Here is a 288,358-nt window from a genome sequence, read left to right as displayed (position 1 = left end):
ACCAGCAGGGCATGTTGCCCAAGCTGATCAGCCTGAAGGCTGTCGTGCTTTCTGGACTTGAAATCCTTCCCAGAAGAGCATGTCCTGGGGAGGCACAAATCTGTGAGGAGCTTGGGTGGATATTTCTGCACCTCACACCTGGTGAACGTGGACCCTCTGCTACATCTGCAAGGTGCATTAGTGGAGATGAACAGTGCTGGCCTGGAGCACTCACAGTCCCTGCACACGAGTGGGTCACACGTGCAGAAGGGGATGGACATGAAGCATTTTTACCCCCAGTCAGTTATTTTTGCAATATACGACCCACTCATTGTCATTTGAGCTTGTAGCAGCTCTTAGGCAAGAATGTTCCTGAATTAAGCATGCAGTTTTGTGAGCTGAATTTACAATTTTATGTAAATTACATTTACATAATTAAGAGTCTCATTTTTAAATTAATTTGTATTTGTACCTGCATATGCAGAAACATGTGTGCTGTTGCACATGTACTTCTTCCTTTAATTATCTTTGTCTTGCCTATTTACATACTAATTTTTTCCAGCTGAGGCAATTATTTTTAGCCTCCTATTAAAACATTGAAATACTAGGTAGAGAGGCAGTGAGCTGAACATCCTTCAGTCTTTTTCAACATGAGAACAAGTCTGACAAAGCAGAAGGTCTAATCTCTCTTGAACTTAGAATGTGCAGAAGCTCAGGATAAGGCATGAATCTCCAGAAAACTATGCACCCATTCATTCATTGAAGGACCAGACCCAAAATAGATTTGAAGTCCTATTTGTACATACCATATATGAAAGCTTTGTTTGTACTTCCTTCCATTTTTAAACACAATTAAAAATAAAAGACACTCTTCAGAGAAATGCATACCAGTCTGCAAAACTCCCCTTTCCCAGGGCAGAAGCCAAGAAAGAGACAATGTTTCTTTTCCCCAAAATAGGTTCTGGTTGCACTAAACCAAATCCAGCAAGAGAAATAATTGTCTGTGGTCACAGACAGATCAGGACTCTCTTTTGGTAATTTGGCTCAAGATACAGGCAGACAAATTTACTAAATGGAATTTTAATGCACACATTTTAAAAGTAAAAGCTGTGCAAAGTACAGAGTTGAAAGTGGCACTAATTACACAGAATGAGTCAAAAAAACACATACACATACCATAAATGTATCTTGTGCAATCTATTTGTGGGAAGTTGCAACTTTGCACTCACTTGCAGATATTTCAAATGCTAAATTAACAACCATTAGCCCAAGAGGAAACCAACAGACTTTAAAGTTGGAACATAAAGCGATTAACAAATGACAATGGAAAAACAAACTGAGGTGTGGGGATACAGGTCATGTTTCTTGAAAGAGTACTCAAAGAGGATTCAGAGTTAGAAGTTAACTGCTGAAAGTAGAAGGAGAGTGTGAGAGGAACTTTTTTGGGGTAGTTTATGCTTAGCATAGAGACAAATATGGCTGTGGGCCTAACTTAATGGCTTGACAACCAAAGGAAAGGAATAATGTTCAACAATGAAGTCCCTCTTCTGTGTGAGAGAAGAAAAGCTGCTGACCAGCTGATAGCTGGAGTCATGCATTACAAGGAGCTAAATGTTCATAGCTTACAGATTCCTTCCCACAGGGAGCTGGGACATCCCCCACTCTCTCCATCTGTGCACTGTGGCAAGCATGAAAACAGTTCTCTGAAGCTCCTGCCACTATGCTGAGCCTTCTCAGACTCTTTCCGTCACCACTTGAAATAAGAGTATGCTTTTCCCTTGTTAAAGAAGATTAATCTGCCATGATGTCAGTGACTGAGTGGACTTCATGTATTTGGTCTCAGTCATGGTATTTTCACCCTAATTGGAGACAATGTTGCTGATTTAGACCATCTGCTGAAAGATGACATCCTTTTGAGGCACTCACAGACCATAAACAATAACCTCTCAGCATGTATAGAGATGTTTTACACTTCTATCCAGCTCTCTGCATACCAGTCTGTTCAGCTTCCCAGAGACTTCAAGCAGTGGACAATACTCCTGCTTCACACATGGCAAGATGAATCCCTGAAGAAGTCAAAGAACCTGAATTTGAGATCCCTCAGTAAACCTTTATCAGGATAGGGAAAAGAAACCAGGCACCTTACATGTGGTTCTGCACTTTATTCACCCGCTGGTGCTCTGACCTCACCGTGCTCCATGAACCTCGTCATAACTATGTGGGAAATGCAGCTGTTAGTTCAAACATTACCTGTTTGAACTAAAACCCCACCAGCAGATGGAAATACAGTAGGTTAATAGCTATTCCAAGAAGCAATCATTTAAGGTACCAAGAAATTGCTTCTGTTAACCTTTTCCCTTTGTGACATTTGACCAGTATATATGCAGGTTACAAAGGTCACCCATTATCACCGTTTTATGAGACTTGGATTGCCTCTGATCTTTCTTCACATTTTGCATTCAATAGCCTTTACCTGATCCAGAAAATGGTAATATTAACCAGCTACAATATGTTTTTTTCTTTATGACCCATGGTCCACGGTAATAGAGAAAGTATAATGTAGCTTGCTTTGCAGTTAGATACTTGTTCTTAGAGTCTTATACCAATTTTATGGCAAAATCTTCTTCCCCTACATTTTTGATCTGGCCTCAGTTTCATATGCATTTTTAGAGTTTGAAATTACATTACTAAATATATTTTGGATGTTCTTTATTTTTTTTCAGTTATTAATGTTTTGCTGATATAGTTTCACTGTCAAACTAACCGGACTGTTGTGCTCCTTGTGTTAGTACCCAGGCTTTTACAGCTTCTCCTTCATAAGATGCTTAGCATAGGTCTGTGTGCTATCTAATAGAGTTGTAAAATATTGGGGTATGTCTGGCTTATCAAGTCCTTTGGAGGTTCAGGCAATCAGCACTGCTAATGCCCCAGCCTGATCTGTATGCCTCCAAGGACAAGAGTAATTCCTGAAATAATTTTCCAATGTGATATAAGAAAGAACCCTTAGGGGAGAAAGTGTGTGTTTTGATCTAAATTCACATCATACAGGAAGTTTTACAGAGAAAAAAAAAAAGTGGTGATGATTTAATTATCCTCTTCAAAGTAAAAAGCATGTTATTAGCAAGAGGCTGTGACTCAGAGGTTTATACTTGGTTTAAGTTCTTATTAACGGTTTCGAAACAAGGGAGATTGATTGATTCTTGTTCACTCATTAAACTTGTTAATTTACTAAGATTCATTGCACTGGTGTTAATTTGAGAGTTGCAGGAAGTTGCAGAAATAAATTAAATATAGTGCAGACAATGTTGTTTTTGAAAGAATGATCAACTCTTCTTTGTAAGGCATCCTTTAAACCCCATTTTGGAGGCTTCTTTTCTGTTCTTTTAACATGCCTAACTAATGAAGGCGGACAGACATGGATACTCACCTCCTGACCCAAAGCATTTTGTAGAATTTGCTCCAGAAGCAGTTACTTCAAGAAATAACATTTTGACGTCTTGAAGTTTTAATGCTGTTATTTCTGCCATGGGAAAACAAGCACAAGACTTTGAATAATGAACTCTTCCAGCATTAACAGTGCCACCTGTGGATCTTGTGGGATTATCTTTCTCTGAGTTAGGCCATACCCAATACAATTTCTTTGTGGGATGTCTTATCAGCAATAAAAGATTTGAATACGGGGTCTGTCATGGAGGAAGATATTGAGCTCCTTCACTAGGCTAAAGCAAACTAAGGTGTGAACTAAAGGAGACGAAAATAAAAACATTCTTTCAGTTTCTACCCTAAATCAAAACCAAACAGAATCAGCAAGTGTGTATGGCAAAACACATCAGGTTAACCACCTCCCCACTGACAACTGCTTGTAATTTATTACAGCCTTGCTTTGCACTGTTTAGTACAAACTATCAGGATTTAAGCAACAGCCAGTGATTATGAATATCCCAGCTGAGATCTGTTTGCCAGAGAACAAGTGCTCAGTGCTTTAGATAAAAATGTAACACCTTTAAAATATCTCAGTCTGGTTACAAAACAGCAAATATCCCCCCTTCCCTACTAAGGTTTGTTTCAGGAAATATTGGCTGTGGTGTGACTGTTAAGATGCCCATGATGAAAAAAGTCTGTTCTCTGTTACACTCTGAATGGATTAGTATCTTGTGGGTTCAGGCAACACTTCTCCTTTGCAGTCCTTGATGCCGAAAGGTTAGGTAAGAGCGCAGGAGGTCAACTCTGTTTCTTTTTATGGAGGCAGAAAATGGCATAAAATGAAAATAATTTCCTGTGAAAGCTGAGGACATTCCTTCATTAGATTTGTTTCCTGTGCTAGGTCATATGGCTTTTTTCCTTTCTTTCTTTCTTTTTTTTTTTTTTTTTAACATGCATTTGCTGGTTTCCTGTGCCCCAAGGGCCTTAGTGATCTGCTTTTATGAGGCCAGGCCCACCAATGCTGTTTTGTACGGTAAAAATGAATGAACTAAGTGAATCAAAACCATCAGAGGCATGCTTGATAAGGAACAACAGGTGATATGTATTTGATAGAGGCTAAGTTACTTAGGCTATAAAAAACTGAGTTATTACAAACCCGCATTCTAAATAGCCACCTCACCTCAGTATCTCACAACTACAGGTGACACATCCTCTTCCAAACAGCACCAGCTGGACTTCAAACAGTCCTGGTTAGTCAATTCCCTCTTTTTACACTGTTGAACATAAAATGCCTAGCAATAATAAGATCCAGAGATCTTTTATATTTTTTTCACCCTCATAAAAGCTGCTGTTGCCTGGCAGGAAGGAACAGCTGGTCACCTCTTTCCCCGGCTCTGGTGGAATGCAGAGCGAAATGGAGTCCTTCGTTCCCACTGCCAACAGTCCTGAATCCCAGCAAACTGTCAGGAGAGTCCCAGAGGTTCACGCTAAACACAGCATGTGCTAGACCAGCACAAAGGAAGGGGATGAGGAAATATGACAGATCATGCTGACTGGCTGATTCCTCTGCAATATCACAGCTAAAGATCACTTTTTCCCTTTTTTTTTTTCTTTTTTTTTTTAAATTTTTGTGACTTTAAGAAAAAACACAGCAAAGACTAACAAGTAAAAATGTGTGAAAGGCCATTACCTCCAAGAGAAAAAATCTTGTGTTTATAATAAATGGTAAGTTCCTTACTTAATAACCCTCAGAAAGGCAAATTGAACATCAAGGTGTATTCAGAAAGGAATAGGGAGCAAACCATTCCTGCTGTAAAATACATGTGCACCTGAATTCTAGTGATGGGACTCAACTTAGGATGCTTTCCTTCTCTCTCCCCCCCCCACCTTCAGGAAGAATGTAGTAGAACTAGGAAGGTTTTTAAGGACAAGGGTAATCAGAGGTATGAAATATTTTCCATATGAGGAACAGATAAATAGACCGGGACTTTTCAGCCTGGAAAAAGAAGATGAGTGAAAGGAGATATGCAAAAGCATGAATGACATGGAGAAGGTGAATAAGAAATTATTGTTCACTGTCTCTTCCAGTGCAAGAACTACTACATCAACCAACCAGGCAGCAGGTACATGGACCAAAAGGTGATATTTCTTCAACCAGACATGAAGAACTCCTTGTCCTTTGAAGTTGTAGATGTTGGGAGTTTTCGTGGTTTCCAAAACTGATTGGAAAAAATAATGAGAAGAAAAAGGAACGGAGAAATTTTTATTAAACACAAAAGACATGACTATCCATCTCAGCCACAGAGCTGGTCTAACCTGATTCAGCTGTTCATGTGCTCTCATGCTGTGTTCTCAAAGTGGGGATTATGGGATTTCTTGTAGCTCACCTCTAAGTACAGACTATTTTGATTCTGACTGGTTTTTAAGCTCAAAAAACCTTTGCTCAGTTCAAGCAGGAATTTTGTCTGAATATGTGTTTATTAAAGACTGGAAAAGAAAAGACATCCTGGGGAATTCATGTGAAATGCTCTGTCAATGCAAGTGGCTGTAGATAATCTTGAAACCCTGAGCAATTACACCAAGAGTTTGTGTATAAGACTTCATTGATTTTAGTGCACGAATACATACAGATCTGCTTCCTAAGAATTTTAAATTGATTGTGCCAGGCAGATCATACAAAACCCAAGGACTTTGGGAAATGTTTGCCTTATTCATTTTTTTCTTGCTCAGTAGGCTAAAAATACACTGTCTGAAGTAGTGCCTCTGAGGCATTCCATTCCTTTTAACTTCAGACACCTTACCCACCATCTGAACTCTTGAACAAAAGCTGCTGTAGAGCTCAGATCATTATTTTGTATCCTCTTGTACATTAAGTTCACTTCTTACTCAAGGAATACAAGACCTGCAATTTTGTCACTATTTTTGTTTAGTAGCTCTTTTTCTTTCCTCTGAGTGTTTTAGTATTATATAGACAATATTTTACAGCAGGGCCTAATGAACTGTTTTCCTCTAATAATTTTGATGGAAGGCTGTAAGGACACAGAGTGGTCAGCAACAGAAGAGTCTGTATGTTGACTGTAGCTGACAAATACTAAGAATCCCCACAAGAAATTTTAATATGACATATTAGTTTGTTATCCAAGGAAGAGGCCTCAAAGAACAATGCATTTTGTTGCTAACAGATCACCTCTTATCCCTACCACTCCACTTCAAGTTATTTCCTCACAGTGGTCAGCTGTTTAGTTATTTTGACTGCAATTTGTAATATCTTAATTTTCTAGAATTTTTGTCCTGAAGGGAGGTGATGTTGAAATACAAATTGTATTACAAGCTGAACAGGGGACCACAAAAAACATTGAGTGTTAAAGCAAAGTGAAGATATATTAAACAACAACTCAGATATTGCTGTAATGATGTTAAACACTGTCTTAAAGAGAGAATTCAGAGTGGCCCAAAAGAAGTGAGTAAACTGAATATGATTAAAATTGCTGGATATTAATTAACAGCAAATTTATAACAAGAAAAGAATTATTTTGATGTGGAGCTAATATAAGGTATGATGCAGAAGATCAGTTGTTTAAATGGGTCTATTTATGTCTGAAAAGAATGGAATTCCAGTGGAAAGGGCAGCCAGGGAGATGATGGAGCTGGGCAGAGATATGAAACCAAGTACTTCATGGCACACTGCATTCAAGTAATGAAAGAAAACCTGTGAAAGACAGAGACACAAATCTCCATTTAGAGATTTAATCATAGGTGGAGAATAACTACCAGGACACAATAAAGACAAATATGGTGAAACAGGTATGATCCTTCCCAGTCCCAGCAGTGGACCTACAGGTGCCCTCTCAACTGGAATTTTCATTTAACCATAAACAACTTCAATGTGACCTATTCTACAGCTTTTTCCTAGAGAAAACATTAGGGTTTTGCTTCCAAAACATGGTGAATGAAATTTGTAGCTATATTATGTGTTATTGACAAAAGTAATCAACATCTCAAGCAATCTGCACTTCTCTAAAGATAGAATTTCGTGAATGCAACCACACACAGTTATCTGTGGATAATTTACATCATCAGGTAGTTCACCACAAAAATTTATTAAAGAAATAATAGTACTATGAGGTAGTACTAGCATATTTAAAATAATTGCTTGATGAATAAATAGTTCCATAATTTAACATAATTTTAGAAAATAACAGAGCAATCCAAAATTTTAACCCTACTTATCAAAATAGAGTCAATTGTCTTGCTTCAAAGCATATGCTGGATTTGGTCATTGAGAAGAGCACTGCCTTTGGCATCTGCATCATACTCACAGTTGGCATTTGGAGATAGAGAAAAGTTTCATCAGTTTAATTTCCTGAAGTGTTGGCATGATCTTTGATTTTGAATTCAGCCTGCAAGAATTCAAGGGAAGGTTTTTTGTTTTGTTTTGGAATTTTTGGGGGGTTTTTTGTTGTTGTTTCTTGGGGTTTTCTTTGTTTATTCTTTTTTTAATAGGCAGATATTTAATCTCTGACAACAAAAGTTTTCTGCAAATTCTCATAATTTTATGCTGCAACTTTTTTTTGTTGGTTCGTCTCATTTTTCATTAAAAATGATTGAAAGCTATAATTACTGGTTATGACATGGCTGTAGTAATTTTATCTGGCCTCTAGAATTAGCGAGTCTAATTCCAGTTCAGAGAGACTTTCTGTCATTTTTTCACCATTTCATTTTTTTGGGGCAACTGTGAAAAAATCCTTTTGGCAAAGTTTCAAGAGGCATCACGTCATGCTTTTGAAGAGTTTGGGTTTTTTTATTAGAACAACTTGAAACAAACAGCTTTCTGATGGATGGTAGTAGAATCATTCCCTTTGCATCTGCTTCATCAGCTGCTTTTTTACAGGGTTGTCAAACACAGGGGAATTCATCAATAAGGTACAAACCGCTTTCTGCAAGATCTGAGTTCATTGCTAGTTCAGTGATATATGAAGAAAAGCTCATCATTTTTCTAAGGAGATATCAAGCATCTCCTTGCCCGAGGTTTTACAGGTATTCTTGGATGACTTCAATTTCATCAGCATATGCACTAATTTGGGCCACCTTTAAAGCTGCTGATTTGTATTTTTTTAGGCACTCATCAGAACAGCTGCTGTTACAATTCAAGTATTGTTCAGCAGAATTGGAGTTACACACATCTTTATCTGAAAGGTGAAAGTGTCTCCAAAGTACTTTTTTGGCAGAAACATTTCCCTGGGATGTATGCAAAAGAGTTTTTTCTTTCTACTCTCTGCAGTGAGAATACTACTTGCCTATGTTAAATTCACATTTTTTTTATTGCAAGGCACAGGCTACTTGTGCCTTGAATTCAGCTGTAAAAATTTAGCTTGTTGTTTCTAATGTCACCAAACCATTGCATTCTGCTCTCAAAAATATGGATGCTATTCATTAACTTGTGCATCTCTCTAAAGTTGCCACTTTCCCTGGGTAAGATAATGTTGTGTAGTGTATTTCAGCAATAAGAGGCAGGAATACAGTGCAAGTGTGTAAATCCTTCCTGGGTAGCAGCCATGTCAGAGTCGTTCATTTTATCTTGGAGTTTCTGTGCTACTGGAAAAGAGAAAAATATAATGGTGGATCTCAGAGGTGGAGAAGAAAGTTACATGGAGTAAGAGGTGAGATGCAACTAATGGCTGTGCTTAGCCTCCTTTTGTTCTATCCTCCTGTTCCACAGAAACATTGTGACTGGCTTTGATTTTTATAATCCTTTTATTTTTATATTACATGTTGTAATCTTGAAAGTACGTTATGTGTGAAAGAGGTTCTCCCTTTGTTTGTTTTAGAAGCAATGCTGTTATCAATGCATTGCACTGTGAACCCTTGGTTTCTTCACTAGGAGAGACACTCTGCACTCACCTTCTTCATCAGTCAGTTCTTTGTAGGTCACCTTGTAAAAGGTTTCTGTGCTGCTATCATGCCCAGACAAGGTTTTCTTGCTGGCCTGGAGGTAGGTGGGCTTTCCTCAGCAGGTGGTTGATGTGGGGAATGCCACACGCTCACACATATCCTTGCACAAGGAATAGATTAAGCATGTCAAATCAATTATTCCTTACCTATTATTCCTCAACTCTTTGGTACTTCTCAAAAGGCTGAAGCATTCTAGAAGCCATGGTGGGATTTAGATTTCTCCTCTTAAGCAATTTGCCCACTTCTCATGTGAGGCCCAGAAGAAGAAGGAAACATTTTGTTGGAGGGTAAACAATAATTCCACTGTCTACAATAAATGACTCCAGTCAGCAGTGCCAAGGTTCATTCCTGATCCTGTAATGAGAAGTGCTCGAAACTCTGGCAATGGAAATTGCAAAATGTTATTTTTACCTCAGGCTTGTAAGGAAATGAGGCTTGTTTGATCATACTCTGTGTGCATGCATGTGTCTATCTATCCATCTGACCTTTCCTACTAATGTTTGAGGTCTTTGTCTAATTTTAAGAAAATCTGTTAGAAAGAGATAGAAAGAAGAGTTAGAAATCACAAGCAGTGTTAAGTACCAAAAACATCAAAGTAGTAAGTGATTCCATAAAAAAGGGATGTTTGGTGTCTCCATCAAGGGAAAGGCAAATATATTTTACAAGCTATCAGGAAGGATGTCAAAAGCCTATATTAGCTCTTTTCTACCTTCAATGACTGCTTTTAGTTCAGTTTTCTTTTCCCAGTTAACTTTTTCCCATAGTCTTTTCTTGTAACCATTACATGTAAGAGTGGTAGCTTGCTCCAGACGCTCAGCCAGGGCATCCCATGGGAAAACCAATCAGTCTGAGCAGCTCAGGACTACAGATCTTCAGTTTGTGGTAAAAGGGAAGTTCTGGCCTATGCTGCTCACAAGGCTGACAGCTCTTTCTTGATTCAGCATCCTAGTACCTTCTTGAAAAGGGTGAGCCTGGTAAATGCTAATGGAAAGACATGGCACAGTTGTCAAATGGAAATATTCAAATGTCAAAAGTTGGGCCATTAGAAAATATGAGATTTGTTTAAATATCTCAAGGATATGTTACATTTTGCCTTCTTGTGATTTGGCATAACACACTGAACATAAAATACACACCACGCAAACTTGATAACCAGAATATATCTATGTCTATGTCTATATCTATATCATCTATATTGATATCATATCATATCTATCTATCTATCTATCTATCTATCTATCTATCTATCTATCTATCTCTATATCATCTATCTATATCTAATCTATATCTATATCTACACAGGAATACCAGCTGAATGGTTAGGAAGGGGGGATTTTCCCTTTATCATTTTTGTTAAAGTTTCTGAAGTTTAATCTAATAACTCTGAAGTTTTCTGTTGTAGCAGTTTTACTCCAGAAAGTCTGGAAGGAAATCCATTGCTGGCATCAGAAGCCTTCCACTCCACTGAGTAGTTTGTTCCTTAAAACCATTTAGCTTACTTCTGATAACTGGTGAATCAGTGCTACATTGTTGTTGATATCAAGACCAAATAAACCACATTAACCTATTTGGATCCACTTAGAAGTATTACTGTTAAACAGAAACTAAATTAGCAAAACATCCTGAAATACAAATATGAACAAAAGTACCTTATTAACTAGAACAAAGTAAATCATTACAATACATTGATAAGAAAAGGTTAGGGTGCTAATTGTAAAAATACGGAATGGTTTGAAACAGTAATATTGGAACTGTTGTAAAAGGTCTGAAGTTAGAGCAGTTAAAAGACCACACTGCAGAGTAAACATCTACATTTAAAATGGGAAGTGTGGAGAAGAAAATAGTTGGAAAATTCACCTTTGAAAACTTTTTCTGTATATAATGAATGAATTATTTGGAAATCTTAACTGATTTTTATTGTATTTCTTTTTAAATCAATTAAAAAAACATACTTAAAAAGTAGATTTTCTTATTTTAAAAGAACAAATGAAAGGTCAGCCTGTGATAATATTTTCAGTTTATTGAAATAAAGGTTTTTCATTGACCTGAAGTGAACACAGGTTTTATTTTGCATGTTATTCCAATAAAGAATTTTGCAAGATTCTGTTTTGTTTCTATTTTCCCCTTGGTTGAAAAATCCATTTGCTGACCAGCTATACAAAATAGTCACGAAAGCAACATTTTTCTGTCAAGCAAATTCTTACCTGTATTTTGAGCTATGATGTACTAATCTTTGGTGTCTTATGGAGATGATGCATAAAATATTTACTATGCACTTAGTGTACATCATTTCTTTCAACTCAGAGTGAGTAGATTCCTCAGACTTTGCTTGCTTCAGTCTAGAACCCACTGTGGATTAGTGAGAAATTTGCAAAGTAGGAGTCAGCAGGTAATTAAGTTACTCTATTTAGTAGTAACCAAAGTAAAAGTGTGTCCTGTTCCAATTCAATCTGCTAGGAAGGCTGGACAAGTCCTTTTGTTAATGTCTGCACAGTCTCTGCCCCAAATCTGGAAAACAAAAATAATGCAAACTTGTTAGCAATGTCGTTTGAAATTGATGGATAAAAATGTTACCTAGGAGCTAGATAATAATAACTGTTTATCACTGACTTTATTTAGAAAATGTGGGAAATATACACAAGAATGCCTATGGTCAAAGCAGGATAGGGGTTGGGATTGGCGTGTAAGATTTGTACTTTTAATACCCTATTTTTCAGTTTCTCTCATTTTGAAAGAACACTTTATATCATATTTAAATGTTCTAGCATATATAAATGCTTTCCTAGATGATAAAAATAATTACTTTTTTTTCCCATCTGGTCTCATAGCCATCTTGTATGATCTTCAAATTAACATTGTCATTTCTTCCTGTCTTCATCTATGCCACGAGATTTAATAATGCTGAGTCCATCAAGAAAAACAATAATGCAATCTGGCACATCCATATTCTGTGGTGGTATGGAGGTTAACTCTGGCAAATTAATCTAAATGCCTCAGCATGGTGAACGTCAGGGGCCCATGGTTCAGCTGAGGGTGGGATCCATGTGCTGTGATAGGTGAAATGGAGGTGTACAAAGAAGAACAGAAGGAGTTGTGAGTGATCTTCTCATCCTTTCATGGACTTTCCCTCAGATAACACCACTGGTCAGGAGGCATTGACTTCACCAGGTATAACTGCCTTTCCTCCCTCTGTTGTTAATGGATCAAAGCACAGACTCTTCCAGAAGGTAATTTTTAGCTGATGATAGATTTAGGTGCCCTGAATTATTTCCCAGGGATGTTGTTCTATTTTTGCTGACCAGAGACAAAGTCAAAGAAGACTAGATGGAGGAATAAGACATCTCTGATGCCAAAATTCAGGAAAATAGCTTTCCCTCCCCCCTCCCCCCCCCATTTCTTTTCTCTATAAATCTCAGTTTATTCACAGTGCTGACACTATCCTTCCCATGCAACACCATCTAAGAATAGACTAAACTACTCCTATGGAAGATAACAGAAATTAGCAATTTTAGTATTCCCTGCATGAGCACTTACTGGGAATGGCCATGACAATGAATACCTAAAGCAATGTGACTTCTTTGCGAAGAAGCAACATGTATCTTCATTTGCACTGCAACCAGAATCTTTTAAAACATTTATAATTTTTTTTTATCATTATAAGCTGAAATGGTTGGTTCACCTAGTTGGTTTCCCATCTAGAGGACACATTATTTTGACAAAGCAAGTTTGAAAGGACTTGTGTTTGATTTCAGTTCAGATTCAACATTGTGGAAGGGTCCAAGAAAACCACATGGAATAGCTGGCACTCATCTTCGCTCAGCACTCTTGGAGTGTTACCCTTCTGAGGCATGATCAAATCATCCAGTAAAGGGAAACAGAAGACAGATGGCTTTTCTTTCCACCAAAATGAGGGATGGCTCCAAACGCTGGGAACATCTCATCAGTGACGCTTGCTCCAACCCCAGCCTGCAGCTTTGATATGAATATCTCAGCTATTCCTTCCTGCAGGGAGCAAGAGATAAAATTTGCAAGCTGGGAGAAGGGTGGTGTGTGGTCTGACCTTGAAAAAATAACTGAAAACAACTTTTCCTTTTGTTGCAATGAAGATACACTACAAGACAGGATGTGCCTGTATGCCTTGTACACATACCTTAAATCTCTTCCCCCTCCTATAGTTTTCCCAAACTGAGCATTGGCTTCAAGAATTATCTTCTCAGCTTTCCAGAATTTGCGGTGTGTTTCATGTTGTTTAAAAAACTAGGGCAAACCCAGGGAAATGACTTCAGCTGTGTGGTGAGAATTGCTAGCTGCTAACTGAACCACAGAGTACTGCTGGGAAACTTCATGCTTGCATCTGATAACTATTTTATGGGAATGTGTGCTGACCCACAGCTGTGGTTCTCCACAAAATACTGGGAGCATGAGTCCTCTTCTACCAAGCATACTTTAAGGTCTATTCTTAGCCTCCTTTTCTTTTCTTTTTTATTATTTTCTTTTTTTTTTCCTGCAGCAGACTCTTTCTTTTCTAAACACTAAGATTAAATGGAAGGAAAAAAAATTCTTGACAATGTTTCTTGTGTTAAATTGTGTCTTTAAATGGTTTGTAAATGGGGTAGCTCCATTAACCACAGGTCTGGTGTGAGTTGGTTAAGGACTGAACTAATTGTATTTATTGATTTATATTTCCACATCTCTAACTTCCAGAGAATGGATATTAATTTCTTTTATAGCATTTATCAACTCAGATTGTACAGGAATTTAAGGAAAGAAAAAGCTATCCTGCCTCTACTAGAAATATCTCAGTCATATTAGGACAGATGTTCCTCAGTTTTCCTTCTCTCCAGGACACAATTCTCTGATATATATATATATATATATATATATATATATGTGAAATAAAGAAAATTTATGGGTAGTTAATGGTAGAGACAGTAAGCAACTAAGCTGTGGTGAAGCTAAGATTTTATGCTTGACTTCTCTGGTGCAAAAAATATGTATTGAGTTTTCCTAATGCATTCTCCTGTGTGATTTTTGGAAAGATTTCAATATTCCAGCTGAAAATAATCTGATACATCAAAATAGTTGAGTCACAGGTTTTCTGAATCAGGCCTAAATGCATTAGTGTGTCAGGTGAGACCCTATAAAGCCCCATCAAGGTAAAGCTTCTGGGAGAAATCTTCTGCATGAACAGACTTTTCTGTCACTTATCAGGTATGAAAGACCAAAGCAAAATGCCATCTTTTGAACTTTTCTGCCATCCATTTCACAGAATGATGAGGGTCCCAAAAATCCTTTGAACATAGGTAATCTACCTGAGGATGGAGGCCTCTTGTTTCCTAGCTGTGAAAACAGTGTCTCTTGCTTTCAGATTAGTTTGGATGAGATTTACTGATTTACTCATGGACTATTCCTATGAACAAAGATAATCAGCATTAAAACCAGAGCAAACTGGGTGTACAAATGCGATCTCACCACACATGCAGCGTCCCATGCACAAGCACACACACACATTTATACAAGTTACTATATATAAATCTGGCAAAGTAAAACAATGGGCAGAAGAAGGTAATTAAATTCTACTTAAAGGATCTGTTCTTTCTTCCTCTTTTTATTGCCTCTAGCAGTTACTTGGCTGCCTTTATAAACAATTAATCTCAGGTCTGATAGCACTGAGCACAGCAAACTGGAGCAAAATATTCAACTAGAGTGAAGACAGCTATAAAGTTTCCTTCCTGAGCCCCCATCTGACCTAGGAAAGCTCCTGCCTGAAAATTCACTGAGGTCTTATCAGACATTTTCAGTCACCACCTCTAATGGAATTGGAAGCTGGTCTGCAATGTCCCTCCTTTTCTCTATTGCCCTATTTGTCACATCTTAAATACCTTGAGGGTATTGTCATGCATTATCTTAAACAAAGCTAGTATTGTGGAAATAGCTTGGGGATCAGTACTGGCAAGACACATGTGCTGCTTTCAAGGAATGTTGGCTTGGGAAAAAAAAGAAAGCCCCCAGTGTGTGTCAAGGCAATCTCCTGAGATACAGACCTTTCTTCCTTGTTTCACTCCTCTGGAAAGGTCCCACCAAGAGCCTCCCATGAGAAACTGAGGCACAGTGACTCAGCCAGAAACCAGCACTTCCTTCAGGAAACTGTTCTGTACTGGAAAAACAATTGCAATGAAGACTAAAGGTGTTCGTGTACCTGTTCCTGCAGTGGCAGGAATAGCCAAGAGAGGAAAAACCAATGTGCAACAGCGCAACTTTCATGCAAGCATTTTGGATTCTACAGGAATTGTGGGACCTGCTCTTCCCTCTGTGTGCTGGGCTAATGTCCACCCTGCTGACATGCAAGCGGGAGACCTGAGGAGCTCTGTCTGTCTGCCCCGTTTGCTGCCTGCCAACAGAGTCACTGCAGAGAGCTCGGGCTGCCTTACTGTGAGAATGGTGTAGATACAGCAGGGATCAGTCTGGGTCCAGCCTCCCTGCACAGCAGCAGTGGCAAAGGAAACTGCTTCCCATGGTTGCTCCCTCTAACTCCTCTCAGGGCACTTAAGGCAAGAAAAGTTTGCCTATTTGTCTGCTTTGGAGTCAGCAATTTCACTTGCATGACAGTCTAGTTCAGTGAACAAATGAAATGGTTTATTTATAAGCTTGCTTCTCACCAGGGAGCCAATTTATGCTTAAAATTAGCTAATTGTCCCTTTGATGGATTTCTACTTGAGTAAATAGAGGTCATTAAGTTTTTCTGTTAGGTTGCATTCAGAAAATAGCTATCTGACAAGAGGTTGACCTTACTGAGAAATCCCAGGTAAAGTCAACTCTTTGGAACTGCTATTTAGCTTTACACATTAGCAAAGTGCCCAGGGAGGATGACATTACTCTGACAGTCTCCTCATACCTCATGCCTTTTATGACTGGAGGTACAAGTTAGAATAGCTTGAGATACACTTATAAAAAAGTCACTTTTTGAAGTACAAAATGATTTTCATTTCCCTCCTTGGAAGCACTAGTACCCCATTAATGACTTATCTTATCAGACCTCCCAAAAGACCATTGACTTCTCTTGAGAAGAAGCAGAAGTGCTAATAAAACATTAGGCATTCTCCCAAAGTCAAGCAGTTGGCTCAATCTGTACTTTCCAAGCTCTGCCAAACCCATTAATACATCTCTTCTGTTTACTGAGATATAGTACACCTGCATTTCAAGCTCCAAACGTACAAGGAAACTTTTGAAATATATTTTATTTAAACCTAAGGTATCAGAATATTCTAGTCCATTGTTATCTATGATTTTACAGCACATTTTCAGCACTGGGGATGCACAATGCAAAGGAGCACTTACTGAGGTATAATTTAAAGAGAAATGCATCTTGTTGTAGGGAAGTGCTGTGGCAATGAGAATTTGGCCCAGCATTATTCTACATTTTTAGTAATGACACTGAAGAAGGAGCATACACCACATTTGTTAAATCAGAAGATACTACTAAATTAGGAGGTGCTGCAGGCTCTGGGGAGGATGGGAAAGTAACAGAGAAAGAACCAGAGTTGTCAGATATATGGGCTGGAAATACTTAGCTGAAATCCATCCTGGACACAAGGCAAGTTGAAAATTAAAGTAAAACACTTCAGCCTGTTTTAAGCAGAAGAAAAATGCTGAAGAGCTGGAGAATGAGAGAAGATGATAGTTGGTTAGATAAAAGTGTCTGAATCTGATAAGGATCAGTGAAATATGAAATCCCAGCACTGACAGTGGCTCTCTGTGACCATTGTCTTTTTGTCAGAGAACAAGAAAATCTTCTTACATGACACGGTGAAAACATCTCTGAGAGTGACCTTATGAAAAAATATAGTGGTCCATGTAGTCTAAAATCGTGTCTTCAAAAGGGACTAATCCTGCATAAATGAGGATAAGGTGTAAGGAATACTGGAGCAAAGAGTTGTTGAAGGGATGAAGAAGTGGTGAGCCCAGAAATGCAGAAAAAGTCTTATATAAACTCTTCCAGGTACTGGGAAGACCTCAGTTAGTCCCAGTGAGACTGCCAAGTGGGAATACTGCTGTAGGAGGATTTTTCCTGCTGGAACCAGGGTCAGTCTCTCAATCTGGCTCCATACTCAGGCACAGGGCCTTGAGCTCTACCACATCATAAATGACCTGCCCACAGGGAGAATTCCCTACCCAACTGCACTTGTTGGATGTTCCTCAGTGTCCTGAAGAATGATGGTTTACATCCATTTAAAAGTTCCTCAGGTAAAATATCAGTCACTTGGAAAGTATCAGTAAACTACTGAGTTCAGTGTAAACAGGATTTCTTCCAATGGATATATATAATATGGTAAAGTCTGTGAAGGAATTGAAATGTCTGCATAGCAGCTTGCTTACATTCTTTCTCTTATAAATCTGCTATCTCCCTCTTGCTACTCCTGTAACAACTTACCCTCCCCAAAGGTAATGTCTGAAAGATATCAGATATCCATGAAAAATTGCAAACTAATAATTCAGGAAACTGGCCATGGGAATCTTTCATAGATTCTCTGAATATTTTGAAATCTCGGTGCAAAAGCAGTTTTGTGGAGATTGAAACAAAGGCATAAGAAATTAACTTTTATTATTTGATCACTTTTGTTTTAAAATACACAAAGAGAATTGTCAAAGTTATTTTAAACAGAACAAAAACATTGAATGAACATTTCTGATTATTCTCTTCCATCCTTTAATTTAACTGCTACTGACAAATACAGTTGCCCAATGTACTTTTTGCTACACTGAGGAGAAAGGCACAGGGAGGTGCATTAGATGAACAATATTCTCTGAACACTTAGTTTTAGTATGCTGTGTTTCCCCCAAAAGCATAATTTTCTATGTTCTACCCCACAGCAGCTGAAAGGTAAAACAAAGCTCCAAAGAAGAGAGCAAGTTTCCTGTTAAACTTCATTGCTGCAGAAGGTTGTGTCATGAGAAGAGGACAGCAGTCCTGGGACAGCCTTCTGACACTGTCACCAGCACTGTCACTGACTGCAAAGCAGCTTTCTGTGCATTTTACAGCCACACTAAAGTCACATATCCTTTTTTTCCAAAAACTTTGACACACTAGGAATTTGTTAGGGTAATAAAGCTGTAAAACTCACCAGACTGACCCTTAAATAATCTACTGCTACATAGCTTTCTTCACAGTCTTGCTATCTCTGCCTTTGTGATACTACTGCATCATATGTATGGAAACTGCATGAAAATAAACACTGCTTATGAAGTGTGTCCTCTATAGAGATTTTATTCAGCACATTTAAGCAATAAATATTATTTGATTTCCATCAGACAATTTTCTTGTGGCAACATTCCAGCTGCTAAATTGGCCAATTGTGATTTCTTCCCTTACAGAAGGATGAACTAACTTCAAATCTATTGTGTGGAGCTTAGATAGAATGGTTCTGGTCACTTCTAGAACCAATGTAAAGTGAAAGACATCAGCTTAGTTTCATCTTATTTTGCTTTGATACTTAATATTATAACTTATTTTAAAATTGAGAAGGAATATTTATTTTTAAGCTTTCATTTAAATGCAGACAATTTTATTCAATACTATTATGTTGGAAATCAACAAATGCACAGAAAATGTTTCTTCATACCAAATTATTACAAAATTATTAACACAGGTCACTACCATAATGCAGTAGAGTAGATTTAGGAAGTATTTCTAGGATTTACCACTACTTATGACATTTAAAATTTTTGCTAAGTGATACATATAAACTAAAATATGTCTTGGTTTCCTCATTCATAAGACTCTGATAATTATAGTTTCTTTCCTTAAGCATGGGGGAGGAATTTACTTTTCTGTCTATTTTAATGTGCAGCAGGTTATTAATTATTTCTATGTACAGATTGAACTCTTGGACTCCTGTTTTCTGTCTGATTTTGTTAATGTAGAGTTAATATTTTTCTCTAACAATAACAGCACTCTGCAGAGAGTGGCATTGGGCTCCAATGTTTTCTGGTGAAGAGTTAGATCTTGATTAGCTGACTCTGAATGAGGGAAGGTGGACTCACAGCTTGCAAATCGTGGTGCTCTCTGGAGGAAGCCCAGATCCATGGACCTCAGAGTCCTTTGGATTGAGGCACTCCCAGTCTCACCTGTTGAAATTGCTGCACCTTTCCACTGAATATTCAAAACCTCACTGGATATTTCAAAACACATTCCCCCAGGGGTCTCTCCTCTGGACACCCTACCTTTTCTGAAACTTCTTCTTTGTCACCAGCTTTTCTGGGTGTTGAATGGATGAGCACATGCAGCTGCTGCAATTCTCTGGACTCCATCCCAAGGCAGAACAACCCTTATCTAATCCTTGAGACCCCTGGGGATACATCTCTTACAATACATTGAACAAATGGCTACTTTTAACTGTTATTATGGAAAATAACATTATACTCAGTGGTGGTTGAAACAGTTTTTACTCCAAGGGGTCAAATTATTGTTTTGGAAAATACTGTTGTTCCATTGATTTTTATCACTTTATGCTAATTTCCATCTTCTCAGGTTGATTGGCAGATTGAGGTTTTGTGGAAACAGCGAGAGGTGAAAAAAAACCAGCAGATAAACTGCCTAAAGAGAAACTGCAGATAAACTGCCTAAAAATGCTGGCAGGTAGAAAGCAATAAAAACCTATATACCTATGAAGTGGGAATGCTTGGTAGGTAAGAATAGTTTATTTTCCTAAATATTTTATTTTTCTTATGTCTTTATTTCTATAAACAAACAAACAAACAATAGCCCTCTGTGGTAATGAATCAGCAGCACAACAAAACATCAAGAAGGAATTAGATATTTCTAATTTTCTCCTTATGGGAGTGTAAGAGTCCAGCAGCTGCTACAACTGGCAGTAAAGTCACCATTTCAAAGAACTTATTGAGCAGTAACTGTTAAAAGATCCAGGTTGCCCCTAAATCACAGTTCTTCCCTTGGTTCCCACACTGTTGCAATGCCTTAAGCTATACACAGCTGCCACACATCTCCCCAGAGGTGGCTGCATTTCAGTGGCATGCAAAAGAACACCCAAATTACATCAACAGGCAGATTAATCCGCTCTCCAATCCTACATGACAAGCAATAAACAAATGCAAACTATCATTTTATTCAATAGGTGACAGAATTCCTTCTTGGACAATAGAAGCTAGTGTCCCAGCATATTGCTAGAAAATACTGAATAGTTAGAAATATTTGGCTACAAATATTTGGCCGCCTCTCCAGCCTCACTGCACTGTGTGTGGTCACTTAGAACTATTTTGATGCAGTCCTGCAAAATCATCATGGTAACTTTCTATACTAACTTCATTTTGATTTCCACAGAGGCAAATAGTCATGAGATGTAAAATGCAAGGCTGAATGAAGTTCAATCTCTTTGAAAATCCCTAAATATTAACTGTGAATGCAGGGCAAAATTCTAAGAGGCCTATTTGGACCGGAAAGAGTGTTAGTATATTAGAAAAATGATAAGGTTAAAGGTGCATAAGAAATAGCATGAAAAGTAAATTTTATGAACATCAGTGAAGGATTCTTCTGTTGTATATGTACATCCTCTAAAAACAAAAAAGTCAATAAGTAAAAATGAAGATTAATAAATATACAAAAAAGTGCCGATAGCTTATTTTGCTGTAATGACATTATTCTTGCATAATTATTTATCAAATCCCTTTTCTGTGCCTGGAAAAGCAAACAGTAAGCAGCACTTGACTTTCCAGCAGATACAATTTTCCCATGATAATTGACATGCAAGTGTTTGTGATAAATCAGAGACTCAATGACATAAGGGGAAGAGTTCCTAAAAGCAGAGGTAAGATGCCAAAGGCAACTGAAGAGAAAATGAAAACCTAGTTTTTGTAGATCTCACCAGAAATAAAAAGTACCCTTAAATATCTCCCTTAATACAAAGTGCCAGAGTACTTAACCAGTCCCATAACTGCTCTGAAAAGGAATAAGAACTTGTGTAAGATATTCCACAAAGCCCTAGACTGTCTTGAAAAATAATTTCACAGCAACCCTGGTATCATCCCTCCTGTTTTTCTATACAGATTTTATTAACTCCTTATTAGTTTACTAGAGCTCCAGTCTTCAGGGCAATTTTTCAAAAGGAGGTGATGTTTAACCTCACAATTTACTTCTTCCAGAAACCTAAAATTCCCTACATTAGCAACAAGTTCACTATAATTTGGAAAAGTCCCACTCCTCTAGTATCTCTTAAATCAAAGCAGAGATTCAAGCTCTAAACTACAGCTGCAAGCTCAGTTGGAGTGATTTATTTGAGCTGCTGCCATCAAGAACATATTCTTTTAGTAGCGCTGTGTGTTGAAATTGTTTATATAATCTCAGTTTGTCATTTTTAGAGGGGTTTTTTGCATCTGTGTGTTTGAAGTGAATATCTGGAAGGACCTGCCTCCTCTTGAACTGCACTTGGTTACTTGTGCTTTAATAAAGTCACTTTCCTTGCTCTGTTTTGACAATTTGGTAGCCACCAAACAGGAGAAGTTCAATGTTGATTGCACAGAGTCAAGGCCATGGACTCACCAATATGCTCTTTTTTCCCCCAGACTTTTTTCCTTTGTTTGCAACTTGGGATGAAGAAGGGTTTTCTCCAATGTTAATCTGAGTTGACAAGCTTCCTTCATATTTTATATGTGCCTGAAATTCATACAGGCACAAAGCAGCTGCTCTCTGCTTGCAGTGCCAGTGCACGAATGTCTTCCCCCACTCACTGACCATGGGTAACACAACTGTCCCTGGAAAATTCAGGAACAGCAGCAAAACCCCACAAGCCACACAAAAGCTTTCTTCAAGGCTGGACATGTAAGGAAAAGGTGCAGAGGGTTTTGTAGTGCTGGTCAGGGGAGACTGTGCAACTGTAATCTACCCTCTTTGGTCACACATTTGGTGGTCACATTTTATCCAGTGTTCATTCCAGACCAGGTTTCCAACCATGAGGAAGATGTGTTCATTTTTTCTTAGATGTCTGGGCTAAGTCCTAAATGTATCCTTAGAGGCTGTAACCAGGACTGGCTACTCTTATGAATATAATAAAAATGTTAATAAGGTTGGAATAATGAAGGGGAAAAATGAATCATAAGGAGAGTAATTGGTGAATTTGAAATGGTAGAAATATTATTAGCCAAAAAGGTTCAGTATTTTAAAACCAATGATTAATCACTTGCAAGGTCCTGGTTAACCCTGGCATTTAAGCAGAGTTTTATGTTGCCTGTGTCATCAGTAATTCAATATGCTCACAAAGACATTATACTTTTATGTTTTTTTCTGTATTTGACTGTCCCAGTCTGCTTCAACCACACACTGGAAAATGTACAAGAAGATGTGGTGTTGCACCATTATTTCTTATTCATATCACCAGGCCACATTAAGACAGCTCAAATCAATTCAAAATTCCAGATGTTGCAGTTTAAAAAAAATTTCAGGGAGAGCAGGTGAAAGGAGTAAAAGCATGTGCAAGACAAATATAGGAGAATTCTATTTGGAAAGTCTTAAATAAAAGTTTTTTAAGAGAAAAAGCATTAGAATTTGGATGGTTTGAAAATGTGTAGTTTTGAGCCGTTTCATTTCTTATTATTCATTTTTCATAATCCCTTCTCTGCCCAGGCCCATGGCTAGTGTAGACATTCCTACTGCATGTGCACACTTCCACAAATACACATGGAAATTTAAGTCTATAAGGAAAGAATATATTAGGAGCTTCTTCATTCATAACTGTCTTTGGGTGTCGGGTGTATGTCCTTTTGTGGTTGAATTTTGTGATCTGACACTCTTCAGATATATCTTCTGATATTTTTTACTGCCCTTTTGACAGCTCCAGCCTGCTGCTTACAAAAACCACACTTATTTAAATGATCTGAATCAGAATGAACCTGGGCAGCAAAACCTTTTTTAAACAGCTTCAGCTAGCTGAAGTCTTTTGCAGCTGATTTAAGTTAGGGGGCATTCAGAGGAGCAAATTGGCTGACAGACCTGCAAGGGCTCTGTAGTCTCCTGCAGCCCTGTCACCGAGCAGCAGGGAGCAGAAGGAAAGGTCTTCTGCCTGCCTGGAGTCTGGAGAGTGTCTGGGCAGCTCTCAGCCTAAGCCAAAACTTGACTGTTCTTAAGCCATCTTCACTAGCACCTTGTCAGTAAGCAGAGACCCTGAATCTGAACAAAAAAAAAAAAGAAAATTAGGTCAAAAAATCTTTTCCCATATCTAGCCCCCTTACAGCTCTCTGCACAGTCTAATCTATGTTTTCTGTCCTCAGATACTGCCAGACACACACATTTTCTCCTGGTTTTAACTTGCAGATTTCTCATCACACTCAGTTTCTCCAGAATGCTCCTCAGACATACAAATACTGAGTCCTTCAGGCAGCTCCCCATAGGTGAAAGCCATTGCTCTTGCAGGGGTGGGCAGCGAGGCAGGATCTGCACTCTCCCCTTCTCTTAGAAGAAGTATTGCTCATGTCTTGTTGTTCCATGCTGTGAGGGGAGGTGATTGACAGAGTCCATGGTCTGTCAAAAACTAAGACCAGGGACTGGCACAACCTCCCCAGAGGTGCTTGAAGGAAATTCTTCTTGTCTTGGGGATACATAAAGTGAGAAGCATCTTAAAATTTTAGGTTGTGCTGACTTGCATGCCTGTTGCTACAGTATTTTTTACTGCAGTTGCTGGGATTTATACAGAGATTGTTTTCATGTTGAAGTCTCTTCCCACTGCTACGGTGATGGTGAAGGTGTTGAGGCTGAGGAGATCTGCACACTCACCTGATGCCAGAGCAGAAGCAGTGCTCTATTCCACTGCAAGACAGTTATGGCCTGCTAGGAGTTTCCCAGGTGGCTCAGAGAAAAGCTTGGTGATTCTCTGAATGTCTCACTGGCAGGAGGGAAGTGATTTTTCCAGCTTCAGCACATGGTGAGCTTGTTGTGGCTGGGGTGAGGAGGTGGCTGGAGGTGAGCTGACAGGAAGGTGTGCAGCAGAGGGCAGCAGCTCACAAGGACACACACACACCTGCACCCACAGCTGCCACACCTAACACACACCCCAAGGACACTTCTTCCCATCAGACATGGACTGGTAAGTTTTGGATCTCTGCAGGTAAGTGAATCACATTCAGTCTGAATGTGTGAGCTCATAAAAATAAGTTCCTAATACTGGGCAGAGGATCAAGGCTGTTTACTGTGTTTTGCTTCTGTGATGTGACCTGCATCCACCGATGTGCTCTAGAGTTCTGTGCTTGCTTTAGGGCAATAAAGGATACACTTTTACAAAAGAAGCAGGGTATTTATTCTGGAGGTTCACATGCATGCCTTGATCAACTTTTAAACAACCAGCTCTAACAAGACCAAGAGATCAGAAAGAGTTTTGTAGACCAGAAAACTGATCATGATGCTGGACTCACTAGTCAGTTCATTTGTCTTCCTGTTTGGTGGATTTTCTCAGTCTGCCTTTCTGAGGCTACGCTAGTAATTATGTCAACACACTGCATTGTGGAGGGAGACATTACTTCAGGTGTGGGTCAGGTTCTCTTTGTACAGGAAATTATAAATACCATTTCTTTGTATGAAACACAGACAGAGGTGTAGGGGTAAAATTATGGGCCATTTCACCGGTTCTGAGGTTTTCAAAAAGTTTGTGGGAGCCTTCCTCCCAAGAGTGTTCTTCAAGTATGTTCTCCCATGTCAATAATATATTGACAGTATATTCTGTTATCATTGATGAGAATGATTCTGGTGTTTGAAATCTATCCAAGCAAAATGGTTCTGAGCCTAAGAATGTAAGTCAGGCTCAGATAACAAGTTTCTTCAAATTTGATGCTGGTTGCATTTTGTACTGTTTGATAATAGAGTTTGCAGCCAGCTGGAATCAAGTAATGCATATAATTTTTTCCTTAATCTGCAAATGATTTGGATCCAGTGTTTCAGCCTGTTTCTGCATGATTTAAAAAAAAATAGTGCATTTAGAATTGTTACAGTGCATTGTGGAACCCAAGAAAAATTCTTTTGCCCAAAGTGATGAAAGAAATCTCTGAATGGTTAAAGTAGAATAGTCTGCTCATAGAGAAATTATTTCTAAATATCTCGTGACTGATTTATATATTTCCTTCAAATTGTTCCAGCAGCAACATTACTATCCAGCTCCCTGTCTTATCCTTACTCATGTGGAATTACTACTCTCCATGTTACTTCTCAGAAGTAAGATTTTTCAGGATACTTGAATGGAACAAAATTAATTCATTTTTAAATTATGTAATTTTAAGAACTCATTACAAATACAGAGGAGCTAAAAAAAAACCCTTTAATTTCCATGGCACCAGAAACCTTTCAATATATCCTACATTGTTACAGGGAAAGGCTTTAAAATGCCAGTTAATAAGTCAAACAAAACAGAATAAAAAATAGAATTTTTTTTAGTATTATAAGACATAATTTAGTAACATAATCTCTTGATTTTAAATCTGTATCAGGATCCTTGATTAAAAACTGAGTGCTTATTTCTGCAGTGGAGCCATTCACAATTTAAGACTCAAGCAAGCAACAGCTACATAGGAAAGGAATGAGTTACTGCTGGCTCTGACTCAAATAATTTTCATGGACACCCAGGCAGGATTACAATAAATGGTGGTTTCAATGCAACCAGGAAGTGACAAGCAGCAACAAAAACTGAATCCAATTTTTCTGTGGGAATTTCCCACTGACTTCTCAGACACAATTCCATCAACTTTTGCACTACAAAATTCTGGCACTGCACTGATGGTGCGTTGAGATTCATTCCGGTTTACTCGACTCCTTCACCTCATTCCTCTGTGTGGGGAGACTTCTGTAGAATTCTAAATCATTTAAACAGTGTCAGATACATGCAAACCTGGCAGAGTGAGCAGTCCAAAAATGGACAAAGGATTTATCCATAACCTTCTGCTCTTTCTGGCTGTATCACTCACTTTCATCAAAACCTTTTCCCAGTGAGATTTCAAAACATCTTTTAGGAAAAGTTATCCTGCCACTCATGCACTTGTACTTTCTAAGGTTTGTCTACATCAATACTTTCTATTTTATAACTGTCACAAATTGCAAGAATTCATTCAGATCCCATTTACACTTTTTTTAGCACAATGATGATGCATCAATTGACCAGGGTACAATTGTTTACAGAACTTGGAGGGATCTCAATTGAACCTGGCATAATAGAGATCAGAGTTTAATCTGATACATAAGACCAGTTAGTTGAAATTTTCTTTTTTCAGAATAAAATTTTATCCTTTGGAGTGACTCACTACAATGAGTAAAATGTCTTTTTTTTTTCTTAGAGTAATAGAATGGTTTGTGTTGTGCAGGACCTAAATATCCTCTAGTACCACCTCTCCCGCCATGGGCAGGGACACCTTCCACTAGACCAGGTTGCTCAAAGCCTCATCCAACCCAGTCCTGAACAGCCCCAGAGATGGAGCACCCACAGCTTCTCTGGGCAAACTGTCCCATTGCTTCACCATACTCACAGGGAAGAATGTAATTTAAACTTAACTTCCTTTAGTTTAAAGCTCTTCTCCCTTGTCCGATGCCCCTTTTGAAAAATACCTCTCCTGCTTCCTTTAGGTGCTGGAAGAAAGAGTCCTAACTATTGTTTGAAAGGCGTTATTTATTTGACAAAACCAGTGGCCTAATTGCAAGTAAAGCATTTGATCCTTATAGCTCAGCCATCAAATCTCATCTTGATTGAAGTGGGCTCATGACTGTTGAACCGCAGGAATTTATACTGGGTTTATGATTTTATGCCCTTTGCACAGGACAGATGCCTCTTCCATCAAAATATTAAATCTGGTGCAGACAGAATAGTTTGAATAGCTCTGAACCAGCAGAATGAGTTTATAGCATATTTGAACTTTCCTAAATACCTGATGCATTTTTCACTTGGCAGTAGTGGAACCTGATTATCCCACAGATAGTCAAGAACGCAAATCTTTAACCAACAACAATCCTTCACACCTGCTTTGATTATCTTTTTGCCAACACTCACCCTCTGAGATACTTGGCAATTCAGAATTATTTTAAATAGCAGGAATCTTTTCAAATCACGATTTCATGGAATCATAACTGTCACTGCAGTAGCTCAGAGAACTATTGTGGACTCACTGACAGAAAACTGTATCTACTTCAAAGAACAGTCAATGTGGAAGACAATAGAAAAAAAGGGTAAGCTAAAAAGTGTTCAGTATTTTACTCAGAAAAGAAAGATATTTCCAATGTATTAGAGTGGTAGTAGAGTAAGATATAGATAGATAGATAGATAGATAGATAGATAGATAGATAGATAGATAGATAGATAGATAGATAGATAGATAGATAGATAGATAGATAGAACAATCCTCCTGGAAGTTCTTTCTAACCCTGAATCACCAAACAACTTCAAGGACAAGAAGTCCTTCAATTTAAGGACAAGAAGTCATGAAAATAGATAATTCAGACTCTCCTTCTTCACCAAAGTTCATAAAAATAAGTTAGCAATTATTCTCCAGAGTGAATTTCTTTGTTCTATTTTATGTTTTGTCTTCCTGTTTCCTTATTTATTTTAAAATTTTAATCTCAATCTAAATATTAATTAAAACAAAGAATATCCTTCACCTCTTCTATGTCCCATTGGGGAAGTGGATATTCTTGGATTCATGAGTGTCACTACTCTTCCCCTTCAGAAAAGTTGAACAGGTTGGCCTGGCCCATCACGTGAACAGCCCTTGTCCTGTCCCATCCTGCACTGTTCCATCCCAACTCATAAGCTGGGCCCAGGCACTGTCTGGCAGATTTTTGGTTGGCCCAGGCCAACACTTCCAGGAAAAGGGATCAGCTTCTCTGGTTTCCATGGGCATGATGGTGCCCTGGGCCAGTTTAATGCAGAAGCAGAAGATTTCCAACTCTCACGCTTCCCCAGAAATCTCCATTTTTTATTTACTGAGATCAGATTCTCATGCAAGTTAAAGGAGAGCCACAGCCAAGTATCTCAGAAAAGTTTATAACTCTCATAAAGACAATTAATAGCAGACATCTGAGTAAGAACAGACAGAGCATGGGATATAATACAAGCTAATAAAAAATACCCCATATATCACATGAAAACAAAGAGTGAATAAAGCCCCAGATCCTGCCCTGTGAAAAACATCTCATCAAGAGTAGAACAAAAGTATTGATGGCAAGAAAATGAGAAAAATAAGTAGCAAGTTAAGCCATAGCCCAAGGTTTTAATTTCATGCTTTGAAAGCCTCTTGCCTCTCCCTTTCCAATTGTTATTTCAGGTTCCAATATCCAATCATAAATTAACACTGCCCTTGTCACTCAATAGCTACTCTGGATGGATTAAATGTAGGGAGAAATGCCGATCCTTGGCAAAAGCTGAAGCTCAATTTAGAGTTCAACAACCAAAAAATATTGTGAATTAGGCTAATGAAGAAAATGCAGCTGAGAATGTCTGGATGATCACACAAAAACAATAAAAAATAAACAAACCAGGAGATCTTTCATAGGATGTGTGCAATTTTACCCATTATAAAACCACCAGAACTGTAGTTTCAAAACCAGAGTTCTGATCTGCTTTATTCACTCTCTTAACCATACCAGCCATGAACCATCACTTCCAAATGACATAAAAATACATTGCCTTGAGCAAGCAGGGAGTGGGGGCTCTGAATGAATGAAACCAGCCTACAAGCTGCATTTAACCTCCACCTTCTCCCATCCCTATTTCTGGCACCTGGTATTCTCCAGACACCATGCAGGATGCCATGACTGGAATGTTGTTCCTTCACTTCCATGAATTATGTGAAGCTTGTGGGCTCTTCCCACTGCCAAACCTGTCGTGAAAACAGTGAGGGCACAAGGAAGGGTATGAATCTGTGTTGGTTACCTTATAGAATGCAGAGAGTTCACATCTGTACTATTTGGATCATCTAGCCTGAGGAAAAATGTCTGTAGAGATGCAATTTTTACTTCCCTCCAGGATGCTGTTGCAGTCAGAATATTAGCAGTGTAGAAGAGTTTTGGATACGCTCCTCTCAGTGAAGAAATTACACACTCATACACTGCAAAGTTCAGAAACCAGTGAGAGGTGTGATTTTTCCAAGAAAATCATAAAATGTTAGCCTGAGGATCCAACCATGTCACCCTTTAAGCACACTCTTCATAATCTAGGAGCATTCACTTTTTGTTAAATGAAAGAACCTAAACCAGTCAGAAATGGCCTTGTGTCTTATGGTAAAACCCAATGTCAGTACAATGGGACCCTCTTTTTTTTTTTAATATATTTTTTAATTTGTTTGTTTGTTTTGTTTTTTTGCTGACTGAACTGTCCCATAACCAGCAGTGGAAAAGAGGTATTGAAACACAAAGAAATGACCTATTAATATTATACTGCAATAACTGGAGGCACACATCTCCAAATGATAAATCATTTGAAAATCCGGGATTCAGAGAACCTCAGCAGCTTGATAAATGTAAAGCCTGGTGTCAAATACAGCTAATATCCAAGAAGCATTAAAAAAATGTTTTAATTGTAGTTTTGACCAAAAATATCAGGAAAATCTGGAGAAAATCTAAAACATGGATCAAGAAAATAAATATTTTTTTAGTTGTTTTGAGATTTTTTTTCATCAGCTAAAATAATAACTACAATGACAGTCATCATGCTGTCAGTAAGGCTGCTACTGGGATAAATGAATCATTCCTTGTCTGTATTGCTTTGCTTCAGCACAGTAGGAGTATTTAATCTGCTTCCAGAATTATTTCAGACAGGGAACAATGATTACCCAAAAAAATGTTTGACTTGAAAGTAGAACCCAAAGCATTTAATGAAGATTTCCATGTTTTATCTGAAAAATAATCATGAGGCCAATCAGGCAGAGAGTGTTGGAGGTTCTTCAGTCTATGATACAGAGCTAAAAATACACAGATAGTTTCACTAAAATGTTATTATCACTTAAAGTTTTTCTTCTGCAAAGGTTTGACATACTCCAAACAGCTAGTTTTACACCGAGCCTGTGAACAGCTAATTATAAGATCAGTTTTACAGATGGGAAACAGATATCCACAGTCTAAGGGATCTGCCAGAAGTCACAGAATGCTTGACCCACATCCTCATGAAGCTGGTAGTAGTCTCCACATTCATTCTGTAGTCATGCTTAGCCCCATGGGGAGCTGTGAGTAGAGCTCAGTTAATTGCAGGCTCCTGTACGAGCGTGTAACTATTGCCATTACAGGAAACCCAGGTCATTTGTTACGCCACTGGAGCGTCCAACTGATCCTGTCATTAATCACTATGACATCACAGGACAGCTACCATATGGTGCAAAACAATCCCCTCCCTTGCTGCAGAAATTAGATATCTTTAAAGACAAAATCATCTTTATACCGATTGGAAAGTACATTAGATTTTGTTTCCTTTCAGAACTTTGTCTTAAAATGCTGGTTAAGACAAATTGTGAAGGAAAAGTAAGACCTTCAAACACTTTCTGCAACAGAAAAGAGGGTCAGCCAGTGCAACTCTTGCTATATGCAAGTCTAACCTATCCATAACCCTAACAATATCAATCTGATCATTAAAAATCCCTCCCTTCTAATGCACTGGCAAACTATTGGTCAGAAGCAATCATTCACACATTCTCACACACACTTAGCCATCTGAGGGTTCAAATCTTTCCTTCAGATGGAAAGGCTTGTGAAAAGTTCTCCAGTGGTGGCTACAATGATTCTGCAAGCATGGGCCTGTTGCAATGAACAAGATGATATTCCACCATATGTTACTTAGATAGAGTTTTACTCCCAATTCAAACCCATTAGTTACACAGTTTTAGTTTTAATGTTATATTTCATTTATCTTAATCAGTGGCCTGGATGATAGCACATTCTGGTTTCATTGCATTTCAAGCAGTAAAGAAATTAGCAGCTTTCAAGGCTTGACAAGTCTTCCCTCACTAAAATCTTTTCCCTTTACACAGGGAAAGTTGTGCCTAGTCTACATATTGCAATACCCTACCTTAGTGCTAAGTTTTTGCAGCAGAATCTGGGACAGCAAGTACCTTTGTATGGCATATTCAAAATATCCAACTTACTCAAGGAGGAGGTGCCGACGTCAGCCAGAGCAAAACATTAAGCATGCCCTGGTACTTTATAGACTTAGATTTATTAGAGAAGAGGTTAAACACCAGAGACTTGTTTCCATTTCTCAGTAGTCCCCATACCTTTTTTCTTCAACAGGTTGCTAATAACTCACCTACTTGCAGGCTTTAGGTATCCCTTCAAGTATTGCACTGTGTTGCAGTTTGGGATTTTGGCATCTATATTTTTCTGAATTCAGCCTTTAGTCTCCGTGTAAAGGAGTGAGAATGTGGCAATAGAGGGAAGCACACCTGTTGCCAGTGATCTCCATGCTCGTATAGGAATATCACCAATTTTCAGAAGCCAAGTAAGTGTGATAAACTTCCTTTGTATGCACACATTCTGGATGGATTCTGGCTTGGAAAGACTTGTAACTTAAACAGAAAATGGGAAAGGAAAGGGTTTAATCACTGTTTTTCTAATGGGAAACTGAGGCACAGAGAAATTAAATTCATATAAAACACCAGATCATTCAAACCAAGGAAGAAATTGGAACAAGACATGAATCAAGTATGTTAACCACAGGATTGTTCTTTTTTCCTCAATCTTTTGTGAAAAACTTAATTACTATAGAGGGTTCATTTCTTTCTTCTTCATCTTCCACAAGAGATTTGAAGCTGAAATGGAATTTCTAAAGTTCTATTTGATCAGACTCAATTTGGTATAATTATGAGCACAAATGTTTCAGTAATTTATTCTTATTTCTCCACCTCAATAAGCCAAATACAAAAAATTGTACAGTACTTCATTTTGAAAGAGAAAGCTTGGAGGAGAAATAATGCAAACCATGTGATGTCTCTTTGTTTACAATCTTGCTGAAAACACTGTTTCCCAAGAAAAGAGGGTCCCTCATGTGTAACCAAGTCCAGATTCTTATTTCATTTGGTTCAAATATATTGTTAACATCCTGCAGTATTTCATATACATTTTGCATACATACATATGGCTCCAAGTTAAAAAAAATTCTCCACATGTATGGCTGTAATTGCATTTGACTTAGAGTGAATATTCATTAATATCTCTCCTAAATCTCTATTGGCAGGAATGACACTCAGCTGAGTAATGGTAACCTGTTTTGATATTTCTTGTGGGCATGTGTCAGTATTTTAAGGTGATAAAAATGAAACCAAATATAAGTCAGACTAATAACTTTCAGGAGTACATGTTAAAGCAGATAAAATATCATGGGACTTTTCTGCACTTGTAGTTAGTTTAACAAACAGACAGGAGCTCCTGTTGCAGGGATGTGTTGCTGTCTCTTCTTCTACTTGAGAATCTCAAAAACCAGGTAACCTCTGCTGTCTTTCCTCTGATCCATAAAACAGATTTTAAAATTACATCTTATAGAAGTAATTATGATGTTGATTTAATATCTATGAAAATGTGTTATACAGAGGTGAACCTGTCAATTGGAGCAATGGTGCATATTCATGACTATTTACCTCCCTGGCACCTCTTTAGTGTGTCCACGGGGTAACAGGATATACCCAAAGGAAGCAGGAGAGGTGTTTCGCAGGGAGCAAATGTGTCCCCACAGAGCAGAATTGTGACCTGAAAAACTTTCTGACATGCACTTAGTCCTCAGGAAGCTGAAAGTTTTCAGAACATTTGTCAAAAACATGTTTTCACAGAATCACATATTGGGTCAGGCTGGAAGGGATCACAGCGGGTCCAGCTCAAGCAGGGTCATCCCATAGCACATGGTACAGATGTTTCTTGAATACCTCCAGTGAGGAGACTCCACACCCCCTCTGGGCAATCTGTGCCAGTGCTTGGTCACTGCACAGTAAAGAAGTTCTTCTTCATTTTCAGCTGGAACTTCCTGGGCATCAGTTTCTGCCCATTGCCTCTTGTCCTGTTGCTGGGCACCACTGAGCAGAGCCTGGTTTGTCCTCTGACACCTCCCTACAGACAGACAGACATTGATGAGGTTCCCTCTCAGTTTTCTCTTTCCAAGGCTGAACAGGCCCAGCTACTTCAGCCTTTCCTCGTAAGAGAGATTCTCCAGTCCCTTAACCATCTTTTTTCCTCCACTGGTCTCAGTCCAGGAGTGTCTGCCTTGTACTGAGGAGCCCAGAACTGCACACATCGCTCCAGGTGAGACCCTGCCAGGTCAGAGCAGAGGGGCAGGATCATCTCCCTCCCTCTGATGGCAATGTTCCTCCTAATGCACCCCGGCATACCACTGGCCTTCTGCTGGCTCTGAGAAGTGTTTTGTATGAGTATACTGAGGAAATCCATTTAATCTCTCATATCCAGTGAATTTTTATTTTAGTGTGGTAAGATAAAGATTTTCCAGCTGCCAGGAATTTTGGTCCAGGGATAGGTGACTGAAATGGTTTGGAGGAAGGGCAATCTTGTTGTTACGTATTTGTAATAAGTTTAAATGGTCTAAAGCACTCACAGTAAGATTGTTTCTCAAATTTAAAAGCACTTCCTTTCATTTTCATAGATAGGTAACTGTAGCTTACACAGCTGTAGAAACATTCATAGGTACATAAAGGTGTATAAATATAACAGCCATTAGATAAATTAAAAAACATAATTTTGATAAATCAAATATTAACTTGGGATCAAAAATATGATGTGCTTCATTCTGTCATTTACCTATCAGCATTTTTCTAAAATAACAGGCTCATGTCAGTCAGTTAGACTTACCAGAAACAGCAATTTTCTCGTGTTAATCAACTGTTTTTCTTTTCCTGCTTGAAAAGTGTGTAACCCAGGTAACTAATTGCTTGGATTTTTTGGTTTTTTGGTTTTTGTTTTTTTTTTTTTGTAAGCCTTCTACAGTACTCATAAGCTTTAGTTATTTCAGTAAGTAAAATTCTGTATTACTCCAGCTGAGATAACATTCTTTGAGTTCAGTGCTGATGTAACATCTGGATAATGAATTCATTCTACATTAATAGTAACTTGTTGTCTAGCTCTTCAGGTCCTAAGCATATTGGTTATGGAGAAGAAATTCTCACTACTTATGCATTTTTCAGATGATTCCATCTTAAAACAATCAATGACATCATCTTCCTCTCTTTCGGGCAATTAAATCTCCATATCCTCTGTAACTGATTAATTGAATAATCCAGAGATAGTATTAGAATACAGTGCTATGAACAGCATCATAGAAATGGCCAGGCTGGGTCAGAAGTCTTGCTGTCCTGTCTCTAATGGCAAACATCAGCAGGGCAGTAGAAGCAATATGAAAATGAACTTCTGGTGGAAAAGAAATTTGGCCTACAGATTGACCAGCAGTCATTCTTTAGACTGTTTGAACTCAGTTTTTTCCAGAAAGTGTATCAGATCCAAAACATATTTTATGGAAATACAGGGCTTCATGATAAATAGATGTATTTGTGTAAGAAGGGGAATAAAGGGCATTTTAGGAGTACTAATTGTAGTTAATTGCCTTGGAGTCAATTAACTTGAACATCAGAAAATCCTTCCCCAGTCCATATGCCACAAATCACTAAACAAGTTTTGATTTTCAGCAGTGATTACATTTCACTTGTGATGACCAGGACCTCTGGAAACCAGGCCAGCTTTTCCTGTCAAAGACAGATGACATCTATCTCAACCAAACATTTAATATATATTAAAGAATGCTTGCCAACATGTCTAAAAGTACAAACTAAGGAAGGTCTACATTTTACATGTAGGACGTTAGCACAAGTTGAGTAAATCTAGGTCTAGAACTGAGAGCCTGGAAAACCCAGTTTAGCTGATGAGTCTGACGTCTGAGAGCTGCTCCTGTTTCAGCTGTACATATTTACAGGGAGCTGATGTTCTGCAGCTGCATGTACCCAGCAGAATGCTGTTGTAGACAAAGATGAGTTTAAGCCAATTACTTTGTGGCCAGTCAAATGCCTTGATGGTAAGGCTACTTCCTATTTGGATTTCAGCTGTGCTTAAGTAGTAGGAAGTTACCTAGGCTGCTTCTGTGCACATGCTGACAACTAAATTAATGCAACTTAGGAAACAACGAGTTAAATTAATGCAGCTTTGTTAACAACTAAGAAACTGCCCAATTTCCTAAGATGTTGGATATATAAAGCTCAAGGGAACCTGGATGTCAACACAGGATATGGATAACACAAAGATTATTTACTGAGAACTTGTATTACATCTAATTTCTTAAAGGAAAAATAGAAATAGTGAGTCATTTGCAGAATTTTTTCAGATAAGCATGAAATGCATCCAACAAATAGTAGCATAGCCAGGTGCTACATCCTGTGTTATGTCCGTCCAGTCCACAGCCAGCTCCTTGTGGGTGGGGGAATGTGTCCAAAAACTCCATGTGAAAGGTTGGTGTGATATATAAAATCTTGAGATACACTATTTTCTTATTAAAAATAAGTTTGTGATGCAGAATGATTCACCTCTTAGGTGTATGGCCAGGTCAGTTCCACTAGTTCAGCACCATTCTCACAGCCAGCACCTGCCATGCTCATTTCCCTGTGATCGGAAATCCAAACATAGAAGTTGCTGTGGATTCAGTTTAAATAAAGCTTCTTTTTTTCTTTTTTGGTTTTTTTTAATATTGTTCTACAAGACTCCAAGGTATAAATTTGCATTTGGCTTCCAGAAATATCCTGCTTCTTAGAAAAGTGTATAAGCATGCTTAATCTATGAGGTCACTCTCCACAGCATTCCCTGGTTTTGTCTAATAACTGTCAGGAACAGCAGAGGGATTCCTGACAGGATTTCAGATATGTAAGAAAAAGTAAGGCTGGAAAAAGCTAGCTCTGCTGCATAAAAAACCACCTCTTTTCTTGCAGCTCTCCTATTTGAACTTTGTGAACCCCAGATAGCCCAGCTGATTCCTCCAAATGCCAAGTATAGTTGTCATTGTTCAAGTCTATTTCCAGAGAGCACCACACGGGGCATTAAAGCACAGAACACATATTTATCATGTTACACACTGTTGGATGAAAGCCCACATCTGTTCCTTGAGCTGACTAGACAAAAATGGGTCAGAGTGAAGGGAATAAAATCACTAATATAGATCTCACACATGTAAAACAAAAATCTAGAAAACTTCTGACCTTTAACTGGAGCATTTCTAGTTCCTCCTGCCTGTGCCTCCATGAGAACACAAGTGCTGAAGCAGCCCCACAGAATGCCGGCTGTTTCTAAGAACTGAGAAAGTTCTTCTCAGAAGAGAAGAAGGTTGATGCAATTTGGAGGCCGCAGATCAAAATACATTTTCAAGTAAAGTGTTTTGTAATCATCAGAGCTTCCTATGCTTAGCTCAAATTCTACTGCACACAGAGAAAACTGAGAGGATGAGCACTTCTCAGCCAGACCGTTTGCCTGGGAGAACACCTTTGTCTGCTGATGACAGCAGATGGGAGCTCTGGCAGGGATCCTCATCTCTTTTTCCTGACAATAGGAGGTTGTTAAGGCCTCATTTACATCCATTTCAAAATGCTTCAGCAAGGGAAAAATTAAGTATCATTTCCCACCTGCAGTGGGGGAAACCTAAGCATGTGAGCTGATGTGCTTTACATCGTCACAAAAGTCTAGCCTCAGATCTTCTGCTGCAAACCCATTTGCTTGCTCCAAAGGTGATACAGCTGCTTTTAGTCCGAACAGACTTTGTGCTCTCTTGTTCTCACAGAATACTTGGGAGAGGTTCTTCATAGAGGTTTTACTCTATTCTTGACTTGTGATCATTTTATGAACATCTCTGATTCTCTTTTTCTTTGCTTTTTAAGGCTATTGGAAAGATGATCAGTCTTCCTTGGTGCTGGCTACTACACAGGTGATTGTTTGAAATCAGGGCTGAATACTTGGATATATCACAAGTCAGGCTGCTGATAAACTTACCTGCATGTGTCCACAAGACCATTTGGGATCGTGTTTAATGAGTAAAATTGAAGACAATAGCAGAAAAAACCCAAAAATAACAGGTCAAGTAAATATTAAAACATAATTTTGATACCCAAAACACTGCTCTTTGCCTGAAAACAAAATTTTTTCTCCACAAAAGCACATCACTTAAAATTCACTTAAAATTTTAGTGAAAACATAATTTTAAAAGCAATAAAGGTGACTGGAAGCTGTAAAATAGTATTTTAAAATTAAAAGAAATAAAAAGAAGATACCACAATTTACACTTTCTGTTTGACAAAACCAGGTAAGATTCTTTAAAAATAAATTAACTGCTTCTTGGAATAATAGTTGCTTTTATGTTGAAAACACAGGGATTTAGAAGAAAGAGCAAAAATATCATCTTGAAAAGATTACAAGGTAAGCTCATAATTGAAAAACACAAAAGGAACAAGTCAGTGAAAAATCTATTCATGGTACTGTCACTGCACCCCTGTATAAGTTTTCAGTGTCTCAGTTTCCCCATGCACTGCTCACATTTTCCTCTGCTCTGCCATCATTCACTCACTTCACAGGACACTGAAAAACTCTTCTTTGTGAGTGAAGGTCAGAGGTCTGGTTATCCTGGGCATGTGCAATGAAAATGGATAGTGCTTCAATGCCAGATGGTCACAGAACAATGGTATTTTCCGGACAATTTACAAAGATGATCCTTAATATTTGGATTTTTCTAAGTAGCGAGGAGAAGTTACATTAGTTTTCTTGGCAGGAAAACCAAAGTAAACCTCCCCTAAAGGGTGTCCAAAATCCACCTTCTTTCTGTGGGAGATAGAAAATTAAGTATCACAGAGGACAGGACCTAAGAATTTTGTGCAAAATCTCACCTGGTGGTGAGAAACCTGTGGTGAACCATCCCTGAACTCAGGGGTTGCAAGTCCCTATCTTAGTTTGGACTCAGGGTTGTCAAGGCTCTCTGGATGTGGATGCCAAGATGGTAACCTCTAATTATGAGGTCCAGGCAGTTGCAGCTCACACATTCCTTTGGTTTAGGTTCATGAGAGACACCATGCACTCAGTCTTCCCTTCAGAGATGAACAAGAAAAAAGTGAGAAAAATGCCAACTTTTAAAACAATAATTATACATATGACATTAAGACTTGTTAAAATACAACAATGCTTCAAGTAATAATGTAGAATAATGCTTCAATAATGTAGAAATGAAAAGCACAGAGCGATCTGTGTGAACCATGGCATGGAAAAACAGTCACTATTCATTTCAATTAAAAAAAAAATAAAAATAGCTATAGTGGATTGATGATGTCTAGTTTTCCAAAGGTAACTCTGAGATCAGTCCACATTTTTCTGGATCTCTTTGTGCTAGGGACCACTCTTGTGTTAGGACTGAGGCTAGCCCGTGTCTGGAGCCAGAGCTGCCACAGCAGAGCCCAGGAAGCAGCAAAGTCTCTGGGTGAGCAGAGGGAGTGAGTATAGGCAGAGACAGCACGTCGTGAATCGCTTGCATTTGCATTCTGATGTGACAAAGGGGGATTACCCAGCTGAGTCTAAAAGCTGCTGATTTAGTAGAATAAGGAGACACCTTTGCTTGGGATTTTCTCTGCTCAGAGTAAACAGTTTTATGAAAGGGGCCCCAAAAGCCATTGAATGCAAGGGAAAGGACCCAGTTGATGTCATTGGTTGTGGATAAGAAGTAAAACCAAATTTGTGTAAAACTCACTCCTTCCAGGGCTGCATATCAGGGACCCTTACCAGAAAGCAAAAGGGAAAATACCTGTCACAGCCACAACACGGCTGACTAGAGATGGTGAGAAAATGAATCATCAGTATTATCTGTGCTATTGGTCTCTGGAAATTTTCAGCAAAAATGAAAATAATGAAAAAATAACTGCATAGAGAAATCCAGAGAAGAGCCAGTCACCTACACTCAGAAAGGGATGAGGTAGTGGCACAAGCATGCAATACAGTTTCAAAGACCATAAAATATACCAGTATTTTCTCAGGAGAGCTCATAATTTTAGCAAAGAAGTCAAAACAGAAGTGTTCTGACTGTGAGTGCCATTGTTTCTTGTAGATCCTGGAATACTTAATAAGTTAACTCTCTTGGTCAGTGGCCTGTGCTCTAATGAACCATGGTCTTTTTGTTAATAAGTGGGAAGGATGAAATGGAGATAGTCTTTGTGGTGAAGAATGCAAGTCATGGGACGCATAATATGTCTTAGAAGAATATATAAAAGAACAAAGAGGTGAAGAAATGTGTAGAATATTGGTCAGGAAACTCAAAATAATTGTTTCAATCACTTATCTGACTGAAATATTTTGGTGTCTGTGGTATCATTCTGTTTATAATTAAGGAAGTCCAGCACATCCAACAAAAATATACTGTGAGATGAAAAATCCTTTCTTGCTAAAAAAAAAAAAAAAAAAAAAGAAAATTCTTTATTGGAAAGTTTCAGTACTATTTTAGTCTGAGAAAGTCAAGATAGCCTACTGTTGATATACTTTTTTCTCTACATTTAGCAGGATAAGACCAGAACCCTTTTCCCCTCCAAATTAGGGCTTCCAGTTGCTATCTTTGTGCTTTAAGGTGGTGTAAGCTGCCAGCTGGATTTTGATGCTCTGTAATTTTTTCTCCAGTATAAACATGCAGCATGAAATGTTTCTTGTCTCAGATGAACATGGGGCAGTGATATACACTGATACCTATACCCATACAGTGATATCTATTCCTGAGAAGGGTAAGAAACCTGATAGCAGGGCTAGAGAAGGAGGGACCCTATCAGTGGCTTGGATCTAGTTATATGTGAGTATTTGAAATGAGATTAAAATCAGTGGACGGATAATATCTCTGTGTTTGTATCTTGCTGAAAAAGCAGCCTTTTCCTCTCCCTTTACGTCACTGGCAGTGTCACAACTGTGAGTGCAACCACATGAAGAGAATGCAGACTGCCACCTTTGATGGGCTGCACTCTGCTTCCCACGGCACCACGTAGGAAAGTACGTGGGATGATCGGCCCAGCCAGCAGGCACACAAGCAGCACTCTGTCCTGAAGTGTCACCTGTGCAGGGGACACTGGTACTGTGCTGCTTCTTTGTCATTGGCAGAGTCAGAGCCACGGTGAAAGGCCTGCATGGTCCCACGTTTCTCACGCATCCTAACGCGGTGTTTCCGAGGTGAGTGTGAAAGAGGGCTGGCATTAGTAACCCATCATCTCTGCTAGTGAACTAGCAGCAAAAATAATGAATAATCAGCAGAGATATAGTCAGCTTGTTTCCTTCAAGAAATGCAAAATTACCTTAAAGATAATTTAATGTTAGCATTTACAGGCTTTCATATATCCAGCTTGGAGGGATGTGGTTAGCGCACACTTTCAGTTAAGTCTCAGAATTGGTGATCTAAAGGAAGAGTGGTGTGGGACAGACACTACTGGGAATGGCTCTTCCAGAGTTCAGAGAAGTGCAGATGCTGAAGCAGTGACACACCAGCCACTCATTAAGTGCAGCAATTTACAGCATTGAGTTTCAGGTCAGACACGTGTGCTGGGAGCAGGGACACACAGCAGCTCATACCCATACACAGTATGGGCTCCAGTGGAAGCTGAACAGATTCTTACTTCAAAAAAGATTAGTAGCCTAGGTCCCTAACTAAATATTTCATTGGTAAGGAAATAAACCAAAAACCTCTGTGTACAGCCAGTCACAAATAACCAAAACTTCCTGTTAATCTTCTCATGGTCTTGTTGTAGTTATTTATCAGCTTCTTAGATCTCAGAATGAGCCAGACTGTGACGTTTATAGGAGTGATTACTTCAAATATGCTAATATAGCAGTAAGCATTGTGGGACTACAATTCTTAAGGTCTAAGCGCAATATAATTCTCAGTATAGGACATATGTACCCGTTGCAGCTTATTTCTTTGGGCTTAATAATGGTTAAATATTAAGGAACTTTCCAATTTAGACAGGACTGATCCCTCAAAATATCATGCTGATATTTTTCCTCTCTTTTAGTATCCTAGATCTGCTTTTAATTTTCATTCTTAGTCCACAAGAAATCATGGAAATGTTGTGAGGAAATTCAGATTCTCCAGGCATTTTTTCCAGACAGGTAAAGACATGCAGTAGACCTGCAATATTCAGTTCTATTGGGTTTTTTACCTATGGCTTCCACAAATCTTAAATTCAAATGAACTTTCAAGACACATCTAAATTGCTAGATGGTTATCTGACCTGTATCTAACCTCCCAACCTTTTGTGGCTGACACCATCACTTAATATCATCTGTGTATGTGCATGCACACCAGAGATAGATGCATACACTGCTAGGACATCGTTCACTTTTTTTTTTTTTTTTTTCCCTTTGAGCTCCATTTACTCTTCATAGAGAAGTTTATTCCTCTGCATCATCAGTTTCTGGGGCTGCCTGCCCTCCAAGGATGACAGGTTGAGTAGTATAATCTGCTTGGTTATATGCCAGGAAGAAAAAAAATCTAATTTTAGCAAACAAGTGTTGATACAAAAGGTCACCAAAGTCTGTCATCCCTTACGTGGGAATTGGGAACGAAGCATTTTAAAGTGGGGATGTTGCCAAGAACATGACTCTAATGGCTTTACATACTGCCAGTGACATGTGGGAGGGGTAAAGGCAAGTGGAGGGAATCCTTGAAGGACAGGGGGTATCTTGCCCTTTCTGATCTGGAGGAAAAGATAATACATGTATACAATATATAGTGATCTTTACAAGAGAGCTAATGAAAACAAAAGTAGAAGATGGGTTCCAGTGATCTGAAGGAACAAATACTGTTAGCCAAATGGTAATTAAAAAGTTTATTTCAAAAAAAACTCTTTTTTTTTTATTTCAAAGGTGAAATTTCTCATGAAGACATAGCTTTCTGAAAACATTCTCTATCCCTAAAGTTTTCTGCATTTTTTCATTTGTCCTATCCCCATTTGCCTGCATGGCTAGCAGTTAGAGAACTCATTAAATATCTACAGTGAGAACTGCTCTGTTTGTTTAAGATATCAGCTAAGGGGATGAGGAATGGAAGAACTGCAAATCCTGCAGCATGAAATCAATACCAAGCTTTTTCTTTTTTAAATGTTTCCTTAAAAATTAAAAAAAAAAAAAAAAGAAGAAAGAAAAACCCAACACATTGCTTTTTATAGCATTTTCCTTCTCAAATAGGGACTTCAATGAATTTGACCTCACCCACTCCCACTGGGAGGCAAACAAGACCAAGGTCAGTTACTATGTTCTTTCTTTCAATGGGAGATCACCCTGCTTGATCCTTAAGATTGTACCTACAGAGCTCAGCTATTCTGGCTAAGTCTACACCAGTAAATTAACTGTTACACCAGTACTGGTCTAACTAACAGTGTAAGTGCATAGACAGCCTCCTTCCTGTGCCCAGGAAGATTTTCTGGCACTGTTTCATTTATTGGTCATTTAAAAATATCCTGGGCCCTTCCTTGAATGAAAATACGTAGTCACTGCCCAGATCTCCAGACTCTCACAATCTGCAGTATGTACATCTGCTGATAACAGGTTTGGTTGCTTTTATTTACTTCTGGGGGACCTCTTAGAAAACCATGTGAGCCACCCCAGCCTGTAACCCTGCACTCAGTGTGCCCCAAATATTTTTTTCCCAAATTCCCAGAAAGATACAGTTGTTTTTGTTTTCATCCTCTGAACTGCTGAGGATTAAATATAGTTTGTGTACAGTCTATTCTGAGACTTAGACCATGGAAGAGTTAAGAAAAATGCTTTAAATTTTTCCAAAATTAGAGTGAGAAAATTCAAAGTAAGCAGCAATAAGAGAACAAGAAAGGAGAGGGGAAAACCCTAAACACACTTCTGATAAGAAATATCAGGTGAAATTTATGCTAAATGATAAACCTGACAGCAACCATGATCTATTGCCCTATGTCCACTGAAGTCAGAGATACCACTTGAGATTTTAATATTGGGCATAATTTTTTTCCTAATTCCTTTCCTTATCACAATCTTTAAATTGCTTGCAGGATTCTAGGAGAAGCCAGTACAAGCACTGTTTTAATAGAAATTTCTCTGGTGACTTCCCCTCTTCTCTCCTTTTGTGCACACGCACACATTTGCTATATATAAAACCGGCTTGGTTAAACTGATAGAGCCAAGGTCATAATTTCTCAGGGAAATGGCAGACTAATGGAAAAAAGGTTATAAATATAATAAAACATGAGTCCTGTGACATTTACCAAGGACAATAGTTTCATAATAAACTATCGGGCACTTTGAAGCCTTCAATTAGGCCCCCAAAAGACATCCTGAATCATCAGCAGGGAGGGGGGTGGGAGCAGGAGATGGAGAGGAAACCAAGAAAACTTTGAAACAGCCAGGGGAAAATGTGCCTCTGGTTTCCAAAGTGGCCTGAGCTACTAATGCTCTTTGACGAGTTGAAGGATTAGAAGTTCAAAAGGGCAGGTCACATCAGGGCACCAAGGTCATGCAGTGCTGTGACCTAGGAAATACTGACTGGTCAGAGAGTGAACCCTTCCACAGCATGTTACCAATTAGTGTTTAATGACCAAATGTGGAATGCATTAGCGCTTCTGAGAACTGAATATGTTTTCAAAGGGTCCAAGATGTTCTTTACAAACATTCCTGTGTGGTTTGATTCATACTGTGTTTGGGGAAATCTTCAAGCTTTGTCCAGACTACAAAGCAGATATGTTGCGAATTCCAGTGGATGTAAGAATGGAACAAACATGGTTTAAATTTCTAAAGAGACAAAAAAGTTTGAGCTCCAGGACCCAGGAAGGGCCTCTAGGAGTTAAAAAGGAGATTCTCCTGCCACTATTCAGTGACTAACATGCTTGGTACTTAATTCAAGACTATAGAGCATGCAGATTCAATGGAGCTCTCTCAGTTTATACCAGCTGACAATGTAGTCTGTGCTCTAAGACCTTGCTATTTTAGAGGTCTGATGTTGCAAACTTTTCCTACCATACACATTGTTTTTACACCACATCACAGTTGCAAATTGCACACATTAATAGATTTTAGGAAGCATACAGGGGAAGAAAGGAAGGTAAATTCACTAGAAACCAAAGCTCTGGCTGTACCTTCCTAAAGTCCAAAGAAAAGGGCAAAGAATTGGGCCAGAATCAGCATGCTTCACTGATCCTTAATCTTCCACTTCTCCCCCCATTCTAACCTGACCCTCAGTTGATCTTCTCCCTTCCTTTAATCCTTTTCAATTCCATACCTTTTACTACTCACAACATTTTTTTCCAGGCCTCTCTTTTTCAGCCTTCTGCCTAATTTTCAAATTTTTATCTTGCTTTTCTCTTCTATTCCTTCTATCTTCTGAGAAATCTTTGCTTCTACTTGCTTCCCAGATTAACACACATAAGACTGACTCACCTCCAGGTCATACATCAGGATAAATTTTGTACCCACTGCATTTTAAATGCATTTTTTCAACAGGCACTCTGTCTGAATGTCTATTTCCTGTGAGTCAGTCTACAGAGAGAGATCAGGAAGTCCAGTCTTAACTAGTGAAGGGCAAAAGGCAAAGGATAGGGCTTCTTGCTTCTTGGTTCATTCTGTTCCATTTCCTTTATGTCATCTGAAAGTTGTGTAAGGTATTTCCAAATATCTCTGTCTCCTAGAGGGTTGATTCTCTCAGTGTATATGCTACAGAAAATAAAGACAAGACTGCTTTCGTTGAGACATCCTCAAAAATCTTGGTAAGGGTCAGGATGGGGAACTGATGGACCCATTTTGGTACTGTATGGTAATGATGCTTGGCTGGACTGTCCTTGGAAAAGCCAGTTAATTTGGAACTGCCTCCAGGAGGTCCCAGGAACAAGAAGCAATAATCACCTAAAGTCATGATGGCATCTGTCTCTGGGTTCAGAAAAAACACTCAGAAGTGTTTCACATCTGTGGAAACAGACCAACAACCATGCTGTGCTTCTTCCTCCTCCACTCAAACACAAGGTACAACAGCTTAGTTTAAACCATGAATATGCATGAACTCCACTTGTCAGAAGAAATAGAGGGAAAAGTTTGAAAGATCAAAACTTGGTGAGAAGACGACGGCAGTCATAGAATCAGAATTTGATAATGATGTTACCGTAGAAGGTGTATGAAGGTACAGCTCTGTGTTTATGTATGAGAGCACAAACCATCCACACACTAGACTTTGCATCCCTAGTCTAAGCCTTTCTGCCACAGGGCTGTCACAGAATCCATACATTAATGAAATTTAAATAGTCCTTGTGTAGTGTTACAGAAAGCCCATTCCTACAGGGACCATAAGATTTTGTACATCTCTGTTAGGCTGCTTGAAAACAAAAAAAAAAAAAAAAAAAAATCATGGTTTGTTATAAAAGGAGACTTGGGTAACAAAACCCATCCTTTGGATTTATTTGAGATCTTAGCTGATAGAGCATAGTCAGACACAGAAATTGGGGATTTTTCTGACTGTAGAGGAAAAAAAAAAAAAATATTGGCTTTTAGACCTGTTTGTTTAACTATGTAATAGTTGTTAGCAGTTGAACAGGCACTAAAACAATTTGAAAGTTAGCCAACCTGAACAAAAATTACTTTTCTTCTGATTTTATCACTCTCTTTATAGATAAGCGTAAATCAGTTATAGCTTCTCCACTCACGTATAGATTCTTCCAACCACCATCCCTTTCCAACTGCTCACATATTCACAACTACATGGGTACTTCCTAGAAGCAGATCTGAGTCACAGGAAGATAGAGTTTTGCTACCATTTTGGATGAGCAGTTTAAAAAGCACACCTTTAAATACCTGCCTTTATTAATTTTTTGAAGGTTGAGTTCTGCTAAGACAATTGTTTGTAAATGAACAGAGAGTGGCAACCAGACCAAAAGCTTGGCCTGTAAGAATATTCTCTATTAATAGGTCTGATTTATTTCCTTTGTTAGAAAAAGGCATCCTGATAGCAGTGATATGAATTATTATGCTTTTATGTGATAGGAATAGCCAGCTCATAACATATCCAGTGCTTCTTGAGCCAGAAGGTAGGCCCAGCTAACTTTCAGAGATGAACATTACAGGCTGTTGAGGATATAAAATAGGCTTTAGAGTACAATACTGCCTATGGGTGAAAACATACTGTTCTTCCATTGCAATCTTCCACTCTCAGTCCCTGTTTCATTGGAAAGGGTGAAATGCCATGTCTGGCTCTTGAAAGATGGACCAAAACTCAGCCCCCCAGGATGTTGAAAAGTTGCTTTTCTGTACTATTTCCTAATGGCATTGGAATATTTCTAGTCTCCAGAGCACTGACACGTTGTTGGATACTCAAGCACACCTCCAGTCCAGACCACATATTCTAACACAGGATAATCTCTGTGCTCCTTCCAAAAGTTAAAGTGGCTGAGCCACACAGCACCTGTTCAGGGTGGACTCCTCACTTGGTTGGAGGCTGTGCATCAGAGCTACATTTCAGTGTGAGGGTAGAAGAGGGATCACTGACTCAGCTGACTCCACCATGTGCAGCTGACCCTTTCATTCAGGGGCTGCTCAAAGCAGCAGCTGGTGAGTGCCAGAGTGATGCTAATGGCTGTGCACTCAGGCAGCAGCTCCTAAGGAAATACACAAAATGTCTGCTCAGACTTTACTGCACTGTTCCCTGAGCTGCTGGAGATCACAGTTGGTGAGACACTGCTGTCAATTTTCACTGCTCATGGGGACTCACAAATAGAGTATCAGGCATTTCAAGCATCATAGGGTGGCACTGAAGGATCAAGAAAAAATTAGGGATAGCAGTAGCTTCAGATACAGTTTAATGGAGCACTGAGATGGGATGTTCAGGAATTACTGTTGAATTTAGGAAGCAGTGATTTCATTCCTTGTTACATCAAATTTTCTATGAGCCTCTGAGCAAACTTCATAAAATTGATCAAAGATAATGATCAGGGTAGATCTCAAGAGGCATCCTTACACAGCTTGGCTCTGACTGCTGTGAACTGCAAGCCACCTTGATGCAAGTCTTCTTGTTTATTAACAGGAATAAGGGATCCATTAGATCTTCCCCAAGACAATGCACATTTGGGGGCAACATGATTGGCAGTGAGAGACCTTAAAGGGAGGGCAAAAACAGTATGTTGATTTTAAATATTAACTCACATAGCAGGAAAGCAAAGTCTTCACAATTGCAGAAATGGTAGAATAGGCCAATATAACCATGTACTCTTACTTTCACCAAGCTGGGTCACAGGCTGAGCCCTCTCCAGTTCCCTGATTAATGCTGAGAAGTCTTGCAATGGATGGCAGTGTTACACCATTACAGTACCTGATGATTTCAAGACACTGAGTGGCAGTGGCTGCAAAGAGCTCTCCATCACCTACATGAGACTGTACTTGCAGACCATCACTTGATAAGAGAGGGCTTCTTTCTCCTTCAATCTGGTCCTCTCCAGCCTGTGGAAAATCTGCTCTTTCCACAGGAATAAAATGCTGATTATAAGGATTCTCTGATCTAGTAGAGAAAGATGTAACAAATTCACAGATGCAAATCAAAGACAGGACACTTAGAAAGGAAATAAAATGAATTAATAACCATCAGGCAATTATCCCAAGAGAAAAAATTCCTCATGTCTTGAAATCAAGAAAAGGGTCCCAGAAGGCTGTCCTTCTGTAGTGATTATCTGGGAAGTCCAAATGTGTAGCTTGTCATACTGTGTCTCTGTTAAGAGTAGTTCAGATTTTTCCTTTGGGAACGTCACCCTATGGAGGGAGTTCAGTCTTTTCCATTGAATGTGGAGGAAACCTACAGGGACTGTGCTACTAACTTAGACACAAGTCAGAACTGCATTTGGTTATTTTCCTGGATGAGTACTGCCACTTATGAATTGTTTTATAATTACAAGAATAAATGGATGGAAAATAAGAAGCTGTGACTGAAAGAAGTCTGGGTGCTCCAATAATTTTTTCAACTTTAAATCTTTTATAGTATTAACACAGCTCTATAGAGGTCAGGTTTTCCATACAGGAGGAATATGCAGGCAGCTGCCTCATCATTCCTCCTCTCTATTTTACTGATGTGACAGACAAACTCAGTAGTTGCTGTGACAGACACGTGGCTGTAGCTGCCTTTTCTTCATCTTTCTCCATTCAGATTAGGGCTGCTTCCAACCCTGACACTGCAAGTGTAAGTCCTAATGTGGCGATTGCAGGGGAAAGTTCATGTCAGCCCAGGCAGGCAGCCAAACACTGAGCTCATGTTAACACTTCCACCCGGGCATAAGAAGAGCTACACTACAAACACACAGATTGATATCAGCATTTGGTGGGAACTGGTCCAAGAGCTGGATGTGGATTTTGTGGTGAAAAAGGAAAAATAAGATATTAAGAAAAAAAAATTAAAAATTAAAAGAGAAGCGCATACGATCTTACATAATGTTCTGGCTCCAGGTTGCTAAACTGGAGAGGATTCAGAGAAGAACCACTGAAGTGATTTAAGAGATTATAAACATACTTTGCAGAAATACTCAGCAACTCAATTTGTTTTGCTTAATCCCAGAAAACTTTGAGGGATGACTTGATCACAGGCTGTTAATACCAGTTTAAGGAATGATCTTTAATAATTATGTCCTTTGTGCAGCACAAAAGGATTTAACAAGACCTGATGGCTGAAAACAAGGCCAAGAGCCCCACCCCACTCAAAAATCCCAAGTATTGTAAACAGATCCCATAACAACTAAATTGTAAAGCAAAGTTAGATTATTTTATTCTCCATAAAATATATGATAAAACACTATCTGTGTTGATATGACCTATGGGTTTCTCCACTCCCCTCAAAGTGCCCTAATTTGACTAACGATATTAATTTTGTCCAATATAGATATTTACATTGGAGACATCTAATCTAATGTAATTGTTTTGCTTCTATTTATATGGTCAGAAAAGAGAAGTAGGCACTTTCAAGTGTATCATTTGCCTTACATTCAAGCTAATTTTCAACTAACCTCAACAATAAACCACATGAGGTGAAGGCAAGTTTAGAGGGCTTAGGTAGAGGTGGAAGCATTTGAGACTCACATGTAGAGTTACAGAGACAGATGCTTTAACTCAGACAGGCATTAGCTCAGAGGAATTTTCAATATGTATTAGCAAGAAGAATCAACCAGCTAGAGTATTGCAAGATTAGATTTTCTTCACAGGCCAAGATACTGAAACCCTACAGATGTGTTCTGCAATTCTTTAGGGAATGATGAAGTGCAAGGAGAAGTAGAGAGATAGCATTTCTTAACCTTTTCCATGAGGGCCACCCTCACCTCACTTAGTCCTCCTGTGTAGCAGTGTGATTCTGACAGTACAGCCTTCTGGTTGAAAAAATCAGTGGCTGAAAAATATTTCTTTGAGGCCTTAACTGAGAAATTGACACTGCACTACCAGAAATATTTCAAGCAAACACTGAGAAGCACATTCTTCTCTGTTTATGTACAGTGTTATTAATGCATCTATATACTGTTATGAATGGTCAAAACAGACAACTAATGGGAGAGGATATATGCATTTATAGGCTCATAGATTACATCCATGCAGAATAGAGCTCACCATGTCTGTATCTCAATATTCTACCCAAGACTACACTGTTAGTTATGGCGTATGAACAGATTACTCAGGGTACCCAGAGTTTTGTTCAGCCTGATCTGGGAAACCTTTGAGGATCCAGAACATGAACACCTGTTGACTCTCGTGAGGTTCACGTGGTTCACTTCTTGAACTTGTCCTGGTGTTTATGGATGACATTCTACCCCTCAACTGCACCACTCAGCTTGGTGTCATCTGCAAATTTGCTGAGGGTGCACTTAGTCCCAGTGTCTGTGTCTTTGATGAAGATATTAAACAGTACTGGTCCTAAACAGACCCCTGAGGGACACCACTTGTTACTGATCCTCATCTGGCCATGGAGCTGTTGACTGCTTCCCTCATGGAACAGCTGGGGGGCTGTCCCAGGTCAGCTTCTTTTTGTTGCTCACTCAACACCAACTCTCCTGGAAGAGAGACTGGGTTAATAATATAGCATTCCCTTTCTCACACAACCTCACCAGAATTGTTTTTCTGGATAAAGCATTGTAATGGAGGCCTTCTATTATGGGTTCAAATCCTTTCTGGTGCTGACTGAGAAATTAAATTCAGGATTTACCAGAGGAGTTTGATACGTGCTGATGTCTGCCTACTCTCTATATTTGCTCCAACATAGCATTCAGATATCAGGATCACACATTTTTTGGGTTAGGACTGACTGATATCCTGCCATTTTGGGAAGAACTCACAGTGTGAAGACCTGTCCACTTCCCATTAAGCACAAGACTCTCTTGTCACCCAGCATTATCTGGCATTGCTATAAACTGCAAACATGATTTTTCCTGAAAAGGATTGTTCTGTTTTCCTTTTATCAGCTTGATGGGTTAGAAACTGGGATGATACAGCAAAATAACACCAGTCTTGCCAAACTCTCCTACCACAGTCTCTATGTCAAGTACTTTTCTAGATATATAGGAGACATCAGATCATGCAGCAGGTAAAGGGAGAGATTTTCAGATTCAAGTTGTCTGATTCAATATCCTGCCTTGCTTCCTCTACAGAAGCAAGGAAATACCATGCATTCCAGTTCATCATTGTTATTGTATAGAGAGATGTGATAGTGTGCTTCTGAAATGTCAAAAATCCCCACAGGGCAGGAGTTTTTTGGACACAGAATTCCTACCTACTGTGTGAAAAAAAGAAATAGGGAAAGAAGAATTAACACATTCTATCTCCACCTTTAAAGCTGTGTACTCAGAGCTTTCATACCAGTATGGGTAATGAACAAGAGGAGACAAACACCACCAGCTTAATTTATTTCTGTTGAAGAAGTTCAGAATCATTTAGGATCGGACAGGAGCCTTTAAGCTTTTCAAAGTACTCAAAAGATTTTAGTTGGCTGATCTATATTTTTTGAGTGTTCACTCTTCAGTATCTGAAGGAAGAGTTTATCTTTGGCTAACTCCCTTAAATACACATTATTTTATTTAAGTAAAAGAGAGAATGTATGGTAGAAGCCATCAGTACCTTCTTCCCTTTTTCTTGCTCCACCCACATGAAAGAATGAGGAAAATAAGAATGAATTACCCATTCAATTCTTGACCCCTAAGGAGACTGAGACTCCAAATGGACAGCTTTCTTCAGACATAAACCAGCAACAATAATATGATGTGATTACAGTAAATCACTTCCAAAAAGTCAAACACTGGCTCATAAGTGATCTTGGAATCACTTAATAGCTTTGGCAATTCTATTTTTTTTTTTCCCATTCAAGAGAAGGTGCTAGGCCTCAAAGACATTTACCTCTAGACCAGGCAAAAAATCTCAGCTATTTTGGCTGCTTGCCTAGTCAAAAGTGTGGCATAAGTTTGTTCCAAATACACATCACCTCCAGGCAGAAACCAAACATGGAGAATTGCCAGAAAGACTAAAGCATGGGGAAGTTATTAACATGTGAGAACAGGAAGTTATAAATGAAGGCTATATTGCAACCTTTATTTTGGAGGGTGTTACCAGGCTCCTCCCAGCCTGGTAAATATTTATGTAGCTATCTAGGAACCTGATCCTTCTTCCATAGGAATTGAGACAGTACTTACTACTGCTTTCACTGGTACAAGAGTCAGGTCATCAAGTATTTTAAATAAGCATTGCAGTTTTTTTCTTTCTCAAGTAAAATAATTTTGAAAAGTAAGTATAGATGAATTTACAGAGACTCTCTTTTTGAAATCCTTATGTCAAGAAACTGTGGTTTTCTAAGGAAAGTGAACTTCTTGTCATTTGGAAAGAGGTCTCAAAAAACACACATTAGAACCTGAAAGAACTGATGCTGAAAATTTTGGTTTTCTGCTTTACTTCCGTCCAATTCTGTCCCCACAACAAGGCTTGATGTGGGAAGATGTTTGATCCTACCTATCAATAGACACACAAACCCTCAAGAAGACATGTGACATAGCTTGAAATGCAATTCTCGAGTCAATGTATTTTAAAAATTAAAGGGGAAAAAAAAAAAAGGACAAATGGAGATAAAGTTCATTTCCCACTTAGGAAGATCTCATGTGGATCTGGCCAAGGGCATCCAGCCCAGATTCCAAGAAACTGCTGCAGTAAAACAGAATTACTTTTTAAAAAACATTTACTTGAAATACCAAACCTAAATGTTCTTAAGATGAAAGAGCCTCTTTAGTTAATTTTAGACAAGGCTGTCCTATTTTGGTTGTGGACTGGAAGCCGAGGATAGTAAAATGTTTACTCTGAGAACAGCAGTGCTGGGCATTGAGCCCAAACACAGCTATCTCCTCTAATTCTCTTACCAAATAAGATGTAGCTCCTTCTAGAAGTATTTACATCAGTCTGTACTACCACAGAATGACCACGCAGCTCATTATCAAACAGCAGATCAGGACAGTCTGCTGCACTTCTGTACACTGGAGTCTTGCCACGTTATTCAGCCACTGCCCAGGAAAGTCACTGCAGAGTGTACAGATGTGTAACCAAGAGAGCAAAAGGGGGTTGGCCCTGAGACCTGGGTGAGGCTTTTGGCTTTCAACATTGTGAAAGCAAAGGCAAAGGCACTAAACCTGATAAACTATGCTTGTGTCTCATGGGATGTATTAAATTAATAAGAGAGTGTGAATGTGTAGGAAATGAGTAAGAGAGAAAGTGGTCTGCTGTGGGAAAACGCGGGTGTCGTCCCTGGGCAGGTGAGGGTGGTCCAGCTCCCAGGAGAGAGGTCTCCTCAGTCTGCTCACAGTCGTGTCCCGATCCCGGCTAACTCAAACGAAATCCCAACCAGGCAGAAGGAGGGCTCCAAAGACACCGTCGAGGGTCCAAGAAGGTTTATTGAAGGAAAGGCAAGGGGTCGAAGGTGGGGTGGGCAGGAGAGGCGCAGAGAAACAACCAAGTTGGAAGGGCCACAGGCTGTGGAGGTCCTGAGCAGGGCGGGGACAGAGCTTTAAGGGGCTGGCAGGTAGGAGGGGTCTGGGTACAGCAGCCCAATGGGGTAAGGGGCTAGGGGAGGAGTAGAAGTGGGGTGACCGGGGAAGGACGAATGAGGAGAGGGGAGGGAGGCGGGGTTGGCGCGCAGGCCAATGGGGAAGAGGCAACAACAGAACTTTCTAGACCCAGGGGAGGGAACCCCGACTGACGGGCACCTACAGGGGAGTGCCTTCCCAGGGCATCTCCACCCCGCAGTCCCTGGCATCTCCTCCAACAGTCTGGCTCCACCAATTACACTCAGATGATAATGAAAAAAGATCAGTTTTGGAATTAATGAAAAATTCAGGGGTTCATATTGCAGACCAGGTACAAGTCTGTCAGAATGGGAAATGGATAAGAAATACAAGGGAGAAGACAATTCATTTTGCAGATTACCAAATTCTGACAATAAAAGGCCTTGGTTGGGTCTTTTAGCCTGTTTTCTTTCTATGAAGCATGTAAAATAATGCTTTCTCAAAAACCAGCTTGTTGTAATGACTCACTAGATGCTGCTTGTAAAAGACATTGATCATTAACAGCATGGTAAAATTATAAGACATATTGAAACATTGAGCTAGGGGCCTTGTATGGTGAAATGACTGCATCAGCAGACAAGGGAAAATCTGTTACTATCGTCTGCCTGGACTTCATTTAGGCCTTTGACACAGGCCTCTACTACAGTCCTGCCTCTCAGTCAGAGAGCTAAAGATCAGATGGATGAACAACTTCAGGGATAAGGAGATGGTTGGATGGTCATGCTAAAAGAGCTGGAGTTAAAGGCTCAATGTCCAAGTGGAGACCAGTAACAAGTGGTGTCCCCCAAGGGTCTGTACTGGAAAATATAGAATTTAATATCTCATTAACTATATAGATAATGAGATCAGGTGAACCCTTAGCAAGTTTGTGGATAACATGAAGATAAGTGGTGGATTTGATTAAGAGAAGGAATGCCTTCCAGAGGCACTTTGGGGGACTGGAGGAGTGGGACCATGTGAACCACAATGAAGTTCTCCAAGCCAAAATGCAAGGTCCTGCACCTTGATCAGGACAATCTCCAATATCAGTACAGACTGGGGAATGAGTGAGAACAACCCTGAGAAGACTTGGGAGTATTGGTGGATGTAGATGTGTGTGCTTGCCTTCCAGAAAACCAACTGTATCCAGGTCTGTATCTAAAGAAGTGTTCTCAACACTTCAAGGTCAAGAGAAGGTCAAGAGAGGTGGTTCTCCCCTTTTACTCTGCACTGGTGAGACCCCATCAGGATTAATGTGTCCAGTGCTGGGGTTCCCAGTACAAGAAAGACAAGAACATGCCAGGGCAGGCCTGGAAGAGGGTCATGGAAATCATCAGGAAGCTGGAACATCTCACCTATGAGGAAATGCTGAGAGAGTTGGGGTTTTTCAGCCTGCAGAGGAGAAGGCTCCAGGGGGGCCTCATTGCAGCCTTTCAGTACTTATGAGAAAGATGGAGAGAGCTGTTTTTAGTAGGACCTGTAGTGATAGGACAAGGGGCAATGGTTTAAATCTAAGAGGGTAGATTTAGATTGTATATAAAGAAGAAATTTTTTCAGTGGCAGTGGTGTAACACTGGCAAGTGTTGCCCAGAGAAGTTGTGGATGCCTGGCAGCATTCAAGGTTAGGTTGGATGTGCCTTTAAGCAATCTAATCTAATAAAGATGAACCTAACCAGGGCAGTGGAACTGGACATTTAAACTGTCTTTCAAGGTACCTTCTGACCCAAACTATTGTATGATTCTATGAATCTATGAAATATCTATGGTGGCTCCTTCACAATTAAACATCAAGAAGCAAATATTTCAAAAGAAGAAAGCAAATTCAAAATGCTGGTCATTGCATGGCAGTAGTCACACCATGTTAATTTTCAATAGCAACAGCTGGGAATGGGAGGGGGAAATGTTTGTTTTGATTTTTATTGGTTTTGTGTTTTTATTTCACCCAAGGGGTTTTTTTTGGAGGTGTTTTTTTTTTTTCTTTTCAAAACTTTTTTCTTAGTTGAGCCATTCCAAATGTAAAAATGAATAGTCAAAAAGGCAATAGAAAAAACTTAACAAAACAAACTAAAATGGTAAAGACAAAATTACAAAATGAAAATTTGTAATTTTGTTTCCAAATTGCCTGAAAAAAGACTCAACCAGAAGCACAAGTTTTCCATGTAAACACATCTGATTTTTCTTGATTTCCATTTTGTCTTGAAGCCCCACTTCAGTGTTAGGATAGACCTGGGACTTCTCTGTCCATTAAAAATGAAGAAAAAGTATTCAATTAAGGAAACAGCACCTGAGTCCGAAAGAGATCAATGGACTTTAATTGCCAATGCACTTTGTTGCCATTTTAAACTATATCTCTATGAAGCCCATCAGACAACTCTATGATCACTTATCAAAGTAAGCAAAGTTTTCTAGCAGCTGGAGATCAAAGAATAATGCGCCTTTAGTCCACAGACTGCATCAGTGCAGTTCTTCAAAGGCAGCTAAACTCCTCTGCCCATGACTGCAGAGCACTTTGAGATCCTTTGGGATTATAGATGCTGGGTTTCAAAGAACACCAAGATGTGTGAAAGTCACAATTACAGTACAGTGCTCTGTCATCTGGGAAGAGATTTTTAAATTAACTAGGGACAAATTCTTCATCATCTGTGTGAACTCACAGAAAAGCTTGTTTAGATAATTCCAGAAAAGGCCACTTGTGAGTCCTAAGGAAAAGAGCATCTGACCTTAGTGAGCATCTTAATGCATCTTAGTGGAAGAACTGTACTTAACCCTGCTTCCCTGATGCAGATCACAATATCAGGCACCCCTCTCTGCCCAACACAAAGATGTCTCTTCTTAGGGACTTACAATTGGTATAATAAGGGATAGGTTCTATTTTGAATGCTGGACAAATATTCTCTCCCCAGTACTGAAGCAAGACAGAGAGGTCAACTCCTAAGGCAACAAACATGTTTTCCTGTTCAGAGCTTTTGGAGTGGGGGAAAATACCATGAAGTTCCATCCTTGGGAGGGCAACAAAGCTCCTCTAGAAAAGGAAGTGAGAGGAGGCTTTAAACCGGACATCTCATAGAGATTTGACTAGATGAGCAGGTGAAAGATGAACATCACCTAACTACCTTTTGGAAACATCACACTCCAAAACAGAGTATATCCTCACTACAAGGATACAAAACCATTCAAGATAATGTCTTTTAACAAGATCAATTCTAAATGGCTTACTGTGGTTTCTACAATATTTCCCTTCCTCCTGTCCTGACTGAGACATTTCAGAAAATAGATAAGCAAACACAAACAATTAGGAAGTCTACCGATCCTGTACAGGTTTTTTTTTTTGCGTGTGTGTGTGTAACTAATTAGTTTTCCCAACATTTGAGAAAGAATTAAAATATCTTTACTTTGGTCAGCAGACGAGGCAAAAGAAGCTTGCTAGTGTTAGAGTGTATCTACAGTACAGCTTGCATTTCAGGAGAGGGTGACATTCCTCTGTTATCCTGACTTCCTGAGGCACCACAGACTGTGCTGAGTATGGAAGTCAGCAGGTACTCCACCAGTGGCAAGCCCTGTTCCTCTGGGCCTGCAGTCCATCCACTGAGTCACCACTTGCTTTCTGCAGACAGGTCCTGATACATTATGTCGAGTCATTTTAGATTAGGGTCTTGTCGTGATTCACTGAAGTATATTAGAAGGTTTTGTTCAAGAATACTTGGTGTTAGACTTCTCTTTTTTCCTACCTGGTTACCCATCAGGAGTTGGTGATGCCTTTAGACCCTTCCCTACACAGACATGGAGCCCTCAATTGGGGCAGTCCTTTCCAAACCGCACTTCCTTGCACATGCAACACATTAATAGGCTCTGTCCATGAAGATAACATGAAAATGGTGAGTCAAGTGTGATTGAATATGTGGAGTCTACAGACAGAAATCATTACAGTAAAAAAAAAAAAAAAAAAAAAAAGTAGAATTTCCTCTTTCATTTAGTTCTCAACAATTTTAGCCCATGAACAATTTCAGTCCCTAAACTATCACATCTCACAAAGTTCACAATTCCATTTTTCCCTTGACTCATGAAAACTTGTTTGCTGTTTGAGACACATTGCTCTAGTGTAGCCTGAGATCAGTTTGTCCTTCATACAGGATTCTTGCTGCTTCTTTAGAAACTCTGGTCGAAGACTGATGGCAGGGCATTTGAGTTTCATAAAAGTTGTGAAACAAAGAAACTGTTGTATCATCTCAACTCTCCATTTCCCCAGATGAAATCATGTATGAGTTAATCTGAAAAATATTCTTTCTCAGTGAGAAACTGGCTGTTCTCATCTCCAGCTGATCAGATTGTTGTTGAGAGTATGTGGGCCCTCATTGCTGTTTGAAATTTCTAGCTTTTCCCAGAGGAGACTTCCTGCACTGACAGGCAAATAAAAATTAATAAAAACAGGCACTTGCAAGAAGCACATTATTTCCTGCTACTGTGCTGAAACATAGATGTGCAGATATCCAAAAAGGGGAAAAATGTGTGGTAAAACTTCCAAAATTACCTTGCTTTTTTTTTTACTCCCTCCTGAATCATGTTTGTCAAGAATCCTAATCAATGTAGTACTGTAAATAAAAAATAGTCACAGAAAATAACCTGTCATCTTTTAATTAATAGCATTGGGAAGATAGATTCCTCATGTGCTTAAACATTTCTCTGAAAGGGGAGTATAAAACTCACTCAACTGGGGTGATAATGAGGAAAAATACTTCTGAGAGCCTTTAAAAAGTTGAACATCAAAGTCCTACTCTTAGTGTTTGATAATATGTGAACTGTGCTGCCATTGGAAATTTCTGCCTGTTCCCAGGGGAGGCTTAGTGTGCTGTGAATGAAGACCAGCAACCTTAAGGCCAGCTTCTGTGAAGTTAGTCCAGGATCTGTTTGATGCAAGGGCATGAAACAATCCTTCAGAGAAGGGGGCATGTTCAAGAGCTCCACAGCAACCTCTGTTAAAAACAGGCAACATCAGACCCACTGGTTTATTCATTCAGGGGTTATTCATAGCATTTATTCCATAACAGTTGATGATATTACATAACTCATCAAACCTGCAATACGTTGTAAGGGGTGGGGTTTTAGTACCTATTTTCTTGTCAGATAAGGTAATGATATGTGTAAAAGTAAAAGTGAACATTGCTGTTGTCTTCAACAAAATGAACTTTACGTACGTCAGCTTAAAATTTAAAAAATACTCAAATAAGTATTGAAGAATAGACTGGACACAGTTTTATTAGGTATATCTGAATGTTTGTTTTTACCACAAAGCACCCCAAAATATGCGTTTTTAAGTCACATCTTGTTTCACAAGTGACTTTTCACTAGTCAGGCTGGGTTACTTTGTGAAGAAAGCATTTCACTCCTCAATCTTAAATGCTTATCAGCATTGACAGTGTTCTCCTGTCCTCTGTCTCTTCCCGTGAGACCTCCAGAATTGCTTGACCACAGAAATATCTGCCTCAGGTTTCTCTCCCAGATGCCTTCTCTCTACACTGCTCTGAGTTGGATCACTCTGTACAGGAAACAGAATGGCTTTCATATTGATTTCCAAAATATGAGGCAGTAGAGAACAGTCATCCTTTCAGGTCTTTCTCATTCCTGGGGTCTCAGAGAAAGGTGAGGGATGATGTCACAGCTGGGGGTTTTCTCCACTCATCCCTTCCCCACTTTATCAGCTACCATCCAGGATTGTAGAATTTTCATAAGAAAGCCAAATTGGTCAAACACAATGACATTATATTCCAATTTAACTAATTTTAATTACACTTGTAAGAAGTTTTTTACTCCAGAAGCATAATATGGACTTCAGTTGTATAGTGATGGAAAACAATACAGAATAAATAGTTTTCCAGTAATACTTTTGCATGAGATTTGAGGGAGTTTACACAGATTTGGTTTTAAATGTGAATTTTTTATATTTTCAGCTTTCACCCCTTTGACATTAGATTAATCCTTTTGATTCTTGTGCCAAACACTGTGGTGTTGAGATCCATACCCAGATTTTAATTTTTTTTAAGTGTGTAATGTAAAGACATGTATGTTCACCCAGAAATGTTTGTCAGATTGGCTGGAGCTGCGACCCAGCTGGGAAACGTTAATGTTCACAAGGAATTTTGGCTTGTTTCCTCCCAGCTCATCCAATGCTTGTTGCACACATACTGACATCTCAGTATAAAATTCTGGACCCATAGTAATGAAAGTCCTCTTGGTAGTGGAAACCATTGTTTTATGAGATTCCTGTTCCAAACTTATTTTTCCTTTATATTTGTAAAAGCCTAGTTAGCATAGATAACTAGGGTCCATAGTTATAAAATACAGAGATTACACAGTTTTGCAGGATCGCCTGACTCTGAGTGCCCATCATTGCCTTGCCCAAGATCACAAAAATGATTCTTCAGCATAATAAAAACCAGTAGTATTATGTCCTGATTCATGGGTCTGAATCTCTAACACTTTCTCCCCAGTCAAAACTTAGCCATTTGTTAGAATTTAATTTAATAAATTACGGTTTTTTTAAAATATTAATGGCATGTAGTATGTATAGAGTTCATATGCATACAAATATCCATATGTATTTTATACATCAATAATATGTATATACATTACATATTTTATATATAGATATATTTCCACAAATATATATATATATCTATATTTATATGTACATGCCTACATAAATATATATATATATTCACATATTTTTGGAGTCACCAAGACAAAACTTGAAGGATCTATTAGGAAAACACTCTAGACTCTTAATCAACCCTGTCCCTAAAATGTTTTGTCAAAAATGGCTGTAGTTGTCACCTTGATAAAAATCAAAGTTATATAAAGAGAGAATAAATTTCCTATCAGCATCAGGCACTGAGTGACCCTACCTACCTAAGTTCTACTAAGCCAGTAGAAAATTTGACTAGCCACTTCTAGTGGACATGGACAGGAATGCTTGAACAGTAGTCAAAGAAGTGAAATAAGCACATTTTTACATTGCCACATGTAAGCCTTATTCTACAGAATTGTGTGAAAGAGCTCCTGGGTTTCGAAGATGCCAGTGGAAGATCTGCAAGAAACCATGAGTATAAGGGAATGGTATCAGAAGACAGAAAATTGGCACCAAATCAAGGATTTCCAGCAAAGAACTCCTTGGGTGTTTATTTCAAGATATTTGCATTTCTCAGAAAATTAATTTGTCAAAGGTGTAGACTACCACTTCACTTTATCTAAGAAATTAATTATGCAGCTAAATAATTTTTAGATAATGGAACTGATGTTATGACAATAAATACGTGCATGCATTGAGGTGTTCCCTCAGGTCAGCACTCCATCCAGCCTTTCCCAGTTCTCCATCCTTGGGAGCAGTGGAAACCAAAGACACTTTTTAAAAAGGGGGATAGGAAATAGAAGAAGAGATTTCAAAATTCACCTCTACAGTAGAGTCACAAGGAATCCCACTGAAATCAAGTTAGCAGATTCATAGTGAAGAAAGCAAAGAAAAAAAATTAGATTAAGATAAGAGGTGTGGGAAACAGTAGAAAGAAACTGAAGCACAATCTAAAGTCTAACACTAAAAAAATTAGTTCATAATATCAAAGTTTGACCTTGCTTTGACTCTGTTATGTACTAGGTCTGAACATCCTGGAATGAAAAATATAGAGGCTCCTTTTCTGAAGGAAAAAACAGGTGTTCTATACCAGCTGGTTTTCTTTTTCCCTGGAAACTAGACTTTTAGATTTTCTACCACTGACTGATTAAAAAAACCCATACAGAAGGTCATTGTGGAAGAATGTGAAACTGATAAATAAAACAAAAAAATTCACAGGTTTTACACAGTCATCACTTCTTGATGAATAAGAAGTAGAATATTTAAGGGATAAAAAAAAAGGCAGCAGAAGAAAACTATGGTGATTCCTTAACATCTGAAGAGAATCATTCGAATGAAATATATATAAAAAAAAGAACAAAAATCCAATACTGAGATAAATTCATTCTTTTATGAATAAAATTGAATATAAAAGTAACCACAATTCTCCTTTCTCCCTTTTGTTCTTCAAGGTTGTAAGGAGAGTACAAATCCTACTTAGTAAGCCCTGTGAAGAAAACTCAGCATGTTGTAAAGCTGAATGCTGGGTATCTTGCTGCCTAGGGAAGGCTTTCTTGTTGCACTTAGGGACTCAGATGAAGGTGAGTTTTTACACTGCTCTGTATTTCAGTTGACCCTAATTTATATGCAGTAAAACAGATTAATACCTTCTCCCTAGTTTTAGTATCACCGTTCTTTAAAATATCTTAAATTAATTTATCTGCTGTTTTCCTAATATGTAGTAACTTAATTTATGTTTGAAACTACTTTTGTAAAATACTAAAGGCTGAATCAAAACCACCATATTTTGTCTTCTAGAACTAACAATTGGCCGGAGTGGGAAGAGAATGTTTCTATAAGCCTTATTTTGATATAATATTTTAATAGCCTACTGCACAAGTCACCATTAAGGCTATTTGATTAGCTGTAATTATTGCTGTAATGTTCTTCAGCCACAAATACCTAATAAAGTAGCTGTAGAATGTGATAGTAAACCAATTACTGTTTCACTGTGACTTGGGATTCATATCCAGAATTATTCCATTTTTTGGTCTTGTATTCTAGCAGTATTTGTAATTCCAATTTGTAATAATTTTGAGTCCCAATTTAGCCTTCCTATAATTCAATCATATTTCAGTACCATTAATTGTCAGTCAACATCTCTGCCATGCAAATTCTAAGTGTGAGGATGTTCTTAAATAAACTTCCTGCCTTTATAGATGAAGTTTTATTGTTCAAAATCTGTATTTCATCACAGTGAGCTTCTAGTAACCTACATTAGTTTTTAAAATTCATTGTTTAATGTTTTAGGAATATTTGCTCCAATATATCATTTTTCTCCATCTTATATTTTCTTTGCACTCTAGTTTATAGTAAGTAAACTAGAAGTTTCTGAGCAAAAAATACAGGATTTGGTCCAGTCTTTTGGTTAAAAGTAGAACAAAATCTTAATATTAAGCTCATAGCACTCCTTTAGGAAGGTAAGCAAAAAATGTTGTGTGATGAAACTGGGTAATGCAGTTCTTGACATCTGTCATTAAAGAAGAGACAAAAAAGATTTTTACTATACACATTGATAGATTAGAAAAATTAAGTACAAATAATATTCTTATAATTAGAATAGATATTCAAAAAATATTAGAGAAACAGTCAATTTTGTGGATCTGTCATGTTAACTTATAGAAAACGGCTTTCAGAAATGTCAAAAACTATGAAATCTGTAGTATTGGGTTTTGATACTCGTACCTTTGCAGCTCATTGTTGGTCAAGATGTGAAAGATAAACATCAGTTAAAAATTTTACTTATTCCACACAGAAAAAGAAATATTTCATGAGTTCTGAAGTGTCTAAAGCCCTGTTCAAAGAAAAGAAATGAATTGTGCCTGTTCAAACAAAAGAAATGAATTGTTGTACTGCAAAACTCTGAGGCTGAGTATTGCACCGCTTGCTCACCATAACCCTGAGATCCTCCACTTGAATTTTGTGAAGTGGTTGAGTGAGATCCCACACCCTGTGCTCTCTACAGCATTGCCATACAGCTGTGCCATGGCTCCAGCCACACCCTGGAGGAAGTTCTCTAGACCACACTTCCTCCCTTCCCTTGTTCACAGTGCTGTCACATGTGGCTTTGATGGAACACAGTCCCAACACCAATAGATTATTTATTCACTTTTTCCTCTCTTCAGTTCCACGTACAAGTGAATCCCTTTTCTGTGCTTCCAGAATAGTTCTTATTTTGTGAGATGCTTTTCAGTATCTGGGACAATATCACATCTTCAGTGCTTCATCACAAGCATTCTGACCAGCCACACCTGTCTCCATCACATAGCACGTGGCTCTTCTTATTGCCTACCTCGTGGTTTACCAGGTATTCACTGCAGGCTTTTAAGAAGATGGCCAACATGAAAATTCCTCTGGAGACCTAAGATAGGAAAACATCTTCTTCTCCCCCTTTCCAAGGTTTCTTAAGACATAGTGTGCAGAATTTCTTTGTTGTCCTCCTACATGCTACAAGTTGCTGCAGCTATTATTCAGACTTTGCATGGTAGATTTTAAACTCTCTGATTGATTGCATCTCTTGTTTATTGTGTGATACAGCCTCACCTGCCAGTGAGAATGGTTCTGAGTTCCTTGACATAGTTTTTATTAGCTATACATGTGTGGGGAGAAGCAGATTGATGATCTTCAAGGGCTGGAGCTCTCACTGCTGGACTGATTTTAAGACAAGCTGTTTCTCAGAAGACCTGTCATTTGATGCTTAAACAAGGTTAAAGCCCAATCTGAAAGGCTCTTTTGTCAGAAGGAATCACTTGTGTTGGTATTTTGTTGGTTTTGACATGCAGCTTAATTAGGTCTTTAATTCCTGAACCACAAGCTTGTCTTAAATCAGCAAAGAGAAAAAGAAAAAACAAAACAAAAAAACCAAGGCTTTATGCCACCTGGAAGAAATTAAAATAAATATCCTTTCTCACTAATCTTATTTCAAGTCACAACAATAAATATTCTCTGTATTCAATAGCTTTTTTAGCCTGCAGCTAAGGGGAGTCCTCTGTGCAAATGAGCCCTTTCCAGCACCAATACTTGACAGGAACAAATTAACAAGTCCTGCTAAAATCACCAATGCCTGTGATGTACCCCAATTGGTGCTATCAAACTGTGGGCAATTCTAGGAGATTTTATATTTATAACCTGGGTATTTTGCTGCTGGTTAGGAAGGTATCAAGGGAGTTTAAAAATTACTTCAAGCAGAACGTGAGTTTGAAGATCAAATTCTACATGGTGGACAGGAAAAAGGAAGGGAAAACTGAGTTCTGCTTATACCTTCTACTCTCTGTACCTGAGAGAGGCTGCTCCAGTGCTAGGGAGCAAAGAGAACACAACAGCCCAGCTAGTTCAGACTTCTCCCTGCTGCTGACCCCAAGTATTTCATATAGGGTGAGGTTCTCTCTCCTTCACTACCAGTACCTGATACAATTACACATTTTCTGGAGCTTTCTTTTTTTTTGGAGCTTTTTTTCAATAAAGCTCAAAAGCCAGTTTTGAGCTTTATTGCAGGACAAGGATTTGTAGCAGGACAGGGGTTCCCAGTAGCTGTGAAGTCATCTTGTTCCCCAAGTCTTCCCATCCCCATGAAGATAAACTATAAATTTCTTGGCTGACCTGAGGTGTAGTGGATGCCATTGATACACATTATTTTCTAGTTCTGCATTTGTAGTCTATAGTATCACCCCTATTTACTTGTGCTCCCTTTCTTCCCTCACTGCTTTATCACTGGACCCACTCAAATTTGTGCTTTGTACCCCTGATCTGAGCACAGGGGCCTTTTGGGTTCAGGGTGCTCCTCTGACCTTTCTCCTCCAGAGGAAATCAATAGGGACAGACATTTACAGACAAATACATGAACTCTGCATAGAGAGAATAAGTTGGTTTATGTCTTCACAGTTTTAACAGCTGTATGCTTGTAGCCAGTGTGAAATACTTGAACACACTGAAATTAAAGTATCTGATCATCAAAATATAAATCTGCTATGAAAATGCAGATACCCTTTTCTGGTCTGGGAGCTTGACTGCTTTATAATTTAGGTGTCAGATTCCCATTAATACCTTTACCTCCCACCTCATGCTCATTAATTCCTTTTATGTAACAATTCATGACCCTCACCATTTCCTCACAGTTTAATGACTTCAGAGAAAACCTTTCATCCCATTGTCAACCCCCTTCTTTAGCTATTGCCTTTTGCAGAAAGAACACCAGGGTCTGCTAGGGCAGTGGTGCTCCTGTCCCCCACATGCTCTGAGGGAGGATTCCCTCAGACATAATTGTAGCTGTTTCCCCCTGTGGACAAATCAGTCCCAAACCAGCCCAAGTACAAAGATGCACAGTTGGGCAGCCAATTGTGCTCTGAAGTCATTAGCAAGACAAAACACTCTGTGGAATTTAGGCTTTCAGAATCTCCTCTGCAAGGAGGATTTCCAAGAAAAACCTGGCAGTTCCAACTGGGAGAGGAATTTCTCTTGCTAAATAGAAGATAAGGAAAGATTAGTTTAGTGACAACAAGCTTGGAGTTAATGCTCTTCAAGTGGGAATGTGCTCCTTCAGTGACTTCTCCTTCAGAGGACTGAATCAAATTACAAATATATTTATAAATCCATTTTCAGATATTGGCATTTCCTATTAAATAATGTTTTCTTTAACTGAAAGCATATTTTTAACAAGAGATACCTGTTGTTCATAATATTTTGTATTAACAGTACTATTACCAGCACTATTAATAACTTTATGTCAATATTCCAAACTCAGAGAAAAATAATGAAGTCCCCATATTTGATATTTAGGACATTGAATTCTCTGTGTGGCATTGGTCTTTTCCTTCAGTTTCCAATTTACAGGAAACCTAAACTTATATAAAGTCAAAGTTCCTGTCACAAGGCTGAAAGTAACATGTACTGTCAAAGAAAAGCCTCCCAGAGAAAATAAGACAATTCTATCTGTACACCAAACAACTAGCCAGTTAAAGTAAAACTTTGCCATCTGGTTTATAAATAAATCCAATTATTCAAAAATAAAATTTGCCCTTAGATCTCATTGGGGTTCACTGCATAATTCCATCACTGTGTAAATGACAGTTACCAGTGGAAGAAATATCTGCACACATGAAATTTGTTAATTATCAGTGCTCGTGAATCATTTCATTGCTCAGCTACATTGATAGAAATAACTACAAAAAGAGCCTGAGTTTTCAAAGTTGTTAAATGGGAATGTTGACATAAATTTAAAGGAGAAAAAAATATATACAAAGCAAAAAATTGCTTTTCCCCTGGGCTGGGCAGAAGGATGGAGGCTAAACCATCAAAAACATTCCATGTCTAATCCTTTAAATAATGAAAAATACACTCAAATGCTTAATGAAATTATGTCATGAAAAGGACGAAAGTGTAAATATACTTAAGGTTACATTTGCAACAAAAATTGTGCTGCAGTTGGTGAGGAAGTCATTATTTTGCCCACTTTGAACAAGATTTTTTTCCTTAGGAAGAGTCACAGTGGGAGTATTGAGCATGCTTTAAAATGTGAACCTTATGTAAGTTGTTAATTGAGAGTCACTCACTTTGTAGGGGAAACAAACAAACAAAACCAAACGCCACCACCCCCTCACCCTCCTTACTCCAGGTTACAGGAATTTGAATGAAGAAGTGGAAGTTGAGGCAATTTGAAATCTGGCTCAGGCCAAGTCAGAGGGCTCTCACAAAAGTAACCTGTGCTGGCTCAGGGATTAATTAATGCTGTCATCTCCATTGCCTGGGAACAATGCTGTCCTCTCAACTACATTCCTTTCTTCCAAGATGAAATCCTGAAGTGTTCCTAGATTAGGGGTGTTGTTGATGCAACATTCTTAGTACTGGTTTATATAAGATGTAGATTATATTTTTTATTTGAAGCAACCTACTCTGGGTTTATTAGAATGAATAGGCCGTAGCTTTACTTAGACCGGCTGCGTTACATTGACCCATTTAAAAGTTGGAAGCAAACTACTGTTGCTTCATTAAATGGCAAAAATTTCATGAAAGAGGATTATTGTAATTATTGTTGTTGTTATTATTATCTTGACATACCACTTAACTAAGAGAAGAAATTATAGAATAAAACCCAGGTCCTTTTATAGGTTAAAAGCTGGCATTGTTTGGCCAGAATTGAAATTAATTTCTTCCTCTCAGTTCATTTGAGACAGTTGATTTTAACTACTGTATAAAAAACCAAAAATGCATCTGTTTCACACAAAAACTATGTTTATTGTGGCATAGCTTGCAGACAGAGTTACCCAGTGGGGGTCCCACCCCAGTTGAAGAGATGCTCCTCTAGGGCTACAACCCCATTGAAGTGAGTTTCAGCTTTCCATGAAGCAAATGAACCACCACAGGTTTTATTCAGCTTTCGTTTGTTTGTTTGATTTTGTTTGATTTTTTGCTTGTTTGTGTGGGGTTTTTGGTTTGTTTTGTTAGCTTGAATTAGTGGAAGCTAATTTTTGTTTTCTGTCCATTTTCCAGCATCAGCCTACTAACCACAGTGAATCTGCAACTGCTTCATTAGCAACAGAAACACCCTTGCATTTGGATGCAGTGTTCCAGAAGGCCCTTTAAAATAACCACATGCTGTTGAGTTGGTCCCAGAATTTCAGTGCTTTTGGTTCAGAACTCTTAGAGCTCTGAGGTCCTTGCACTGAAAATACATTCATATAAATTCAGGTGACTATGAATAAAATTGACTTAAAATAATTTGGATTCTGCCTACCAGTTTAAGAGGCTTCTCCTGGCTTGCAGCTGGGCAGTCAAATTGATTTTGCCTATGCATTGCTGTGTGTTTCTTATTGTGGAGAAGGTCTGGCACACTGCTAAGTTCTTAAGGTGGAACCGTGTCCTGATATAATTAATTAATAAATTAATATCGCTCATTCATTATGTGAATACCAAGTTGTGTGACAGAAAAAAAAAAAAGGAAAAGAAAAAAAAAGGCATGAAAGGACAATTTTAAAAAATCAGCGGTGGATCTGAAGGCTTTGCAGCGTGAGGCTGCTATCTATAGATAGTTATCTCACATGGCAGCCCTGTGTTTTAAGAAGCAGAAAAGTTTTCAGTTTGTGATTACATACATATGGTAGCAGAAGAGGCCCTTGGGGCTGGTGCAGGGACCTCACAGGAAGCTCAGAGCTTCAATCCAGGGCATGGGGGAGGAGGAGGGATGCGTGGAACTCAAGACTCAGAGATAGGAAACAATTATCATTCAGCTGGCAAAAGGCTAAAAATGTCCCACAGCAACATTCCCGGGATACCCCAGAGCAAGACCTGCCAGCAGAGAGAAGACCAGGAAAACGGAAACTCATTGTTTCACCCAGGCTGAATTTCACATCCTATTACTAACTCTAACAATCTCTATTTTCAGTGAGCTGGGGCTGCAAAACACAGTTTGAAAGCAACAAAAATTAGCAGCAAATTCTGGTGTGTTTTATTTTGGGTGGCACACTCATTGTGTAGTCTGAGTGAAGAAATAAGCGTCATATAGGCTAAAGATATGATTTATATACACCCATTTCAAGGCAGTTTTTGGGGCTGACCTGCTGCTTTGTAAAGAAAATGGAGAGTTAATTGTTTAGCCTCAATAATTTAGAAAATGGAGAAAGTATCAAAATATTATTTGAACAGTGAACTAAATGTCCAAAATTTGTCATTAAAAAAATAAAGTTTTGAGAAAATAATATTCTTTATTTTTTGACAGTGAAAAATGTTTGCCAGCATCAAAAACAATTGTAATGCAGGTGGGGAACTGAAGAATCTACTATTTGCAAAGTTCATCTACGTATCTGAGCATGCAAAGGAAAAAAAAAAGATTGATAAGTTGAATTATAATTTCAGTATTTCTTTAACTAATGCACAAGGGAAAACAAGCCTAAAAATTGTATGTGTCTTGTGGAAGAAACTGAAATTTCTTGGATGTATATGGTTCATGTGGAATATGAATACAGCCAAGCTAGATGTAGATTTCCTGGGACAACTACAATTTTTCTCCTAGTCTACATTTTTTAAAGTCCAGTTCCATTTTTTACCAGTCATTTGTGTCTCTTAGTGTTCCTAGAGACTGTTTAAACAAAGATTGTGTTTAACATCATCATCCATTGTTCAACTATAGCAATCTTGAGGCTTCAGGGGTAAAATAATTGATCTCCATCTGGGGAAATCTAATTCCAGAAGCTCTACAACTGTACCTGTTAGGATGAGATTACTGCCCACTTATATTTATGTTTTCCTGCCTCAACTGATACAAAGATGAGGAGCTCTAATATTCTCCATTTAGTAGTCAGAAGCAGATCCTGTTGTCAGGTGAAGACAAGATCATCAATTTAAATTAAGCATTAATCTCCCAAGACTGTTTGCTTTCTGACAATAATTTCTACCAAGTATTATAGCAACAGAAAAATGGAATTGGGATGATAATCCATAACTTTCTACCATCAACTAAACCACTGTCCATTCACCTTTCAGGAGTGTTTTTTTAAAAGCATTCATTGGACCTGAATGCTTTTGGCTTCTCAATGCCCCACCTTATATTTGTCTTCCCTTGGAAATAAAAATGCAGAACACTATTTGAAGCTTTTGAAAAAGTGGTCTTCAGGAGACATTTCAGTCTTCCACAGTGGGCTAAGTTTTGTCACAGGAAGCTGGAAGATTATTACACTGGAACATCAATGAATTTAACAAAAAATTAATGAATAGAGTTCCAAAAGGCTCATTATGCTTCATGCATCTACAGATCACCATTTGCCATGCTGTGGGTAGGTCTTGGATAATAAATGTCACAAAGCTTCGTTACATTCGCAGTCATGGAAAAACGTGTTGAATATATTTATTTTTACTCCAGTGATGTCAGTTCTTCGTTAGCAGGATGTGAACTCAGTCCCCTGAGCCCACTTCCATCCATGCACCACTAACATGTTTCAGCAGACAATCTTCAGCACGTTCTGATGCAGCAGGACACTTTATTCAGAAGCTCTGTTAATTCCTGGGGAGGACATGTTCTGACTATGCCTTCTGGACTGAATACTAAAATACATTTCTTATCTTTTCTCCTCTGTCTACCGTGTAATGCCATTGCCCCATTTTTATTTTGCATTTTATCCTACCATCTTATTGACCAGGAGACATTTCCTCCACTGCAACTAACTTTAACATTGGGAGCTACCAGTCTTGCTCTCTTGTCTTCAGTATAGAGTAGCAGGTCTCCAGCTTTGATTTAGAATGCTTAATGCTATCTTTGCAAAAGCATTCAACACTATTTTTCCAAAATATAAAATGTACTTATTGCCTTCCTGAAGATTTAAGTGCTTACAAGTGGGATGATGCAACAGGGAGTTTGGCTTTATGAGCCAAACTTTGTGAATCTGTTTCAAGGACTTTACTTCTCTGGAAAATGGAACATTTTCTGAAAAATAACCCTGACTATTTAAACTTAAAATTCCGAGCACTCCACATCATCCCAGCTCAGGGGTCATGCTCTCTCAAGTTTGTCACTCCTCTCAGAAATTCCCACTGCTCATTGGCATTTATCTAGAGTGCCTGTTAACTCTTAATGTGGTAGATGTCTCAGGAAGAACAAGTAAGGATACACAACAAATAGAGACACCATAAGACTGCTGTTCTGCAGCCCTTCCACCTACTTCATCTTTCACTTGAAGAACAAAAATTCATGAATGATAAACTGAACCATAAATTTGCCATCCAGGATGCCTGTCCCAGATCCACAAGTGCATTATGACAGACCTCACTGAACAACCTCAAGTCCTGATGTGTGAATAAATGTTCACCTTTGGGGAGATGGCCCAAACTGTTAAATTTCTTTAAACGTGCCTCAGAACAAAACCTCTGTTCCTTAGAAAGGAAACCATATGATTACTGGAAAAGCATCTTTTCTGCCTTGAGTTCCAATTTAAATAATTTCCATAGGCACAGAGATAATTCCCCAGAACTTGTAGATGTAGCAATTTAAGATATTTAATTTCTCTGCCTGCTGCACTTGCGGGCCCCTACCTTGGAGTTTCTACACCAGCTGAGTTACATTTACAATTCATGCAGACCCTAAACTGCTTTTCCCTTTTAGCTCTGGAGCAGACAGGAAATGCATCAGACATCTCTTAGGAGAAGCAGCAGTGAGTGATGTTCTCCTACATGGATTCTCTCACTCATTAATATTCTGTTATTTTGAGATGTGCTCTGTGCTGAGTGCTCTGACAGTGCCAGTGCAAGGCCTTTTCTCCGTGAGAATGCTTCATGAGCTGCATGAAGGAAATGATAATAGTAAATCATAGAGAATATAAATTTAGCATATTTTCTGTCAATTCCAGAAAGAACTAAGGGATACTCACAGTAGCTTGGCTTGTACTTGTGAGTACTGCAAGCACACAACTGCCCTTCGTGCATTTCCTTACCAAACAAGATAAAACCTTTATGCTAGAAAACATATTACTCTTTAAAATCTTGAAGCTGACTTCTGTTGGAATTTGGGGTATAGGATTTTGTTTGTTTGTGGGGTTTTTTGTTATTGCTGGTGTTTGGTTGGGGTTTTTCCTTAAGAAAACAGGATTGTACAACTAGGAGGAAGCATTTTAGTTGTCATGAAGAGCTGCTAAGCACAAAAAGCTCAAAGTAAATTTTGAAGTACTACCAGTAGAAAGTGAAATTAAGACTTCATCTCAAACTCTGGTAATATGATTTTATAACTGCAGGAAAAGCTAATTCCTGAATGTAAAATGTAGGCATAGCTTTCAACATATCTTCTTTTGCCTAAGCTTTTTTGTGTGATGATAGGAAAGGCAAAAATGGGCTCACTTTGAGATATTCATCTACATATTTACTTCTTTTGAAATTCTGGGTGCTCACAATACTTAGAAAATTAGCTTTGTGTTTGCTTTATCTCAGTATTTCTCCACTATCTGACAAGAATATTTTCCTACTTTTTAAAAATAATAATCAGACTAGGTTTAATTTGATTTAACCTGTTTCACTTTTCCACTAAGGCAGCCGGATTCTGGTAAAAGATCCATTTCCCCCTTTATGTGCCCCTTAAAAAAAAAAAAAAAAAAAAAAAAAATATATATATATATATATATATGCATTCAGATAGATGTTCAGTTTTTAAAGTGGAGTTTGCGAAGAAAAGAGATCAACAGCAAGGAAAAGAACAGCCGCAGTAAAGACCACCTCTGTACTAAGAATTTCTGCTTTGTTAGTGACATTCAGAAAAACACATATGAAAATGAAGGAAAAATGTCTAGTACAAAAATAAATAATATTGCTGTATAACTATTTAGAGATATGGTCACATTTCTATGTTCATTGTGCAGTTACCCTCAATTGTTGTGTTACTTCACCACTCTAACATAAGTGACAACTTCTTGCACGAAGAAACCTTTTTTCAAACTAGTTCATGCTGTGGTAAAATACAAAACAATATGCAAGTTAATTATGTTCACAAAGTTCTGGCTGTTTTACAGCGTATCAAGACAGTTTGATCTAAAGTTAATTACTCTTGAATCTAACTTCCCAGCTGTGATTTGTGCATTGATTTATAAATAAATCTATAGAAGATGCAGAGATTTAAGGGTTTGCTATCTTTGGCCTCCAGAGCTGGTCATTTTTGGTACTGATTTATGTGACATCTTACTTATCAGTCATGTCCTTCTAACTATTCAGCTAATAAAATTGCAGTTATTTATTAGGGACTATCTTATATGCATTAAATGTCGCAAACTGGCAGTAAAGGTAAGTTAAACCAATTGATTAACCAAAACACCAACACACTGAAAGCAAAAACTTAGAAACTAGGCTTCAGAATGCACAATGAAGTCTTAAAGTTGATTTTGAAGCAATAAATCTTTACAGGATTATAGTTTCAAGCGCCTGAATAAATCACCTGCTCATTCTGCATGCTAAGCACCTATCAGGTCCCAGTGGCATGAAGGAAATTTGTTGAAGGCTAAACATTGTTTTAAAAGGAAGAATCTTCTTCAATTCCTAAAATAAAGGTTAGAGAATTAGTTAAAAGAATCCACTATTTCTTTTAGTAGCAACATGTTCTATAAAAATAGCTATTAACTTCAAGCTTTGTATGTTTTATTTAGCAACGGGATCTTTAGGCTTGGTTGGTCTATTAGCTTCCACTTAGTTCAAATTCGGCAAGAATAAAAGCTCTCAAAATCTCAGTTAAAACATCTCCTGTCTCTCACCACGCACTCTTCACAGCTTTGCACAGAAATACAGCTGAAGCACAACACATGATGGAATGGAAATGGAGTGCACAATTTTCCTACTCCAGCTGCATGGCATTGGGAATCTGAGAACATGCATTCTGAAAAAAAAAAAAAAAGTAAAATTGTAAACAAAGTTAACAATATTCACCTTTGTGGAGAAAAAAAAATGGAAGAAAGCCACACATTAACCAGCACAGTAGCAATCTGTCTTTTCTAAACTTAATTAAGCAACTACCTTAGAGCGTCCTGGAAAGAAATGTCAGCTTTTCAGTAGAAAGCTGGAGTAGGGAGTAAAGCAATGAGAGAATATTTGTAGTAATTTCATTCCTAAAGCTTACTTGCTTGTTAGTTTTATTAGAAAATAGGAGTGAAATGTATAGTCAAGACTTCCCATTTTCCCTCTCCTAGGCTCTCTCTCCCTCCCACTCAAGTTCATCCCCTTTCTTTAAGAAACTGACTGGGACACTGCACACAGATTTTAAGAACCTGATCTGGCAAAAATATAATTGTCTGTTTAGTGCCCTTAGATTTAGTCAAGAGACAGTGGTACTAACTTGGCTATCAAACAGAAAATTGAAGTAAATATAAGGCAGCCCTGCAGAGATTTGATCTTAATGGATCAATGATCTTAATGGATCTCTTCCCACCTCAGGAATTCTATGCTTCTGTAAGCACAGTAGTCCTAATGTCCTCTGGTAAGAGGAGCTATTCAAATTCCCCACACACCACGTGGAGGAGGACACTTCTCTCTAAGAAAATTGGTCAGGCAGGTGTGGTCTTACCTCCTACCAGACAGCTGAACTTCTTCCTGCCATCTTTGATAGAACCTACAGAGACTTTCATTAAACTTTGCAAAATCCAAATGGATGGAGGAGAAAGCTTCACCCTGCTTGCACCGACAGGTGTAACCAAAGTGCTTTGAATTGCCCTCTGGAAGCACTTCCCTCTTTCCATTTGAGTTTTGGAGGACAAAGGCTTTTACTTCAGGTATTCTGAGGCACAATCAAGTTAATGGCCTGATTCAGAACCTGAAACAGCCTGGTAAATATACCCCACATGAGCAATGGGCAGGCTTTCCTCAGCCAGTTGCACAGACCATTTTGTTTGTACAAGTTCTTTAGCTCTCAATAAAGAACTTTGCCTACTACTGTAAAACACCTCATCCTGCACAGCCCAGCCTACATAAAGCAAAACTTCCTAATGAAGTGACTCTCTAATAAGAAACTTTCTCCCAGAGCACCCTGCAGATCAAAAGCCCTGAAGGCACAGGGTAAATATGAAAACATTATACATCAGCTAATCAATTAGGGATGATTCTGGCAATTGTCCTTACCTGGAAACTATTGTCCCCCACATCCCTTTAGAAATGTACTCCTGCAGTCCTGGATCTTCAAGCAGGTGCTCTGACAGCAATAGTTCGTCTAAAAGGCAGGAAGGAGTGTGTAGTTATCAGTCAACTGGGGTGAAAATCAGGAGATAGTATTGTCTCAGGAATGTTTTGTTTGTTTGTGACTATGAGAAGTATATATTTTACCTTGCTGTCCACCTTTCAGTGGAGAAGACAATGCAATGTCTGTGTTACTAAGAGAGGGAAAAAGTTCTAACTGCAAAGATCAGACAATGTAACAAAGCTGGACACCTCAGAAATTAAGAACAGAGACAGTACTCTGTCATCTATATAAAATTTAAATATTCGATTTTCAAAAGACACTGAATTACCTCCAGGGTGATCTTACAAAAAAAGGGAAAAAGGTGAGTCAATCAACAGTAAAGGAAAATCTGAAAGCAAAAATTGACATATTAAGTTTTCCTTAACAAAGATCAAGGGTATTTTTCATTGACATGGCCATCATTACTAGAAGCAGAGCTCTCAGCAATATGTCATGGGAGGATGGTAATTCATGCTGGACCAGTTACTCCTTCCCTGTGTATTTCTGCTCTTAGTTAGATGGATGTGCTTAAGCATGACATGATTTTTTTTTAATTCATGCTGTCTTTTCAACAGAACAGATTCCTTACTGTTTCTGGGAAGACATCACAATTGGCCATGTTTTTTTCAGAGGAGCTGGACTTACTGGGCATGTAAGCAATTTTGGAAAAAATAGGTTATTTACTGAGTGCTAATACAAATGTAGGAATCTGTCCTCTGTTATTTTTAGCTTTCTGACATTAGTCATGACAAAGGCAGTGTTTGCACTGGGATAGCACTGGTCTGTTGCCCGTAGCAGAGACAAGATCTCAGGCCTGGAAAAGAAATACTTTAGTGATTCAAGATACCAGGAAATAAAATTTTTCAGCAGAATCTGAAGAGGAGAGAATAAAAAGCAAAGGAGTCTGGAGAGCAAGCATTAGATAAATTCACAGAAATATAGTCTCTCTGTGTGCACAGCTCATCTCTGAAGGTACAACATGAGTTTTGAATATAATCAAGTACGTTGATTATAGCAGAACAAAATGACCTGGTTTCAGACCATGAAAGGTTCAATGAGCTTTTCCATTGGTTCTAGTTGTGATCTTTAATGTCAACAGCAAAGTGTTACAGTGGAGCTTCGACACCATTAGAAGCTGTGTAATGTCACACAATAATTTGTAGAGATTCTTGAATTTCAGTGTTTGACGGCACCAAGGTCAAGCATATTTTGGTGCTAGTGAAGACAAGAAAGGGCAAAAGAGAAGCAATGTCTGGGGAAGGAAGGAAGAAAACAGGGGAAATACAGAAGATGCACATTTAAAAGGTTCTGTTCTTAGGAAGACTTCCAAACCCCTCACAGTATAGATAAACATGTATGTATCTCCCTTTAATTCTATATTAACTGCTCAGTTGTCTAATGAATAAGAACAAAAAGGCTCATTAATGTCAATGCTGGCAGGATGTCTGAAGGTAAGGTGAGGTGAGAAAGGGAGGAGGTTTTAGGTAGAGTGAGAGGGAGTGAAAAATCATCTCTAGTCCTTGTTGATAAGATAGAAAGGATGTTTGGGGAAATGAAGTGAGAGGAAAATTGCATACATGTGTTTCCAGAGGATCTCTAGAATGTAAAGGTAAGTTCTGATTAAAAATCAGAAGAGGTCAGGAAAATTTTGCCAGGCATCAAAAGACAAGGGAAAAGAGGGGAAGAAAAGAAAGATTGGTAACTGTTGTGGTAAGGATGTTTCCACTTCTGAATCATGTCACAATTGAGTATGAAGTTTAAGGGAAGGCATAAGAGAAAACACATATAGAAAAATGGCTCACACTTTGAAACTCAAAATATCATATCAGTCCATTGCAGTAACACCCTGATTTCCAGTGAGGAAAATCACTTTGAGAGCTCCTCTCTGAGTCCTCAGAATCATTAAGAATTAGCAGATTACTTCGTTCTGTAATTACTTTAATCATATTTGTTCTGTAGTTATCTGTTGTTAATAGAGCTCTTTGATCTTCTTAACTGCCTTCCATGCAATTAGGCAGTGGTGTAAAACACATGGATAATACTTTGCTAACGATGCACTACTTGCACAGAGGAAGATGTAAGAGCACATGGTAATTCTCCGTGAGCTTTTGACTCAAAATGTTGCAGACATATTTTATCATGTTTATTTTGCTGTTAACTGAACATCAGGCATGATTGCTTGTTATGTCGTTGATTGCTTGGCTTAACAGCCAAGAGGTTCAATTAGAAACTGCTAATGTTGCAGAGGGTTTCTTTGTTCTGAACTGGGTCAGATTCCAGGATGTTTATGTGTTGACCCTGCAGCCTTGTTTAAATGTTGGGGTTTCACAGCAATGGCACTTCAAAGAATTGCACTCCTTGCAGCAAGAAATATCACCCAGAAATCCCAGTCCTATTGATATTTGGTGTCTTCTTTTGGGCCATGTAATCCACTCCTATACCCTATGCTGCACAGTTTTGGGTGGTCATCTTCCCTGGAATCTTTGGCACAGCAGGTGGCTAATTCCTGTTTTCTTTTTCAGAAGTTTCCATCTTGACCTTCTCATCTGGAATTTAACTACCCAAGCTACCAAGGTTCTGTACAATTTCACATTCAAACCTTCTATAGACATTCTAGTCTCTAACTGAAATCTGTAAATGAACTTCAGAAGACTTGCAGATGGATGGAAAAAGTCAAATGTCACAAGAACTTGAAAATATGCTTGTGAGTCAGACCTAGTGTGGCACCCAGATCAGTATTCTGTTTTCAGATTCTGCACAAATAAATGACTATCAAGAAGGACATGAAAAAATGGTCACTAGTGTAATGAAAAAAAGTGAAAAGAGGACAAAGGAGAACTTGGAAGATTCTCATTCTATTAGTGTCCAATGTAGGTCTACTGATTATAAAAATCTTCCAAGACTCTGAGCATTAAAGTGATTCAGGAGTTACTCTGGAGAATTCTGGTAAGGAGGTGACATAAACTTAGAATTTAACTAAGTCCACCAAACAATACCTATAAGGATTCAAATAATAATTGGACTGAATCATTCCAAAGGCTCCTTGTTGAAGAGAGAGGGAACCCATAGTTAATAGTTTTGACTATGTTTCTGATCAAAACTATTAACCCACAGTTAATAGTTTTGATTAATGTTTCTGATACATGTTTCAAGCTCCTGGCCTGAAACTGGTTTACCAGCATTTTGCCCATCTGGAATGTTTTCTCTGTCAGTAAAACACATCATTACTAGAAAGAAGAAAAAAAAAAAGAAATCAACCTAGCTTTGATTCTATGGGTATTAATAAATCTACCTTTATAACAAACAAAAAAAAAATCCTCAGTGAAAACATGTTCTTTAGCAACATTCCAAGAAATGCACAACTAGTTTGGAAAGCAGTATAATTTGCCTTTCAAAAGGCAAATAAGTCTGAATATCTACCAATAACCACATTTTCCAGCAGGAGAGACAAGCAAGATTTTTCTCTGCAAGTTAAGGGCAGGCAGATAGTGGCAAGAGAAATACAGAATTCTTTGTGAATTGGACCAAAATGAGCAGAGCAGTGTTTGATCTGAAATGAAGTCTCTGAATGCGAACTACTGAGTGTAGTTTTTAAGAGCTGATTTTTTGTTATAGTAGGCATTATAGATGAACTTGTAGAAAGACTAAATAAATCAGGCCCTTCCCTGAAACAGTCAAAATACACAAATTCTTTGCCTGGATTACACTGTGGAGCAACAGGAAAGAGTGGTGTTTCATTACTTTTTAATCAATATTTCTATAAAACAGCTTTAATTTTTTTTTTTTTTTACATTTCATCCTTTCCTCCATCTTTCAAACCATATTCCTCCCTTCAGTTAGATGCTTTCTGATCAAGGAAATTTGATTGCTTTTATTTTTTAGGTGGGCCTCACACCTATGAGATTACAGAAGAGGACACAAAATGTAGGAAGTCATATATTGAGACATTGTGATTTTGTTGTCATTTTATCAGTGTTGAAACTGCTTATTTTCCTATTGTATAGGTGGAACAGATTTCTGCCAATATAACTCACACCAATGAGTGTGAGTTTCAAAGGGAGCTCTAATCCAATGGTGTAGTTCTTAAGTGCAAGCTATGACACAAGTATGGACATGGCAGAACCTAATTCACCATCCCTGTGCCTCCGTGGTGGACTCTACTCTGCCTGCTGCTTGGACAGTAGAGAGTTTCAGGGCTTCCACCTGATATTACACTGTTTTCCAGCTGTTTCCTTTCAACACAAGGCCAGACTAAATTACTGCAAACAAGAGGTCAGCTGGACAGAACCTCATTGGTTTGCAATGCAATCAAGGCAGTGGATTTTCTACAAACCTACTTCTTCCACATGCCATATCCTGAAATACATCCCATACAGTAATAGGAATTCCAACTGAGATGATAATTTTGCTAAAATATGAGGATACTCCTACTGCCCAAGCTGTTTTGCTGATCACCACACAGGCGCTGTTCTGACAGACCTGAATCACTGCAGCCAGTGGGGAGAACAAGGTCTCTGAGAACAAAACATGAAGTCAGCTGAAAGCAGGCAGCACAAAAAGCTTTATGAGTCTAGTGAGCAGGATGGATTCTGTTCTATAGATTCCTTTGGTTACATCAGCTCCAGGCTGCAGTAAACATGAAGGTGGGTATTTTCCTCACCTTGGCCTGTTCTTCAGTGGATAACATAGCATAATTAATTTTAGTATAATTAATTTTGGCAGTAAGAGGGTTCAAAATGAATTTAAGCCTTCAGTTAATCCTAATAGGTGCTGCTGAATCCATTTATCACCACCCTTTGTGACTGGCAGCCAACACAAAACCCTGTAGTAAATGCAAAACTGGCAGCTTGCCCACAGAGCTGGCAGGCTCTGAGACACTGAATGAATGAGAACACGAAGCGAGCAAAAGAACTTTGATTTTATATGCAAGAGCCCACTGGAGCTCCAGCAAAACTCTGTTCTGTTTAAATGTCCCTGCTAACACAACACAATAAACTGACAAGAGACAGCAAATCCACTTGACTAAAAATAAAACTGAAATCCAACATGATATGCTTGCAACTGCAAGACGAGCATTTTTTCAGCCTAAGAGAAACTCTGTAATTATTCCAGGGGTAGGATGGAGGCAGAAGACAGGAAACCTGGGATGGCTGGATTATTCATTGCACCTGTTCTAAGGTTTGCATTACACTTGCTTTATGTTGTTCTCCTTACTTGATAACTACATAAAGATTTAATTTGAATGGAGGTTTCTATTTATGTGGAAAAATCAGTAATGGTGTACTTCTCTTGGATTCACAAGTAGCATGCTGAGAAAAGGGCAAGGACTCATTTTATTTTATTTTATTTTATTTTATTTATTTATTTATTTTATTTTATTTTATTTTATTTTATTTTATTTTATTTTATTTTATTTTCAGAAAATAAATATTCTTATTTTTATAGTAGCACTGAGGAGTATCAAAGCGGAGTAGAATTCTACAGTCAGATGCTACACATATAAACATTAAAAGAGAGCTATGAGGCATAGGGTATTGTTTTATTTACACTACACATGATGGGAAGAGAGTACAGATGATTTGCTCAAGATCACACTCAAGATAAACATAGCAGAGCCTAGAACCAGACCCACATACACCAGATAGGAATGAACCATTATCAGGAGTTGCAGTTGATACCCAATAAATCTAGTTCTGTTGCTTCAGACTTTCAAACACATCTACATGGTTTTGTGCAAAATATCTCAGCACCAATCACTACAGGAATTGCTGCCTAATCTCAGCCTCAGGATGATTCTCTTTAGAGCTTGCAATACCCAAGAGAAATCTGAGGTAAGGGTACCTGGTGCTCATTTACATCATTTTACCTATTATTATTACCAGAAATGAGTAAATGCCCTGAAAAATTCAAGTTTTTCTAATCATACAGGCTCACTCCTGTTCCCAAGAACTTCCTGAAGGTAAAAAGAACTGCTATTTTTAGTGTCCTGATAATGGGAGGAAGGAGGACATAGAACCAATAACTGAAAGACTGACTGAAAATTTCTTTTACTTGTTGGGATTCAGGAAACGTGACATAAGTAAACAAGTGCTGCTTTCTGGGCTAGATGCTCTGTGTTCAAACTCAGCTTTTAGACCTAGAACTGTCACAATTTATTTTTCATTAATAGTGTCAATGATGCATAACTCATCTCCCTATCTTAAGAAGAAGGAATCATCTAGCTTGGATTTTACTTTCTGCTCCACTTCACTTCCTGGCTATATAACATGCTGAACCTTTTAAAAATAGCCTAATAATTAAAACACATTAGCATTTCCTGACTCACCATCTGGATTTGACCTACTTCTGGATTAAACTTTGTCAGCAGTGGGGATGGTGTCCAGGATATCCTCTTGCAAAAAAACACCTGCATTATAAAAGAGAATTACTTAATCTGAGATCCTAACATGAGACAACACTTTGGGTTGCTGACTCAGTTTTCAGCATGGGGAAATGGCTTGATCATCAAAATTCTTTCAAACACATAAGAGGCAGTATCACCATTTGGAGAATAATAGTCTCAGGCTGTGTGAAAGGTTCAATTCCACATATGAAAACATTTCCTATGTTAGTAAAAAAATTTCCCTTGAGACTTCCTGCTGACTCCACTGTGGTGACTCTTCAGCCCTATAAATAATGAAACAATTCCAGTATCCCAGTAAAGCCTTTCTTATGAAGTATAGCACATTCAAGCTCCAATAAAAATGCTTCTGTGGTAACAAATGCTTGGTTTCAGCTTCTTAGGCTTCCTGACATCCTGAAGGCTATTTAGCATGCTGCTTCTGTCCACATCTCCATGGCCCAGAGAGCTTAGCAATTAAGCCAGAAGGATTTATTAGGATTTCTTAGGGTGGCCCAGCAGTATATATGAGATGACAGAGTTTCAGATCAGTTCCACTCCTCTGAAGCACACATTCAATACACACTTCTGATCACAGAGAGATGACAGAGAGTGTGCTTCCTTCTCTTACTTTGTTTCAAAATTGCAATGGATACAGGTAGGTCACACAAAAATATAGATATACAGTTGTAGTTCCTTTCTCTTTTACTCCTTCATAGCAAAGCTATCATGTTAGGGCTAGACTGAGCATCTCTCTGTCATGCAGGGAAACAACACACATACCTGGAAGACACAGAGCAATCTTTGTAATTTTTATCTTTGTAATCTGTGTAATTTTTACAACCTGACACTGAACTAGGAGTTCACACAATGACCTATTGATTAGTGTTACAGAACTCATGCATGTGGTGGAACTTGACTCCCAGGGCACAAGCCCAGGGCTACAGAAATGAATAGAGCTCTCCTCTTAAAGACCACAAGTTATGGATTAGCCCCTGATCCTGAGTGTCTGAATCTGAGTGATCCAGAAAGAACTCAGTTCTGATTTAGCCACTACCATTATTGCTTTCTTTCCAAAATAAAGACCAGTGTGTTGTGGTTGGTTGTTGACACTTCCCACCTTGCTTCCCAGGCATCCCACCTTGCATGGGGCACCCACAATTTCTGGGATCAATAACACTTTGAGCAAAGGTCAAAAATCTCAGTGGGTCTGCTCAGCACCCTCAAGGTGTTTCAGTAACTTTCCAATCACCAGTTTGTAGTGTAACACCCATTAGCTAAAGGACAGGGGGGAAATTATTGGTTGTTTTTTTTACCTTTACTGAATTTTTTTTGACCACTACTGAAGAGAGGAAAAAAATTACATGCTCAGATGCCTTTTGCCTACAGAGACACTGACATGGTAAAGTGTGGGGTCTGGAAAGGAGTAATGAACATACCAGAGGCTGGAAACAAAAGGTTTTTCATCAGTGTGGTGGTTTCCTTATTTTTGACAACATATGATATAATATGAAGGAGCCTTTCTTTGAAAGAATTTTTTTCTTTCTTCAACTTTGCAGGGCAGGGAAAACTCAAGATGTCTGGTTGAGGGATATATCAATGTGGTGAAGTGAAGGATGAAAGCCCCTGCCAAGCTTGTAACTTCATGGGGCAGCTAGTCATGTACGAACCACACTCAGCTCACTTCTATTTGGGAGCAGCTGATACAATTAAAGGTGAAAAATGTCCCTGACTGAGGGGAGAATGTTCACTTAGAGACACAACCACAATGTCACTGGTTTGGCAGGCCATGTCACAGGCTCCTTGAGGACTGGGGTCTTCAAGGAGGCCACATCCCTCAGCACGTCCCCAAAGTGTGCAATGAGAAAGACTCGTGAAAGCCACAGACCTCCACCCTAGGAGGTCCAGCTCTCCTTGGGGGGGCTGTATTTTCCTATTCTTGATGGACACAGCTATTCCCTCAGGTTCTGGAGCCACTGATCCCTCAAAGGGACATTGAAGCCTCCCTGCTTCCCTTTGCTAGTCCTCCCCAAACCCAGCCTGATCTCTCACATGATCTCAACATCAACGTTTGCCTCAGCTGGTGCAGCAGCAAGTCAATATGGAGCCTCTCCTTGTATAGAGGAGCTGCAGGATTTGGCTCATCTCTGATCTCTACTGAAATAATGTTTCCATTAGGAGCAGGAGAACCAGAATGGATGGAAGAGAGTAAAATTAATAGTATGCAGAGATTAAAAGACAGCACATCCTAGACAGATGAAAGAGAGCACTGGTGAAACTTCTGTGACTATAAAGAGGTCATTCAGTTCCAGTATCTTCACCTCTCTATGAAGAGTGCTGCTGTCCATTACCTTCATACAAAAATACCAAATGATGAACTTTCAAGTTATTTGTATTCTGATCTATGAGGCTATCCTTCTGCCAAGAGCCTTTCAAGCAGGTCCTAGCTGTCCAATTTATTTTGTCCACACCTAGGTATGGTTTTTGCTCTCTCAGCACACATAGTTCTGCCTGATGCTGAGAGACATGGGCACGCACGCTCTCCCTTTTGTCTTAGAAACTCACACCTAAAGAAAGAGAAGAATCTAGACCACTGACAAGCAAAAGAATGTTATGGTGCTTTTAGGTGAGTGTGTGAAGCACTGGTGACCAACTTCCTTTCCAACCTGGAGCAAACTTTCCCCCTGCTGTAGCAAATTCACTCTCTGCTTGCTCCATTTGCAGCTACCATCAGTCTTTGCACTTCTTTCACAGGATATTCTGAGCTGGAATGGACACTGAAGGATCATTGAGTCCATTCACTGTTAAGTGAATGACCCAGACAGGGACTGAACCCACCAGCCACAACCTTGGCATGATTAGCACCATGCTCTACCCAGCTAAACTAACCTCAGGGTCCAGTGTTTAAATTTCACAGAGGCAGTAACTGGGATAGAGACATCCTGGGGTGAGTAAGTTTCTGAGAAGATGCTTAGGTTTGTAAGAAGAGCTGAAATAAGATGGAGATTATTTTCCTCAATCACATTTGATGCTTCACAGAAATGTCAGATGTGTGCCAATGACCTGGGAGGGACTGGAAAAAGACTGTGTTTTTTCACTCCTTGCTGCATAGTGGCAGTCATATTGTATTTCCATTCATATACCACTTGAGACTAATTAGTGTGTCTTTGTCACAGGATCTTGGTGTTAATGGACTGACTGGGTTAGAGTCAGAAAGGAATCGTCTCCCCAAACAGAGGAACTGGCTGGGAATTGCCCACTGGTTTTCTGGCTTTCCTTTGTGACATGACTTGCTTTCAAGAGTCATTTGGTAGAGATGGAGCCAGTCCTGCACTGCCTATAGTCTGTTTCCCTGCCCTTGATGAATCCAGAAGCTTCAAACTCTACTGAGTTCAGATAGTCCACTGGAAAAGTCTCACACTGCTTACAAACCTAGTGCCAGCTGTGATTGAGTTTACAGACCACTGGAACTTGATGAGATTCTGACATCCAGAGCTGAGTTTCCATTTAGTTTATGAGCACTTGGACCCATGATTATTTGGTATCTCTAGTGTCAAGAACAAAATGGATGTGATAAATGAAATGAAAAACCAGCAGTGCTCTGTCAAGACCAGCCTGATTACTGCATAATAGACATTAGTCCTCAACAAAGAGTTTTGCTTCTGTAATGCCCAGAAGACCTTGTGGATAAGATAAAGCCTAATTTATTTAATGGTTTTCATGCCCAGAAAGAATAAAGACATCTCTTACCCACACATCAGGAAGTGGACCTCTGTAAACCTTTGCTTGGAAAAGAAAATTAAAATGGATAATCATCTTTTTGTCACAAGATTTTCCTGCTTCCTTTTCTCAGGGCAGTCGGCAGCACTTTGCAGCTAGTAAATCTGTTTGGCAGGTAATCTGCCACCCATAGACCAGATGCTGCCCTGGCAAGGTTCGCTTTCCTGTTGCCATGGAAAAGCTCAGGCAGGGATGCCATGGCAAGTTGCCAAGGTAATTTGATGGCACAGGCCTTTGTTAATTGAAAGAGGGAAGCAGGCTGGTGCAGCCTGCTTTTCCCTGCCAATCAAGGCTGAACTTTGAGCAGGGCAAAGGACTAATTAACTGCCTCCACCAGCTGTTGGCTCCAGCATGCCAAATCTGACAAGTGGCCAGGGCCATGCATCCTTAACCCTTGCTGTCTATAGAGGACAGGCAGCAGTTAATGAAACTGTTGGAACACTTGTAAATTTTGCTTTTCTTTGAAAGCCTGGTAGTGAGGAAGAAAAGGTAAAGTGGTTTTGTTCCTCCTGAAGAACTGCAAAAGCATGTTTGGGTGGCTCATGACTTCCCCTTTGAACTGCTGAAGCTGTGAGGACACAGCAGCATACCACTCGTGGATAGACTCTCCAGGTGCCTTGCAGAATAAAAATGTAATGTGCACTAAAAGTTTCAAGGCTGACTAGTTAAAGGGATCTGATTCAGCAGTTGCAGGGAGAAAACATCTCCAATGCTGACTGTGTTTGCCTGCAGACATCTCTAGTTCTCACTGTGCTGGAAGAGCAAAGCACTTTGTGTTGAAGGAAATGTGAAAATAAACCTTTCTGAAAGTGACTGGGAATAACTCACGAGTCCTGAGGTTTCCTGCTCTCATTTTGGGCAGACTCTTCCAGCATCCTTTGTGTTTCATAGCGTTTATCCAATGAAGATTACAGTAACTGCTCATTCTGAATATAAATCTTTTAACTTTCAAGTGAATTAATTCATTTTCAGATGAATTAATTCAACTTACCAATTCAACTTACTCTACTAATGGAAGAATAGTTACCCAAACTGCTTCTTAAATGACAGGCAAATTATTCCTGGCCCAATCAGTTCATTCCTTTAGCAAAACAAGGGGAAGGTTTTTTGTCTCTGGGCATCTGACTTGCCTGTCTTATTGCTCAGCAGAAAGGATCAACAAGTTTCAGCCATGGGTCTTACAGCTGTAATGGATAAAATCCCTAAACTAACAGCATCTTTACTCAGAGGTTAGTTTTGCCAATGTATGTCTACACAGAGAGAGAGAGAAAGACTAAGAGCTACAGTATTCTGTTGTTTGAAATAAGTCTGTTGCTTAAAAGGCTCTGGGCAGTGTAATTTTTACTTTTATAGGCATGTCTTGGATGTGTTTGACTTTTCAAATCCTCTCTTCAGAGATCCAGAGGGGTCTGTTTATAAAATCTGCCTCTCAGACTCATTCCTCTATGAAGTTCAGAGAGAAATTTCTACTTCTATGTATAAATGTGTCCCTGATGTTTTCTCCTTGGAAGAATCTTCTTCCAATTCAAACACTTCCTTTCACAGACAAAAAGGATGTCTCAGGCTGTGTTTCCTATACAGCCCCCTGCACACGTGTGTGTGTGTGGTGTGTACAGAGAGAGATGCTCTGGCTGCTGTGGGAGCCTTTGCACAAAATCTGAAACATTAGCTGTAAAAGCAGCAGAGAGAAATCAGTGCTTCTTCTGATCAGTTCATTTTTCCTGCCAAGTAACTGCCTCTGTCTTTTCCTGCCTCAGGCTGCCTGCAGCAGTTGTCAAGCCTGAGAGGGACTGAGCTGACTCCTACCTTCTGCTCCCACCAGAATTAGGAATTAATGCATTTGCACAGCAGCACCACCACCACCTCTCTTGTGCTGTTTAGCTAGCTGGAAATCTACCATGGAAACCAACAGGTCAAGGACTGAGCTGAGGTTGGGAAATAAATCATAGCATGGTGTCCTGTTTTCAAGAGCCTTCTAGTCACTGGTGGAACCTTGTACTTGGTTTCTCCTCAAACTCACCAGAAACTTGCCAAATACCTGCAAAATATATATCTACACATATATATGCAACCATACATGTGGGTTTTTCCACTTCCACACCCATTCTGTGCTTAGTGGGTTTGGTGATGCCATGAGCCCACTGAGGGTATCTACCTGAAAAGAAAGTATGGAAGTTTATTGTGCTTATTTAAGCTTTTTACATGCTACAGTATTTAGCAATAAAAAATGAAATACAAATATTTTGCCAGATTCCTGCGTAAGGAGAATATTTTTTCAAGTTTTATGCCTTAATAATAGGAATAAAACACTTCAAAGAGTTTCCACTAGCACTGTGATAGAATAACCACCTTCCCCTAATCTAGGGGAGAAGCTCCTATTCCCACTTCTTCTCTTTGCTAGAATTAATTGGGACCTTAAACTTTCTGGCTCTTCAGGGATTAGTCACTGGAGGAAAAAAGTGAATAAAGTCTCAGTCCCCAAAAATTTGTTAGTACTTGGAAGAATACAAATCACACATGAAAAATCACAGTCTAGGAATATAACAATGATGTCTTTTGTCAACAGACTGCACAGTAGGTGGCTCTGCCTTTTCAAGATTATTAGAGGGATGGAGCACCCTTCCTATGAAGAAAGACTGAGAGAATTGGGATTGTACAGCCTGGAGAAGAGAAGGCTTTTGTGGTGACCCAATTGTGGCCTTCCAGTACCTGAAGGAAGCTTACAGGAAAGATGGAGAGAGACTTTTCACAAGGGCGGTGGTGATGGGACGAGGAGGAATGTCTTCAAACTGAAAGAGAGTAGGTTTCAATTAAATACTACAAAGAGGTACTTTTGTGTGAGGCTGATACAGGAACAGGTTGCCCACAGAATCCGTGGATGCCTCATCTCTGAAAGTGCTCAAGGCTAGGTTGGACAGGGGTTTGAGAAATCAGATCTAATGGAAGTTGTCCCTGCTCATGACAGGGGAGGTGGAACTGGATCCTAAAACCCTTCCAACCCAAGTCATTCTCTGATGATCAAGCACAACCTGATATCAGGAGTAAATGTAAGAGCCAGGGCTTTTGTGCTAGAAAAAAAACCCTAATTTACATAGGATAGACAGAAGTTAATGTGCAACATCACTTTGAGGTAACTCATTACCTGTATTGTTGTTGCTCACATGGGTGATAAAGAAATTATTAGGCCATTTTCTGCTCCTTTGGGGCTATAATAGTACAGGAGAATTTTAGGGCATGGGCTTGCTATGGGTGTATGAACAGCAAAAATCAAGAAGTAGGTTAGGACTTTCACTGTCTCTGTTGAATGCATGCCCCAAGATTGCATAATTTCTCTGCAGTTGCTAAGTTCTTGGATCAGTCTTCCTGAGACATAATGACTAGAAAGCAAATTTAAGTCTCCATCAACATCTTACTTGTTGCCTGTACAAGGGTGTCCTTTCCCACCAGCATATTTACACATGGAATGCATCCTGGGTTTTCCAGGGTTATAAGGCAGTTTTAACCTGTGTAAACTACAATTTGTTGCCCAGATGCAATCACTGTTGCTAAAAAGGTCATGCATGTACTGCAGATACTGGGAGTCCATCAGAAGCCTGTGCATATTTTGTGAGTAGTTAAATAAAATATATTTAGAAACATTAGCACTTCCCTCTGTGTGGTAGTGTGACCATGGTATCTGTAGAAAGGAAAATATGAATCTGTTACCAGCAACTGCACCATGTATATAGATTTTATCATAGTGTCCATATATAGATCTTCTCATCGTATCTTCACTTTTACTTTCAGTCTTTTACAGAAAACTTTCAACCCCCTTATTCCTACCAGTCTGAATCACAGCTTATATTTTATTCACACAAAAAAAAGATCTTCTTAAGTGCTCCTGCTATTCCTAGTTGATATGACAATTTGTGTATGTGCAAAACTAAGAGCAGATAAACCATTTTAGCAGAAATGCAAAAAACTTGTCATGGTCATAATACTGTAGCATTTCTTCATCTTCCTATGAATTAATATGAATTTGAAAAATTCAAAGAAGACTAAAAGTCCATTAAAAAAAACAAAACCCTGAGCTTTTCTACTTTCTGAGTTGGCTACCACTCAAGATTTCTCAATATCTCAACAGTTCTGTTTTCATTTGGTGCTCGATGTGTTTCAGTAGACAAAATGGAATGGGTGACAAACTGTTGCTGATGACACATAAGAATCAGAAGTTAATGACAGGAATGTTTTTAAGACCAGCTCCCTGTGATAACATTCTCTTGGATTTCAGAACTGAACATGATCCCTTTGAAACATAATTGAACACAGGATATTCCATTAAAAGTTGTGATGACAAATCATTAAACAGTTTTGTTCTGAATCAGGTAAGTTGGTCATAACACAGAAATCAGAGAAGCATTTCCTGGTTTTAGCTCCAATATCAACATTTTGAATTGGCCTGGCCTTCAGAGTTGTGTTAAAACTCATTATTGCAGAAAGGCACTATTTATGGAAATTCCTTTGAAATGGACATCTTATTGCAAATGCAATTTTAATCAACCAGAATAAGTAAAACAGATAATATTGAACAAAAAAGCTTCTGATAGTCTAAAATTTTATCAATGAATACTCAGCTACTAATGACGTGTTGTGTTTCATTTTTGATCTATTATTTGTTTTTTCTTTCATTTGAAATTTGCTGTCAGTTATAAATGAAAGCAGACCATCCTTGTTCTCTGGAAACTTAAGTATAACTCACCCAATGTTATACAACAGTCAGGTAACACAAAGTGAAAACATTCTTGGAATTGACCCGTAAGTAGTGCTTGTTCTCAAACTGAGCATGGTTTTGGTTTTACAATTGTGGTTTCTTTACTTTAAAAACTAACTGGTTTCAAACCTGCTTAGAACAGGAAAACCTAGTGCAGTTGCTTCCTCCGCCCAGTATGGTTAAAACACAAACTTACAGAAGCTCTGAGGCTGTTATAGGTGGCTGGAAAGTTAGGGGAAAGAACTGACTGAAATTTTATTGATGGAGTAGGTTAAAAATGCATCAGAAATTCCATCCCCTTCTATAATCATCTTCAGCAGTGGGTGATGTTGACAATGGAACTAGTGCTGGGAAAAAATGTCCTGATAATTCCCACCCCAAACCCAACACTTAATTATCATTCATAGAAGAAAACCAAATTATTTCCTACAAATAAAAGTTTTTTCCCTCCCCCTCACAAGCCTTGTTAATTTCAGGCTGAAGAAAAGGTCTTTTGTGAGAAACAATTGCTTGTATGATGAAAGCAGAAGCTTTAGGATTCACTGGGCAGGGAGAGGTATCTTTCAAGGAAAAATATTACATTGGGAAAAGGGTGAGAAAAGGGGAATGGGTGTGCCAAAGTTTCCGATCATTTGTTACAAGTTTTCAATAGCAGTCTAAACATGAAATTTCCCATCTCCATGCCAGTAAAATACTATTTTACTTCAGTATGTAACTGACCAAAGGATAACCAAATCTACCACTGCATGATATGCTGTAAGGATAAGCTATTTTTTGTGAGGCTAGAAAGCCTAGGCTGAGAGGGGCTCACAACAGCTGGATTGATTTCCTATAACAATCTACATTATATGGAAGATCATTTTTTACCACTGCCACTGACATCTGTCTATTGAGGAACTAAGAGTACCCAGAAAAGACCAAATATGTCTGTTTTTGTGAGACACTAAATTCATGTCTTTACAATGGAGTCCTTATTTGGAATTTAGTGTTTAGAGCAGAAGGACAGGTTTGGTTGGCTGAGTGAGGAATTCTAATACTTCATCATCTCAGGTAATTTGTAATACTTGTATTTCATTTTCACTGTCCAGTCAGTAGCAGGGAACATATCCACTACTTAAAGCAAGATGGTCTGGAGACAAGCAGCTTAGCACAGCCATTCTGCAAGGGTGTGATCTTTGCCTGTGTTTCCTCTGAGAGATGGAAATCCACTTTCTGTGAGACTGAGTTAGTCAGTAATCCTTGTCCATGGAAACAAAAAAATAACTGAACCCCAGGAAAATCTAAAAAAAGGGTGTTGAAATAGGTAATGATTTATCTTCTTCTGAGATTAGAGTTTCAGTTTTCTTCTCTGGCCAGTACCATTTAAATAAACAAACTTCCTATTGCTTCTGAAAGTGCCAAAGCACTGTACATAAATCCTTCTAAATTTCCTTCCTGCTCCCTCCCACAAAAAATAACTTAAAACATCTCTGTTTCACATGTTTTTCACAGAGACACTGAGCAGAGATAAAAGAAAAAAGAAAAAGGAAAAAAAAAAAAGAAAGAAAAGGAGTTTCTACTTTTTGGTTATGAGGTTTTTCAGTCTTCTTGTCAGCAAAAATGTTCATTCTGTACATGAACACTTTAGTTAACTCTTCTTCCTCTTCTCTGCACTCACAGAATCCCTTCCTCAGTTCTAAGGCTTACAATGGCACTCAGAGAGGGCACATTACACTCCACTTCCTCTGCTAACCATCACAGTATCCCCCCCACCCCTTTTATTCCTCCTTCCACACAAGGAGGACCTTTTCCTGAACAGCTTTTCTGTTCATCAGTCCTTATCACATTAGCAATTACAGAAGATTTTAATTTATTCATAAGTAGCATTCACCTAGATAAATACCAGTGGGCAGCATAAAGGCATCCTGACATCATCTAATTCTGCCCTCAGCTCCTGACAATCAAACAAGATTGGTTGATTCCTACAACTTTGTTCTTGCCCCGTAAAAAACTTTCTAAATTTTGCCAAGTTACACATGCACAACTGAAGACTGTGTCAGCACTGTACATGCAATAATCTCACTCTTTGTTCAGTGAAATTGATTAAGAGAATGGCTCTGGAAATGTGTAGAAGCATTGATGTGCACAGGACTCGAAGGAGGATGTCTGCACATGCAACAGCACCTGTGCAGACCTTTCATTCTCAGGCTTTTATATCATCCCCATTGCTTTGGTGAGCAGCCCCTCAGTCATTAGATGAAATACCTGTTTTCTTCAGGATTTCCCTGTGGAGGTGGATCCCTGGATGTTTTTGCCCTCATTTTTCTTGAGGGATCTGAGAGCTTGTCGCTGAGTCTCCTAGGGTCTGTATGGGTTCACTGTGGACATTTGCTTTGCAAATGTGGCATTGAAAAGAACTGTGAATATTGGTCCTGGTGTGAACAAGTTCTGTGAAATGAATAAAAGGGGCAAGGTGAGGCTGCAAAAACAAAATTATTTCAATTTCCGTAAAATCCATTCATGTTTTGTAAGGATTGGATGACCATGTGGTTGAAAGCTAAGTGGCAGCCAGTAAAAGACTCTATGTGCATCAGACAAAGCAAATTCTTGCTGTAGCTGGTCTAATAATCAGATAAATTGCACCATGTCACACTGAGGAGCTTTGGCCACTCATGTAATGTATATCTCAAAAACTCACAAGACTGTAGATGTAAAGATATAAAAACCTAAATTATTTCCCTGAGTGTTTTTGGTGACTATTTTAGAGTTCTGGTATGTGTCTTTGGTTGGAAGTATTGATCATTCTGATCTTTTGCACTAGCTACTGAGTGATTTCAGACCAGTGCACCCCATACAAATCAGAATAAGCTCTATTCATAAAGCATATGTGTAATGTAGTGAAGATAGATTCCTTTGCTTGGGAAGTAATATGTCTAAAGTAGAAAACAACTTCTCCTCTTTTTGGGTCACTTTCTACAGAAAGGAAGCCAAACCTCATGAGACTTCATGAGAAAAGAAATTAAAAACAGTGCCACTTGAGACAAATTTGATTTTTCTCAGCTCCTGAATACATAATTAATCTTGTACTAGCATCCTGACACGGCAGTGCAACAGACAGTTACTTTTCAAAAAGGCAATTATTTATATTCCAGGTCACTGTATTAAAAAAACAGTGACTTAAATTAGGTTTTTAGATGTGTACACATAAGAACAGAAATAATTAGTGATCATTTGGAAATAACTCAGTCTGTAGAATAAGACATCTTTATAGACCTGTTTTGTAGGACTTTTCTCTGGTTTTCAGAAACACCTGAAACTTTCCTGAATTATCTTATCACCTTAGAACATGTGATTGAGATCCCAGAAAATCTTCAGCCTGGAGAGTTTACAACTCTGCCCTTCTTACTCCTGTTTATGAAGTCCTCTCCTTTCATAACTGTTGACTTCTCTGAGACAGTGATGTCCTCACCACTGTATTTCCCCATGACAGAAATCACTTGTTACTCATCTGATCTTTTGGTGGAGGAAAACGTTAGACAAACACCAGAGCTATTGGCTCAGCCACAAAAGTCAGAACTGTGTGTGTACATAAAGAAATACCATTTCACACTTCCACCTGGGGGGAGAAGTGAAAGGTTTGTGGTGAGTAACTGGTGCTGCCCTGGTTGTGGGACAGCTGATCATACCCAGAATACAGGAAAATTCCCTCAACATTTCTCACACAGGTGCATAATCTAAGAGAGGAAAGGCTTTTCCACTATCTATAATTTGAACTGTATGTCATTTTTTCCCACCCTTCTTCCCACAAATTCAACAGCTCAGTAGGTGACGAGTGTTTTTAGAAATGAATGGGAAATTTCTGAACTCAGCACTGTGTTAGTAAATAAGTTGACAAAGCAGATGGTTTAATGTAGTGGAACCACCATTAATGGAGGACAGGCTTTTAAATAAAAATTTATCACTGGAAATATTTCTCTCATCTCAAACCTTGGACTGAAAATGCTCTAGATGGATGTAAGTTCACATATAAGACCTTGAATCTGGCCAGTTAATTTCAGCTTGTAACTTCAGAGATCTTCTGAAGAGCTTGTCAATTAGACCATGGTGGGCATCTCCTTGGGAGGCTTCAACTTATTACATGGAGGCTTATACCTCCCCTTGAAGATGGGGAGTTACAGAATGAAAACAGTTTGGAAACATTGATTTAGACTGTTTGGGAAAAGCCCAACAGAGGCTCAGACACCCTGGCTATGTTGCTACCTCAAGAAAACCCTTCCTGTCAGAAGGACTGAATTGGAGACAATAAAGGATCATTCACAGCCAAGGGGGAATAAAAAAAAAAGGTGGAAGAAAAGTGCTGTTGGTTAGTTGGCAGACTTGAAACAGCTTTACTGGCACTGAGAACCTTTGTGTGAGCATTGCTTTAGCCAAGGAACAGCTCTCAATCCTTCTTACACAACTCAGTGAGATGTAATTCCCTTAATACAAAGCCAGGAAAACCCAAAAAACACCAATGAATCAGAGAAGTATCTGCCTGAGAGCAGTGCTCTGGAATTTATACTGAAATCTGGAATTTATACTGAAAGTCCAATTGTAGCTAATATTTACAAGATGCAGGTTAGTAAAATATCCACAGAAACTCTTCACTTTCTTTTTGTATCACTTGCAATCCTAACTGCTGGATAAGAGAGGAAATGTTTGCATTAATTAGAGCATAGACTTGAGGGCCAGTAGTCCCAGGTTATTTTCCAGCTCTGGCACTGATTTGCTGTTATCCAATCCTTATATTTATTAAAACCGTATTTACTGAAATGATTCAATAGTGCTAAAGGCTACAGTGACTTAAGCACAGTTTAGCTGTGTGGAGTGAGGCATTACTGAAGTGAGACATTACTACCAATAATGCTCTTTGGCAGTAAATCATAGTAGCAGTAACCTTTAAAACCAAAACTTTTGTAGTTGACTCACCAAAAGGCACACACACTTGAACAAGAGCTGCTGGGTGTGAGTCGCATCCTGTGGGACCCACCTTTCTGCCCTTTCTCATCTACTGAGTCTCAAATTCAACACTCCAGAAGGTTTCTTTCTTACTTCAGTTCGTTTCCAGAGGAAGATGAGTTGACCACTATAGAGTGCTTTTGAAGGTCAAAGCAGTCATTGTGTACAAAAAAGTGTCTTTCTATTTGATCTGGTAAAATTTACTTCTGTAAAATCATTCAGCCAACAAATACAGAGATACTACAAACAAGACTTTTGAAAAGCTAGTGTCACTTGTCTCTTCTTCATCCACATAATGAGAAACACATGCCATATTTTTTATTAATGCACCATGGTATTAGCACAAATTTTCATATTCTGAGAGTTTTGTCCCATTGGAACAAAATGACAGCTTAAAACATAAATTCAAAAGCAGTTCAGTTACCATATTTATCTATATTGGCAAGACAAAGAACTCTGAGACAGCACTGAGATTTAACCAAAAAAAAGTAAATCAAAATTGTAATTAGGTGAGATGCTGCAAGGGTAGTGCATATAGCTAATGTGCTCAGTCACTATCACCTCTGCTCATTCCTGTTGGAAACAGGTAAAGGGTGATGCTAAGGCAGGGAGAACTGCTGTGCTCCTCCCCACATTTCTCAGATAAGTTCAAGTGCAGTAAAATATTTGTATGCACCAAATTTAATGCTTTGCATCTCTTCAGGCTTGCTGAACACATGCACATCACAGATTTAATATCTGAGCAGTAAGTCTGACATGTCCAGAACCACAATATTAAGGGGCAACACTTCTGGGAAGTGCTGTACCAAGTAGATATAAAACTGAGCTGAGCCTGTCCTGCTGAAAGACTTAATATTTTTGGACCCAGTCTGATTGGAGTTAATACACAATGGATTTAAGTGAGACAGAAATCCTGGACTCATGTATAAATCCAGAGGGGTTTTTTAACAGAAATATAGGACATGTTCATGGAAACCATTATTGAGAGGAATAGGAGTCTGGAAGTGTTGGCTTGCTTAGTATGTCAAAATTAATGCTGAGAAGGGATGTCATTCCTGACTCTTTATGCATCAGGGTATATTCCATGAAGAGAATCGATTATTAAAGCTTTAGAAACATCTCAGCATAAGGCTGAAGAGTGAAAACCTACCATGCATGACTCAAGGCTGGAAACTGGCTGAAAGGCTCTTATTGCCAGGGGAGGGAGTTTCATGGAACAATGGAAATAGTGGGACTGAAAAAAAAGACTTGCTGTGCTCATAATGGTACATGATCTGTTTGGGAGTGGGACAGGGTGCCAAAGGATGTCAGTGACAGTCAGATAAATGCAATCAAGATCCTGAAGTCACATAAACTGTGAGGTAAGCAGGGATTTGTTTGTGGTGGGTTTCACATCCAAACCATAAAGGGTAGTACCACAAGGATTGCCTTAGACACAGCTTTGAGGATGTCTGACACTTTCACAGCGGAATTCCTCTCTTCTTTTACTTGGAACCACAGCATTTCATCCATACAGCTTTTCAGCTTGTGAAGTAAATCAATCAAAGCAACAACTCCAATAAGCAACAGGCTGAGCTCAAGTGGTCAGGCTGTAAACATTTGACTTGCATTAAGAATCTGACAGTGCAATACCAGCTCACTTTCCTTCTTTTATTAATTCGCTTTTTTTCCTTTTATTTTTCCTTTTTTTTAAATAATCCTTTCTAGCCAGACTTATGGGTAAATTTGAAAACAGGGTTCATGATTTCCAACTTTTTATCTCATGAACCGGTAGAGCTACAAATTTAGAAAAAAAAAAAATGAAAGCAAAGCTTACATGAAGTTCAAGCATTAAAAAGCAAACACTTGTGAAGTATTGCCTGCTGGAAAGAAATGTAAAATGTGATTTCAGACTTGTGATCTGTCCATTAAACTTTTCCTAAATTTCTTCCTATACACAGAATTTATTTTTATTTGACTGAGGGCTGTATTTCTGTAACTAAGTTTGAGGGCCTTGTAGTTTAGAAATGCTGTCTCAAACTACAAAAGCAAAACCTTTCTTCCATTACCCCTCTCCTGATATTTTCCAGAGGACTTTCTCCCTTTATTTTAGATAAAAATAACATAGCAATGTATAAATCAGTATGGGACAGTATAGTTATACAGAAAATGGATTTTAGAGGGTATTGACAATCAGACAGAAAAATGTATTTTTCTATTAAATGTTGTTTAATCCAAACCAGAAATATTTCCCCTGGCTTAATCATGACACCACCATCTTTGGATTTACTCCTTTTCCCAGTTTTAGAGGATATGGAGCGAAAATCCTTGTTGATTCCCATAATTACTGAAATGTCTGTCAAAAACATTACAACACACGATTATATCATCCCTAGGTGAATGACTTTGTACTTTAACCCTTTTTTTGACCCTTTCCCTCCTGGTTTAAAACAAAAAATTGGGGTCAGTGCAATGAAATTTAACAAGCTGACCCTTCACTTGTTGCTCCACAGCCAGATCTGACGAAGGATGGAAACATCTAGGACTTCAGAAGTATTATCTGCATTTCATTTTCCTTTTCATTCCACAAAAATCTGCCTTGTTCTATTCAGCACTTCTAAAAAACAGTCACTGAAATATTTAAACTCTCAAAAAATAGATTGTAGCCTGAAAGCAAAGTTTATCCCAGGTAAGCTTAGACACTGAGGTCTGGGCAGACTGTGAAAGAGGAGGACCTAACTGACCTTGTTGTTGAATTCTGGGAGCTAGCACATCAACCAGCAGCAATCCTGTTGGAAACCATGCCAAGGTACAGAAAACAGAGACACAAGGGTTGAACCAAGCAGCACCTGCACTGCCAATTTACAATACAGAGGGATTGCACTTTCCTCCTGGGGTGTGCTGCTGTCCATGCTCTGATGTGTCTCACCTATTTTACTATTGTCAGGGTACTTTTCCAAGAGTGTGAACTTTCCAGTAGCTGGGAAAAAGGTCCTGTATTGCTGTTCAAAGAATCTGAGGAGCTGGAAAAGCAAAAGTTTTATGCCTGATGGAATGAACACAGGGGTAATGAATACACCAGAGATAAAGAGCCTGTATTTCTCTAAAAAACTGGTACCTGATTTCCACTCCCCTCCTCTCAGCCTGGAAGGCTAAGATCTGTATTATATCTTGATTCTGTAACTAGAATGATGTGGTGAATTTGACATGATTTCAAAAGTGCACTCATTCTCTGTGCTGAGGATTCAGGGAACTTCTGACCATGGACTGTTGTGGTGCCATGTGTTTACCTAAGGGAACACACAAGATTCACGACATCAAACTTGAAGGAAGCATGCCTGTTCTAAACACTGCTTTTGAGCATACCTAAATGCCCTGAAAATGACCAAATGCCAGTGTTTTTATGAGTCAATGATACAACACTATTTCTGACCCCAAATTACTGCATTAGCTACTGGACATTTCTTTAATAATAAATAGCTATCTTTTGTTAACAAGCATTGTTATTGCTGTGACTGCTCCATAAGAATTTTGTCATAATCCCACAGCACTTGTCTTGTTCTTGACTGATACTGTCCAGAAGCAATATTTTCCGAAATTTCAATCTTGAAAGTTAAAGATGGAAAATTTTCAGACTAGATAGTTTATCAACATATGAGTGTAATGTATTCCATTAAAATATTGAAAATTTTAGAACTAATGATAGGGAAATTAGTTACTAAATAGCCAGAAAAAAAAAAAAAAATCTGTCTTATAATTCTGTGTGTATTCCTCATCTGTCTCAGGAGCAGGGCCACAATGCTTCTGCTGATAATAAAGTTAAAAAGAAGTGGTGATTTTCTAGACTACTGTAAGACTGACCTGCAGATTGTTAAGTCAGTGGACAGACTCCAGCTGACTTATACATACTGTGGATGAGGCCCTCTATCTGTTCTGTTACCAGCTGTTAGGCATCACTTACAGACACCACTTTTCTTCTTTAAAGTTCTCCTATGAGCAATTTTGTGAGAAAATATTAAATGAGTAAAAGAATATTTTTAAAGTTAGTTTGACCTTAACTATACAGTATTGTAGAATAAATATTTTAAATTATGCAAAACATGTTGCTTCAATTTACCAAAGACAGATTGAGCCAGAATAACTCCATATCTTTTAACGAGAAATGATTTTTAGATTAGGGAATTTTGGTAGATTAAATTTATTTGACTTTCAAGATTATAAACTGTCACATGGGAAGCCATAAACTAAATTGGAAAACATGTAAATTAATAAATTAATCCTAAATCCAGTAAGGAGCTATTTGAAAACTCTAAACCCATGAATTGCGTTAAATTGGGAGCTCCTCTAGAAATTGATTTGAAATATCTCTTACTAATTCTTTTTATCAGAAACCATGGCAAAAAATAATAGTAAGAGACTAGTAAAATTTGCTAATGACATGAATTCTGGAAAAAGCGTAAATAAGAACAATTAAAAGGTAAAAAATAAGAAAGAAAAATAAAGGGAGATTACATGAAGACAACGAACTGTTTAAGTAAAATATGGAAAATCAGTTGAAAGTGACAGAGGCAAAAATTAATCTGGTCTTGAGCAATGACAGGTCAGTGATGATAAGGTTTGCAATATTCACAGGAGTGAGGTTCTTGAACAGTTTTCCAAAATAAGTACAAAGTAATTGAAGGAGAGTGAGGGTGGAGTTCGCTCAATTTGTGAAGGGGATTATGTGAGTTCTTACAGTAACAGGAAACTGGAACAGTGTAGTGGAACCCCATAAAATCTGCTATTTCTAGCATTTCTCTCCTTTTATTTTGCAAAATTTTATGTGCATTTTTTCCCCTTTTTCTCTCCAACAACTCAGTATTTTCTTAAAAAATCACAAACTCTTGCAAGACAGTGAAAGATGTAGAAATGTACTGCAGAAAATCACTATTAAAACACACAGCAAAATTTTCCTAATTTTCTAGGCTTGCCTGATTTGAAACACTGGAGTGATACTCTGGGGCTGTTTCCATTGCAGCACATGAGGTGATTATATTTGGATTTGTTTCTTGGAGAAGACCCAGAAAAGGAACTGTAATGGAAAGTCCTGCAATCGTGATACCCCCGGGACTCCATTAACAAGCACCATTACATCACTGCTCGCTTAAAGAAGGTCAGTGCACCCTTCCTTTTTTTGTAGAGTGCTGTGGGGTTGAGGAGGCTGCAGACATACATACAAACCTGTTTTGTTGGCTGTCTGGTTTTCAGAACCCATAGACATGTGGGTGGAAAGAGTGGGCAATATCACTCCGTATCTCAAAGCAGCAAATATTTTACCACCTGCAGATAAGTAGCTCAAACAGTGGGAGCCATTCAGGGGAAGGGTCTGCACTGAAAAATTAGTGAAAAACATGACCAAATCAGACAAAATGAATGCGTAAATGGTTCTGTTTGCTACCTTCTAGCAGAAAAGTAACTCAAATCATGTTTTTAGATCTATAATTACTGAAAAAGGAGCAAAAAATCCTCAAAACTTCCTGCTCTAATTTTAGGATTCATAGATTTCCTTTTTTTTCCTTCATCCTGTTTTAAAATCCTACTGCATTTAAAAGTTTTGGAAATTGTTTGGTTTTAATCATAATTTTCTTTCCTGTGTCTTGACCTGCACAAATTACTTAGGTTTTCTGTGTCAGTAGTACTGTTCTGTCCCAGGGTCTTTTAGAGCAAACTTCTAGCTGAAGAGATTGTAATTGGTACAAAAAAGTCTGCCTGAGTATTCAGAGAATAATATAAATTTGAACTATCTCCATGCTTTCAGTGAGCATTAAGGGAACTCTGGAGATCTCAATGCAAATAGCAACAAGGTTGACTATTTCACTCACAATCAGGATGTGTGGAGAAAAAGCACTGATGATGAGCACTGCTTACCATTAACTGGTAACTGTGTTCTGACAAGCTTGGCAGGGTACTGAGGCCATCCAGTGAAAGTTTTGGGTTGTTTGGGTTTTCCCAGGCTGTTGTAAGAGCACCACCCTGGAAGGATTCAGGAAGAACTCTAATCATTCCTCAAGCACCTGCCCAAACTTTGGTGTTTAACACCATGTTTCACTGCTCAAGGTGAGGCAGACTGCTTTGCTGAAGGGTTGTCTACAAGCTACAACTATTAAGCCTGGAAAAATACCATGCCATTTTTAACTCCCCAGGAGTTATTGAATCATATAATAATTTGGGTCGGAAGGGACCTTTAAAGGTCACCTCATCCAACTCTTCTGCAGTGAGCGGGGACAAGAAAAAGAAACAGCACAAAATCAGACCTCACCTGAAGAAATCAAGTGTAATACCATGTTTGGATTAATTGATTTCTTGCAGATGTTTTGGTATATCTGAATTTTCAAGAGAAGATATATAAAGATGTTTGAGAGTTAGTATGAACACAGCAGTGATAATATGACAGTCACAAGTATTAAGATGCAGTACCCCATCTCTTCTGAAGAAAGAAGAGAAAATTTCAAGAAGGTCAGAAACAGTTCCTGAGAGATGGTAAATATTAAAAATATATACCATAGAAAGTAGAATTCTCCCTTCTGAATGATAACATCCAGCCTCTTGAACCTGAAAGGAGTTCTTTCCTGAGGCCTTCAACATTTAATTACAAAAAACCATCATCAACAACAACATCTGCTTTTCACAAGCAGAAAAGATTTCAAGAAATATGATAAAGTGTTGGACCTTTTCGAAAGAGATCATAATTTTAGCAACCTTTTTTAGGCCTGGACAGAGACTTTCAAACATTGGGATATGATGTTGTTTTAAATAATCACAGGCCATTTTTCAGTCTTCGTGTTTGAATTATGTTCTTTACTTGGCCATATTTCTAATATGATATGAGAACAACATTTCTAGGAATTATGATTTGCTTCATGTTGAGAAATAAAGTGGAATCAAACTGATTTCTAGTTATACAATATGGACTGGGCTGAGAGAGGTTTTCGTCTTTGTCTGGAGTTTTGTCTGAAACTGAATAACAAAGTGGAATTTTCTTGGAAGTTCAGTGTTTGCAGGTGTTGTGTGCCTGGAATTATTTCAAGAAAAACATCTGGAATTTTGTCTTCAAGAGAAACAAAGCCCTGAAAGCTGCAATGAGTTGTCCAAAATCACATAGACCCTCGGAGTAAAACCAGGAGGAAAACCCAGCCTTACTAACCCTGTCATTACATGCATCTTGCATTTCCATTCTTACCAATCAGTCACCCAGTCAGCCAAAAGTCTTCCTGGAAAGAAACAATGACAGAAGCCAGAAGAAATGCAGAGTTTGGCTCAGAACCATTTTAGCCAATAAACAGATATAAGTAACTTATGGTTTAAAATGGATCAGGAGCTAAAGAGCTGATTTATTGCCTAAAGATCAAGATATTGGTGTCTTTTCAAACACAAACAATACTCATTTTCCCCCAATTACTTTTATTTGACTTCTTGTTTGGACTCCTACATCTGTAAGATATCATGCCTAGTAAACCCCTGTTGCTGCTGCCCTTCTCTGATCTCTGCACAGCTGTGTACTGTGAGAGAGCTCTCTGGGCAGGGACCAGTCCAACCTACTGAGGGGATGCTCTTGCACAAAATAAATGGAGCAGGTTTGAACAACAATCTTTTAAGTTTTCTGAATACACAAAGACTGTATTTTTAAGGTTGTATATCCAGTTCATATTGAAATTACTGAAATTTCTGCTTTGAAATTTGTTGCTTTTGAACATTTCAGCTGGATTATTTAATCTTGCAACATAAATTATTTTTCTGTGTGACGATGTGCATTTTATCTCACTCCTCTTTTGTCATGAACAGGTTTCCTAGTTCTCATAATGTTGTTTAAAGATCTTGCAAGCAACTTCCACAAGACATCTCCACACTGTTTTTATTATCCTAGATAAAAAGGGCTACAGAAGTTGCTATATGGTAGGTGATAGAAATGTAAGGGTGTCCGATCGGCTGTGTGTCTCTGTCGGACATGCGTAGGGTGGTTCGCGTGGGACGGTTCGCAGGCAGCCCGCGATGAACAGACGAGTCTGGACTCCTCTATAGTTCAGTCTTCAGGTTGTTTATTAAAGCTTATCTCTAAGGTTTTTGTTCTGCCCAGCCGAGATCTGACCAGCAAGGCAGCCACAAGCACTCTCTGCCCCTTTAGGGCGGTCGCACATTCTTATACTGATAATTGCGTATGTGATATTTACAATTTTTCTCCAATACCCATCACCTTTATTAAACAGTGCACCTTTAGTATGAACCAATCTAAAATGCACACATCACAGAGAAGATGGATGACAAGAAGAAGGAGAAAAGCCACGAGGTCGGGCCTGAATCCTCCATCTTGCCTCCATTAGACCCCCCTGTACCAAAATCTTAAAACCTATATTCTATTCTATAAAAACACCTGCCCTACACCATTCAAACCTCTGAAACTTCCATACCCTCATGCTTTGATAGCACGACCCTTGAAGGGTCAAAATCAAGCCACCAGGTGCCTTTGGCTACATTCCAGGACTTCTGAGCCCCCCAAGGAGTCTCCCTGGGACTCAGAGCATCCGAGGTGATGCGCTGAGTTCCCACATAAGGGTTACACTTCCACTCATCCCTTATTTAATGAAATTTGTTTCAAACCCACCTGACAGGACTAGGATGCAGGTCAGACTCTCAGAAGCAGTTTTACCCACTTGAGCTTTTATTCAAAATCCTAAATATTTAATATTTGCAGACAATTGGCATTAAAAAAGCTCTTCTGTTTGTTTATTTGTTTGCTTGTTGATTTTTTCTTTTAATCAATAAAAATACAATTCACAAGGTATTTTATCCTACTGGCATTTATTGGCAATGAAATTATTAGACTTGTTCTGTCCTTCAGGGAGACCCAAACCAACAAGTTTATTCAGTCTCTTTTTTTTTTTTTTCCCCAATTTTTTTCTTGATAGCAATTGTTCTAATACCAATTAAGGGGCCTTGACGTACAAAAGCAGTCACAAAATTTAAATATTTACTGCAGAATTTAGAAGTGTTGGAGGAATCTGAATACTTGATTCTCATTGACACTGAGGGGTATCTGAGAGTTAAGAAAGAACAGAAATCACTGGGCTTATTTTGGAGGAATATGTCTATATTAAGTTGCATTGAAAATTTATAAAACCACCACTGTTTTATTAATACCTTCTGAATATAAAAAAGCTAAAAAAATTTATATGCCCCAAAAATATAAGCTGGTTTACATTTGTTTATTAGTTTTTAATTGATGACTGCTAAGACAGAATAACTTAAGTAAAATTATACTGTCCTTAGAAATTCTCACTTTAGGAACTTAAGTACCTTTGGAAATCCCACCTTTAGCACTGTCTTAGCAGATGGTGAGGGAGTAAAAATCTGCAGTGCACCTGCAACATTTTTAATGCTTAATAAGAAATGGACCAGTGCATTGTTGTAATGCAATTATATGTACTGTACATGAGACCTAAATTCTAGGTTTGCTTTATAAATTGACTATCATAACTTTTGGAATACATTCCTTTTTAAAATTCTTTAGTAGTTTGGATTTATAACAACTACTCTCTGTGCCACTGTAATTTAATTTTGAGGGCCACAGAGAAAAAAAAACTGGGTTAGAAAGAGGCTTTAAAAAAAACTAAGAAAGACAATTATTACCTATCACCTCTGGTGAAGAACGCCGCCCTGGTCAGATTCCAAAGCTGAGCAGGTCACATGTGCACTTCCTACTGCATTTTAGTGAAGGACATGCTTTTTAAAATGTATTAGCTGCTCTACTCAGACTGAATAACTTTGTGCTTGCTTCCATTGAGCTCTGTACTGTAAACCAACTGCTCTGTACTGTGCTGAGAGGACAGGAACCTCTGGCTGGAGGCAGTGACAGGCACCTGAGATAGACAGGAGAGCAAGAACCTCTCCAGCCAGTGCTGGACTTGCACTGGGAAAGCTTTTAGTGATTTACTAGCAAGTTGTCTAGGGAGAGAAGCAAACATTCTGCTTATGCTACAAAATAGATGCCTGTCAGTGCTTTTGTGCACACAGGCATTTTTCAGTAGTGAACTCTGAAATACAGAGCTCAGTCATAGTTCCAAACAAGACATTTTAAAACAGGTTTATTTATTCATTTTATTATCTTCCCCAAACTGTATAAACATTTGTGTTTGAAAATCAGAGCCCTTCTTTTTCCTTGTGCTTTCTCCTTCCAGCATCACATCAGTGACCTGATTTCCAGAGGAACAGCTCTCAAAGTCCACGGGAGGTACTCAGCATGTCTGAAAATCAAGCCATAAATAGACGTGAATCTCTCTTTCTTTTTTCCTCAAAGAACTGAACTGCCAAGTCTCAGCAAACAGCCAAAGAAACCCAGCTTGTTCACAAATGCTAATTTAAAGCTGCATGTGTGTTTGCACAGGCTGGGTTGGACTGAATAAGTCTGAGTCACAATAAAAGGGAAATTTATTATTCTAAAAGGAATCTTTAAATTCTTGGAGGTTTAGAAAGGGGGAAAAAAGGCTGTCATTTGAGGGATCTGCATCTGTGGTATCTGTGAGTAAGCCTGGAGCGGAAGTAAAGAGGAAATCCCCCATACTGCTTAATGAAATACTGTTGTGGGATAATCACTGCCAAAGAAACTCATCAGTTCAGACTTTGAGCATCTTTGTATGTTAAAGTGCCTGAACAGAGCAAGTGAAACATGCATTTCCTGTTGGGGGGCCCTTTTTGCCAATATTAGGATCTGGACTGTTATTCTGTAGAAAATAGTATTATTTATACTGAGGAAAGTAGGGGAGAGATCTGGATTTTATTATGTCACCTTTCTCAACGGATTGACTTTCTGTTTGTTTTGAAGATCTTGAGAGCAAGAATCTCCTTCCTAGTGCATAAGAAGTTATTAGTTGCACTGTCATGTTCCTCTCATGTCTCTTCTTAAATCTTTGTTTTCTCATATCAGAACACCATTATGTGCAAAATAGCTATGGAAAAAGTGTAATGGAGGAAGAAAATTCCTGTATTAAATGCTCACCAAATGTACAGAAAGAGAAGTCATTTGTACTCAGGGCAAAAGAACCTTAGGATTCTTCCAAATGGATGGAATTGTTGAGCTTAAATTAAGACATTGGTGTTTCTCCAAAATGTCACAGGTCCAGCAAACTAGATGCCAAAACTTATTTACCTGAAACAGGAGGGTACAGTTATGTTCCAAGTCAATTTAGCTGTACTCTACTTTCATTTAGTAAATGATTCGTAAATTGTCCCAGATATTACATGAACCATTACATGGTTAATGTTAACAATTCCTCTCCTGCATACAAATCAGAATTACTCCACTGATCACAACAGGCTAAAGCATAATAAAGGAATACATTCTTCAGTGCAAGAAGAAAAGGGTGTAGAAAACCCAAAGGGGTAATTGAATGCAACACCAGCAAGCTGGCTGATGATACTAAACTGGGAGGTGGTCTCCCTCTGCAGAGGGTGATGGGAGGTTTGAACATTGAAAAATGATTAATGGGATCAAATTTATCAAGATGAAACACCATATCTGGGATGAATCTGGGGAGCAGCAACAGAGGGCACAAGAAAGAATTGGGAGAGCAGTGGCTGAAATCAGCCCTGCAGACAAGGATCTGAGGGTGCTGGCTGGGCAGCAGCTCTCCAAGAGCCAGCAGTGAGCCCTAACCCCATCCTGGGGTGCACCAAACCCAGCACAACCCGCCAGGAAAAAGAGATTATCCCAATTTCTCAGCCTTGGGTGCAAGGCTGGGACTCACCCCTGAAGAAGGATGTGAAGGTCCCTGATTGCACACCAGTGAGAGGGCTGGAAGTCATGTCCTGTGAGGAGCAGCCATGGTCTCTGGGCTTGTCTGGTTTGGAGAAGAGGAGGCTGAGGGGTGACCTCGTGCTCTCTAACAACTTCCTGAGAATGGGAAGGGCAGAGGGAAGTGCTGAGTTCTTCTCCCTGGGGTCAAGATATCTTTACCAAGAAGGTGATCAAACACTGAAACAGAGCTCCTGGAGACATGATGGAAGCCTGCCAGTGTTTAAGAGGCATTTGGGTAATGTAGATAATAATATGCTTTAACTCCTAGTCATTCCTGAAGCAGCCAGGTAGTTGGACTAGATGGTCATTGTATTTTCCTTCCAGTTTGAATTATTCTAACCTAGTTTATTCTTTAGTTTCCATTCTCTAGCCTCATTTTGCTTTGGAATCCTTCCATCCTGTATCTCTCTCTTATCATTGCAAAGAGTTAAGCTTTCTCCATAGGACCAAGATTTTCAGTCAACAGTGTCAGACACAAGAATATCCTCTCCCTCCCGCAGTATCTTTTATCAAATAGGTTGGATGTATAATTTTCCAGGTATCAGAATGCCATCTTTGCCTATTCTCAGCTGTTCTCTAACTACTATTCCCTCCCTTTCCCCTGCCAGATTCTCATTTGGTTCAAATCTTGTCCATGAATATCTGAGTAATCAATCTCAACAAGAGATGTGGAAGGCAATTCTGCTTCCTCTGATTCTCCCAAATATTCAACAGCCTGGTGGTGAAGGACAGCCCAGGGTGCTGAAGTTACACATCAACGTGCCTGCACACAAAAGGTCTCCTACTTTTAGTAGTTGTTGAGCTACCATGAGAAAAGTGGGCCCTGGTGTCACATCCCCTTTAGCACAGCTGTGAAAGGATGTTGCTGTGAAGGTTATTTAGCCTCAGAAGAGGCTGCAGGGGATGCAGGGGCTCATTGTGAGTCATGAATCACAGAAAAAGGTAGTGAGGACACACTCCTGGATATTTGCTGTTGGTGACTCTGAGCAGCTCCCTGTCTACACTTCCACACATTGAGCCCTGTCTTCCAGAGTCAATCCTTTCTCTCCATTAACTGGCTAATGAACATAACCAACTGGCTGAGGTGCTCTGGATGTGCTGGGATTAATCACCTGTATTTTAGGTGCTGTTGTTCTTGACTTCAAGAAGAAGAAATGTTATAACATTTGAAACATAGAATCCTGCATACAGAAGATGTGTAATAAAAGAGAAGGGCCATATTCAGTATTAAAATACTCCACACTAGTCCATTTCATAGATCTAATCCCTTTCTTTTGGAATCTGTAGCGTAAGGAACCCTATTATTCTTCAAAACAAAAAAATGCAACAATGAATAATTTTAAACATACTGAAAATTATTCTTAAATAATCTGTAGACAAAACAGTTCATGTCATAAATATTGTGACAATAGGCTTTTAAAAAAGCCTCATTAAACATTTGCACTTGGTGAGTTACATGCTTCCTTGTTCACAAATATCCACATACTACTATGCATTGCACATGAAATCTATTTCTCCTGCAGCAACCTGACATAAACCTCTGTGCTGTTTGGTTCACAGTAATTTTTTTCAAAGTTACAACTGAGGGAATACTTCAGGGTTTATTTAATTTTTGTTTTGAAAATTTCTGTCAATTTTGGTTGGAATCACCATGAAAAAAATTAGAAAGAATAGCTTTGTAAAACAAATTCAGTTCATGTCAAATGAACTCAATGCAGAACATTTTATTTCACCACAGTTTGAAACTGCTTGATATTAACAAGTTTATTATTATCAACATTTTGTTTAAATGAAGTAAGCAAAGCACCACCATGCTGAAAATCAAATCACTTATTTTCAATACATGGGTTTTATTGTGGAATTTGAACCAAAACAGTTCCCTAAAATCCATGCACATTTTTCCTATGTGTGAACAATCTAGTCCTCCATTTTTAATTTTACTAACTTGATCTTAACCAAGCTTTATTTAAGCTGCAATGCAGAACTCCCTCACAACAAAATGAGGCAGATTGAAGCCAAGATGAGTTAAAGAAAAAAATGCAGACAGATACATGCACCTGATTGACTGTCTCAGGTTGTCAATCAGATTACTCAGCACCATGCCATTGTTCCACATCATACATCAGAGATGTTAAAGATCCCACTGAGTCTACTCTGGCATTCATAAAACTGATATGCTGTAAAGAGCCAGCATGGTATGGAGTTATAAATGAATACCTTTCAGGCACTACTGCTAGCAAAAATGTTCAATATTCATCAAAACTGTAAAATATTCACCTGAAATTCAAGAAGGTCAAATATAAAACTCAACTTCTATTCCCTAAACAAGCAAAACTGTTCAAAAAAACAAAAAAAAAAAAGCAAAGCTACATTGAAATTATAGCCAGTTTGGCATCTAGGCAAATTGTTTTCACAAAAAGAAAAATCAATATCAGCTTCTTTGATCAGTTTGCAAACTCAGAATTGTTTCATGAGGCTTTGTTTGGCCAATACATGAGAGGAGAAAGGTGAAGCATTTTAAAAAAGATTGAAATGGCTGACCTAGCTAGGAAAATACCATGCAGAATAAATCTAAACTTAAAAGATTTTCTTTAATTTTGCCTCTCAAAGAAACTATTATCCCACTGGTTTGAAAGTGAGTTGAAAGTTAAGGCTTCCAAAATTCTCTTTTCCTCATTTAGTAGGAATTAAACCTTTAGCAGGCCTTTGTCTATTCATCTACATTTTTGGCCATTGTGATGACTCCAGGGACCTGTTTATGCTGGTATTCTGTATTTAAGGGTTGCTGCACACCGCTTTTAAATAAGAATGAACTGAAGATTTAAAAGTGAGCACTGTTCCCTCCAAAACAAAGAGAAGAAAATTGCAGTCCATACCACTTATTCCAATTGTCCTTGGAAGGAAGATTGGATCTGAAAACCCAAGCCACTAAGTACAATTTTTCACTTATGGGTTATTGTAAATGTGACCTGCTTAGCAATTATGGGGAGCTCGAGCAACTCAGAAGACCACTTGTGTTAGAAAGACAGGGAAGGAACAAGGAGAATTCCTCTTGTCTTTAAGGGATGTTGATAAGCCTTTGTCATTATCTTTTGGCTTCTTACAGAAAGAGCAGGTGTAGATATGATGCTACAGAAGCAATTTGTGTTGTGATGAAAGAGAGCGGTGACAGACTGGTGTGAGTAAGAACATAGAGAGACTATTTAGACAAAGAATGAAATTCCAACCAGGAATTTCTTGTAGAGAGAAAACTTGGGTCCAAAGAAGTCTTTGTAGAGTCACTTCAAGAGAAACTGGTATTGAACAAATTCAGAAGAAAAATTGTGGACACTTTTGAACAGTACTGGTGCTGAACAAACTTATACTTTAACCACAAAAAAATGGTTTCTTCTCAACTCAAAGTTTTCAAATAAAGGACTTCCCTTCTGAAATATTTGCTTTTATGTAGAGAGATGTAAAGGAAATCAAATAATACAAAGAAATCAGATTACTAGATTAATAGTCTTATCTCCTGAGAGACTTGTAGGAAGTCATTGGCCAGATTTTTGATAACATTACATGGGTATTGTATTTCTTGTGTTTTTTGGTTTAAAACTAAATACCTAGAGTTTCACCAGCCATGAACCTCTTTAATACATAGCTTTTACGATTTTTTTACTCCAGAAATTACATTCCTTGATCTCACTTGAGGCCTTGGAGCAATCTTGTGCTATGGACAATGTCTTTGCTAGAGTGAATGCAAGAAAGGCCCACTGTGGGTATATGGAGTGCTGCATGGGAAACCTAGAACACGGTTTGAAAAACCCTAAATGGGATTTTCATGATCTTATCATTATCACACTTGCATAGTAGATGTACAGTTTGATCTGATAAGTTTGAATTTCAAGTAACACCATGCAAACTTTTCCTGTGTATGGAGCACTAAATATTGAAGAAAAAAGGCATAAAAATAGATCAAACTTTGATTCTTGGAGGTACCAAGTAAGACTTAGTTTCACTTGCATTTTTAAAAAGTTTTCAGTTCTTTTGATACCAAACCTTAAAGCAAAAGACCAGGGTACTAATCTGCTGGTGTCCATGTGCTTTCTCATCTGTAAATGCTACCAGTCATTTCCTTAAAAGTCCTGCAAACAGCTACAGATCAGACATCAGGATCAACACTGGCCTTTGTGGGACCTTTCAGAGCTCAGGTGGCATGTAGATAATAGACGCTTATAGTTATTTACACTCAGAATAATGGGTGCTAGAAATCCTTGAACCAAAAGGATTTTGCAGTGATTTAATTATCATTTAAGTACACTGCTGACATTAGTAACTTGAAGTTAAAAAAATTACAAATCTTCATTCAGTCTTTTGGAGAGAACAAATACATTAAGGTTTATCATGTATCAATATTGGGTAAAAAAAACTGTAGTTCTTAATCTGCACAGATGTTCTTTCTTCCTGTACTTCTGGTCTTCCAGTTCCTGTAGTCATGAATTCCTGTAGCCACAAAACCTCATGGAAAGGAAGGTCCTGAGCTTTTGTGAATTCCCTTTTTTACTCTTATCCAATCAATCATTTCCATGTCCAGTAGGAACTGAAACCTGATTTTTATAGTCATCAAAATTACCCCAAATCCTTTCTTAATAACCTTCTTTGCACACCTATGGTTCTGGGTGCTGCACAGCTCACATCAGAATATTATACAATTACTCACTTGTCCTAGAAGCCGGGAGGTTGCAGAGACTTGGTGAATTTGCCCTTTTCTTACTTTCCTCAATAATTCCTTGCACGGACATTGCTAGCAGGGGTCAATAGGCTAGATGGACTTGGTATGATCTAGAGCAGATGCAGAATCACAGAATTATTTAGCTGTAAAAGACTTCTAAGAGTATTTGTAATGCCCTAAACTGAATTACATGCAATCCTGCAAAGAGCTGTGAACCAATTAATGTCACATTTGAGGGGAGAGAGGTGTGAAAAGCAAAATTCTGAATATGCCAGGGTCATTCTTGTAAAGTTATGAGACCAGAATAAGTCACACAGATGGAGAGGATGCAAAACACAGTAACTTAGAAACTCTTGTGGTCATGACAGACCACCATTGTATTTGTGCATGACCTATAAGCTCCAGGGCCACGTGTGAAGTGAAACACGCAAGATGTTACTTTAAAGAGAATATTTACTGTAGGTTTGGCAGCTCCTGCTGAATACTAGAATATGTGACCTCTTGATAATTCGTAGTACAATTTTTCAAAGAAAGCAGGAAATGGAGGCTTACTGCAGAGAAAAAAAAAAAAAAAAAAAGGAAAGAGAAAGAAAAAAAATCCACTCTTGCTTGAAAGCAGTCTTTATATATAATGTTCCAGAAAACCCTAACTGAACCACTTACTTTAACCATATTTGTTGTTAATTTAATTATAATGTAGAGTCTCTTGAAAGAAAGAGAAACATGGAAATAAATATAGGGCTGGAAGAGAAAACCTCTGTGCTCTCATTCTAACTCATTCTTCATGTAAGCCTAGTTTTACAATGATGTGGAGGAAGTAATTAAAGAACTTCTACTTCCCTTTCCATCAACTGGGCATAAAAATATTTTCCTTTTCTACTCACAGTGGTGCTTTGAGGCTTCTATCCTTGGAAAAACTTCACTGCTACTAGTGGAATTCCATTGGAAGAAATTGTTCAAGTGTAGAGCATAAGCATTAAGAAATTTAAGTGTGTGTTTGGTCACACCTGTGCTGCAAGCAATGTGTCAGAAACCATGGAAAACAGGCCTTACACTGCAGTGTTGGTGAGAGCAGGACAAGCTGCTAAGCAGCAAAATAGGAGGAAATTGTACCAGCCCCCACCCTCCCCATACCTTGTCCTCCATGGAATGAATGTGTCCAGCCCAGAAATATAAGGAACTAAAAGTCAGCTGTAGAGTCATCACATTCAGACTCTAATTAACAGTGACATGAAAGCTTATTGTTTCTTCCAAGAGATGAGTTACAGGTAAGGAGAGAACTACTTGACATCTATGTAGATGTCTACATCTGAATTAGGCCAGTCTCTGTTGATTTAGGCAGGATTATATTCATTTATATCAGAATATTTGGCTTTCATTATAGCTTTTTTTTTTTTTAACTTCAGCACTGCCAGTTAAAATCAAAACCAAACAGATCTCTGCTAAAATGGGTCACAAGTCTTTGTGCAAAGCCAGGAAGTTGGCCCTTGGCAGCATGTTCCCATTGTGTCCAATTCCACCACAACATTCTGCTCCCTGCTGCACCCACTCTACTGCCCTCACTGACACTGGGATGTCTTTGCTGCAGGACACAGCAATTCACTGTTTTAAGTGCTCATCCCAGCATTTCTGTTATAGTGATCCATTGATGAGTACCTGAAGATGAGAGATATGTCAAAGCATACTTTGTAGTTGTTATATTCTGTTGGTTTGACTTAGCACCTAAGGCAAGGATGAGCCAATCCACAATATTAGAGCTTTTCCATCTCTTCTTGGGAGCTGTGGGAAGGGAATTTTGCTGCAGGCACACTCATACAGGTTGCTATTGCAGTGGTCCTATGACTAGTTGCAGAGATTTTGGAACAGATTACTGAGACTCCTGCAAACATCTTGCTCAGCCTTTATTCTCTGCAGGTGTTAAAGGGTTGTGCTAAGAACAGCAGTCTGTGATGTAGAACGAGTACAAGAAGTGGAGTCCAAGTTTCACCTGTGGATAAATCATAGCAGAGGATAGGTTGGGGCTGCCTTTTTACTCTTTTCCACTGCACCAAACTGACCACTAGAGTTTGCTGTATTAACGTTCGAGTGAACAAATCCAAAAGATCTGAAACAGCCCTATAAACAAGTACCAAAGAAAGCATGAATTCCCTTACCACAAGCTGCAGAAACTACAATGCCCTTCTCCAGCTGTTGAGATGAACTCAACTAGAAATGTAGGAGAAACTGCAGGAAGTGTATGATTAAGTAAATGGCACTATATTCTCTCTGTTGGTACTGTGCCAATGTTCTAGCCGAGTGCTAAGGGACACTGTGCTATTTTCAGATTAAGTGAGAAATCAAGGTCCTGACTGCTGGTCATTTTAGCTAATTAAAGATCCCTTGGCATTTATTTGCAGAAGGAGGGATATTAGCTTTGATGAGCTGGCAAAACTCCAGCTAAGAGAAGAAAATGCTGCAGAACAGGTTTTCCCTGAAGTTCTGGAGAGTGAAACATTCGTTTTCTTCTTTCACTCTTAAGAGAGTAGCATAGAAAATTAAATATTATGGCAAAAATTAATTTGGGGATTTTGATCCAAAGTGGACACTGATTTGGGCAAGTAGATTGATTTCTGGATGAGTCTCCAATGCAATATTTTGACATTTGAGACTTCCTAGTGAGAGTCATATATTCCCCCTGACAGAGGTACTGGACAGCTTGTTCTCACCTCTACTCATACCCTTGGTTCAGCTGGACACAATCCTAGTGGTGGCATCAGCAGAGGGAACTCTGACAGAGCAGAGAACCTTTTTTAATTTTCAGTGACTACTGCCAACACAGTCCCAGGGAACAAGATACAAGGAAGAATAGTTCCTAAGAAATTTGCCTCACCTTGCAGCTCTGGTAATGGGTGTCCTTGTTCACTGTTGGGATGGCGCCTGTCCTGTCAAGACAGGGAACTGTTTCCCCTGATCTTAAACAAGGTTTCAGCTTGTGGAAAGTGATTCTTTTCAAACACTCATGATTTGGCCATGTTTTTTACACAGACAGCAAAAGACTCTGCATAGCAAGCCCACCCTTTGCCAAATTTCTGTTCCCTGCTTTAAAGCCTGTAAGGTCCAAAGCCTCTCTTCAAAACGGCTTCCCAGCAAAAAACTTCAAGGGTGAAGAAAAAAGCTTTGTCCCTATCCTCATACCTCACAAGCCTTCTCCACATCACATTTTCAAAGAATCCAAAAGGAAAGAAAAAACAAGCAAAATTATCCACAAAGACTAAACAATTTTAGTCCAAGCAACTAGCGTTTAACAAAGTGATAAGCAAGTTAAAAATGTAACCAAGCACACCAAGCCAACTTATCTTTTGCTAGTTACTTGAAACAGTAGTAATATTTACCAAGCTGATGATGCAGGAACAAAAGCAGAGCCTGAGATAATAGTCATATACAATTATAATATTGCCTCTTTTAACATCCTCTCCATCTGTTTCAATTACTCACTGCTGCTGTCCCCACTGAGGTCATAACCCAGTTCACTCATGGTGAGGTAAACAGAGTTTAATGGGACTACTTGTAATGAGTGGGTTACAAGATGCCCTTTTCTGAATCACAGACAGGAGTAAAATTCCAAATATTCATAGGTTCATTTTCCAAGCCTGAAATCTCCAGTCAAAGGTCTCCTGCATATTCTTTATTTTTATAAAAATTCAGCTTTCTAAGTGCCTAATTATTTTTGGAATAGAGCCTAAGTCATCTAGCAATAGTGTTTTGAAATTGTGACTTTCTGTCTAGTTATCTTTGCAGAGCCATGCACTTAGGGAATTCATAAACAATAAAACCCAGCCATTGTTTTTCCTGTACTGAGCCCCAACCCAACAGATGCAGCCATTAGGAAATTAGTTAAACTAGAAACCAACACTTTAGGAATTGCCCGAACAAACTAAAAATAAGAGCACATGACATGATGCAGAAATAAAATATTCTGCCTAAAAACTTGAACAACACGGATTAGAGGCAGCTTGAGAATTTTAGGGCAAGCCAAAGAAACAACAGATTTTCAGGAGTGTCAATTCAACTTAATCAAATGCTCCCAATTGTGACAATTTGGAAATACACAAGGCTGGCTGAAGAGGCCATAGGGAGAATTCACTAGGTGGTATAATGGGAAAATTGGGAAAGGAGCAAATGCATTTCTCAAAGCTGTTTAGGTGACTAGGAGGATGCAGGAGGATGCTCTATTATTTCTCCTGGTGTTCCTGAAGCAGCAGAGGAATTCAACTGCTCAGCTATTTTCATCAGCATCACTCTAAGACTTTGCTTGTGCTTTGCTCAGACACCTGGAACTGTTCTGAGTTTATACTATCTTGCTTTCTCATCCCCACATGAAAATATAGTTTCTTTAACACCTGTCTCTCCTAAATTATAAAGTTGTAAAGTCAATGAACCTTTAAATATTAGCCTTTTCTTTACCCGGTAAGCAAATATTAGGTGTGCCCTTTAAAGTCAACAAGCAGTAAGGCAATGTCTTTCTGTCCAAATTTTTGGCAAATATCATTGAACAGTTCCTAAACTCTAAAGCACATGATATTTTATGTGCAGCTTCAAGACAAAAAACATATCAGACAGTGCTCTGCTTTAGGGCTGAGGCCACAACCTCCCCCAGATGATGACTGCTGCTGTTCCAAATAACAAAACACTCAGTGGTTGCAGATGGCTTTCCTTGGTCTAACCATTGTGCAGAAGTGATACTCTTCTCTAAAGGCAATGATCTTTCTGCTCTTCTCCAGCTCTCACTTGCAAACTGGAAGCAGCCTTTTAGTAACTTCCACATACATACTCAGGGACCAGTGAGAGGTTTGAGTCTATTGTGTCAAAGTGAAGCCCTTAAAAGGAGAGTTTCATTACATTAGAAGATAATGCAGGTCTCTTCTTTCTGATAAGTCTGCCTGAGCACTTGTGTGATGCTTCTGAAATTGCTGCTTCTGCATGTCTTTTAGCACTGTTGGAAGTTTCACCTCATAGGAAACCCTTCAAGAAAAGTAACTCTTTAGGCTGCCTGCACATCTGTCATGGGAATTGTGTAGCCATAGGCACCAACAGGAAGGTATTCTTAAAGAGATTGTGGCAAGAGGTATTCACAGGTGCCAAATTATGTAGCCAAGCAGGGCTGAAAGTATTATTTAAAAGTTTAGAGTGAAGAGCCTAAATAAAAAAAAATTAAAAAATTAGCTGCTTTCCTGTGTTGATTTAAAATAAATTACATGCAAACCTCAAATACAACTTTAAAAGAAGAAGTTTTGCTTTCCAGACATGGTGCACAGATCTTAGATAAAAAAACCACAGAGTGCTAAATTTCTAAGAAATATAGCCTATTTATGGACACACTGTCTTGTGTGATCCCCTAAACCCAAGGCAGCCTATATTTATCAGAGTTTCAACACCATTTTTTGTGCATTGCATGAACAGTCTTCAATCAGTAAGGCAGAGGCTGTTGAATGACTGGTTTAGGCAACAACTTTTTAGGGATTTGTGGGTAAGCAGCAGCAATAACACTGCAACAGCATTTCTGAATCACTTAACCCAGAGCCTAGTGCAGGGAAAGGAACAAAGTGGGATTTAAATGGCCACTAGCCCAAACTGTATTTACACCAAAGCCCTTTTAAATGGATGCCAAAACCCATCCTTCTACTGAATACTTTGAGCATGGGATATGTACAGCTGGTGTAAGTCTAACATTGCCTGTGCTTGGGGATATGACATGAGTCTTAGCCTGTCACTTGGAGTAGGCTGAGCTGGGAGGGGACCAGGTTGCTCCACTGGCACTGCCACAGGTTCACAGTTTCCTGTAGGGTAAAAGGCAGTGCAATCACAACAGAGCTCTTCACTGAACTATGAGCTAGGGCACAGATATTTTTCCTGGCATCCCATGGATTATGATGCTTTACAGTGGGTAGAAGATGAAGGAAATGGAGGGGTGTGCATCTCACAGCTTTAAAAGGGCCATAAATTCACCTTAGCATAAAGGGCAGTGAGAGGATCACACCAACATACAAAAACAAGCATTATCTTTTCCTGTTTATCACCACATTTACTGTCTCTCACATAAGTCATAGCCATTTCCCTACTGACTGCCCAATGTATCTATGACTATATTACACTCACCTACATATCAAACACCTCCTACATGAGTATCAAATATTACATTGGAGTAACAAGATAGGACTGTATCTGTGGATGAATTCATCAGTCTTTGCTAATATCCTGGCTTTTAAAAAAACCCAAATAATTTACGCTTTTCCCAAGTATTTATTGTTAGCTGCTGGTAAGAGTTTCCTTTCTGGAACATCAGAAGACAGAGATCAGAGCAAACTCAGAAATGGTATTCCAGTCTTGCCCTGCTAGACTGAAGAATCTGTGTAGTGTCCTATATGTAAACATGTGTGCATGCCTGGATATGTGTGTACCAAGAAGTGCTTTAAAATCCTATTCTGGCATGTGATAAAGAGATGTATAAAATAATTTCCATTTCATCTGGAAAGTCTTGAGAAATATTTTTCACTGATTACCCTCAAGTTTGGGCAGATATAGTTTTCAATTTGTTCTGCAAAATACCTTTTTGCTTTTTACAAGCTTTTTGGTTCTGTGGAACCACAGATACGTTGTCTAGACTGGCAAATTCCATGGCTGGGTGCAGCTGGCATAGAGGTGCTTCCATTCTTAAGGATCCCAAGCACATCATAAACTGTTCACAGAGCTCACACCTGGCCTATCATTTAAATACAGCCACTGCTGCTGTGGAATTCAGCAGCTCCTTAATGGTTCATAGATCGCTCTTGTTCCCAATTAGGCCAGTAGCAATCTTTCTGCTGCTTTCAATGAGAAGGTTCTCGTGTGCTAAGCCAGGCATGTGCTTAAGTACCTTGTTAAATCATAGTCTAAAGGCTTAAACTTTCTCATACAGCATTCATACTGGCTTCACTGGATGCAAATCTGAACCTTCAGGGAGGAAATAAGTAGAAGGATCAAATGAAAAGGCAGAATTTTAGGTAGAAGGAAAATAGGGTGAAAGTGGAGTGAATACAAATGGTAAAGCAGATGATCCAGATGTTCCCTTTCTGCTCTAGCTGGGCACTTGAGACATCAAAAAGGGCCCAGTTTCATTCTTAGAGCAGTTTCTAGTCTCATAGAGGGGAACACTTAGAGGTAAGTAAAGAATGACTATTAAACATGTGCTAATGAAAGCACTTTGAAAACTCTCTCTAAACTGATATGAATGTCCATTGCAGTAAGAAATATTTCCTGATTTTCTAGTGGAAAGTGTCCCTGCCCATGACATGGGTTGGAACAAGATTATTTTTAAGGTTGTTCCAAGCCAAACCATTCCATGATTCCATGATTCTACAGCCTAGTTCTCATGGTCTCTCTCCTGCAATAGTAACTTTGAGTGTCTTCAGTACCAGGCATGAGCACACAGGGAATAAGTCTCAGTTATTCAGTTAATAAGCAAGTTTTAGGTATGTTTTCACCTATATAGTCTTCCCCTGTTTGATCAACTGCACACTGTACTTCCTTCTCACTTATCTGCTGACAGAGAGAAGATGCAATTGCAAAGTTGCCATTTATTTCAGCAATGGGGGCCTTTGAAAACCAACTACCACAGGAAAAGCCACTGTTTCTAATTCCCTCTGTATTTTCCCACTCCCTTCAATGCCTATTTCTTTTCTTTTCTTCTTCTTATTATTATTTTTAGTGAATGAATTGAAAAGACAGACTGCAGAATCTCATTGATATAGCACTCAGTTCAATAGACATGATTTAAAAATACTGGGGATTTTTTCTTCCTATGTGACTGCAGAAATTTTTGTAATCCCTTTCAAACAAAAAGTAGAACTTCCTGTGAACTGTGAAAAAGCAGCTGTTTTTCAAAACAATTTGATTACTCATCTTTCTCAAAACCTTTTGCCACATGAATATCTTAAACTGATAAACACAATTAATTGATGTGAAATTAAGATGTTACAGTATAAATTAGTGATTCATACAAACTAATGGGAAATTTACTCATGCTCATCATCAACAGAATATGCTTCAAATTAAAAACTATCTAGTTAGAGACTGGCATTCATTGTCATTTTTAGGGCATCTAGAAGAAGGCTTAAGCTGGTTGCATACCTTTTTATGCAGCTAAAAATAACAAAGTTTAATCAGGAAACATTGGAAATACTTGTAGATGTTTAATTTATGACCACATCACTGTGAAATTATAAACGTGGAAGTGAAAAACAAAGAAATTGCCTTAGTTATGAAGTTCACAGTACTTTAACATTTGAGTAATATGTTGAAGGGTTTAAGACAAATTATTTTGGTCTGGAAATTTTCTAAAGGACTTTTAAGAAATTATTAACCTCAGATACTGGAAAAGCTGGAACTTTTGCTAAAACATGATTTAATTTTATTAAACTTGCCCTTCAGAGAAGGACTCAGTTGGAGAAAATACCTTGTATTGAGGTGTCTGCATGCCAGCTAGGCATGAAATGTATTACAGCTACTGAAGACTTGGGATTTTATTTAATTTCTTCACGTAGTTTCTTAGTTAAGTATCAAGTTGGACTTCCAGGTACCACTTTGTGGTTCCATACCATCTCAAGGAGATCATGAACCTGCTTGAGTGTGTTCAGAGGAGGACAATAAAGTTGATGAGAGACTGGAGCACCTCTACTTTGAGCACAGGCTGAGACAGATGGGGTCATTCAGACTAGAGAACTGAAGGCTCCAGAGACCTTATAGTGACCATCCAGTACTAGAAGGAGGTGTACAGGAAAGGTGGGAAGGGAATTTTTATCAGGAAGTGTGGTAGTAGAACTAGGGGTAAGAGTTTTAAATTGAAATAATATGGAGGGTAAAGTTATATGGGATATTAGGAAGAAATTCTGTACTGTGAGAGTGGCAAGGCACTGGAACAGGTTGCCCAGAGAAGTGGTGGATGCCCCATCCCTGGAAGAGTTTATGGCCAAGCTGGATGGGGCTCAGAGCAACCTGCCCTAGTGGGAGATGCCCCTGTCCATGGATGGAACTTGCTGATCTTTAAGGTCCCTTCCAACACAAACCACTCTACAGCTCCATGATAGGTTTCTAGTGGCATCAAGGGGGCTGTGTTTTCAGCCCCATTGCACTGTTCTTAACTGCATTGCAAAGACTTCCTGCAAAATGTTTCCACAGTGCTGCTTCTACATTTTTCCCTGTAAAAGGGGATATCTCTGGGGAATGGTGAAGATTGCACTTATGAGGACACGGTGAGTCAGATCAGTCACGAAAGATTTCCATCTGTTCAGTACAAACTCCCTGAATATCACTGATCCTTGTGAATATTTTAGAATAGCATGCAAAGAATAAGTAAATGTTTGCAAAATTTAAGAAAGAAATTAACTGAAATCACTAGGATACATTGTCCTTTTCTTGTGTGTATCAGTCCATTCCAAGCAGTGATTACTTTGAAACATCATTTGTCATCACAAGCCAGATAGGAACTTTCCAGCACTGCCCCATTGTTGTGAATATCTTCATTCTTTCTCTCTTGCTGTGTACCTGCCCAGCTACATTGCATGGTCAGAAAGAACAATGGAACAAAAAATTAGTAAATGTATAGACAAACTTGAGAAGATATTTTCCCTTCTGCCAGCAGAAGTTTGAAATTATCTGTAACTTTGGGGAGAAGGAGAAAACATCACAATCAAATAACAGGTCTCTCTCATGATTTCGTGCTAACAGTCTTGTTTGATTTTTATTTTTCTACAAACTTCTGAATCCTAAATTTTCACCTGCACCTTAAAATTGAAAAAGGTAATCTAGAAAGACAGGATGATATGTACTTTAGTAGATACTTTACAGTGACCCAAGAAGTGTGGGTCAGTTCACTGTTCTTTCCTGAAATAAACATTTTGCCCACACAGACACAGTCATTTGTCATGAGACTTTTGAGGTGCTTGAACAAGGTGTGAGAAAAAACTCTACCTGGACTACAGGCCAGCAATCCTAAATTTGGTAAAAACCTCTCACATTACTTATACTAAGATAAAGGAAAGGCATCATATTCAGCATAACTACCTTAATCAGTTCCATTTTATTCACACCTTTTTTCTTTCTCTTTATAATATTTTCTGATTTTCAGATATTTCAACATTTAAATTCCTTGCCTGTGAAGGTGTGGAAAGACCAGAGGAGGGCAGGCAGAGTCTGGAAAGAAAAAAAGCAGAAGCTAGAAAAAGATGCTTAAAATATGTCAAAGAAATCAATAATCCAACTGAAAGAAGAGAGCTTTTGTAGCAAATCAGGGAATTCACCTTGGCTTTCCACACAGAAAGAACCCTGGAGCTAAATGCTGCCTCTTCTTACAGCTGTGTTCAATTAACAAACATGAGGCAAGGTGACAGCCAAGTTCTTCACTTCTTCACTTAATCTTCCTCCTCCTTGGATTCTTATTCTAGAAATATCTAAAAGTCGCCTCTGTGGATTGATTTCTCATTTTAAGGACACAAAGTTTCTGGTTATTTATTACACTGCTGTGGCAGATACTGCAAAGAATGAATCAGGCACAGACAGCCCTTCTTTCTCATTTGACATATGACAAGAAGTGGACAAGGAGATCTCTGAGGGAAAGTAAGGTGGGAAGGATCACTGGGAAACTATGACCATAAATGCTTGCAGTCTTTGCGTAACTCCAAGGAAAAAAGGGAGAAGAAACCCTTCCCTCTTTGCTGGCATATTTGGAAGGGCCTAGGATAAGTAGGGAGAATGCCTTTCTTCTGAGGAACAAAGAGATATTTCTCAGAGCAGGTTTCAGAGGTCACATGGTGAGAGGTGAGAAGAGACAGTAGCAGTTCGTCAACTCCTGGACTTCGAGTTTGCTTAACTGAGATGTGAGGAAGGCAGTCACAGATCTCTTGTCCTCTGGGGAACAAAAGACAGGACATAGACTGCAGGAAGTTTGGAGGTTGAATCACCAAGACTCTCTCTAGAGGTGGTGCTGCTTTCTGTCTAAAGGTGCCATAATCTTTCAAACTACAGCTAAACTCAGAGGTCCCACCTTGGGTCATGACTTTCTTGTGGTAGAAGCTCCTCTGCTATTCAATACTGGGAGAAAATCTAAAAGTGGCAATGGAACAAAATGTGACTCTTGGGACATAAGGCTGGTATCAATAGGGGATCAGATGTTTAGTCTTTTGATATCCAAAACCAGAATAGGAGATTGAAAAGAAGACAAGCTGTAGAGTTTCTTGCGTGATGAATGCAAAAATATTTATGATTCTTTACTGTTGACAGGAATTAATGAGTAGAATTAGCTTCCAAAGTCAGGAAACAAGCAAAAAGAAAGGTCATAAACCAGAATGAGTAGGAATACTCACATATTTACTATGTTTTGGTTGTTCCAGATGAATGTTAAGAACACACTCACAAATAGCATTTTACTCTAAAAAGCACACTTTTTACTCACATGTCTTCTGCACATAACTTTCTTTTTCTGGCTTAAGCCTCAGATAAAGTCTACAAGCAAGATTTGACAGTTTTGTAGAGCTAGTAGGTGAGTGAGGAATGTCTTCTGATAAAAGCACAAAATGCTAAGGAGAAGACTCAGGCCCACCGTTCACCTGTATCCTGCATAGCTGGAGACCAAGTTTACTATTTTTTCATCTGTTGAGAATTTGGTCTTTGGTCAGGATAAAATAAACCCGAGGTGCTAGCAGTTGATGAGATCACTGAGAAGACATCAAAACACTCATGTCTGTGTAAGCTTCATCCCTGCAGGAAGGGGACAATTATTACAACCCAAGTGAATTTCATCTTCATTAGGTGTAGCAATCTCGTGTGCCTGGTGTGCACAAACCACTTAGATCATTCTCTCTATACATTAAGAGGAAAAATAAGCAGCTTCACAGGGGGTTAATCCTTCTGTGATACAAACCTGTACCCTGTGGGGATGAGGCACCCTCTCCACAGCTGGGGAAACTGAGTTGGTGCATTACTTTTACCCTACCAATACAGATGAAGGATATCCCACCAATTGTTTTTCCTAATTAACTACAGTTGAATATTATTAGTCATCTTCCAGATACAACTAGAAGATACTGCCCATATACTGCCCAGTTTCTAGACTACCTGGCATGTACAAAACATCAAACATTGTCTTTAAATCTGGATCGTCCACTTTCCCATTAAGCCACCTGAATTACATCCTTTTAAAAGGAAGTATAAGCATTCAGCTAGAAGCACTTGAGTTTATTCCTTCAGAAATGAGAGATTAGCAGCATCAGACTAATAACTATGCACAAAACCAATCATCTGAATGATGCCATGGCAGAAACTGTGACAGGAGCTGGATTATACAGTCATAAAAACTTGAGAGATTTGTCAAGGGAATGTATAAACCCAGAGTTGTTCCTATTTCTGTTCAATTTAATTTCTTAAGTATGCCTGTTTTTCTTTCTAATATATGATTCTGTCTCATTAAAAAAAATAGGGAAAGAAGCATTTTATTTTCTCACTTTCTCCATATGCATATTAATAGACCAACACTCTAATACATGAGTCTCATTTTCTGTAGCTAGCTGTTGAATTTTCACATATATTGCTAATAGAGGTGGCAACACTGCCTAACTTTGAAGTTTCCCGACACTCCTAATAAATTTTTATTTTCAGTGGCTTAAAATTCTGTCAAACTGTAAGCACTCAGGCTAAAATTTTCCAGACTTGTTATCTGTCTCAGACTAAATTTTTAAAGAACACTGTTGCTCAAAATACCTCACCCATTTCTCAGAAAGAGACTCGGGTAACACTCAGTGGTTGCCCATTTCAGACAAATAAAAAAGAAAACAACTGGGTTTTGGAGTAACACTGAATATGCAATTTTGTGTGATAGACTCAAAATGTCACAGGTGGAAAGTGAAGTCAGGACTAAGGATACTTTGCATGCCATTTCTGTCTCTTGGTTGTAGCCTTTTAAAAGGCCCCTGAGTTTGTCCATGCTCAGACAAGAGCTGAGGCAGTTGGCAGCTGCATGCTTAGAAATTCCTTCCGCACTGGTTGTGTTTTCCTGCCTGCTGCCAGCTCTCAAGGCCAGGAAGTGTCTCTTTCTTTCTCACTCTTTGTGTGAACTCAGTGTTTCTTCTGCTGATGGCTAAGCTCAGGTTCTCTGAAGGAGGATACAGCCCAATGTGTATCCGAGAAAATTCAGCTCAGCAAGAGTCTGGAAGTCAGGTGTGGCATCATATAGTAGGACAGGTAGCACTCAGAGAAAATGGAACAGATGTATCTGAAGCTTCACAGATCCTAAACCTCCCAGCAAACATTTTGTGCAACTCTGCTGGGAAAATGTGCATTTTTGTATCTGCTAGTGCCACTCAGCAGAACGTATGAGAACATCACCCAGGAGTCACAAAACTAACTCCAGAGACAAGAGGTCTCTGCAGTGGATGCAAAGGTTGCTGTGCCAGAAAGGGTACCTGTGCATGCCACTCAGTTGCTACCTGATGGAATTTTTGGGGTTTTTTTCTCCTTTTTCCTTCATTAAAAACCTAGGAAATTAGTCTCTTTCTCCTTCATGCACAGACACCCATTTGAAAGAACCCTGACATTTCAAAGTCATGCACTTAGAAAATAGCAAGTAAGAAATGCAGTGCAGTTAAGTGCATATCATAAAACAAGGGTTTTAATGCAAAAATTTTAACTACCCTACTTCAAAATAAACATGTTGCAAGATATGTGCAGATATACAATGGACATGTTAGACTCTTAACTAAGTCTCTCTTAAATTTATTTTGAATGTTTCAGGCTCTTCCTTTGCTGTGTCCTGCTCAACACCAAAATTTGGCAAAACTATTGTCTTCAATTTTGTAGACATGCTCACATTGAAAATGCTACTTTCTTGCAAAGTGAGTACAAACTTTGGACAGATTTGTAAGAGAAGATAAGCATATTTTGCCATTGCTTGGCTAAAAGTATTCAACAGAATCCCACATAGCATATAGCAGTGGATATTTTTTGTTGTTGTATGGTACTAATTTCCCCCAGCACCATCACTGTTGACTTTATTTATTTTGATGGTCTTTTCTTCCATAGCTCAGCTGAGAAAACCCATAACACTAAATATGGAATGTATTTTAGTCATTATCATGGTCTTAATTAAGTTTCTTCTAACTATTGTGTGATACTTTACTGGAGCCTTTGCTGAAGGTATAACAGTACTTCAGTAATTTCCCTTCTTCAGGGAAATTGAATTGGACCATGGACCAACTCAAAGTAGGTTGGATCATCAAAGTGGGAGTTGCAAAAAAGTTCTTGGAAATTAGGTCTTGCTGAGAAAATTGTCCTAGGGCAGGGTTGGGCCCATGCAAGAAACTGCCTTTCTAAAGGAGGGGAAGAAAATGTGGCCTTAATGAAATCAGTGTTGGTTGGTACAGACTTGATGACTTTGAAATTATTTATTTTTATGAAAACAATATTTTTACAGACATTATATACACCATAATCCAATAAAAGGCATCACATCCTCTACCGAAGTTATTTATTTCCTTATGCTTTGGAGAGTAGACACAGTAACCAAAAAAAAATTGCTATTTACATAAATAGAAACCTTGAATAATCCTTTCACCACGATGAGGGTGATCTGGTCCAAGTCTACACAATGAACCATGCATAACATCTGTCTCCAGATGAGAACATTGTAAGAATTTGTGGTACTTCAAACTGAACAATGTTGAGTTATTGAGTATAAATAAATACATTATCTCTTGGACATGTTCTTCTTGATATCTAATTGGAGCACTCTGTCATGCAATTCACAAATAAGGAAATGCAAGTACTGTTTTTCGGTAGGAAATATTTTCATACAGTTTTTAAAATGAAATGTGACAGTACTGTAGACAAGAGATTACTGTAACTTGTTTGCATCTGTTGCCCTAGAGATTGATTCCACAGTTAGTAGATCAAGATCTCATAAGGAAAAATAGACTAAAAAAAACCCAGAAGGTCTATCTATTATAAGCAAAATGCAATAACTCCCCAGGAGCATAACAAAATGGCCAAAGCAAGACATAGATACAAGAAATTGTATGGGCATTTTTTCTTCTGGTTTCAGACTCTAATTGGTTCCTCCAAATCTATACTTTTCTATGAGAATGCCACCTTCCCTTGGCAGATTTTCAAATAAATTATGTTATCCTGTTTTACAAGGACCTATCCCACTGTTGCTTGCACATATTACAGTTTGTTACAGCATGCAAAACAATGCTGAAATATTTCTACCATTACCTTTATTGTTTTTCTCTGTACCTCTAATTCTGTGTTTATTGCATCTAATAGATCTGTAGAGATCAGTGCTAAACAGGGTCAGTAATACTTGTATTGTGCTTTTAACAAATAAAACTACTCAGTACTACATCATAACAGCATGTTTTTAACCACAGCCTTGAGCATCATTATAACCAATGTGACTTTAATTCACGTATTTGCATTTTGCTTTGTGCAGTATGCAGATCAAGTGCCTCAGTATTTCAATACCAGAGATCCTTTCTGGTGTTAAAGGGTGTGTTTAACTCCGCTTTCATTTCCCTCCTTTTCCAATTAGAGATTATTAATCATCAACTGATAGGAAAATTTTTCACCTTGAAAAATAATTAAATAGATGTGTGTGTCATCTGAAGCTGATTAGAAGTCAAGGGAAAAAAATGCCTTTAGGTTACCCAAAACTTTACAGTCTTCAGGATTGGCTGCCTGCCACCTAGATTCACCCTCTCCAAGTGTACTGGGACACACATTAAGGGAACAGTGAGTGTAGCCACCAGTGATACACATCTTGTATTACAGAAGTTCTTACTGGCTTGTGAAGTAGTTGAATTATATTTTCCTTCTTTTTTTTTTTTTTTTTTTGTGTGTGTGTGTTTTGTTTTGCTTTATTTTGTTTTATTCAGATGTTTCTTCTAAATAATTTCCTCTAACCCATTTCACAGGGAAGAATAATAATGCTCTTTTCCTTGGCTAAGCAGAGCTACTTAGCACTTCATTAGTCACCATGCTCTACACGAATCCCAGCAGGAATGGGAACACAGCTCACTTGAAACTGAGCTGTGGGGTGTTCTGTGCTGACTTTTTCATTGTGAGGGGAACATCTTTCTCAGTTTTATGCATTCTCACTCCTTTTCTCTCAAGAGAACTGAAGGCACAACCAAATGGCATTAAAAGCATGGAAAGCACTAGATACTAACAAAATTAAAGAATTGTCTTGGCTCTGGTTCTTATGCAGGTAAAGGCTCTGAACCTGTAAATGCTTTGATGACTCCTGGCACTAGCTGGGATAAAAACCCAGAGAAGTGTCATTTGGGATGCAGGCAGAAAAAAATGGGGATTTTTGGAGTGGTAACAAAAATTGTTAATAGCTCAGCAATACAGAGGAACTTTTATTTAACTTTTTGTAATAAGTGTTAAATATCCTGAGAAAACATTTCCAGCTTGATGGTTTTTTTTGCTTTCAACTGTCTGGTTTGCAGCCTGCCTGCAGGACAACTGGTTTTCTCTGCCACATGAACATCTTCCTGCACCACCATCATGGTGCTGATGTCCCCCTGCTACCACCATCACCACATCAGTAACCACGTCCTTTTTTTAAACTGTTATCATTGTATGTGGTCCTAATCATAAAACAGAAATTCAGGAGGGCTTCATCTGCTTAAACATGGATATTTGCAATTTAGGCATCAACATCTGACTAAACATACTTTGGTCTGTGTCTTTGGTTTTTCACTACAAGTGTGAAACTTGCAAAATTGTTCTGTTGGGAAAAATGTATCAATTCTGCAATTTCTTTCTTCAAAGTTCCTAAAATTCTAATTCAAATGCTATGTTACTGTAGCAAACAGCATACAAAGGGAAAATGGGACTAGTAGGAAAAAAACATGTCACAGGATACTGCCTGGAATATATTCTGACCTCACAACACCCACATTATCTCCCAATAACAGTAATGGAAATTTTGCACACACATCAAGGCACAATATATAGCTAAGCCTTTGACTGCTTTGATATGTATTTATGAATGTAGTTATACATTTACTCCCTCAGCCAATTTAAACACCTGTGATTCAGAGTTTAAATTTATTCATTAATACTTTCAAACAGGGAAAACCAGTATGGAGACAACCTTCATTTATTAAAAACAATCTGATTATCTAGTGAAATACATCAGGCATAAAGAAATAAATTAAGGTTAATATTTTTTATCCCATTGGGATCAATTGTTTGGGAAAAAAAATTGCATGCTAAAAATTTAGGGTACAATTATAGATCATTTGTATAAGAAAGGGTACATGTTGTTTTGCATAAACATTAATAGACATAGATATCTAGAATATGGTATTTTATAACCACATGTTACATACATAACTAACTGCAAATGTGAAGAGTTTTGATTGAGACATCATATAAAGAAAAACAAGCAAAAGTATGGATATATCTTTTAATTTATGTAATTGAATATATTTGGACTAGTTTTCCAAATTGGTTTGAAATCATGTAGTTAATTATTGTGAAATTAATATGTTTGAGAATTAGAATACTTTAGAATAATAAACCAATTGTAAATTGAAAGCAGGCTGTAGATCATGCACCCAACCACCTTCTCTTAGAATTGCAGGTAAAAATTGCTGCATTTTAACATACTAACTATTACTTTGCTTTATTTTGACTATTAAAAGAATTATACCTAAAGGCACCAATTTAGAAATAAGTAACAATATAGTAAAACTTACTGACACGTGTCCAAAACAAATCAGAAAGATTCAACATTCACATGTAATGGACATTGTTTAAGTCTTACATCTTAAGTCTGTGTTTGGAATTTTTTAAGATTTGAAGAATTGCAATTTATCTTCTCTGCAGACACAACGTTAAAGCACAAAAGTTAAGCTTTCATTTGCAAACCTGATTTTTTTTTTTTTTTTAATGAAGAAGAATTCTTTTCCTGGTATGAGCAACCAATCCAGACTCTAAAACCCCCTTGCTAGATAAAAAAGCAAGTACTAAGATGTGAACCCTTTGCTTCTCAATGGGAGTTTCTAGGTCAAATTTCATCAAGCCTGGCTCTTTTATTGCAGTGTTGATGATGTATCCTCATGTTATGGGCATGCCAAATGCTGAAACACTCTGATTAACTCTGCTATCATTAAAAAACCCCAAATCTGTGGTTTTAATGTCAGGAAATGATATAATCTCTTTTAGAGCTCTCTCATAACAAACTGACCCAATTTGAATGTAATAGTGATGTTCCTGAACTTTGGATGGTTTTTTTGAAAGGGAATTTCCAGATTTGATAGCTCTGAAGCTGTTTATGCTGGGCTCAACGGCCCTGTCTAGTTCACAGTCCTCCAAATTGCAACAAATCAAGAAAGTTACCCAAGCATGACATTGGAACCTGTTGCAAAATATCAATCCCAACTTCCCCAAACATGAAATGAGTTATTAGATCACAAGACTGGGTGTGTTTATTATAACGATCAGTCCAGTTTGACAAGATTTGTCTTAAATCTTTTTCAAGGCCTTATTTCCTTTTTTTCAACACAAGTTTTATGCATGTGTCCACTGTGACTTTTCTTCCAGTTCAGTTCACCTCTGTTTTTTCTCTTCTCACTCCAGTATGTGTGAATAAAACCTCAGTCTGCATCATTCTGTTTCATTTGCTTTCATAATGAAAAGAAAATTTTCACAGAAGTTAAAAGAATTTTCAAATAAGACTGATTAATCTAAAAATGAAATGTAAATTTTTTTTCATGAGAAGCTGGAGAAACTTGAAAAAAGAAAAAGCACTGAAAAAATGCTTTGAAGAAAAAGTTTGGAAGGAACTGAAAAAGGATTGTTTTGGTGTGTTATTTTTTGCCTAGACAAAACAATCTCATTCCTAAATAATTTTAAGTTAAGTGACATAAACCTCTTTTTAAACCTGAAATACCCCGCCTATGAGAGTTTTGTTGTTAAAATAGTCAATTTTATAATGAAGAGTTTTACAATAAAAATCAGTTTTGTCTTAAAAGTGAGAAAGATTTATTTAGCTTTGGGGTTTTTTTCTTCAGTTGAAAGTGATGAGTTCAGAAGCAATTTGCAAGTCCTGCAAATACCTGATTGATATTCTTCCACAAATAAATGCATAACTGAAAAATTTCAGTCTGGTGCATGGATGGCTTTGAAACATGAACAGGAGTAAATTAGCCAGTTTAAAAAAAAACCTTACGTGTAATGTATTTGTTGATATAATCATATATCTTACCTTCACTTCATGATCCAGAAGAGATTCAGATGTAATATTACAGAATGAGTGGAATCCAGTCAACCAGTCCATTCTATTTCAGCTAGAGAAAGGAGCTTCTCATCATCAGTGTTGAAACATAGATTTTTTGTTTCACTGACCTATAGCAAAGATGATGGCTTCATTGTTACTCAATTTTTGTGCAGTGTAACTGACTGCAAAAATCAAAGCACTAAAACACAGTGTTTAACAGAGGTGCTCCCTTGCTGTTTGCCCCCACATATAACCACAACTGCAGAATACACCACTGTCAAAATTGATTAAATACACTCTGAACTCTGCTTCAGGCAAAATCAACCAGAAAAATACAGGTCTTTTCCTCTGCTCCTGAGGTGATCAAAACCAGGTGAGAAAGCTCAGCTGGCCTCCAGTTCTCCCTTTAGAGATTAGACAACAACTGGGGTACTTGTGCAGGACAGCACAAAATGTGGTCATCACTGGGAAAGTTGGGCTAGGGCTCTTTGCAAACTAACATCTGCAAGATTAATTGTGTAATCTTTTAAGTGAAATACTACATTGACAGTCTCTACCCAAAGAAAACCCAAGTCACAAGATATGTGACAATCAGTCACAATATATGTGATATATCAGTCAAAATACCACTAAAATAAAATGCTCCGTGTGCACAAGACCTCCCTCCTAGTGCTTTTCTAAGAGGACAGAACTACACACACCAGAAGAAAAGGATGCTAAGCCACAAACACATAAGAAAATCAGGATGTCTAAGCTTTTTCCACTGCTAAATGAGAGCATTTCTACCAGTAAAGATCTGTACCATGTAGAACAGAGGGTCTTTACTCAAAAAGCAAAGAGCGTCCAGAGATTTTCAGTTGAACTGTGAATCATTATAAATTTCTCAATACATTTTTCCAGAAGGAAGAGATGCAATAAAATGGAAAATTTATTGGATTCCACTATGTTTTCATCAGCAGGGCCTGGCAAATGTTCACTTCATACATGCTAGTACACTATTTCTTTTCTGGGGGGTTCTAAGCAATCTTAAAGACAGCAACTTCAGTTAGCAAGGCTGAATATTTCTTCTTCTTCAGACATCCCGATCCTGCCCTGAAGGTAATGAATTTGGTTAAAAGCTTATAGCTTTCATCTAAACATTAATAAGAAAGAATAGTGAAGAATATGAGACTTTCAAACCTTAATTCAGGCTGGGTCCTCAGACTGTTTAGCACCTGAAACTATATTGTCTGAGTGGACTTCATAAATAAAGTGACAGTAAGAAGAAATTTCTTTTCCTCTTAAAGCTTTAAATTATTTGTATTCCCTCCTTTTCTTAAGTTTTTTTTTTTTGACATTCACACTAATTTAATTACTTCAACAGCTGACATACTCAAATTCAAAAGATTTGAATAGGTACTGTGTATAATTCGAAGAGGAATGAGTTTGACCTTGCTGACATAAATAAAAATCTGGGAGAGCTATAGTTAGATACATATAAGAAAAATAGATAGACAGGTTGAATATAATTCTTTAGTAGAGTAGTAGTTAAAAAAAGGAGGCATGTCTTGCTGAATGACATGGCCCAGGTCAAGATCAGCCAAATAACATGGAACTCTGAAAGAAACAGGCATCAAAATGTCAAGTCAAATTAGTCACTAGAATCAGTTCTGCATAATGGCTGGCTGTGACAACTGAGCACTCGAAAATGTAAATAAAAAGAAAACTTGTTCCTCTGTAGGTCTTAAGGCTAAAAACACCTGTTTGCCAAGCTTACAAAAGACAAATTACAGCTAATAGGCAAGTTTTAAGATAATTTATAAAGAATTAATCAGAGAAACAATATGCTTTCATTCTAGAAACCAGCACTTCTACTGATTCAAGGAATTTGCATGCAAAGCCACTCTTCTCTGTGACTCACTACCATGCTTCATTTGTTCTGTTGTGAACTGTGAGGTCCTGGTTTGTATTCTCCCAAATACACATGCAGAAGTGCAAACACCTTATTGCATACGCCAAATGGGCAGTTACAAGCACAATCACTTGTTGGCACAAAATTGGTCACATTGAGCGCAAAACAAATCACAGCTCCTGTGCAATTATTTTGAAGCACTGATGAGTACACATATGGCATGCAAAAATTAATTATAAAAAACTTTGATTTTTTTTTTCCAGTAGATATACAAAATACTACTAATAGAGTATGTGATGCCTGTTCCCCACTAGTTTCCTGGATAGCTGCACAGGAAAGTTGTGATCATATTAAGAAGTTCATGCACTTGCTGAATAAATTTTTTCCTCTAGACCAGAGTTTGTCTGGCATGGTTATGGTAGAGAGTGGCTTCTGTGAGGAACTGGCAGAAGCTTCCCCTACATTTCACAGAGCCAGTGCTGAGCAGGTGGGGGCCCAAAGGAGACTGTGACCCCATGGGAAGCCCGTGCCGGAGCAGACTCCTTGGCCTGTGGCCCCATGGAAAGAGGAGCCTAGGCTGGAGCAGGCTTGCTGGCAGAACCTGTGACCATGTGGAAGACCCTGGCTGGAGAAGTTCATTAATAACTGTAGCCCATGGGAAGGAGACCCATGTTGGAAAAGTTTGTGAGGGAGTGTTTCACATGGGAAGGATCCCATTCTGGAGCAGGTGTAAGGAGCCCTACCCTGAGGAGGAAGGTGTGGCAGAGATCATGTGTTATGAACTGGCCACAGCCCCCATAACCCATCCCCCTGCATCACTAGAGGGAGGATGGAAAAAAAATGAGGGGTAAAGTTGAGACCAGGAAGATGGGAGGGTTGAGGGGAAGGTGTTTTACGATTTATTTTAATTTCTCATTATCCCACTCTGATTCGATTGGTAATAAATTTGTGTTTCTTTTGTCCATGGTGATAACTGATCAATAATCTTTCCCTGTTCAACCCATGAGTTTTATATTTTCTCTTCCCCATCCAGCTTTAGTGGGCACTTGGTGTCCAGGCTGGATCAATCCACCACAGTAGTGTATCCAAAAGCTGAAGAAGAGTGAAGGTATTCATGATTCTGAGTTAGAAATAATATTTCAATAAATGGCCTGTACTAAACATGCAAATGTAGAAAGGGTAAAATCTCCTTCTCCAACACAGAGGCTAGAAAATATACAGCAGAATATCAGATTACTTTCCAAGAAATTATTATGAATATTATCTTGATTTGAAGATGCAGCAGCTCATGCTCATTGAGTTCCTCTTGAAAAGCTGAGGTTTCCAATTGAAATTCAGTCAAAGCTGACAGTTTATCTGTGGTCTCTTTTACTGTTACAAAATAAACAACTGCACCCCAAAAGTGAATAAGTGAGTAAATATTTCCAGAAATTACGTTTAAGTGTCTCAATTCTTTGTTACTCAAGCAAGGTGCTAATAGGATCTTAATATCAAATGCAATTTTTTATCACTCTTACAATGATAAATGTGTACAAACATTAAAAGAAAATTCAAAGTACATACACATTAAATAAGAAACTAATTATAAAGACAGGAAGGAAGCAGACTTTTTAGAGGTTCAATCAACATCACAGTCAATGTTTTTTGCTGGAAAAAGAGGGAGAAATAAAGAGCAATCTATCAGGGATTCCTTACATTTAAATTTTCACTTGGCCAAGGTCATGAGCTGCATATATGATTGCAAATGCAGCAAGGTACCTTCAGAGCTCCTCCCCTTCTTTCTTTCAAAAGATGTTGAAACACATACTGTCATCCATGACCTAGCAGAGCAGTGGTCTGAAAAAGAGAGAAATAATTAAAATTGGAGAAGGCAAATAATCTCATCCTGACTTTTCTGTAAGAGTCAACACACAACAGAAGTCTCAGTAATGCTTTAGGTTCTGGAGCCTCTTAGAAAATCTTAATAGAAAAACCTTTTTCCCCAGGCAAGCTTATTTGCAGACTTTACAATTATATGCTCCCACAGAGAAGAAAATAATTTCATGAAAACCCAGATCCTTCTGTTTCTGATGCCACAAGATCATGCAAAGAATGACTCTAATGAGCAGGAAGAGTCTATGTAAAAATGAGCATGTTTGTCAATGTTGGTAAAGCTGTGTATGCAGTTAAATCATACCAGCCACTCAAGCACCATTTTTACCATAGCCACAGCAACATGTGTATTTGAGAAAAACCAGGAGCAAGACATAATGTGCTCCAATATAGGGGCCCTTCCTCCTTGTCTTCTTTTCCTTCTGGTTCAAGCGATAAAAACCAGTACTGGTCTTACCCTGCTATGTTTGTTTTGATGGAGCTGAACTTCCACCTGAATTTCGTCTGCTTCTTCTGCCTTGTACATTGAGAAAGCCCATAATTAAAACTCAACACCTTCTCTTCATCAGTCTTTGAAATTTTCATAAATTTTAGTGCTGGATTTTTTTTGTATGAGGCATGTTTTTATTTTGCCTAATAATCCCCTTAAGCCACAACCCCAGGAGACTATTCATTGTCAGCACCATGCAGCACAATGGAGAAAAGAAGCCTTAGTTCTAACCAAATGCTGGTCCATGGAACCAAATGGGGAGCAAAGCCAGCTGTGTGACCCCATGCAGGCTCCTATTGTTGACTCTAACCCTTTGCAAGTTGTCCAGATCCTTTTTCAATACAACACACTGGTTAATAGAATAGGTGAAACCTAATCCAGTTATGCTCATGGTCTGAGATAACCTGAGTATAAGTTGTGTGTCTTGATTCTCTGACTATCCCTGCCTGTTTCATTAATTTCATAAATGTTATTTATTCTTGGAGCTTATTTGCTGTGAAGAAATGAGTTCCCTTCAGAACAAAGCCTGGGTGTGCCTGTGAGTCCAGAGAGTTTGTGGGAGGGAACTCTGCTGGGATGACATTGAACAAGTGTAGCTTTTTCTTCCTCATGCTGTCCTCTAAGTTGCCCCAGAAAACTCTGCATGTTCATTTCTACTCTTATGAAGCACCCCAGGGCATAAAATGCATGCCCTCAGCAGTATGCCATGAAAAGAGAACTCTAGTCCACTCCAGGAACCAGCTAAAACATTCCTCACAATTTGAATGGGAAAGCACCGCTAAATTTTGTAAGAACATTACAGCAATAACAGCAGATGCACTTAGCACTGAATTTAACTACTAATTCTACAGCTTTCCATTATCTCATTAAAAGCTCATGTTTTGGCACTAATGCAGCCTATACAGTGAAGAACCTGAGCAGAGGCAGCTAATGTCAGAGAACAGGATGAGAAAATCCTCATGGCTAACATGAATATGCAAAAATACTAAGCAAATGCCAAGGTTGAAATGTATTTGAATACCTCTGAATTCATTGAAAGACAACCAAAAGCATCTCATCAAACTCTGACCTCATATCAGTTTTACTGTTGTGAAACTGTGTTGAATCTGCTGGCTTGATCTTCAAATGTATGCCAGTGTAAATAAGAGAAGAATCTGGCCCAGGGTTTTTGACCCTTGTGGCTTGGCAAAATTACTAGAGAGCTGCTGGAAATGAAAGCTTGGGGAACACTATAGCCAGGCTGTATCCTTTCTATTGTCAGGCTGTGCAAGGGACAAAAAACCCCTGAGAATTACCAGCAATATTACAAAAGCAGTAGACCTCCAAAAGACACATTTTCTATCAATAGAAAGGGTTAGATAGGAACATTATTGTGGTGGAGATTTGCAAGAGAATTTCCTGGAAAGCCCCAAATAAACTACTGAAATATGAGTGACAGGATGTCATTGTTTGACACTGGTGCAATGCCAGCACCTCCATGAAAATACCTTCTCCTTGGTGTCTACTGTGATATGTGACCAGGAGTAGAGCAAAGCAGGCTCCAAATTAGGAATAAAAGGGGAAAAAAACTTTATTAACTTACAACTATATGTAAAAAGAAACACACAGAACTCAGAATGAAAAACCTTCTATAAACATTCCTCTTCTTCTCACCAAATTCTCAGTATATCACAGTAAGACAAAACCTTGGATTCTCAATTCAGTTACCACTTCTCCAATCACTAACTCTCAGTCCGTCACCACGCTTCAGATAATCAATTCTCAGTTCATCCAGAAGAGAGTAATCTTTCTTGTACCATAGGCTTCCCCAGGAAACACAGTGGAAACCTCTTTTGTTTCCATGTCATATGTGGCACCGCCCAGAGAACATTTGCCATTGTGGTATCTTCCTTCCATGTACAGTGCTCTCACCACTGCTCATGGACCAGAGCTTCTTCTAGGGTTTTCTTTTTAAGGACAGTGCTCAGTTCCAAAAAGAGCACTGTCTCTCACTTTGGGGACACTTGTCCCCCTCAAATTTTACTTTCTGGGGCCGAGGGGGTCTTGAGAACAGAGATCTTCTCTTTCACCGAAGATCGAGGGCACCACCACCCTCCTCACTCGTCTCTGTTCATGCACTCCTTCACATCACATCATTACACTCTCTTGGCTCTGAGCCATTGCCTCTCCCTAAATGCAGTCTCTGTGTCACAAGAAAAATAGTTCTGTCCATAGCTGTACAAGAAAAGTCCAGCCAAAGACCACTCTATCATCTCCTCTCACTTAGAATTCTTCTCAACTTCTCTTGGACACCTTTCTCTTGCACAAACTTGCATTACACTTGCTTATTTCTTGCTATTCCATCTCTATCTCTTCATTCAGCTCCAGGAGGATCAGCATTTGTAAGGTTTCCATCATCCAAGAAAAGGGTTAAAATATCAGTCTCTGCCTGTCCAAAACTCTTATGCTGGCCCTGCTGGGCACCTTCTCGCTGCACCCCCCTTTCTCCTTCTCAGCCAGACTGTGCTATCTAATTTCCAGGTGGCACAGGCACAAACACCAACTCTCTCTCTCTCTCTCTCCCTCGGGGGGTGAGAGGCTGCCCAATGCCTCTCAAGGTTCTTCCTCCCTTCTATCCTGCAGGGCCTTCACTTCTCTTCTCTGTCCCAGGCCCGGCCTACCTCATTCAGGCCTCGTGGCTTCCCCTCCCTTGCCCAGCCCGCAGCCGGGCAGGGGAGCTCTGACCTCTTTCACAGACGGAACTCAAGAGAGCTTCCTCTTAAGAGTTCTCTGCTTTTAACCCCCCTGTGTTCTCAGAGGCGTATCCATGTCTTCAGTGGCCACACCAAGTGCCAATATTCAAATCTGACTTACTTCTTTTCAAACCAGGACACAGGCCATGACAAAATTGCATATAAGTAAAATCATCTGACCTCATTGAAAGCACAGGCTTTTGTGGGGAGACAGAGGCATTCCCAGGGAGTCAATGAGCTGTGATGAGCATAGGCAAAGGGGATGGATTTAACAAGTACAGCTTTGAGGTTTTAGTCTGCTGGAAGCCTTTGGGTGGGATTGAATCTAGTCATCCTCTAAACCTGATTGCACCTGTGCTTCCTAATATCGTTGTGTTCTTCATTTTGGAGTAATAATTAGAAAAATATGTATACACATAGCCATGTTTTAACAAGACACATGCAATTTTAAAGCTGTCAGAGAAGGGAAAAAGAAAACCTTACTCTTTCTTCAACTTCTAGAGAAAAGATACAAGATTTTGCTTCAAGTGCTATTCAACTACCTCTCCTTCAGAGAAGTCTTTCTAACTTTGAAACTTTTTGCTTTGACCCATCATAACAACCCATTGTCTCTACCAGAACAAGAAGTTATGCCATTATCTGTAACCATAGCAGCAGCAGGAGTAGGCAATTGAATTTTCTGGATGAAATGTCTCCATCAGCAGTCATTGCTAAGAGCTAAAATGTCACTGTAAAGAAAAACTTGGGAAAGGAGGACAGATTTCTATTTTTTATGGTTGTCATGAAAGCTGTGTCTGTCTTCCAAACCCACAAAAATGCTGCTAGAAGCAATGTATGAATCTGGCTAACTTTTTACTACCCCAGTCACCTGAGTAGCACTTAAAAATTAGGTTGATATTTCACATCAAAAAGTATCAGGACTATTGCATTCTTGAAGTTTTTGTGGATTTCATTTCAGAATCATATTTTATATTATTTTTCACTATCTTTCTGCTATTTAATTGCCCATAAAACTTAGTTTTACTAAAGATTAAAATTTGTTTTGTTATCACATTGAAGCTCTCTATGTGACTGGTTAGAAGAATAGATGCATTTAGCTGAAACATTGTTTAAAATAAGAAATCAAATAGTAATGATCAGCTGGTCATTTTTTTAAATTATGTTTTATTTTCTAGGGAGTTTTTTAAGTAGCCACATAAGTTAAAATGTGTATACATTCAACATCTTCTCACAGAAGACATAAAATACTAGCTAATTTTAAAAATTAAGTTGTTTAGCATTTTTACCAGCAGTCTATCAACTTCCTCAAGAAATTATTTGTGGAAGGCTTCCCTAAATAGGCAAAAAGGATATTATCCCATCACTTTGGAAAAATGTTGTAGATAAGGGAGGTAACAAAAGATTAACCATTTCAATAACCATTAACCAGGATCATAACTTATTAGCCAATATGGCTCTTGTATTACACTGATAGGCTTTTCTAGAGGCACAGAAGGTACATTCCTCTTTAGTCACGCCACACTTACATCAGCAGATCTACCCAAGTAATCTTTTTTCCACACCTTATAAACTTAATATCTCCCACAGGTATAGACATGCAGTCCTTGTTGAATGCAGTTCCTCTGTTTAATCACCATGATTTCTCAGAGCCTGTTTGAGTGGCCACAAACCACCTGCTTTGGTGGTTGTGAGAGCCATTGCCTTGGAGCTGTCCATCAGTGCACACAGACACAATGTTTTTGTGAGATGAGGGGGACTAGCTGAACTGGAAAAATAAGCAGCAACAACACTCACAGTAGGTGCATAAAAATAACAATCAGAGACATATTCTGATTCAGCCTGCAGATCTTTCCACCAGATCTGGCCAACTGTGGATGGTGTACTCAAGTCAGAAACACAGTTTTGTCCCTGCTTTATGTGTTATTAAAAATATATGTAACTTGAGATAATTCAGAGTATACAGCTATTCATTCTTCTGGACATTGTCATATCCAATATCCAGAAACCACTTCATAGTGGAAGTGGAACCGTCTTTTCCCAAAATGTCATTTTATAGTTCTCAGAAGGAGGCACTTTTGGCTTTCCCCAGCCTTGCTTGCATTTACAACCTGTGGTCATGTTTCATATTGAAAACATGTGACGCAGCTATATCATGGCTGGGAATACTTGTCTACATCATGTCCCATTCTTCAAAGTTCAAATATTAGCTCACATCTAGTCTGACTATCTTTCCACCATAACAGAGGCATCATTATCTACACAGATCTTGCAACTCTAACTAGTAAAATATTATTATTTACATATGTAAAGTCAAACCTCAGTGCTGAGGTTCAGATTATCAAGTGAGTAGGACTGCATGTAAATAATAACTGAATTCAGTCCCAAGAAACAGATATTCATCTCAGTCTGGTAAAAATGCTGACAGTCTTTTCCCAAAGTAACTAGGTTAAACCCACGAAGGCAAAAGAATACAGAAAGTGGAGGGGAAAAGGTAGCACTAACCAACAGATGGTTGACATAGTGTGCTTCTCTGCTCTTCTTCAAATCATGGTAGACTACACTAAAAACTCACGTGTCCTCTTAACAAAAGGCTCATCAGACTAAGCAGGATGTTCTTTGGTTTCCTGTTGCCCCTGCTACTGCTACCCTTTGGAAAAGGAGCTGTCCAGCAACATCTTGGAATGTCTTTAAAAACAGTCCAAAAAAGACATAAAAAGCAACCAGGGAAAGCTCTAAGCTACCTGCAGACATTATCAAGAGAAGACAAGTCAGCATGAGATTCTTGTTTTGCTAGGTGGAGGCATCTGTATCGTGCTAAAGGTGAACTGAAGCTTTCAGTCTATCTGTCTCCTCAGACTGACAGACTGAAAAAGAGAAACTCAAAAAACTCATATGAGTAATTTTTTTTCACATTCACAACAGATATACAGGAAAATTTTAAGTCATGTCCAGTGTTGTTTGTTCTCTGAATGATGATGCAAGGTTAGCGATGAACTGCGGTACTTCTGTGGATACAGAACAACAATTATGTTATCAGAGGATTCTTAGATCTTTTTCATTGTCTTTAAAAAAAAAAAAAATGGAAGACCAGGAACCCCAGTGTATGTGTCTATTAAGGGATTGATTGACATTCCATTAAAGTCAGGAGGAAGGAGATACATCTTACTGCAGTGTGGACTTATATATCTAAACTTTTGGCCATGAGCTTTCTTCATAACCAATAGAGGAAAGGCCTGTAAACTCAGAAAACTTTAAGGTGCAGCACTCCTTATCCTAGAGAAGGCAGAAGCTTTAGATGAGATCAATCACACTCTCAACTCTGTGTCTCTACTTGATTTGACTATAATAGGATAATTATCTCAGACACAAACTTTTAGTGTGAATATCAAAAGATAGATAAGGTAATTTCTGCCAGGGGATCTCATGTCATCTACAATGTGCGCTGTCAGAAACTTTGCTTGGGTAAAAGATGGCAAAAAAATACATAGGAATGAGTCAAAGCAATAGAAATATTAATATAAGAAGAAAATATCTTTATTGTTATCTGCTGTTGAATTTATTCTCTTACTTGGATTGTCCCCTATTTTACCATCCCTTCTTTGATAAGGCTGTATTCTAAGAGGTAAATCTTATGCCAGGGAATATTTTTAAGACATGGAATGAAAGGCACAGTGATCCAAGTCATAGATAGACACCAGTCTTCAAGATCCTAAAGTCTTCCACAGCATGTTAACCCAATAAAACAGTATAGGCACTACTGAAAATAAACAGTAGTATAACCTCCTGTTGCTGGTTGATTTTTTAAACATTTTTTTCTTAGCATTGGCACTATAATCATTCCCTTCTCTTCATTTGATTAATCACAAAGGGCAATATTTTCATGCCTGGAACCAGGCCATCTTTTTAATGTATGTTTTTATGATATTTACACAGCAGTTTGAATTAGAGAAGATTGTCATTAGAGCTCCATTCCTGCATTCCATCAGATAAACAAAAAATTATCTGGGTTGATTAGTTTCACCTTGACAAAAGGGTCAATGTCTGGGGCTTCATCTGACAAATTCATAACCATAGACTTCAAGGGGAATACTTGTTAGTAATTAACTTGAACTAGTTTCTGGAAAAAGAATTTAAGGGCTTTACTTTGGTATTGTTTATCAGATCAAGCATCTAAATTTCACTGACTTCTCAAAGAGCTGAGCATGCAGAATGCACAATATTGCTGCAGTGTTTTCCTTGGGAAATGAACTGTGGGTTTGTGACTGCTAATCAGCTGTATGGATTCCTCAAACCACTGTCACAGTCAGTCTGAAATAGTAGTCACCTGCTATTACTGGCAAAAACATAATTAGTCATGAAATTAAAAACATATATCCATCCATAACCTGAAAAAAGTTGCATCATTCCCCTGAACCTTGTTACATTAATTTAACCAAATAGTAACAAAATTCACTCATAGTTTACAAGATCTTTATATGTCAAGAAAATAAGTTAGGTGTTCCTCTTTCACTGGAGACGCAAAAAGAAAATTCTCATGCATAAGCACTCATACACATATACACCCACTCTTACATACCTTTTTTTTTTTCCCAGAAGATATTTTGTTTAGACTGAGAGTAAGCATCTGAGCCATCATATGAGAGCATCATCAGATATTTCCAAGTTCCTGTGAAGGTTCATATTATTTTCTGATTGTCTGCACTAGAAGGAAGGTCTACCCTTGAGAGTGAAAGGAAACCAGGAAACAGATTTGGGGATGCATTTGTCTTAAATTCTAAGCTGCTAAAAAAAGCACATTCTTTATAAAATTGCCTGAGCCTGTGTGTGTTCTGAGAGCAAGAAACCTGACTTCCTTTCTGTGCTGATTTCTCAGCCCACAAGCTGTTTTCTTAGTAAAACCAGTTTATGACAGAACTCTAAGTGTCTCTCAGAACAGACTGTCACAGCTTTGCACTCAGAGCCATCATGTTACTGTACCTTGGCAGCTGATGGCTTTCACCTCCTGCATTCAGCACCTTCCCAGATTGGGTTGTTAACAGTTGAGTTTCTCTGTGAAATTCTGGCAATCATTTGCAAAAAGCCCAAAAACTTTTTATTTATATATATGTATATATATATATATATAATTTTTTTAAGTTGGAGCCTAGCTGGATTTTAAGGCATTCTTATACCTGCCTTCATTGCTGGCCCGAAATTGATTATGAGACTCAAGTGAAATGACCAAAATTGGAGGATCATTGGATCAGACAGGATTAGAAAGGCCTAGGACCCATGTGACTTTCATTATTTCCTAGTACCTTGACCCACATAGTGTGCCTAGAGGATGGTTTCAAAGCTTTATAAAAATATGGCTTCTTTATCATTCCTGGATTCTTTCCAGCAACAAATATTAGCAGCTCACCATGATCTTTCCTCTCGGCAGTATTCTGCTAAATGAGTGTCTGCTCTTGGCTCTACTGACATAAATCCAAGTTAAAGTCACTAAAACAGAGGGGGTTATTTAATTTTCTTCCTTCAATTCTATTGACTTTGGGGACTCATATCAGTAACTCAGGGTGTAGACCAAACAGCCCTCCCTCTTTTCAGATCTACTCTAGGACCACTGAATTCAAATTTGACCCAGAGTCACGTCATCACTTGAAACTAGCTGGAGAAACTAGATCAGGTTATTGGTATTGTTTAAAATAATTGTCTTTTCTTGAGAATTTTTTTCTTTGTACCAGTGATACATGCTCCCTTCTAATGTGTGGGCTGCTGAAGGTATTATATTAAAAGTCATTATAAAAAGCAATTTTGAATAAAACATAAAAAATTCAAAAAGATGAAGTTCTGGTAACGAAAGCTGGAAGATGGCTTAATGTAGGTGACATCTAAATGAGTACATAAGTGTCCTGCTCAGACATAATCCCTGCATGGAAAACAGTGGCCATAGTGATGTAAATATGTGTAGGAGACACACAGAGAAATGTTGGGCAAAGTAACACGTAGACAACATTTCTGAAGGGAAGATCTGTGTTGAATTATTAGTGTCTCTAATTTCAATGCCAGATTTCCCACAGACTTCAGGGCATGCAGGCTTTCTGTCCTATCCTTGATCATCTCAGATTGTCACAAACTTAATTTTTCTTTATGTCATCCAACCTGGTAATGACAGTACCCAAAAGTTTTTAAAGTTCTTCTTTAAGGTTGCTTAAGCAAATAACACCCCGATGGAATTTGGAGGAGTAATAGTTTTACCACTTTCAGGTAGATTTTTTCTGTCATACAGGGGAAGAGTCACAAATCAGTTTCTGCATCAAAAGTGAGTGAATACAAACACCCCACAAGGATGAAATCTCAGTATTATTCCCTTTGTTTTTCTCTGAGCAAACCTCAGGAAGCTATCCACTCTGTTGTAAAGGTTTTTGTGAGAACCACACGGGTCATCACATCAGAGGGAAAAACTCTCTTTGTGTGATGGGTTTTGCTACTGTAGTTCATCTACCCGCATATTTGATCTGCTACTCTGTTTAATTTTCCTGGAATGGTCTTGCCAGGAATGTATTCACACTGTTCAGAAATTCATTTCTCCTGACTCATTTCCTTTCCACAGTGACATCTCTTGTCGGAAGTGTCAGCAGAAATAAAGCAGTTATCTTGGATCATCAGTGATTTGCATATCTCTGTTAATCATTTAACCCGAAAATCTAGACAAAATATTCAAAATATTAATCAGCTTCAGTGGTATTTGTTGCTCTTTGTTGAAAAAAGATGTTCCAATATCTTTGAAAATCAGGCCAGTCTGGGGAATCAAATTACAGATATGAGAGCCCATGTTTGGGTTTCAATTCTTCAAGTTCTGGCCTTCATTACTTTTAACAGAGAAAAAAAAAATCAGGAAAAAACCAATAACAGTGCATTTTGCCCAGGAACTATTGCAGTATGAGTTCAGTAATGAGAGACATTGTCAACAGGCCACTAAGCTGACCCAGTATAATTTCAGCTAAGTTGATCGGCATTTAATAGCTTTGATGATCTTTTGCTGAAAGTTTGCCATGTTATCTGTGTGCCATTCTGTGCCCTGTGCCCAACGTGCACAAGTGTTTCTAAGTCTCACTTTCCAGGAGGGAAAAAAAAAAGAAACTGCAGATTTCCTGTGCAATAAATGCAATCTGTGCAAGGCTAAGGGCAGCAAATGCAATCTGTGCTGCTCTGGTCCCAAGACAACAAGACAAAGACTCAATCTGCACCAGAGGAGGTTCAGGTTGGAGACCAGGAGGAATTTCTTCATGGAAGGAGTTGTAAGGCAATGGAATGGGCTGCCCAGGAAGGGGATGGTGTCACCATCTCTAGAGGTGTTCAAGGAACAACTTAGTGCTATGGTCCAGTTGACAAGGCAGTGATTGGTCAAAGGTTGGCTTCAATGATCTTTTCCAATCTAAACAATCCTGTGATTCTGTGGTGTAGCAACAATGCTGCTGTTAATATCCTGATCAAGAAGCCTTCATGAAACCCTTTCCTACCCAACATTTTTATTATTTTCATGATCATAATATTTATGTTTTCCTTTCCAAGTATGAGAAAATCCAAGGAGAAATAAAGTCATGTAAAAACTCTTTGGGCTATTTTTTCCTATGCACATGAAAGTGGAACAAATATGATATCATTAGAGCTGGGAGTTGAGTGAGAAAAAATGCAGAGCCAGAGATGCTCCACTCCGTATATTCACATCATGTAAGGATTTGATCAGTGTACTCTACATTTGTGTCTACATCACTCTCCATGTGCACAGGCAGCTCATCGTACCTCTTGCTGTGTCCCTGGTAGCTGACGTGTGATCTGAGGCTTCCCCAAAGGGACAGAGAGGATGGAATAAAGCTGATCAGAGCTGTGCTCCCTGACTTTGTTTTATTCACAGCTAATGCATGATGCAGCTTTGTGGGACCCTCCTTGTTCTCTCTATCTTTTCCCCTAGGGTCCTTTGGTCATGCCAATCATTTCAAGAGAGGATAAAGGCAGATACATAAAGGCACAGTTAGGAAGGGGTAGTGTGCCCTCCAGCTACTTTACCCAGACATGTATTTTCCCCACACAGTTTTGCTCCTCTAGGCATGGTGGAATAGACTTTGATTTCCCATCCTTTCTGAACTCATTATCATCTGAAGTCAGTGACATTGGCACAAATTAACACCTCATATCCATTTCTAATGAAGAGAAAATATACCAGGTGGACATTTTAGAAAAATCAATTCCCATGATAAAGCCAAGGATATTAAAAAGAGAGAGAGAAAGAAACACAAAGATTACCGAGTGCAGCTCTCCTACAGCAGCAGACAGAGTGGCAGCCAGCCATTGTTCCAAAAGGCAGCATCAGCACCAAGAATCAGATGACTAAGCTCCTGATGAATGAAATATTTTTACTATGCTGAAAAAATTCTGGCACTGCAGGGAGACTCAGGAAAAAGGATGCAATTTTGAAGAGCCTTTCTGAAGGACACCATCAGATAACCTTCTGATAGAAGAAATTCCAGTATCCTGAAGAGAAATGATGGTTCTGGGTTTCAACAGGGGTAAAAGGATACAGGCTTAAATTAGGTGGACTTGATGAGAACACACTTGAATGGTATTCACTACTAAGCATCACCAATATTGCTGCTTGAGGCAAGATGCAATACTTGTCAGGCCTCAAGCTGGCTCTGAAAAGGCAGGAGAGCCTTGGTATCCCTGAGTCTTGCAAAGAAATGTCTGCAGCATCCTGAGGTGTTACTCCCTGCTCAGCTGCTCATTGTTACCCCTCTGCTGAAGGCTGATGAGCCTCTGCAGAGCTGGAAGGCAGCAAGGTGCCTACAGCTCCATTGCTGTCATTCATGTCTGATAGCTCTGCACAAATCCCCTTCATCACAGAACTGGGAATGACAAAATCTCAAAAGCAGGTTCAGCTGTGCTTATATCCTCCCTTTTCTGGCCACCACAGCCTTCTGATACCCCATCCAGAGGTAATGTGGGTATCTGGCATGCATTGATGTGTCATGGGTGTTCCCTTTTTGGGTACCCAGTGTGTCATTGCATGGCAGTGGGACCCCATGCCCAGCAAAAAGAAGACAGGGACCAGAAGAAGATTGTTCATAAGCCAATGTCATTCATAAGTCTCACAGTGTCAGCACCATTTGATTAAACTGGAATTACAGAAAGATACTTCAGCTCACTCTTACAAAAATGAAAGACACAAACAGAAGGAAATTAGGTTTTCAATGCTCATATATTGTCATAAATACATGTGTCTATCTATGCAGAAAAAAAAAATGCTATATATACTCTATTGTTAAGAAAATGCTAGCAAAAAATGTTTAATAGCATGAATTAAGCTTTAAAATATTCTGTGGGGGTTTTATTGTTTTGGGGTTTTTACTTCTGGAAAATAGTTTCTGAGCTAGAACCCCTTCATTGAAATACAAAAAAAAAAATCCCTTTAATCTTACACATTTCAATTTTTCGAGCTAAAAAGTTTGCAATGTTACTGAAAAAAAGTGTGGGGTTTTGGTTTTGTTTTTTTTTAACTTGCTGTGCTGCATTCTCTGAGAAGAGTTGTCAGAAATGTTTTGTAAAACAAACCTTCCCTTCAATATGTTCTAGCATGTGGATGGGTTAGGTATCAGCTTGGTTCTGGATGAAACAACATATTTAGGGCTGAGGAACCCATATAATTCCACCACCACAGCGACCTAATTCCATTCAAAAATCAAACTTAGTCATTACCTTGTTTCCAACCCAAGATTTGCTCTTGTACCTGAAAACCAGGACATCTGCTCTACTGATTAAATGAATTTGTAGCCTAATAGAATCACAGAATGGTTTGGGCTGGAAGGGATCTAGAAGATCATCTAGTTCCAACCCCCCTGCCATGGGCAAGGACACCTTGCACTATACCAGGCCTTGAACACTGCCAGGGATGGGGCACCCACAACTTCTCTGGGCAGGCTGTTCAGGGTCTCACCACTCTCACAACACGAAATTCTTCCTAACCACTAATCTAAACTACCCTCTCTTTTAGTTTGAGGTAATTTTAAATGGTGTAAACAAATTTGTGATCAGATCTGGAGGTTTAAATTTGCTCTCATTTCCTAGCAATTCTATTTCTTTTATCAAAACTGGGTAAGTCCAAGCAGTGTTGGGTTTCTTGCATTAAGTACCAACCCCAAAATCCAAAGCTTTGGTGGGCACACAGCCTCTACAAAGCCTTCATTAACAGAGCTGTAAAGCTTTGAAGCTCCGCTGTGCAACTCTGAACTGATCTTGTTTAACAAACAGTGCTCCAGGCCTGTGTGGTTTTTGTGGCTGAACAGGTGATGATTTTCTCTTTGCTGCCACCAGCCAAGGACTTTCTACTACCAGGACCCAGGCTCCAGTTCTGGGATCAGAGGTCCAGGCTGTAGCAGGGGAAAAGAGAAAGGTTATCTCCAGTGATTTCTAGCTCAAAGAAAGCTTTTTTCTTTCACACTTTGAAAAACACCGACTATCCGATTATCTCACAGCCAGGTTAATAGTGGTCTTTGTTTTATTTCATGGCTAGCACGATTGTTATGTTTTGTGTTTGTAGGAATAGAAACTGCTTAAATGGCAGTTGCCTCTCTGTATATTCTAAATTCCTTTCCAAGTCTGTAGTCTGCTTATACTGATGGCATTGTTATCCCTGATTCACAGATTTAAAACCAAAATCTTAGGTCCAATTTTGCCTCACAGATGAAAGCAATTGTATACATCAGGGTACTCTGTAGTGAGGAAGGGCAGTAACTTATTTTGCTTACTTTCAAAGAAGATGCCATAGGTAAGCTCGGAAAGTGTGTCTTGGTGAGTGGACAGTGAGCTGGATGGAGAACTGGCAGAATGGCAGAGCTCAGAGGGTTGTGATCAGTGGGGCAGAGTCTAGTTGGAGGCCTCTAGCTGGAGGTGTCTCCAGGGGTCAGAACTGGGTCCAATCTCATTCATCTCATTCAACAGTGGCTGGAGAAGGGACAAGTGGACTGCTAGCAAATCTGCTTTGCTGGTGATAGAAGAATGGGAGGAGTGGTCTGGAGTGAGACCTGGGCAGACTGGAGAGCTGGGCAGAGAGGGACATAAGGAAGGTTAACAAAGACAAGTACAGGGTCCTGCACCTGGGGAAGAATAACCCCAGGCACCAGAGGCAACTCTGTGGAGAAGGCCCTGGGGGTCCTGGTGGACAAGAAGCTGTCCATGAGCCAGCAGTGCCCTTATGGCACTCAATGGGATGCTGGGGTGCATTAGGAGGTCAGGGAGGTGATCCTGCCCCTCCGCTCAGCCCTGGTGAGCCCTCAAGTGCTGCGTCCAGTTCTGGACTCCCCAGTTCAAGAAAGACAAGGAACTACTGAAGAGGGTCCAGTGGAGGACTACAAAAACAATTAGAGGACTGCAGCACAATTAGTAGAGTGGAGCATCTCTCTTACCAAAAAGAAAGGCTGAAGAGCTGGGCCCGTAGAGGGACAACTGAGAGGGAACCTCATCCATGCATACACGTATCTTAGGGCTGGGTGTCAGGAGATTAGGGCCAGACTCTCCTCAGTGATGCCCTGTGGCAGAAAAAGAAGCAATAGGTTCAATTGAAACACAGGAAACTTCACCTGACTAGGAGAAAAGCCTATAGTAAACTATGAAGGTGACAGAGCACTGGAACACACTGCCCAGAGAGGTTATGAAGTGTCCTTCTCCAGGGATATTCAAAACATACCTGAATAAGATCCTGCTGAACTTGCTCAGGTGAACCTGCTTTAGCAGGGAAGGTAGACCAGATGATCTCCAAAGATCCCTTCCAGCTCCAGCCATTCTGTGATTTTGTATGCTATATTTTAGAGACCAGCTGTAATGCACCAAATAACTCATGTGCATCTTTGTTTGGGTCATGAAACTCCATCTTATGGTGATGGTCTTTGATGGGCAGATGGTAAGAGGTATGTATTTGTGCACAAACAAGGTCAGGTGCCAGGATGTGTCAGCATGGCACAGGTACTGCAGCTACAATTAGTCTCAAGTATGTCTGAAGATGATTTTACAGAAAGGGCAGCAGGGAGACAAACAGGATATAGGTTGGAAAAATTAAGGGATTATTGCTCTGATCATAAGCACTGGATTACTTAAAGCAAGTGTAGCATATGGTTTAACCTAAAAGAATCCTAAAATGAACACAAATAATGGCTAGGATACGTCACCACATTGAGAAACTGTTTGGAAAGAGACGTGCTTTCTGACTGCTCTGTAAATGGTCCCAAGACTTGCATAAAAGCACCAGCTAGAATGACTAAACAAACCCTTTACTGGCAAAGGCAAACAAGATAAGGATTTTCTGTTCTGCTGGCATTGAGTCTTCAAAGTAGTTGTAGTCTTGACAAACCAAGTTTTGCTTAACCTCCTATTAAGGATAAAATAAATATATCAAGAAGGAGAAAAGATAAGTTACTATATTTTAACTAGAGGAGGAAAAACAAAGTAAGAAAAAAGTTCATCACATACAATTTTCAAAAGGGTTTGTATTTTTCAGAGTCTATAGTCTGGCAGCTTTTTTCAGGATTATAACTACTGCAAGGAAACAACAGATTTGTCTCAGAAAGGTAAGAGAGTGTAAGAAGAAAATGGGCAATACTTTATGTTGAATCCAGGCCTTTGGCATTTACATCAGTGAACGACCAAGTAATACACACCTCTGAAACCATGCCAGCCTGCATTGTAGCTTCTTATCTAGCTGAAATGGAGCACTGTCATTGTGGTTTTTCTAATGGAAAAAATACCTTTTCATACCTAGATGGCACCTCTTAAATTGATCAGGCAGCAAATGTAACAATGGACTGAATGGGTTGAAAAGGGATTTGGCAGATACATAAAAGGCAGGCCCAGTGTGGGTCATTAAAGATGATTATTGGGAGACAGATCCCAAGATGCTGACTGTCAGGCAAGGGTCACCTTGCCTAGTAACCAAATTCCTTACATCTTTTCCTGAAATATTCTCCAGTGGTCAACAAAAGAGTCACAACACTGAGCTAGTTAAAGTCAGTCTCATGTGCTTCATGAGACTGTTTCTCTTGCAGTTCATGAAGATGATTTTGAAATCCTGGGTTTCAGTTCAGGGCCTGCCTCTCCCTCTGCTCCTGAAATATTTTCTCATTTTGTTCCTGTTGGGATTTCTGTATGTTGCCTGATAAGGTCTGGTTATAGCATAGTACCACACATTAATACAGGACAAAAATGCCTGCAAACTGGCATTCAACATATGACAGTAAAGCAGAAGAGAGATGGTTTTGACATACATATGAGGTCAATAAAAAGAAATTACTAAACTCACAGTTTAGTTTATCTACAATTGAACTCGATTCTAGCAAGGAGGAAAAGAAGATCTTTTTTTTAGTATGTTATAAAACCATGGAAATACCTGAGCTGGAACTTGCAATTTCTTTTTAGTATTTCAGCAGACCCATCTCCTAGATTACAGAGAAATTATGAAAGTGTTGCCCCTTCTGTTTTGCTGCCCTAAAACCAGGTTTGACCTTCACAGTGGAAATGTCTTCAGTAGGAGACCAATCCACATCACTTCATGACTTTTTCCCACAAGATCCATCTCAAGTAACCAACTCCTACAAAGGGTTTTTCCAGGACCTCTTGGGGGAAAAAAATGCCTCTTTTTTCTTATTCATCTGTTTTTAAAAAAAAGAGGTAATCCACTACCACTTGCACATTTACACTTTTACAGTTTCAGAGTAAGCCTTGTTTGTTTGTGAGTCAGAAGTTAATAAATATCCTCCTTTTTTATGTACTCATAAACTTCCTCAGGACCTCTCTATGGCAAAGCTGACAATCTCCTGGTTCAGGGTTGAACTGGGAAGGGAATTAAGTAAGTTGGAAGTCTTTCTCTAAAATTCACTGCATCAGGGAGATGCTAATAAATAATTGCAACATTATCTTTGCTATTAAATACAGCGAAATTTTTTGATATTTTGATTTTTGATATTATCTTCTTTTAATGAACACAACGTAGTTGCAGAGGAACCAAATTGGTGTTTTTATTTCAAGACTCAAAGGGTCCAAGTTTCAACATAGTACCTGAATTTTTCCCTGCACCTTGATCCCAGGTCAAATGTGGATGACTGATGAAACTCTTGTTTGATGCCTCAGTCTTGAATTTGGAGTAAAATTGTGATGTTATGCAGCAAAAGAGCTTAGTGTAAGGCAAAGAGTGTCTCAGCACCAGAGACATCATGGCTCTGCTTCATGTTTCCAGATGTGAAATCCCTTCAGATGGGTCCAAAAGGAATGGGAAATGGAAGAAAAAGAGAAATTTCTTTTCTATTACTTCTCATTCTACAGGGGAACAGCTCATCTTGGGATTTGCTAACAACGATTTTTCTCCTGAAAGAAAAAGAGAGTAAAACCTCCTCTTTCCCTCACTGTGATCTTGCTGCAGTTTTCTTTTCTCCCCATGCCCAAAGAACACAGAAATATTAATCCTGAAAGTAACATAACATATCTTCCACTCTTTTTCCTATGCATTTTTCCATTCTATTCGTCACTGTTTTGGGGCTTAAAATGAATACTCGTATCAGAATTTTCTTGAGTCTGTAACATGCAAGCTTGAAAAATGTGATGCCATGCTAAATTTCATAAATATTCAAGTATCACTGACTTGGCTCCGTTCCCTACATGTTTAGGTTTTTTTTAGTGCTTCTGTGAAATGGCCACAGTGACTTGGGAACCTTTACTCAAATCTTATCTGCTCTACCTGTGTGTTATCATCTTCCATATATTTTCCTCATCATGGTGACCCAAAATTCTCTGTGATATGGGACAGCTGACAGCAAGGAAACATGTGCTGAGAAATAGTGTGCACGAACAGAACCATAATCTGTTGGTCATACATCTCTGTCTTAGTGCTCATCTTTTCTTAGTCACTTTCCTTGCATTTCCAATTCCCATTGCTATGTGGGCTTAGGCCCTTTGGTTTTTCTCCCTGAATACTCTGCCATTCTTATTTCCCTTATATTCTTTACTTGTCAATCATTTCTGCAGGGGTCCTTGTGCAGAAGATTGATTACACACACTCATGCATACTTGCCCACAGTGCTGCCTCTGATCCATAGCCAAAGCACTTCTTCATATTTCTCCACAGCCTGTCCTCTGCATTACCTCCACTAATCTTTGTCCCTCCACATTTTTCTTCATAGTTACTATTCTGTTTCTTTTTCCTCATCTCAGACATTTTCTGGAAGCAACTGTGTGATAGAAATGAGGTGCTTCCATTTCACCCTACCTATTTCTTAGTAAGATAAGTAGGAGCTGTCCCTGCCTGAACAACTCCTTGTAGCTGGATGAGCCGCTGTTCACTCTGCCTCCTGAGGACCTCAGGCCAAACTCATCCCTGAGATGCAGGAGAGTCAGTCAGGCCTTTGCTTATGGAATCCAAAGCTCCAGATGTGGCTTAAGCAGGTGCTGTAACCTACTTACTGTAAGGAAGTTATTTCTGCTGGGGACTGGAGGCAGGTTAGCTAGACAGTAAATTGCTGTGATGTCAGAGCTCTGCTAGCTTTACATAATTTCAGAGTTCTCCTCCAGTGAGGATGTTCTCCATGTGGGTCTTACAATCTTGACTCCTAAAGAAGCAGCTCCATGTGAGACTCTCCACTTATAATTATTCTATCCTTGTTCATTCCCTAAATCTGAAATAATTAGTCTATGCTAATAAAAATGCTTTAAGCTGCACATGAAGAAATACCATGTCCTACTTCTCCTTCACTGAAGGTGTTTACCCCACTTCCTCACAGCTCTCCTGCTTTCACCATTTTCCTTGGCATCCAGGCCTGAAATATAAGATCCACTGCTTATTTTACAGCATCCTGATTTTCTGCCAGAATCTTTGTGTTTTAATTGATCCTATTGTGCCATGGTAAGTTTTTCTTCAGCTGCATGAGCTATGTATCCTTTTTTGCTAAGTGCAGAGCTCATACTTTCGCTTGATTTACTGGCAGTAAAATATTGTCTGATCAGATGTCTTAGCACAATGCTATTCTCATCTAAGGATGACATTTTTACCTTTCAAAGAAAAACAGAGCTTCACTTGAAGATAAAAAGGCAGAGAGCTGAAGAATGTAAACAGGGTCTAGATTGTGTTATCTCAGTTAAAAAGGAAAAAAATACCCCAAACTATTTTAAACAGAGGCCCTATATACAGAAGTCTGCAAAATCACTTCCCATTTCATAGGACAGGATATGCCAAAGAAATGATACATCTTGGCACAAATAATGAAGATAATTTCAACTTTATTTAAATACTACAAGGACGTTTAAAGACGTCTCAGGACATAAATCCCATTTTGATTACATTCTTCAGCTTTGTTTTAATGTTCATTTTTTTCTGAGTAGAAGGGGAAACTAGAAAGATAGTCAAAACTTGTGGTTTGTAAAAATTATGAGCATCCTATAAGCAGGTCTGGAAATTAAAACCTTAAATTTCTTCCCCTTAGAAGCCTGGGGAAGGAAGCCAGCGTGTAATCTTCTTCCCTTTGCTTTACTGGAACATTTCTATCTCTCATGGCTGACCTGGAAGATGAGAGGTAATTTAAACTCAAATTGTCTCAAAAAGAGCCAAGCAAAGAAAACAAAACTATATTAAAACAAACAGTCTGCAGTCATTGAACCTATCCTCTGTCAGACTTATCACCCTGGGGACACTGACGGATGGGTCAGAATTCAAACACTGTAGGCAGGGATCACTGATGAGAACAGCCCGTGCTGGCTGCTGAACAGATGGGCACCCTCCAACCTCCACATATCCTCAGCTGATGGAAATCAGCACTTCTCTGCTGGAGGCAATAAAGAAATATCAATATTAATCCAGCCTATTTGATTTTCAATTTGGATTAAGCTCAGGATTCACAAGTGTTGAATCCAAGAACAAGGCATGAGAGGTCCCTCAGGATTTTGCCATTTGCAATTGCCAGTAAAAACCACACAGGTGTCAAGTAAACCTGCACTATGCAAAGCCTCATGTCCTGCATACATGCAAGGTTCACAAGAGAAAAAACAATTTTAAAGGGCTGTAAGAATTTATTTAGGAGTGCAAACGTATAGTTACTTGCTCTTCAAGCACTTAGGCTAGACAGATGAGTAATGATATTAAAAGCCAGTAGCTTGTGTCCCACAGGGAATTTTTTATTGTTGGGGAAAAAAAAACCATCTGATTTCCATTAGGGAATAGTTCTTCAATGTGCCACAAAGAAGTGTGCTTGGTTTAGTTCATCCTTCTATACTGGTTTCAATTCTACTGCTACAATGAAACTCTTTAAAAATCATTGTGTTAAGAGAGTAAGGGGAAGTGGTATCAGAAAACTCAAGGCAAAAATAATGTACAAATCACAGGTTCTGCATAAATCTTATGCTCCCAGTCCACACAGTAGAGAGAATGATTCAAGTCAAGGGGAAAACTCAGTAAGGCCTACAGCATACCTGATATACTTTGTTTAAATAAACCAAGTTGCCTCTTCATTTTTCTTCAATGCCAAAACACAACACAAAGCAGAGAATCAACTTCCATGTTCTAGATGATAGTAGAAGTTTTGCCAAGCTTTGCCAACTTCTGAAAGTTAGAGTGGATGGCATCTGTCTGGAGGGCCTTCAGACTTTAAACAGAATGCTGATCAAGTCAATTCCAGAAGTTAAGAGATGGACATTTTCAAGTATTATCCCTTGTTAATATATATGTATACATCTATAGATAGAATTTTTAATATAGGTATATAGAATATCAACATAATAAATCTCCCAAATATTCCAAAATCTTCCAGAATAATCCACAGAAATATTTGTAAGGCTCAGACACAGAGGGAGGCCTTCACTCATTCATCCCTGTTCTATGATATCACTGGACTTTAAAATGATCCAAGGACGTCCTCCCAGGTGTGCACCGCAATGTCTGCAGGGCATTTCATGCACCATGGCTCATGCTGTGCAGATTCTGGTGACATTTTCAAAAGTATCTAACACACGAGTTGGAGCTGAGAATCCAGTTTCTCTAGGTAAATCACCTGTCTTCAGGTGGGAGATTCTTCAGACTATGCCCAAGAGCATAAAGGAGGAAAATCTGCTTGAAAAATATCTTCTCTAACATTGTGTGTGACCCTGGGCACAATCTGCTTCCAAATTATTTGAAGAGAGAAAAGGATATTTGCCAGAGAAACATTTTCAGGACATAGTTATACAATAGCAACTAGAAAGGTCATCATAGGGCATCGTCTGGTGTTTGTTCCTGTGCCTTTCACTGAGCAAGCTTTAAAAAAAGTTGGTTTCATATAGGTAATAACTCTGCCAATTAAAAAAAGAAAACTGAGAAGAGTCCTGTACACTGCCACCTTATAAAGTGAGGGAACTGATGCAGTGAGCTTATTGCAATTCACTGATAGCATCTTAGCTCCTTATAAAGCCAGCCAGATAGTAGAAACAACTGCCAAAAAAAAGTCCTGTCTCTCCAGGCAAGGACACAACCCTAACTGGGACAATGGAGGCAGGCTGGAGTGTCTGAAAAGTGAAAGGAGCAGAGCAGTAATCAAAACAAGTTTGTTTTGTTCTCAGCCTGGGTGTGTCCTCATTTTGACTGAGGAAGTAACTTTGTTTAACATCCCAATCAGCTGAAAAACCTCAGCTTTACCATAAGTTCAGTTTTTCACATCCCGTTGCTCTTCTCTCACTCTCTGTTGCATTTTCATAACTGACCAGCCATGCCACTTCAGTGCTGCTCAGACTGGTTCATTTGATGACCAAGGCCACCTTCCTTGTGAAGCAACTGGTACAGAAAAGCTGTTTCTGCATGTGTGCCAACTTTGCCTGCACATGTTGCCTTCCCATTACTCCTCAAACACCAAATGTGGACAAACATGATCTCTGGGAATTTGGATAGACAAAAGAGCCTTGTAAAGCAAGCCAGGAAAAAGTATTATTACAGTGGATAAGAAAATAAAAGACTACAGAGTCCTCTGTCCTTGCTCCCAGAGCTTTTGTATCCAGTCCAAGCCCCACTGCACAGGGGCACCAGTACTCCCACAGATGCTATGCTGACCTTTCTTCAAATACTTCTGAACTCATAGACATCAACCCTTCTGCTTTGAATCAGTCAAAAAAAGAAGTTCAGCTCCAGATACATAAATCTTGATGGAGCCCATAATTGGGAAGGCTGCAGTACAGTTGGTTTTTACCTTTGTTATTTTTTCTCAAGGATTTTTGGAAACAATATCAGCAGGTAAAAGAAAGAGAGAATATATCATCACGTGGTGCTGGTGTGAAGCATTGCTATGTCAGTCTCAACTCAAGAACAGGAGGGGCAGGTTTGAGGAAGATGTTACTTGCTTGCTAATGTAAAGAAAAGATGAAAAATCACTCATGTAGAATTGACATACCCAACTCCTGAAAAATGAATTTGCCATGTAGACTCTGTAGAGCCCAGCCATTTTATCTGTTGAAAATTTGAATTAAACTGTCCAAGGGAAACTTCTGGGCACTGTTTGATTATGGGACCCTTGAGAGTTTTATGACCAGTCAAAAAAAAAAAAAAAGCCATTGTTTTCTTGGGGCAACAGAATGTGTAAGTGGAATGTATCCAGCAGTTGTAGTTTTCATCTTCTACAGTGTCTCCTCAGCTTTCAACTATTGACAGCTGTGATAAGGGAGATGGCATGTTATCAGGCTGTACCTAGGGCTGCTAAACTTTTATTTCCCTCTACTTTCCTAGAAGGAAAATCAGTCTCTGTACTGGGATGTGGTGCCTTTGGATGTCCATTGCTGAACAGGGGATACAGAGAAGGCTGCTCCTGAAAATAGGAACGCATCATGCAACAGCTGTACGTGCAACACCAAGGGCAGTACCCAACACAGAAACCTAACACCTGACACACAGACACCTGAGGCTTTGCTCACTTCTAGATGCTTTTTTAGGCAACAACCAAGGCACTGCAGGTGGCAGAATTAATAGCAGTAACAGGTTAATCAGAGCTAGGTGGTTAAAAATAAAAACCACCTATTTTGCACAGATGTTCTGTCTTAAACAGGATGTGGGATAAGCTGCAAACAACACCATAAAAGGCTTATTTTTTGGGTGGAGCTAAGAATATTGACACTTAGTGACTTGTCTATAAAACCTATGTGGTTTCCTGAAGACTGCTTTTTTGTGACTTCTGAGAAGAGTGTACAGGTCATAGGATAGTTTTGTTTATGAACATAGGATTGTTCCCTGTTTAAATTGCACAGGTAATGATCAAGGGCTAAACCACATCAAGGCAGAGTCCTTCTCTGACTGCTGTTTCCAGAACTGAGCAGCTTATTTTTCTTGACAGTGGTACTGATCTGAAGGTTGGGTATATTTCCAAATACAGATGCCTCTTCTCTCTCAGTTAGGGTTTCCCAACTTCAGTTTCCTATTTTTTCACTGTGAATTGTGTATTAAACATAATCTTCCTCCTCTGTTACCAGGAAGGAGCAGTCTCTGAATGACAAAGTTTATTATTTTAGTTTACTAGTGGTTGTGGTTTGAAATTATTTGACTGTTGTGCAGAAATCACTGCCATAAAAACACAAGCCACTGAGCTTTTGATACTCTACAGCAGGGAATGAAGCCAAACATATCAGCCTTGAGCTGTGTGCTTTTCTGCCCTTAATCTGATCTCAGCAGAGCAATGACATCCCTTCTTGAACATCTGAGCCATTGTGTCTCTGACCTGAAAGGAATACTTAATAGCAACCTTTACAGTGCTTTTATTGAGAACGGAGAGACAAGTGGCTAAAATGGCTTTTAAAGTTCGTCCTTGGGCCCTTCATGCCACCCACCTCCTTTCACTTATTCTCTAGAAGATATAATAAACATAACTGATACCTGAAACATTTATCAGATGGTATAATGTGGTATGTTTCTCATTCATGTTGGCTAATCATCTCCATTTCTCCACATGCACAGATACAGGAGATCCCTGCTAAAGAAGTATTGTTACTTCTTATCTTGCCCACATTCTGTTTATCTCTAATCCCTAGAGTGAATAGGACACATAGCAAAATATGTATTTTTGGTAGCTGTGAATCTCTGGGATTCTCAGGTCTCAATATTTTGTAATTTTGAAGAACTGGATAACCATGTTGATTGCATAAGAAGCAAATTTCTGCCCACGGGAAGGGTGTGGTGCCCAGCAGCTTCTGGGCCATCGATGCAGAAAAAATGCACTCTCATTTTTGATCATCACAACCCTGTAATACTATTCACACACAAAACCAGGAGTTTGTAAACTACTTTACAAACAACCTGGTGTTTGTTACAGCCAAGTGGATCCCAGAGAATTGTTTCTTTTGTTGTTTGGCCTCAAGGTAAATAGTATTGCTAATGGCAATGCTATGAAAATTCAATACATTGATAGAACAATTTTCCCTGTGAAGTACTTTATGACCTAGAAATTTGGCTGTGGAGAGTCTGATATGTCATTACCCCTGTTTCTACAAGGAGTGTGGGATGTGGCTAGTCTGAAGGGAAAAGTTGCTATCAACAGCTAATAAGGAGACTTCAGAGCAGCATGTCTCACAAGTTGCCCAGAGACTTTTGCAGACAGCAGAAATGCCAGACTTTTCTTGCAAACAGTGTTAAGGTACTATTAATGATCATAACTGTGAAGGCCTCAGGGTACTCTTTCACAGAATGCATGACACCTTCAAACCAGCCCCTCTCTTTGTCCAGATGAGGCCCTGGATTTGGGGAAGGATGAGATATGCTTTACTATTGACATTGCTCTCAGCAACATTTGCACACTCTCCACTCCCTGCTCTCACCCAGAAGTGACCTCTGTCTTCTGAGTTCAAATGTAGTGCAGTGTCTCAAAGCAGGACTCCAATCCAGGGAAGGGACTGTGTGATTTTATGAAAATTTGCATGAGAAACAATTAAAGGCTCACTCACAACTGACAGAAATTGTCTTGAAATGTTGTCAGGAGTGTCTACCTCAGCTTCAGCAAGGTTTTTGACACTGTCTCCGGTAACATCCTTGTAGATAAGCTCAGGAAATGTGGGTTAGATTAATGGACAGTGAAGTGAATGAAGACCTGGCTGAATGGCAGAGCTCAGAGAGTTGTGATCACAAGAGTAGAATTCATCTGATGGCCAGTGGCATTCTCCTGGTCCTGCACCCAGGGAGGGATAACCCCAAGTATCAGTCCAGTCTGGGGGCTGACCCACTAGAGAGCAGCTCTGCAAAGAAGGACATGGGAGCCTCGGTGGGTGACAAGTTATCTGCCACCAGCACTGTGCCCTTGCATCCAGGAGGGCCAGTGGTGTCCTGGGGTGCATTGGGAAGAGAATGACTGGCAGGTCAAGGGAGGAGATCCTGCCCCTCTACTTGGCCCTAGTAAGGCCACATCTGCAATGCTGTGTCCAGCTGTGGACCCCTCTGTAGGGGGGAAAGACAAGGAACTACTGGAGAGGGTTCAGTGGAGGCCACAAAGATGATTGAGGGAATGGAGTTTCTTTCTTACAAGGAGAGACTGCAGGAGCTGGGACTATTTAGTCTGAAGACTGAGAGGGGATCCCATTAATGCATATAAATATCTCAAAGGCAGGTGCCAAGAGGGTGTGGCTCCTTTTTTAGTGGTGTCCACAGACAGGATGAGGAGAAATAACCATAAACTAAAACTCAATAAGATCCATCCCAATATGAGAAAAGATTCTTTATGTTGAGGGTAACAGAGCCCTGGAACAGGTTGCTCACAGATGTCATGATGTCTCCCTCTCTGGATACATTCAAATTCCATCTGGATGCCTTCCAGTGTAACCTGCACTAGGTGGTCCTTCCTGGGCAGAGGTGTTGCACTGGGTGATCCCCAGAGGTCCCTTCCAACCCCAGCAATTCTATGATTCTGTACAATTGATTCAGATCTCTGTGGCCCTGGACTGAGCCATAAACAAGGACAGGCCCTTCATTTTGTAGACTTTTCTTGACTTTTATTGGCTATAAATCATTAAGTTTTGAATGGCAATGCATCTCAACATGACTATTTACACAGCTCTTATATCACCAAATATTTTCCCCAAAGTGTTGCAGTAATTAACATATGAATCAACCATGTCTTTTCAAAGCTGGTGACATATGTTAGCAAGTGTTTGCCAGCACAAGGCTTAGCGTGGCAAACACAGAGAGATTCCATTTCTTCATCTTTTCAGGCAGACTGTTGCTAAAGAAGGTCATTAGCAAGTTGTAGAACCTCCAATTGTGATCCAAATGGCAGGAACTAAGAGCTGTCAGCCACATCCATCCCACCAGCCTAACCAGTGCACGGGCAAGGATTTTCAGGAATGCAGGTTACAAGGTACAAGAAAGCAATGCAGAGATGCATCCACAGCTGGTGTAATTTGACATGGCTAAAATCATAGAATCACAGAACCAGAGCTGGGAAAGACCCTTAATGTCATTGAGTCAAACCATTAAACCAGCACTAAACCACGTCCCCAGGAGCCACATCTACACATCTTTTAAACACCTGCAGGGATGGTGTCTCCACCACGTCCCTGGGCAGCCTGTTCCAATTCTGGAAAACCATTTTCATGAAGAAATTTTCCCTGATATAAACCTCCCCTGCAATTAGAGGCCATTTCATTTTGTCCTATCCCTCACTCCTAGGGGAAAGAGACAAACCCCCACCTGGTTATCTCCTTCAGGTAGTTGTAGAAAGCTATAAGGTCTCCCCTGAGCCTTTTTTTCAAACTCTGTTCTTGATGTTGATTCTTACTTCTCACCAGATTTGTTGCAGAGGATTTAGTCCTCATTATTAATATTGTAACTCTGAAGATTTACATCTTTGTCGTGATGGATTAATGCAGATCATGTCACTGAGCTGAGAGCTAGAGGTGTCCTATCTGTCAAATCTAAATCATTCTTGTAAAGAACTGTTCCACTGTATAAAATATTGCAGACTTCATTCCTTTGCATGGGAAAATATTTGATAAAATAAGGTAAAATAGTATACTAGCAGCTTACACAAGATGGATGGATTTCTGCTGTCCCTCTATGGTAAGAAACAAAGTTAGTGAGCTTGATTACCAGATCTTCTGATGCAGCCATAGACAAAACTAGAGTAACTAAATAATTAATTAGCTTTTGATGGATGAAATTTTCACTGTAGATACTTGTGGATATTCTTTCTACCTTAGCGGTCCAGTTCACAACAGCTTGGAAACCTCTGGAGCAGCAATTGCAAAGAAACCTCCCTGAAATAAAAGTCCTTCATTTTTGCTCTGTCCACCCAACAGAAACCCATCTCAGCTTAATGGAAAGGTGTCAGGAGATTTCATGGAAGCAGAGAATCATTTGGGAACATGACTGCAGAAGCACTGTACTCTGAATATTTTTCCCAATATCCTTTATCCTTCCCAAGCTGATGAGTATTTCATCCATCAATAGTACCCCTGCCTCTCTCCACATCACAAACTCCCAACAGTGAAATCCTTAATGTTTATACATTAAAAAACCTCAAAAAACCCCACCACCAGAAAAAAAAAAAACAAAAAAAAACAAAAGCAAGCAAGCAAGCAAGCAACCAACCAAAAAAAAATCCCCAAAAGTCTTAATTCAGATACAAGCTATAGCTAATTTATTTACCTCATTCTAAACTGAATAGCAACCAGACTACCTGGTGTGCTCTGCATCCAGCTTAGCTTGAAACAAGCCAAGTCTGATATCAGAGCATAAGAAAGCTGGGCTGGGTGCTTTCATACTGACCATGTGCCTTCAGGCATCTAAAATCCTTAAACTGAAGTTCTCACCTGGGAATGAGAACTTTTTGGGCCTATCTACAGCCCTTCATCTCCTGTGCCTGATTGACTGTGTTCCACGTCTTGACAGAACTCACTATCCTGATCTGCCACAGCCACCTGCAGAAGCAATAGCTGAATGCACTAGGTTATCAGACACTGAAAAAATAAAAAGGAACCTAAAGTACATTGTAGATAGAATTATGGTGCTGACACCATAAAACCCTGGCTGATCACTTCTTAGCCTGAGCCATCATGGAAACATGTTTTTGTCAGTGGAAACCATATTCTTCTGTCTTGTTCTGTCTGGGTGTTCCATTGCAAGTGTGAGCTTTGCATGTATTCAGGAACTGAGAGCTAAAGGGGTCACTGATGAGGCAGGGCTGCTCAGACATATTGAGAACCTGGTACTGAGACCAAAACACAAGCTTTGATTTTAGAACTACTTGTTTAAAGAAACAAAAAACAGGTAGCCTTCCCCTCCCTGCCCTGAAAATGAGCAAAACTAGAAATAATAGTAAAAAGTAAAGATCAGGCTTGGGCAGTTAAAAACCCGTTAAGGAAAGGGAGATATTTCAGATCTATTGATGAATTGTGTCTAATATCTCTTCCTACACAACACTTGAGATGTTTTAGCAGCACAGACCTGAATGCACCATTTTTGCCCAACAAAAAGCACTCAGCTCTAAGTCACAGGGATATCCTCTGTCATTCTCTCTTTGCTTCTGGCCCTTTGAATCTTGGCCTTTTTTTCTGGACACCACTACTTTCGCAAGGATGGTGAGCAGGAATATCCTGGTGCTCAGGACCTAACCCTAAAAATGTCAGGCTGAAGTGAGATCTCCCTGTGTGTGAGCACTGAACAATGCAGAAGGCAGCCATGACCTCTTTTTCCCCCCACAGGGCAGCTGCTTTTTAAAAGGGGAAAGTGATTCATTTCCTTGGTACTCAGTCTGATCACTTAATACTACATGTTTAGGAAACAGCTTTGGACTGTGAATCACAAAATATTAGAGGTGGAAAGTCTGAGCTGCAGAGGTAACATTTCAGACTCTCCTCTCAAACGTGTCCTATAGGAACAATTTGGTTAGGTGCCCCCTGCCCTGTGCTGGGATTTCTGGCTTTACAAACACAAACATCCCAGACTGCTGCACAGAGGATGCACACTGGGACCATCTGAGGACCTTCTGGTCATTTTAAAAGTGAAGCTTTAATGTGAAAATGAGGCACTGCAGAGGATATACATCCGTTTAGGGTTTTGGAAAAATGAACTCAGAGGAGCATTGTGGCACAGCCAACTGTGAGGAGAAATAAGTGTTACTGACTGACAGACTTGTCAGGCAGCCAGGTATAATAAGGTTCTAGTTCCATGTGGAAATAATGGCTTGTGAATGTTTATTTACTTTCCATTACTTTCAATTTTGATATTCTAGGGAATGTTTTGGATGACAAAATGCTTTAGAGTACAGTCTTCCCTGAATAATGGAATGGATTCAATTGACAGAACAAATAAACTTGAATACTGAGAGCAAAAGAAAACATAAATAGGCAAGACAGAAAAGTGGTGGGAGGCAGAACAGAGAGACAAGTGAGGGAAATTGCATGCCAAGGTCACAGAGCAAGACAGAAGCTAGACAGAAATAGAATTCAAAAGACTGGCTTGCTTAGGTGTTTTTTTAAAGCTTACAAGTTATATCCTGTTTATTAAGCTTAAACAGATTTTTTTTTTATTTGTTCAGCTGACTGTAATAGCAATTGTAAATATGAGTCAGGTTTCTTTTCAGATCATGAATGTTTCTCTCTGCCAGCTTATTCTAAATTATCAGCTTATTCTAAATATTCCCACTTATAGTGGGAGTCATGTTTTCAAAATCAGAAAGCAGCCAGTAAGAAGCCCCATTCTGCTCCCTCTGAGCCATCAAAATGCCCGGGTTGCTTGTAGAGAACCACTGGCTGCATGGTCTGTAGCATATATCTTGCTTTGGGAGATGGGGCCGTTGCATCTTCCCAAACTATTGCAGCAAAACCTGTGAAACTTTGGGCCGAGAGCTGGACCAGCTCTATTCTGTGTGGATCCAACTCCCATGCGAAGCCTCAGACTGAGCCAGGGCTCCAGGACCATTCTGAAGGTCCCAGGTCTGGGATGCTGCAAGGCAAGCATGCTAGAGACCAATGAGAAAGCAAAATACAAAATAGCAGTTAGCTCAAATATAGTTTATTTCAAGTTTTACTTTGATTTCAGATGGTCTGAGTTACACTGTGATCCATCAGCCAGGTATCTCTCTCACCTGAGAAGGGAACCAAGAAAAGGAGGAGGTTGCATCTGTGCATACATCTGATGGAGAGGATGATGGACTTCCTAAAGCCTGTTTCTTCAGAGAACGGGATTAAATCTCCCTTTGAGAAGGTTGTGTCTTACTCATTTAAGAAAATTTACCCTGTGTAAAAATAAATAGACGAAACTGGTCATCAGTCTTCACTGATGGTTTTAAAAATGTTTCGTAGGTATTATGGATAGAGTGAGATCAAAACCTATCCTGTTAATTTCTTCCACTATAGAATATGAAGATATTCCACTCAGTTTACTGTGCTCACCATTGTCATTTTTGATTCTTCTTCTTGTAGCTGGTTGGAGTTCATGCTTTGCCTGATGGGAGCTGCTGACTTCTGACAGGTTCAGCTTTGATTGTATTGCTTTGGGTTTTGTTTTTCTTTTTAAATATCTTCAACTGAAAAAAGTAAATACAAATAACTATGCACCATGGACATATTTGGATTAAGAGCTGAACTTGAGGTGCCATGGGGGCACCTGCTGAAGATGGCTGCACAGACTAATTTTCCTGCACCTCAAAACGTCCTTGCAGTTTTCTAAGTACTGCGAAACCAAGGTCCCGAAAAAGAAATTTTTAGTGTTGTTTCAGTGGAACATAGAGGTTTTTCAGTATATGTGAAAAATATCATATTGCTTCCCTTTAATTGCTGAGCCATGAATTTCATGGGTCTAATTTCACATACTCCCACATTAGAAAATGCACTGTATAATCTCTCTCCATCTCAGCTTCTCCATCAATCAACTGGGAATAATAGCAACTGATTTAGGAGTACTATGGACTTTAATTAATATGTGTACAGCATGTTGAGATCCCTGAAGAATAAGATGCTTTAGAACATCAAAGAATAAACAATGACATTCTTTGTCTTATGTCCTGGAGTCATGAGACTTTAACATTAAGCTTCAGACCTATAAAGGATTCAGACAGAATCCCTTTACAGCACTAAGTAAAATCAAAATGTGCAGCTGCCAACAATTCCATACCAAAAAAAAAAAAAATCACAAGCACTTATTCCCCATACTGTCAATCTGAGAAAACATTTCTGCATGTTTTCCCACTCCTTGTTCTATCTGTAGTCTAAGTATTGCTGAAATTTTCAGCTCCAGACTACCAGAGGTGATCCTCATTAGCTCTGTGATGTCAAGGAGTGATGCCTGAGGTTCTCACATTAACATCACAAGCACAGGCAATACATATGATAAATCTCAGCTGATCTCTCATGTCCATGAGGTCTGCCCATAGTCAGAATGGGAAGAATATGGTACATATTCTGGTACATATGGTACATATTGTACCCTAGAGCAGAGCCAGTGCACCCAGCTTTGGAGCTGAGTGGTCACACTGCAGTGCCCTCCCAAATCAGCAGTCGCTAGTTCCCACCTCCATTCTCGCCCTGCTGGTCTTCCATACAGTAGTGGATTCTGCTGGTGCAGCCAAAGTTTGGCTTCTGACCCTCCTCAAGGTTTGTGAAGGTATTGAAAGGCCCTAAGAACTTTTGGTTTCTGTATCCCTACTACAAGGGAAGGAGTAACCCTCTTGGAATTACATGTAACCTGAAGTCATGACTTCCTTCTTCCACCCACCCCATCCCCAACTCCCTAAAGAGAAGTGGAAGATAAAATATCAGTTATCTCTGGAGAAGATTCTCTCTTTGAGAAATAGGAGGCAGGCAGGAAGCCCTATTATATCTACAATTAAAACAAACCCATAGATGAGGTATCACACAGAAACAACAACAAGGAGTGTATATATAGTTACTGCTGTACACAAAGTGCTAGAGTGTTCCAGAACTGTGTATTTTTCCTGAGCAAAGTCTCAACTATCAGCAGTTAATGATCTTTTAAGTTAAGTTAATTTCATTTAGGGGCCAAAGACTGAGAACCTTAAAGTTTTTCTTTGCATCTGCATCATTTATGAACACCATATAATGATAGATATTGTTTGTTATTCATAAACAAAACTCCATTTCCCAAATCCTGTGAATATTAACTAAGATGCCTTATCATTTTCAATGCTTCCAGAAGTTAATTCACTTTTCTTTACAAAGACTTTCCAAATGCTCAATTGAAATCACATGCTTTATGATCACTAAAAGTGTCATTACCCTTTGAAGTCTATAGCTGAGACAGCAAATTTCTGAATTTTTTTTTTTTACAAGCATAAGCTTTTCATTCATACTTCTCCTTAGTTTAGTTTTGTCATTTTTCTGCCTCCTTATTTAGTGTCTGCAGAGGCAGGGAAAGGCACCCACAAAGCCAAAGAGACCACTGGAGGTCACACAGGACTAGCACAGAACATTTTTGAGTCTCAGGCTAGACTCTGGGCTTGTGCCAGTCAGCAAAGCTTGACTAGCCAAGGAAATGCAGCTGGAGTTTGCAAGGCAGCAAAACTCTCCAAACAGAGAACAAAAATACACCTGGCACCTACATGATGGTATTCTTCAGGAGAATAGATCTTGTCTGTCTGGGGCAGGAATTTCTGCAGACAGAGGGAAAGGTTTTCAGGAGTGAGGATGTGTTGCACTGGGAGGTTCAGTCACTCACAAGACATTAAAAAATGCAGAATAACAACATTCCCATTTTTCACCCAAAGGAGGGATTATAGATCTGTAGCTTTCTCCTTCCCTTCCCTTCTCTCCCTCTCCTCACTCCACGGTTGGCTCCTTGCACTCCTAAACCCTAAAGTGTGTCACCACTTTGCCCTGCCCAGGTTGCTGCTCTGAGAGAGGGCTGTATTTCTTCCCCATCCCTAAACAGTCTCTCTTATGGTCCTCTTCAGATGTACCTTGATTCTATTGGAACACATGAAAATATCAGAGGGACAGGAGAGTTGCTGTCATTTTCCTGGCTGTCACAGTTTGGAGTGTGCCAGTTTCCAAAACGGGGATTGTTGGATAACCACCGGTTATCTGCACTCTGCCTGTGCCTCCGTGGTGTAAACTCTGCCTCCTGGTGACTGCAGGAAAGGTCAAGGACAGGGCTTGTCCTTGCAGTGAAGATGGAGGTCACTGGAGCCTGAGGGCCCTGAGAACAGTTTGTGAATGAAAACATTAGTCAGATGTCATGACTGAGGGGGAAAAGGAAGGAACAAGACTCTTCTCTAGGCCATCACACACACACGACAACAAAAAATTACCCTGCATTATTCTGTGGTTTTTACTAACTTTAACCCATGTTGTTCTCCAAAACATCTGGATGCTACCAATGACTCACAGAGTGAGCACTTGAAGCTATGTCCATTGCAGATAATTGTGCTGCTGCCCTGTGTAGAAAACATATATCTCATATATGTTTTCTCATATATGAGATATTTTGCTGAATGTTAATCTGAGGGACAGTCTGATATTGAAGCTTTGCTAAAAGAATTTTTAGGACAACTGAATAAAATAGAAGAGACTAGACCCTGGGTCTTGACAGCATTCATTCACTCATTCATTCATTCATGAGTTTTCAGGAATTCAGTTGTGAAATTGCTGAGCTGCAGTATGTTTCATTTTGCATAAATAAGCTTTGTTGTCAAAGTTAAGAAAGATGGGAAATGTGACAGTCACCTTTAAAAAGGGTTCAGGAATAAATTTTGTCACGATACACGGTCAAATCAGTAGAAACAACAGAAGAGTTGAATTAGTAGATGTGTGTAGAACAGAGACACCAAGCTCATAGTGGAAAAGATGCTTCAGCTAAAATAATGGAGTTTATTTAAGAAAGCTTTTCATGAGGCCCCTCAGTAGAGTCATGGAAAAAAAGTAAATTTTCACAGAACAAAGGAGCAAATCATCACAACTTGAATAAACTTAAAAGATGGAACGGAAAACTTAGGGATAAATGTTAAATTTATACAACTGAAGGGAGCTCACAGTAGAGATCTACAGAGATCCATGCTCTTAAAGCACATGTAAAGCAGTAGAAAAAGAGAGTGAAGAGCTGTATGGCAAAGACTGAAAATTAAGTAATGTAATGAAACCTAGAAACAAATGGGAAGTTATAGGAAAGTCTTATAAGACTGAATGAGAGGGAAAAAATGGCAGATCCAGTACATATGCCAAACAGTACAGAAAGAAATCATATCTGCATGACCAAGGATTGTACTTCAGCTTTACTCAGTCATGGTAAAGGTCTGGGAAATGCTGAGTGCAATACCCAATAAAACATCCCTCCAGTGCTCAAGGGCAGTCCAAATTTAAGCAGAGAGCTAGCAGAAGGGTAGAGGCAAACATAAAGCATCCATCTCTATGCTCTATATAAATTCACAAGATATGAATTGATGAAAAGCCTTTAAATCTAGTGTCTAGTCCCAATGACCCCATTCTTTTCTTATTTACAGTCATTGTGAGCAATGGGTTATTAAGGTAAATGGACTTTTGTTTTGACCCTGAGGGGTGGCTCTTGTGTTAAGTAACAAAAGTAACAGCTGTTAGACAATTGTTCAAAGTCTATATACCAAGAAAAATTACATTTAAGAATAAGACAACTATTGGATATTGACAGGCAGGCGTGATAACATAAGTTTTGCAGAATGAGTGATTTTTGAGTGTTCACAGTAACCTGGTCTTCAAAGGGTAAATTTTTCACTGGTATTGTAAATTAGACCCCCTATCAAGTCCCTCAGGCTGGACAAGCACAGACACTGATTATTTCTGAGCACTTCACCCACTAGATACATTATTACTGGCAATACAATCTTTTAAATTGTTTTACAGACCCCTTAATTTTAGGATATTGCCTTTTCTTCTCTATTGCTAAAAGACATTTCTAATCAATATCCAGGTTTGTTATATTCTTTTCCCCCTCCTATGCTGCATTTTACTAGCAGCATTTAGAAAATGCAGCTCTCTACTTCCAATGATTTACAAGTACAGGGAGCATTCTCACCATTTTGAAAGCAGCTCACTGGCATTCCTAAAATCTAAGTAATTTTATAATGAGGAAAAGATGGCCCCAGGCTCGCAGTCAACATTTTCTTGAAGGGATGCTGGATGTCAAGCCTGCCTGGGAACTAGGAGAGGCATAATGCACTGCTGGACCACAGGCTGAACAGGTGGGAAAATCAGGAGTGCCGAGGAGCCCAGCATGGGTACATGGACTCGGAAGGTCTCTTATCTTCCCAGTGGGGTAGACACAGGATCCCATACAGATTGAGCTCTACCTGTTCTTACACCTCTTTCCCCTCTCTGGCAGGAAGGCACCTGTGTGTGGTTGAATTAGAGTCATGGCTGAGGGCTGTGAGAGATGTGCTGGGGACATGCACACCAGAGAGTGAAGCCCACATCTCCAGGGTTTAGGTGACACAAAGGACAACTGACAGCAGAGGCAGTGCAGATTCAGGGCAACAGAATCGTGTTAGAGGCAGGAGATGGATGCTCAGGGGCACAGACCTGCTCATGTTGTTGTTGTGGCTGCTGAACTCAGGGCTGCTCTGCCCACCTTTGGCCAGAGGAGCCTGCAGGTCACTTCAGTCAGGTAAGCATGTGTGGATGGACAGCAGCCTGAGCCTCTGGGAATGTCCCTTCCTCTTTTTCTCCAGGGTTGGCATGGACATTGAATGACAGTTTTGTGGGAGTCAGACTAAACTCTTTAAGGTCTGCCCTCACTTTTTGAAGAACAAAATACTGCTGTTGTTATGGTGAGAAGAGCAGAGACAGCTTGGCTTCTGTTTTTATACAGACTGCAAACAGCAATTCTGCTGTGCAGAGCACTCAGCTCAGTGCATCTTCCTCTGAACACCTTTCCCCTGGGGCTCATTGGCAGGCATCAGCTCCCTGCCTCCCTGACTGATGCTTAAGACTCCCTGGCACGGTCTGGAGTGCTGTAACTGAAAGGGCAGCTCCCCTCGGCTGGGGCAGTCATGTCAGCCCCAGCCCCCTCACCTCTGGAGCTGAAATTATTTGATAAAATTTCCACTGCAGCAGCTATGGGCAGACAGCTCTGCCCCTCCCTTGTCAGTCACAGCTATCTGCTGGCTGCCTTTGCGCTTTTCATCTCCCTTGCAAGTTGGAGGAAAAGAAATAATACATAGCTCAGCTGTTTCTGTCTGTAGGCATTTAAGCTGGTAAGGCTCAGCTGTATAAATCTTCCCAGCTGTGAGAACCTCAGTGCTTTTATTCCCATGATAAAGCCTTTGGCTCTAAATGTGTTTCAGGGATATTCAAAGTGGAAATCTTTCTCTCCATCTGGGGAATTGCTTGGTGTCGACTGACAAGGAAATGGAAGGTCAGTAGCATTAAAAAAAAAAAAAAAAAAAGCACCCTGGGTTATAGAATTAACTTTATACTAAACCTCAGTGTGTGTTTTAGGAAGAGAGGGGCGGGAAGGAGGAATGGGGGAGGGGAGGTTCGACTTGCGCAGAGCCTTTCATTGGAAAACTAATGCAGCCATCCCCAAGGCACTGTGCTGCTAAGATCTGGCATTTTCCTGCTGCAATGGAAAAGGAAGACCAATACTTTCCCTTATAGTAACCTTTGCTGAATAATCAGTGTAGTGACATTGAAGTCAGTTCCAGTGGGAAATAATTGCTGTCGCTCTCAGACACAATATGGAAATAAGATGCCACAGTGACAGCGGCGGTTTTGAAGGGCTGGCAAGGAAATACCGATCAAAGATCAATGTCTGGCAGGCAAAGTGCTCACTTAAAGTCAAGGAGAGAATAGTTTAGGCAGAGAGTTTTCTCTTGAAACTGATACGGTTTGGGCAGAGAATGGCAAACTCAAATAAAAACCTGGATGCAAGGAAATTTTAGTTCTGCAGATTGGCTTAAAACCCAGGGCACAGATTGCAGCTGAGCATGGGCAACTCCTAATCTGAAGGGTATTTCAAAGGTCAGCTGCTCAGATGGGTAAGACAGCACCCTTGCTATGGTGCTAGGATTTGGCTTCCACTTTGAGTTCTGCTGAACCTTTTCCTGCTGATGACCATGACACGACCCCAGTCTCTTTTTTTATGCCTCAGTTTTTCACCTATAAAAAGAGCAATGAGCTCTTTTCTTTCTCCAAGGGTGTTGTAAAGGTATCAAAATGTCCATTGCTCAGACACTAAAGTAATGAGCTGAGATGGACTTGAGGCCTTTTTGTTGTCCAGACTTACCTTATTAAATAAATATATCCCATTGGTATATAATTATAATTTTCTTTCAAATAAGTCACAAAGAGTTCTGCTTGTGGAACTGATACATATCAGTTTATACCTGGAAGAAATTATGGTCTATCCAGCTAAGTTTTATTCTTGGATCCTTGAAAGCAGTCAGATTTTCTCTTTCTTCACCACCCCAACAGGACTGAATATCCTGTTGTGAGCCATGTCCTCAGCAAACAACTGTATGGGGAAGCTAAAGAAGTCTCTGTCTCAGAGATAAAAAGTGCACAACTATGTTAATCTACTGACAAATTTGATTTTAAACATTTAACTGAGAGGTTCCCAAGCATATGATAACCCAAGGGACTGACTTCTTATATAATAATAATAAATAAATAACTCACCTAACTCTAAGGAGTGATATGTTGCCAGCATTAAAAATACCTTAATGATATTTCTCCTCTGGGGATAAATACATGGTTTTGAATAATATACAGAGCTATGAACAAAGCAGAAGCAAATACAGCACCTACCATTTCCCCTGACTCTCATATTTCTAGGAGGTAAATGAAAGCAAACCAAAGCAAATCACTGTGATCATGAAAACATATGGCATCAAAAGCAAGGGGCTTCCACATGGCTTACATGGGAAACAGAATCTGCCTTCCATCAGCATAATGAGAATTTGTTTCCATGCTGTTCTGATAAAGCAGGCCTCAGCTAGGAGAATAAATATGCTGGTGTGTAGGGATAAATTTAATTATTTTACATTTTTCGTTGGTTTTATACGACCAAGGAATTCAACTTCTTACTTGCCATTTGCAGGACTTGGATGTCTCACAGCTGCCTGCAGTAAATGACTCTAGATAAGCAAGATCTGGCAGAAGTGAGCTATAAGAAGGGAAAATAGGCAACCTGAGAATCAGCACCCATTTTATTGGCAAGAGCAGCCTGCAATAGAACCCCCAGTTGCACAGATCCAAGGGAGGATGAACTGGGAAAAGAGGTGGATTCATCTGAATAGGAAACCTTGACTCAGAGTTTAAGCTTCACCACTGATGTCTCATTTCTAGGACATTTAGAAAGAAAGATGTGTCTCATGAACTTATGAGGTGCCCTCTTACAATGCTGGTGTTGTTTCATATGCAGTGCATGAACCTTAAGCCTTGGTGCAAAGTCCAGCCAGGCAGATCAGCTGGGAACCTTAGAGAGGTAATTTTACTCACCACAGGGATGGCCTGAGCATCCAGTAAAGATACAGCTATTTCCCTCTCTCCAAAGGAAAAATAAAAAAAATATATAATTCTCTAGTAGGACTTGAAAAGCTGCTTGCTCTAGCCCACAAGTTACCTTTATGAGGAACAAACCAGTCCCCTTCTCAAGGCTGCCCACCCAGCCCTTTGACTGCCTTGATCTTTTAGACTGTATGACTCAAATTCTCAAAGTCATTAGTACACATCACACCTACTGATGCGATTTTTGAAAATTGATTTTAGTGGGAAATGGCGTCCAAATTCTGATGATGATGGAAGCTAAGCTCCATTTGAGACAAAATATGGTCATCTGCCACAATGAGCAAAATGAGGCTTTGCTGATGGTTAATGCAATACTGAAGGATAGTCTTTTCACTATAATTTTAATTGTCTTTGAGTCAGAAATTCCTACAGCATTTCCTGTATCCATGTCCTTTTTTTTTCTCACCTGTTATGTCAGATGAAAGACGACCATCAATCAATATGAGTCATGTGCCAGAGCTTGTTTTTGCCAGCTCTGAGGAGGCTGTGCATTAAAATGGGCAGGAAGAAAATTAATGACCTATCAGGCACAAATCACAATTGCAGTGTTTCAGAAGTTGTACAGAGAAAAACTAATTAAACTGACTGCCACAGACCCAGGACAGGAAACTGGGAAATGTGCCAAAACAGTTCCCAAAATAGCTTCTTTCAAAAATGCAAACTTCTTTTTTTCTCTTCTTTCCTCAGTTCCCTCCTTTTTTTAGCCACCATGAAAATTATTTCTGCATAGAAGATCCAGGCAGTAACTTTCTTCCATTTAGTCCGTTAAAAATTCTGCAGATTAGGGGTTAGGGTTCCATGCACAGAACAGCTATTCCTCATTGAAATCCACCACATTTCATAAAAGAGCAAGTGCATCTGATACATTTGATAAAGAGCCACCCCTCTACCAGCATTCCCTGCAGATGGGCCTCAGCCTTGTCCCAGCGTGGCCATCCTTATGCTCTTCTTGAAGAAATAGGCATCAAGATGGAGTTTTGCCAGAAAAAAGACAATGAAAAAGGAGGTGAAAAAGTCAAAATACATCTCCTGAAAACTGGTTGGAGAGAAATGACACACAAAAGAAATTCACCAGGAGAAGGACTGTCCTTGAGGTTAGTGCTGTGCTTGTCTCTGATTTTTTTTTTTTTGGTGACACCAGAAGAGTCACATTTTCTGTATGTCCCTTCACAATGAAGAAAATCATGTTTTCCTTTCCAGTTAGGCCCTATAGCTCTCCAGGATAAGAAAATATCTCTTATTAACCATATGTCAAACACCCCAGATTCTTTAGGAATATAAATTGTATGTTGTCCTTTTGTGGCTCCACTATTTCTTTATTTGCATTTAAAACCAGAGTATCATGAAAGAACCATCTTTGGTGTACTTTAGAAAAACAGATGCATAAACCCTTCTAAATATGGATAAGTGCTTTTGGTTAATTACAACCCAGAACTGGAGCACAGACATGCAATGAATGGGAAATTCAGAAGTTTCTCCTCTATCCCAGCTGTCAGAAGGTACCTCATTTCCAAGCTCCTGTAGATAGGAATTCCATCTCTAAAAACACTGTAGTATGTCATCTGTTAATTTGTTATTCTGTGGGATTAATATGTAGTAGTGGGAGGCTGCATGCCTTTATCTTCAACAGTCTTATGCTGATTTATGCCAAAGAAGTCCTACAGAGAGACAGAGATATAAAATGCATGCTACACTGTAATCAACATTAAAAGGAATAAAGTACTTTTGTTTCTACTATCAAGTTTGGCCAGTGATAAAGTATTTCTCAGGAGAGCTGACAGCCCCATGCTGCTTTTTCCCAGGGATTAATGGTTCTGACACTGAGGAGAAACTTCATTCACCCAAGTGCTGCATCTTTCTCATAAAGGCACACCACACAATTCAACCCCACATGACAAGAAGTTCTTTGAGTATTATCAGTTTAAGCTCAAAGTGCCAGGACGCAAGTGAGCAGCAAAGAGATATTGATCACAGAGAAAAAATTTCCAATAGCAATTTTAAACCAATCTTGCCAGAAGGCAGCTGGATTCCAGAGACTGTGACACCAGCTACTCTATTGTTCTCTAACATGCCAGCAGATTTGGGAATCCTTAGGGATCCTTGATGCCAGTTTTTATTCACCACCCAGAAGAGATGTAGCTGGGTTTTTTCCCTTGTTTCTCTTGTTGAATTGATCTGTCAGTTCTTTTTGTTTTTATGGAAAAAAAACAGTGGTTTAGGTGTGATGCCATTTAAGAATATATGTGCAGACTGACAATTTAGATGGTGTTCATCAGTTCCCAGATAAAATTTTCAGAAGAAACAAAGTGACTTAGGATCCTGATTCTCAGCTGTAATTAAAATATTTAAGAATTTACATCACCGTGGAAGTCTGAGCCAGCCATGAACATAGATGGCTGTTGGGAGTTAATTTAATTTAGGTCTCAAGGTCACCTAGGCTTTTTTGAAGATACTCTAGTTATTTTTTAAATTGGATGAGATCCTGAGAATGGGCTGAGGGAAGACTGACCATGCATCCATAGTCTGTGCTAAATGATGTGCAGTTTGGTCATTTCTCCAGAAAGTAAGAAATTTTTTAGACCACGATAAACTCCCCAATGTCAAAAAAGTTTGCTTATGGGTGAAGAGCAGTAGCAGTTTTGAGGATACAATTCCTAATCCTTTATGCAATAGATCCAGGGCACAGTGAACTAAATGCCATTTCTCCAGCCTTTAAACACATATGCACTTAAATCAGCCTTCTGGGATATAGGAGTGTCTGTGCTGGAAGTTCGCCTGAAGTTTAAAGCACTAAAATAGCATTTCAGACATAGCAGAAGTCAACTGATTTTAGTTAATCCATAGGATTAACTGTTGCCCTCCCAAACTTGCAGCAGCACAGTATTCTCCTCTCTTTGTCAGAGAGGAGAGAGCTGTTAGGGCTGAGGCGTGCTCAAAACTGCATGGTCAAAACAGCAGTGAATTTGAGCTGCCCTTTTACATCCTAGTTTTCAGCATTCAGGAACAACTGCATCAGCAGTTGGGACCAGTAGGAGGCAGGGATGAAAGTGGGTGCCAAGTACACATCATGCCCTTCCTTTTCAGAAATCTGGCATATGCTTGCACAGATCCTTGTCTCCTAAACTGATCCCTGTTTCCTTATCCTGTCCTTCTCATATGTGCTGTCTGGGATGGCAGTGAGGGAAACCACTGTTAAGTACAGACCAGCAGGGAGACACTGGGCTGTTGCTGACTGTGAGCTGCTAATAACCCATGCCTGGAAAATGGTAATTATTATGGCATGCTTGTCTGCTTAAATTTTTGCTCTAATTGTGGGTCAGCTCAAAAGTCAGAGCTGTGAGCTGGTTCATACCTCAGGCCCATTTCTCTCTTGTCTTTATTTTGCTCAGTGCATGTAGTTAGTTTCTAAATGATCAATCTTGTCAAGAAATTAGGAAGTATTTAGTTTCTCATTTCTCTGGATATAATGATAGATTCATAGACATTAAGTGGCTGGTACTTACAGCTACTTCATTTTAGCTTAAGCTGTGGCTAAAGCCCCACATTTTGATTGTGAGACACAGGATTCAACCTCATGGCTCCAACTGTCATGTCTAACTCAGGTACGTATCTCAAGGGATAAAGAGAAAATTAAAACAAATTCTACTCCTAATACTGTGAAATCTGATTAGTGCAGAAAGGGCAACTCTGAGCCGATATTTGATATGGTGATGATCACATTTAACCCCATTAGTCATTCCTGATTTGCTTAGCATGTGCATCATGCTGGACAAAAAGAAATATTCAGAGACTAAATCAATATGTTTCTTTTAACACTGGGTGTGCCCTTGGTTCTTTCAGTTCACAATGACCTCAAGTGCTGACATCCAGATTTGGTCCAAGTTTTTATTCTACTTTACAGAGATAAGCAGAATAGAGAACTCCTGATTCCAGCACTAAGGGAAGCAGGAGTTACAGCATTCTGGGAATATAAGTTATTTTGTGCATCACCGTGTATCCAGTGGCACCATTAATTGTTCATCGATCCTGTATGGCTAAAAGGTTACAGCAGGGTTGTTTGCCAGCATCAGTTAAGCAGAACAATGGTTGTGATTGGAAAAACATTGAACACTTTCTATGTTAATGTTTTGCCTTGTCACAGTTCTTTTTCTGCTGGGTTACTCTGTTCTGACCTGTCCAGAAACACCTGTTCTTTAAGTGGTGTCTTTGCATGTTTTCCCTGCTAGTCTCTTTTTCTCTCTCTTTCCTCTTTGTGAAAACATAGTTCTGACAGTAACTTTGGAAAACTTCTCAGCTGTTTTTCTTATTCTGCAAAAAAGTAACTCCACCACCCACAAAGGAACCCACTTGGCTTTTCTTAATGGCATCGCCATTGTGTGGGTCTGTAAAGCACTCTGCTCCTTATAAACTGTGCAACAGCCACTGTTGTGTTATTTTATTTGTCTCTTTGTAATTTTGGTTTTGGGTAAAACTGGATTTTTTTCTCTATGACAATGATGCAGGGGGAGGAAGGGAGCAAAATTTTACAAAGAGAAAAGCCTGATGGTCAGTAAATAATGAAAAACACTGACATAGCTAAAAAGACTTCATGAATCAATGAGTCATCCTGACAAAGGCATGTTGTAGAGCTAGGAGTCAGAGAAACATCTAGACATTTGGCAAATCTAATGGGCTCGAATAACAGATATATTTAGCAGTGCTATTTGACGTGAAGGATGATTCTCATAGTCAGGTTAACCCTTCAACAATGGCAGGCATAATGCCAGTCTTCTAAGCACTGACTGAGATACTGGGCAGGAAAACTCCTGTCTTCTCATGGAGAGAGATTGATGTAAATAGATGTGTAAATAATCGTTTTCTTATTCCACCCTTGTTTTTGTGAGAGTGACACCCACATGAAAAGCTGTAGTAAACTACTCAGTACAAGCTAATCCAAGCAGCCTCAGGGGGGAAAAAAAAGTATTTGTTCTAAGAATGATGATGATGTTTTTACACCTCTCAGCAGAGCAGAGGCAAGGGGCTCCTTTTCTAATGTCATACAAAAAGCTCAGCCCCAGACCCAACAATGTCAGTTCTGTGGAAGCAGGCCAGGATCAGTAACTCTCTGTGTCACTTAAATGTGTAGAAGGGCAGGACAGAATTGTCAAAATCAGGCTTTATCATCTCTACAAATTGTGAGGACAGTACAGTTCCAAAACAAGTCTATCAGGGAGAGTCTTTCACCACAGACAGAAAAGTGAACTGGACTGGTCCAGGAGTCAGGAGATTGAGATTAAACCTACCAGTAGCCCAACAGGGAGGTGGAAGATTGGATTCAAGTATTTTATCTACTTCATCTGCCTTAAGAGACCTATCTGTGCCTCTTCCACAGCGAGGAAAACTGCTCTCTGGGCTTAGCTGTCAGTAGGGCTGGTACCACTCACCGATGTTATTTCTCAGGTTGGTACCTGCTAAGTCGCAGGGTCTGGATTAGAACATATAAATGTTTCAGAGTTTAATTTCAGGGAATAGCTTTGGTTTCCATTCAGTTTCAGAAAGAATTAAGAAAATTAGATAAGACAAATTCCCTCTTTTTTCTATCTGAAAACATTTCTCCATTTCACCTCTAAGTGGTATGGCCAGTATGCCTCAAAGGTCCTCAGAGGGTCACAGAGACCTGAGATGGTGTTTAGTTTATTTAACTAAACACCATCCTCAGACACTCTGAGGGAGGTGGCTCTCTTTTAGGGAGATTAACACAATGCCATTTTACCACAGAAAAGAGGTTAACTCTGATATTGATAGTTCTGTTAACTGCTCAATTATTTTCACCCCAGGATAGGAAAAGTCTATGACATACACTACAGAAAGGAGAAAATAGAAAGATTAGGAAATATTAAACTGAATGACAGCAAAAGCTAGCTCAGTCTCACCAGTATTAATTGAAAGGATATTTCCACTAACTATTGTTTAAATTAAAGGAGAGCACAGTTTTCCAATACTGGATTAAAATTTAGATTAAGTCTAGCCCTTATCGTGACCTTGTTATAGTCTTGACCACTCAGTCATTGTGCAGTCGGGTCCCTTTGAGAAAAATGGAGTTCACACTGCTGTCTCAGTGATTGTATAGTTTCCCACAAGGCAGAAACCCAGTGTGGTTTCCTCTGTCCCCAGAAAGGGTCGATGAGCCCCAAGCTGAAATCACAAAGTGTTGTCACCGTGTTGTGTCTATTCATGAGTGGATTGTTAGCACAGGATACCCAGGATCCACATTTCAGGCTGGCCCAAAAAGCTCTGACAGTGACATTAATATTGCATTTCAGACATAGGCTTGCTTTGTCCTGCTGCATCTGGCCATCCTATAGCCACCACAAAAAACAGCACACGGGTAGGTTGGTAACCAGGCTGCCTAAAATTTCAAGCATTTGCAGGGCATTATTTGTGAATGCTCTCTAGAGTGAGAATGATACAATTCATTAGAAAATGAGTTTTCAGACAAATCTACACAGGAGAAAGAACTGACATCTCTTGAAGGAATCATTGCAAATGATTTATGTGGTTTAAGGCAAAATTGACTATGAAAGGTCGTTCGTCCCACAGTTGGTGGAGCAATTTATAGCTGATAAAAATGGTAGCATTCAGGCAGCCAATCTCTATCAAAACCAAACAAATTTATTACAGTGCCTCAAAGCTTAATACTTCCTTCACAGAGCAAAACCACAAAATATGTGTAAGTTATGTTAGTGGCATGTGTCAATGGCCAAAAAAGAAGGTTTTGAGATGGAAGGAATTCCATACAACATACCTTCTGTGCATTTAGTGAACATCAAAAATCAGCATATTCTAACTGCCATGTTTCTTGTTGCAGTTTTCTGGAAAGACAGTTTATCCTGAAATGTCAGCACACAGAAAGATGGAGGTGGGAGTACAGGACTATCCCACTAGTCCCTTTTCATAATCCAAACAGTAAAGTAAAGCAGATTTGTGAAGGAAAACAGAAACCTTACTGTTACCATTTGGAATTGCCAGGCTTTAAAAAGAAATCAAAATACAAGTCACAGTTGAATTATCAGTCTCTAATCTTGCCCTGGTGATCTATGTATTTTATTAAAAATCTATGAACCCAAAAATCTCTGTCTTAAAGCCTTGCAAAGTCTCCAGCAGATGGGGTTTTGTTTGTGCATCACTACTGGGCCACATTTGCTCAGCCTGGCATCTATTTTTTCCTCTACCCCAAAATATTATTATTATAATTTGTATGCTTAAGTGCCAGAATTTCTGATTTTTCTGAGCTGCTCTCATCACTAGAACAGGCAAAACTGGCTTTGAGCCACTTATATCTTCCCCTGGAGTCTGGAAACAGCCAGATGTCAGTCCAATACCTTGCATAAATTACAGCAGCCTCAGGAATGTTCTGCCTGGTTATCCACACATACAAAGGGCTACTCTGCTGCCCAAGAACAATCAAGAAAGCAGAGTGCTTCAATTAAGTTTCTTTTGCTCCTGATATCTCCTTTCCATTAGGGGAACACAAAGCACAGTGTGGTTCTTGGCAGTTCTTGGTTTATGTCATGAAGAGATTTAATTATTAGTAAGAACCATAAGAGGCAAGAGGTACCAATTTTGTGACATTGTAGGTCTGGGACACAGAGAAAGTAGCATTGCTGAAATTTTATGAGCGAGAATGATATTTTTTCTTTCTCCTGGCATCAAACAATACAGGAGAGTAAGCTCTGCTTTCCATAATATATTAAATATATGCTATGACATCAATGAGGTATTTTTTCACCTACTGTATTTTATATCTCAGTAATATAGGGTGCAGTCTTACTACCTGTTCCAGGGACCTAAATTACACCAGCTAAGTGCAGATGCAAAATTATATCCATAATTTTACAGGTTTAAAAAATATATTTTGCTTTAAAGACAGACAATTGAATATAATATGTGTATATGAATGCATATAGAGGATGTAAATTCTGACTGGTTTTCAAGGGAGCATCAGTAAAACATTGCCAAAGGGAGAGAACTGTGTGATATAATCCATCTCAGACATTATTTCATGATCAAGGTAATTTTTCTGTCCCTGTGGCAATATTTTACACAAATGATGCTAAAGAAAACTGTCCCTATTTGTTTCATCATGCTTCTGAATGTAAATCTTCATTTGAAGTGCCTTCTGAAACAGAAAGTGAATGCTGAATTGAAAGGCTTGTGTCTGCAAATGTGGTGTGGGAGTGCCAATGCCCAAGTAACCAGGAAACAGCAATTACATCCTCTGTAAAATCACCTCCCATGCAGAGAGAATCAAGAAGAGGAGCAGAGAGATATGTCTGTGCACAGTGGTATGTGTCTTTAGCACACAATGCCTATTTTCCTTCTATTTATATCTTTCCATTTCTTGAAACATCTACCCCGATCAGGTGTTAATATTTTGTAGGTCTCCTCCTTATTCCATGTCCCAGTCCTTTGACCTGTATCTCTTCTAAGGATTCTTCTTTTGCTATATGGTCCTGAGCATACACATTTTATATAATGAATATCACACCATCTTTGGCATGAAAAAAATTAGGTGTAAAGACTTTTTTTATTATTGTATCAATATGCATAATAGGGTTGAATTAAGATCACTAAGACAGCCTTAAATCTGAATTTTTATTACATGCCTTGAAATTGCATCCATACTCCCTTTGTGTATTCCTAAAAATGTAATTTTCCAAGTTTTTCAGTTATCAAATGAGGAAAAAGGATAGACTTTGTAGACTTTCTATTGCACAGAGAAATGCTGACACCCACACAAATCACTGGGGAGTTGGAAACCTGAGATCTGCCTCTGCCACTAAGCTTAAAGCAGAAACTGATAGTGGTAGGTGATTGTCATCCTTTCTATGAAGAGCCCTGAAGGAGAACCTGAAGCTTTTTCAGAGGGTTTTGCAGAGATTGGCTTTATAGCAGACTGACACATAAACAAATGCATTGAATGAAAATGTGGGCTGCTCTTGTGGACATTGCCAAAGCCTGGCCACAAAACAAGTGTTAAGTGTTTCTAAAAGTCAAAACCTTACTCTGAACCATGAAGCATTAGAAATTTCAAGAAACAACTTCTCCACCTTTTTTTTTTCTTTCTTTTTTTCCCTTTAACTACAACAAAACCAAACTGAACCACCTCTGGTTTGTTTGTTTTGTTTTGTTGGGTTTTTTCCCCCAACTTCATTCATTAAACTAGCTTCTATTTAGGAAAAACAAACAAACAAAAAAACATTTGAAAGAGGCACCTAATGTAGAGTATTAAACACCAGTTCATTAAAGATATGAAAAATTATTGGCAGCTGGAAAGCAAGCCTCCCTAATGGGATGTATCAGACTGATGTTACCAGCTGGCTTACAGCCTCTGCCTATAGCAGTTGAGGGAGTTCGAGAAATATTTCAGACTTCAGAAAGTCTTCAATATAGAACTGGAAGCATAGTAACCTATTGCTTTTTTTGGAAATCATACACATGGCCTGCATATAAAAAAAAAGTCCCCCACAAATATTAATAAATTAAATAAGGTAAATGTTTATCAGGTGTTACCCCTGTTCAAGATACTTTCATCTGAAGCTTGAGATAAACTGGTAGCAGAGTATAATAAGGACCCTTCACCTTCTACGGGTGTAGTGTTTGCACATGAGGTTCTTGGCTATTTTGTTTCTTGGGTTTTTCTGAAAAAGACTCATCTGGATTTATTTTTGCTCGTTACGATTTACTAGAGCTGTTCTTGGCCTTGTGACTAGGTCTTGCGAAATTTTTAGCTTTTTATACATTTTTTTTCTTTTAAGGGAGTAATTTTGTATTTGCAACAGTGTATTTAGAGCTCCTCTCCACAATCAGCTTCTAAGACATCTTTTACTCTTTTTCTGGGTATCTGAGACAGAAAATAAAGAGAGGTTAATTAGACATGTTTGTTTTCTAATTGGGGAACAGATGGCAAGACGCTCTAGTATTTTAATGGTGACTGAGGCAGGTTTTGGGGTAATACCTTTGTTTAAGTGCCTGGAAATTGTATAAGCACAGCTCAGTTACTCCTGTTACGTAGCTGTCTGAGACTGACTGGCTGTCTCAGGACACAGTCACACATCCTCCTTCAGCTCCAGCTGTTCCAGCTGAGACATTTACTCCCCACAGCTGTTCATCACTGCATCCAAACTGGAAATCTTTACCACCCTTCTGATTTATTGGTGGAGAAGCTCTCACAGGCAGTCCCCAGCCTGCTCTAACCCGGTTAACTACCATGCTGGAAGTGCTGTGCCTGTTTATCTGCAATGCCAGGGAACAGTAGAGCCTCCAGATGGGAAGGTAAGAACATTCACAGCTCAGGTTAGGAAGAGGAATGAGGTGGGAGAGATAAAGCCACCTCTTTGGGGAGTGCTATTAAGGGCAGGATGAAAGGCGTGTCCAGCCCCTGGGAATGACAGCCCACTACTGCTGCAGTGTGCATGCAGAACATCCAGAGGCTTCTGTTTCATTTTTGCCTTGGAAAATATCCAAAATATTCAAAATCTAGTCTCAAGGCCCTTGCTTTGAATGAGTTTGGAGCTGTCTATATCTATGGAAAGTTAATCACATCTCCAGAACACTGCAGGGCAAGATCTTGAGAATATTTTTCTTTCTGAAGCAGTCTTTTATTACCATCACAGCGAGTGGAGAAATAATAAAAAGGTGACATTGGCAACAAAGACTCATTGTTGCTAGGTGACTTGGCCAGCTCTGCCAAGGAAAGACAGCGACAGAGGGATTTCAATGAAAAATAAGTTTCACACTAGGGTACGAGTGTTCTGTATTCCTCTCCTCCCTTTCTCCCTACCAAATTTCCCCACAGATATCAAACTCCACCCCTGCTAATTTTAGAAATATTCAAGTCTCCAAAACAGAGGCCTGTCATTGTTTCTTGGACATAGAAGGATCTACACATTGTAAGTGGCAGCTGAGCCCAGAAGCTATAGCTGTCCTCTTGGAGATCCATGCAGGAAGCAAGGATTATAGACTGAAGTAAAATATTTTTTAAAAAATCATAGAAAGAAATTATATAGCAGATTTTAATTTTTAGAGTGAATTGTCAGAAATAAAAAAAAAACCATAAAAACAAAACCAAAACAAATAAACAAACAAAACGTATATACTGGTCCCATCTGCAGTTACTTGGCTGGTAACAATGAACATTTGTGTAGCACAGTATTGCTCTTTTCTGGTCTTCTGTCATCTCTTTACTTTCTCCTCCCCTAAGGCACAAGGATGGATTTGATGACTCCTAATTTCTATGATTCTATCATAGCATCTCACAGCTTTCTAGCTAAAATGCTTGTCAGTGTGAAATGAAAGATTTAAAAGAAGAAATGTACTGCACAGAAGTGAATGTGCCAGGGTGAGATCTAACCTAAGCTGAAAGTATATGTCACATAATTTTTTTTCACCAGTTATCAAGGAACAAAATAAAGGATTACAAATGTGAAAAGCCAAAGGTACTGAGCACCAGGAGGCCTATCCATGGTGATGGTTCTGTGCACAGAATCATCTTTGCCATTATTAGATTTAGAAAGCTTGTGGAAAAGTCTGTCATTCCTGTGGTTCTCAGACCACAATATTGGACTTTCCATATCTCTTCAGATCTGTTGGGGTGATCTGAGGCATGTGTGTGTGGGGGAAAATGAGAATTTTTCTGCTTTTTGCAAACAAAATAACTGGGTACTGCTTGAGTGGACAGGAAAAGATCTTGTCCTCAAACATGTTCATAACCTCTTCAACAGCAGAAGTTTTTTGGAGGAGAATCAAAAGCAAATTTGTTCATGCCAACTATTGCACAATATTTCCCTACTCTTTTACAACACTCTGAAAACAATGCCAGTGGAAGGTACACAAGTTAATAAAGTCATACGTCCTTCAAGCTTATCAATATGTACTTGGATCTGTATCATTAAGGTTTCACAGACTTTATAACTTTCTTGATAGTGAGTAATGTGTATTTCAGTCAGGCAGTGATACAGGTGTTGTTCACTTAACTTTTGACCCAGTTGGATCAGTGTAACCTTATACCTGCTGCAGTGATAAAAGTATTAATAGATGAATGTGCTCTTCTGAAACTGCCCAAAGAATGGAAAATAGTTTATGGCTTTTGATATATTTTTGACTGTGTTATATTCTTGTATCACTCCTCTTTTCAAAAATTCTCATCCATATTTTTCAGATTGGTTTCCCAAGAGAATTTGCTCAGTTTCTCTGGGGCAAATTGGCTGTTAAGGCTAAATCTGGTCACAGCCCAGAGGACCATTTTCCAGCCCAAGCCTATTTAGGAAGGGAATGGCAATTTGTTTTCAATGACTTCACTCACTCTTTCTGCAATATTTCCAGTAAATGTAGGCGTTGCTTTTCTGGTGTGAGCTCAGCACATCATTCCCAATGTGGTCCTAACCGAAATTCTAAATTACTTACTGAAATATGTACTTTTCTTTATATGTTCTTTATCTCTCATATTATTATGCTGAATCATTGTAAAATGAAAAAAATCTGATGAGCTATCCACAAAAAAAACTAAGCAACATTAGATCATCACAACCGGTGCTGTTAAATCAAATGTAAATACCCAGTTATTAGCCAGCAGATCCAAACCACTGCCAAATAGTTTTTGGTCACTGTGTTTACACAGTGACAGATTCTCATGTTAGTCATATCCTTCTGAACAAATGTTTTGGATGGATTCTTAAATCAGTGTCCACAAGGAAATAGAGGAGGCAGCCAAACTCAGTTGAACGGCTGCCATTGACAAAGGTTAAGCATTTACAGTCACTCTCTGCCTAAGTATTCTGAGGAAATAGTAAGGAGTGAAAAACAGGAGGCAAGGATGTTCTGTACTCTCGGCAACAATGCAGTAAGGGCCACAGAAGACATTCCAAAATAGCCAGCTACTGGGCCAGATCCTGTTCCCATTAACGTCACTGGTAAAACTCCCTTCAGGTCTAAAGGGACTAGGATGGGGCAACTGGACCTGTGAGTGACTAAGGAAAAAATAATCAGGTCTTGACTCTTCTCTTTTTGCTTCCACTTTTTGTTCATGAAGAATCCCTATGGGACTGAATAAAACTAAGTAAGGATGTAAAGTATGTGCCTCCACCGGACTGTCAGGAAGGCTAATAACATACTGCATCCTCTAAATTTCCCTGAAAAACTCTACCCATTTTACCCATTTCTTTTCTAGCCACTCATAATATTTCTTCTGCCCCAATTAGTTTCACTCACAAAAAATCAGCTGGATTACAGCAATGGAAAAATATTTTTGGGTGAAAATAAAATTTAAACCAAGGTGGATTTTGCTATTTCAGTCCTCACATCACACAACGGTAAATCCACATATATCTGAGATGACTTTTTGGTCACTGCCCTGACATTTAAACCTTAACCCTCACATAAACCTCATGCAGGGCAGATGGATGGACAGAATTCACTGACATAATTCTGGTCTGACATCTCTATTATACATTGAATATACCTGCAGGTATCCCAAGGAATGGAAAGTCATGGACAACTGCTGCAGGCACACAGGGAGATATCCTTCCTTACCAAGAACAATACAATTTTTGGTTTTCGTTATTTTTCTTCATTTTCTTTGTTTTTCAGATAAAAATTAAATCTGAAAGTTTTACAGCAACACTCCTGTAGATTTAAAAAAAATAAATGCAAAGTAGGAACAATATATTTACTTAAAATTTAGACCCTTACCTGCTTTTAGCCGATAGTGTTTCACTTTTTTTATGCTTTAATAAGCAAGGGATGAGGATATATGCATAAGCTGAAAATATGAATCTTACTCATGAAGTCAGACAGTATCTGAAGATTGGAAAATTGTTTTCTAAAACATCTGATTTGTTGTTCTTAAAGAAAGTATCACTGAGGATATACAGGCATTGAGCAGCACACTGCTTTAGCCTTTTTCTGTTTGTAAAGATAATTTTGTTTCTATAAATTAGGGTATGCTCCAGCACACACTGTAGTCAATGGTAAGACCTGTGAACACAGTGGAAGACAGCTTGGGCTTTTAATCTCTGTGCAGCACAGAGGCAGAGGACCTGTGAGGTTCCTCCTGCACTGTGACAGAGGGGAGGGCAGGGAGCCACAGTGAGACAAGGATCCACTGGCATCATGGAACCACACATCTCCTGTTCCTTCTGGTTATCAGAGGTGGCACCTTCTTTAGGAAAGAGAAGATGGGATGGAGTGAGCTGAACACTTCAGGTCCAGGCCCAGTATTGTCCCAGACACCATTTAATTCTCATTGCATGTCCATACAAAAACCTGCTGATGGGAAACTGTGTGGGGCCCTCTGAGAAAGAAGCCTTTTGCCATCAGCCAGACCTCCCAAAATCCACCTCTTTCACCATGAGTTTGGAGTCCACTTTTCCCCATTTTTGCCATGATTCTATTCTAGTGAGAGACAGCTACAAGTGATTCCTCAGCACACAAAAATTCATTCAAAACAGAGTGGAAATATTTTCCTGTACCTGGCCTTTAGCCTCTACAGAGAACTTCAAAGGTTTTTAGTGAAGCTCTAAGAAACCTGGTCTAGTGGAAGGTACCCCAGCTAGCCCATGACAGGGATTTGGAACCAAATGATCTTTAAGGTCCTTTCCAACCCAAGCTGCTCTATGTTTCTATGAATCTGGGCCACAATTTCAACTCTTACATAAAAAACCTTCATTCACCAAGACTGAGATATGGCAATCAAGACTTTTGCTTATATTGTAGTATAACTGACCAGGATACTCCATTTTTTACCACATTTCTAAGTTCTCTTGAATCAGTAGCAACATCCTTGAACAGTAGTGATGGGAGGCAAAATTGCTATATTTTGTTCAAAGTGTAATCCAGAAAAGGATATGTCTGTTCAGACCTGCTGAAGTAACACTGAAGTTTTGCTTAGTTTAGGACTGCTAACTAAATCCACAGCTAGCCCAGATGGGGCTACTTTTCATGTTAAAATATTGAGCAGCAGAAATATGTATCTCAGCCATACAAACTATCCTGAAAACTGAATTCAGGGTAATCTTCTCCTGGCACTAAATCTGAAGTGGATTTAAATATATATTTTAACTATATTGCATTTGTCAGGTTATTGGTCTAAAAATTTTAGAACAAAGGAACAAAGAACTGGAAATCTTCCAGAAGAAGAGATAATTTGATGATTCCCCACATAAATCTAACATTTCTTCATCTTTTATAAATGGAATTTTGCAGGTCATTAGTCCCTTAATGTAGTATAGCTATCAGTTGTAGAGTGTGTGTGTGTCTCTGTGTGTGTGTCTGTGTGTGTGTGTGCAAAAAAAGAGCATTAAAATGGTTGAGATACAGAGAAAATTGACTGCTGCATAGTCACCACTTTTAATAAAGATTTTTACTACACCCTTGGTATTATGGATCTATAATATGCAAATGTGTAGCATCATTAATATGCATTTGCTGCATACACCCTCCATAACAGAGTATGTTATGGGAATACAAATTAAAAACAATATACTCGACTCAGCTAAATTTTAATGGCCCATTGTATGAGTGATCCCCAGTTGGGAGGTACCTAAGCCCTTTGTCTTCAATACTTCCCTTCCTTCCCCACATCCATTTTCTTTATTTGCTCTTGTTTTCACTGACACCTCCACAGCTGAATTAGTTAGGTCTCAGCATAAAAAGTAAAGTAATATGAAGGTTCTTTATTACCTTCAACAGGGGTAGCTGGCACAAGAACTGAAAACTGAGTCCTAGAAATTAGTTCAGCCAAGAGTGCCCATAGTGGGATAAGGTGTGCAACCCAATCTTCTGCATAAATGTATCCTGAGGTTACTTTGGCTTGTATTTGCTGCTGAAGGGAGCCAAGGCAATACCTAACAGAGGTGAGTCATTTGAGCACATCCCCTGGCACACTCCTGCTCTTGCCTTCCCTTCCTGGCTGCCTGTCCAGGGAAAAGAAGCTTCTGATACCTTCCCCTTCATCCATCAAAACCTCTCTGGAGGGACAAGATCACTTCATCTGGCAAACCAGACCAAGAGCTCTCTCACTGACTCACACATACCAGTGGCTTGAGTTTTGACAGTGGATGCAATCACTGGCCCCAAGTTTTCCCTTCAGACTCTCTACCCAAGAGTGCAGCAAGGACAGACGTAACAATGAAGCATCTTTAAAGCCCTGCAAATTACAGCCCAGCATTTTAATGTCAACTGGTGTTGACTGAGGCTTGACCTAAGATGAGCCTCAAAGTGCAGCCTTGCAGGAGACAGTTCACAGTCAGAGCAGACAGGGACCCTGCTGGCATTAGGAAAAGCAGATGCCACCCGAAATGAAGTTACCCATCCTCATTAGCCAGTGCATGCAGTCAAACCTAATAATGAGCTTGCTGTTCTCATCAGTGCTTTTTGCCTGCAGGCAGCTGCACCTCCAACCACACTGTAGGGACAGTGTCATCCTGACAGTGACCATGAAAAGGATTGGTAGGGAAGGTAATGTTTTCCACTGCCCCACTTAAACCTAGCAAAGAATTGGGTAAAAGCCCTTAGGAAACGTTAAGAGTTTAACATACTGCCAGTTTATCCTCAAGTATTTAAAGCTAATCTTATATACACTTATATAAACTGAAAAATTTTTAAAAAACCACATTCACTTTTACAGTTTCCTTTATTCAGTAATGGATTTTTATTTATTCAGTAATAGATTCCAATGTTATTTTCCTTTACTTAACAATGACTGTCCCAGAGCTTAATCCTTCCAAAATGCAATAGGGAGAAAAATAACACAGCAAGATGCACTCTGCTAATTGGGCTTCCCAATATGGTGTGAGGACATTTGTCACTCAGCCTGCTTATTCAGTGCTGCATATTCAAGCTGTTTCAGCAGGTCTAGCTACTCTTGTGGGAAATTAAGCTGCAATCAGATTCTGCAGTCATCCAGGTCTAGACTGTGATATTGATCACAGAGCAGACAAACTGAAGGAACAAGGTTGAAATGGACACTTTGTATAAGAGCCCAGTTACTTGACAGAAAGTGATTTTTTGCAGATGCAAATCTGTTATGAGAGGTGTAATGGGGTTGATTCCAAAAGCTGTGAAATGGCTGGGAAGCCACAACATGGGAAAGATTCCTTTTATTTTAGTATGTCTCACGTCACCTTGTCCATGAATCTGAGTTACACCAAACCTTGGAGTTTGGTGTAATTCAGGATCTCTTTCAGATTTGTAGTCATTAATCATAATGTCTTTCATGGAAATTTCATCCCAGATGTAAAGAAAAAGCATGCTGTCCTGATGCAAAGATTGCAGAATCTTTGATGCAGTTGCTCTGTCCACAAATTCCTTAGTAAGTCCCAGATCCTGCCTACAACAGCAATCAACAAAGTTGAAAACCTCAGAAAACCTATACAATTTTCCATCATGTGACAGATTTTCAGCTGAAAGCTTTGTCCATTTTGATTCCTTCATCAATACTTAATAACTACTGAACATGGGTTGTTGAAATTCTTCATGCTTTGAACTAATTATGTCCTCAGAACCAGTGGACACAGTCTCACGCTACATCAGGGAAGGGATAGGTTGGATATTAGGAAGAAATTTTTCACCAAAAGAATAATAAAGTACTGGAATGCTTTTCCCAGGGAGGTGGTAGAATCACCATCTTTGGATGTGTTTAAAAAAAAACTGGACATGGCATTTGGTGCTATAGTCTAGTTAAGGTGTTAGGGCATAGGTTGGACTTGATGATCTTAGAGGTTTCTTCCAACCTCATTATTCTGTGATTCTGTGATTTTACCACAGCTGTAAATGACACATTGACCAGTGAAGAAAGAATGGGATGACTTAATGGAACCAAACATTTTCATCTGCCAGTTTCAACTAGCTGATGATTAGTTGTGAAATGTAATATTGATAATGTTCTAAGTGTTCCTGTCCAAAGATGAGTAGAAATAGGCACATAATGGGAAAAAATCTTTATTTGTATACAAATAATCCTGGCTAGAATGGGCAAAAGGCTACATAAAAATAAAGATCCTGAACACTGACTTATAAAACACAGATATAAATTCCAGAGGCCAAGTGATGACAGAGATAGAAATAACAGTTGTGAACTAGGATATTAGTAGCTCACAACCATAAGTTCCTAACAAAAACTATAAAATCATTAACAAGGTTTTTTATACTTAAGTAATATTTAGTGTGCACTATACAGGAAGCTCAAAGACAACTGCCAGTGAATTGACACAGTCAGTAAACTTAGGCTATAAAAAGACTATGGTGAGCACTACTACAGATGGAAAGGAAAGGCCTCTTAATGAGGATAATCATAGTTGTGGATTTTAAGGAACCTCAGAAAACGTAACTGTCCAAATAACTTCTAGTGGTACCTTACAAACTCTTCTGAAATCACAATATCCTTCACATAATGTTTTCATTTGTGAATAGGATAACCAAATTTACAGACATGCTTAAATAAAACACTTACAAAATAAACACCTTTTGAAATTATTATTTCCTTTCCTATCTTATTTTTTATAAACCCCAGAGAGTAAACCAAATTACTGATTATTTTGAAAAAGATTCAAAAAGGATGCACTTGCATCCTACACTTAGAAATATTTGATCCATCACTTCCTTCTCTGTGAAATAATGTTCATGAAGAAAATACTTGTTCAACTTTTGAACAAAGACTGGAAATTGCTCAGAAGATATTCCCTTTTTCATACCCCCATGGTGCCTAGCAGCAATGAGCACCCTGCTGTCTTCACAGTTGGAACTGCTAAAGGAGAATCCCAGGATGACAAAGACCTTCTTCACAGAAACCTCCCCTTGGTGGGCTGCAACAAGCATTGCTGACAACAGCTCCTAGTGAATTACTTTCTAGCTTACAGCAAAAAGACTTTGTGCCAAAATTCCTAGGACCTACCTGGTGTCAAAGATCTTTCCCTCAAAATCAGTAGCTAGTGAGTGCTCTACCAGACATACAAGAGGAGAAATGTCTTGCACATCTGAGAACCATGAGTTTCTACACTGTTCCTGAGCAAAAGTTTAAAATTTCATATAACCATCATATATTTCTCAGAATAAAGGAAGCAAAATGAGAGTATTGAATAGCAAGCCTAAGAGACCAAGAAGTTCACTGCAATATCCAGAATGTCAGTTTAAGCCCTGCAATTTACAGCAAAATAGACTTTAGCAGAGAGTTATTTGCCTTAGAGTCCAAGCTGAAGGAGACTGGTTCACAGAAAATAATTGAAAACCCCCCATGCTCTGGTCTAGATTCAATTCATCTTATGGCTGGAAAATAAACCATCATTTTTTGGGATAACCCTGGTTAATCATTCAGTCTTCTGCTCATGAGAAGAAGATGGCAGGTCACAGTGCTCATCCTTAATGGCAAAAATAACCTCATTGAAAATTCTGTGTCTCTATATAGAATTTTTCTTCAAAAGATTATAAAAGATCATGTGAAAAACAGTGCACAGGGAGGTTCAGTCTCATCTGGCTGAATTAGCTTTGAAGCACTGGTCTCTGAACCACTTGCTACAATTAACAGGTCCCTTTCCTCATTAATATTGGACCCAGCTGGTTCAGGCCCTGTCAGGATGGCTCATCTGGCACCCTGATGAGATCAGTGGAGGAACATAAATACACCAGAAGCCACTGCCATCAAAAAAGCTGCTTCTTCAGCATAAGAAAATAACTAATTTACATCAAAAAAATGATATTTCATTTTCTCATTCTATGACCATTAAAATAGGCTGGACATTTTCTTAATATCCTGAGGAAAAAAAAAATGGAGAAAAGCCAGAAGGTGTGGCACAGCACTAGTGATGACCAAATAAGACAGAAGAAAAGCTAGCCAGCTCAAACTCAATATGTTTTCTTTTCTTTCTTGTCTTTCTTTTCTTTTTCTTTTCTTTTCTTTTGTTTTCCTTTCCCTTTTCTTTTCTTTTTCTTTTCTTTTCTCTCTCCTCTCTTTCTCCCTTCTCTTCCCTCCTCTTCTTTCTCCCTCCCTCTCTTCCCCCCTTCCTCCTTTCCCCTGTCCCCCCCTTCTACTCCCCCCTCCCCCCTCTTCCCCCCTCCCTCCCGCCCCTCTCCCCCCCCTCCCTTCCCGCCCTCCCCCCCCTCTCCCCCCCCTCCGTCTCTCCTCCTCCCTTCTCACTTTCCTTCCCCTCTTTTTTCGTTCCGGTTCCCTTCTACTTACCTCTTCCCCTCCTCTTTGTTCCCTATCTCCCCTTCTTTCTTTTCTATTTTCTTTTCTTTTCTTTTTTCTTTTTTTCTTTTCCCCTCTCTCCTTATTCTTTTTCTTTTCTTTTTCTTTTCTTTTCTTTTTCACATTTTCTTTTTTTCTTTTCTTGTTTCCTTTTGCTTTTCCGCTTTTATTTCGTTTATTTCCGTTCCTTTGTTGTTCTTTTCGTTTCGTTTTGCTTACCCAGTTTTTTCCTTTAAGTTTCTGTTCTTTTCCTTTCTTTTTCCTGCTTCTTTTGTCGTTGTCTGGTTTTTGCCTTTTCCGTGTTATTTCTCTTCGGTTTATGCTCCTTTCCTTATCGCTTCCTTTTTACTCTCCTCTTCATTCTTCTTCCTACTGTCTTCTTCTGCTCGCATTCTTTCTCTTCTTTTCTCTTTCTTCTATCTTCCTTCTTCTCTTCCTTCTTTTATCTTCCTTTTTTCCCCTTCCTGCTGGTACTTTCTTCTTCTCTCGCCTTCTTCTTCTCTTCCTCTCTCTGTCACTCTGTTTCTGGCTCTTCTGCTCCCCTTCCCTTTCTTCTCCTATCTTTGCGGGGTGTGTCTTCTTCTCTCTGTCTCTCCTTCTTTCTTCTGTCTTTCTGCTCTGGCTGTTTCCTTTTCTCATTCTCTTTTGTTCTTTTCTTCCCTTCCCTGTGCCCTTCCCTTTCCCTTCCCTTCCCTTCCCTCCTCCTTCCTTCCCTTCCTCCCTTCCCTCCTTCCCTTCCTTCCCTTCCCTTCCCTTCCCTTCCCTTCCCTTCCTTCCCTTCCCTCCCTTCCCTTCCCTTCCCTTCCCTTCCCTTCCCTTCCCTTCCCTTCCTCCCTTCCCTTCCGCTTCCCTTCCTTCCCTTCCCTCCCTTTCCCTTCCCTTCCCTTCCTTCCCTTCCCTTCCTTCCCTTTCCCTTTCCCTTTCCCTTTCCCTTTCCCTTTCCCTTTCCCTTTCCCTTTCCTTTCCCTTCCCTTCCCTTCCCTTTCCCTTCCTTTCCCTTTCCCTTTCCTTTCCCTTTCCCTTTCCCTTTCCTTTCTCCCCTTTCCCTTTCCCTTTCCCTTTCCCTTTCCCTTTCCCTTTCCCTTTCCCTTATCCCTTTCCCTTTCCCTTTCCCTTTCCCTTTCCCTTTCCCTTTCCTTCCTTTTCCTTTTCCTTTCTTTCTTCTGAGATGCAAATATATTGAGGCAGAAAGGTGTACAGACAGAAATTTTCAGAAACTATAGATTCAGTATCTGAATCAGATACTGTTTCCCATCCAAGGATCTTTAGATGTTTTAGAAAAATGGATTAGATTCCAGTGCAACTGAGAACATTATCCGACTCATCTGAGAATGATATTAATTGCTACTGGCAGAAAACAAGTCTGTACCAAAGCCTGGGACAAACTTTCAAAATCTTGTCCTCTACTTGTAAGAGAATGTTACAATCCACTCCAATGACTCTGGAGGTTGAAAATACTTTCTTTTCATATTCTAATCATACACATATATCTATTAAAAACAGAAAGAAAAAACAAAACAAACAAACAAAAAAAAAAAAACACCAACTTTTAAAATCAGACAGTGTTTTGACTGCTTTAAAATTTGGTCATTAAAAGACTTACAACAGGTTCCTTTTATCAACTTATTTCTTTGTGAAACAGAAACAGAGATGAGAACAATTCTTGTTCATTAAGTTGACAGCCACTGCAACATTCATGCCTTCAAAACAACCGAGTTTTCAGTTTTTATAAATTAGTGAAGGGACACCTCAGTGTACTCACTAATGTTTACACACACCTCTTAACTAGTGATTGTGCTTGTGAGTTTATAGTATATGTACTTCCTGTGAATGGTGGTGCCTCTCCAGCCACAGCCATGAGAGGATTTCCAATGCTGTTCAGAACATTTATTGTGGGAATAAAAATTGTTATGCTGAGTGAAAACTTACATGTTGAAAAAGTCCAATTCTTCAGAAGCCTGTGTTCAGCCAACTTGACAGGCTGTGAGGGCATTTGTCCTGAGGCAAACGATACACTGTCAGCCCAAGGGAGCCTGCTCTCCTGAAATTTATCTGGGATACCACAGCAGATGAATCATTCTTCTGGTAAAAGCATCCTTGTGTGTGCTAATAAAAAGAAAACGGGACTCAGAAAGCATTTAGCAGATCTGTAACTGGAGTTGAGTAATGCAGCCAAGCCCCAGATTTCAGCAACACATGCTACTCTGCCCTCACACTACTCGTAAACAACTTCTTCCCTTGCTGCTTTCCAGCCAGTTCACTTCCCTTTCTAATCCCAGGAAGTCACTGCCCACCCTTAAATGCTGAAAGATACATTTTAATCAAGCGGAGAACTGAACAGTAGCATAATTTTACTTAGAGCACACACCAAGCCACACTTCAGAGCTATTTGGGGAAGAAACCAACCACAGGCAGGCAGCCCCCCTTGCAGAGTTCAGGCTGGGTGGTCACTGGAGCCAGGGACAACACAGTCAATTCAGACAGATGGCCACTAAGCCAGCCCGGCACATTTGGGGAATATCCAAGACATTAAAAAGGAGATGCACACCTTCAACTCCCTGCAGCTCCAGTAGCCTAGACCTGCAGGAAGAAATTTATCTTTTTTCCTCTTCACTAGCTCACCTGGGGAAAAATGCAGTTAAGGCTGAACAGACTTTCTCCTGCCAAAATGTTTGTGTGTGTGTCTGTGTGTCTGTGTGTGTGATGAAACTGTCAACATTTTAAAAATTCTCTCCAATTATTTGGACCCAATATCACCTAGTGAATTCAACTTATATTCACAAGAAGCTTAATAACTCCATTCTATTGCAAATTTATCATTCCTCATTACTCCCTGTACTTGCTCTTCCCCTTAGTCTGTATTTTTTTCAGATTTCACTCATATTCTCCTGGGTCTGTGCGCCATGGTTCTTGATATATTAATTGCTGTCAGATCCAAAGGAGCTGGGACAAACTGTACAGTACTCAACAGCCATTTCAGAAGATGGAGAATGAGGAAAATTTGTTTTGATCTGTTTAAGGCATACTGAGACACCTAGGATATTTGATGAAGAGGGCAACAATCACCATATGCTGATGAAGACCCATAATTCAAAAAAAGATGGGCTCCCATGCTCACAGAAGGCAAGGAGTAGATAAGGAACAGGAAGAAATAACATTGTATTAAAGAGAGAACATCAAAAGCTGGAAAAAGATTTAGCAATTTTGAGGGCTAATGTTTATCATTAATATTGTATCTGGCTTTAGCTCTGTGCTCCCAATAGATTAAGAATTGCAAGCAAAACCTTCCCCCTGAGTCAGGCTGAAGGAACATGAAGATATCAGAAAACACATTGCTTCCTACTTTTCATTTCATCTTATTTACTTCCTCTTCCTTGTTTTCTTCCCCTTGTGTGACTGAGTATGTTATTCTCTACTGCATCATCCACATCATACAGATGATGTCCACAAGGCTGGGGAGGGAAACACATCTAAAAGACATAGATGCACATTGCAGCTGCTGTTTAACAAAGACACAGAGAGATGTGACAAAGTCCCCATTACACTTTGTCCTTCCATGCGTGTCATCTCAAGGTCAGTAACTCCCACTACTTGCTAGCTGCAGCCACTGAAATTAAAATTAGTAAGCTTTGGGTCCCTTTAAATGTCACAGAGGGAGATCCAAACCTCTTTAACCATAAAGATAACATCTGCCTCAGAAATGGAAAGCCAAAGAAAAAAGCCCAGACAAAACCAGTTGTGTAAAACATGTAAACTTTGGGCTACTCATTAAATACAAACCAGGTTCATGTAAGACAAAAGCCTGTAACAGAAATTTTTAAGGCCCTGAAAATACAGAATTTTTTTGTATCTATATTCTCTGTATCTTATATTTTTACAGGTCTGTAAAAAATAGTTATCTCTAACATAAGTAGAAATGTCACAGATTTACTGAGGTCACTTGGAAAGTTAGCAGAAAGAGGTCACGCTTCCAATCACATTAATATACTAACGTGCCCAGCAGTAGATTATGTTAATTTTTAGAGTAATTTTTAAGATTTGTAATGCAACACATTACTTGATAGGATTTCTGAGCCTTCTTGGAGCTTATTAGTCTGCCTTTATAAACCAAATGTCAGCCTTATCAAAGTCAAACATTAATTATTAGTGATGGGCGAACCTCAGAAGGTTTAGAGGTTTGGTGTAGTTTGACCAGACAGGCATGAGACCAGCTGCTTTTGTGGATCATTCTGATGGCAGATTGGACTCTTGATTCTGCAAATGTTACACAGTTATTGCAATGTAAGCACCCAGACAGAGCCTGCTGCCTTCGAGGAGGATAATGGAGTGTCCTGAGCTCAGCAAGCGTGGGGCTGCCTGACTCACCATTGTCAGATGGCACCAACACAACTTCCCACAGCATCCACTGCAGTGGGTGTGACAGTGCACCAAAACAAAACATCTGGAGAGGAGAGGAGAGGAGAGGAGAGGAGAGGAGAGGAGTGAGAGGCGAGGAGAGGAGAGGCAGGCTAGGAGAGGAGAGGACGGAGAGGAGAGGAGAGGATAGTCGAGGAGAGGAGAGTGTAGAGTATGAGGAGAGTCTGAGAGGATGGGAGATCGAGAGGAGAGCGAGCGGAGAGGACGAGTAGCAGGAGAGGAGAGGAGATGCGAGTAGGGAGACTGCGAGGCGAGGAGAGTCGATGATGAGATGGAGTGCGGGAGAGGGACGCAGGAAGGAGAGGAGAGGAGAGGAGAGGAGAGGAGTATGCTATGCTGAGGCATACTACTAATGAGCCAGAGAAATCTTAAAAATATTCTAGGACAGACCAGTATAGATTTGCATAAGCTGAATGACACATTAGGAGTCACAAACCCATGAGCCTGAACACAAATCAATATATTTACAAGGGCTGTGCCTGAGCTGACAAGCCCAGGCTCTCCTTAGGTCTTACTGGCTCAATGGGGGTGACTTTTTACTCTGGCAGAGCATGCCAACATGTCTATATGACTTTTGGGTTGAAGCTTGCAATAAAGAATACTGGGTGTGCCAGCATACATCAGTGAAGACAGGCCTGAAGGGGCATGTGTGAGGAGCCAAGCTTTTGGCCTGAAAGTATGATTGCTTACAAGAAAATGAGAAGGTTCAATTTGTTTCTGTATTTCTGTGAGTAACCAGGTGAGTTTTACTGCATGGCAGAGATTTACTGGGAAAACCTGTGATCACATTGAATAACCAGCAATAGGACTTCACCAGCTAATGCTCCTCCCTGTCCTGTAACAATGGTCCTTCAGAGCAGAGCTACAAGGCTAGTTCTTTATCTCTTTCTCTCTCTTTTCTTTTTTTTTAACCCAAAGCTGTTGTTTTACATAACTATCACCATTGCTACTTGTGGGAGCCATAGCAGATGGCTCAGATCATCATCACAGCTCAAATTTCTTCACTGCTGAAGGGTGGTCCATCCCTTTCCCCTGTCTCCTTCCTAATTTTTAAGCACTGTATGCAGAGCTTGTAGATGAGAAATTTCCCTACATACACCCACCTTTTTATTAATTTTGAGGCAATCTTCTGGTGGAGGGGGGATGGGAAGGCATTATTTCAAACTGACAGCCAAAACTCAGTGAAATCTCATCCTTCTGTTACTTTTTTTCAGAGCTGCCATTGCATCCAGAGGAGAAAGTGAGCACTGGCATGTCAGTTTTTTGAGAAAGAAGGACTGAGTCCTCTTTCATTTTGAAAAGAAACAGGCACATCCCTCCAGGGGATGGTTTTACCTTGCATGAAAGAAAGTGTCCATGTCATTTCCATTTCCTGTGGGGAAGCCTTTTCTCAGTGCTGCAACTTCTGACAAAATTCCTGCCATTCTTGTAACTTTCCTCATCCATTGCATGGGGAACTTTAAGAAGAAGACACTTAGGTTTCCCTTCATAGTGAAAACCAACCACTGGAAAATGGGCCCTGGTGACATGAAGTGCAAAACTCCACAATAAACTTATGTCTAAGTAATAGAATAAATTGGTTGTGAAGCAGAATCTGAACCTGGTTCTCCCAAATTCCAGCTAACTCCAGCTGCAGGAGCAAGGAAAGATCAGCATCAATCTTCCCACATCTACTTATTGTAGAGAGCCTGCATCTTCTCCCTTGGTGTGTGGAGATGGCCGGAGGGGAGAAACATGGCTTTAGATGAATCTTTAGCTCACATCAGCCCAGCTACACTTGTGTCATCATGTTAGAACAAGAGCAGAGGTTATGAGTAACTGTGCCAAAACCCGAGTCAGATGCCAGGACACTATGGCAGTAACAGCAGCAGAAAGCACAAGAGTGAATGACATTACAGCCATAATGGGAGCAGCAGTCACTGGAGGAGCAGATGTGATCTCAATCACATCAGAAACAGAGACAGGCAGTGTGGAGGCAGATGGGCCTCTGAGCAAGCAAAGGCAGCCAGCTGCAAGATGGAAGATGCTGCTGCAAAGCCTGTGAGACAGATGCTACTGATGGGACTGGGACTGCAGCAAGACCTGCAGCAGATGCTGCAGCTGCCGCAGAGCAGTGGGCAGCCAGCAGCTAGAGATGCAGCTGCAGGTGCTCTTTGCTTCTGAATTCCTAGCAGTCACCACTTGCTGAGTGGGGACAAGGGCTTTTACTTTTACACACCAATTTATGCAAATGATTGGGGCATGGCAATGCATGGCACTAAGATGAGACCAGGATTATATTTCTCAGTGATGATCAGCCACTACCCCACTTCACAACAGCATTTTCAGGCCATTCAGTGGGGCAAAAAACACAATAAAGAGTTACTCTGAAAAATCCTACCTGTACCCCTTATGCTATTCTGTAGCTGAGAGTATTTTATACCCCAGCCTTCTCTTCTTCTCAGCTGGAGGAGAAAGTGACTGTGACACTTGCTGAAATCTTCTCCATAGATTGGATTGCTCCCAGGTTTTCACAGCTGAATGTCTCCATGCCCAGCCTAGGTCCTCTCTCAGCCTCGTGACAGACCTCTGTTGAGTCCAGAGAGAGAGACTATTTCATCAGATAAGTAGTAGAAATTATGCAAGCCTTTCCCAAACATGGCACAACCTTCTGATAGTTTGGGACATATCAAGCAAAAGAAGGCAATATTCAAAGCATGAAATTTTGTCATGAAGTAGTTTTTGTTCGATGCCTTTTCTCAGAAGCTATGCATTCAATATGAGCATCTGGACCTACCAAATGAACACATATTATTCTAGTAGAAGAAAAGCTTCAACACTAAAAATGAAAGATTTTTGAAATTGGAAGGTAACAGAAAAATAATACTCTCTATGGCCTTGAGATCGTGGTGAAGGAAGAATGGACACTACAGTCAAGGTCAGTTACAAAGATGTGCTTTGTTCATTTAAGGAGAGTCAGTTCTCTTTGAAAAAAAATTGATGGTTTTATTCACTATCCATTAGAACTATTTAAACACTTCTTAAAGATATTTATAAGTCTTTCTAGGCAAACATTTTCAGACTCTGTGTGCAGAGGAGCCCTTGAGAAGTAACTTGATACCTCTTAGTTACACCATAATAATTGATATGACAAGCTCCAAATTTCTCCCTTTCCCTCTCCTTTTTTTCCCCCTTCATTTCTAACTGTAATTTCCATTCAAATGAAATCTTAAATATTCTGCCCTGACCTTTGCTGGAAGGAATTTAATTACCTATGGAGTTTACATAAATTATATGGCCTGTTTGTTTAAGATTAATATTACACAGAGATCAATAGAGCCATGGAACATCAGTATAAAATGGCTTCTTGCAAATGCCACCAAAGGTCATAAAATTCTTTCCAGGAAAAGGGGACAAGAGACATGGTGTGGCACATTCCTGTCGTCAGTCCAGTGTATGTCACTGCTGCTACATCTGCAGCCACTCAGGGATGATTTATCAGCTGTTAGAGGACACTTAGTACAAACACACTATAAGAACCAGCTGAGGAAAAATTAATTGAATGCAGTGATGACTACAATTCATCATTCTCAAAAAAATGGCTCAAAAAGTGAGAGAAGGATGATACATTGACCACAGCTCAGATAAACTGCTTTTTATAACAGTCTTTGGAAACAGCCTCTTGCTCCCACAAATGCAATGCCAGTTTCCTTGTGGAAAAGGCAGCTCTTATTCTTGGTTTATGAGATGGAGAGGACACACTCAGTATGCATAATCAAAAGATTCATTAGAAATTACAAGCTTGTAGCTTGGTAGAGCTGCTTTCTGTGTGCCCTAGGTATGTTTACCAGCAAATCTGAGTTTATTCTCATATTAGGTTGACAGATTTATTGCAGTGAAAGTGCAACACTGTCAACACTTCCTGGCTGATCAAGACCAGAAGGAGTGCCAAGAAAATGTTTCCCCATGTTAAAAAGAAAATGGGTTGAGAGAACAGAGAAGAAGGAAATAGAAGAAGTGTCCTACTGTTAGAGCAGTGATGTGAAATGGTGAATTGGGTTTGTGTGGCCAGGTTTTTTTTTGGGGGGGGCTACAGGGGTGGCTTTTGTGAGAAGCTGCCAGAAGCTCCCCCCATGTCTGGCCAATCCCTGGCAGCTCCAAGACAGATGCACTGCTGGCCAAGGCTGGGGCAGTTAGAAATGATGAAAACACTTCTGTCACACACACATAAGAAGAGAAAAAAGTATTGTGCAAATGTAATTGCAGCTAGAGAACACTGGGGTGAGAGCATGTGAGAAGAACAGCCCTGCAGACAGCCAGGTCAGTGGAGAGGGGGGAGCAGGAGGTGCCCCAGGCAGCAAAGTTGAGATTCTCCTGCAGCCCATGGTGAAGACCATGGTGAGGCAGCTGTGCCCCTGAGACCATGGAGATCCATGGGGATGCAGAGATTCACCTGCAGCCCCTGGAGGAGACCCACACCAGAGCAGGTGAATGCCTGACCGGAGCCTGTGATCCTATGGGGAGTCCGTGGCAGGGACCTGCTCCATGCTGGAGCAGGTTTCCTGGTAGGACTTGTGGCCTTGCGGGGGCTCACAGTGGAGCAGCCTGTTCCTGCAGGATTGCACCCCATGGAAGAGTGACCCACATTGCAGAAGTATGTGGAGAACTGTCTCATGTGGGAGGAACCCCACGCTGGAGCAGGCGAAGGACTCTTCTCCCCAGGCACCAGCAGGAACAACCTGTGATGACCTGACTGTAAACCCCATTCCCACCTCCCTGTGCTGCTGGTGCAGGAGGTCAGCGTGGGAAGGAGGGAAGGATGGGGAGAAGGTGTTTTTAAGGCCTTATTTTACTTCTCATTATCCTGCTTTGATTTTGTTAGTAATAAATTCAATTAATATCTCCAGTTTGAGCCTGGTTTGTCTGTGTTGGTATTAGTGAGTGATCTCTCATCTTAACCCTTGAACTCTTATATTTTCTCTCCCCTGTCCAGTTGCAGAGGGGAGTGATAGAGAGGCTTTGGTGGGTGCCTGGCATCTAGACAGGGTTAACCCACTACAACCTCCAAAGACTGTGCTACATCTGAGTCAAACCATAGAGTTCAACCACAGTTTTCCACTGAGAAACCTCTGATTTTGACAATAAAGGGTCATATTCTGACCCTTACCAGAGTTAAGCACCAGATGCAAAACTTTTGCTAATATTGCTAATGTGAGGGGAGATTTTCACAATTGTTCACAAACTAGCAGCTCCCATTGTGACATATTTTGAAAGAGACCAGTAATTAGTGTACACAGTTCTTAGGACTTCTGACCAATTAGCTCTGTGCCAAAATAGGAACTGAGCTTTTATGAAAATCAGTTCCTTACTGTGGCAATTAGCAGGGTTGGGTTTTTTGGTTTTGGTTGTTCTGTTGTTTTTTTTGTGTTTTTTTGATTTGCAGAGGTGGGCAGAATGATTTTACTTGACTTTGAGACCTGCAGGCTGAATTTCCAGTCCCTGAAAGAAGGAAAAAGCAAAGTGGTACTCTCCTTTGTAGACTGGGATGGAATTCTCTAGTGACAACCATATTTTGTTTGGTGTGAAAGTCTTTCTCAACTCTGCTTGGGATAAACTTCTATTGGGAAGTGAGACTTACCAGCTTTATCTCCAGGGTATGAATTTTTGGGGCTATAATAAACATGGATTATAAAGCAACTGGAAAAGTTGGTTTTATTGCAGTTCTACATAGTAGAGCACAAAAGCACTTGACCAAGGACTTGTGCTCTACAAAGCAGTACAGCATGCAATTTCATACATAGGAAGATGACTTGAAGCTATACAATCTGGAGCTTCATTCAGAGTATAGTTGGATTCAGGCCTTTGGTTTGATCCACTGTGGAGAGGAGGCTCAGAAGCTGAATTGAAGTGGGATAAAACTTGGATGTTTAAAGGCCCCAAAAGCCAAGCAGAGTTTTGATGTGGAATTATGCTCTGAACAGCATTAGCAATATTACCAATCTTTCAATTACTATGCGAGCCTCTTTGGGCAAGCCTGGAGTCAGAACACCACGCTGAGGGAGCATTCAAACAGAAATGATACATTCAGGGTAATAAAACTCCCATTGTTTCCATGCCCTACAATAAAGCCTGTAAACCACAGATGTGATCAAGGCCATCTTTTGCAGGGCACTGCACATACAAGCAGGATGAGACAGGCTTTCCTCTGCTCACAGACCACGAGAGAGGGAGGGAGAAGGTTGAGGATGAGGGAAAGGGATTTGTCTCCATGCCCAGCTTGGCAGGAGCAGAGCCCAGCTCTGCCTTCTCACTCACAGCCCAGCAGAGTGGGAAGTACTTCCCACAAGTACCAACTGCAGCTCAGATGGATGTTTTAGGTTCCAGTTACAAAAGGAGGCCTTAATGAGCAGCTCTGTTTGTTGGCTTGGAGCCTAGGGGTGTCAGAAGAGGTCTGTCCACTCACACCGGCAGATGTGCACACTTACAGTGTGGCTGGGATTTTAGCAACCAGGATGGGCTGCACCTGGTCCCTTGTACAGAGCAACTGGAAATTATCTACCAAGTGTCTGTCAGGCAATGGGGGGCACTGATTTCTGGTGTAAAACTGCAGTTCATAAAATTAACTGATGAGAACATCTATGAGTTTTTCACCTATGTCGCATTTGGTGTTATTGATGGTGTAGGTTAAGCAGAACATGAAAACTTCCATGTACATTCTGTGCCACTGCCAAACTCTGTCTACTGGCAGTCACCAGCCCTGAGGCAGGCTGCTAACACTCAGGCCTCACAACAGATCTGTGTGGATTTCTACCTTTTTTGACCTGTGATGATTGTACCAATACCAGCCCACTTGGACAAAGGCAGAGGTGAAATGTCCCAGGAGCCTGGAGATAAGGGCCATTTGGTGAGTGGACTTGTGTTAGAGCATCCCACTCACAGGCCAGGAGGCATGTCCATACCTTCAATATCATCTCTGAAGACCTTGTGGCCACCACTGAGTTTTGAGTGAGTCTTTGTCTGGCTTTGTGCTTTAAGGGAGGGGATGGGGGTACAGGATAAGAATCATCATCTAAATCATCATCTTTGCTGGAACAGCAGAGCATTGTAACTCAGCCCTGAGATTCTACATCTTTTTTTTTTTTTTTTTTTTTTTTTTTTTTTTTTTTTTTTTTTTTTGTGTGTGTGTGTGTATGATTCCTAAGACAAAACCATGATGGGGAGCAAAATGTCTTATCAATAGATTGCAGTGGTAGTGACACAGGACTTTAATTCAGGAGGGTGTATCCACATCCCTTTTATTCCCTTAGGGACTATGTTGCATTCTAATGTGAAAGATCCAGAAAAGGTCCAAAAAACAATGCCAAACACTACTTCCAGTACAACTTTAAATTAAAAGTTTGATTATACAATTACATGATGACCTATAAGAGAAGGGGTTACTGGTTCATTTCTCTTGTGGGTCAGATCCCACTGCCAGAATAATTAAAGCAGTTTATAGGCTGTATGATTCATTCTACAGAGGAAGGAACACACTTGAAAAAAAATTTAATTGATGATTTAAAAACTGAGGTTTTATCTGTGCATGCTACATCAGTGCAAATCTATACAAAGAAACCTGTAACACAGCTTGGCCCCTTTAGGCATTTCTAAATATTCTCAATTAATACATAATAATTAAAAATCTTAAATACTTGAAAGTGTATTATAGACATTGTCATTCTTGGCATAGTAAAAATTAAAACCAGCATTGAACATAAAGCATATTTTACCACATCAAACCTTAGCTATGACTACGAATTCTCATCATTCCTTCACCAGTAATTTCAAGTATTAGCCCAAGGCAAAACCTTTTTGGCGTTCTCCTTATATTACCCATAACAGAATGTCAATTTCAGTACCTAGGTCCTTTCATGTGCCTTTCCTTGAGGTGCAATCCTTAGTTATGAAGGGGCTGTTGCACTTCACCCAGTTTTCCAATGATCATGCAATTCCAGCCTGTAACCAAGCAGAGCAAATGTTTATGCACAGAGCCGAAACAAATCAGTGCTGATGCCACCACTGAGAACTGAGTGACCTTTGGCAGAGGAGCCCAGCTTCCAAGGTTCAGCAGGCAACGAGGATTAATTTTATGGTCTGGACAGAGTCCTGAATTCCAAGCATAGAAATTGGATGTCTGTAATAAGCTATTTACAGTTGCAGTTCTATTATTTTTATTGGTCCTCAAGGACCCACAAACAATGCTGCACATTTTGGTCACCGTCTCCTAACTCATTGTGTATTCACTGTCTCCATAAATAGATATTGCTTGTTGGACAGCATCCTCCATATCTCTCTCTCTCAAAACAAGGAGCCATTGGGTTAAGAATTACAAAGGCTGAGAGTAAAAGAAGAGATACAGTTTTCTCAGCTCCCACATGGAGTGGCTATAACTCTGTCACCAGGGGAAAAGTTGGGAACTGTAGGAACAACCACAGCATTTTTTGCAACACATATTTGCAGAATGTCCAAAAGAGGAAAATTCTGTCAGAACTTAGAGGATAAAACACTTTAATGAAATCTTTTCATAGTGTTGCTGTCAAAACCTTTCCTCATTTCTCTCTAGTACCTGAATACCACAGACAGGATATTCAGCACATTTTATCGCTGCTTGCAATTTTCATTCAATGTATGAAGCCCAGGCAAAGCTCTATGGAAAACTCATTCTAGATGTATAAAGTATGGTGGTGTATGAGGTGAAAGTCATTTTTCCTGCATGCCCAGCCTAAAAGCTGCAGAGTGAGGGCCTACAGGGACACAGATCTGGAGTCTTGGCTGAAGTTGACATTATAAACCTGAACTCTGCCAGGCAATGTTTTACAATCATTCAGCTTTCTTCCTCTGTGAATCTGTAGATTCTTCCAAATGCTCAGTACAGGCAGTACCGATTTATCAAGCATAAGTCTGGGAAGTTTTAATACAAGGAATGTCTTGGATCCACTGCAGTTTGAACAGCAAATTTGGTCCACATACTGCTCTTTGAAACTCTTTTCATGAACCAGTCTCACAAAGTGACTGATAGATGTATCTTACTGCAATAATGTTAACTACATGTTAAAGCAAAAAAAGGACAAGGACTGCAGCAAACACCAGCAGAGAAATTAGAAACAGAATTTTTGTAGATTAAATTAGAAACAGAATTTTTTTTCCACACTTTCCAGTTAAATCACAGGGGACACTAAGCCAGAACCAGGATGGGTAGAGGCGTTGCTGTATACTCCAGTCCAAAGTTGTGTCATCGTTATACTGATATTATCAGCATGGTATCTTCTTGGAAAATTACAGGAGTAAAAGGAAAGAAAAACATGGGAAGAGTCCAGCCCCTCAGTCAGTAGTGTTCAGAGGACCAGAGAGAGAAAGCCATAGTCAATTATTAACCAAGGTCAATATTTATGGCACAGGGAATCATTTTACGTGTACATTATTCATGTAGAGACTTGTAATGAGCACTTCATGCTTGAATAGAGAATGTATATACTGGGATAATTTTAATAAGAAAGCTCATAGGAAACAGGCTATATCTCCTCCGAAATGGTCTATGTATCTGTCTGTTTCTCACTCTTGCTCCCATTGAATCCGTCAATACTTTACAATTCATGTTCAGAAATATCCTGTTCAGAAATATACTTCAGCTGGAAGTTGGTAAGAACGGAATGAGATGTTTTAGACTTTGGTTTTGAAGCTCCTATTTATGCAAACTGAATCCAGACTGTGGATTTTTCTTGAAAAATGGTAATGTAACCTAAATTATGTGAGGAACTCCAGCTATCCCTTCCACATACCCAAAAAGACAGAGGCCACTGCTGGGAGCATTTTCATTGCTCAGTTTGATGAAGTTTCTGAATCACACTTCCACTTGCTTCGTGAATCCTTCCTCCTCCTGGAGTGTGTATCAAGGATAAGGATGTGACAAAACACTCCTGAACTAGGAAATGACAGCTTTGCTGTGACAACTGCTGGAGAAACAAGTGGCTGGGTTATATGACTGTAACATATGAGCCCTTGCATTTGGGATTTGGCTTCTATTCCACACATTCATACAGCATCAGTCATTCACTGTGAGCCTGCTCTTTATGCTGTTGCTCTCACACACAGAGAAGAGTATCACAGTATGCTGAGTCAGGCTTTAAGGGAATTTAGGCAAATAAAGATGCTGAATGGCTTCTAATAGGATTTCCAAATATGCCTAAGCACACAGCTTCTGAAAGGCACCTCTGAAAACTCCATAAAGCAGTTATGTGCACCTTAAAGTGCTTGAAAATCTTATAATTGAAAGCAAGAAAATTTCTTGCACTCTTTACCTGTGATTTTCAACAGGAGCTGGAGAGTTCTAAGTGTTCTGGACTCTTCAGTGGTTGTGTCCTTTGAAAATCCCAGCCTAAGACCTCATCCATTGCCAACAACATCAAAGAGAGGAAGCTCACCAAAGTGATTTAGAAGTTGGTACTAACAAGCACTCTAAATCAATCCAAAACATGTCTCATGCTGGGTGACGTCTGCTATTGATCAAAGGGACAGGACAAGTCAAGTCAAGGAAACATGATTGGGAAAATAATAAAACAGCCCCAGTGAATGTTTCAAGGTTTTTCTTAGCTTGAACGATGGCACTAAAGTGCACTGCTGGCTGAGAGGTGATCATCTGTGGGATACTCCCTAGACAAAGAGGAGACATGGTATATTAGAGGGACAGTAAAAATGAATTTCCCTCCTCATGACCCCTTTTTTCAATCTACAGTTTATTTATGTTCTTAACATTAAGACTATACACAACTAATTCCTTTCTGGCAGATGATGCATTGCTAACATAGCACAGTAAATTGGTACATTGTAAGGACCTGGCAAAGCAGTTGGTGTGCCTGTGAAAAAGCTGTGGGAGATACTGACAGCTCACAGACCTGCTGATGGAGTCAGATAGCCTGGAAAGTGCAGAGGAGTTGGGAGACTTGCTTCCAGGTCAGGGCTCTTCTCAGAAAGAATCATTATCGGGGTCCATCTTTCCCCGAGGTCACTGAAGACACCTTCCGTTTCAAAGGAAGGTCAACTATTGTTTTATGCATACTGGGTAGAGTTGTGTTTCTTCTTCTTTTTCTATCAGAACTGAAAATCTGGTTGAAAAATATCTTACTGGCACAATTACTGAAGGCCACCCACATATCCCTGTAACTTAAACCTCTGTACTTAACACAGGGGTAAACGTCTCCCCAGGGAAGAGGCGGGAAGGACTATGTTGCAGAGTTACAAACATCTGCAGAGAAGAAAGTACTTGAAGCATGTATGTTTTACAGAAGGAGCTCAGGAGAGGGGGAGAAAAAAACTCTTTGTTGCCTGGAAGGACAGATCTTCGTTCTCCAGGGGCAAGGGAGGAAGGGGATGCAAGGTCGTGACTGAGAAAGGTGAGATGAATAAGGGCTGAAATCTCCTGATGTAATGTGACTGCAGACTGCCCTGGAGATTACACCCCTCAAAAAGGGCTGTGAGCTGAACAACATTATCCTGCACTGGGAGACACTGTGAGCAAGGCCAAACCAGCAGCCTCCCTGCCTCAAGTCAGTGTCTTCTCCTTGGATCAGTTTGCACAATTGCTGACTTGTTTGTTTGTTTGTTTTTGTAATTTTTTTAATAACATAAAGTAGTTAATGAATTTTAAAATAACAACCTTAAAGCTGATCCAACTACTCCATTGCAGCTGTAATAAAAACTACACTGGTCCAGCTGGCCTGCTGCAGAATAACTCCAGACAGCTGGAGACATGGTTAAAGGAATCTAGTCCTCCACAGCTGGGTTGCCTAATGAAAAAGTATCGTATGACGATCTCAGAGAATTGCTACTACAGAGGAGAGAAACCCTGGAGACAAGGGAAAGATAGTCTTTTTGAGAGGTGTAAAATTCTCACAGTCAGCCAGAGAATGTAGTTTGTGTGCAGGAGAGCCAGCTCAGCCTGGCTTCCTATGGATTTGCCTGTGGTGGATTCGTGGCTGTCTGATCTGAAACAGATGCCAAGCGAAGCTTTTATCAAAGCCAGGGAATTAAAAATCGCTCTCTCCCAGAAGGATTCTCTTCTGATTTTTTCCCCCAGTGAATGGATTAATAGTCTCCATTTCTCTCCTACCTGCTTGCCTGAGACTTGCAGGAATTTGCTACTACTTTGCGTGACTGAAATGAAAAGAGTAAGTGAGTTAAAAATGCATCAGATTGAGGAAGAATACACACAAAGACAGAACGTGATCCACTTGTTGAGGAAAACATGATGAAAATATAGATGTTGTGGAACATGCCATCTCCACAACATATTTCCTCTTTTTAGTCCCTCAATTTTCTTCCTGGTCTGGAAGATTTTTTTGTTGTATAAGGAGTGGGAGAGGAAGGACAGAGCTGTGCATTAAGGGCACTCAGGACTTACAGCTGGCAAAACCAAACCCATTATTTTCAGCTACTCTAAAGAGCTCTGGATAAGTGCAGTCCTGCAAGCTGCCTGCCTGCCTTAAGTAACAGGAGTTTCACTGGCTTGCATCAGCCAGCCTCTGGCTCTTCTTATGCTAACCAGGCCAGCATTATTGTATTACATTTAATGGAGCTCCTTATGTCATTCCAGCCTTGCTTCCTTTTTCTAATCCATGTGCTTTCCCTCCCTCCCATCACCTCTCCCTCCTCTCAGCTGGAGTATGCATACGTGTTCCTCTTCCCCTGTACCAGACACCACTGCAGTGCAGTGCTTATGATTACAAATCATCTCATTAAAGCCAGACAGCCACTCAGCTGGATGCAAATCACTGACCTCCTCCATTTATGAATGTCAGATTTTTCAGGGTGGGAAGGGAGGGAGGAGCAGAGTGGAAAGCATTCCATTAAATGGTATCCATCAACCCTATCACATTTATAAGCTAATAAAAAGGCTAAAATGAAGTTCATTGGGACTGGCTGGATCTAGTAGTACCAGCTGGTTCTATGAAATATTCATAGAAACAAGACATGTCTCTGTGTTGGAGTCAGTTAGGTGAAAGGATGATACTCTTATTGATAAGTTACTGCCCCGTCCATTCTTCTGAGTGACATCTTCAATTTTCTTTACGGTAGTGTTAATCCTTCTCTGCATGTGACAAGACAAGGCTAAAACAGAGGAGATTCTTCTACTGAAGAATAAAGACACATATTTTATAGGGGATCAAAATGATAGCCTCAACTTGCAGGTCACACCTACTATTTTGACCTTTTTCCAGCATCTGTGAACTTTTCTTCCTTTGTGTAATTCAAAGGCAGAGCTTTGGCTTTAACTGGTAGAGGGAGACATGTCAGGGAAGGTGTTAAACCTGAACCCTGAAGAAAAAAATGCAAACTGCAATGAAGGGTTCAGATGATGAAAATGCTGTTTAGCAGCATGGTAGAAGAGCTTGATTCAGGCTTGATCAAGCTTGATGAAGGTTTTCCCCATTTTGGTGGCTTCTCGGTTCAGCAGGTTCTTGGATTACTTTGAATTAGGAATAAATGTGAGATAAAAAAAATCTGCTGTTTGCTGGGATACCTAGGCAACCTGGACATTCACATATCAGGCAATTAGCTCAGCAGATCCAGACAGATAGGGCCAAATAGCTTGAACAGAAAAGCCAAATAATAAACAGGCCTGCACTAATCTCAGAGATCTACAGATGGTCCTTTCAGGTTGCATGAGCACTATAGCATTAGAGGGAAGGAAAGTGTACCAAATGACGTCTGTCCTATGGCAGAGCAGATCATCTCCATCCATGTTAATATCAATTAGGCGTTTCTCACCAACGCTGAGAAACATTCTCATCCAGCCTGGGCCAACCAGCCAGGCTGCTGGAGGTCTCTGCAATCATTGGGAAGTATCAACTGTAAAAGGGAATGAAAACAGCTAAAGGAGGAGATCTCTTTGAGCTGCTGCAAACAAGAGTTTCACTAAGACAGAAATATACACCATAAAGTTTTTGTTCTACCAATATCTCCTCCCAAGATAATGGCCAGTCACAAGCTTTTAGAGACAAGAATAAATGCATTAGAACATATCCCTTGGCAGAGCCAGGCAGATGCAATGATAAATTAGCTGGCGGGTGGAAGACTGCCCACTGTGTAGAGAACAGGTTGTCAAACAGATTCATTTATGGCTGTGAGAGTGATCAGTTGGGTTCTGAGTGGTTAGTGGAAATAATTATATCACATAAACAGCATGTTTCTTGCAAAGAACAGATATGCCATTGACTAGGTAGCAGAAGCACAACTTGTCACTGAGCAAACCTACACACAATAAATTTGAAGCTTAAAATCAAATCCTTTCAATTTCCCCAAAAGAGTTCAGTTCAGAGGAGTGCTCAAGCATAAGCAATGTCAGTCAAAAAGGTAGTAGTTGCAATGGAAGTGTGGTGAGAGGTTTATAGCAATATATTTATATGTTTGTTTCACCCAGAGGGGACAAGAGCCAAATGAGTCTTCAAAAAACAGTAGCTATTGCACACAGAGACATCCATTTGCCAAGTGTCATGCTGCATAACTGCTTACAGCCAAAAAATATCCATTACTACAGTGAACAGATGTGAGCAAGAATAACAGGAAAGGAGAGTTACTAAGAGAAGTTCTGCAGTGATATTCAGAATAATTCAAGTACAGTAATACAGGCAGGGAATCTCTCCAGGTAACAGTTAACCAGCCATATCTTCACAAAGCATTTCTCTTATTCCCACATTTTTGACAACTGCTGGCATTTTAAACCATCTTTCAGGAGCAGATTGATGGAGTTAGTACCCCTGCAAAGATGAACACAGGCAGAGGAAGGAGATAAACATCCCTTGAGCTGTATGAAGGGTAGACAGCAGATAACATGGCAATCTGCACTGCTTTATGGTTCTGGCCTGACTTGAGTTTGAGAAGAAGAAAAAATGGATAAGGAAGCATAGAACTGGTAGATAATAAACATTCTGGTGTTTGGCAGTGATGGAACACCTGATTTTTTTGAGAAGATAGAAGATCTATTTGACTAGGTCAGGCACAGGAATCCCACACGACCCTTTTTGGTCTTTCAAAATTTCTTATCTAAGAAAAAAATGGTTATGAAGTACTTTGTGAATTAGACATGTGCAAAACATATTTATGTGAAGAACTGCTGGTTTGAGACAGCCTGTAGAAGAGGTTGAAGAGTTTTCTCTTCTTTAGACTCAGCAAGCTACTTTTCACAACAGAAAATTAAGGTTAAAATGTAATGCAAATAATCATGTGAATAAGTGTGTAGTCTAGCAAGTGTTCACTGTCTGCTTTGTTTTTTCTCCAAGGACAGACAAAGAAGTCAGACTCTACCTAAGCTACTATCTGGCCCCATCAGCAGAGTATGTGTGCTGTATCCAGTGACTGTGTCAAGGAAAATCTGTTAAACTGACAGTGACAAATAACCAAATCTCCCCCTTCCAAGGAGACTATAGTCAGTCTTGCTGGTGTTCTCTTTTGTCCCAGAAACTCTTGAGTCCTATGCTACAGATGCACAGCTTCAGTAGGAGCTCTGGAGGATAGCCTAAACCCAGTTTGATAACTGGGGATAATTAACAGCATTTCCCCAGTCAGAGGAGGGAGCTTGAACCTGGACCATTGACATCCTGGATGAGTATTTCAGCCACTGACTTCTTTGCAAAGTGTGGCTGAGGAAAGAAGGTTGTGGAGTAACAGTAAGAAATTGGCCACCATTTCAGAGGAGACTCCCAGGACTTGTTAGGGTCTCAAAAAAATGAATGCAAGCATTTACCCTTGGGGACCCTGGAGACATGCATCTTGCCCCAGCCCACCCCAGGCCCTGCAGCTCTCTCTCTCCTGGTTCTCTCTCAGCTACCCCCTGTAGTTCCCTGCTTAGCCTACAACCTGCTTTGAACCCCACCCTAAGCACATAATCCCCCTGTAAGCTGTGTCCTGAGCTGCAGTGTTCACCTTATGCTACAACACTGGATGGACAAGATGGTCACTGGACCTTACCAGGCTACTGAAAGTGGTCTCTGATGACAAAGCAAATTGAGCTGGGTCCCACAGAGGTCCAGAGCTTGAACCACTGGTCTCTACAAATGCACATGTATTCATCTTTTTATGAGACAAAACCTTTTTATTTTAACTCTTCTTCAGCAAATGCCTCTAGGTAAAAGGGAGCATTCCCACCAAATGCTGACCTAATAAAAGATGTGGTCCCTGACTGAATAACTTTGCAGAAAGAAGAAACTCATGAAATCACATAGTGCTCACTTTGGCCCAAATTTTTTGGTGCTTTGTCATTCATTTACTATTCAATTTTCCCACTGAAGCCAGTGAAGTAGAAAAGAACATGCTCTCTATGAGTACCTAGACTACATTTAACCAAGGACAGACAAAATAAAAGAGGGGGGAATCTACATATTTTCCAAATGGTTTGAATGAACATAGACCTGAAAAGGCTGGGATAGATGCATTTATGTGGATACTGATCCACCAGGCTTATCCACACTATACTGATTGCCAGAATTTTGAGCCAGCAGAGGAGAAATGCATTGATCTGCTGACAAGAGGCTGGAGCCTGTGTATCATGCTGAATATCTGCACATGGAATCATAGCCTAATTTGGGTCTGAGCCCAGCTCCAGGATGCTTTTCAGGTGCATTTCATCCAAGAAGGGCTTGTACAAATATACACCTGGTAGGGTACTCTATTTTTGTCTCTGCCTTTGCTTAGCTGTACAGAATGTGCTTGGCTGATGCAAAAGCTGCTGAAAGCTCTGCCCAGGGTAATGTTCCTGCATCAGACATTTCCCTTTCTCTCTTTGTTTTCTGTATCCTCTCCACTTTAATTTGGGCTATGCCCATCCCCCCTTTCTCCTCAATGAGGTAATGTTTATCTGAATTTGTTTGCACTTTAGTATCAGATGACGACCCCCTCTCCTTCACATCATCAGCTGACTCTGCCCATGATGCCAAGTGACACAATGGGTGACAGCAGAGCAGTTACCAACAGTTGCATCAGAAAAGGCATGTGACACCTGCTCTCAGGAATTAAAAAAAGAGTGAGCTCACACTGAAGGTGACTCAGCAACGCTTCTTTGCTGCTTGTTATGAAACAGGCACATTTTGATCAGCCCTACAGCCCTTTACTGCAAGAGGATTTAAAGAATCTTTTCATGAGCCAAATGGAAGAAGCAACCTCAGCTTATACAGACTCAGGGTATTTCTGTCTGCACATTTTTATAACCCCATGCTAGATGAGACTTGCAGTTTCACTCCCTGAGGAGTGAGAATCTGAAAGAGCATGAAACAGCTGAATCATTATTCATCTTCCCAGTTAAAGAATATAGGGAACAGGTGGGAAGGAGGAGGCTACTGGAGGTCAGCTACACATTTCTATTCCAAACAGAACACTGTTATCCAGGTGCTGGAGATTTGAGAATTAAACATAGGCAGTGGATATTTTTTTTTTTTACATTTCTTCTTATCTTGATACAACAAAATGAAGAAATCATCTCAGTGATTGCTTCATGTACAGCATATACACTCCTGCACTTCACAAAGTTTGCATAAATAAAAATTATATGAGCTGACACTGTACTTTATCCTAGCTAGACCTTTACATTATATAAATTCAGCCCTGAAGAGAAGAACTCAGATATTGGTGGATGAAAAATTGGACATGAGCCAGCAACGTGCACCTGCAGCCCAGAAAGTCAATCCTATTCTGGGCTGACTCTTCAGCAGTCTGGGCAGCAGGTTGAGGGAGGTGACTCTGCCCTCAGCTCTGCTCTGGTGACACTCCACCTGCAGTGTCACATCCAGCTCTGGGGCTCCCAGCATAAGCAGGACATGAGCCTGCTGGAGCAAGTGCAGAGGAGGACGAGGAAGGTGATCCAAGAGCTGGAGCACCTCTCCTATGAAGACAGGCTGAGAAGGCTGGGGTTCAGTCTGGAGAAATGAAGGTTCTGGGGAAACCTCAGAGCACTTTCCAGTACCTAAAGGCAACTTATAAGAAAGACAGGGCCAGACATTTTAGTGGGGCCTGTAGTGACAGGACAAGGGGCAACAGTTTTAAACTGAGAGAGTAGATTTAGATTTTATATAAGGAAGAAATATTTCACAATGAAGGTGATCAGACACTGGAAAAAGTTGCCCAAAGAAGCAGTGGATGCCCTATCCCAGGGAGCCTGGGTGGAGCTTTGGGCAGCCTAGTATAGCAGAAGGTGCCACTGTCCATGGCAAGAGAATAGAACAGATGATCTTTAAAGATCTATTCCAACACAAAACTTTTCTTTTGATTCATAGTTTCTATGATTGTTATCCTTTATATTAATCCTTTATGTGATCTCACTGGAGACTGTTCTACCACTGGTGCAACAGAGTCCAGACTAAAGTGTCTCTTCTGATCACAGTGCTTGTCACCCTCACTCCCACCTCTCACAGAATGGGGAAGACCATGGCATGTTGCTTAATCATAATAGTTGAAGGCTGACATCTTAACTGGGTCAAAAAGTGTGGGAAGACTGCCTCATCCACTGTCTCCAAGTACTGTCTACCTTCTTCAGGATGAGACAGCACTAAATTTGCCTCATTTAATCTTAATACAGAATAAATGCATATTACCATCCTACCTTATTCTTTATTATGACTTACACATTTTTGTGCTTCATTGTCCAAATTAAAAAAAACAAGCATGATTTAGAACTAATTGAAGTCTCAACTTCTGCAGCTGTAGCCTAGTACTATAGGTTAATAATAGCTGAGCTCTCAGAAAAGCTCTTAAAGCTTCTAAAATATCCCCACTCTTACACATTAACCACAAAAAAGTGAAATGACAAGGCAAGACAAAAAATTTCCAAGCCTCCTCATATCTCCATGACTAATGTTACTGCTGTTGTGGAAAGATCAGGGGGAAAGTGAATAAAAAATATAAATTATATTTATGCCTTTCATCCATGTCTTGTTTGTTTTCCCTTTATTGTGCATTGTATTAATGAGGAGGATAATCGTTATTTAATATCCTCTTCCAAAAAAGGCACTCAACCAAAGCATATGAGGGCTTGAAATAATTAGGATGATATAATTGGGTACATTATAGAGGGCATGAAATTAACTGTAGTTAAATTAACTCCTCTTTCTCTCATGAACATAAAGAAGAATTGCCAAGAACATATCTTTTTCATACTAATAGGAAGCAGAGTCACGTAGCGTTTTATCTGCCTGAGTTTTAACTCTGAATCACAGGTGTGCTTTACATTCTTCTGTTGAACACTGCCTCTAATTGTGGTCAGCCTTTGTTTAAATCTCCTGGCCTCTCTTCTGCCTATAGGCAATACTGAAATTAAAGCTTTCTGCATAGTGCTATAATCCCATTTAGGTCAACAACTAGATCGGAGTCTTTCAAGAACATTTAAATGTGTCAATGATTCATTAGGCCAGGACTAGAGCAACATTCCTGTTTCATGAGATGGAGTATTAGTGACCTTTTTTCACAGTAGAAACTCTGGTATTTGATCTCCTGTTAATTCTCTTCCCATGGAGCTGCTCAGCCACCCTGGGGTGTGTCTGAGCCTGGTTCCCCTCGCTGGGCCTGATTCTGGCCCCAGCACCAGGCTGATGCCCTGGTGGAGCTCAGCCTGCCTCCAGCCCCTTGGACATGCCCAGTGCCTGGGGCTGCCCCCTTGCCTGCCCTGCTCCCTGCCCAGGGCACTGGGCTGAGCCACCCCTGTGCTGCCAGAGCCCTGCAGGTACCACAGCCCCAAGGAGGGCTCAGCCCCTACTGCACCTTGACAACTTCCCTCTGCCAAAGCAGAAATCGTCTTTGAAAGCCAGATGCAAACATGCTTATGACAGTTCTGCTCCTTCCAGAAGCCACATTTTAATATCTTGCTGTTAAGAGGCTCATTCCAGCCAAGAAATAGAAATGCAGCTGCTGCAAAAAATTACAAATTTAGGTTGAATTCTTTTCAGCCAAGGAAGAAAATGGAAAAACAGTGAAAGTAGTTGAAGGCTTCTGTCAAATTTTCAGAATGAAATGGTTTTTTTATTATTATTATTTCAAAGAGACATTTCTTACTTTGTTTCTTTTATCGTTACTTTTTTATTTTTAAAACTTTTCCTTTCTAGACTTGACTAATTGATGATTCTTCTCCCTAAAAGTAACAGGGATGATTCTCAGAGATGCCTGTGCCAGGATCCATGTGAAGGTGTAGATTTACAACTTTTTTTTGGGTGGGAAAGCAGAGATAGGTTAAGCTCATAACAGTCCCACAGAGGCCTGAAAGACCTCTAGGAGTTTGGGAAAGCCCTGCTTGAGGAATTAATACTCACAAAATGACAACTTCAACTGCTCTTTTGTACTTTTTTACCCTGTGAAATTTCAAACCGTTGAAACATTATTTTTATTAGTGTAAAGGGATACAGCTGGTCTAAACATAGGTAAACATCAGAAGTGAAAATTTAAAATGTAAAAGTGAAGCCTTATTTGTTGTGCAGATAGGGAGCTGAAAACAGCTGTTTTGTATGAAAGCACTCATTACCTCATTTGTAATTAGTATCATTGAGAACAACATGCTATGGTTGTCCAGGAAGGCTCAAAACATAAGCCAGAGTGAGTACTTGAAATCCAGCCACCCTGGACCCATCCTTTTCCCAAGAGGAATTCAACACTAAGAGATAGAGTGATGGTTTGTAATCAGGCAGAAATGCAGAAATGCCTTCAGTGAGGAAACAGTCAACATGGGGAAAGCCCTGAGTGTTCCACCCTGATGGGATGCCAATTTTCACCCTATAAAGTGAAACAGTGTTTTTTTGGATATGAGGATGAGAACCAGGTGACCTAGTGTTGTACTCTTCACCAACCCAGATAATTGTTTCATTCATACACATATTTCAGAAAAGAAAGGTAGAGGTGCCATTGACTCTCTCCACCCTCTGCTACCCTCCTTCCTCCTGGATGCACCAGCATCCTACATGATATGGTAATGTGCAGGCTTTATCCCTCTCCCTCTCTCATTTTAAGTTAAATGTTTTCTCATTCTCTGAACTTCTGTTCCACTTTTTTCTTCTTACTGAAGGTGTACATTTCTGGTGATCTTAGTAAGATATGGTACACTACCAGAGGGTCTGAAAACTGTATTCAAGGTCCTTCCTCCTCAGTGTCACTTCTAAAAATGGTCTGAAATCAAGCAACAGCAATATTAGCCAAAATAACTCGGATGAGAAGAAAAAAAATAAAGAAATCTGTACCACATGTTCAAATAACAAAGTCTAGATTACAAGAGAAGGGCATACACAGAAAGCAAAAGACAGCAGTAAAACACATTCATTTCCAAAGGTGAGAACTCACTGAGTCAATCTGTATTCTAAGTTATTTGAATGTTGGGGGTGCTGTAATTTTTTCCAATGAATAATGCAGGATGTAACAACAGATCTTCAGATGGTGTAAACTGGTGTTAGTCTCCCCAAGACAATGGAGAACCAATGACTGTCATCAACCCAAAACCTGCTGCTGATTTTGAAAGGGGCTGCGACTCTGTGTGCCTAGAGCTCACTGAGGGTTTCAGTCAGGCTGGCTGAACTCAGCCTCCCATGCCCAGGCTTTGGGATGTGGAAAAAGCAGCTGACTTAAAAGTGCTTGGCCAAGTCAAAAAAGAGGCAAATGAGAAGCAGAATCAAAGGGAAGCACTAGGAAAAGGGATCAGGGGCAGGAGTTAAAGGTGGAATATGGCAATTGTTGGAGTTAACACAAGAATACATATAGAGGAAATCCTGTAAGGAGAAGAAACAAAGGGACAAAATTAGAAACCTGGGCATCCATCAAAAGTAGCAGCACTAAATGCATGAGGGGGGAAACTTGAGCAATTTGTCAGCTTCCAGCTGTTTTTCAAAATTATAATTTTGCAAAGATGTATTAGTATCCAGCCCTGCAGAGGGATGACAACAGGTAATGTCTGGCTCATCAGCTAATTTTCCTCCTGGGCTTTTAAGAAGATACACTGTAACTTATCTGACACAGATGACAGGAAAAGTGCTTCCTTTATTGTTGGGTTTGTTGAGGTTTTTTTATATAAATGATAAATTAGAGGAAAAGGGGGTATATTATTATTACTCAGCCTCAGATGCTGAGGAAGATGATACCAAGCATCACCCACCAGTCCTTGTTAGCTAGCTGCAGTGTGAATGCTATAAATATTTTAGGTTTTCTCCCCTCTGGAATGAAGCTCTGATTCCTTTAGATCTTGAAGGTACTCCCCATTTCCTTTTTCTAAGCCATAAACATCAACATGCATGGAAGTGTCTGGCAGTGGTAGATCTGAGACATATATGGCAGCACTTCAGTTTGCAGTCAACTGGGGACACAGAAATCAAAATGAAATTGCAGTCCCTCCCAAGACATAAGACTGGGGATATGGTAGGCAGCTGAAAATAGCCTACATCATCACAAATACACATGGACAAATCCATTTTACAATGTCTGAGCACAAAATCACTTAAAAGCTTTTAACCTCTCCCCCAAGACTGCACAATGTTTGATTTGATGATCCATAGGTTATCTAAATATAATAATCTCCTCTAAAAGTCAGAGATCTACAATATGCAAACAGAAAGCTGCAGAGTGTCTCCAACAGTAAGACTGATGTCATGCTGACTTTTCTTTTTGCAGAACTCTGGCCTGGCTATGAAGATCATCACCTCTCGTGACTCCCTTTGCATTCACTTGATTTAGGCAAGAGCCCCTGAAAATCAAAAGGTATTTGAGTCTGGAGATCAAAATGTTTTTCTCTTTAATGTGCTTGAACATTTCTTAGGATAATTTTTATCATGCTTACATATGGCAGAAAAGATTTTCTTCATCCTGCACTGTGACCATTTAAAATGAATCCAAATAAAAGGCAAAATGATGAATTGCAATGTGAAGAGGTAAGTAATCCCAGTATATGGCTTTAACATGTTTTGTTTGTCTGTAAGAAAAGTACCCATCAGTCCTAGTAGAACTAAATTCTTCTGCAGAAGTCACTGTTAAACTGTTCTTCTTTTCATATTTAAATCTCAGAATGTGTTGCAACCTTATAACCATCATTTTTCAGGAAGAGAATATAAAGCACAGGACTATGAAAGGAAAAAAGGAAAGTTATCTGGAGAAGACAGAACCACTGAAAAAGAGGTATTTGAATCTTGGTTCAGCACCTGTACAGTAACATTAAGCCTTGTGGAAAGAGTCTACAGCCAAACATCATGGTATAATGTTAATTATAATCACTCATATTCCACACCAAACCTGAAAATGAAATTATGCTTTGCTGGAAAACTATCACTGTTGACAAACAAAACTATTATGTGTCACAAATAATTTGATTGCTAGAAGATGAATGGTCACCAATTGCTCATGGGCTAGAGAAGCTCCCTGACTCTGCAATGAAGCAGGGGGGAAAGCACTAGCAGGTTGGAGTCCCCACCTCACCCATACTGAGCAGGTACACTGATGTCTGATTGAAAGGCCAAACCCTTCTCTTTTCTCCCAAGGATGGTTGCTAAAACAGCCAGCTACAAGCTGTAGCAATTTTTTGCAGCTGAAACAAGAACACCAATCCTCTGGTCTTGAAAGTTTACAGAGCTGATGCAGAGGCAGCAGTTACATCTCCACAGGCAGTTTCTTGCCCTTTCCAACATGCACTAACACACCTCGTGTTTACATGTTATCCTGTCTCAGGACGGTGTTGATGTTTGCAGTAGCCAGGAAGGGCATGGCCAGGACCTGGAGGTCATTCTACACCTCCAAACCTCATTTTCCAGGAGTGGGGGAGGAGGTCCCTTCTAGGTCAGGGGGGTAGTCAGGTATCATTTGGCTTCTTTTGGCAAAGTGGTGAGCATATGAATCCCCTACCTCTCTGGCACACATTTGTTATTAATATTGTTGCTAACAGGAAGCTGCTTGTTTTCTTATCTCATTGGTGTTTCCAGTAAATTGTTCTTATCACAACCTGCAATCTTTAACTTTTGTGCCTCCAGTTCTGTTATCCACCCCACCACAGGAGAGGGGGAGGAGGGAGTGAGCAAGCAGTGCATGGTTTGGAAGGGTTTCAAGGGGAACATTAAATTGGAGAACACCATTCCTAAACTACAGCACCTATAAAGGTATCTAAAAGGTTTTTGCTGAGTCCATGGGCTGAACTCACCCTCTCTGGAAAAACAAGGCCAGTTCTCAAGGTTAAAAACCACACAATACACACAATCCAGTACACAGGCACTAAGTCACCAAGAACTACCAAAACACAAAGCAACACATAATAATTATAATATAATCCTATGGAAAACCTCTGTTAATTTATAGTACTACTATGAAATTCACTATTAACTGACTGTATAAGACTTTATAGGACATACATATCTTAAGCACCTTTCATGACACTGAAATGGGTTAATTAATGTTCAGACCCCCACCACAGACATTAAGACAGTCCAAACTCAAAGTCCAAATAAAAGATGCAGGAGAGTAAGAAAAAAAACTCAAATACTTTGACTTATATTTTGATAATTGTTTGAGGTTCCCAAGCTTCATGACAATTTAAGAGGAAGTCACATTCCCATAGAACTAAAAGCATCCATGGACAGCTTTCAATAGATGGTGGAGTGATGTGTTGCATATACATTTATTTTTTATGGAAGTTGAAAGCACATTCATCTAAGTCATTTCTGTTATATTCTCTGACAGCTTTTGAAAATTGCCAGGCTAGTTTTTTGCATTTGATCTTTTAACATTATTGGAGGTTGTATAAACAGGAAGCGATGTATAGCTTCAGCATCAATTAAGATAATTCTAAACAAACACACTGTCACAGTGCTGTCAGTTCCCTGTGGTGGGCATGTTCATGGACTAAGATCACATTGCAAACCCACTTCTAGTGGAAATGGCAGTCCTGGTGTTCCTCCACTTATCTGCAGCTCTGGCTACGTTAGTAGCCCAGGCACATCCACACCACAGAGTTAAACACTGCTCAGTGTGGTTCATGCAGATTAATAGTTGTTACATTACCTGGGGATGGTGGGAAGAGGGGTTGAGCCATGTGGATGCTATTCTGCTTGCCCTTAGGGCCAGAGAACAGGACTTGACCTGCTTTATTTAACAGTAGCCTGCAGGTCTTATTCTGCTACCAAGCACCACAGGATGGACCACATAAAGCAGATGGGCAGAGGCCAAACCATGCCGAGGTTCAGGAATTCTCTGGGCCTTCCTGGGTTTATCAGGGCGTGTTCAGTAATGAACAGGAAAGGGAAATCAGGTTGGGATGGAAGTTGGTGGTCATCAGTCCAACGTCATAAAGTGGCACATTTATTAAAAATTCATTTTTTTAATTCCCTTGAAGTAAGTTGCATAGACACTCTGAGAAATGATCTCCCAAATAAAAATGTATAAATTGAGTATCAAAAGACATGGGGAGGCAGACTCCATTACATTTCTGTGCAGAGGCTACAAACCCTTCTCTAGTCATTAATTCCCTCCATTGTTCTAGACGAGAAATAAATTCAATATTTCAACTCTGAAACTGGTAGGAAGTTTCCCACAGCATTCAATGAGCTTTTGATTAGACAATTATTTTAGCTGTTCAGGTCCTGTACATTTACTATGTCTGCAAGTGTGTAACATTGGCTTCTCATATATCTCTAGAGGAGAGGTATCTTTCCTGGCATTAATTCTAAATGTCAGACTAAGGCTCTTTATGCCTTCCCCCACTAGGCCTTTACAAATTGGTTGTATATGATTATATCAATAATTTCCACAGCACAAGTCTCAACAACATTCTGCAGGGGGACTTCATAAGTGATTGCTCTCCAAGAAAATCATGAGGCCTTCCAATCTAAATAGATGACTGGAAAAGAGCTCCACTTACTCCATGTGGGTGCTTCCCAAAAGACTTGGATGGACAGGAAGAGTCAGAGTGTGATTTCTCCCAGTCATAAATCTTGTGCAGACAGGATTCTTCTTTCATACCTCTTGCAGTGAGCAGTCTGGAAAGGCACAAAGGACTGTCTTGTAAGCAAGAGACTGCAGAGATGCTCAGACTGCCCAGATTTGCACTGGTGTCTTCTGTGATCAGGGCAAGTTCACTGAGGGTATAGATGTGTCATATGTGTGCATTGTACACAGGCACATGAGTAAAGATATTTCATGAAATGCTTTTATCCAGGGAGGCAAAGGTAGTATTACAGCCTACCTTAGACTAGAAACTTGAAAGCAGGAAGATTTTCTAAGCAGTTTCTATTGCCTGTTCTCCCTTCTCAATCTACTGAGTCAACCTCCACTACAAGAGAGGAACATAGTGTGCAACCAGGTCACAGTGAAAGAGCGCTTGAAAATACTGTCCAGAAGGAAATATTTGATTTCCATTTCTTCCCTAGAAGTACTTTTATAGATTCATGGTACTTGATGATTAAAAATGAAGCAACATGTCATATGTGGATATGTCTGTATAGTGAGACACACAAAAGGTATGTCTACACTCTGAGCCAACCAGAAGCCATTCAAACCTGGCTATCCCAGCTTTAATGCACTCCACTTTTCAGGAGAACAAATCAGCTCAGGTCCAGCACTGAAATAATTGTGTGTATCCAGCTTTTGGTTGCTCTACTTAGAGCATAGGCAAAACTAGCTTAACTCTGCTCACTGTGTACCATGTATCCCTGACCACAACATGGCCATTTGTTGAATACAGAAAATGTTTGGACCAGGGAAAGGGATGTTTTCACTTACAGGAGATATAAAAAAAGACAGTTTCAAAGTTTAGTTGAATTTTTTACTAGTAGTGACACATCCTTCAGGAAAATCAATAAAGTGAAAAAAAGGTCTTTTTTTTTCTTCTGTTCTGTGTTCTTTACACCAGAAAACGTGTCACTAATTGAAAACAGAAATTAAAAAAGGTGATTAAATTTCTAATGTCTTTAACCTAGCTTTGGGAAAAGTTAGGATTTCAAGAGCAATTGCTTTGATGATTGCCCTTAGTGTGGTTTAAGACTTCTTGAATAAGTGTGTGTGGCATGCATGAGCAGCTTTCTGAGTAACTGGTTAGCAGGATGTAGAATACAGATATGATGGGAGTTAATTTGGCAAGTAGAGACTGTGCACTAAATGTCCCAATGGGTGAAGAGTGAGATAGAAAGTTAGCACTCCACTGCAGCCTCATATTTTCCTTCCAAAAGCCACATACATCATCTGGAAAGAGTCTGTATACACCTGTGGTCAAACATAAGCTTGTCGCAGCTTGAAACTTATGTGGAATTCAGAGCTCATCTGCTCAAATATCTCATAGCTAGTTCATTCGAGTTTCATGATAATCTCACAATATAAGTATATATTACTGGACTTGAAGAGTGCTTCAGTACAAATACAGATTTCGTTTAAATTTGATGCTTCTGTTTATTTTTTTAGCTGCTTGAAAACAGCATCAAAATGCAGGACTGTTAGAAACTGAAGGAAAAAGGCTCTGGTATGAATGACCTAGATATAAAATAGTAGATTGGCAAATCTAGCCAGGGATGAGAGAGTTCACCTCTGAAGCACTGGAATAAATACCAGGCAATCTGTGTTTGTTTTTCCTGGCTTCCAGTGAAAACTTAAGCAGCAGTCACTTGAATCAAGAACTTACCAACACAAACATGTTTGCATGCATACTTACATGATTACTACCTTTGAATTCAGAAGACAGGCCTGGGAATTAACTGTTTGCTGGATCAGCACCTTTACTACTATGGTTTACACCTTACCCATGTTTCACTACTGCTGTAGAAACAAAGGCAGCATATTGCCCTACAGACACAAAACAAAAATATGTCATCTGTGACAAAGGCATTAAGCACAGACTGTAGTGAAATTGCTGATTTGCTAGTTTCTGCCATTTAAATTAACATGCAAAATTTTCCCAACTTTTCTCCCTGATTATATGCTATCTGTGTTTTGCTCTGTGTGAAGAACAGAAACCCACACTGTTTACCTTGTACAGCTTCTTCATGAACACATGATCTTGGTTTTGTAGGCAGTATCACAGCAGTTCCCAAGGGAATGCTTGTATGCATAATAGTATTTATCTATAACCCTCATAGCATTTTTTATCAGATAAATGCTGAGCATTTCCATAAGATCTCTAGTATAACACGATCAATATCATTACATAGTTCTATGTAAGGAAGACTTTTTCTTCTTTAGATTAAATGAAAAAGCATTTTTGCATTCTGAACCATGTAATCGCGTTACAATGAGAAGAAATTTATGCATCAAAATCCCATTACTGTGACTGAAAGGAACACAAATAAATGCTCATGTATCAATCATTACTGTAATTGTTGTTATTATTATTTAGGCTGATTTATAGAGGACTATTGCTTTTGTGTAGGAACTTAATAATCAGTCAGATTTGCCAGCCAAGGAAAAGGATTCCAGCTTGGTGAGTATAGAGGTTAGCAGACAAATTCTCCTACCATGGACATGAAAAGATATGGCACTGGAATGCATTTGCACAAGTGGTTGACGTAGTGTTTTAGCCATGGACCAAATCCTATGGTGTCTGTTTATCATTTATAAATATCTTAAAGCTCCCAGCCCCACACAGATTGGAGCTGCCAGAGACAAAAGAGTGTAAAGATAAGCTTCAATTGAAATATGTAAATCACAAAAAAAATCATTATTTATCCCTTTTAGCAAATGATAAAAAACCCAAGGTTTCTGAGGTAGGACAAGAAATTCAGCCTACTTCAATCACTGCCTTAACTACTTTCCAATTCTGATTTCTGTAAAAAGGAGATTAACAAAATTTGGTCTGGTACATTAAAATATGCTGAAGAGGAAGAGAATTATCAGAGATGACGGCATATTCCCACAAAGAATAGAAGTGAATGCATGGTGCTGTCTGTAGTCACCAGCATCATTGTAATTTTTGCAATTAACTTGACACAAAATGGACTTCTGTGAGTACACAGGATAAAAAAAAAAAAGTACTATGATGTATAACCACAAAAAAACTTAAATAGCATCTGCTCCAAATTCTGGTATTGATTTTCTAGTAGTTCCATTAACATGATAGTTCACATAAACACTCTACCACTATGAACATTTTGGGAGTGTAAATAATTTTACCACTGTAATCCTGGTTGACAAATCTCACATGTTTCTTTTATGGTCATGAGTCACTACATCTCAGTCAAAAGTTGTTGTCTATTTTGACAAGGGAGTCTCTTAGACACAGCACATCTTCCTTGTGTTTACTGCCACCACATTCTGAGACTTGATAACAGCCATTTGAATCAATCCTGGGTGCAGGCGTGGGGCATGAACCACAGCATTCCTTCATGGTGCCACACAGCTCCTGATATACATCAACATCCATATCTGAACATGGGCAGAGCTGTTTTGAAGATGGACATAATTGATTGCCTTGTTCTATCATAGTTGTGAAACCTTGTAATTTTTTTTTTTTTTACACTTTAGATTTCTTTCACCTGGTGGCAGAATAAAATTGATACAATCTGCATTTGAGAGTTATAAAGGCCTAGAGACTAAAAGTATGAAGAGGAAAAGGAAAGACAATCTCAGGACCAGGAATCAGATAAGAGATGTTTCCTTAACACTACCAGTGACTTCATGCCTGACAGCAAAGAAAGCTTGGTCTAGTGAAAGGAGAACAGAAACAGTCTGCTCCACTTGCATGTCAGAGATTTTCAGGAGAAGACAATCTCAGCACCACTGAAGGCAGCAGGTAGTCTGAAAAGTCTTTTTCTCTACTAAATAAATCTCAGGATTATCTGAACAAAAACATTCTTCTAGAGCAGCAAAATTCCTTGCTTTAAACCAATTAAAGTCCATAGGATTATTCCAAGCGAAATAGGCTCCGGCATCTATCTTCAGATAGGCAGTTGTAAATAAATGGTGGGTAATTTCTGAATGAACAAGAACCAGAAAGCCTTGGAGACTAAGGCCTGGATTTATAGACAAGCTTGTTCCCTGCCAAGAGCTAAGGCATGACTCCCAGCAGCCAGTGCTGTCCCATAAAAGGCTGCCCACAGAAGCTGTGGCTGCCCCATCCCTGGAAGTGGTCAGGGCCAGGTTGGATGGGGCACTGAGCAACCTGGTCTAGTGGAAGGTGTCCCTGCCCATGGCAGGAGGTTGGAACTGGATGATCTTTAAGATCTCTTCCAACACACCCATTCTGGGATTCTGTGGAAACATCATGAAGTATGACTTTCACCATTCCTAGGCATCAGTCCTTTTGGGTGATGTGATACAAATTTGAAGCTGGCTTTCATGTTTGCACATTTACTGAGATTATTTTCTCACTACCACAGTCACTGAATCTGCTCAGTTTTATGTAAAATGCATGAATATTTATCTTCCAAAGCTGAATGAGAAATGTGTGTTTATCCTGGTGGTTAGGACAGGTGCAGAAAACTTCAGATAGTTCAAACTGAGCAGAGGAAGGATTTAAAAATGGAGCCTATATCTCAGACAGGCAGTCTTACAACTGGGCACTGGAATAAGACCTGAGCTATAATTCCAATGCCACTTGTCTAACTAGTGAGTTTGGGTAAATGAGGGATCAGGATTCAAGACTCCTTCACCAACAGGTTTCCCTTCTGTAGCTCCATCCCTTTTTGCAGAGCTCTAACAGGAGGGATACAAAATGGCCTCATTCCAGTACTCCCCTGGCAAGTCAATACAACCAGTGTGAGCCCTGGCAAGATGATCCTACCCACACCATCCACCACAACCTGGATGGATTTCCCATGAGGAAAATAGGCAAAAGGCAGAGGACAACAGCATCTCTGCCTCTCCATTCCCTCCTCTCAAAGGGGCACAACAGCTGCTGGGCTTCACACTGTGGCTGCAGGTGGGAGACAGCTGCCAGAGGAGCCCCTGATGGGTTCCTCATCTCCAGGGATTGGGAAGGAGTCTGAGTTTCAGTCTTCACAACTCTGAATTGACAGCTGAGTTCAGGAAGGAATGGGAAACTCCACTGTTCAGCCCATGATGCTGCCAGTGAACTGAGGTTTTGGCAGCTGGGGAATTAAGACAAAAAAAAAATGGAAACACTGATTGATTTTAGGTGTTTCAGAGGTTAGGTGCTACTGGAAAGAAGGCTGTCAGAATTGTTCTCCTGGATTTAAGCATTTAATCTTGCAAAGTGAATCTCAGTCTGTAACCTACTTTTTGTTTCTTTTCTTTTTTTTTATGATACAAAAATTCACAAAATTACTGGTTACAAGGAAAGTAACACCACATTTGATTTTTAGTTTTAGTTGTCAGAAAATCTTTACCTGAAGTACAGTTGAATCCACTTAAATCAATACATGTGAAGAGAATACACCCATTAAAATCAGAAGGTAAATTACAAGTATAACTCAACTTTACAAAAGAAATAAAATCTCTAGAAGAATTTTAGTTTAAGTCAATAATCATGATGATGATAATAGCCATATCAAACTCTTCTGAGCTAATAATTGTTAATAGCAAAAAAAATTAAAATATACTCTCAGTGAACAAAGGTTAAGCACGCAGACAATTTTAAATGTGTTCTCAATGGTTGGAAATCAATGTGTACCTTCGGGCAGATATTGTATATAAACATACATAAAAGCAATGACTAACACAATATTATAACTTGAAAGTGCCCAGTAGGTGTGTCTTATCTACAATGTTATCCTACTGCCAAATCACAGGCACAATTTGTTGACTAGGCATTGACTGTTGAGCAGCAGAATTTCTCAACAGAGAGGTGTTAAACAAGGTTCAAACCCTGAAGGCTTTGAACAAAAAAATTGCCACTGAAGTCAGCATGAAATGATGCTGGGGGGGAGGGATGGATCTATCTCCAACCTCTGTGTAGGTATAAAATACTGAACTTTCTCCACTGCCTCCCAGTAACACTGGACTCAATGACATTTTTCCTTCCTTGCTTTCAAAGCTTTTCATATTACTGTCCTTTTCAGTCAGCTTCCTGAGAGGGAAAGTCTCTGAAGGACAAGAAAGGTAAATTTTCTCTCAGGAACACCTCAAGGCAGGAGAACTGCCTAGACACTGGGAGACCCCAGGACTTCTCCTCAAATGTATTCCAGACTTGCAGTTCTCTCTGACATGGAAAAGATCTTAGGGGAACTGTCCTGAGTTACTGCAACTATATAGACTCAATGAGAACCCTCCTAGGAAGGAGGAATATGAGATACTTGTGTCTCTTTTCTCTAACAGCTTACTATTCCTGCCATGAATAGAAATAAAAATTTCCCTCCTTGTCTTCAGAGAGATTACAAACTGACTGGTTTAATTGCTGCAGTCACACTCATTTGCAGTTGAAGCTGCAGGAGCCCACAGATGGCTGGTGGACCTGCTAAGGTGAACTGGGTTGTATTGGTGGGACAAATGGTTTCAGGACAGGAAGGGCAGGCAGGGAAGAAACAAAATGTCTGAAAATATGGAGAAATTCCCATTTTACTTAAGAAAGTAGGATTTTTCTGTGGGGGAAATAGAGGCTTGACAGTAGCTGTACTGTTTCTGAAGTGGAGGAAATGTTAGTGGTGCTTTAACAGCTCTCTCACTTGACTGACTCACGATCATGGGTCATTTCTTACATCAGTGAATAAATTGGACTTTAAAGCTCATGGTGCCTCTGGGAAAAGAATTATCATGGGAGCTCCTACTACTACTCCCGAGGCCACATCAAACAATTTTTTTTAATGGTTATGGCTCTTTCATACAGAAAATGGATTTAAGTGTTAATCTTCTTGTTTTCTTGTCCTCTAAAATAATTCTTCACAAATCACCCAAAAAATTAACCACACAAAAACTTCCCTAAATACCTCTTCTGGCCTTAATTTTCTATCATTAAATACAATTTTATAGGCAACAAGATGTTATTCAACTAAGTACTTAAAATACTTAGGCAATCAGATAAGGCAAGATCTTCATTAGTAGCACTGAGACCAGTTATAAAATTTTATTGTATATCTGCAGTTGCTGGCATGTGATGTTATAAATGTGCAATGAACACATCTTCAAGAGTACTGCTGAAGCAGTGAAGTGAGTAAAGATGTTGCAACCACTAAAAAATATCAGAGTAGTGAAATGTACCTATCACTAGAACATATGAAGAAGCCTGCTTAAGTAGATAGGAAGTAAAGAAGTAAATGCCCATTATACTGGCATCTGCTAGTCAGGTAGGTCCATGAGATACAGAAAATATACATGACATGGTGGCTGACAGCAGTACTCCCCCTCAGACACAGCTGGACAGAAATTCTCTCCAAGAGTGGTGCCTTATGCGGCTTGCAATGGGATAAGCTAGCAAGAACATCTGACAAACTTGTCAGGTGCCAAATTCGCAACTGGTATGAAAGTGGAGAAAATTACATTCCTTTCTTCTGCCTTGTACCTTTATATCACCAGTCAATCTCCTGTGGGCCTGCTGACACCTACTCCATCACTGCACAAGGGAGCATAAATGGGTGCAATTTAAATATCAAGGCTTCAAGAAGGGGTGTAGGCAGAAGCAGGCTGGAAACATCTCTGTCATCTGTGGTCTCACAAATTATCTGCTGTCTTCTCAAGATAGAAGTCATGTTTATTTTGCACTTCCCTGTGCAGTAATAGAGTAGGGGTGAGGGAATTTTAAGAGCTAGACCATTAGGAAGTCAGAAGTCAGATGAAATACATCAAACTTACACTCACCTCTCTTTCTTTGCTGGGAGAGGATCTAACTTTCCACACTTTCAGCACTGAGAACTTGGAAAGCATACAGCTAACTAGGCACTGGGGAGAGCAGAGGCATTTTGATTTGTTTATAAAAACTGTCAAGCAACACCCACACTCTGTCCTCAAGTGACCCAAATATATTCTTCTGCCTGAAGATGAAGCGCTGAGATATCTACCAGCACACAGAGTGCAAAGTGTGTTTTATGCTCCAGCAGGATAGATGGGCAACCAGCACAGAATAACAATAATAAACACACTAGCCATAATAAAACTCTTGAGGTAATTTTCTCCTGAATAGGAATAAGCCTTGTTTAACATTCTAAAATATTTGCACAATGGGGCTTGGGTTTCCAGTTTTTTGATTTTTTTTTCCCAGGCTTATTTTGGCTAAGATTCAAAGCAGAAGAGCCAAAATTATACAATACACAAATACAAAAGTGTAGCAGTGAGCTAAATATAGATAAAAATATAAAACAGACAGATGGACTGGTCTTTAGGCATTTCTAGATATCTAGATATTTCTATTCCGTGTATTTGTAGCACAACCCTGCACAAGGCTGCGCGCCTATTGTAGAGAAAATATTTAAAGCATTAGTTCTACTTCATTGTTTTAAAAAAAAATAAGGGGAAATTCTAATTTTTTGTTGTTCTTTGCATCTCTGATCTGTACCTTTTTTTTTCTCATTGTTCCACGAGAGCAACCTTGTCTTCTGTCTGACTGAAAACAGTACAAGAGTTTAATGAGCCTCCAGAGAACCAAAAGATATATATGGTAGGAAACAAAAAAAAAAAAAAAACAACCAAAGAAGCAGGAGCTGGAAACCATGTTCAGGCCTGTGTGACAGTATTTTCCATTCTACAGTCACAACAGAGGCAAGGTGAGACCAGGTGATAACAGCATTAAAAGAGCTGCCTGAGACGGCGAACAAGCGAAAACATACGGGCATCAAATTCCATGAAAAAAAGTCTATTGCCTTTGCTGGCCAAAACTCAATTGGGAACAATTGGGAACATTTTGTTGGAGCCTGCCAAAATGCTGAGCAAATGCTGCACCAGAAAAGTAAACAGTTTACAGAGCTCTGGCAGACCAGAACTGAGGAAGGGAGCTTAGTAAGTACAGAGTAAAGCAGGTCACAGAGCAGTGATTAATGGGTGCAGGAATTTCAAATACAATCATCCACCTGCACAGCACAGCCTGGAAAGATGGATTGCCAAATGGCCTGTGAAAAATTAGAGCAGGGGAAATATGCTTCAATGTGAAGCATACATTACGATGGAGGAGAAAGTGAATTCTGAATCTTACATAATCTGAACTTCAGAGGGTGCAAAGAAAGGGGACTGTTCTTTAAGGGGACAAAAGAGCTATCAGCAACTTACAAACATTCTCATTGGTCACTGGGATCCTGGTTTGGGTTTTACTTCTCTTCCAATGGTATCCACTTCCCAACTCCCTACTTTGTGAATGATGAAAAATCCCTAACTTAAATTCTTGGTAACAATAATTTAATAACAAGAATGGGTAAAGCTTAAGTTACACATGGAAGATGGATTTTTCTTCTGGTTTGGCTGGAAATCTAATTTTTAAAGCTACTCAAGGCATAGGTTGCATGTGGCCCTATAAATAGCTTTGCCCTGCTCAAATTCTAAGGCAACCTAAGCTAATAAATATTACTGTTAATTTGAACTCTACACTGATAGACACAACATTTCAGATGGGCTTCTTACCAAATTTGACAGCTCATTCCATGGCATAGGTAAAGAAAGAGGATAGTGGTAGTCTTATTTTTCCAAGAGAACTAAGACAATTAGAAATTGTCCACAAGGCCTTGGGAAAATGCAGTATAACCTTTATTATTTTGGTCACAAAGAAATTCTGTGGTCTTGGACAACAGTACACACCATGCTCATCCTATTCAAAGGCAATTGGACTAAAGCCAGAGCACATCAAACCTGACTCTTGATGTCAAGCATTAAATTCAGAATCTCAGCTTTTTTTTTTTTTTTTGCCTAATGAAAACCTCTCCATCATTTATTTGTAGCCATTATAGTCACAAAGAAAATTAATGAAGCTGTAATTGAAAAAATTATGCCTGCAAAGATCAGGAGGCATCTAAAATTACACTCCTGGGAGGTGGGAACATCTGCTTTTAATTCTGCAACCTGTTGATGTTGTGAGCAGCAATAATACAAAAGCACTTTGTGTTTCTAGGTGTGTGCACATAAGAAGGTAAAGGAAAGGTAAAGGCTGAAATCTTTCCTCACTAAAGGAAGCCCTTACCTCTGCAAATTAGAATGGAAAAAAAGTCTCAGTGGCTAAGGGAAGACAATTAGACCCCCTTTCACAGAAGGCAAAGTAGAGTGCATTAGAAACATTTGGGCTTGAGCAAGAAGCAGCCAGCTGTGGACTTACCCAGAGCCCTGACTTGCCTTAGTGTTATTCTGTAAGTGCAAGCTATTTGGCCTATATTTGAAGGGATTTAAGTACTTTATAAGCCTCTATGAGCTCCCTCCACCTGCCTAGATGTCTCCTGATGAGAACACAGAAAAATCCCAGATTTCTTTTCTCATACAGAAATCTTATACAGGTTCTCTCAAAGCTGAGAAAGCTGACAAATGCATGGACCACATTTTCCCAACAAGACCACCAGTGTAACACCAGTAGCTTTTCCTGTTCCCCTAAAAGCCAGCAGAAAAGAGATGTGAGCCAACTCTTCTTGTTCCCAGAGCCACTGTGGGCAGGACTCTGGTGGTGCTTTCTCGACTGATGCTTCGCCATGTCAGGTACCTGCTCATGGCAGCCTTGGAGACTGCTGAGCTCTTTTTGCCTCTAGTCAGGAGCAGCATAACTCATTATTGACAGCACCACTCATGCTCCTTCCTTTCCAACAAGCTCAATTAATAAGGCACTAACTTTCATCTTTCCTTTCCAGAGCAGGGATCCAGACCAAAGACCTATGACATTTGCAGCACCTGAAGGCCAAAGGATTTTCCTGTGCTCTGTGTTTAGGGAGACCAGATGCTGCATAGAGGTAGGGTAAGGAGAACAGAGAAATGGAGCTAAAGGAGCTCAACAACTCAGAAAATTTAATTTCCCTACACATTTAAATTACTAAATGTGGGCAGCCAAGACTGAAAAATTTGCTTTGTGAAAGTAGAAGAATTTAATGTTCCATTTTGCCAGTTGTGCAGACAGAGACACGTGCAGTATTTCCTACATGGCTTGTTTGGCTCTTTTTTTTTTTTTTTTTTCTTCTTTAACAATCCATTTTACAGGGCAATTTCAAGAGATGGCTGTGAGCATGCCAGAGAGGTGCTATATCAAAACAAAGTACACCTGATTAATTATCTAACAAGGGAGATGTTTGCACAGCCAGTACCATTCATTTTTCATGTGACAATGCAGGATTTAAGTGTTAGCAACCACTAAACCAACACTGCCAGAAGGATGTAGTTGCCATCCACACCATCTTTCCTTTCTGTCTCACACACATGAGTGTTCTGCCAGGGATGTCCCAAGTTCCACCCCTTCTATCTCCTTTGTACCTGTTTCAGTGACTCGTGAGCCATTTTAAATAAGGATGTAGGTTTTAAAAATGTCATTAAATTGTGGTTCAAGAAGATTTAGTAAAAACATTTTAAAATATTGCTAAATTATTACATTAGGGAACAAATTCCCTTTTCTCTCATGTCCATCAGATTCACTCTCCACTAATGAATACAAAGAATGAATCTCCAAGGAATTTATATTTGAGTTTTAAAGGAGGTTCAACATTTGGATTTGGCTATAACTTCAATTTCCTTTCATGAATATTTTATTTAAATCCTGTATTAATCACAGAGTCACAAAGATAGCCTGCCTTCTGCTTCTGCTTGCTCTCATAGTGCTTCTGTGACAGACATTCTTTCAACCTTAAATATCACTAATTAAAAATTTCCCTGAAGCCAACTGATACCTGTGTGATTAATGGGCTGGCTAATAAATAAAATGCACCATGCTACTTTAGGACCATTGTACCATAAAAGCATAGAAAGTGTGCCAGTGGCCTCATCATCTTGAAATATGTTTATTAAAGCAACAACACAGAAGTCCTAAGGGTCCTAAATTGCTCCACATCATTAATAACCAGATAAAGCATTCACTGAGAAACCTACTTCAGTTCATTATTCCAAGCAAGGAAACTATAAAAACAAGGGGAAAAGAAACAGAAGAGTGAAGAGAATCACAGGGTTTGTTTCTCAGATGAATAAACCACCATCTCATCCTTGCTGTGAGTGTGAACAGTGAAGGACTGGATGTTGCTAGGACAAATCCTTTCACTCCCAGATTTCAGTTTCAAACGCACTCCAGGTTGCTGAACACAGTGCCCATCTGATGGGTCTTGTTTGGGTTAAACAGTCTAGGCAGCAGTTTGAGACAGCTTGAGGCTCATATCTAAAACCAGGGCAGCTTCTGCAGAGAGGGTCATAGGGCCTCAACTTCAGCTTCATCTGTGCTTAGGGAAAATCTCTTTCAGTGAAAGGAGCTCAGAGCAGGTAACTGCACCGATACCAGCTTAGTCTGAAGTGGTGCACAGATGTTTCCCCCCACAGAGGTAATATAGGTAATATCCACCTTATGGTAATAAATAGGGCAACATTGACAGATCAGGTTGGGTTAGTCTATAAGATGACAATAAGATCTGCTCAGGAGCAGATCAGAGAGAAGAGATGGAGCCCCTAACAATCCCTCTGCCACCCTGATGTGCCAAGCCCAGTGCAATGTAACTCTCGGGCAGGCTGACCCAGCCACTTACAGGGCAGGCAGAGGTGGCAGAACCAGGCTCACATCTCCTGTCTAGAATTTTCTGTGCACTTCAGTACAGAGAGAAGCAGTGGGTGAAGCCAGATGGAAACACACACTCACGCTCTGAAAGAGAAGAGAGCTTTGTTCTGAACTAAAGCTTGATATAGCTGACCCATACTGCTCCAGTGGAAGGTCGAGAGTTTGTGAGAAATAATGGGCATCAACCCTTGCATCTCACCAGCCTCCAAGGCAAGCAGCCAGGCCTTGTTCTATCAAATTCAAGAGCACTTTCCCTGGTCTATCTGATATGAGTCTGCCTCCATAACCCCAGTGTTTAGCACTCTGGATCCAATGCTGAAATTCTATTTATTCATGCATAGTGTTCCTTTCCTCTCTGCCATTTCTTTCACAATAAGCACTGATTAATTAATAGGTTCCTTGCTCTTTGTTTAGCCTAGGCCTCTACCGAGGGTTGCTTAGCTCACTAATTTACACCACAAAAACACACCTGTATTACAGATCCATAGGAAAACCACCAAAATCCTCTATGCCATTCTCACCAAGGATACATTCAGCTTTTTTCCTTCATGCAGGGTTAGGAAGTGAGTGAGGCAAGGAATGGTCTCAGTCTCACATTCTGCTCTGTGGTTTGGCACTGATAAGTCAACAAAAAGAAGAGACTCTGGAGCTGACTGCTCTTTAAATAGAATTCTCTCCCTCTGCCATGGTTTCAACTGAGCACAACAGGCAGCTAAGTATCTATCAAAATAATTCAGCCTCTCAGAACCTAGAAAAGCAGTTTCCATTCCAATTATTTTCATAAAAATTGACATTTTTAACAAAAAGGCCTTTGTGGACATCAACAGTAGCAAGAGGTCAGGTAGTATCAGCAGTCATTCCTGGGTGTCTGTAGCCATTGAAGTGAAGGTCACTTTCTTCACAACAGCAAAATCAGGGTCATCAGTGCATACACACACATTCATATGACATGCCAGCCTACTATCAGCACCAAAACCAGACATTGTCCCTGCTTGTGTCAATGAAATGGACCCCACGACCACTCTTCATTGAATACAATTCACTGTCTTAACCCTGGTTTCCTCTGACCCCTTGAAATATTTTTGTTTTCAAATATTAAGTCTCTTAGTGAGGTCAAAGTGAGTAGCCAAATTCATCCATGGCTACTTAAACTCACAGTGAGCTGGTCTAAGTACTACTCAACAAATAAAATTGGCCTTAAATTAGATTCAGACACCCAAGACCTGGGATCAGACACCCAAGACCAATTAGATTCAGACACCCAAGACCAAGGTCCCCATTGTGTAGACATCTGTATCTGAGGCATCTGTCTGGGTGCCTCCTGTACCAAGGAGACCAAACCAGCAGAGCCAATGGTCTCAGGGAGAAATACTTTTCACTATATGGAAATGACCTCTTTTGGCTAAAACAAACACAGCTCTCCACTGGCTGACTCATCTCTGCTCTGAAATGGCTGAGGGGAGCTGTTCAGTTGTAGATGCCTGCGTTCTCAAACCCCATACCCACATCCACAAATCCTGCCCCAGAGTATTTACTTATTTAATTTATATAGTTGTTCCACTGAAATGACCAGCAATAATCATAGTCAAGCTCATAGATCAACAAGTTATTTGAAATCTAGCATGTTTACTCCATCTAAAGCTGATCAAAACTATAATAAAAATAACTCCCACCTGTTTTCACTTGTGTAGGAGGCCTCTGGTTGTATACAAACCACATGCATCTTTACTGACCTCATCTTGGGTACATCACCAAGGCTTCCAACATCAGCCACATACACACATAATTCAGCAGCCTGACACACATAATTGCATGAGACGCATCTGTAAATACAAGTCATTTATTCTGCATAAACATAAGTTTCAGCTGAAGCCCATTTGATATTCATGCAGCAGATTTACATCCTCTCAGTGGTTCGTGTGGAGCTAATAATATAATGATATAATACACCTGCATGTTGGGACAGCTGTAGTTAATTGAGGCAGAGGTTTTCCTCAGCTCCTCAGAGTGGTTAAGGTGATATCAGCTTCACAAGAGGGAAAAGACGAAATATTATGTATGCATTGCCATAATCTGGGCCCTCCTCAGAGGATTTCTCCAGTGAAAAAAATATGTTTTAAAAATTGCACAGTAAAAAAAGCAATAAGAATTTATTTGTACCTGCTTTGAAAATAAATAAAAGATACAGCTGTATGAAACTAAGACTGTCAAATCAGAATAGACTTTGTCAAAAAACTGGAGTTGTGAAAGGAGTCATAGGATGCTTAAGAGTCCCTTTAGCATTTTCATTGCAAATGAAGAAAGTGATCTGGAGCAGCAACAGAGCACATTTCAGAAATGCTTTATATCATCCTCACAAAAATAGTTTACTACATATCTGCTTGTTTTCTCTACATGCTAGCAACATAAACTTCCAGCTACTGAAGAGGAGTGCATAAAAAAGGAATATAGTGGCCAAGATAAAATCATGCAGTCTAAATAATTCTGTCTTCTTACTGATGCCCTTTAGAGTGCAAAATATTAGGAAACATTCTCGAACTTCCATGTTCTAAGACTATTTAAAAACAAACAACAACAACAAATAAGTCCCTGAAGTTGTTGCAACTTGGTCCCTGCAACAACTTCAGGGACCAAGTTGCAGATAAATACTGACTGTTATAGGAATGTATGCCTGTGGCTTTACATCAATTTTAAGCTTCCCCTTTGCCAAAAAATTTAGTTCCAGGACAACTGAAATACTGCAGGACATTTCATCAGCTTTTGATGTTTAGTTTGCAGAACAGGAAAAAGTTTTTAATAAAACAAGCTTTGCGATGCTTGAAAATAATATTTTTTATGTCATAATTTATATTATGCATTTTTAATAAGCCAAAACCTAAAGAAATTATTTTGGTATTTTTTAACCCATCTCAGAACAGTTGGAATTTGTACAGGAGTTACCTCTGGAGACAATGCTGATTTTATTCTGTTCTTCAGTTCAAAAGGTAACCAGAGCTCACCACTTCAGACATATTTGTGCTGTTCTCTCATCTCAGTTCCCAATACTCAAATATCAGAATCTATTCCACTTTGCAGAAAATAATGGCATATACTTTCATCTTCACTGTTGCACAAGACAACTGCTACCACCTTGCCTTAAAAATCCTCTACAAGGTGAAAATCATCAGAGCCATCACTGATATATCTGTACAATAACAGAAGCCTCAAAGCTGTGTGGTTTCAGAATGTGACTTAGTCCATCCAGATGATAGAATTAGAATAGGTATGAGGTATGACTAAAAATTACATTTTTAAGATTTATTCTGAGAATCATTGTTGCCAAATCCCACTCTTTATGTTGCTGCTCCATTGCTTATAAGAACTACAGGGGCGAAATGCATTTCTGATGCTGCCAAGAGAAGTGACCACTTCACTTTCTGACATGCAATGGTCGTACAAAATACCTCAGGTTGCATTTAACCAACGAATGACATCATAAACCTGAATCAGACACTGCTGGGAGCACAGCAGAGTTTTTTCTTATGATCTCTCAATATGAGTTGCTAAACAGAAACATTTGTGTTTGAGTCACATTGTGGCTTTTGTAATACTCCAGACTTTGGAGCGAGTCAGTGAAAAGCTATTCATACAAATTGTGTCTGGCTCACTATTCCACAAAGTATTTTAGCTCTAATCCACAGACTAATGTTCCTGCAGTTTCTGAAATAGAAATCTCATAATCCTGGCATCTGAGGAACTACTGCATTCAGATGATAAAAAACTGAGTTTGTTTCCTTTTTTTCTTTTTTTTTTTTTTTTTTTTTTTTGTTTACAAGTGTAAATTTCTTTGTGAATTTCTCAAGATGTTTGTTGTAGATCATGGAGGGAATAAGTTTACTGCAAAAATTAGTAAGTTTAATTCCTTATCTTTTTCTCTTTCCAAGCTTTTAGTTCAGATGAAATAAAGACCTTTTAAGGGTACTATATATAGTAGTATATAGACTTAGACATGACTATGAGCAGAAACCAGAATTTTAACACCGTTTTTAGTCATTATAAAACACTTCTGGATGAGCTTGGTTCAGTCTTCTCTATTGAAAGTGTAAGAAATCATTCAACTAATAATTGCAATAGTATAATTGCAATAATTAAATCAGGTTTCTAGCTTTGCATTGATCTCCTCTCATGGAGCAGTGGGATTCTCCAGCACAGAGGTGATACAAACAGCTGGCACAGAGGAGAAAAGGAAATAACATGTCTTAGTAGTGGATTGTCTCTATAATCCAGGGAATCTAGTACAACCATGAATAAAGTAAACCCTAGTTAAAATCCTTAATCTAATAAATGGGGGTTTTACACAAAGGGAAACAACTTTAATTAAAAAGGCAGAAAGACCAAATCCAGAGAAGCTAGAATTTGAAATCTGAGTCCCAACACCTATACCCCTAAAGAACATGTACTGGACTAATGATTTTCATGGCAAGATCATCCTTCAGCCCATATCTCCCACTTGCCTTCCTTTAACTCCTGAAATATTATCATGAACCTGAGGGGCTTTCCCTAATAAATGGACAGTAAGACATTTCCCAGTAGAAGCCTAATTTGTCAGATATTATTGAGCAAACTCTAGTTAGCTGCAAATGTGTCACACATGGCTGGATTCAGCAGCTGCCATTCGTGTTATGGTGCCAACAGCACTCAAACAATGAGCAGAGGATTGCAGGTCTGACTGACCATTTTCTCTGGCCATCATCATAAACCCCTTTTCTCACTGCACAGTTACTCAGACATGAGACAAGTGGCCAGAGTTGATTACTAACCACTCCTGCTACTTTTTCCATCCCTGTTCCATATTGTGGTGCAAGAGAAGAGCCTTGCACAGGAAGATTGTAAAACAATAACATTGTGGATAATTCCTGAGTCTCTTCCATGTCCAGACAATCAATAGAGGAACACAGAGCAGAGGACCAAGTGACCTATGTTTATTGCTCTTTCCAGTTGAAGTTAATTGCAGGTTTTCAATCAGATATCTGTATCTGGAAATTCTTTACATTCCTGCATAGAACATCAGCAGAGTAGGATTCTGTGTCTGGTCTCTGGAGTATGTGTAGGCCCCACATTTTCCTCTGGATGTTCCCACTAAGGAGCTGACTGGACTTTACCACAGCTGCTTTCTGACCTGCAAAGCCACAGACATTCACATCATATCCAGGGTACAAATTTAGGAGAAATACACACATACATCTCTGTGCACTTGTGTCTTGCTCTAATCAGGCATCAGATCCACTGTATATATAAAATATTTCAATATGGCTATTTCTTCTGTCACTACCAGCACTTACATTGCTATTTGGATGTAATTGCCAGTACAGCTGCCTGTGCTCTTCTGGCTGATTTACAGCAGCCAATAAGGAAGCTGACAAGAGAGGAGATGCTGAGATACTACAGCAGGATGTCAGAGCAGAGAACTATCAATGCTATCTCTCAGACATAAAGCCAAAAGAATCAGCTGGTACTGGAATACTCTTGCATTGTGCTGTGTTTTGAAAAAAAAAAAAAAAGAAGTTTAAAAAAATACAATAAATTTTTTTTTTCTTCCCTAGAGGGTTTATAATCTATAGAGACAAACAGATGTTATCCAAATTTATGGATCTGGAAACTTGAGTTATAATTGCCATGAAACTAATTCACTAGCTTTAGCAAAGGAAGGAGGGAAAAGAGAAAACTAAAAGCAATGTATTTCAAGAGGGCAGACTTCAATAAACACTGTAAATTGGTGGGTGAGATCTCCTCGGAAACAAGTTGAAGTGACAAAAGAGTCCAGAAGAGTTGGCAATTCTTTAAAGAAATGACAGTGAGAGCACAATCAGAAGCCATGCCAACATGAAGGAAGGATAGGAAGTGTAATCAGAAAACAATTTGGCTAAACTATGAGTTCTTCAATGACCTGGAGCTAAATAAAATGTACAGGAAGTGAAAACTACATTGAAATACTAAAGACAAATGTGAATGAATGACATAAATATGTGGGGAAAAATTCAGAAAGGCAAAGGTACAAAAAGAGAGGAAATCTGCAAAGGAAGCAAAAAGCTTTCTGTAAGCACATTTGCAGTAAAAAGAACTCTGAGGGAAAACAGTGGCTTACTTCTCAAAGGAGAGAACAAACTCCTGCCAGATGAGTCCCAGAAAAGTGAAATGTTTGGCACCTTTTCTATTTCAGCCCTCATTGGAGAGGTTAACTACGACTAGACAGCTGATAAAAACAAGGGGCAACAACTCAGGTTGCAAGAGAGGAAGATCAGATTAAAGAATACTTAGGGTTCCAATTGCCAGTTCAGGGGGGCATTAGGGCATTTATGCCAAGATACTTAAAGAACTTGAGAACTAAAGAACAGGCAGAAAGAATCTCACAGGCATTAGCAAATCTCTTAGAGAATTCATGCAAGATCTGTAGGAATCTAGAAAAGTGAAGAAGTGCCTGCAGACCACCAATCTGTAGGAAGGAATGAGGGAGGAGACAGGGAACTACCAGACTGACAGTCTAACTTGATTCCTGGAAAAGTACTGGAACAAGTAATCCAACTCTTCTAAGTACCTAGGTAGCAACAAGGAGAGAAGTAGCAGCCAACATGTATTTGTCAAGAAGAAATAATGTCAAACCCACCTAATTCCACTCTAAAACAGAGTAACAAGCCTTGTAGGTAGAGTAGGAAAAGAAAATGTGGTACATCTTGACTTTAGTGTGGCTTTTGACACCCTTTCACATAATATTCTCACAGGTAAGCTAAGAAAACCTGGTCAAGATTAAACTACAGAGAAAAGGCATGCTAAGACAGCTGGAAATCTGAATTTTAAGAGTGATTTATACATGATTTGGTGTCAGAATGGTAGGATTGTACCAGGTGAAAATCACAGTGTTCTGTCCTGTATCTGGAACAGTTCAGTATTTTATGAATGATTAAGAAGAATGAATAATAATGTGTTTATTGCATTTACAGATAAAATCAAGCTCAGGCAGACAGTCTGTAAACACACTGAATGATGGAACAAAAATCAGAAAAATCGTGGCAAGTTAGAGAGGTAGCGAGGAAAAATGAGGCCCAATTCAACAGGAACAAATGAAATTTATTCACATAGGTGGGAACAATTGGTTCAAATACAGGACAAAGAACTGTTGTAGAGATAAAGATGGTGATTAGGGAATCACAAACAATATTCCATTGTTCCATTGTTTTTGAAAAGACAAACATGACACTGGTGTGTACAAGTAAAAATGTCACCTGAAAGGTCCTCCTGCCCTACTCAGCCCTGCAAGGCTGCATCCAGCTCCAGGATGGACTGACCAGGCAGCAAGAATGTAATGGGGAGAAGAATGTGACCCAGGAGGAAAGAACTGGGATTCCCTTGGAATAAGACAAGTCTGAGAGGAGACATGAAAACATTCATGAAGTGCTTGAGAGGAAAAAGGAATAAGCTCATCTTATATGCTGAGGCCAAGATGAAACACATGGATTTTAACTGTAGCTAGAAATCCAACACTAAAAAATTACTTTGACAGACATTTGCCAGAAGTTGTTTAGGTAGAGGTGATCCTAACACTGAATAGACAGATAGCCTAAAAGGTTTCAAAATACTCCTTTTATCCATCTTTTCTTTGCATGGCACACTGTAGATTTTAGGGACACAGGTCACGGATGATGAACCAAAGTTCACAAGGGCATCTAAAATCAAGCAGAAAATTGAAAGCTGACTTTGACAACACCAGTTCAACAGTCTTTACCTCAGAATATCTTTCCTCTCACTTCCTCTGCCTCAATAAATAGATTGTACATGTAAAGTATGCAATAAATGGTACATTATATTTTTTTTTTCCACTAAGCAAAGAAAATAGCATCCTGGTTGATTTTTTATTTCTGGTTTTGCTGCCTCTCTTATGATAATATGAGTAAAAGGAAGGTGATACCAAATCACAGTTGTCTAGTAGAAAATATATTGCAGATACACAAATATGCCATTAGACTTCTGCATAATTGGATACTAGCTGATTAAAGGTCACCAACAAAAAGCCTTTTGACACAGTCCCCAAAAAAGCTCAGCTCCCTCATATAGCATATGTCAGTGCAGAACAGAGAAATGACACATCCAGTTTATTATATCACATTTACAATTTAGAATGGATTATTAGTGACAATATTTCTTTTACAGAAATAGCAGATGCCATCTTTTTTTATTAGAAATACTGTGAATAATAATTAAAAGCCTCCTTTGCTGTTAATAATATACTCACACACAGTAAATATTGGCTAAATAATTAAGTAAAGGGTTTTTTTTTTCTTTCCAATCCCCAAGCAATTTGCTTAATTTGATAAATTTTAATTGGAACAGTGAAGACTTGGTTAATATTTAAAAAACAAACAGTTAATCATGTTCTTTTGCTCTGCCTGTATCAGCTCCATCAGAAGCACCATGCTGTTCTAGAGGGACAGACAAACCAGAATTGAGGCACCAGAGATACCAAATGCTATCTTTGAAAAATGGGCCCTTAAAAAACACATAACTGTTTTCCTCTTTCTGGAATGCATTGGGGCCTAAAATACTCTCAAATCCCAGTCCATTCCTTGAGTGTATTCTTGGCACATATATTCTATGAAAGTTGTGGGAATTGAATATCCAACTGTTTAGATGCCTTTTTCAGTTCCACTGTGTATTAAAATAACTGTAATAAATGCTGATTAGGCCTCAAGTGGATAAAGGAAATCAGATACAGAATGCCATACATACACATAATATCCTCACCTGCTTCCTGCACAGTTTAGTATTCTCCTACACTTTTAATCTCAAGTACTTCAGTTTTAATCTGAAAGAGAAGTTATCAGTAGCACACATAAATCATTTTCTACAAACAATGGTGTCAGGGAAAGGTATTTTCAGTCCTCTGCAGGTCTGTCAAAATATTTGTAAAAGTAATTCACACTTGCAGTAATCAAACCTATGAACATTTTGCAATTCACTTCAAATAAAATCTCTATAAGTGAAATGCCAGTTTCTACCCTCTTTTTTTCTTTTTTTTTTCCTTGATCAAGGTGATTTCAGGCAGTAGTTTGCATGAGACTAAACCTAGTTCATTATTAAGAGCTCCACGGTTTTTAACGATTACCTGAGCTTTGAACACTTTGGTCCCATTAAAGGTAAGAAAACCCCACTGTTTAAAATCCTGGATGACTTTGAAATTTCTAGCCAGCTCGTCTGAATTCTGCTGAGGACCTGACTCCGTGTATGTTCATGCAAATCCTATTAAAGTCGGTGAAAGTCGCAAGCATGTCTCTGGGGCAGAGTGGGACCCCCTGCTATCTAGTCAGTGCAAATTAGCAGCTGGGAGTGGAAGGAATGTAAAAAAGCAAAATCTCTTCACAGGGCCACATTGATATGCAAGGGATTTGCTTGTCAGGGCGAGATGTGTGATATGAAGTGAATGTTTATTGCACGCTGCAGGGAGCATCCCATAGTAGCCAAAAGGAGATATCTGCAGTAGATCTGGATCGGAAGCTGTCTTAAAGCCAAGGCAGAGGGAAAAGCCTTCTGATAGAGAATACCTTTGTGATCCTACTTATTCCTTCTTAGAGGAAAAAACAATTGCCAGAATTTGTAATTTGAGGAAATAGTGAATCCTGATATTTTGCCATCACTTGTAACAAGTATTTTGCAGTATTTTAAAGCATGCTTATCTATAGGTGTGGGTGGATGCAAAAAACTCCATAAATTCCAGCAATGTTCCCATACTCAGGGAGAGGGCAGAAAATTTTCAGAAGAAGTGATGTGTACTTTAGTCTGATAAGTCAGGTAAACTGTCATGGCCCCTGGCCATAAACACCAGTTTGACTGATATAGACATTCCCCTCCTCTTACAGAGGGACTAAAATTCTTTTGTTCACCTGATTCCTGGAAGAACACAGGAAGGAATTTTTATCTATTTTGTGTTTAGAGTGGCCTATTAGAGTCTTTCTTCTAGAAATATGGAGCAGGACATTATTTCCTCTTCCAACAAGAACCACAGACATCTAACCAACCCCTGCTTCCTTCCACTCTACTGCTGATCTGCATCCATGTGTGGTACAAATCCAAAGCTGCTGCGAATGCTACCGAACCCCCTCCCTCTGAGGGGGACCAGTCCAAGGGCACCAGCTGCTTGCTCAGGGATGAAGACACCAATTACAGATTAGCTAAGGATCCTTTTCTCTGCCACAGTTCCTTTCTTCACAGCAAGCAACCATTCAGATGATCAACACTGCTCCAAAAGCTTTTCTGGAGTCAGCTATAGTACTTCCTTGGAATTCAAATGCTTTGAGTCATTAAGTTAGTTACATATTTTGGTAAGTTACACACGTTACTGCACAAATCACGTCTGCAATACTAACATGAATGATAATTTGAATGATCCCCTGCAGATCAAGAGTTACTTTCCAAAAGAAATTTGCAAATTACATTTTCTAATGGCCACATCAGGGAATTTTGAACTATGTTCATGAACCATTTGTGAATAGAAAATGGGGAGCTTCATCAAACAAATCACTCTTTTTAAGTTATTGCCATGCTCTTGCTGGTAGCAGTACTACATCCAAAAGCAGCACCCACACACTTCCCAGCTTGCCCAGTAGACAGCACAAACAAAATCCAGTGGGAAAAGTGCAGATAAACACAACTGAGACAAAATAAACTGTCACATGCAGCACAAGTGATAGACATGGAAGCTGAGGATTCTGAAGCTCTTTCTCCAGAGTTGGTCCATAGGATGAGGTTGACTGTCAAGTCCTGCTATGCTGCAGGACCTACAACTCCCACTGACAAGTGGGAATGGCTCCACACTGTCCAGCAGCAGAGGTGACACAGCCAGCTGTTCTCACTGCCCAGATGGCTGGGACATTGCAGCTGATTATCAGTCAGCATGGAACCACCAGTTTCTAACATGGCATTTTGAAGTGAGATGTCACACTGTTTCAGGACCTCCCCTAGGCAGCAGACCAGCCATGAGGAGATGGCGCTGCTGAGTACTGTGGCCTCACTGGTCATAGGGTTTGCCAGCACTAGTTAGAAATCACAATGCTCTGATGCAGAAAAATTTCAGTGGATCCAGATCTGTGTCCTTAAAGAGTGAGATGTGCATAATCCCATATGCCACACAGTATCAAATGAAGGCAGGGCTTGATTAGAAAACAATTAGAAAACTCATAAGGCCCTTAAAAATGTCTGCAAAACCACTCAGAAATGAATGCATGGGCAGATGTGAAGTGCTATGTGTGGGCTGCCCAGAATCAGATGCTTTGTGCTTGCCAGCCCTGCAGCCTTGAGTCCCTCTGAGTCCTGTTGGCTGAAGTCTACCTCTTCAAGCGCAATTATCTGCTAACTCTAAGAGGAATTAAAGGAAATAGCTACCCAAATGCCACTAAGTATCAGGACATACAGGCTGTTTTCCTTACTCCAGTAAGGAAAACAGGATTTGTCTCCCCTAAATGCTCTTTCTTTTCTTCCAAACCAAAAATTAATTTTTTTCCAGAAAATGCTGGGGTTATACCAGTATATATTATCAACACAGACTTAATACTAATTATTTCTTTGCAACTGAGCATCTGCATTTGGGCTTCTTCCCTCCAGTAATGCTGGCTAACAGGTCTCTGCAGTCTTCCTCAGTTTGGATGTGTGTTTGCAAAGGTGGAGAGCATGACTTTTTCCACTTTCCTTTGGCACTAAGTTCAAAGTGAAACTTAGCAAGAAATTGCAGCTGTGTCCTTTGAGACCTGTGACTCAGCACCAGCATGACAGCCTTACACGTGAGGAAATATGTGTGCAAAAAATACTTTCTAGGAGGCTTCTGCTTAATGCTGGGAAGCACTGATGCACTCTGGCTCCAGGGAGAGGTAAAAGGTTGATTGCCACCCACTCAATAACCATTTCCTTCTGCGTGATCGATGGAGCGTCATCAGAGCCCGTCTGGTGACAGGTGCCCATCAGCAATCGGAGCCAGAGGGTGGGAATGGCTCTGTGATAGATGCTCATGGAGAGGGAAGCAGTAAAGAGCATGGCAGCAGTAAAAGGGATGCAATAGGCTTCCTGCTCAATGGGGAGCAGGCAGTAGGATAACGGAAGGGACATTGATTGAATCAGAACATTTCTTTACACTTGGAGCCCCAACTGCAGCACTCTCATCACACCGTGTAAAGTTTCTTCCAGTGCATGCTTGGTGACATCTTGACACACTGATTTCAGCAATGCTCACTCTGTAATCCCCAGGGGAAGATATCTGAGCCCTGAACAGTGTTTTTGAGTAATATCTTCCAACTAAATCCATTTTCCACTTCCCTCCCTGCCAAGGTCATTGAGTTTCTGATCTCAAAAGCAAAAGCTTTACAGGAAAGGTGAGTGGAAATAGAAATGAAGGCTTGGGCTGCTCCTTTGGGGCAGCAGCTGGCACAGCTCAGTCTGTGCAGTTTGCAGGCAGCATCAGCTAACATCAGGGTAAAGCTTTCCCATGTTGCCAGAGCAGGAGCACGGCAGGGAGCCAGGCTTTCCTGAGAGACACAGCCTGCCTTTGTCTTGCTCTGGGGATTGCACAGTGAGACAATATTCTCACAGGGCTATAAGCTAAAGCCCTGCTGCTCCTAGATCTACAGGGGAGACTGGGGCAGCCCTAATGAGATGGAGTTATAGGTGGCAGGGGAAGGGGCTGGGTGTGGGATGTGCCTGTCCCCATCCTGGCTGCCACCCGGAGTGGGACAGTGAGAAAAGCTCTCCTCTTGTCCTTGGTGAAGGACCTGCCTCTTGTCCTACCAGTGAGGAGTTAGGAGATGACAGAGCTCCTAAAGCAATATTATTCAGATGCTTATAAGAAGATCTTTCATTTCCCTGCAACAAGTAGGATGTTTTCTTGAAGTATCTCTTTAAATATCTTAAAATCAGAGAATGGTTTGGGTCAAAAGAACTTTAAAGACCACCAAGTTCCAACCCTGTTCTGTGAGCAGGGACACCACAATATCCCCCCCATCCCAGTCTGGGATGCTGTTACACAAACCTACGTGTCCCCAAAGGCACAGCCAGGCTGCCTGCAGGAACAGAGCTCCACACACATACCTGCAGGTCCATGGGCACGGGGTGACTGCAGAAGTTAATCAGCTTCAAAGCATGCGACACGGTAATCAGAGGTTCACATCAGGACAAGGAGAGAACAGCAGGGCCTTGCATGCACAAATAAATGACCTTTGAGTCCTGTGTTCTCTGTGCATCAGACACAGACCAGACTCTGTTCCCAACACCTCGGTGCAGGCATGTTCCCCTGGAGGAACAGTCAGGGTGAGGGTACCTGGGCCCCTCTGGCATCAAAGCCAGCCAACTTCAGCTCCCTCCAGGGCAGTGGGTGCAATTTTATGGCTCACCTCTTATTATGTCACCCCCACCCCACAAAGTGTGAAGAGCTGGGTTTTGGTGCTTATCTGTAGCATGTTCACAGGGGCAGGAAACACTGCAATAGTTTGCTTTTACACATATTTCATTGAGCCATCAGACAGCAGAAACAACTAGGAAAGAGGAAACCACCTGAATTTTGAATAGGACCACACCATGAGGAGCTCGAGGTAATAAACTGTTCCACAAGCATGCAAAAAATCAGAAACAATTGTGAAACAACTAAATATAATAAACTACCCCTCCATCTGTAAATATTTGGGGAGATTATGTTCAAACTAAGGCACAAATTTCCTCATGTAAAAATATGATAAAATACATCCACAGATTAATCCCCATCACACACATATCCAGGGATAATGTGAAGGCACTGACTAATGCACATATAAAACACAAAAAATCTATGCCTTATTGCAGTCATAATTTGAATTTTTCACATGAACTGCTCAAATATTTTTGTACATCTGCTAAACTGCTTTGGGAGTAACATGAGAGTACACTATGCCTAATAACTGAAGGAAAATGTTGAAGCTTCATCTTCCAGATTTTTACTCAAGGAAGTATTCGTCATTAAACTTGGGCATTTTTTACCTTTTCCAGAGAAGTGGTTACAATACTCCTGTTTTAATCAACCCAAAAGGAAAAAAAATCCTAACCTCTCTGAAAAGAACATCTTTGCATTAATCACAAAAAAACTTTATTTAAACTGAAATATTTTTTGCCATTATCTCCTCCATTTCAGAGTTTTTTTCAGGGTTAATTTCTAAACAGAAACACCACATTCAACTGAAAAGTCAAAATGTTTGCAATAGATAACTCCTAGAAAAAAAATGCTGCAACATTTAAGGGAAATCCTTTCTACTTGATTCCATAAATTTGACTCAAGTTGTTAAACTGTTTTATTTTGACCAATTTTTCTCCTTTTTCCATAAAGAAAAATTGTTCATGGACATTTACTAATGACCATCTTTCATAACTGGAAAACTTAGCAGTATATAGAAGTAAAAGAATGGGCCCAAACACACTAAATAACTGGATGTCTTGTCTAACTCTGCAGTGATTCAGGATCTTATCAAAAGGGATTTCTGAGCACAATTTGCAACAACTACTTCCACTGCCAGTGCCAAATCCTTCCAGTGAGGAATATATATATATAAATAAATTTTAATTATACATACTTGCATACTTGCAGGTGCATTTTTCATGAGATTTTGAATAATTACTTTGTTTCCTTTAAAATACATTTGAAAGAAAACTGCATTTTGATTACCAATGTAATATGTACTCCCACAGGCTTATAGAATATATCTAAATATATAATGTTTGACTGCATGTCTTAAATAAACCAAATCTGCTGTAAGCAGATAGTTTTGAAGTTTTATTTTTAATTAATATTGTTACCTTTTGAAAATTCAGAAGATGTTAAGATATTAAGGGACTATCAGGAAGTTTAACAGCATAGCTTTTTTTTTTCCTACTTAAGTGGTTTCCTTCAAAAGCCTGGGACATGTTGTATTGCCTGGCTGAACTGAGAGCATATTTTCATGATCTTCACACATTGTCAGCCAAATCTGGGAGTGGAGGACTGCAAAGGACACAACAGCGTCAGCAAGGAGATTTGGTGGGCTGTAGTGGGAGTACAACCACCAGCCCTATGGTGGGAGCCCTGGGCCAGCCTGGGCACTGCAAACCAAGGCACAGAGCCAAACAGCCCAGTGACTGTCTTGTTTCTGTCCAATACAGAGAGCTGAGGCAAGGAGAACGGAGGGGGGGAAAGAGAAAAAATGTTAGAAATATTTATTTGAAGTTACACTAGCATTCTCCTTTATGAACAAAATCCACTAAAACTCCAGAAGAAAAAGGAAAACATATATTTTTTTTCTGCAGATTAACCTTAAGCCCAGAGGGCAGACCACTGGCTGGTATAAAGATCCAGATTGACTTTGCTGGGGCCCAGGTGATTTATTTCAGGGTCCTGCTCCTCACTGGTACACTGAGATCACGACAACCCAGGGCTGTACCTGCACCCTCCACCCTCCCAGCCTGTCTTCCATCATGTCACAAAAGCCCCATAAAAACTGGGTTTTGCAAACACCACCACCCTGGGCCAGCCACGGGCAGGAGATAGGGCACTCCTTTCCCCCAGGGTCATGGCCTTCAAGATCCTGCCTCTCACTTCTAAAAAGCCATAAAATGAAGACATTCATTGAAGTATCCCAGGCCCTGCCTGGGAAGGAAGATACAGAGCCTGCCTCTGGGATGCATCCACCCCCAAAATTAGCTCTTGGAAACAGCTCAGGCGTATTAGCAACCTGTGCTTAAAGAGTTTGTCAGATGAGAGCAATGGGAAAGTGCACAGCCCTAGAAAAACCTCTTCCTGTGTGATTCTGGCCATCCCTTTGCAAAAAAGCTGAATTTACAAGGGAAATAGATGCAGAGGGAGCTACTGAACTGACTAGAGAGATAGAGAGTCCATTTAATCAGAGGAGACAAGGTGTACAAGTTTTGTTTAGCTTCACTGGACAGAGGCTGACCCAGAATGTGTTTGCTGTATCTAAATATCCCACACTGATAAGCTCCATGGAAAAATTACTCAAGCAATGGGATGATTGTTAGCTTAATAAAAGAAGCAAGCTGCCTGTGAATACCCTTAAGGAAAAATAGAGGGTTTCTAACCATCAAGTGGTTTACAACTTTACAAAAGCTATGAGATTTTTCCTAGTAAGTTGTCGAAATTTGTGACTTAGCAGAGAGACAGAAATATTTATCTGAAGTTACACTATCACTCAGTAGCCTTCCCATCCCCTCTAGACCTACATCATACAAAAACCAAACCAAATTTTGCCACAGATTTAATAGGGCTCTCTTTGAAATGTTAATCCTATGAATGTGTACATGTGGCCTGATCAATGTTGGGTCTTTAAATGATTTACCACAATTTTACAGACCAGATATGGCCTTAAAGTAAATGAATGTGTAAATTGTTTCTTCAGGAGCAGGACTCCAGACCTGGGAACACAGATCTCTGTGCACAGAATAAACTGTGGTGGCTGCAGATACAGTTTATTAATCAATTATCTCTGTTTATTGGAGAGCAGGATCTTCCTGCAGCTGCTAAACCAAATGACATGCAATGACAATTATGTAAACTTTCATGGAACTCCAAAAAAGTTATCAGCAGTTTCCTGGCTGTTATTTTTGAGCTGATCTAATCTGACATATGGTGATTCCTTGAGTCATTTGATAGTGTAGAGAGCTAAGTAAACCCCTCTGCAAACACCCATAAAAAGTGGCCCTGCCGTTTTTGCTCCTTTTGGAAACCCAGAAGCACATTGCTGCAAAGAGTCAAACACGAGGAAGGATGAAATCTTATAGCAGACCTTGACCTTGGGTGCATCAAACCTTTTTAAAACAAAAATACTTTTTCAGGTAAACAGCCTACTTTCATAAAAGGAATCAGCCTTCTGCAGAAGAGCACGACCCTTCATCAGAAAGTGCAAAATCTAACAGACAAAAGGTTTCCGTCCTAACATAGGAATTTTGTCAACAGTACACTTGTTAAAAAAGCTCAGTTTTCAGCTGTTGAAGATCAAAACATTTCAGTTGACTTTTCAGTGAAAAAGTGACACTAGTGACCCTTCTTCAAATGCTGGAAATTTATCCTTCAAATAAATTTCACACAGACATCTTCCAGGGCCATATTTTTATTTCTGTCTTAACTGGACTTCCATTTCTTACTTTAGGTTATGTCATTTAATCCTCTAAGAACTCTTTAAGCCCATAAATCAGCCATCTATCCATGTAAAACCCCTAATTTTACACTTCAAAAAAGGATTGAATATCCAGACCTGTTTCTTAAATATCCTGGAAACAAAAACCAAGAGAAAACCTGTCTCAGAACATCAGTTCTGCAGTGATACCTACAGAAGGAAACTGAGATTAGCCTAAAGAATTTGTATTAGCTAATGCTGAACTGCATACATTACTTACTAGTAATGCCACATCTAAGTTTAGTAGAAAGAAAATGCTTTTAGAAATCTGAAGTACACAAAAAGGTTGTGTCACAGTGATGCAGCAGCTCCTGGACAGACCTGAACTCATCCTGCTTCACTTCCTTCAGCATCTTAAAAATTCTCTATGTTTGGATGCAATTCCTTGCATCCACAAAAGCAATATTGTTTAAATCTTCTGCTATTGACTTACAAGCCATTGAGCCCACTCAGAATTGTAAGGGAAGGTGTTGGGATGTGAAGGGATTTGGTTCCACCAGCAGCTGTAGCTGTTGACTCTGTCCTGTAGCAGTTGGCACATGGTAAAAAGTGAGGTGAAGGAAATGGCCAAACCAAAGAGCAGAGAAATGGACACTGATGTGAAGCTGAATTCGTGCCTGCAGCTGAAGCAGCAGAGAATACCAAATGTCAGAAGGAAGCTTATCCTCTAAAGCTTTTCAGCCCCATTTTGCACAACAAAGAGATCTGGCTAGTTCAGATAATGGGTGGATGAACATCCCAACTTTCAGTTGCTTATTTATCTGTGGCACTCCACCCTTCACTAGGCATCTCCTTTCCTAGAATGATTCAAGTCCCTTGATTAAAATATGGTGGCATGTTACCAGAACACCTCTCAGTCCACTGTGCTTTGTCTGTCCCACCCCCAGAGAATGATCACAAAACCGGGTTCTGTCCTCCCAAGTTAGCAAAACTCCCACCAGCCTCAGTGGCACCAGGACTAGGCCTGGGTACATATTTTCTATCCATGCAGAGGTCCTTATCCAGTCATTCTCAACATGGGAGGGTATTCACTCACACACACACACACACACACACACACACACACACACACACACATCTTTCTTAAATGGAGTTTTTGTTTGCACAGCTGTGCTAACACCTTACATAGAAGAGACTTTTATTCTGGAACAGTCACTTGTCTCAGTAATTGAGAAGAGTGTGTATCAATGGGCCCCATGAAGGAAAGAAAGTACAACCTTGTCAAGGCACAGATCTTCCTTCCCCTTTGAAATGCCTCAGCCTCTTGCTTCTCTCCTCCTCTGTGTTCAACCAGTTTTAATTTGCTGATTAGGAGACCCTGCTTGATCAAAGAGCAAATCTCTGTATAGCCAGTATGAGTCTCTAAAGAGCAAGCTCATTCCTCTTAGGTGTCTTCTCCTAATCCACTTGAAGTGCTTCCTAGGCTTTCCTCAATGATCCACGTGAGAAATCTTTCCTGCTCACTAACCTTGAAGAGACCTTCCGAAAAAACAACCCTGACTTAGTGACATGTTATTTATACAGCATCTCCACCAAAGATGAAGCTGCTCTCAGGAGGGCCAAGCTGCCAAACTGTTGCTCAAGTCTCAGTACACTAATATTGCTGTTCTGTACATGGCTAAAAAAACAGAGATGGCACAAGTTCAAATGCATATCCAAATGTCGTTGTGTTTTCTCTACTAAACTGCATATTAGTATCCTTAGGTGGAAAATTCTTCCCAGATTTATCCCAACATCTGTCACCCTGAAGGTGGCAGGTGAAGGTGAAGGTGACCTTCTCTTCTCATCTGGTATCTGGCTCCTGCCAGGTCCCAACACTGTTAAAGAGCTCTCATTTATTTTCACTTGTAAGTGAATTAGTTAGTAGTTTCTTACCACATTTTCAAATCTTTGGATATTTCACCTCAACATATCATTTTAGCATCTATTTATATGTCTTTCACTTGGCTGTTACCCAACCAATTTAGCTTAAATAATAATTAAGTTTCATTTTTCCATATGCAAATCAATTTGTTGCACTGCTTGTTTGTAAGATGCTACACATGACTAAGTTTCATTCTATGACATCAGCACAGTTAAACTTCTCACCTAGTTTGTCTCTCTCACAATTCCAATTCATCTTCTAATGAACTAAGACTTAACCAGCTAGATAAGGGTGATTAGAAAAGAGTATTCATTTTTAGCAAGGCCAGATTGCACAGCTGCAATAGAACACATTGTTCTGTACATTGCACTAGAAAACTACATGACTCCAGGAATTTCAGACATTAACTGGCATTTTTCTAAGACTGATAATTATCACAGGATGCAACATACAGGATTCCCCTAGACATTGTCTGCAGATAATCTACCACTGTGGGTCTTTGCACAACCTTAAGACCTGACCTGAATATGGTTCCCTGTTTTCTCTGCATTCACATATACAAACCTGTCATTTCAGCAGTTTGCAACTGATCAATTAATAGGTCACTTAGACTGTGATGTAGTCAATTATTAACATGAGATCAGAGTTACCTCCTCCTGTCACAGCAAAACCTTTGCAGCGGTGACTTAAATGGGTGAAAAAAAATTAACCAGCTCTGCTGGCATCTCCATGAGTGAACATCCCACTCTCAAATGGTAAAACTTCCCTCACCCTCTGGAATATCACAGCAGCAATCTGTCACATATTAGGGCTTTCCCCTTCATGCTATTAACATACCTCAGACTCAGAACAACACCAGTAATTAATAGGCTTGTTGAGGAAAGAGAAACAGCTTACTCAGCACTTGTCTGTATGGAATTATTTCTACACAATGAGAGTAATCCTTTTCTTGAACCTGTGTTCATTCAAAGCTTATTTTGCACAAAGAGGCAGAACTGTGAATGTAGATTCTTTCCCTCAGAGACTGGACTTTGAGAAGATTTGTTCCGATTTTTTCCCCCCAAGCCAGATTGATTTAAGCTCCAACACTGCTGGTTTTCAGGAAGCCAAACTGTTCCGAGTCTGGACCCGGTCCAATAAAAAAAAAAAAATCAAATTGAAGCAGTAGGTCATGGTTTGTGCTGCAAAACTGGTGCCAGTGATTTCGTGGCAGATAGTCACACATCTGAGTCAGATCTAAACAAATGTGGCTAGATCATGGCAGAAGGGCTCAGAACCACCAGAAGTGCTGTCTTTTGGATTAATCATAAAAGCAAAGTTCAATCCTTGCCTCTGCAGGTACATTAAAGCTAGTCCCTCTGTGTGCTCTTTGTTGGTTACTAACTCTAATGCTCTTCATAAATCTCAGCCTGGTGAAAAATGCCGGATTCCCCAAAAGACATTGGCAGGATAAAGGTATTTTTTGTTTCCTAGGAACCTGCAGCCCAGCTGTTCTCTGCTTTTTGTGGGCTTTTTTCCCCAAAGAAAGAGAGATTTCTTTTTAATATTGAGTGAAATTTCCCCTCAAAAATTTCTCAGGATTTTCATCTCTCTTTATCACTTGTTGCTTGTGGAAAAACTTAGCATACCACTGTCTGGAAAAAAAGCCACCAACTTTCTTGCTCATGAAAGCTCAGTATCTAAAAGGCTATGAATCATTTTAATGAAAAAAAAAGAAAAAGTACCTTCCAAAGAAGTCACCAGGAAAAAAAAATCAACTACTTGTGTCTGTGGAGGGAGCGAGGCCACCTTTCACCTCACAGACTTTCCAGAACTAGTCCAAGTTTCTTCCTCAGTTCACTATTTTCATTGCAGATGCAGCTGTGGGACGTCAGAGCTGGTGTTTAAAATCCTTTTGAACTGATATAGATACCATTTCCTGCTGATGTAGATATCTTTTCTAAGCTGATGCAGGCAAGATGGGCTTCAAAATGCCCATTGGAGCTTACCGACACTCCTGCAGTCCTCTTGTTCTTTGTGAAATTATTGCTTTTTGTGGAAGTGGTGGAAATTTAGAGACAAAAAACCAAAAAAGGTAGAAAGAATGTGGCAATGCTGCTGGGAATGGGGAGTCCTTACTTTCCCTGGAGGCTACAACATCTTTACAACCAGACTTGTGAACACAAAGGGCAGCTTGGCTCAGTCGTTCTTTGAGTGAGAGTTGGTAAACCCAAGTCCACAACAACACACCTTCCTAGAGAAATCCAGTCATCTTCCCAAAGCCTTCTAACTTCCAGGGCCTTGTACAAAGTCAGTGATCATGGCTGTGACAGACAGAGCATGCAATGAATGATAGAAATTAGCCAGCATGCATAAAGGATACAGCAACACCCTCCCAGCTCAGCGTTTGCCCAGTGAGTGTGGCCATCAGGAGGCAAGAGCAAAGACAACAAACCAAGGTGTACAGCTCCCTTCCCTATTCCCCACTCCATGGTATCAATGGAAGGCAAATTGGGCACAAGGACCAGAAGGGAGTTGGAAACAGATTCTTCTAACTCATTTCCAGCCCAACCAGGAGTGCATGAACACAGATGAAGAGCCTGTGTAACATCTCTGCTGCTGTGGAAGATGGCAGAAAGGAGCAAGGCTTGGTGACTACTAATTTTTCATGTTGCAGGCAGGGAATGCAGAGTGCAGCTCAGACAATCATGGTAAAAGCTACTTTAAGAAATTTTGAGAAAGTCATGAAGCCAGATTTCAACCTAGGAAGTAAAGAGGTACATAAGAACAAAGAGAAGATGTCGTGATTTAGTACATGGTAAGGAAAGACATCCTGGGTTCTCTGTGGAGATATGCCTGTGGAGATAATCTCCAGCCATCCTCAATGATAATAAAGCACATGCAGTAGTGGTGTCTGCACATCATTAATTACTGAGGAGAGTTTGCAAAAGATGCTGCACTTGGGTACTCAGGCTGGTCTCCATTCATGGTGGAAATAAAAAACTATTTGCTCTATTACAGTATTCAGATGGGTGGCAGCTGGCCTTGGGGTAATGATATAAACCTCTCTCACCCTGGCAACAAATTCACTTTCTTAAAGTGACTATGCAGTTCTAAAACAGCAAGGTTGGAAAAGAAAATTTTTTAGAAGAAAGGTCAAAACCCTTTCAGGATTATTCACTTTTTTGAATTACAACATTCTTATTCCCATAATACCAGTCCAACAATTGTCCAATCCTCTCCTCTTTGTAAATTAAATCCCATGAAGAAAACACTTTTTCCTTTTCATCATAAAAACATAGGTATGTAAAAGTCCTGACCCTATGAATTAGGGGTCAATTATTATTTCTAAATGTGTGCTTACAGACAGGCAAGTAGACGCTGGACAGACCCCAAAAGGCTGTGGATTGTGTTCTGGCTGCCTATTACAGTCATTAAGTAGGTGATTCATTGCCTAGCATTTAGTACTGCCAGACTGTGCCTTTCTATGCAATAAAGAGGGAGAAAGAGCTTCAACATCAAAGTCAGGCACTCACAGTCAGCCATCTGCCTAACACTTTGACTTATGTCCCTTTATTGTACATGGATCAGGGTCTGTGGTGGTGTACTCTGATCTCCGACCAAACATCAACACTGTTCTAGGTGCTTGGGATCATTCTATGGGCCCTGCTTGGCAATCACCCTTATCTAAGTTTGGCCAAGCACAGAACATCATTTCAAACAATGTGTGAAGGAAGGATGGCAATGCTTCATTGGTTTTTTAGGTTTCATGGCACAGGCAGTGGGCTACCAGCCCACAGCAATGTGTGGCACTCCTCACTCCCCCACATGGACTGACCTCAATGTGCTTTCCTTAAGTGAGTGAATGTTATTGGTCCCTTTTTCTGGAGAAAACAAAAGCGTCATAATGTCCCCAAGATTTTGCAGTGAGAGTCAAACCCAAATGGTTGCTCCCCAGAGTCCTGCCTAACACCTTGAGGAAGAATTGTAAACTGGCCTGCTACCATCCTCTGAACCAACATTTGGAGCCAAGACTGCACCTCTAACCTCCACCCCAGCACAGTGCAGTAGCAGCAAACACATCTCCTGCCATGTATGCAGGGCTGTCAGAGCCACGGGTCTGCTGTGATCCTCTAGGTTCAGACAAGGCATTAACCCTGGAACAGAAGCAGCAGGTGGAGGTGCTTGCCAAAGCCAAGGTGTTTGGCAAAGCCACTCATCCCTTGGGAGCTGGAGTGCATTGTTTCCTGAACAAGCCCAGCCATGATTGCTCACTCAATTGTACAGCTGCAGGTTTGCTTCCAGCTCTCTCTGTTGTCACAGACTGTGTAAGACCTGCCAGGATTCACATGCCAGACATGAGACCTGCGTGCTTGGCTCCTGTCTCCGCCCTGCTACGTCAGGCAGCGATGGGGCAGTGTCACAGGTGACACCAGCAGAGCCACTGCGGTGCAAAAAAAGCTTTCATGCATCACTGAAGATGTAAGTGGCACAGCCAGGCCAGGAGGCAAATAGTGGCAACACACTGTGTGTCTCAGGAACATTCCTGCACACTTGATTCAGATTTCCTAGTGCTAAGATCCAGATGAGGCCATGCTCTGGCAGTAGGAAGGGATGTAGCTGTCAGGAACAGTTACAGAAAATAGGGGTAGGCTCTGGGGATGAGGGGGCCACGGTGGCTTGACTCATTCTTGTGCAGCAGAGCCTCTGCATAAGACATCCCTGCATGCAGCCACTCCTGCCATTGTGAAATGACAACTCTGTGCAATGTCTGGGCAACTCATTGAGCTGCTAATTGTGAAGCCCTTTAAAAGCATCAGTGGTTTTTAAGTGACTTGATCAGCTTCATACAACCTGAAATATGCACATAGCTGAATACTGCACTCAGCTGAGTATCTAGTTTGTGGCTTGCTTATGAGGACAATATCTAGGAAATATTGGTATAACAACAATTTATTTATTTCTATTTGCTGATTTGGAAACTTTGAGCCTCACCTGGCTTTGTTTTCTCATTTCTCTTGTGAAAACACACAGCTAGTCAAATAATTGGTCATGTTCACACAACTCTGTGTTCTGCTGCTGTGTTTATTTGAGAATCACACATGCACACATACTTCAGAGGGAGATAAAATCACTCTGGCTGAGAGGCTTTATCTTGCCTATCTGTTCCTCAAATAGGTCCATTTGACTTGGAAAGGAAGAGGATAATTCGATTCCTAACAGAAAATGTCCTCCTTTGATCTGATGTTTTTGCAGTTAGCCATTCCCCAATAGATCTTTTCTGCATGATGTCTTCCTTTTGTTTTCTTTCATTCCTGTCTTATTTTACAATAACATATTTGAGAGAACCCACCCTTCTCCCAGGGAAACATCATATCTAACCCATTTGCAGTCAAGCATAACTCTAAAATTCACAGCACTGCCTCCTCTACCACCCTGCATCTTTAGAAGGTAAAACACTGTCTGCCTGTGCTTGCATTTAAGCCAGCAGATGTTAGTATTACTACATTTCAAAGGACCCAAATCAATCCACTTCCTTCACTGTCCCCCTCTTGCAAAAACCTAGACAGAGAAGCCTGAGGCTTTGTAGTTTTTGAAGTGCTCTAATCTGGACAGATCTTACCATTGCTGTCATAATTGATTAAGCTGTTGCCAGCTTTCCCTGCATCTCCAGAGAGCTGTCATGGTTCACATTCATCAGGGCATGCTCCAAAGTTCACACACTTCCACAAGGCACAGCTCAGTGAGAGTCGGACATCATTGGAATAATAATACGTTGCACTTGCATCTCACCTTTCTTCACAGGCACAGCACAAACACTGGGAGTCCATTACTGTACCCATTGTCACACCCTGTGATACTCTACAGCAACCCTGTCTCCATCTCTAAAACTGATCCATGGAGCTGTTTGCAGAGCGAGCTACGCCAAGGACAAATGAATATTTACCAAAGAAGTGTCATGATGCTTTTGAGAGAACAGTGTTACTCCTGTTCTAAACTAATGGAAAAACTGCATGGCTTGCACTGGTCTCCAAAGGGCTACTGAAAGCTGTCCCTCAGACCAGGCTTGCTGGTCTCCCAAACTGGGTACCTGCAAAGGTTACCTCTGGCAGGATCAAAGTATCCCCACGTGGGGTTTTGTGAGTCATAGCCGTAGGCTTGTTCTGCTTGCAGACAGACGGTGGAGGAGCCATGCAGATGGGTGTGGATGTACTGGGGAACATATTAATGTTGAAAACATTTACAGGTGAGTTGGAGCATCTCCTTTCAGTCCTCCATGAGCTTTACCAAAGAGGCTGCAGATGACTCATTGTGGGAGTTAAAGCACAGCATTCCCAAATTCCTGCTCAGTGTCCAGTCACTGCAAATTCCCATTTTTTGCTGGCCTGTGGAATTAATTTGCTATTTATTTATTTATTATTTATTTATTTATTTATTTATTTTCTTACTTACTGACTTCAACAAAAGCACATATTAAATGTAGTTTAATAATATCTTAAAGTGTTATTTTTCTATGTTCCAAACAAATAGGATATTTATTCAATCTGTGTGCACAGTCACAGATTAGTGGATACATAATTTTCATAGGTATATGTAATGTAACTCTTCAATTTCTGGTATGCTTCTTTACATGTTAACTTTACCCTCCTACTTATCTGTTCCTTCCTTTTCTTCTGACCAGACTTAAACAGTTAGAAGACATTACATGACTAAAATAAAATAGCTCACTAAAAAAAGGGCAAGCTCACTTGGAAAACCAGGAGCCATCTCTACTCCTACCAGCTGGAGTTTCTCCCACATCTACAACCATTAAAGTTATGAAATGTTTGGATGTTTTACTAATTCCATTAAGAACCAGAAAGGCTGTTCCCACCATGACCAGAAAATGAAACAGCAGCAATCACACGGGAAAGTGCTCAACTTTCCAGACTCAGCAGTTTTATTAGTGCAAATACCCTCCACACAGCCACACATTTGCCTGCTTCCTTACTCTGGATCCTAACTCAGCCTGGGGTGGCTAAGCTGGTGCTACTAACCTTCTTCTCCAGCCCATTTCACCTGCAAGAAGGAATGGCCCACTGATAAGGATTTTGACCAAGGATTCTAACACATCTGTTGGTTTTTTTCTCTCTTTCTTTTGTGGATTTCCTGAGCAACCTTGGGCAAGTTGTTCATTCTGCCTGTGTCCCAGTTCCCCAGCAATGAAATGGAAATAATAGCACTTGAATGCTGCAAAATGGCATTAAGAAAGTTAATTTTTATGTGTCTGGTATATGATGCCAATAAAAATCTTGGAAACACCATTTCCCAGGTTCCATCACTAGCCTTGGTCTAATTCTTTCCTGGGACTTGTTTAACAGGAGCAAATGCTGATGTGACAAGCATGGGATTTATTTGTGGTGTTGCGTATCCTTTTCCTTAATCACTCAGCTCCTGGATTCATGTGATTCTTCATAATCTAACTCCCCATTAAAATAAAGCCTAAAGGTTCATAGTCAGGAAATTGGAGTGTCAGGGGGTGGGAAAGGAAAGAAATGAATGCCAAAAAACATGAATGCAAAAGGGGAGCACCTGGAACAGCCCAATATTAGTTATTTTAAAGTATCAAGATTTGTAAGCTGATAGAGGTTTAATTAAGGATTAAAAAGAAAAAAAATACTTGTAAGTGCAGAGCTGACAATACCAAGGTTCGTTCTTCCTGTTTCTTCCTCTTCAGGTTCTGTTGCAGTAAAGATCAGATCAGCACAAATCGCTCCAATTCACCAGCACAGGCACCTAAATTACAGCCCCAGCACCACCCGAGCCTTTGAGAAAGTGCGACAGAGCTCCTGCTGTTTTGAAGCCAGCTCACACCGCGGCTGTCTCGCTCGCTAGGCAGCAATGTGATGAGTGTATTAGCATTTAGCAAAGGTGTGTAAAGTCCTGGTCCCTGCCTCGAGGAGCTGACAACGTTGCAATACCGAGGGACAAGAACAGGAAGCCACATAAAAAGAAAAATAATTAAGCAGACATGTTGGTTATGTATTCTTGCAACCACATCAAGCCTGGTCACTAAGGAGGAAAGGATTGTGCCCTTGGATGCAATTCCCACTGCTGAAGCCGGGCCCTGGCAGTCCCACGCAGCTCGGCACAGACGGGCACGGCTTCCCGGCAGCCGGTCCGGGGCCAGCCCACCTTCCCGCACCGGGCTGCTGGAATGCTGCACGCCGCCCCAGCCAGGGGTAGCCGGGAGCCACACGTGTAATTAAAGCACTGGCTGGCTCAGCCAGTGAAAGCAGGCACGAGCTACTACAATCTGCTAACATTTCCAAACCTTGTCATTAAAAATTCCTGACTGCAGCCCGTGCCAAATGGGATGGGCAAAGCCTGCGGGTCCCAGGGCCTTGGTGCTCCCATCACAAACCTCCTTCTTCCAACAGCACAGCTGCACAGACCTCAGCCTGTCCTAGACCCCTGCACCCCAGAAGTGCTGAGATTCTCCTGTCCTACCCAGGGATGGGGTGAATCCTGTGTAGTCCCAGCCCAAAATAAGGGACAGCTGTGTCTGGCCTGGGCCTCATCAGAGACGGGTTGCCTTTTATTCCTAGAAAGCTGTAAAATTCCCAGGCAATCACACAAAGGAGAGAAAATCTTCTTAAGAGCCAAGGAGGAAAGTCAAACACGCAGGACTGTTGAGGGACTTGCTCAAGGTCACACTGCAAGTCACTGCTGGAGCTGGACTGAGACATGAGCACCCCCAGGGCCCAGGCTGTACTGTGACCTCCCTTAGACCAACTCAGACCAAGGCAAATCAGGATAAGAAAATGATCAGACGAAGGAAACTTTCTCTAATATTAGGAATACCAGCACCTCCAGACAGGGATTCTGGTAGCAAGAACCCGTTCTTACAGCTGTACAGAAAGCAATTTTTCTTTGATTGCTTGATGGAGTTTATAATTAACAATACTCCAGCTTCTTTGGGCATTTTGAGTCCAAAATAGCAGATTTCACATTTTAAGTCAATTCATAGAGGCAATATAACATGATCTTATGTAGCAGAAGTGGTCTCTGTCTCTCAGGTATTTAGCATTCCTCTGCAGAATCCCATCATGCTGCCTTGTGGAGCACTGCACATCCTGGTCTTCCTCTGTGTACTTTATTCCTTTCCTAAAGAGAAAAAGTAAATGGGCCAGATCTGCAGCTGATGTAAATCAGCATCTCCCTCCTGAAGTCAATGAAGCTACACCAGCGGGCACTAGCTAAAGATCTGGCCCAGTGAGTTTAGTGCCACGAGGTTATGAATCATTGTTATTATGTGGCGCTGCATGTAATTGCCTGATCCCTTCTCCCCATCTCCCCAAGGGGTCCAGAGCAGCTCTCCTCCTAATGCTGCCAGCAGCAGGGGGAGAAGAGAGTGTAATGTTCAATTATCTTTTGCATGTTTTTCCAATAGTAAATCACAGCAGGGGATGTGACCCCCTGCTAATTGGAAGTCATGTCCTGTGGGGTTCTCGTCTTCCCTTTTGCTCCTGTGTGTATGTATTTGTATTAAATACTGATAAATGGCACAAGTGTAGAGAGGTGGTAGATTTTTGTGTCGTTGTGGGTCTAATGACTATTTCTCCCACAGGTCGGGTTTTTTCTCTAGTTTCAAAAATCTTCAATCATGTTTATGCCAGGTTTTAGTGTACAAGGCTAAAGCTGATGGAAATTCCTTCAGCAAAACCTGACTTTAGTCAACTGAGTGCTCCCTGTGTTACAGGAGGATAGTGTTTCTTTCACTACCGTCTACCACAAGGTCTGAAATCCCTCCATGGATGCTTTGTGTTTCAGAAAGGGCAAAACTCAGAGATGGTAATGCAGGAGACAGGAAGTGTTTCTGTGTAGCTCATCAGCAAACCAGTTTAAGTTTTCAAAGGGATTTAATCCGGGCGAAATTCAACCCCGTGGTCAATGAAGCACTTACATTCCTTCCAAAGCTCAGCAATAAAGCGTAGGCACCGGGGTGAGATGGACAGGCAGAGATTTCCTGGGGGGAACGTGCAGGCTGTGACACCCCTCCAGCAGTGCAGGGTGATGGGTGTGCTCTCTGTGTCCCCCTGGCCTGGCACAGCACACCTCCCTCTGTTTCAGACCAGGGTCACCAGAACTCCTGGTGCTGTGGGGCTGCTGCTTCAAGCACTGTGCAGAAAAAGCACTGCCCTCCCTGTGCTCCCCTCATGCCTTGGGTCTGTTACTCAGGCTTTTATAGCCTGGTCAGCCCATGGGACACAAGTACCTGACCAACCTGTTCTGCATCATGTCCCCAGCACTGGGGTGGCTGCTCTGGAAAGAGCACTGGACCATAACCCTGCATGACCTCCCAGCAGCATTACCACCAACCTCTTCCTCCACCCAGCTCCAACATATCAGATATGTTCTCATCCCATAAACCAACCCAGCCCTGTCTCATGCATGGCAGGATGATACCTGAGAAGCCTGTTACATCACAATGCTCTGAGACACAATTACACACCTTTGAAATGTACCCAGCACCTATTGCATCATGAGAGATGTACCAAGAATATGATTAGAGAAGGATAAAAGGTGTTTCTTTAATAACGCATTAGCCAACGTGTTTAATGAATGTATTTTAAATGCCAGCTATAGACAGAACAAGGTGTATTTCAACACACATTTGCTGATCAAGGGAAATGTCAGGAGGAAGTCTAAAGGGAGCAAATGAACTTGGCAAACTGGGGAATCCAGCCCACAGAGAATTCAGTGGGAATTAGGGACCTAGCTCAGCAAAGTATTTAAAGACAGATTTTTAAAGATACCTAAGGAGTTTAACATTTAAACACTTTTAAAAATCTCATCTACTAATAAGTAATGATCTCTAAGTCTGTGTTCAGATCCATCCCTATTCATTCAGCAAAGTGAGCAGTACTAAAATGCTCTGCTGAATCAGGACCTAAATCAAATTCAACACGCTAATCCAGAAATTATCTAAATCCTATACAAGCTACTAAAGGACAATTCATTACCCCCCCCCCCCCAAACCCCCCACCCCCTTTTCTGGTTCTGGAACCCTCTTGTGTAACCACTTCTCAATATTTTCTTAAATTCAGTGGGTTAGATGGACAAAAAATCCATAGCTAAGTAATCATTTTGTGTCAAATTCTGTCAGGCCTTCTAAGAAGACCAGAGGTTTGAATTTCAAAGAGGAGAATCAATAATCAACCACTGTACAATAATTTGGGATTTACAACACAGAAGTATCCATATGACACATAAAAAATTATGTTCTATAAGCATCTCTTTTCCCATTTCATATCTAATTAGGAATACAAGCTGCTGTTGCTTCTAAAAACTAACCCAAAGGGAATCTTAGAGGAGAAGGAAGTGAGAGGAAGCTCAAGTACCACAGGGATGGGCACTGTGTAAGAGTACAAATCAAATCTAGTGAGTTCTACCCTGGCAGAGAATTAGGGCAAGTCAGGGGTTTGAGTATTTGTCTCATTTGGCTGGGCAGAGAGTGGAGGAATCTCAGCACCAGAATTCCCCCACTGCAACTGGCTGGTCATAAGAAAAGTTTAAAAACACATTTTAAGAGGGAGCAGAAGGGATTAATAAGATGAAAAGACCCTTGACACTCTTTGGTTCTTCACCCCTGCAGTGAAAGCAAAAGCAATCTTGCTGATATCTTGAGAGAGTGAGATGATCAGATACTGGTGATACTATTTTAAAGTATCTCCAGAGAAGTGGCTGACAACCCACACTGCAGTGAAAATCTGATAAGCAATGAGTACTGAGCAAAGCTTCAAGGAGGAGTTTGAAGTGTAATGAGCTTCTTTTCACCCCAAGGAGTCTCTGCCCACATCTGCAGAGCATGAAATGCCCTGACTGCTGGTCATGCTGCACAAGGACCATGCCTTTGTCAGGTCCTCAATCCGCTCTCGTCAGAAAGTGCACATGTGGGCAGCTGCTGCAGCAGGAAGGTGTGATGGTGTGATGGCATCCTGTCCCCCTGACACCTCTGTAGCATCAAGGAGTGACAAGCTCCACCACTGCCCTGCTTCCCCTTCTTGCAGCTCCCACCCTGCACTTCTGAGCGTTAGCCTCAAACAAAGCTGTTTGTTTCAATAAGGGCAGTACAGGAAATGTTTTGGTCTGTTCTGCAAAAATAACCACTTGGCAAGTAAGAGCCCCCTCATGCTTGTCAATAGCCCCAAAGGTGCTACTCTCAGTATGCACAAGTGCAAGAAATGGGACTACACATCTTTTACTCACGTTACTGTGATGGGGAAGGTTTGGGGAGTAATGGGGATTTTGGGTGAAAATAGTACTTCTTTCACAGAGGCATTTTAAGCTACGTTTTTACTGCAAATCATCACATGCTTTGGGCCCATCCTGAGATACAAAGATCAAGCACAGCTATTTGATTAGATGTGTGAAAGCACCATGTTCCTGAACAAAATTGCGCTGCTAAAACTAACCTGCAGTGCTGTGAATTATGCTGACCAATCAACTCATCAGGCAGCAGAGGGTTCTTGATGTGATTGTGTTTTTGCTGCTGCTGGCTTCACAGTGAATGAGAGTGAGTGATATTGGTGGTATAACTGGTATTACAAAACATTTTAGGCTGAGGCTCACTAAGCAGTAGCAACACCATGAGATACTGTTGAAATATCATTGCCTTTACCAAAAAAAGTGTTTCTGTCCAGAAGTTCTGACTATTTCACTTCAGGAAAAGTCACCCACAGTCACTCCTGCTATGGGCTGGAGTGGGGAGCAGGGAAAGTAGGAATGGGATGCTCTGCTGCAGGATCAGTAACCTGCTGATGGACAGGGCTTCAGTCCACTCAAATACATCAAGAAGAAGGTTATTATTTACAACTTCTTTGAGAGCATATTTGGATCATAAAAACTTCACCCTTGCTGTCTAGCCTTTCTCAACAGCCAGGCAAAATCAGACATGCATCACCTAAGATTTTCATCACACTTCTCATCTGATTCCCAGCCACTAAGACAAAGGTCCAGGGTGTTTTTGTGGCCTCATTCTATATTCATATGTGGAATTCTATGGATGCCAGTAAAAAATTCTAATTTTTAATGTAAATTTTACTGTGCAGGCAGCAAAGCGTGATTTTTGTCCGCAGTCATGCTCAAGAAATCTCTTATGGCTTAACTTCCGTGCGGTGACAAGAAACCCAAAGAAGTGGAGACTACCAGTGACCTCCCTACCATCTCCAGACATGCTGTGTGCAGCTTGATCTGGACTGTCTATGATAGTCCTTCATTTGGATCTGGCTCTGCTGATTGCCTGTGCTCAAGAACTGCAAGTGCCCATCCCCCAGCTCCACTGCTGCAGCAGAACATGTTGGTTCTTCCTCCTCCAATTCAGAACCATCATGAGACCTATTTCAAAACAAGTATTTAAACTGTTCTGAATAACCTGACACAAACTAGGCAATGTCTTTCCTACAGACCCCTCCACGGGCAGCCTTTGCTGAAGACTGTCTTTGGCAGAGGGTTTGTGGCAGACAGGCAGAGGACACTCATCAGTTAAACCAGAGATTTGCAGCAGTTGGAAGGATGCTGGCAGCTTGTTTCTGTGCTTAGCAGCAACATAGAAACTCTTGTGGAAACCCATCAAAGAAAGCTTCCCCTGGTGTTTGGTGATCAGCATCAGAAGCCTCCTCCCCTGGTCTCGTGCTGGGACTTGTTCCAAATGGGTACATGTAAAATAACAGTAAGAGCAGAACTGTTAGCAGCTTGTCAGAGTCCAGTGGTACAGTGGTACAGTTACAACAGGCTAAGACCCAATAAACATCCAGGGAAATCTCAAAGTTTAGGGGAAAAAAATTAAAGTGTTCCATTTCTGTTGAGAAGCAGAAATGCAAAAAATAATCTGTGGGACATGGAAATGGTGAGGAGAAAAAGAGGAAATCGTGAAATAAGCAAATGTTTGAATATTGCCAACTACTTAGAGAGGGTTCTAATCCTTCTTCAAATCATAATTTGAAGGCCTATCCAAATGCAGACTTTCAGAGTCTGAGTTGGAGAAAAGCATCTGCTGACTTTTGAGAGCCTGGAAGAAAACCCTGGCCTTGTCAGCACCCTGCTTTAAACAGAGATGTTTGAATTTGCCAAACTACCAAGAGCACAGTGATGGGATGAACAGAAGCTCCGCAGCCTGGTGTCACACCAGCTCCATTTCACTGCATCTGTGGTGGCATGGTGTCAAAGACTCTACACTCTCTAGAAAGCACAGCCCTCCAGCCTGCCTGAATGAGAGAAGTGCTCTAGGTCTGGCACTTCTGGAAGCCCTTGCTCCCTGATAAAATTCAGGAAGCAGAGAAGAGACACACAGGTTTTCACAGAAGTCTCCTTGGCCAAAGCCTGTGAAGTGAATCTGCAGCTGGCCATTTTTCCCATGTTTCTTCCTGAGGAGCCTGTGAAGACCTGGAGGAAGCAAGGAGTCCCCAATTGTAAAACACCATGCACTTGGTGAGCCAAAGGAAAACCCAGAGTCAGGTACTGGGAATGCCAGGATCAAACCCTGCCTCCACTATCTGCCTTGGGAGGTAAAGTCACTGTTTGCTTGTTTCTGCAAAACACTGCAATGTCTCAGTTACCATTTCTGAAGCATCTGGGCAATAAAAAGTGCCATGTAAATAGTTACTCCCACAAGTTGAGCATTGCAAAGCTGGACTTAAAGGTAATTGGTTGCTGCCAGCTTTGGTTTTTAAGTGGGTTTCATGTTTGTTTTCCTACAGAAATGTTTCTTTTAGTGGCTGTGTGTAACTAAAAACTGTCAGGTTCGATTTCTTTTCTTGAGCAGAAATTAGGAGTAGGTTGTATGTGTGCTGTTAGTCTTACAAGAAATCTAAACTGCCCATTGAGGCACTACATGAAACTGCATTTATTGGAGAGGGCATTTCCCCTGGTTTTCCATAGAGGAAGTGGGAGGAAAATACCTGTTGTTCTCTGGTGAGGTTTAATTTTTGTGCAAATGTTCTTTGGGCTTTCTGTGAATGGGAAATCAAACATGATGATGTGAAAAAGAAAAAAAGAACCAAAAAACAACACACCAAAAACACCAAAAAAGAACAAAAATAAAAAAAGAACAACCCACCCCCCCTCCAAAAAAAAAAAAATCCACCAAAAACACACCAAAAAAACCCAACCCAAACACACACACTCTGAACATAAAAGAAAGAACTTTGATTTTAGTCAAAGCACTTTACATTTCTGGTGCTTTCTGGCAACACATATTTGATATATAACTCAGCAAATGGGAATGAAGAGGCCAATTTAATAATGCAAACAGATCACAAAAATATATCGCAATGGAACAGGCCTGCAGGAAGGATTAAGAAACAGTCACTAGTATGGGCCTTAAGGTTTGTAGGTACCTACTAATTTCAGATCATTAAGAGGAGATGCCTGAAAAGCCGTTCTCTTCCCAAAAGCAGTTAAGTTGCAAAGGATTTCTGTAAGATGAGCCACTTTTAAAGGTAGGCATGCAGGAGCTCAAAAGGTAAATTAAAACACATGAGGATTCTTTTAAAGTAAATAATTTTAGGATTTATGTATTATTTGCTCCAGATCTCAGTGTCCAATACTTTTGAAATAAAACATAGACCTGCTTCCCACAGAAAAGTCTTCTGGAAGTATGGCCAGGGGGCTCTGAGTACATCCTGACACTCCTGCCTCTGGAACAGGTACCTGGGAGTAAAGGAATGTCCTCTTCAAATAGTGTCCAGTGCTATTTGAAGTGAGTAAACAGAGTAAAGGGATGTCCCCTTTTAAATAGTGTCCAGCACTATTTAAAAACCAATCCAAGCTGTGCAGAAGTGAATAAAAATTCCAGGTTAATGAATCTCAGCAGATATTTGTTATCTTTTCAGCATCTTGAGTTGATGATTTCTTTGCAAGATGATGACTTTAACAGCTATGAATTGCGTTTTTTCTATCAAGTTCTCATGTAGCCTCAACTGTGCATTTCACTTGTATTCACCATGAATAAAGAAACAAGAAACATGTATTCTCAATCCTTCTGTGTTTAAATTTTTAGCAACCCTAAGACATTTTTTTCTCACCAATCCTCCTTTTGGTTAAAGATTTTATTTTATTAATACATAATATCTGTGTTTTATATACCAGAGCTACATGTGTCAAACATATTTTCTACCCTAACGTTGACTAAAGGTAGTGGAAAGGCTGGTCATGGTCCCATGCTGGGCCTTCCTGTTGGTGAGCAGCAATCCTGGAGTCCAGTCAGTGGAAAGAGTAATTTGTGTGTAGGTTTCAAGTTTTTATATCTAATTTCTTCATCTAGCATCCTCTTCTTATCACTGTGGTTGCAAAAAGGGCAGGCTTTCTTGCAACTTCTACCACAGATGTGGATGAAAGACAGAGAATGCTCGCTCCCTTTCATTTAAAATTTTGTCATCATTTCCAGGCTTTTGTCCTTTTTGACATAATTTGAGCCTCGTATCATGTTGCAGGAACAAGGAAGCAGCAGCTCTGTGGGCTGGGTATGATGGAAGAGTTACACAGACAGAGAGGCAGAGACCAAACATGACATTACACTCACCCCAGATGTGGGGCAGCCACCAAGAGGAGCCACCACTCCTCACATCATGTCTACCATCACCTTGAACGAATGGGTCTGTTTGCTAAACCAGCAGAAAACAAATCTTTTTTTTCCTGAATGAGGTAGTTTCCACATCAGCTCACCGCACGTTCGCATGACCTGCAGACACTCTGTGAGGGAGGGGCAGGAATATGTGAGTGGGGCAGAGAGGAAAAAGTAGGCTGTATCAGGTTAAATTGAAGATAAAACTGCACCCCAAATGCCCAGTGACACATCTAAATTTATCATGGCAATCACTAGAAGTCTTGATGGGATGCTGAATTGCTGAAGAATCCATAAGTCTTTTCAATATAAAAAGAGAAACCTGAATGTTTGAAGAACTTAAGCAAAAAACTTCTGACTCTATATCACATCAGAATATTCAACAGTGAAATTAGTGTTTAGTTATTTAGTTTAATATAACAAAGATAATTTAATTCCAAGCAAAATAATAATAATAATAATCAACCTGCAGTATATTAATATTTAAAGACTGAAATGGTGTTTAGGCGGGGAGCAAGGACGTGTTAGCAGAAATAGTCCTTGTAAGTTAACTCTGTCATTAGGATTTGTTTTTATTAACCTTTTAATGTTTGATAACTCTCTGATACTGTAACAAATTAAGTACTATTAATACCAGTTACAGAAAATGTACCACATTTTACATAGGGTACCTATGGTCCTACTTCCTGCAACACACATAATTTGGATGCTTTATGGATTTTAAAGAAAACTAAGATTTGTGTTTGAGTTGGGAGAAAATGTTAAAAGAAATCTCTAAATACTGTTATTAGAGGTCTTGGGTTTTATTATATGATAACAACTGTTAAAATCTCCATGTATGAAGCTTTCAATGAAGAATAATGAAGAGTGTTTATCTTGTAACTTGTATTTTGTGCTGTGTAAGTAAATAATATTTTTACCATCCTCTGAATATCTTCATACAATTGCAGAAAGCTGAACCTTACTAAAGGGTATGCATTTGAATATCCTAGATTTGTCTCCATATTTGCTAAAAATGTGCAATATAAAGTAGAACTTGAAAAGTACTTTAGTAATATATACAACATTACTGATAACTTTGCCAGGATATAAGTTCCAGTCATCATATACATTTTCAAGATGTAGTTGATAATGTAAGTTCAGAAAAGAGCTAAGAGGATAATGTGTTTTGTCAGCTAGATCAGTCAGAAACAGGGGCTGTAACACACATAGAGAGTTTAAAGTAATTTTAGAAATTAGTTCAGGTATTGATATTGAAGCTTATGCTGAAACATGCTCATTTCTGCCTGTGCCTATGTTAGCCCTATTAAAGACAGTTCAAGTGTCTCTGCAGATGCCCACACCTGCACTCTAGCCTAAGCCAGAGTGACTTTTGAAGCTAAGGTTAGGAAGAGCTCCAAAATATAACCTCAGCTCCACAGTAAACTCTGCAAATATTGAATTCAATGAGACAGGAGCAGAAGTGCAAAAGTGAAGATGTGCTTTTCAGGATCACAGCCCACAAGAGGAGCTGGAACTATTCAATACTCCAGAAGACCATCAATAACTTGAGAACTAAGCCATTGAGGGTCTGATTGCTTTTATGGCTCTGTGGCCAAAGTACATGCAAAGGAGTTCTGAATCTGCCAGAAGGGAAGCATATTGCCCCAAATGTTTGTGTTGCAAAACATATCCTTTCCCAGACACACACACAATAATGTGAGACATAAACTCACCATACTTATGCCATTAGTCAGATAGGACCTTGATGTCTAAACCAAACGTTCCTTTGCTGAAAACTGGGACACTCTTGCTAAATCTCATAGAGAAAATATTTATGGAAGGTGTGAGGAGCCCATTTGTTAAGATATGACAGGTGTTAGCAGAGCAGTTCTGACTGACATGAGTAATTAATTAAAAATACACTGAACTGTCTCACACAGGCAGGATACAGATTTGAGAGGGGAGGTCCAGGCTAAGTCCGTGTTTTAAAAATACACTGAACTGTCTCTCACAGGCAGGATACAGATTTGAGAGGAGAGGTCCAGGCTAAGTCCATATTTTAAAAATACACTGAACTGTCTCTCACAGGCAGGATACAGATTTGAGAGGGGAGGTCCAGGCTAAGTCCATGTTTCTCCTACCAGCAGATGGTACTGGAATCCTGTTGAGGGAAGACCACATCCCCTCCCCTCTAATTTTCACCTTTGTGGCTCTGTTGGGAAAAACCCAGAATTCCACAGTAGGAAAATAAAAAAGCATTTTTCCTTTGGCAATAAACTGATGACAAAATGCTGGTTCAGCAGAGCAGGAGAAGGAGCAGGGGACCTGACTACAGCTTCACAGTACTCCCTTCTGGTTTTACAGTAACAGTTTGACAAAAGAAACCAGTTTCCACATTGACTACTTGTTTCATTTAGCAGAATTATGCATGTTCAAAAGATAAAACATTTACCAGGGCTTCTAAAAGGTTGGGAAGTCCAGTGAGAATAAAAGGTTGTCTAGAAACCATGTATTTGTTGGAATAAAGGGTCCACTGTGTTTAAAATGAGGATGAGGTCCATGGCCGTCCATGGAACAGCTGCATCTGCAGTTCTTAGCAGTTTTATAACCTTTACTGAATGAGTGAACCAGAGGAGTGAAGAAATTTGGCTGGGAGAAAAAAGAATTTGGCAGCAATGCTGACGTGAAGGTGAAGTCTACCTGAGAGCTCTGTGCTGCTCCTGCTAACAGTGGCAATTCTTTGTTATCAGCCCCATGTTCCCAGCATGAGCACCTTTCTCCTGCCTTAGCCTCACCTTTCCCTTTCCCTCCACATCTCTTCCGTAGAGGAGAAGCAGTACATGGAAGGCTCTGGGCTTGTTCAGCCTGGAGAAGAGAGACTGGGGGACGACTTCATCAAGGTCCACAACTTCCTCCTGTGGAGAAAGCAGAGGGGCAGGCACTGATCTCCTCTCTGGTGACCAGTGACAGGACCTGAGGGAAAGGGCCCAAAGCTGTGTCAGGGGAGGTTTAGGTTGGATATTAGGAAAAGGTTCTTCACCCAGAGGATGGCTGGGCATTGGAACAGGCTCCCCAAGGATGTGGTCACAGCCCCAAGCCTGACACAGCAAGAAGCATCTGGACAATGATCTCAGGCACATGTTGGGAGTCTTGGGGATGGACCTGTGTAGGGATCGGAGCTGGACTCCACTGTCATTTTGGTTCCTTTCCAACTCAGAACATCCCATGATTGTATGATTATTTCCTTGGAAAGGGCAAAAGCACACTTTGAAACCAGTTAACTGTACCTCCAGTACGAGAAGCTACTCTGCATTCAGTCCAAAAGTCTGCATTATAGGGTTTTCTTGGTGTGAAATCTCAGTAGGCATTTATAGTCTTGCCTGCTCATAGGCATAACTCCCAACAAGTTCTGAGGATTTAGTCCTATGGGCTTAGCTTTTTGACATGTAAAGTTGAATTTATGATATTTTTCTTCTTCACTTTAGCAGTATGATTTATTCCTTAGTGTGATATTATAAATTATGAGGCACCAAGGACTAACTGGGAAGTTTTTAGACAACATCTATTCTAATGAGTTAAATAGTGCCAGGGTAATTTCCAGACAAGAGAGCTTGATTGTCACCACTGCTGATGGTCCCTAGCACAGTTTGGTTCTGTGCCAGATAGTATTCCCTGAAAAAAAAATCCCAAAGCCCAATTTAGAAGCTTGCATGGACCAAAGCTTGCATTTCCAGTAGGCATTTTGGATTCAGCCAACCCATCTGGTATGATAAAACAGATTATTTGTAGGAGATAGGGAAGTTGGGCCCAGTGCCAGAGAATGGGTGCACTGCATACAATTTCCTGCCTGAGTGTCTATCGATGAGTGAGGGAAGAACAAAGACATTTGTTAGTGGCTCTAAAACCATATTTATCACTGCCATAGGCAGACACAGAAATAGATGCACAAGATGGTGCTATCCTTAAGTCTCCTGATGAGAAATCTCTGTGACTATGTTTGCACTAAGTGAGAAAAGGCCAGGACCTGCCCCTGGTTGGGATGCCTGACGCCCAGACAGCTGAACTGCCCCTTCCCTCCCAGACCAGTGTCCCAGGTGTTGAGCCATCAGCCCAGACTGCCCCCAAACCATGCCAAAAACCGCCCAGGAGATTGTGGGAGTGAGCTTTGTCCCATGATCTGACTCTTCATGTTAGCTGCTGCTAAGTAGCTCTGTGTTCTGAAGCCCTTTGCAAATGCAGACATTGCAGCAGGGTGAACACTTTTACTGAATATCTGTAACACACATTCCCTATTTTCTTTACCTTCAAGATATACATCAGTTCAGTGAGGTGCCACGAGGTCCTTGCATCTTCGCCTCATTATGAAACTCCCCAGCCAGTGGTTGATGCAAGTGGAAAGAGTCCAGGGCTCCACAAGAAAAATCTCTTGTGGGAAGCAGGAGGCAGAGGTCCCCAGCCACAGACTGGGTTTTTGTTGATTCAGCACTAAAAAAACTCTTTCTGTCCTCATTCAAGAGATGCAGATATTTTTTTAACATGTTTAAGTGCAGAGCTGGAAAATAGGTCAGGTAGAATAAGTGTGACAAGACAGGCCACTCATGGGGAGGTGGAAAGTTCAGCTATTATAAGAACAGTTGTGACAAGTTTAGATTTGGCATTTGCTGATCAGAATCTCTCAAACCTCTAATAACTTCAACCTTCTCCTGAAAGGACGGTGTGCTTATATTTGTCCTTAAAACATTTTGTGAAGTTAATGGTAGAAAGTAAAGGATTATTTCAGGGGCTGAATATTCCATTAAATAAGCAATTCTAAGGTACTTATAACAGCATAATATGGTAGTTTCAGAAATTACATTTAACATTACACAGTCAGTTTTAGGGCACTTCATTCTTGACTACAGTGTGTTAATGAGAAAGATCTGATTAACAATAAAGCTAACAACTGTGTGTGATGATCCATGCCTATTAAGACTTATTAACATAACGTATTGGAACATTTTAAAATCATAACATTATTTATTATGCACAAATTTCTTAAACATAATTTGTACAGAATTGAGCAATACTGGTGTTGGTTATTTTATTTATAAAACAGTCCTCAGCTTTTAGAGAGATGTCAAAAATAATTAGAGTTAAGTCCATACTTTTAAATGTGTCTCCTTAATATTCATAACATTAAAGCTGTAAATCTTGTATAATCTATATATCTACAAAAGCCAATTAAAACTGCAAATTTCAACCACAGCAGTTACAAGCATGATCACTCACAAACTAATAGATGGTAACATAGAATTCATGTATTTCTGTAGTCCTTGTATCAGACCCCACCACACATCCACAGAGCCACACTCATCCTGCTCACCTCATGCTCATCTCATAGATGACCTTCAGCAAGAGAGACCTGGTGTGATATTGCCATTGCATTACAGAAATTTGGCACAGCTTTGTCACCAAGTCTGACAATAGGAACAGGACACTAATGCAGGATTTTGAAGATGTCAGTTCTAGTCCCTCCTGGGCCTCGTGAATCATAGACCATTTATGTTTAAGGACCCGCAAGGGATTATTGCTCCTTTTCCTGCTGGAGTGTGCAGGAAGGAACAAGTGATGCTCCAGTGTGCTCAGGTAACCTGTGATGAGGGTCACAAAGCACCCTCAGTGCTATTGTATTTTTCATTGTCAGTACCCCAAGTCCCCATTGAACATTCGTACACTTAAGATTTATCCTAATGATAACAAAGATGTTCACCTTGAAAGGTGGAGAGGGACTTTTTACAAGGGTATGTAGTGGTAGGACCAAGGGGAATGGCTTTGAACAACAAAAAAGATTAATTCAGATTACATGTTAGGAAGGAATTCTTTACCGTGAGTGTTCTGGACACTGGAAGAGGTTGCCTGGAGACAAGGTGGATGCTCCATCCTTGAAGAGTTCAGGGCAGATTGGATGGGGCTCTGAGGAGCCTGCTGTAGTATAAGGTGTCCTTACCCATGGCAGACATGGGTGAGTGGAATTAGATTATTTAAGGTCCTTTCCAAACCAAGCTATTCCATAATCCTATGATCTAGGAGGTTTGGGTGGCCTCAAAGTAATCTGAGAATTCATTCCAAATGCAGCAATTTGCATGCTTTATGTACTAAAGTCTACTAACTCCTGGCAAGAATTTTCTTCCTCTTTCCCAAAAATGCCAAAAACCTGCCTGTTTAAAGAGCCACTCCACACGCTCTGAGATTTTCATCATAAGCATGTGGATGGCCTGCTAGTGCCCCCATACTATAGAAAACCCTACTCCAACATAGAATAGAATCATAGAATCATCAAAGTTGGAAGAGACCTTTAAGATCATCCAGTCCAACCATCAGACCAGCACCAGCATAACCCCTAAACCACTAAGCCGCATTGCCCAACTCCAGATTCAGACACTTTTTAAACACCTCCAGAAGTGGTGACTCCACCACATCCCTGAGCAAACTGTTCCAATGCCTGACCATCCTAGCAGTGAAAAAAAAATAATCTATTATGTAATCTGAGTTGCTCTGTCTCAGCTTAAGGCCATTTCCTCTGGTTCTCTCACTTTCGGTATGGTAAAAAGACTGACACCCACCCCACCCCACCCTCCTGTCAGGTGGTTGTAGAGAGCAGTGAGGCTCCCCTGAGCCTGCTCTTCTCAAGACCGAACAAACCCATCTGCCTCAGCCACTCCTCATAAGAACTGTTCTCTTGTCCTCTCATGAGCCTTGTTGCCCTTCTCTGGACACACTGCAGCCCCTCAATGTCCTTTATGAGGTGAGGGGCCCAGAGCTGAGCACAGCACTCGGGGTGCAGCCTCACCAGTGCAGGGTGCAGAGGGGCAATCACTCCCCTGGTCCTGCTGGCCACTCTATCCTTGATAGAAGCCAAGATGCCATTGGCCTTCTTGACCACCTGGGCACACGCACTGGCTCATCCTACCTCTAGCTCCAGTTTGCATACTACCATCTGCTTCTCTGAAGCACCAAAGTATCCTAGGACTAGCAGAATTTTTTGTGTGGTCATGCTCAAGCCAGGCAAAGCTTCCGAGATCAAAACAAACTTTCAGTCTCACCTAAACATCTACAGGCATTTTGCTGTGATGCTGAGAGCCCTGAGACTCTCGTGGGAATAAACTTTTGGTACAAATTTCACCATATGTCTTTTGTTTACACAGGAAACAATAGGTATGACAAATAGTGCAGTTAATAAAATTAATAAGGGTTTTTAGATTTACTTGGGCGTTGCTTTGCAGGGTTTTGTATCTAGGTAAGTAGCAGATAGCAGAGTAAAGTGGGTATAAAACATTTGTAGAAAGGCTACATTTTGCACTTCAAAATCACTGTTCTGCACTTGGTATTCTTTGCATTTTTAGTGTATATTAATAATAAATTAATATTTAATTTCTTCAAGATAAAAATTGGGTATTCTGAGTTACAAGGAAAATTTGTTGCATCTCTCCTACAGACATGAAAAATTTTGTGAGATACCATATCTTTTAGTGGTTCCTGGATTTTCAATGCTTCATCTCGCATGCATCAGACTGTGAAAATGCTGGGGGATTTTAAGGGTGACAGGAGATGAGGGGATTCTGGTTTTGTTTTGACATTTTCTTTTGAGGAGGAGATTTGTTAATTCTTGTTTTGCATATAATTTCTTAGGTATTTTTAAGCACAAAATAAGGAAACAAGAAAATCTAGTTCAGTGTCTAAGTTTTACCTGTTCTCACATTTTTTAAAATGTTTATTCCATACAAACCCTGTGGGTAAGTTTCTCCCTGAGGATCTCCTCAACTCTTGCCTGGCATCCATCATGCATGGAGAGTTTTACCTTCCCTTCCATCTATTTGTACTGTTATTGAACTTTCCCAGAGTGTGGTTCCTCCTTGAGATGACCACCACACCCGTAGGTCGTGCCCACAAGTCACTGTGTGTGGATTGCAGGTTCAGCAGAGCTCTCATATGAAACCCTAGTAAAGCCCACGAGGTATCAGTGTGCACCACACCATAATCCAGTGGGGCATCACATGCACAAGCACATCTTTTTCCATGAATGCACGTGTTTAAGGACTGTGCAGCATCTGGTCCTTAACCAGCAAAATGGAAATGCTGCTTCTTTCTGTGCACTGTCTCTTAGTGGCCATTCAGTCACCCATTGTTTCTTGAGGGAGCAATTGTCAAATGGGCCATCTTTGGACAAGAGTGAGACCAAGGCAAAGGGAAGGTCCATAACAAGACCTCAGAGATGCCAGGGTTAACACCCTGTCTAACACCATTTGGTGTCTAATGGTTGCAATGATTTTTAATACGCCTGCCATTCTTCACCATGTCCATAGCATGAGATAAAAAACAGTACAGAGACACCTTAAAGGATGCAGACACCACACAGCATTTACTGGGGTGTAGAAAAAATCCGTTCCCAAGACATTTTAGGCTTGATGCAGAAGACATTTGCAACCAGATTCAGAAACATTAAGGTGTTGACATTTAACCCATTCTTGGGGTGCTGCAGCTGCCACAGAGTTGTGCCACACCAAGTGGATATGCTGGCTTGATCTTTACACATTCCTTTCTCACCCAAGGGAAAAGCATCCAGGTCCATATGATTACAGCTTTCCAAAGTAAGTGCACTACTGTGGAACGTGAAACGTTTTGATGTGCACTGGAACCTGGCCCAGAATGAGGAGACCTCACAGGATGTGTCAGGTACACTCGGCAGCAGAAGTTTGGAAAACTCTAGCTTATAAATACTGGCATTAAGATGAACTTCTGGGCAAGATCATTTCCCATTCCAGGAAGTCTGATGCCCAGAGAGGAATGTCCTAGATGGCTGCGTGCTTATGAACAAAAGTGAGTCCTTCTGAAGGGTCTCTCAATAGGGCCTTCTCCTGGGCAGCTGTTTGTATCTCTTCTTTCAAGCAAGGCCGTGGGGTTGTGAGGTTTGTTTGGTTTTTTGGTTGGTTTTTTTGGTTTGGTTGTTGGGGTTTGGCTTTTTGTTTTAGATTGGTTGGTTTTTCTATTTTTTGGCCACTGACAGCATGTGATTTCATTAGACGTGAGTAAAATTGTGAGCTTTGTGTCTTCCTCCTGTGAACTCCCCTCCCACTTACCCCATTGCTTCCGAGAAAAAGAACCTGAAACAGGCTGCTTGAGACTTTTCTTTCTGTCAAACTGAAAGTGAGAGAAAAGCAGAGAATTTCTGAGCACAGCTGTACTTCCCCAATCAATAAGAGCTGATTGAGAGCCCAAAATGCTCTGCACACAGCTACAGCCCTGCATTTCCTGTCACTGCCCGAGGTGAAACCTTCCATCGCCTGCTGCGATGATTCATTTCCAAAACTTCAGTTAAATTATCACAACGGCAGGTGACTTCTGATTTTCACCCATGTCTTTCCCCCACCCTTGCATTCTTTTATTGTTTTTCAATTAAAATGTGACTCACTGTGGTGGAATTTTGTCAGAGTCCATCAACCCCAATCCTCTTCCTCTCCAAACCTTGCTCCTAATATATCTGTCACAAATTTTATTTTAAGCCTCAGTATTTGGTGCTGTCATTTTGTTGAATGTCTGCAGCTCCAAAAAACTGAATTCGGAAGAGCTCTGTTGTGCCAGGTGGTGCACAAACATAATGAGACCTGTCCCCAGGAGCTACTTTAGAAAGTCCTTTCTGTCCTTTAATGATAGGCTTGCTCTCTGTCTGTTTTCTTCTGTTTCTCTTGCTGGTTCTCTGTTGAAAGCAGAAGCCTGGCTGCAAACTTATCTCTTGCTACCGTAGCAGCAAACCAAATTGTCTTACTGGAGATGGCAGAACTGCTCCATATTTCTGCTTTGAGTATCAGACATCAGGACATGCTCCCATCTTTGACTCTTTAAAAATTAGTCATGATAAAATGGCATTATAGGTACAATAGAAAAATCTTTTAAGGTTAGAGATCCAATAAACCTTCCTTCTTTTTTTGATTCAGTGCAATCCTACCTGTTTTAAGAGACTTTAATTACTAATTAACTGTGCTTTTCATTTGCTTCATTATATTCATCCCTGCTTTCTTCTGGGATTTCAGCATCTGTTGGGGAGGAAACCTTGGAAGAAAGCCAAAAAACCATGGCTAGAGGTGTTAGTGGTGCTCTTTTCAAGTCAGAACTGGAACCAGGGACACCATTTGATGCTTAGTTACCCCACTGTGTTACTGTCTTGGATCAGATCCTGGGAATGTGACACACCATGTGCTCATCAGAGCTTAGAAGTCCTAACAACAAACTGCAGCACATTAAGTAAAATTCAAGAGACTAAATGAAAATTATTTTCTTCTTTTAAGCACTACCTTATAAATTTCCCACTCTGATTAAGAGACTACAGAGGAGCCCCCTTAAATTGAGCACCCTTGGGTAAACTCATCCTTGTAAGCAAAAGCCTCCCACTTTCTGTATGAAAAATTATCTCCACTTCAAGAGATAATAGGCAACAGCCTGGCCTACAGGCAGCCACATGCTGGTGGTGGAGTTAATTGATGCAAATGGCTCCAGGGTGTTTTACAGAGAATCTCCGGAGGATCTTCACTCTCTTTACCATCCACATTGCAGCACAGCTTTCTTAAAGAAATAGGTTGCTTTCACAAGACCTTCCCTAAGAAGAAGAGTCTAAACAAGGGTGAGAAAGTCATCACCAAACTCTAATACTCAGTATTTGAGACATGAAGTTAGGTGTCATTATTGTTAGTCTCCTACACATTTCAGTCAAGCTCTAATAATATGTTTTCCCACAAAAAAGTGCAAATGCTCCTGTGTGTCAGAATTTATGTTTTCACTTCAGAATTAACTCAGGTGAAGCTGTTCTGTCTTCCTCCTTCATAGAGAAACCCCAGATCTGGGGGCGTATTTTTCATTCAGAGCGGGATTACCAATTGATGCTCAGGATCTCTTAGTGAGGGCTGGCACTCTCAGTGCTGAAAATGCAGTCACAGAATTTGAATGCTGAGTTCCCCAGTGTTTTCCCACACCTCTCTGTCCCCAGAAAATCACTCCAATTTACATACACTTACCTGGGCGGGGGTATGTCTACACCATCATCTCACTTCCCACAGAACTCCTGTTCTGGATTCACTGATCCTCCATATTGCACAAACATTAATTCATTCTCAGACTATTTTTGGAAAGTACCAGGTAGGTCCTTTGAAAGAAAAATCAAAGTGTTTTGTCTTATCTATTCTGCTCTGGGAATATCTCCCAGCAGGAAATATGGATGAGAATGTACCAGGCTGTCGTTCTTCTGCTCTGCAGAATCATCCAACAACTCCCTACGGGCTTTGCAAACTCAAAAACTCCAGACTTGCCATGTCATACATACAAGACCAAAATGTAGAATCTCAGCTTTGTTCTATGAGCACACCAAGCATCAAGTCTACAAGACAGCACAGCTCAGAGTTTGAGCTGAGAAGAAACCCAAAATGACAGCTATGTATTAGGGGAGGAAGGACGAGAGGAAGGACATAAGACCAAGTGTAGTAAGGAAAGGACAGAGCTAACCTGCTGTCAAGGAGGCCAGCCAGCCTAGTAGGGTTGTAACCACTAGTGGATGGGTTCAGCAGGGTAGATTTACCCAGAGAACATCCCTCAATGCAGTAAAAATAATTATGAGATAGTACTTTGATGGGTTCAGGGATGCACACAGGTGTAGGCAATCCCTTTGTGGAAATAACAAAATCAGGATATGGCCAAGGTTTGCTAAATGGAGTCTAGATCCACATGAAATTCAACCACATTTCTGTAATAAAGACCTTAATGTGTGATTGGTAGTAGTTCTTTTAATGGATTCCCAAACTGGAGCTTTGTCAAGTAAAAATATGACAGATTCCTTCGATGATGATTTTGTGGAGGGGAAATGCCATTGGTACTCCCTCACGATTCAGAGATCTTTGTGATACTGTTCTTCAGCTGTTATTTTCTTTGTCTGGTGCATTATATAGACCATCAGTTTTGAGACAGCAGAAGAGAGAGAGCTCTCTAACAGGGATAACTGTCCCCAGTGTTATTTTGAATGTGGATTTCCTTCTGTGTTGCTCTTAAAGTTAGAAAGGATTATATGCATTATGGGTCCACTGCAACTGGAAACCTCCTACTGTATAGAAAACACAGTCTGTAACAATTGTCAATCCACCTTTTGAGAAATGACCTGCCAGTGTGTGCCATTCCATAACCAGCTTTCATGCCCAGGAGTTCCCCAGCTGGTGCTGAGAACCTGACTCAAGAAGAACCATGAAATTCAAATCTGGGGTAAACATGTATAGTTTGCTGTTGGTCATGACAGAGGGCAAACTCTCTGCTGCGACCTAAAATGAAGAGATTGCAGTAATTACTCTAGTTTAAGACTGCAGAGTAGTCTTGTGTATATCTACAGAGATGGGAAGGAGTGGAGAATCCTCTCCAAGCTCATCCCAGCTGTGTAGGATTGTGTAGGCAGAAGGTGGATACCTTCAATGAAAGACACAGTGGCCACACTATTTCTGAGGACTTTCTGCAGTCTGGATTTTTCTGTGGACACACTTAAGGGTTAAGGTGAGGAATTTTCTCAGGAACTCACTGTACTTTATGTACTCACTGTCTGCTTTATCTAAACCCCTTATATCTGCATATTTGCCTTGGATGTTTCAGAAGGACAAATATTTGCATGAGATTTCTTCCGATTTTTACTTCCAGAAAAGTCAAAAATAGTATAAGAATTTCAAGAATGGCCTCTTTACTTCTCCTTTGGGTTCTCTGTAGAAGGAGGAAGTAAAAATCTCCTAATATGTTCAATTCAACATCTTTTTTTTCCAGGTGTTTTTGTCAAAGTAGCTTGTTCATGTTTAGCTGTGGAGAAATTACAAAACTTCAAAAGAGGACGGTGCAGGCATCAGAAGTGTTGAGTGGAAGGGCAGTAATTCAACTATCCTACCATTATACAGAGGAAGTGTGATATTGGTGGAACACTCAGGACTTTCTTATACTCTGGAATGACTACTTTGCACTAACATAGATATTTACTGTGTGGAAGGTATTGCTGGAGACAGAAGAGAAATGAAAAAATCTCTTCCCAAGTCTGCCCAGAGTCCTGTTCAATAGCAGAATGCTGATCTGTGTGATCATCTTGTTTAAGTAAAAGTTCTCCCAGACCATTTCAAGACATATGGAGCAAAATATCACTGCAGTTGGCAACTCTGTACCTCCAGTGTGCCTGACCCACCAGAGTGGTCCCTGACTGAGCACACACCAGAGGGGCCAGGAGCTTTGTTTAAAAGAACCATTTACAGCTGCTTTCCTCAATGGTGTGTCTCTGCTTCCTGATGTCAGTGGCGTTTTTTCCCCTTTCTTTCCTTTCACCAGAAAAGCAGTTAAATCTGCATCAGGGACAGCATTACGGGAATGTAACTTGTTAGTGCCAGAGGTATTGTAACACATCCTCTGCACTGCAAATAGGATGGCAGATAGGGATCCTTCACATCTGGGGTGGGCTGCATATCTCCTTCACGCTGGCAGAGTAAGCAAACAGCTTTGCTAAATGACAGTTGCTGGATCCGACAAACCGTTGGCTCTGTCCCTTTTCACATGCTGTAAATATCCATACCAAAAAGACCACAACTAACCCATACTGAATCCTTGGCAGATAAAAATCAAAGGAGAGATACTGAAGTCTGATGTCTTCATCCAAAGCTGACTGAAGTCAATCTCCCAAATGATTTGGCATTTAAAGCAATCCCTAAATAACCCTTTCATCCTGGGGATGTTAGCTGGGGCAGAAATCTCCCCAAAGAATGTTTGAGGAGCAAGAGCATGACACCATATGAAACTGAGGTTGCCTTTCTCAGATTGTCCCCACAGAATCCGTAGGACAAACTGAAACCTACACGCCTATTGTCAGCCACATAAATCCAGGCTTATTATAAAATAAATAAATAAAATTAAAAGCCTCCTTAGTTAAACTGCCCCTTTCTAATTCTCACTGGCAACAGAAAAGTCATTACCAATCACGCACTGATGGGAGCACTGCAGATCATTTCTAACATGAGTTACTGGCCATTTTCAATAGCTTGTGCAATCAGTGGGTTTTCTAATTGCTTTGGGGATTAATAACACAATAGGAGGCCATTTCACATTGGTTGACAATTATCCAACTGTATAAAGAACAGGTGATAAATTAATAAATTATAATCATCCAGTTATTAAAGCTTAATGGCAGATGGCTATAACAAGAATAAAGAGAGACTGAGCCTCACAAAATGGTATTTTGATAGTATTTTTCAATGCATTTTTAATGAGAGGCATATAAAATGCATAAAACTTATAAATCATTTATAGAAGAACAAACTATGGAGTTGAATGGTCCAGTTATAATGCTATCATTATATTATTAATATCACAAGACCACACAGCATCCAACAAATCTGGCAGCTTATTGTGTCGGGTGCTGCACAAACAGAGAGGGATGCACCAGTCCCGAGGAGCTGCATGGCCACAGCTGGGTGCTGGAGGGCTGCCAATGTCACAGGAAGGTCCCAGGACTGAAGCTCCCTCACCAACACAAGTTCTGCACTTAAGTCCTTTGTGGCTGTCAACCCAGTCTAGGGCTCTGGAATGTTAGTCCAGATGTGTGTGTATTTTGAAGGCATTTTGGTGTGCAGAGAGCACTGTGCTGTGAGACCAGGAAACACCCTGCATGCAGGTGGGGAAATGAATGTGCAAGACATTGTTTGCAGGCATATGACATTTCACAGCACAAATGACTGTGCAGTACTTCTTAAATGCTTTTTTTTTTTTGGATGTTGGTCTCAAAATACAGTCAATCAAATCAGTCTAGGACATCCCTTGTTTTCCTGTCTCCTTTTGCTTCCTCTGGGGCACTGAATAGCCTGTTGTTTGTATTTTATATTCCCTGTATGCTCTGATGAAATTCTCAACCTTTTTAGATCAGTAGTAAAACACTTATTGAGTACAGTTGAGATATAACTTCAAAACTTGTCTTTATGTGCTGGGTTACAGGTCTGCAGAATACAATTTCTTCCCTTGTACTCATGCAGACCTCAGCTAAGTAACACCTTGGGGTACTGGTACAAATCCTATTAAGAACAGATAAGAGTCTCAGAAGCCTGCCTGGTTAGTGACTGGCTCAAATTCACCCCAGTCAATTGCAAGTTAGGGTTTTCCCCATGGAAAATTTGGTGCTAGAAGGACACTGCTTATGGGACATTGATACACATCCATGCACACAAAAATTCAAGCTCCTCCACCTCAAAACTCACCTCAAACAAAGTCTTCCTTTATTCCTCTCTCCTGAATGTTAGCCAGTGGTTTAGTAAGACGTATTGAATATTCCAGCTCCCTAGAACCAGATGCATTGCTCACAAAAGAGTCATCATGGGTAATATCCTCCCTGGCTGTATTAAATCCGGGATCAAGAACTGAATAACCTCTGGGAAACAAGTTATGCTTCTTATCCCAAGCGTAAGTGCTTTGTCACTGCGAGACTTTAAAAATGCAGTTGACAGCTGAGCAGTCAGCCCCAAACATGGTCTGCCAGTGCAACTGACCCTGCCTCTTGGTATCCCACAGCTACTCTCCCTCCCCTCTCTCAGTAACATCATTGGCTGCTTGTTTCTATCTCCATCCTATTCCCGAGGCTCTGTAGAAGGAGGATCTCTTTGGTTTTGGTGCTTGTGCAGCTCTTAGAGGAATGAAGATTGGCGGGTCCTTGAAAAGGGGCACTTCCCACAGAACAAATCAGAAAATAAGGACAAATTCTCAGGAAATATCTTGGGAGACTCTTGCCTGCACTGAGTTTGCTGGAACCAGCCTTTGGCTGGATGCAGGAACACCAGTCTGGCACCTTTTCCCAGCAACGACACTCAGGTTGTTTCTTCTTCAGGCAAGCAAAAGAAAGAGTGGCTCCTCTGCACACACACTGGCAGAGGCTTTTGGGGAGTAGCAGACAAGAGAGAGACTCTTAGGAGTTCTTAAGGGGCAGGGACAGTCCAGAGGCATGGCCTGGACCCTGGCTGGAGCAGACCCTAGGAGGGTGTGGGAAAGGGTTGATTCTCAAGGTACATTTGACCCTGAGTGATCTCCCTCCAGCAGAGCTTTGCTTCTTCTCATGCCTGCTTTGTGGTGCTTCCCTCAGGCAGGTACTCATTGCACTCCTGACCTCCACTTCCACGTGTCCATCCTGACCTTCCACCTCTACATGTCCTTCCTCTTTCATCAAAGTGAAAATTGATGCGTGCTCAGACTCATGCTAAATTGAAAAGGAGCCTCATCAACAGAGACATATAGGCTAGAATCTTTCAAAACACTTAAAATTTCATGGTTATTAAAAGAAACACAAGGATTTCCCCATTTCCTTCCCTTCTAACACCTGTTTTCCATCTTCTAATAATGGTCCCTTTGCTCAGCAAGAATTAAAACCTCCACTGAGTCACAGGACTGTTTCTCAGTCCATTCAAAGCTCTCAGGCTCCAGACCTTGCAAGCAAAAGTACCTGGCTTTCCCAAGAAATCAAGATGGAAGAACTGCTTTTGTAGAAAATGGGTCAAGGGGCTGCAACTGAGTGAAGGTGCTCCATCTGGGTTGGGAACCAGCCCCCCATCCCTTCAGTCTGGGGGATGAGCAGCCCTGATGAGACTTGGAAGTGCTGGTGGATGAGAGGCTGG

General features: G+C 39.9%; 1 long non-coding RNA gene across 2 annotated transcripts; it reads right to left on the bottom strand.

Moving 5' to 3' along the window:
* Window positions 1–72,166: 72,166 nt before the first annotated feature.
* On the bottom strand, window positions 72,167–262,910 carry LOC108961996 (uncharacterized). Of its 2 annotated transcripts, none has more exons than XR_007776989.1 (6): window positions 262,773–262,910; window positions 133,995–134,135; window positions 130,397–130,536; window positions 81,040–81,120; window positions 74,618–74,705; window positions 72,167–73,382 (listed from the first exon to the last, which is right to left on the bottom strand). It is a non-coding gene; the product is annotated as an uncharacterized LOC108961996 (long non-coding RNA). The 2 variants fall into 2 exon arrangements; XR_001990432.3 differs by lacking the exon at window positions 262,773–262,910 and adding an exon at window positions 141,970–142,198.
* Window positions 262,911–288,358: the final 25,448 nt, after the last annotated feature.

This window comes from Serinus canaria, chromosome 2 (assembly GCF_022539315.1).
Source record: "Serinus canaria isolate serCan28SL12 chromosome 2, serCan2020, whole genome shotgun sequence".
Classification (NCBI taxonomy): Eukaryota; Metazoa; Chordata; class Aves; order Passeriformes; family Fringillidae; genus Serinus; species Serinus canaria.
Note: the sequence above shows the minus strand (reverse complement) of the source record. Positions and strands in the feature narration are given on the sequence as shown.